The sequence below is a fragment of the Homo sapiens genome, chromosome 6, assembly GCF_000001405.40.
Source record: "Homo sapiens chromosome 6, GRCh38.p14 Primary Assembly".
NCBI lineage: Eukaryota > Metazoa > Chordata > Mammalia > Primates > Hominidae > Homo > Homo sapiens.
This window is the reverse complement of record NC_000006.12, coordinates 37,195,857-37,423,771: the sequence shown is the minus strand read 5'-3', so window position 1 is coordinate 37,423,771 and position 227,915 is coordinate 37,195,857. Positions and strand designations below refer to the sequence as shown.

General features: G+C 43.4%; 4 protein-coding genes, 1 long non-coding RNA gene, 1 other non-coding gene and 1 pseudogene across 26 annotated transcripts, besides 19 other annotated features; 4 read left to right on the top strand and 3 right to left on the bottom strand.

The window, feature by feature from the left end:
- Window positions 1–29,037: 29,037 nt before the first annotated feature.
- RNF8 (ring finger protein 8) lies at window positions 29,038–69,789 on the bottom strand. 3 transcript variants are annotated; one of them, NR_046399.2, is made up of 8 exons: window positions 69,497–69,789; window positions 63,198–63,326; window positions 54,554–55,394; window positions 52,198–52,260; window positions 49,063–49,152; window positions 46,739–46,846; window positions 42,418–42,622; window positions 29,038–33,030 (listed from the first exon to the last, which is right to left on the bottom strand). NR_046399.2 is itself a non-coding variant. In NM_003958.4 (8 exons), the coding sequence occupies exons 1-8, from the start codon at window positions 69,605–69,607 to the stop codon at window positions 33,014–33,016; spliced, it is 1,458 nt and encodes a 485-aa protein (NP_003949.1). In that variant the 5' UTR covers window positions 69,608–69,789; the 3' UTR covers window positions 29,038–33,013. The 3 variants fall into 3 exon arrangements, 2 of the variants coding, with proteins under 2 accessions (NP_003949.1, NP_898901.1); NM_003958.4 differs by having other exon boundaries at window positions 54,554–55,288; NM_183078.3 differs by lacking the exon at window positions 42,418–42,622 and having other exon boundaries at window positions 54,554–55,288.
- Window positions 53,565–53,859: a silencer, noted in NCBI's record as "tiled region #7630; HepG2 Repressive DNase unmatched - State 5:Enh". NCBI's record gives its function as "represses a minimal TATA promoter and a strong SV40 promoter by Sharpr-MPRA in HepG2 cells {active_cell/tissue: HepG2}" and the evidence as "EXISTENCE:reporter gene assay evidence [ECO:0000049][PMID:27701403]".
- Window positions 54,463–55,662: an enhancer, noted in NCBI's record as "CDK7 strongly-dependent group 2 enhancer chr6:37335886-37337085 (GRCh37/hg19 assembly coordinates)". NCBI's record gives its function as "activates an origin of replication core promoter dependent on BRD2, BRD4, P300/CBP, MED14 and CDK7 cofactors, with strong dependence on CDK7, by STARR-seq in HCT116 cells {active_cell/tissue: HCT116}" and the evidence as "EXISTENCE:reporter gene assay evidence [ECO:0000049][PMID:35650434]".
- On the bottom strand, window positions 62,289–62,587 carry RN7SL273P (RNA, 7SL, cytoplasmic 273, pseudogene; annotated as a pseudogene).
- Window positions 69,487–69,536: an enhancer, noted in NCBI's record as "active region_24457". NCBI's record gives its function as "activates an Ori minimal core promoter by ATAC-STARR-seq in GM12878 lymphoblastoid cells {active_cell/tissue: GM12878}" and the evidence as "EXISTENCE:reporter gene assay evidence [ECO:0000049][PMID:35858748]".
- Window positions 69,837–69,936: a silencer, noted in NCBI's record as "silent region_17139". NCBI's record gives its function as "represses an Ori minimal core promoter by ATAC-STARR-seq in GM12878 lymphoblastoid cells {active_cell/tissue: GM12878}" and the evidence as "EXISTENCE:reporter gene assay evidence [ECO:0000049][PMID:35858748]".
- Window positions 79,046–90,702, top strand: LOC105375040 (uncharacterized). 2 transcript variants are annotated; one of them, XR_007059566.1, is made up of 4 exons: window positions 79,046–79,159; window positions 83,777–83,957; window positions 89,367–89,484; window positions 90,624–90,702. It is a non-coding gene; the product is annotated as an uncharacterized LOC105375040 (long non-coding RNA). The 2 variants fall into 2 exon arrangements; XR_926762.3 differs by lacking the exon at window positions 90,624–90,702 and having other exon boundaries at window positions 89,367–89,568.
- Window positions 90,703–90,801: 99 nt separating this feature from the next.
- TBC1D22B (TBC1 domain family member 22B) lies at window positions 90,802–166,000 on the bottom strand. Of its 6 annotated transcripts, none has more exons than NR_130108.2 (13): window positions 165,799–166,000; window positions 154,122–154,178; window positions 144,161–144,468; window positions 141,408–141,587; window positions 140,759–140,890; window positions 139,308–139,436; window positions 136,700–136,765; window positions 132,415–132,529; window positions 110,748–110,854; window positions 109,881–109,956; window positions 106,942–107,069; window positions 106,566–106,661; window positions 90,802–92,728 (listed from the first exon to the last, which is right to left on the bottom strand). NR_130108.2 is itself a non-coding variant. In NM_017772.4 (13 exons), the coding sequence occupies exons 1-13, from the start codon at window positions 165,852–165,854 to the stop codon at window positions 92,600–92,602; spliced, it is 1,518 nt and encodes a 505-aa protein (NP_060242.2). In that variant the 5' UTR covers window positions 165,855–166,000; the 3' UTR covers window positions 90,802–92,599. The 6 variants fall into 6 exon arrangements, 5 of the variants coding, with proteins under 5 accessions (NP_060242.2, XP_011513040.1, XP_011513041.1 ...); NM_017772.4 differs by having other exon boundaries at window positions 140,820–140,890; XM_011514738.4 differs by lacking the exon at window positions 90,802–92,728 and adding an exon at window positions 98,763–99,510 and having other exon boundaries at window positions 140,820–140,890.
- Window positions 108,645–108,939: an enhancer, noted in NCBI's record as "tiled region #3623; K562 Activating DNase unmatched - State 5:Enh". NCBI's record gives its function as "activates a minimal TATA promoter and a strong SV40 promoter by Sharpr-MPRA in K562 cells {active_cell/tissue: K562}" and the evidence as "EXISTENCE:reporter gene assay evidence [ECO:0000049][PMID:27701403]".
- Window positions 119,542–119,591: a silencer, noted in NCBI's record as "silent region_17138". NCBI's record gives its function as "represses an Ori minimal core promoter by ATAC-STARR-seq in GM12878 lymphoblastoid cells {active_cell/tissue: GM12878}" and the evidence as "EXISTENCE:reporter gene assay evidence [ECO:0000049][PMID:35858748]".
- Window positions 135,793–135,852: a silencer, noted in NCBI's record as "silent region_17137". NCBI's record gives its function as "represses an Ori minimal core promoter by ATAC-STARR-seq in GM12878 lymphoblastoid cells {active_cell/tissue: GM12878}" and the evidence as "EXISTENCE:reporter gene assay evidence [ECO:0000049][PMID:35858748]".
- Window positions 135,893–135,982: a silencer, noted in NCBI's record as "silent region_17136". NCBI's record gives its function as "represses an Ori minimal core promoter by ATAC-STARR-seq in GM12878 lymphoblastoid cells {active_cell/tissue: GM12878}" and the evidence as "EXISTENCE:reporter gene assay evidence [ECO:0000049][PMID:35858748]".
- Window positions 137,644–137,693: an enhancer, noted in NCBI's record as "active region_24456". NCBI's record gives its function as "activates an Ori minimal core promoter by ATAC-STARR-seq in GM12878 lymphoblastoid cells {active_cell/tissue: GM12878}" and the evidence as "EXISTENCE:reporter gene assay evidence [ECO:0000049][PMID:35858748]".
- Window positions 158,891–159,391: an enhancer, noted in NCBI's record as "H3K4me1 hESC enhancer chr6:37232157-37232657 (GRCh37/hg19 assembly coordinates)". NCBI's record gives its function as "activates a minimal SCP1, AML or CMV promoter by ChIP-STARR-seq in primed H9 embryonic stem cells {active_cell/tissue: H9 hESC(primed)}" and the evidence as "EXISTENCE:reporter gene assay evidence [ECO:0000049][PMID:30033119]".
- Window positions 164,998–165,633: an enhancer, noted in NCBI's record as "H3K27ac hESC enhancer chr6:37225915-37226550 (GRCh37/hg19 assembly coordinates)". NCBI's record gives its function as "activates a minimal SCP1, AML or CMV promoter by ChIP-STARR-seq in naive H9 embryonic stem cells {active_cell/tissue: H9 hESC(naive)}" and the evidence as "EXISTENCE:reporter gene assay evidence [ECO:0000049][PMID:30033119]".
- On the top strand, window positions 165,628–211,591 carry TMEM217B (transmembrane protein 217B). Of its 3 annotated transcripts, NM_001395377.1 has the most exons (3): window positions 165,628–166,204; window positions 208,490–208,574; window positions 210,776–211,591. In NM_001395377.1, exon 3 carries the CDS (start codon window positions 210,803–210,805, stop codon window positions 211,313–211,315), a length of 513 nt encoding a protein of 170 aa, NP_001382306.1. In that variant the 5' UTR covers window positions 165,628–166,204; window positions 208,490–208,574; window positions 210,776–210,802; the 3' UTR covers window positions 211,316–211,591. The 3 variants fall into 3 exon arrangements, with proteins under 3 accessions (NP_001382306.1, NP_001382307.1, NP_001382867.1); NM_001395378.1 differs by lacking the exon at window positions 208,490–208,574; NM_001395938.1 differs by lacking the exon at window positions 208,490–208,574 and having other exon boundaries at window positions 165,628–166,209.
- On the top strand, window positions 165,628–211,591 carry TMEM217 (transmembrane protein 217). 11 transcript variants are annotated; one of them, NR_172517.1, is made up of 4 exons: window positions 165,628–166,204; window positions 204,731–205,346; window positions 210,453–210,561; window positions 210,776–211,591. NR_172517.1 is itself a non-coding variant. In NM_001395238.1 (4 exons), exons 2-4 carry the CDS (start codon window positions 204,742–204,744, stop codon window positions 210,799–210,801), a joined length of 657 nt encoding a protein of 218 aa, NP_001382167.1. In that variant the 5' UTR covers window positions 165,628–166,209; window positions 204,731–204,741; the 3' UTR covers window positions 210,802–211,591. The 11 variants fall into 11 exon arrangements, 10 of the variants coding, with proteins under 10 accessions (NP_001382167.1, NP_001382171.1, NP_001382172.1 ...); NM_001395238.1 differs by lacking the exon at window positions 210,453–210,561 and adding an exon at window positions 207,806–207,831 and having other exon boundaries at window positions 165,628–166,209; NM_145316.4 differs by lacking the exon at window positions 210,453–210,561 and adding an exon at window positions 208,490–208,574 and having other exon boundaries at window positions 166,173–166,204.
- Window positions 165,720–165,779: an enhancer, noted in NCBI's record as "active region_24455". NCBI's record gives its function as "activates an Ori minimal core promoter by ATAC-STARR-seq in GM12878 lymphoblastoid cells {active_cell/tissue: GM12878}" and the evidence as "EXISTENCE:reporter gene assay evidence [ECO:0000049][PMID:35858748]".
- Window positions 165,880–165,939: an enhancer, noted in NCBI's record as "active region_24454". NCBI's record gives its function as "activates an Ori minimal core promoter by ATAC-STARR-seq in GM12878 lymphoblastoid cells {active_cell/tissue: GM12878}" and the evidence as "EXISTENCE:reporter gene assay evidence [ECO:0000049][PMID:35858748]".
- Window positions 166,040–166,169: a silencer, noted in NCBI's record as "silent region_17135". NCBI's record gives its function as "represses an Ori minimal core promoter by ATAC-STARR-seq in GM12878 lymphoblastoid cells {active_cell/tissue: GM12878}" and the evidence as "EXISTENCE:reporter gene assay evidence [ECO:0000049][PMID:35858748]".
- On the top strand, window positions 172,466–172,568 carry LOC124901537 (small nucleolar RNA U13). Its single transcript, XR_007059968.1, has one exon. It is a non-coding gene; the product is annotated as a small nucleolar RNA U13 (small nucleolar RNA).
- Window positions 183,285–183,579: an enhancer, noted in NCBI's record as "tiled region #10381; K562 Activating DNase unmatched - State 5:Enh". NCBI's record gives its function as "activates a minimal TATA promoter and a strong SV40 promoter by Sharpr-MPRA in K562 cells {active_cell/tissue: K562}" and the evidence as "EXISTENCE:reporter gene assay evidence [ECO:0000049][PMID:27701403]".
- Window positions 200,857–200,906: a silencer, noted in NCBI's record as "silent region_17134". NCBI's record gives its function as "represses an Ori minimal core promoter by ATAC-STARR-seq in GM12878 lymphoblastoid cells {active_cell/tissue: GM12878}" and the evidence as "EXISTENCE:reporter gene assay evidence [ECO:0000049][PMID:35858748]".
- Window positions 201,277–201,536: a silencer, noted in NCBI's record as "silent region_17133". NCBI's record gives its function as "represses an Ori minimal core promoter by ATAC-STARR-seq in GM12878 lymphoblastoid cells {active_cell/tissue: GM12878}" and the evidence as "EXISTENCE:reporter gene assay evidence [ECO:0000049][PMID:35858748]".
- Window positions 201,737–201,876: an enhancer, noted in NCBI's record as "active region_24453". NCBI's record gives its function as "activates an Ori minimal core promoter by ATAC-STARR-seq in GM12878 lymphoblastoid cells {active_cell/tissue: GM12878}" and the evidence as "EXISTENCE:reporter gene assay evidence [ECO:0000049][PMID:35858748]".
- Window positions 213,005–213,299: a silencer, noted in NCBI's record as "tiled region #1580; K562 Repressive DNase unmatched - State 5:Enh". NCBI's record gives its function as "represses a minimal TATA promoter and a strong SV40 promoter by Sharpr-MPRA in K562 cells {active_cell/tissue: K562}" and the evidence as "EXISTENCE:reporter gene assay evidence [ECO:0000049][PMID:27701403]".

The window sequence follows — 227,915 nt, the reverse complement described above, 5'->3', positions numbered from 1 at the left end:
CTCTCTCACAAAAGACAGACCTGCTCTCCTCTCTCCTTTCTCCTGCCTATTAAACTTTCCACTCCTTAACCCACATCATGAGTGCGTGACAGTGTTGTTAATCTTCTCAGCGTGAGATGACGAACCCCACCCAGGTATTTACCCCAGACAAGGAGGCCACTTCATTAGTTTATGTTTAGGGGCACACAATGTATAAAGATATGTAATTTTGTGACATCTACAACGAAAAGAGGTGAACACAGTGTTGTATGTAATGAAGCAGAGTTTTTGTATGTTATTGAAGTTAAGCTGCTGTAAATTCAATCCTGTGTTAGAGTACTAACACAAGATTATCATGTTAAATGTAATCCTAATGGTAACCACGAAGAAAATAGCTAGAGAATATACACAGAAAGAAATGAGAAAGGAATTTAAACATTTTACTCCCCCAAAATACAAAAAGGACAGTAATGCAAGAAATGAGGGACAGAAAAGCTATAAGGCATACAAAAACATGTGACATAATGGGCTGGGCATGGTGGCTCACACCTGTAATCCCGACATTTTGGGAGGCTAAAGCGAGTGGATCACTTAAGATCAGAAGTTTGAGACCAGCTTGGCCAACATGGCGAAACTCTACTAAAAATACAAAAATTAGAAAAAAAAAAATACAAAAATTAGCCAGGCATGGTGTCACGTGCCTGTGGTCCCAGCTACTCAGGAGGCTGAGGTGGGAGGATTGCTTGAACCCAGGAGGTGGAAGTTGCAGTGAGCCCAGATCATGCCACTGCACTCCAGCCTGCATGACAGAGCAAGACTCTGTCTCAAAAAAAAAATTAATTAATTGAATTGAATAAAAAAGAAAACATATAACAAAATGAGAGAAGTAAGTCCCTCCTTATCAATAATTACTTTAAGTGTAAATAAATTAAATTTCCCAATCAAAAGACGAAGATTGGCAGAATGAAAAAAAAAATCCGCATGATCCTTTATATGCTGTCTACAAGCCACCCGTTTTAGATCCAAAAACACAAATAGATTGAAAGCGAAAAGATGGAAAAATATATTCCATGCAAATAGTAATCAAAAGAGAGTAGAGTGGCTAGACTAATATCAGACAAAATAGATTTTAAATCAAAAAGGGTTGTAAGAGACAAAGAATGATATTACATATTAAAGGTTCAATACAGCAAGAAGATATAACAATAACAAACATTTACACACCTAATGACAGGTCATCAAAATATACGATGCAGGCCAGGCGCGGTGGCTCACGCCTATAATCCCAGCACTTTGGGAGGCCGAGATGGGTGGATCACCTGAGGTCAGGAGTTCGACACCAGACTGGCCAACATGGTGAAACCCCATCTCTACTAAAAATACAATAGCTGGGTGTGGTGGCATGTGCCTGTAGTCCCAGTTACTCAGGAGGCTGAAGCAGGAGAATCACTTGAACCCATTGAACCCAGAAGGCAGAGGTTGCAATGAACCAAGATTGCACCACTGCACTCCAGCCTGGGAGACAGAGCAAGCCTCCAACTCAAAAAAATAAAAAATTAAAAAAAAAAATATATATATATACACACACATATATATATGTATATACATATATATATATATATAAAATGCAAAAACTGACAGAATTGAAGGGAGAAATAGGCAGTTCTACAACTATAGTTGGAGGTCTCAATACCCGCCCATGCAATGATGGATAGAACAACCAGATAAAAGGTAAGAAAATGCAGGAATTAAACAGTATAGTAAACCAATCAGGTCAAATAGACATGTACAGAACACTGTACTCAACAATGACATACTGCACATTTTTCTCAAATACACATGAAACATTCTCCAGGATAGACCATATGTTAGGCCACAAATTAAGTACCAATAGATTTTAAAAGATAGGGATCACACAAAGTATCTTCTCCAATCACAGTGGGATGGAGTCAGAAATCAATAACAGAAGTAAAACTGGAAATTTCACAAATTTGTGGATATTAAACAACATACTCTTAAACAACTAATACTTAGAAGTAAATGAAAATTAAAAACACAATACACCAAAACTTATGAGATGCAGCAAAAGCAGTGCTAAGGGAGAAATTTATAGCTACACATGCTTATATTAAAACAGTAAGAAAGATTTAAAATCAGCAACCTAACTTTACAGCTTAAGAACCTAGGGGCCGGCACCGTGGCTCACGCCTGTAATCCTAGCATTTTGGGAGGCCGAGGCAGGCCGACCACTTGAGGTCAGGAGTTTGAGACCAGGCTGGCCAACATGGTGAAACCCTGTCTCTACTAAAATACAAAAATCAGCTGGGTGTGGTGGCATGTGCCTGTAATTCCAGCTACTCAGGAGGCTGAGGCAGGAGAATTGCTTGAAACTGGGAGGCGGAGGTTGCAGTGAGCCGAGGTCCTGCCATTGCGCTCCAGCCTGGGGGACAAGAGTGAAATTCCGTCTCTTAAAAAAAAAAAAGAAAGAAAGAAAGAAAAAGAAAAAAAAGAGAGAAAGAAGCTAGGGGAAAAAGAACAAACTAAACCCAAAGCTGGTCTAAGGGAGAAAATAATAAGATTAGAGCAGAGATAAGGGAGATAAGGAAAATACAGACTAGAAAAACAATAGAGAAAATAGGCCGGTCATGTTGGTGCCCGCCTGTAATCCCAGCTACTTGGGAGGCTGAGGCAAGACCATCACTTGAACCCGGGAGGCAGAGGTTGCAGTGAGCCGGGATCGTGCCACTGCACTGTCACCTGGGCAACGGAGCAAGACTCTGTCTCAAAAAAAAAAAAAAGAAAGAAAGAAAGAAAGAAAAAAGAAAAAGAAAAACTATAGAGAAAATCAATGAAGTCAAAAGATATTTCTTTTAAAAAATTGACAAATCCCGGCCGGGCGCGGTGGCTCACGCCTGTAATCCCAGCACTTTGGGAGGCCGAGGCAGGCGGATCACGAGGTCAGGAGATCGAGACCATCCTGGCTAACACGGTGAAACCCCGTCTCTACTAAAAATACAAAACATTAGCCGGGCGTGGTGGCGGACGCCCGTAGTCCCAGCTGCTCGGGAGGCTGAGGCAGGACAATGGCGTAAACCCGGGAGGCGGAGCTTGCAGTGAGCCGAGATCGCGCCACTGCACTCCAGCCTGGGCGACAGAGCAAGACTCTGTCTCAAAAAAAAAAAAAAAAAAAAAGAAGAAGAAGAAGAAGAAAGAAAAGAGTTGTGGAGATGGATGGTGGTGATGTCTACCCAACATTATGAATATATTTCATAACATTGAACTGTACACTTAAAAATCGTTAAGAGGAAAGTTTCATGATGTGATTTTTGTTTTGCTTTGTTTATTTTGTTTTTTAAGAGACAGGATCTCACTCTGTTGCCCAGGCTGGAGTGCAGTGACACAATCATGGCTCACTGCAGCCTTAACTTGGTAGGTTCAAGAAATATTCCTGCCTTGGGGCCGGGCATGGTGGCTCACGCCTGTAATCCCAGCACTTTGGGAGGCCAAGGTGAGCGGATCACAAGGTCAGGAGTTTGAGACTAGCCTGGCCAACATAGTGAAACCCCGTCTCTACTAAAAATACAAAAATTAGCTGGGTGTGGTGGCAGGCGCCTGTAGCCCCAGCTACTCAGGAGGCTGAGGCGCGAGAATCGCTTGAACCTGAGAGGCAGAGGTTGCAGTGAGCTGAGACCATGCCATTGCACTCCAGCCTGGGTGACAGAGTGAGATTCCATCTCAAAAAAAAAAAAAGGAAATATTCCTGCCTTGGCCTCTCGAAGTGCTGAGATCACAGGCGTGAGCCACCATATCTGGCCCTGTTATGTGTATTTTACAGCAATAAAAAAATAGAAAAAAAAATCTAGCCTCAAGCAATAATATCTGTGAAAAAAAAAAACTGTCAAAATCAACTTTTTTTTTTTTTTTTTTTTGAGATGGAGTTTTGCTCTTGTTGCCCAGGCTAGAGTACAATGGCGCAATCGGCTCACTGCAAACTCCGCCTCCTGGGTTCAAGCGATTCTCCTGCCTCAGCCTCCCGAGTAGCTAGGATTACAGGCAAGTGCCACCACGCCCAGCTAATTTTGTATTTTTATTAGAGACGGGGTTTCTCCATGTTGGTCAAGCTGGTCTTGAACTCCCGACCTCAGGTGATCTGCCCACCTCGGCCTCCCAAAGTGCTGGGATTACAGGCGCGAGCCACTGCGCCCGGCCCAAAATCAACTTTTTCAGAACTCTGGAAAATATCAAAGACTTGCAAAATTTGAAGAGTGTTTATTCAACAATAATGGCTTAATCTCGGTAATACAGAGCTTTGTGATATTTCAACTTGTAGTTCCAATCCTTTTTGGCAGCTCCATGCTCACCTTGAAAAACAACAGCCTTGCAACTATGATAGCTGTGAAAACCAGCAATGTAGCCACCACTAGAGAGGACAAAAACGGGCTTTAACTTCCCAAAAGCCCCACCCCCAGAGAATTTGTCAGTATTCCACCTGTCTGGAAACTCTCTGAGAAGCTCTATTCTTAGAGCTTGTCTTATTTTACCTAACTCAGGGCTCACTCTGTGCAAACAGTCCTGTCTGCAGAGCATTGTCGAAAATAATTAGCAGCAATTGTTTCACAGTGCAGCTGCCTGAGGCAGTATTACAAATTGGTGCTAACAAAAATATTAAAAAGAAAAACCTGGGGAATGAGATGTCCATAGAAGGCTCAGAAAAGCCCTGAATATTCCACGAGAGCTAGAAGGCCACATGCATGTGCAGGGCTACACAAATGCCCGGGAGAGATCTGAGAAGGCCCTAATCTCTCACCTTTGACTTTGAGGCTCTATACAATAAAAGCATAAAGTGAAGGTTAAGACACGGTTGTATACTGCCTGCCAGAGCATTGAAGCCATACACCAACACACACTGAGAGACCTTCAAAAAGGCTGGGAGATTTATTGGTTCATGGAATTTATGGAAATCTGTCCAGTCGTTAGGCAACCACTAAGCTTACCAAGTAGAGATTCAGTAGACAAACATGAAAAAGTACACAGACTGCAGAATTAGTCCAGGAAAGTGACCGAAAAAAAAAAAAAAAAAAAAAACCAGCAACAAAACAAACCTGGGTGATCTGATTTCCACAGGTGCCATGTTATTTTAAATGTTTGGTTTTCAACAAAAAATTAAGAGACACACAAAGAAATGGTGAAGTATGGCCCACAGATGGGCGGAAAAGCAGTTAATAGAAAGTGTACCTGAAGAAGCACAAACACTGGACATATTAGACAAAGACTTTAAGTCAGCTATTATCATATGTTAAAAGAATTAAAGGAAACTATGTCTAAAGAATTAAAAAGAAAGGATGAGGACAATGTCCCACCAAATAGAGAAAATAAAGAGATAAAAATTACTTTTTAAAAAAGAACCAAATAAGACTTAATTGTCTTCTCCAAAAATTTATATGTCGAAGCCCTAACCTATATCATGACTGTATTTGGAGATGGGGTTTTAGGATGTATTTAAAGTTAAATGAGGTCCTAAGGATGGGCTCCTAATTTGATAGAATTGGTCATCTTATGAGAAGAGGAAGATCACTCACTATCTCCCTCTCCCCTTCCCATTCCTCCGTCCCCCTCTTCCTCCAGGTGCACACAATGAAGGAAGGCCATGGCCCACAGAGAGAAGATGGCCATCTGTAAGCCAGGAAGAAAACTCCCACCAGAACCTGACCATGCTGGCTGCAGAATTGTGAGAAAATACATTTCTTTTGTTTAAGCCACCCAGTCTATGGTATTTTGTTAGGACAGCCCTGGCTGACTAAGACAGCACTCAACAGCAGAGTTGAATTGTCAAAAGAAAGAATCATAAAACTTGAAGTCAAATGAGATTACCCAGACTAAGGCACAGAAAAAAACAATAGTGATGAATAAAAATGAACAAAGCCTCAGACACCTATGGGACACCAGCAAGTGTACCAACAAACACATAATGGGAGCCTCAGACATAGAGGATAGAGAGAGGAGCAGAAATAATATTTGAAGAAATAAGGGCCAAAAACTTCCCAAATTTACTGAGAAGCATTAATCTGCACAACCAAAAAGCTCAATAACCTCCAAGTAGGATAAACTCACAGATGCACACTATATATCATAGTCAAAGTGTCAAAAAAAACAATGAGAGAATCTTGAAAGCAGCAAAAGAAGCAACTCATCACATATAATGGATCCTCAATAAGATTAACAGCTGATTTCTCATTAGAAACCATGGAGGCCAGAAGGCATATTCAAAATGTTGAAAGAAAAAGACTCGCAACCAATAATTTTTTTTATCACTCTCACTAAATTTGTTTAGCTTATTAATACTTTCAAACAACTACCTTTTTTTTTTTGAGATGGAGTGTCGCTCTGTTGTCAGGCTGGAGTGCAGTGGCGCGATCTCGGCTTACTGCAACCTCCACCTCTCGGGTTCAAGTGATTCTCCTGCTGCAGCCTCCCATGTAGCTGGGATTACATGCACGTGCCACTACACCTGGCTAATTTTTGTATTTTTAGTAGAGACGGGGTTTCACCATGTTGGCAAGGATGGTCTCGATCTCTTGACCTCATGATCCTCCTGCCTCAGCCTCCCAAAGTGCTGGGATTACAGGTGTGAGCCACTGTGCCCAGTCACAACTACCTATTTTTAAAGAGATGGTGTCTCACTATGTTGCTCAGGCTGGCCTTCACCTCCTGGGTTCAAGTGATCCTCCCACCTGAGCCTCCCAAGTAGCTGGGATTACAGGCATACGCCACTATGCCCAGGTTCAGCCAAGAATTCCATACCCAGGAAAACTATCTTGCAAACATGAAATAGAGGCCGGGCGCTGTGGCTCATGCCTATAATCCCAGCACTTTGGGAGGCCAAGGGGGGCGGATCACAAGATCAGGAGTTCAAGACCAGCCTGGACAATATAGTGAAACTCCATCTCTACTAAAAATACAAAAATTAGCCAGGTGTGTTGGCTCATGCCTGTAGTCCCAGCTACTTAGGAGGTTAGGGCAGGAGAATCGCTTGAACCTTTGAGGCAGAGGTTGCAGTGAGCCAAGATCATGCCATTGCACTCCAGCCTGGGCAACAAGAGTGAAACTCCATCTCAAAAACAAAAACAAAAAACAAAAAAAAGTGAAAGAGAAATGAAGACATTTCCAGATAAACAAAAACAAAAAAGAGAATCTGCTGTTAGCAGACCTTCCTTACAAAAAATATGGAAAAGAGTCCTTCATGCTAAAATGAAAGAATACCAGACAGTAAATCAGTAAATTGAATACACACACACACACACACACACACACACACACACACACACACACAAAAGCAGATGTTCAACTCAATATGGGGTTAGACCCCAATAGACTCATCGTAAGTTTAAAATATCATAAGTCAAAAATGCATTTAATACCCCAATAAACCCACTGTAAAGTCAAAAAATTGTCCATTAAACCATCGTATGTTGTCAACTAGCAGCCTCAAATCTATTTTGGGAATAGGAACTGGAAAGAAATTATACTCAGAGTTCTCTGTTTCATATTCTCTTCCATTTTCATCCTTTCCTCCTGAGCAGAAAATCAAGTGAGAAGCAACTTGAGAAGATGGATTTTTTTCTTCTTTTAAAAATAAAAAAAAAACAAATACCAAAAATAGTCAAAATTCACTAAAACAATTAAAATTGAGTATTTAAAATTTTCAAATAATCCAAAAGAAGGCAAGAAAGGGAAAACAGAAGTACAAAAAACAAAAAAAAAACAGAAAACAAATAATAAAATCGTAGACCTAAGTCCAAACATATCAATAGTTGCATTAAATGTCAATAATCTAAAAAAAAAATTAAAAGACAGATATTATAGAAGAACTTTTTAAAAATCAAGAACCAATTACATGCTGTGTACAAGAAACTCACTTTAAATATAAGGGTATAAACTGGGTCTGGTGGCTCACTCCTGTAATCCTACCACTTTGGGAGGCCAAGGCAGGCAGATTGAGCTCAGGAGTTTGAGACCAGCCTGGGCAACGTGGCGAAAACCTGTCTCTACTAAAAATACAAAAAAATTAGCCAAGCATGGTGACACGTGCCTGTAGTCCCAGCTATCTGGGAGGCTGAGGCATGAGAATTACTTGAACCCTGAAGATAGAGATTGCAGTGAGCCAAGATCATGCCACTGCTCTCCAGCTTAGGAGACAGAAAGAAACTCTGTCTCAAAAAACAAACAGACTATATATATATATATATATATATATATATATATATATATATATACACACACACACACATATATACACATATGTACATATATACACACATATATACTATTTATTTATATTATATATTATATATATATGGGTATAGGTAGATAGAAGGATATTAAATGATACAACATGCAAACACTGATCAAAAGAAAACTAGGCTGGGCTCAGTGGCTCAAGCCTATAATCCCAGCACTTTGGGAGGCTGAGGCGGGCAGATCACCTAAGGTCAGGAGTTCAAGACCAGCCTGGCCAGCATGGTGAAACCCCATCTCTACTAAAAATACAAAACTTAGCCGGGCATGGTGGCATGCACCTGTAATCGCAGCTACTCAGGAGGCTGAGGCAGGAAAATCGCTTGAACCTGGGAGGCGGAGGTTGCAGTGAGCTGAGATCACACCACTACTCCAGCCTGGGCAACAGAGTGAGACTCCATCTTAAAAAAAGAAAAAAGAAAGAAAATGCTTTGAAGAAAATGAAAATAAAAATACAACATATCAACATTTGCAGGATGCAGCTAAATAATGCTTAGAGGGAAATTTTATAGTATTTAATTGTATTTAAGAAAAGAAGAGCCAGGCGTGGTGGCTCATGCCTGTAATCCCAGCACTTTGGGAGGCTGAGGCAGGCAGATCACCTGAGATCAGGAGTTTGAGACCAGCCTGGCCAGCATGGCGAAATCCCATCTCTACTAAAAATACAAAAATTAGCTGGGTGTGGTGGTGCATGCCAGCTACTGGGGAGGCTGAGGCAGGAGAACTGCTTGAATCTGGGAGGCAGAGGTTGCAGTGAGCCAAGATCATGCCACTGCACTCCAGCCTGGGTGACAGAGCAAGACTCCATCTCAAAAAAAAAACTTAAGAAAAGAAGAAAGGTCCCAATTCAACAATCAAAGTGTCTACCTCTAGAAATTAGAAAAACAAGAGCTAATAAACCCAAAGCAATGAGAGGAAGAAAATAATAAAAATATAAAGATAAATTAATAAAATTCAAAACAGTAAAATGAGGGAAAAATAAAGAAACCAAAAATCCGGTTATTTGAAAAGATTAATAAGATTAATAAACTTCTTGTCAGACTGACAGAGGAAAATAAAAGAGGATACATATTACCCATAGCAGGAATGAAAGAGGGGATATCTCTACAGACACTACAGTCATTAGAAAGTTTGGCCGGGCACGGTAACTCACACTTGTAATCCCAGCACTTTGGGAGGCTGAGGTGGGCAGATCACCTGAGGTTGGGAATTCAAGACCAGCCTGACCAATATGGAGAAACCCCATCTCTACTAAAAATACAAAATTAGCTGGGTGTGGTGGTGCATGCCAGTAATCCCAGCTACTCGGGAGGCTGAGGCAGGAGAATCGCTTGAACCCAGGAGGCAGAGGTTGCGGTGAGCCGAGACCACGCCATTGCACTCCAGCCTGGGCAACAAGAGTGAAACTCCATCTCAAAAAAAAGAAAAGAAAAGAAAAGAAAATTAATGAGAAATACTGTAAACGTCTTTACACACATAAGTGGACCCATTGATAAGGGCCAACTTCTTAAAAATTGCAAACTACTGAAACTCATCCAAGAAGAAATAGATTACCTGAACAATCCTATATCTATTAAAGAAATTGAATTCATTATTTTAAATACCATCTTCAAAAATTGAGGTCCAGATAGCTTTGCTGGTGGAGTCCACCAAACATATAAAGAAGAAATGATACCAAGTCTACAGAATCTCTTCTAGAAAATAGATTAAGAAGGAACAATTTGGCCAGGCACAGTGGCTCACGCCTGTAATCCCAGCACTTTGGGAGGCCGAGGCCAGTGGATCATGAGGTCAGGAGATCGAGACCATCTTGGCTAACCCGGTGAAACCCCGTTTCTACTAAAAATACAAAAAATTAGCCGGGCGTAGTGGCAGGTGCCTGTAGTCCCAGCTACTCGGGAGGCTGAGGCAGGAGAATGGCATGAACCCGGGAGGTGGAGCTTGCAGTGAGCCCAGATCGCGCCACTGCACTCCAGCCTGGGCGACAGAGCAAGACTCCGTCTCAAAAAAAAAAAAAAAAAAGAAGAGGAAAAATTTGGCCAGGCACAGTGGCTCACGCCTATAATTACAGCACTTTGGGAGGCCAAGGTGGGCAGATCATGAGGTCAAGAGTTCGAGGCCAGCCTGGCCAACATAGTGTAACCCCATCTCTGCTAAAAATACAAAAATTAGCCAGGCATGTTGGCGCGCGCCTGTAGTCCCAGCTATTTGGGAGGCTGAGGCAGGAGAATTGCTTGAACCTGGGAGGTGGAAGTTGCGGTGAGCCAAGATCGCGCCACTGCACTCCAGCCTGGGCAACAGAGTAAGACTTCACCTCAAACAAAACAAAACAAAACAAAACAAAACAAAAAGAAATATTTTCCACCATATCTTTTGAGGCTCAGCATCACCCTGATACAACAAGCAGATAAAGACAGTAGAGTGAAAGAAAATCACAGACCAATATCCTTCATGAATAAAAAAACAAATATCCTAAACAAAATACTAACAAATCAAATCCAGCAATATATAAAAAGAATTATACACCATGGCCCACTTGCAAGACTGTTTAAATATTCAAAGATCAACCAATATAATCTATCACATTAACATACTTAAGTATCAAAACTTCATATTAATTGCTGCTGAAAAAGCATTTAACAAAATTAAACAGCCACTAATTATTAAAAATTAGTAATAAAAGGGAACTGTTATAACCTGATAATGAAGGATATATGTGTATATTCATATTGGTGTGCATATATATATAGCTAACATCCTATTCAAATCCTAGTGGATGTCCTAGACAGTGAAATAAAGGCAGGGGAAAAGGGCATACAATTGGCAAGGAAAAAAGAAAAGTGTCCTTTTCAACACATTACATGATGAATTCACAGAAAAATCACAAAGAATCTACCAAAAAAGCTCCTAGAATTAATAAGTGAGTTTTCGAAGTTTGCAGAATCCAAAATCAATAGATAAAGATGAATATTTCTATATGCGGCCAGGCACAGTGGCTCATGCCTGTAATCCCAGCACTTTGGGAGGCTGAGGAAGGTGGCTCACCTGAGGTGAGGAGTTCGAGGCCAGCCTAGCCAACATGGTGAAACTCTGTCTCTACTAAAAATACAAAAATTTGCCGGGCATGGTGGTGTGCACCTGTAATCCCAGCTACTCAGAAAGGTGAGACAGGAGCATTGCTTGAACCCAGGAGTCAGAGATTACAGTGAGCCAAGATTGCCCCACTGTGCTCCAGCCTGGGTGACACAGCAAGACTACATCCCAAAAAAAAAAAAAAAGAATATATATATGTATATTATATGTTATATATATTATATATTTATATATTATATTTTAAATATACTTATATAATATAAAATACATATTTCTATATGCTTGCAATTAATTGGAAATTAAACAAAAATTTAAATTATTTACAATAGCTTAAAGAAAATGAAATATTCTAACAAAACTTGTGCAGGATATGTCTGCTAAACAATATAAAATGCCAATGAACCAAATCGAGATAGACCTATATAGAGAGATATAAAACATTCATGGATTAAAAAACTCAATATAGTTAAGATGTCAATTATCTCTAAATGATCTATTGATTTAATACAACTCCAGTAAAAATTCCAATAGGAATTTTTGTAGAAATAGATACATGGATTTTAAAATTTATGTGGAAAGGCAAAGGAACATGGATAGCCAGCAACAATTTTGAAAAAGAAGAATAAAGCTGGAGGATTCATACTACCCAATTTTAAGACTCACTATAAAGCTACAGTAATCAAGGCAGTGTGGTGCTATAAAGTAATAGAAACACAATCAGTAGGACAGAGAATAGAGTTCAGAAATTGGCCACAAAAACACTGCCAGTTGCTTTTCCCGCCTTGAGACACACAAAAATACAAACCAATTGCTTTTTAAAAACTTTTTACCAAAAACAGGTATATTTCTGATCAAACTAATTGCTTTTTGACGAAAGTGCAAAGGAGTAGGATATTATTCAGCCATAAAAAGAATGAAAGCCTCTCATTTGCAGTAACATGGATGAAACTGGAGGCTATTATGTTAAGTGAAATAAGCCAGGCACAGAAAGACAAATATGTTATCACCCATATGTGGGAGCTAAAGCGGTAGATCTCATGAAAATAGAGAGTAGACTGGTGGTTTCCAGAGGCCAAGAAGGGGAGGGAAAGGAGGGATGAAGAGAAAAAAAAGAATATAAATGTAATTATTACCACTGGACTGTACACTTGAAGTTGACAAAGATGGTAAATTTTACATGAATATTTTACCTCAACAAAAAAATAAAATTTTTTAAAATACAAAGACTTAGTTGTGGAGAAAGAGTTGCCTTTTAACAAATGGTGTTAGAACACCAGCTGAATATCCATATGCAAAAAAAAGCTCTATCCTTATAGAGTTTGAAACTCTGTACAAAAATTAAACCAAAATAGATCATAGATCTAAACAAAAATCGTAAAACTATAATGCTTTGAGGAGAAAACCTTAATGACCTTGGGTTAGGCAAAGACTACTTAAATATGACACAAAAATCATGATTCATAAAAAAATTGATAAATTTGGCTGCATCAAAATGGAAAACTATTGCTCTGAAAAAGATGCTGTTAAGAAAATGAAAAGAAGCTGCAGAGTGGGAGAAAATATCTGCAAATTGTTTATCCCACAATGAATTTGTATCCAGAATATACAAAGAACTCTCAATATTCAACCATAAGAAAACAATTCAATTTTTTAAATGGGTCAAAGATTTGAACAGATAGTTCACCAAGGAAAGTATGTGGATGACAAAGAAGTGCTTGAAATTAGCTATTATGGAAATGAAAGCTAAAACAATGGTTAGTTATACACTTATTAGAATGATTACAATTTTTTTAAAAAAACCTGACAATACTAAGTGCAGGAGAAGATGTAAAGCAACTGGAAGTGTTTATTTTATTTTATTTTATTTTATTTTATTTTTTTTTAGACGGAGTTTCGTTCTTGTTGCCCAGGCTGGAGTGCAATGGCGCGATCTCGTCTCACTGCAACATCCGCCTCCCGGGTTCAAGCGATTCTCCTGCCTCTGCCTCCCTAGTAGCTAGAATTACAGACATGTGCCACCATGCCCAGCTAATTTTGTATTTTTAGTAGAGACAGGGTTTCTCCATGTTGGTCAGGCTGGTCTGGAACTCCCGACCTCAGGTGATCCGCCCAAAGTACTGGGATTACGGGCATGAGCCATCGCGCCCGGTCGTTAATTTTTTTTGAGATGGAGTTTTACTCTGTTGCCCAGGCTGGAGTACAATGGCGTGATCTCGGCTCACTGCAACCTCTGCTTCCTGGGTTCTCCTGTCTCAGCCTTGCAAGTAGCTGAAATTACAGGCACCCGCCACCATGCCCAGCTAATTTTTGTACTTTAGTAGAGATGGGGTTTCACCATGTTGGTCAGGCTGGTCTTGAACTCCTGAACTCAGATGATCCACCCACCTCGGCCTCCCAAAGTGCTGGTATTACAGGTGTGAGCCACTGCTCCCAGTCACAACTGGAAGTCTTATACATTACGTGGGAATACAAAATCGTACTGGAAGTCTGGATAACAGTTTGGCAGTTTTTTGTAACAAAACTTAAACACATGCTTACTAAATGACCCAGCAGTTCCACTGAACTATTTAATAACTAGAATCTTATGCTCACAGATAAATGAATCTTATGCTCACAGAACAACCACAAACAAATGATTTTAGCGGCTCTTTTCATAATTGTCAAAATCTGGAAACCAAATGTTGTTCAACAGGAGAATAAATAAACTGTATATAGCTATACAATGGAATACTATGCAAGTAATAAAAATGAACAAACTGTTGACATAAGCAATGGCATGAAAAAAGTTTAAAATGCTAACTGGAAGAAGCCAGGCTCCAATTGTTACATACTGTATGATCCCATCTACATGACCTTCTGGAGAAGGCAAAACTACAGGACAAAGAATACATCAGTGGTTGCTAGGGGTTAGAGATGGGGAGGGGGGAGTTTGACCACAAAACAAAGGGGAATCTATGAGGGATTTTTTAGGGTGATGAAACTGTTTTACATCTTGATTGTGGTGGTGGTTACACAGCTCTACATGTGTATTAAAACTTATAGAACTGTATACCAAAAAGCCAATTTAATTGTATTCTATTATTTATCAAGAAAATGCAAATTAAAACCACCACAATGAAATACCACTTCCCACTCACTCGAATAGCTAAAATTAAACATACAGACAAAACCAAATGCTGACAGGGTATGGAGCAACCGTAACTCTCACACATTACTGTGGGAGTGTAAAATGGCACAACTATTTTGGAAATCAGTGTGGCAGTTTCTCATGAAGTTAAATATACACCTACTCTATGACCCAGCAATTTCACCTCCAGATATTTACAATAGAATGAAAACATATGCACACAAAAAGGCTTGCACATGAATGTTCACAGCAGTTTTATTCATAATCACTTCAAAAATAAAATGCTGTGAAAAAAAACCATGCACAGAAGAGTATACACGCTATGATTTTATTTATATGAAGTTCAAGAAGAGTCAGAACTAATCTATGGTGATACTTGAGGAGTAGTTGGCTCTGGGACCGAGGAATTACTGAAAAGAAGTATGAGGGAATTTGGTGGGATGCTGGAAATATTTTATACTTTGATTGATGTGGTGGTTACCCAGGTACATACATTGCCAACACTTACGGAACTGTTCACTTAAGATCTGTGAATTTGGCTGGGCGTGGTGGCTCACACCTGTAAACCCAGCACTTTGGGAGGCTGAGGCAGGTGAATCATGAAGTTAGAAGTTTGAGACCAGCCTGGTCAATATGGTGAAACCTCATCTCTACTAAAAATACAAAAATTAGACGAGTGTGGCAGTGTGTGCCTGTAGTCCCAGTTACTTGGGAGGCTGAGACAGAAGAATTGCTTGAACCTGGGAGGCAAAGGTTGCAGTGAGCCAAGATCGTGCCACTGTACTCCAGCCTGGGCGACAAAGTGAGATTCCATCTCAAAAAACAAAACAAAACAAAAAAGCTGTGACTTCACAGTATGTAAAATTTAACACAATAAAAACACTTAACATATATATGTGCATGTGTGTGTATGTATGTATGGTAAAATTTATAAAGGAAAGAGCTTTAATCAACTCAGTTCCACGTTGCTGTGGAGGCCTTAGGGAACTTACAATCATGGCAGAAGGCAAAGGAGAAGCAGATACCTTCTTCATGGGGCGGCAGAACAGAGTGAGTGCAAGCAGGGGAAACACCAGATGCTTATAAAACCATTAGATCTCATGAGACTCATTCATTTATCATGAGAACAGCACAGAGGAAACTGCTCCTATGACTCAATTACTTCTACCTGGTCTGGCCCTTGACACATAGGGATTATGGGGATCATTATACGATTCGAAGTGAGATTTGAGTACGGACACAGAGCCAAATCATATCAGTATATATGTGAAAAGGCTGTTACTTAGCTTAAATAAGAAAATTAAATTGTAAGATGATGTTTGACAATGAATGTTTTGTTACACATAAAATCAATCTTCAAATGTCGTAAGTGTTGAAAAATCCCCATTTGTGGATTCAAAAACTATTGTTGCAAACAGAATTAAAGTTTCTGGACCTTGTTAAAAATCAAGGCAAAGATGATCCTTTCTTAAGGAATTCAATAATTTTTCAAGGATTTTTGAGTTAAACTTCAACTGTATTTTTTATCCTAAGATCAATTAATTCATCTTCAGTTAGGTCAACATCTTAACATCTTTGATTCAGTTTGTGTAAGAAAGAAATAGATTGCAGGTCTCTGGGTCAACTTAGAAGCCATCAAGATAGACATAGCCTTTGGAAGACATCTGAAGTGTTCAAGAAATTTACAGATTTCTGTTTTCAAAGAAAACAACAGAGAATTGTGTATTACAACTCCATCTTAGAACAGCATATCCTCCAGCTTCTTTCTTATTGACCACTTAGCCAAGAATGTTTTTAATTTTTTCAGTAGCATCTATAGTGTTGATTTCATAACATTGAATTGAAGGTTCAACTCATTCATATGGTTTCAAGTATCTGCCAGGTAAGCCAACACATTGATAAAATTCCTTTTCTCATAATGTCCCAAGAGTGGGTTTTCTTTTCTTTTGCTCTTGTTTTATTTCAGTTAAAGTAAAACTTCAGTCCTTAGTTTGAAAAAGTGCTTCAAGGCATATTCTCATGAAGGTCAGTAAACCTCTGTGTGGAGAGAAGCAATTCATATTTTGCTCTCACATCTTAATGGAAAATTTTTAACATGTTTGACTCGGAGACCTACCTCTGATAAAGTTGATGACGTTTATGGCTGTTGACACACCTTATTTTTCAGGATTGTTGAAAGAATCTTTCTTGTCAGTACATGCCTCTGTAAAAAGAAAATAATAATGATGATGCCTATGTGAAGAGTTTGCTTTCTCATTAAAGTAGGAAAACTAGATGAAATATCAAGCATTGCAGGAGCTCCATCTGTGCAGAGTATGAAAGTTTTCGTTCCAAAGTTTTATTTGGCAAAAAATCCTTTCACCATTTCCAAAATGAACAGGTTTTGTAGTTTCCAAAAGGACTCACAAAATAAGAATTCTTATTTGATGGCATCAGCATGCATACAGAAACAAAAAGAGGGAGCTGGCTACATTGAGAGATGTCTGCCAGGAGACATGTCTTACTTAGATGCCCTTTCAAGCTGGGCAGATGTGATATACTCTTTCAATTTTTCTGATGTCATACTTTAATTCACATTAATTGTTATAGACACACACACCACTCTGCCTTTTGTGTCCCATAACGTTCAATAATGGAAGTTAAAAAATATAACATATGATCTTCATCATTTGTCATTTTCTGTGACATTTCATTTTAAATTGGGTTTGTAAAAAATATGCAAAGTAGGCCAGGCGTGCTGGCTCATGCCTGTAATCATAGCACTTTGGGAGGCCAAGGCGGGCGGATTGCTTGAACTCAGGAGTTTGAGACCAGCCTGGCCAACATGGTGAAGCCCCGTCTCTATCAAAAATTCAAAAAATTAGCCGGGGGCCAGGCGCAGTGGCTCAAGCCTGTAATCCTAGCACTTTGGGAGGCCAAGGCGGGTGGATCACCTGAGGTCAGGAGTTTGAGACCAGCCTGATCAACACAGTGAAACCCCATCTCTACTAAAAATGCAAAAATTAGCTGGGCATGGTGGCACACGTCTGTCATCTCAGCTACTTGGGAGGCTCAGGGAGGAGAATCACTTGAACCCGGGAGGTGGTGGTTGCAGTAAGCCGAGATTGTGCCACTGCACTCCAGCCTGGGCAACAGAGTAAGACGTCTCAAAAAAAAAAAAAAAAATTAGCCAGGCATGGTGGCGTGCGCCTGTGGTCCCAGGGAGGCTGAGGCCAGAGGATCATTTGAACCTAGGAGGCGGAGGTTGCAGTGAGCCAAGATAGCACCACTGCACTCCAGCCTGGGCAACAGAGTTAGATTCTGTGAAAGGAAGAAAGGAAGAAAAGAAAGAAAGAAAGAAGGAAAGAAAGAAAGAAAGAAAGAAAGAAAGAAAGAAAGAAAGAAAGAAAGAAAGAAAGAAAGAAAGAAAGAAGGAAAGCAAGCAAGCGAAAGCGTGCGAGCAAGCAGGCAGGCAAGCTAAAATAAAAACTTTGATCCAATTTACTTGGTTTAACTTTTTTATTTTGAAATAATTCCAGACTTACAGAAAATTTGCAAGAATAATACAAGGAATTTCCATATACCTTTGACTTGGATTCTCCAGTTGCTAACATTTTACCACATTTACTCTGTCATGTTCTCTCATATATGTCTCTTTATGTATACATAGTTTTCTGTATTATTATTTTATATACACACATACTTATCTCTTTATATAAGTAAATGTTGTTTTTATGAACCATTGAAAGTAAATTACAATGAGGCATAATGCCTCATTATCCCTAAATGCTTCAGTGTTCATGTCATAGAAACAAGGATAGTCTGTTACTTAACTACAGTATAATTATAAAAATCAGGAGGTTAACATTGATATGACACTTGAATCTATATTCATATTTCACCAGTTGTCCCATGGTGTCCTTTGTAGTAAACAAGAATTTTTTTTTTTTTTGAGACGGAGTTTCACTCTTGTTGCCCAGGCTGGAGTACAGTGGCATGGCTTGGCTCACTGCAACCTCTGCCTCCTGAGTTCAAATGATTCTCCTGCCTCAGCCTCCCGAGTAGCTGGGATTACAGGAGCCTGCCACCACGCCTGGCTAATTTTGTATTTTTAGTATAGACAGGGTTTCACCATGTTGGCCAGGCTGGTCTGGAACTCCTGACCTCAAGTGATCCGCCCGCCTCAGCCTCCCAAAGAGCTGGGATTACAGGTGTAAGCCACTGCACCCAGCCGTAAATAAGATTTTTTTTTCCCAAGGATCATTTCAGGATCATATATCAAATTATATGTAATGCCTCTTTAGTCCCCTTTAATCTGGAACAGTTCCTAAATTTATCTTCGTCTTTCATAATCTTGACATTTTAAAAAAGTTATCTAGTCGAAAGTCTCCACCAGGTGCATTGGTTCATGCCTGTAATCCCAACACTCTGGGAGGCTGAGGTGGGAAGATTGCTTGAGTTTGAGAACAGCCTAGGCAACATGGCGAGACTCCATCTCCACAAAAGAAAATAAAAAATTACCCAGGCATGGTGGCATGTGCCTGTAATCCCAGGCACTTGGGATGAGGCGGAAGGGTCGCTTGAGCCTGGGAGGCGGATGTTGCGGTGAACCTTGATTGCACCACTACACTCCATCCTGGGTGACAGAGCAAGACCCTGTAACAACAACAATAAAAGGAAAGTCTCTCAATTGTATTTGTCTAAGTTTCTTCATGATTAAGTTGGAGTCATGTACTTTTGGCAATAATACATTGAAATGATAGTGTCCCTTCTATCAGGAAGGACATGATGTCAGTTTGCACCATTACTAGTGAAGTTAACTTTGAACACCTTGGCCAGGCACAGTGGCTCATGCCTGTAATCCCAGCACTTTGGGAGGCCAAGGCGGGTGGATCATGAGGTCAGGAGATTGAGACCATCCTGGCAAACACAGTGAAACCCCTGTCTCTACTAAAAATACAAAAAATTAGCTGGGCATGGTGGCGGGCGCCTGTAGTCCCAGCTACTCGGGAGGCTGAGGCAGGAGAATGTAGTGAACCCGGGAGGCAGAGCTTGCAGTGAGCCGAAATCAAGCCACTACAGTCCAGCCTGGATGACAGAGCAAGACTCCATCTCAAAAAAAAAAAGAAATCCCCATCAAAATACCAAAGTGATTTTTCACAGAATTAGAAAAAACTATCCTAAAGTTCATATGGAACCAAAAAGAGCCTGAATCGTCAAAGAGTCCTAAGCAAAAAGAACAAAGTTGAAGGCATCACGGTATCTGACCTCAAATTATACTGCAAGACTATAGTAACCAAACCAGCTTAAAAACAGATATAAAAACAGTATAAAAATAGACACATAGATCGATGGAAGAAAATAGAAAACCCAGAAATAAAGCCACATATCTACAGCCAACTGACATTTGACAAAGTCAACAAAAACATACACTGGGAAAAGGACACACTTTTCAATAAATGGTGCTGGGAAAATTGGATAGCCATATACGGAAGAATGAAACTGGGTCCCATCTCTCACAGCATACAAAAATTAACTCAACATGGATTAAAGACTTAAGTTTAAAACCTGAAACTATAAAAATACTAGCAGAAAACCTAGGGAAAACTCTTCTGGACATTGGCAAAGAATTCATGACTAAGACCTCAAAAACACAAGCAACAAAAACAAAAATAGGTAAGTGAGGCTTAATTAAGCTAAAAAGAAATAATCACACAGCAAAAGAAATAATCAACAGAGTGAACAACTTGCAGAATGGGAGAAAATATTTCCAAATTATTCATGTGACAGGGGACTAATATCCAGAATTTACAATAAACTCAAACAACTCAACAACAAAAACATAAATAACCCCATTAAAAATTGGGCAAAGGACATAATAGACATTTTTCAAAAGAAGACAGAGAAATGGCCAACGTGCATATGGAAAAATGCTCAACATCACTAGTGACAGAGAAATGCAAATTAAAACCAAGAGATGTCATCTTACATCAGTCAGAATGGCCATTATTAAGAAGTTTTTAAATAACAGATATTGACAAGGATACAGAGAAAAGAGAACGCTTTTACACTGTTGGCGGGAATGTAAATCAGTAAAACCTCTAAGGAACACAGTATAGAGATTTCCCAAAGAACTAAAAATAGAACTACTATTCAATCCAGCAATCCCACTACTGGGTATCTACTCAAAGGAAAAGCAATCATTATATCAAGAAGATATGCCAGGCGCAGTGGCTCATGCCTGTAATCCCAGCACTTTGGGAGGCCTAGGTGGGCAGATCATCTGAGGTCAGGAGTTCCAGACCAGCCTGGCCAACACGGTGAAACCCCATCTCTACTGAAAATACAAAAAAATTAGCCAGGCATGGTGGTGGGCACCTGTAGTCTCAGCTACTTGGGAGGCTGACGCATGAGAATCACTTGAACTCAGGAGGCAGAGGTTGCAGTGAGCCACTGCACTCCAGCCTCAGTGACAGAACGAGACTCCGTCTCAAAAAAAACAAAAAAAAAAAAACAAAAAAAACCCTGCACTCATTGTTTATCACAGCACTATTTACAATAGCAAAGATATGGAATCAACCTAAGTGTCCAACAGTGGATGATTGGATCAGGAAAATGTGGTATATACACACAATGGAATACTACTTATTCATAAAAAAATAAAATCGTGTCTTTTATAGCAACATGGATGGAACTGGAGGCCCTTATCTTAAGTGAAACAACTCAGAAGCAGAAAGTCAAATATTGCATGTTCTCATTTATAAGTGGAAGCTAAATAGTATGTGCACATGGACATAGAGTGTGAAGGGACAGGCATTTAAGACTTGGAAGGGTAAGGAGCAGAAAGGGGAAGGTGATGATGAGAAATTACCTAATGAGTACAAGATACATTATTTGGGTGATGGATGCTAAAAGTCAAGACTTCACCACTAGGCAATGTATCCATGTAACAAAATTGCACTTGTGCCCCTTAAATTTATACAAGAGAATGTAGTTTAGGTGCTGTGCTAGGGGGCAAAAAGGACAAATATAGGTGAGATAGTTGCAGGAAAGGGGAAGATATCAAAGAAGATTTTTGCAACATTTCATGACAACGTGAGGTGGGAAATTAAAGAAAAAATTGAAAGAGAAATAAGCTTTTCTGTATTAGGCTGACTTGACCCAGAGGCGGCAACAAGCACAGGCCAGACCCAGGAAAAGTCTTAATAATATTATCTAACGTGCTCTGCAGACTCTCCCAGCACTCCCTCAACATAGGGAGAAGAAAAACAAATTTTCCTTTGTTTTATGGCATGAGTTTATAGATTCTTGTTCTCTGTAACTAGTAACTTCAAGTATTCTGTTTTATCTAATGAGTACAATGAAGGTCATGAGAAGCCTGAGCAGGCCTGAACTACAGCTGCCTGGGCACCATAGTGAAGGTTATGAGATAAGCCAGTGCAAGGCTCTTTAGAGCAAAACCTAGATAACAGACATCTGGGTTGCACAGCAATGGTCATGTGCAATCCTAAGTTATGAACCTGTTACAAGTTAATTAACTGTCTTTGTCCTGCCTCTGTATCCCTGCTTTCATGCCACTGTAAGCTTGCCCACTCCCTTTTGTGAAGTGTGTATAAAAGTCAAGTGCTGTCTTTGTTCTGTGCCCAGTCTTTGGACATTAAGTCTGCTGGGTCTGATTGCACTCAATAATAAAGACATCCTCCTGTATACACCCCAAGGTCTCTCTCTGGTCCTCCTAATTCCACAACAAATGCATAATTTGTTCCTGCTGTTGCAGCTGAAAATTAAAGAGAAAAGAGAGTGGGAGATTAAGAGGTATAAGAAGAACATATCATTGAAAATGAAGAGTTCCTATGGACATTTTGTTTAATATTTGTTCTTATTTTTAATATCCGTAAGACAAATATAGCCACAAGAGAAGTATATTCATGTATATACATATATATGTATGTGTACACACACACCACACACACACACACACACACAGTTGGTCCTCCATATCCATGGGTTCTGCATCCATAGATACAACTGAGTGAGGACCAAAAATATTCAGAAAAAAAATTCTACAAAGTTCCAAAAAGTAAAACTTGAATATGCCATGTGTCAAGTACTATGTTGAATCCACACAAATGAAGTGATGTGTAGGATTGTTTAGGTATTATAAGTACTCTAGAGATTATTTAAAGCATACAGAAGGATGTGCATAGGTCATATACAAATAGTACGTCATTTTATATCAGGGACTTGAGCATCTGTGGATTCTGGAACCCATGGGGCGTCCTGAAACCATCAATCCCCCACAGATACCAAAAGATGACTCTGTGTGTGTGTGTGTTTACACTGTTCTTTGACCCTGCAGGTAGCTTCCCCAGACCCTGGACCTCCCTACTTTCTACTTATCAACTCCCTCCTGTTTTCATTTTCCACCTTAACCAGCCCTGAATCCAAGTTCCATCACTTTAACCCCTATTCATCTCCATGGTACCTCATTAGCAAATCCCAACCCTGGGTCCATCCAGCTGCATTTTCTCCAGATGTAGGGTCTGCCAGGGAAAACCACACAAAAGTGCCTACTGGTGTCATAGACACCCATGGCCCCCTCATCACCATGCCCCCACACAGCCCAGCAATCCTGTTTCCCTAGTGAGCCCTCCCCTGTTCTCTGCAGTAGCTATTTTAGACCATCTCCTCCTTCTTCCAACCTTCCATCCAGACACCTCTCTCCCTTCACACTTGTCAGAAGATCCCTTTTCAACTTCGCAGCATAAATAGAAACCATCAGTAAGAAAATTCCTCAACTTCCCTCTTCCATATTTTCAGACTTGTCTTTCCATCTCTATTCTATTTTTTCTCTTCTCCTCCTGAAATATAATAAGTGCTTATTTTTCACTCACTCCCTAATGCAGGGCAAATGGTTGTTTTGCCTCTACTGTGCCACTAAAACTGCTCTTCCAACAGCCTCCTGGTTGCTAAACCTGTTGCTACTTTTTAAATATCTTATCTTACTTGACCAAACAGCAACCTTCGACCCAGTCGACAATTCTCTACTTCTTGAAGCACTGCTTTGGTATATTGGTCAGGGTTCTCCAGAAAAACAGAACCAACAGGAGAAGGAAGGAAAGAAGGAAGGAAGGAAGGAAGGAAGGAAGGAAGGAAGGGAGGGAGGGAGGGAGGGAGGGAGGGAGGGAGGGAGGGAGGGAAAGAGGGGGGGAGAGAGAGAGAGAGAGAAGGGAAGGAGGGAGGGAGGGAGGAATATCAGTTATATGGAATGAGCTCACACAGTTCTGGAGGTTGACAAATCTGAAGATCTTCAGTCAGCAAACTGGAGACCCAGGAGAGCTGACGGTGTATGTAGATCTAGTCCAAAGACCTGAGGCTTGAGACCCAGACAGAACTGATGTTTCAGTTCAAGTCAAAAGGCAGGAAGAAAACTGATGTCCCAGCTCAAGGCAGTCCGGCAGGAAGCAATTCTGTCTTACTTGCCAGAGAGTCAGCCATTTGATTCTGCTCAGGCCTTCAACTGATTGGATGGGGCCGACCCACATTAGGGAGGGCAATCTGCTTTATTTGGTATAGCTTCAAATGTTAGTCCTATCCAGAAATACCCTCATGTACCTAGAATGATGTTTGACCAAATGCCTGGACACCCCATGGCCCAATCACGTCTACACAGAAAGTTATTTATCACATTTGCCCTCTCAGCTACATCACCATTTCTATCTCCTACCTCTTGCCTCCTACCCTTTTTCAGTTTCTGCAAGCTGCTCCCTTGAATGTCTGTTATCCTCAATGTTCTGTCTTGGGTAATTTTTCCCTCACCCACTCTCCTTAGGAATTTCACCCTCTCTCAGGACCCCAGTGACCATCTATACATCCATGAGTCTCACATTTGTATCACCAAGCCAGCTCTCACCTCTGCACTCTCAACTCTGCTGAGAAGCCACAAAATCCTTATGATTGACACCTTCTCCTCCACCCAAGGGCAGCAGCTCCTTCATGTCCTCATATGGGCAGTGATTTCATAAATTCACTTATTGGGGCATTTCTTTCTGTCAGTGTCAACCACAAGGGTTACTTCAGTACATTTCACATGTGAATTTTCCTACAACTGTGAGAGGAAGGTCTTGAAGCAACAGCTCTCCTGCCCCAGCACTTATGCTCTCCCAGTTAGTGGATACTTATCTTGACAACCAATTCAGTGGATGCTGGAACGGGTGTGGGTGTAATAGCATATGGCACACTTAACAACATGTGACGATTTGCTTTCGGGCGTTGTGAAAGAGTAAATTCTCAAATCTACACAATCTAGGACAATTTTAATAATTTCCAGCCATGGCTATGAAAGTTGATGTCCAGAAGACTATGAGGAAAAATCTAAATTTGTGTGAATAGCAGAGGGGAGCATACAAGTCAGCATACATAGGGAGTCTGTAGACATTCCACGAAATTTTCTCTTTTTTTGAGATGGAGTCTCATTCTGTCACCCAGGCTGGAGTGCAGTAGCGCAACCTCGGCTCACTGCAACCTCCACCTCCCGGGTTCAATCGATTATCCTGCCTCAGCCTCCCTAGTAGCTGGCACTACAGGCATGTGCCACCACACCTGGCTAATTTTTGTACTTTTAGTACAGATGGGGCTTCATCATGTTGGCCAGGCTGGTCTCGAACTCCTGACTTTAAGTGATCTGCCCACCTCAGCCTCCCAAAGTGCTGGGATTACAGGCATGAGCCACCGCACTGGGCGAAATTTTCTTTTTGACATCCCAAAACAGAACTCATGCTTGCTCAACATCTCTAGTGTCTTCCCCAGACATGTTCCTCTCCCTGAGTTATTTCAGTGAACACTATCACTGAGATTGTTGTCCAAGGCAGAAACCCATGGTCATCTTTCCCTCCAGGCTCTCCCTCACCCCCACATTCAATCAATCATAAATCTTGATCTCTCATTGCCTTCATTTCTCATCTATAAAATGCGAGACCCTGTCTCTACTAAAAAAAAAAAAAAAAGAGTTCCTCATCTACAGTACTGGTAACTGCTCAACCAAAGTTATTGTGCTGCTGCTAGCTAACATGATTATTTATCTCCCCAAACTCTACAATCTAGTCACACAGAATGCCTTTCACTTCAAGAGGCCATGCTGTCTCTCACCTCCACACCCTCCCACTTCCTTGTCTGCTCCCCAGCCCTATCCTCTCCCCACTCTTACTCTGCTGACCCCTAGTCATCCTTCAAATCTTAGCTAAGATGCCACATGCTCCTGGAAGCCTTCCATGCTCCTCAGTCTGGGCTAGTTGTCCCCTCTCCGTGCTTTCTTGGCTCCCAGTACTATGCCTACAAACACTTGTTACTCTGTGAGTTCTCCACAGGACAAGCTCCAGAAGGTCACGTATTGTGCCTGTCTTCTTCAGGGTTGTAACCCTAGTAGCTAACACAGTGTCTGGCACGCTAGGTATTTGGTAACTATTTGTGCAACGAATGAATGTGAGCACTTCTTCCCCAGGGGTTCAGAAGCTAAGTTCCCCTTAGAAGGGATTGGGCAACTCCAGAAGAGCGGGGGAAAGTGAGTAGTCCAGCCGGGCGCGGTGGCTCACGCCTGTGATCCCAGCACTTTGGGAGGCCGAGGCGGGCAGATCACGAGGTCAGGAAATCGAGACCATCCTGGCTAACACCGTGAAACCCTGTCTCTACTAAAAATACAAAAAATTAGCTGGGTGTGGTGGCGGGTGCCTGTAGTCCCAGCTACTCGGGAGGCTGAGGCAGGAGAATGGCGTGAACCCAGGAGGCGGAGCTTGCAGTGAGCTGAGATCGTGCCACTGCACTCCAGCCTGGGCAACAGAGCAAGACTCCGTCTCAAAAAAAATAGAAAGAAAGAAAATGAGTAGTCCTACCCTTCACATTCAGGCATGGGAAGAGGAGGTAGGGGAGACTCTTTCTGTCCCTTGAATTTCAGGACCTGACCTGTGGCAGAAGGGTAAGGAGATTTTCCAAATGGGAAGAGGATAGCCACAGCTGCTTTGTGAGGACTGCACACTTAGAAACAAATTACATGACTAGAGCCATTCACTGGGAAACCGGCCTGCTCTCCAGGTTAACCCTCAAGCCACACGCTATGATCTTTGAGTCAAGGGCAGCTGCCAGCTTCCAGGTCATAGCATGCTTGGGAGGGATTTTCCCAAAAATCAGGAAAGACGCTACCCATGACAATCTGTGCCTTTGCTGGAAGAAGCCAGAGCTGCCTTGCATGGTGGGAACCTCCTGGGTAGAAACCATGTGTCCCAGGGGAGGAAGGGCTAATATCCAGACTCACATGGCTCAGGGTGAAATGTAGTTCACATCATTCAGCACTGTCTCCAGCCCTGGAGAAATGCCTGGTGCCCCAACCACAATGCCTTTTTTCTCTGTTAAAAGAATTTTTGTAGGAGGCTGGAGGTGGTGGTTCATGCCTTTAATCCCAGCACTATGGGAGGTCAAAGCGGGAGGACTGCTTAAGGTCAGGAGTTCAAGACCAGCCTGGGCAGCATAGCAAGATTCTGTCTCCACAAAAATATTTAAAAAATTAGCTGAATGTATTGGCATGTGCATGTAGTCCTAGCTACTTGGGACACTGAGGTGGGAGGATCACTTGAGGCCCGGAGTTCAAGACCAGCTTGGGCAACATAGTGAGATCTTGTCTCTACAAAAAATTTTAAAAATTAGCTGGGCGTGGTGGCACATGTCTTTAGTCCTAGCTGTTCAGGAAGCTGCGGCGGGAGGATTGCGTGAGCTCAGGAGTTCGAGGCTGCAGTGAGCTATGATGGTGCCACTATACTCCAGCCTGGGTGACAGAGTGAGACTCTGTCTCTTAAAGTAAAAAAGCTTGAGGCTGGGCACGGTGGCTCACGCCTGTAATCCCAGCACTTTGGGAGGCTGAGGCAGGCAGATCACGAGGTCAGGAGTTCAAGACCAGCCTGGCCAATATGGTGAAACCCCGTCTCTACTAAAAATATAAAAATTAGCCAGGTGTGGTGGCACGTGCCTGTAGTCCCAGCTACTCAGGAGGCTGAGGCAGAAGAATTGCTTGAACCCAGGAGGCGGAGGTTGCAGTGAGCCAAGATCGCGTCACTGCACTCCAGCCTGGGCGATAGAGCGAGACTCCGTCTCAAAAAAAGTAAAAAAAAAAAATTAAAAAAAAATTGAATTAAAAAGCTTGTAGAAGGCAGGCTTGAGGAAGTACAATGGAGCACACTGACTGACTGGCTGTGCTGAGGACTTTGGCTATGCTGGTTGCAATGACATCCCTTGCCTCCACCCCTTCCACCAAGTGTGTATCTTATCTACATTGACAGCTATGAGGAAGGAAATGGGGGCTATTTACAGGGGGCGCCATGACATCTACCTTCTCCCTGGCCTCTGGGATAAGTTCTGGGTTCCAGTGGTTATGGTACTGATGGTCAGCAGCAACTTGGTTGAGAAACTGAGAATTCTAAAGGTGTTGGTGATACCCAAGGTGCCAAAATGTGGCCTCAAGTTTTTGGAAGAGCCGTTCTCCTGCCTCTGTAGTGACGCTGCTACCATGCTGGGCAATTCCAGAGCACCAGGAAGGAGAAGCATTCTTAGACTGAATGGTGGCTTTCTCACAAGAACAGGGAAGACCTGGGGTGAGCAGGCTTCAGGAGTCAACCATGTGGGGAGATGCCAGTGATGCTCTGGTGAGTGTTTAACCGCCTATCCAGGGGTGGGGAAAGCTCCAACTTACAGCGTTTGCCAATTTCCATGGTGTGAATACTACCACCATGGCTGATTTCAAACTACCAACATGACCTCACTGAATGTAGAGTTGGGAAGAGACGCACACCATCAGCTGCAGAGCCAGGGCGGCACTGGGAGAGGCCCAGGGAAGACGGGCAGGAATTGAGATCAGGAGAGCACCCTCATAGCCAGGCTGAAACTCACAAAGGCTCATGGTCCTGAAAACTTGTCCAGCCCCATCCACCACTAGGTTAAGTTTGGTGCCAATATTTGCATCAGAAACATTCATCTGTGCTTACCTTGGCTGAAGTACCTGAGGCTTCCACAGAGGTCTCCTGGGTGCCTGCCTACACAGGACAGTGGTATGTGGTGCTTCAGGGCCTATTCTCCATGCTAAAAGGCCAAACTTGCCCTGAAACCTGCCACAGAGATGCCCTTGAAGGCCCCTGGGTAGAGCTGGGTAGAGGCCCAGGACAGCTTGATCTCTAAGGAACTGGTCCCTACATCCTGAGGGCCGGTGGGTGGTGGTAAAAGCAGCAGGCTGCAAAGGCTTGGGCTACCCAGGTCCTAGAGATGTGAAACGCCAGTTCTGGATCTTGGGATGGGCCAGCGTAGCCTGCTGGATCTCCTGCGTGGAGGTTGAGGAATGTGAGGAAACACCCAACATTGCTACCTCAGTAGGTAGCAGTGCGTAACCCCCTCCCACAGCATCTCATAAAACCTTTGAAACGCTTTTGACACCTTTCTAGAACATCAGCTCACAATGGTTGTGTTTTGCTCATTGCCATACCAAACACCTAGAGCAGTGCCTAGTAAGAAAATGGGCATTTGATAACTATTGCTGAATTGAATTTATTGAATACATGCAGAGTACAAACGGCCCCAAATCACAGCAGGTTGAAGTATTCACAGAGCCTGAAGGAAAGTGGACAGCAGAGATAGTGGCTCTGGAAATTGGATGAGGTGGGCATCTGGAATGTAGTAAAGCAGCAGCAAGCAGGAGATACTGCTTGGCGACTAGATGAGCTCAGGTAGCCCATCACTGGTACATTGTTTGGGGATGCTGTAGACAAAGGAATGACAGCATTGGAGTATTTATTGAATGCCTATCACAGGCTGAGCCCTTTCCTAGGATTCATATGCTTTTCTCAATGGAAGAATCAAGAAGATAGTTCATTATTTCTCCTTAATACAAGGCCCCATCGTCTTCCCAAGAACCCCACACTCCTACTGCCTCAACTCCCATTTGTTGGAGAAGCTGAAAAAGCTGACCAGGTAGGAAGTTTCTTTCTCTGAATGAAGCTAACTAGGGTTCAGAACAAGCCCTTGACCTATTGTGACCAATGGCAGATCCTGTTCCAATCAGGCCCCACACCTATGAACAAGTCTGTATCTCAGAGCAAGAGACAGATAACAATTCCAGGATTCTCCTGATCTTAGATTAGGACCACAATACAAAGTAGACATTCCTTCTTACTTTCTATGTCAAATTTAGCTAATCACTGGATTCATCAGAAGCCTAGGGGGTTCAGTGTCGAGATAAACATACCTAGGACACCCCATGTTTCTGGGTTATCCTTAGATACGATGAGGTGGAGAGATTCCAGTCACAGAGAGAGGCTGTAAAGAGCAAGCAGGCAGTTGGAGAGAGCTACCAATCCCAGACACTCCAGCAGTTATGGTGACTGCCTGGATGGTCACTCACAGAGGAGGAAAAAGTAGTGAGAGAACTGGAGACAAGGGGGAAATGCAGGTCTTTCTGTACAACAGCAGCTTCCAATCAGAGAAACAGATGATGGGTATCCAGCTATGCAATCCACAAAGGACAAAGTCCCCTGCTTTGGCACAGTCTGATTGTTGGGATGAAACATGCCTAGAGGTAGAGTGAGCCCTTTCTAGGTTAACATAACCAGATATGGGACACCTGCCATTCACTGCAAAGTGCTTCATATAGCTGGCTGCATTCATCTGCTTAATAAAACCAGATAATGAAACAAACCCCCTTTTCCAGTTCCCCAGAGCCCTGCTGTAAAGAAGGTGCCTTTAATTAGAGTCAGACTGCACAGCACTGGGGCTCAGCTGTACTATAGTTTGATGCTGCAAGGCAGAAAAGTTACCGTGTATTTTCTAGGCAAGTAAAATGCAGATGATGTTTAATATCAGATATCTCTCCAAGGAAAGAACATTCTGTAGCTCAGACAAATAATGCAAGTTTGGGTTAATTTTTGGTTTGTCTTTTAAACATAGTACATTCAGGCTTTTGTTTGTGATCAGGGCAATAATGACAGATATAATTACTTAGAGATGAAGAAACCAAAACCAAGACACAAGGAGGCTGAGTAACTTGCCCAAGGCTCACACAGTTACTAACAGCAGGGCCAAGATTCAAACTCCGCTAGTCTGGCTTTTAATGTTGTTGTATTGATTTATTACTCTTTTTAGTCTGTCTTTAAGAGCTCACTTTCCTAGATGTTGTGGAACACTTGAGAGGGATGTGGTACTCTGAAAGGAGGGGCTGCAAATCACTCTATGTCCAGCAGCTGTGGGATGGAATGGTCAGTCTGTGAGGTCAGTCTCTGTACATAGTCTTCAGGCTCAAGTCAAGATGTCTCTTCTTGGCCAGGTGCAATGGCTCATGCCTGTAATCTCAGCACTTTGGGAGGCCAAGGTGGTAGGATTGCTTTAGCCCAGAATTTCAAGACCAGCCTAGGCAACATAGTCTCTATTAAAAAATAATAAAATAATTTTTAAAAAGGTATTTCTTTTTAAAATATCTTCTCTCTAAAGATATATGTACAAGGGTGTTAACTGCAGCATTGTTTTAAGAGTAAAAAGGTTTGAACCAACCTAGATTTCTATCAAAAGTAAGCCAGAAAAGTAAATGATGGTGCAAATACACAATGAAAAAACAGGCAGCTGTAATAAAGAAAGGAAACTATGTACTGACATGGAACTGTTGCCAACATATATCTGAAAAAAGCAAGGTTCAGAATAGCGTACAGTTTACCATTTGTGCAAAGCAAGGAAAAAGACCACATGTGTTTTTGCTTGTATAGACAGAGATCTCTGGAAGAATATACAAGCAACTGTAATACTTGTTGCCTCTGAGTGGGAAGTAGTCGCTGTGGGGAAAGGGTGAGAGGCATTTCATTCTACGCCATTTTGTACCTTTAATTTCAAACTATGTGAACATATTGCCTACTCAAAAAGTGTATGTCTGTACTCTCTTAAAAATGAATTACAATATGTAAACTAAACACAGAACATATAAAAATTGACATATACCCATGCAATCTATAAACAAAACACATGTATGGGGAAACAAGAAGTTATTAAATCAAGGTGGTAACAATCTTTTCCTTTTGTTCTCTATTTTTCCAGAATTCTTATGATGTGGTTATAGTAAGTACTTTTAAAGCATTTTTTCCACATTTAACTTACTTCCTCCATGACTCTACCAGTATTTTGATCAGTAATCATGGGCAGAAGAATGGAAATGAAGACTAAGGACTCCAGAATCCCAAAATTCACAGTATATTCAACAAAGAAAAAATCCCTACCATCCTTAAAAAGTTGGCAATCAATAGTTTCCAACCCTTTATGAAAATACATGGGGTATAGGCTGGGCGTGGTGGCTCACGCCTGTAATCCCAGCATTTTAGAGGCCTAGGCAGGTGGATCACTTAAGGTCAGGAATTTGAGACCAGCCTGGCCAACATGGTGAAACCCTGTCTCTACAGAAAAACAAAAATTAGCTGGGTGTGATGGCATATGCCTGTAGTCCCAGCTACTTGGGAGGTTGAGGTGGGAGGATGGCTTGAGTCTGGGAGGTGGAGGTTGCAGTGAGCTGAGATTGCACTACTGTACTCCAGCTTGGGCAACAGAGTCAGATCTTGTTTCAAAAATTAAAATTAAAATTAAAAATAAAGGAGAGGTGGAGAAAAGAGAGAAAACTTCTAATGTAAAAGAAAAATAAAGAAAAAAGCACATCAAGTTGTCATAAAATCATTGCCTGTGTGTTCATGACGTCAGATAAAATAGATTTGGAAACATTCAAATGCCAGCTGAAGGAAAGGAGTTTCTCCCACCCCTGAAACAAGGTAAACAGTGACCCACCTCTGTAATAAAAAGGAAACACGACAGTCAGGAGGTTAACAGAGCTCATCTGTTGCCACGATCTGCAGCTTGGCCTCTTAGGCTGACATTCACTTGAAGTCTATCATCTGATACAGTCACTTTCTTGGTTGTAATCTATGAGCTGCTGGTGTTTACTTGTGAGACTGTCTGGGAGCAGGAAGGGAAGGAAGGTAAATACACCAAAGCCCAGCTGAGCAACTGACAGGTTTTACATTTTATTTCCAGGAAATGAGATAGTATTTTCACAAAGAAGAGGTAAGCCATCCTCTCAAAATAGACACTGCCTTCAGAGGCAGCCATGGGGTACACCCAACCTATCCAAAACAACTGTCAACGGAGGTGTTTCCGAGGTATCAAAACAGTAACAACAACAACAAATTAAAAAAAAACAGAAGAGAACTCAAATAACTCTTTCGACATGTAGTGAGGCAGAGTCTACGAAGTACCCTGAAGCAGTTGGGTGCCGTGAATCCTGGTGGTGCTTCAGCCAATGATGGCAGCAGGGCTGGCCACCGTGGAAGGCAAGTGACTGAGGGCTTCCTAACTCAAGTCTCTGTCCCACAAGACTTCTCAGTTGACCTTCAGAGCAGCGGAGTCACGGCTAGAGAGAATCCTCCAGACCATCTCAGGCTCGCACTACCTGGCAGTCTTTCAAATGCCCTTAGAGCACGGTCTTCAGAACAATCTCTTTGCTTTGGAGAAAAAGAAGAGAAATAAATAAATGAGGAGCCTGTATTTCCCTTCCGTGGACTCCCTGCTTCCAGCCTCGCCACCCTGTCTCTTCCTCACACAGCAGCCATAGCGAACTGAGAAAACAGAAGTCAGATCATGTCACTCTCTGCTCAAAGCCCACTCCTCATTCCTCTCACAGTGAGTTAAAGTCAAAGTCCTTTCAAAGGCCTACAAGGCCCTACAAAATCTGCGTCTTGCTCAAGCTTCCTCTCCTACCCACTCCCCAGCGCTCACTCCACTCCCCAGCACTAGCCTCCTTGCTGCCCCTCCCACATACCAGCATGCTCCCCCTTACCATTCCCTCTTTCCCTACATGGCAGCATGGCCACCTCCTTCAGAGCTTCCCTCAAATAGTTCCTGCTCAGAGGTGCCTTCCTTGATTACCCTATCAAGAATTGCCAAGGCTTTCACCATCACCCCTTCTCCCCTTCTTGCTTGATTTTTCTCCATAGCATTAATTACATCTAACTTAGATTTTCACTTTTTACATTCTCAGCATCTAGAACAGTGCCTAGCACAAATCTGGCCCTCAATATATCTGTTAAAGATGTTAAAGAAAGGAATGAATTATATACAGGAATAGGCAGGGAGAGGCGGGAATTCTTCCTGTGTTCAGAGAGGGAGGGGACAAGAAAGGCTGTTTACTTACTAGCCTCCAGGCTTTTCCAATAGTCCGCTTCCTTGTGGGAATCCTGGCCTATGCCAAAGGCACAATAAAGTCACCAACCAAATTGTCCCCTTTCTCTGAGACTGAATTCTGGAATGCTTTGTTAGGGGGATTGAAAGGACTACAGAAGTTATTCGTCTCCCACTTCTGGGTAGCCTTTGAGGTGGTGGGCCTTGGGGCTGGGCATGCCCTCAGCCTTGGAGAGAGAGAACCAAGTAGGGTTCCCTCCCTCTTAGCTAACAGCCTCAACTATTAGCTCACAGAAGAATACAGAAGCCACAAGAAAGAAATTCTCTGGACACCCCTCAAGCAAACTTCCTTGCCCCACCCCCCCACGATACTCTTCTTTCTATAAAACAAAGAATGCACACTTCTCCTCTTAAAGACTAATTGCTTTCTGAGCTCTGTACTCCCTGTCTTCCCCTGCTTTCCAACGAGTCATGCCCTACCTGCTATCTTGGCTTTCCAGCATGCCCTTCTGTACAGGCTCCTTTCAATCTGCAATGGAACATGCTCAAATCTCGTCTTTAAAAAACAACAAAAACCCCATTTCACCCTACTTCCTCCTCCAAATACAGCCTTCTTTTGGTGGTGGTCCTCCCCATCTTAGTCACAGCCAAATTTTGTGAAGAAGTTATCTATTCTTTCTGTACTTCCTCACCTCATACTCACTCCCCAATCACTGTAAACTGACTTCTGACTCCACCATCCCCCACAACTTATACTAGATAAAGTCACCGATATCCCACATGCCTGCATACTCAATGGGCAATTTTTCATCCTTATCTTGTTTAATGTCTCAGCAGCATTTCAAACGCTGACTTCTCACTTTATAACTCTTCATAAACACATATTTACTGAAGAGCTACCATGTGCCAAACACTCTTCAATGCCCTGAAAATACTACAAGGAGAAAGATAAAATTCCTGCCCTCAAGGAGTTCGGAAATCTAGAGGCAAGAGTACACTAACAAATATTATTTCAATCTGGTAAATGCTTTCAAAGAAATATAGGGCAATGTAATGAGGGGGATCTACCCTAGACAAGAGTGTGGCCAGGAAGGCTCAAAGGACACCATGTAATGTCTTTTTTTTTTTTTAAAGAGATAGGGTCTGGCTCTTTTGCCCAGGCTGGAGTACAGTGGCACAGTCACAGCTTACTGGAGACTTAAACTCCTGGGTTCAAGGGATGCTCCAGCCTCAGCCTCCTGAGTAGGTGGGATCACAGGCATATGCCATCATGCCTAATTTTTTTTTTTTTTGAGATGGGGGTCTCACTATGTTGCCCAGGCTGGTCTTGAACTCCTGGCTTCAAGTGATCCTCTCACCTCAGCCTCCTAAGTAGCTGTGAGGACAGGCATGTGCCAGCTCTGCCTGCCCCACATCCCTGCCCCACATCCCTCTTTTTCCATCTCTCTCTTTGGCCATTCATCAGTCTGCCCTGCAGGCCCCTCTTCTACTACTCATCCCCTAATGTTGGTGTTTCTCATGGCTAAGAACTTGCCCTTTGGCTCTTAATACCACAGAGACGGTAACAGTGGTTCATCCACTTCCATGGCTCATGATCCCCAAACCTAGAATCTCAACTTGGCCTGTCCTTCAGGCTCCAGATCCACACATTCAAATAACCACTGAACAGCTCCATTGATGTCCTCAGGTGCCTTAAACTTTCCAGTTGAAAACTAAATTTGTCTGCTCCAACTACTCCTATTTTAGTAAATGCATCATCATCAACTCAGGTGCCCCAATAGAAAGAAACCTAGACATGATCTGAGCTCCCTTGCAGTCCCCACAGCACATCAGTCCCACAGACCTGTGGATTCTACCTCCTTAACTACCTCTTGAATCTATCCACTCTGGCCATCCCTGCTGCTACTTCTCTAACCTAGCCACCATCATCACTGGCCATGATTACTGCCTTTATTCTTGTTCCCAGCACCATGTCGTCTCTTCACTACAGCCAGACTAACCTATCCAGAAAAACACAAACATCAACAGTCAGATCTCCACTTCATATCTTCTGTTTCCCCCTGCCCCTAGACTAACTCTGCAACATGTCTGTAACACCCTGCATGACCCAGTCCTGCCAACTTTTCCAGGCTGAATGCTCAATATTCTCTCTAGCACTCTGTACTTCTCTCAGCCCCTAAAAACCCCTTGCTTTTGCTTCTTGTCCTTTCACCTAAAATACACTCCATGTCCTTCACTGACTCAGGGAAGCCTTTCCTTGACTTAGCACCCTTTATTTCTCATATTGTAGGACTTTACTATAAGGAACCTAGGGCCTGCACTTAGAGCAAAAGTTCCATGAGGGGAGAGACTGCACATGCCCTCTTTGCTTTTATCCCCAAGCACTTAGCATTTAGTAGGTGCTAAGAAAAAGGAAAGACCCAGGACTGGGCGTGGTGGCGCATGCCTATAACCCCAGCGCTGTGGGAAGCTGAGGTGGGCTGATCCTATGAGCCCAGGAGTTCAAGACCAGCCCAGGCAACATAATGAAACCCCATCTCTACAGAAAATACAAAAAATTAGCCAGGCATGGTGGCGCACGCCTGTAGCCCCAGCTACTAGGGAGGCTGAGATGGGAGGATGCTTGAGCCCAGGAGGCGGAGGTTTGCAGTGAGCTGAGATCATGCCACTGCACTCAGCCTGGGTGACAGAAAAAAAGGAAAGACCCAGAAGAAAGGAAGCAAGTAAGAGATATTTCTTTGGGGTTGGTTCTGGCTCAAGTTTAATGAGACAAGTGTAAAAGCAGTCCAAACTCTCCAGGATACAGAAAGTAACTGAAGTAGAAGCCCTAGCCAGGAAAAGGAGCATGTCTAGTTATATCAGATTTCTTAAGAACCATAGCAGTAGGCAGTTGGACAGAATATATATCCAGCTGATAAGGTATAATCAGCCATTCTCTATGATTAGTTCATAGAATATCAACTTATTTGAGCTTGCTCTAAAAATACTCAGTGTTCATCTAGGGTTAACCAAGAAACTCAAAGAAAAGCTGCTTTGGTTAATGACGCTACTCTATATTTGCACAGGTAGTCTCCTACAATAGACATTCCTGGAAGTAGGTATGAAAAATGATAAAATTACACGTTAGGAGGGAAAGAGGATCCATTTTTTAGAGGGCCAAAATAACTGTGTTATCACTAAAAATCAAAAAAGGGCAGGAGAAAATTTTACTGTGGGAAATAGCAATGAACAATCTGAAGTGTCTCCTGCTAAACACCAGAGATGGCCAGAACTGCTCATGTTCCATCTCCAGGCCCTTTTCCCAGCCTGATGGACAAGCTAGGCTGGTGGGCTGATAGCTGGGCTGCAGCCTCCAGCAGCGATGGGATCCCACCATGGCCAGCAACCACTGATTTTCACTTTCAGTGCAACATGGTGCAGGGCTCATTGGAGTCACTGACTCTCCTGCATTGGACTCCTCAGGGTGTATTTAAAGCTATTGTAGCCCAGCAGTCAAAGTCAGCCCTGGATCTCTCAACTCTGGCATGCATGGTTCCCTCAAACTCAATCTTCCATACATTTAGGGTGTACTGAAAGATGATTAATAGCATCTAGGAAGGCCACTCTCCTAAGCTGTGAAAACTTTTCCGGGTGCCTGCAGGGCGGTAGTAGCTTTTGGTGAAAGGGAGAAGACACTCTACCACAGAGCACAAATGCACAGAACAGCCTTTTGACCTCCAGATGGAAGGACCATTCGGAAATCACAAGGATTACAGAGACAATAAAGAATTCAAGGTTCTAGGTCTTCCTGGGTTGCTACTCCATACAGTCCAATTAATCCCACAGCAGACTTTTACTAAGTTTCACTAGGTGAATAGTTCCTATGATGCCCTTGTCATTTCAAACTGTGTATTCTGAGGTGCCAATAAGAGTGATAGGGGAAAAAAATTAGCCCAGGTGCAGTGGCTCACACCTGTAATCCTGGCACTTTGGGAGGCTGAGGCGGGTGGATTGCTCGAGCTCAGGAGTTCAAGATCAGCCTGGGCAACATGGTGAAATCCCATCTCTACAAAAAATACAAAAAATTAGCTGGGTGTGGTGGCACATGCCTGTGGTCCCAGCTACTTGGGAGGCTGAGGTAAGAGGATTACCTGAGCCCAGAAGGCCAAGGCTACAGTGAGCCGTGATCATGCCACTGCACACCAGCCTTTTTCAAAAAAAAAAAAAAAAATGACAAAGGAAAGAAATTAAACAGAGGAAAAACTACATTTTGATGATAAGGAAGGATACTAGGACACAAAAGAAGAGAAGGAAAAAAGAAGGGAGATGAATAGGGAAGTGGTGATAGAGAAATTAAAAAGCTTCTAGTAACAATAATGTTACTATCCCACTACAATTTTGTTCTATCCCATTACAATTTTGCAAAGCATACTTTTTCTTTTCTTCTTCTTTTTCGTTTTTTTGAGACGAAGTCTCACTCTGCCCAGGCTGGAGTGCAGTGGCATGATCTCGGCTCACTGCAACCTCAGCCTCCCAGGTTCAAGCAATACTCCTGCCTCAGCCTCCTGAGTAGCTGGGATTACAGGTGTGCACCACCACGCCCGGCTAATTTTTGTATTTTTAGTAGAGATGGGGTTTCACCATGTTGGTCAGGCTGGTCTCAAACTCCTGACCTCATGATCCACGCCCCCTCAGCCTCCCAAAGTGCTGGGATTACAGCCGTGAGCCACAGCACCCGCCCTGCATACATTGTTTAAAGTAAAAAAATCTTAAGAGCCAGGCGCGGTGGCTCACGCCTGTAATCCCAGCACTTTGGGAGGCAGAGGTGGGCGGATCACCTGAGGTCGGGAGTTCAAGACCAGCCTGACCAACATGGAGAAACCCCATCTCTACTAAAAATACAAAATTAGCCGGGCATGATGGCACATGCTTGTAATCCCAGCTACTTGGGAGGGTGAGGCAGAAGAATTGCTTGAACCCGGGAGGCGGAGGTTGTGGTAAGCCGAGATCGCGCCATTGCACTCCAGCCTGGGCAACAAGAGCGAAACGCCATCTCAAAAAAAAAAAATCTTAAGAATACAGTGTTATATACTATCTGAGTACAAGCATGTGGACACTCCCGCCTCATCCTGACCTTGCCAAGATCCATTTTCCCTTAGACAAACACTGTCTTATACAAGGCAGGCAGAAATGCTAACTTCCTGCAAATGACCCTGATTCTCCAGGGACAGGACTGAGTAGGTTACAACTACCTGCTAATAAGTATTCTCTCTGGAAGAGAGAGGATTACTGCTGCCACTCCTTCAAACATCCCTTTAAAAGGCTGTCTTTCAGCAAAGGAGGATGGGCAATATCAGGGAAAGCCTTACAGGTGGGCTGATGGATACTCTTCAGAGCCTGGGCTTTGCCAGTTTCTCCTGCCCTGTGTTAGGTCCACCCTCTACTTAGCCTATAAGAAGCTGGCAAGAGATACAGGCCATGTGGTCTGACCTGGATCCATCTCCCCAGACACCCCCAACCTCTGGAGGGGTCTTTGTGTCACAGATTCACACAATAGTTCACAAATGCCTCTCCCCACCTCAGCACACGTGAAGGCCATGGCACACTCTCACTAGTAGCCACAATTCACTATTACAGCAGCAAGGGGCCAGGCGCAGTGGCTCATGCCTGTAATCCCAGCACTTTGGGGGGCGGAGCGGGGTACATCACCTGAGGTCAGGAGTTGGGAGACCAGCCTGGCCAACACAGTAAAACCCCGTCTCTACTAAAAATGCAAACATGAGCTGGGCGTGGTGGCATGCACCTGTAATCCTAGCTACCCAGGAGGCTGAGGGAGGAGAATCACTTAAACCCGGGAGGGGGAGGTTGCAGTGAGCCAAAATTGCGCCATTAAACTTCAGCCTTTCAGCCTGGGCAACAAAGCAAGACACCATCTCAAAAAAAAAAAAAAAAAAATAGTAGCAAGGGAGCTAAGGAATGTAGTTTGAAAAAGCCCCTTGGTTGAAAATCACTGTTCTAAAGGACCAAGGAGATTTTATTTCTACATTGCTTGTTTTTTTTCTGAGTACAACCCAAAGAAACCGCTAGGAAAAGCAAAACAGAAGAGTTTTAACACTCTTGTCAACCAACTAACATCGAATGAGAACAGAAGAAACGGGAGGGGAGGAGCTGACAGAAGACTGCTCTCTCACCTCACCAGCTCCAGAGGGAGATACTCTATAGGGGATTTCAAAAAAACTTTTCCATTCAGAAAAAATCTCATGTCAATATCCCAGAGAGCCACAGTGACTCATGATACAAGACTTACTGAATGTCTGTTATCTGTCCTAGCTCCAGAGCATCCATCTCCAACTCAGGACCCAGCATCCTAACACTCCCATCCTCTTCCTCTCCTCTGGTCTCACACAAGAGATCAATGGCTAATCAGTCATGAGACTCTACTCCTCCCACTAACATATGAAACTTCAATAACCAGCCCAGGAGGCCTAGAAGTGAGGCTGTTCTTGGTGAAATCAGAATACAGGCATGTCTGCATGGGCAACACCCTGTGGCCACAGGCAGGCAGGTCTCCTCTGAATTTATAAGAGCAATTCCTGCTCCAGGGCCTGCAGTGATGGGACTCTGACAATTACAGGCTTGCCAATCCTAGTTTCCAGATCCTAAATTTGGTCCTTTTTAAAAATTCCCATGCAACAGGGATTAAACCAGCTTTCAATTGGCCTTGGAATATGGAAGGAAGGTTGGTATTTAAACTGAGAATTTTCTCTAAACCCAGTGAAGCTGTTGATAGCTCTGGCATGTCTTTCCCTAAATCAGGTCTCAGAAAACCTGTCTGTCTCTAGAGAAAACTTCAAAGCTGCATTCAGTGTGATAACTACAGAAACCAAGATGGGTGCCAGAAGTGCTCCCAGCCAATGCATGTAACAGGGAAGCTAACTCATTTTACTGTGTAGCCCCCTAGTGTTACCAAAAAAGTGAGAGACACCCTCTTTAGCCTTTGGAGAGAAAAGGGGGATCTGTTATTACTCTGCAGAATTAACTCTGTGTAATAGGAGTCAGACGTAAACTTAGGACACAGGGCCCAGGGCCCTTCTTTCCTTTTTTTTTTTTTTTTGAGACAGAGTCCCGCTCTGTCATCCAGGCTGGAGTGCAGTGGTGCGATCTTGGCTCACTGCAACCTCTGCAGGTTCAAACGATTCTCTTGCCTCAGCCTCCTGAGTAGCTGCGACTACTGGTGTGCGCCACCACGCCCGGCTAATTTTTGTATTTTTAGTAGAGACGGGCTTTCACCATGTTGGCCAGGCTGGTCTCGAACTCCTGACTTCGTGATCTGCCCATCTTGGCCTCCCAAAGTGCTGGGATTACAGGCATGAGCCACCGTGCCCAGCCTTTTCTTTCCCTGATGTTTTGTGAAGCCATTTGCCATGCTTAGATTGCAGGGAAGGAACTTAGGTGGTAGACTGGGCGAAGAAAGCCCATGGGTGTCCCTAGGTCCACCCCCCAACCCCGTCCCCCGACTCAGCTGATCTTGGCCAAATCTGGATTCCCAGATCACTGCTCCTCTCAAAAAGGGAAAGAGGGAAGAAAAAAAAATTCACAAAGCCTCCGTAGATACTTTCTAAGCCTTGACATCATGTGAATATTATGTCTTGTGTGGGCCACACTGGGAACTGGGGCAGGACAGGTCACTGCTTCTCATGCCTCTGTGTTTTGCTTGTGCTACTGCCTCTCCTTAGAAAGCTAACCTCCTAGGGAACCTTTAAGGCTCATTCAAATGTCATTTCCTTGATGAAGCTTTTTCCCATACCTGCACCTCCCCAGGCCAAATCAGGTGTGTCCCTTCCTTTGAAGTTTCATAGCACCCTGATAAGGAACTCATCACACTATCTACTTGCCTTTCTATCTCCTCCGCCAGACTGTTTGTGCCGTAAGGGCTGAGATAATGTCTTATTTAACTTTTTCTCCTGATGCCTAGTGTAGTATTCCTGTAAATGCTTATGGAGTGATGGGAGGTGAAAAGGAAGAACAATGGGATTCTGTCAGATCAAGTAGCTCTTGGAAGTGAAAATCTGTGGGGGCTTAAATTTAGGCACAAAACCCAGTAGCATACAGCTGTTAGTAAAGTGGTAAAACTTCAGTTCCAAAGAACCAGCTTTCAAAGTCTACTCTGCCCTCCCACAGGTCAGAATGTCTTCCTTGGGCATAAGAGGCTCAGACACACGTCCTGCTCAGCCTCTGTGACAAGCCTGCTGCCTCCATTCTGGCTGACCAGCAGAGGGCCAGTTTCAAACCACAGGTGCTTGCAAGTCAGCATCAGATTCCTGGCCCTACTATCCTATTTATAACTCACTGTATACTTAACTCAAGGTTTTTTCAACACCTGGACAGCAACTGAAGTGTCTTGACAACAGCACCATCTAGTGACTGGTACAGCAAAACGTCTGACTGTGTGTATTTTTTTAAATCACATCTTCATTTTATCCCCCCACAACCAAGGCACACATACTTAGCCTCCCACTTCCCTGCTGCTCAAGTAACAGTTGCGGTTAATTCTATCTCAACTCTTCCTCTCCTGCATTATCTTTAACTCCCTTTACTCCTCCCCATTTATTCCATCTCTTCCCTAGTTCAAGAATTGTTTATCTGACTCTTTCTCTTTCCAAAAATATTTGTTGAAGTTTGGAAGTAAATAAGTCCTTTCTTGAGGGGTAGGAATTCTCACACCCACTCACCTTTTCGTTCCCTAATGAGAACAATTCGTCGTTCTTTCACTTCTGAGCTCAGATTATTTACCATCTTATTAATGCAATTGTCCAGAACCAAAGAGTACGTTTTGGACTTAATGTCCTTCCGACAAATGGGGCATTCTATCTTCCGCTTCATCCATTCATTGATACAGTAGGAGCAGAAACTGTGGGCACAGTTCAAGGTGACAGCCTACAGTAGGAATGTGGACACACATATCAGAACTTTCATGCTTACTTTCTCAGGATGCTTGTGATCTCAAAGTTAGGACAGGAGTGAATTTCAAAGGCCAAATGGAAAATTAACAACAATCCCATCTTAAGGGCTTATAAAGAGTATCAGAATCATTCTTGGGGTTGGGCCGGGCATGATGGCTCATGCCTGTAATCCTGGCACTTCGGAAGGCCAAGGTGGGTGGGTCACCTGAGGTCAGGAGTTTGAGACCAGCCTGGGCAACATGGTAAAACCTCGTCTCTACTAAAAATACGAATATTAGCCAGTCACAGTGGTGCACACCTGTAATCCCAGCTACTCGGGTGGCTGAGGCACGAGAATTGCTTGAACCCAGGAGATGGAGGTTGCAGTGAGACAAAATCACACCACTGCACTCCGGCCAGGGTGACAGAGGCAGAAATCGTTTTTAGGGTTGGGGAATTTTTTTTTTTTTTTTTGAGACGGAGTCTCACTCTGTCCCCCAGGCTGGAGTGCAGTGGCGCGATCTCGGCTCACTGCAGACTCCGCCTCCTGGGTTCACGCCATTCTCCTGCCTCAGCCTCCCGAGTAGCTGGGACTACAGGCGCCTGCCACTACACCCGGCTAATTTTTTTGTATTTTTAGTAGAGACGGGGTTTCACCGTGTTAGCCAGGATGGTCTCGATCTCCTGACCTCGTGATCTGCCCGCCTCGGCCTCCCAAAGTGCTGGGATTACAAGTGTGAGCCACCAAGCCCGGCCTGGGTTGGGAAATTTTAAGCTTTATGTTAGACAATTCTTTTCTTAAAGTTAAGGTCACAGACTCAGGTTCCAGGCAGGCTGATTTGTCTTTTTCAGTCCACCAACTTAGACCACACTCCCAATGTGGGCTGGCCACCTTGCAAACAAAATGTTATTGGATATGAGTAGGACTATTAAGTGCGTGAATGCTTACACCTGTAATCCCAGCACTTGGGGAGCTGAAGAAGGTGGACTGCTTGAGCCCAGGAATTTGAGACCAGTCTGAGAGACATGATGAAACCCTATCTCTACAAAAAAAGGAAAAAAAAAATAGCCAGGCATGGTGGCACAGTCTGTGGTCCCAGCTACTCAGGAGGCTGGGGTGGGAGGATCACTAGAGCCTGGGAGCTAGAGGCTGCAGTGAGCCATGATGGCGTTACTGCACTCCAGCCTGGGCGACAGAGTGAGACACTGTCTGGAAAAAACAAACAAACAAACAAAAACAAACAATAAAAAGTATTATTTTCCACCAATCTGATGCTTTTATAAAACAAATTTTTTAAAAAGAAAAACAAATTTATGTCTTGCTAATTGACATATGAAAGGGAACACATACTAAATATTAAGTATACAGAATTATATAAGACATCATCTCTAAAACTAAAAAAGTAAAATAATATAGAAGGCAACTAAAAATGCTGGGCAAAAAAAGAAACTAAAAAAGTAAAAATGTAGTGGGTTCGTTGACAACGCCTGAATATCTAAGTAATGTGCCAATGAAGAGAGAAAGCAAAAGGAAGCCTGTATTTGTGGGGCTCCTCTGAGTAATCCCTCTGGTCAATTTCTGCCTGAGCCCTTTTCACTCAGAAGAATACAAACCTTTTTCTTTGTTACTCTTGTTTATGTACATCTCCTAAGATACAACTTTTTCTGAGGCTCAAAAATGCTCATTCCTGCTCTTAGGATAACAGTGCAAAATAACACAGATATTACATATTTTTCAAATGCCAAGTTGAGCACAGAAGCTAGGAAACATTGTGTTTATTACATGAGACAAGCTCTCATAAACAGTACTGAAAACCTATCTGATAAAAATGAAGCATCTGGCCAGGCTCACTGTAATCCCAGCACTTTGGGAGGCCGAGGCAGGCAGATCACCTGAGGTCAGGAGTTCGAGACCAGCCTGGCCAACATGATGAAATCCCATCTCTACTAAAAATACAAAAAAATTAGCTGGGTGTGGTGGCGGGTGCCTGTAGTCCCAGCTACTCCGGAGGCTGAGGCAGGATCACATGAACCCAAGAGGAGGAGGCTGCAGTGAGCCGAGATTGCGCCACTGCACTCCAGCCTGGGTGACACAGTGAGACTCTGTCTCAAAAATAAACAAATAAATAAATAAATAAAATAAAACATATTTCTGAGACGAATTTTAAGAGGTGACCAGTAGAGTAGATAAGACAGTATTCTGTAAACAAAACACAGGGTCAAGTTGTTTATGTCTTATATGTCTCTGCAGATGCTCCAGGTTGGCTAACTCATCATTTATTTCAACCCCCGTTCCTTGTCTTCCTCTTATAGAGTCCATAAGCCCTGTCAAAACAACATAGAACTTCTCCAAAGTAGAGAATCAGATGACTAGAAATTATGGGAGAAGTTACGATCTGAAGTCCAAACGGACCCAGAGGAAAAGAAACAGTTCTGCCCAGGAGAGATTTTTCAAGAGGCTAACAGACCCAACTTCCCTAAAGATCACCTGAGAAAAGAAAGCTGTGTGTATATGTTTTTCTTTTTTTTTTTTTTTTTTTTTTTGAGACGGAGTCTCGCTCTGTCACCCATGCTGGAGTGCAGTGGTGCGATATCAGCTCACTGCAAGCTCTGCCTCCTGGGTTCAAGCAATTCTCCTGCCTCAGCCTCCCGAGTAGCTGGGATTACAGGTGCATGCCACCATGCTTGGCTAATTTTTGTATTTTTAGTAAAGATGGGGTTTTGCCACGTTGACCAGGCTGATCTTGAACTCTTGACCTCAGGTGATCCGCCCACCTTGGCCTCCCAAAGTGCTCGGATTATAGGCATGAGCCATTGCACCCGGCCTACATTTTTCTTTCTCTTTTTCTTTTTTTTCATGCCTTGCTCTGTCACCCAGGCTGAAGTGCAGTTGCGTGATCTCGACTCACTGTAGCCTCCGCCTCCCAAATTGAAGTGATTCTCCTGCCTCAGCCTTCCGACTAGCTGGGACTACATGCACACACCACCATGTCTGGCTAATTTTTGTAGTTTTAGTAGAGATGGTGTTTCACCATGTTGGCCAGTCTGGTCTCGAGCTCCTAACCTCAGGTGATCCTCTTGCCTTGGCCTTCCAAAGTGCTGGGATTACAGGTGTGAGCCACTGCACCTGGCCTTCTTTTTAAAGGAGTCTGAATAGCACTGTCATTTAGCAACTTGAATTTAACATCTGTGGTCTAAGGTGAACTGGTCACAAACAGCAGAATTTGTCAAATAAATAAATAAGCCAGTGCAAAAATATGATAGGCTAACAAATGGTAGAGGTTTCATTTCCATAAGGAGCCTCAGAGTCCCTGAAATATATTCAACTTGGGCCGTAAATTCCCAAAGTGACCACATTTTAATGACGTTTACCCCCTCGTTTAAAAGGTTGCACTATAAGCATATTCTCGGCATAGTGCCCATTCAGAGTAAAGAAAGAATAGCTTTTATTGAGCAGCTTTATTCTGATACTTCCAAAATCTAATTTGGCCCTGTTTTCTCCTCAACAACAAAGAGATAAAGGCTTCATTGCAGCTCAAAATGTTAATCATACCAAATAAACATTTAAGAACAGATGAAATGCCAAAAAAGGACAGTGAAGGGAAAGAAGATTATAAAAACAAATAAGAGGTGGTCATCTCTAGAGGTGACTTTGAAATCAAATAGTTATAAGTTCCTGGAAGAAAATCTCTTCAGAATGTTCCCCTATAGTAGAAGCAGCCTGTGTAGCCCAGGCTTCATTCAGGGTTGGGAGAATAAGAAGGGGTCGGCTGGGTGTGGTGACTCACACCTGTAATCCCAGCACTTTGGGAGGCTGAGGTGGGCAGATCACCTGAGGTCAGGAGTTCGAGACTAGCCTAGCCAACATGGCAAAACCCCATGTCTACTAAAAATACAAAAGCTTAGACAGGCATGGTGGCATGTGCCTGTAAGGGACCCAGCTACTTGGGAGGCTGAGGCACAAGAACTGCTTGAGCCCAGGAAGTGGAGGTTGCAGTGAGCCGAGATTGTGGCACTGCACTCTAGCCTGGGTTGACAGAGTGAGACTCTGTCTCAAAAAAAAAAAAAAAAAAAAAAAAAAAAGAAGGGGTGAGCAACTGTTCATAATTACCTCAATGAAGTATTCTGAACAAATAATACATTGGAGCTCATTCTCTAGCACATCATTCATGTGGCTAAGAACTTCTTCCTTCTGTGCTTGCATCTTCTCCTTCTCTTCCTGCAAGACACACAATCCTACCTGTCATTCAGAGAACCAACAAAAATGCAAAATGGGACAGGGAGCAGGGTCAATTATTTAGAAGAGGATTCAGTCTTAATGAGTGATTCATTCTGGTGCAGCAACATTAAGAATAGAACACTTTCCCTAAGGCTTATTGTTTTTCAATAATTGTTTTCTAATACAGAGCACTAACCTCCTTTCTTTCCTCTCCCTACTTGCTATGGTCTGAATGTTTGTGCTTCCTCCCAAATTCCCATGTTGAAACTTATTTTCAAACGTGATGGTATTAAGAGGTGGGGCCTTTGGGAGGTGACTAGGTCATGAGGGCTCCATGCTCATAAATGGGGTTAGTGGCCTTAAAGGGGCCCAAGGAGAGCTCATTTGCCCCTTCCGCCATATAGGGACAGACATGGCAAGACTCCATCTACGAATCAGAAGACAGCCCTCACCAGACACCAAACATGCCAGCATCTTGATCTTGGATTTCCCAACCTCCAGTACTGTGAGAAATAAATTTCTGTTGTTTTTAAGCTACGCAGTTTATGGGTCTTTTTTGTAGTAGCCTGAATGGACTAAAACACCACTTTTTCAGTATTTGCATTGCAAATTCTGTCTCCTTCCCCAAAATTAATCAAATGAGAAAAATGCAGGTGACATACTAACCACACCAACCACCCAAGACCAGATGGGACATTAAGTAGTTTATAGCAAGCTGTAGTTCAGACATTACATAAGATTATCCCAAACAATTAAAAACTCACTGGACAAGAAAAGAGGCATGAATAGTCCAGAGGCAGGAAACTTGAATTAGTTATAAAGTTGCTGTGTTCTTTGCAGCTGCCTTTTCTGTAAAGTAAGGTACACCTCTGGAGGCAGAAGGCTGGAGACAGGCCTCTTGAATTACCTTCAGGCTCCATGCTCTATGATACCTGCCACTTCCCACTCCTGCAGAGGCCTGCAGTACCATCTCCCCGGCTTTCCCCAAGAGGTCAGACTGCGTGTGGACACACTTTTTAAGGAGGCTCCTACGTATGCTCTCTTGAAGCAGACATTTATTTTAGCACTTCACCCCCAAAACAAAAAGCATTAAGAGCCCCTGAGGGGGAGAGGATAGGCCATTTGAGGTATATTTGAGTGGCTGGCTCATTTTTAATTGTTTTATTTTCTTTTCCACTCAAAGCAAAGACTGGCAGACTGCTTAGGGCAGTGAAGAAGGTCTGGACCCATTTCTAACCATAGTCAAATTCCCTGAGAACTTATGAATCACTGGGTTTAAAAAGATGTGGCAGTTTCTTGGAGGTTGGAGAGGAAGGTATTATGTGATTTAAACAGGAAATCAAACCAGCTAAAACAAGTCCCTCCTTCAGTTCTAGGTTGGTACATGGAGGGGGTGGGATGACAGATGCAGTCAGACTCAGGTATTAATTTCAAGTCAGAGGTTGCAAATTGGTGGCCTGTGGACTGGATCCACCCTGCAGACTTGTTTAGTTTGGCCTTCATATTAAAACACACACAAAAAGCTGAAGTTGTTGCCAATATTTAAAATTTGGGATATTTCACTTAAACATTTGGACTTTCATCTGCTGTGGAAAAATCAGAAGATCTGACAACACTGGGCCTGCACTTCTGGATGGCAACAATTGGCTGAGCAGAGAAGAGTTGCCTCCTGGGATGGGGGTGTGGGCAAGTACCCCATCCAATAAGCCATAGCCCGCACAGCTCCCTACTGTGTTCTTACATTCAGGCCACTTCACTCACTTTGATTACCAGTCTGGCCCTGGTGGGCATTTAAGTTTATAACCCCTAATTCAAGAGTTCTCCTGATTTGACATGGGAAGAAACTGCATTAAGTAATTCACTTTACTTTATGTAATTCAAATTACATAGTTCAGGAGGAACTATTTCTTGACTACAATATTCCTCAGTCTGTATCAGTGACACACTCTGAAGGAGTACCCACCATAGACAAAGGACTAGAATACAGGATGCAAGTGCCTTATTCCCAGCATTTTGCTTCTGAACAAGGGAAGGAAATAGATGTTGTCTGACAGGCAGAACCTGCTATAGGCCTCTATAATTTTATAGATTATCTCCCCAGAGGCAAGGAGCAGCCATAATTTCTCTCTTTATTTTCCCTAGCAACCCTTGCACTGTTGAAAATGCTGAGTTGCATGCACTAACCAAATTCTAAACTTCCATCTTCTTTCCAGTACCTTGGTCTGCTCTAATTCTTTGTTCTTGGCTTGAATGATTGCTTCAAAGTCCTTCTTGCTGCGATTTAGCTCTTCCATTAGAGCCCAATGCTGCAAAAACATAGCAGATACATACTCAGGATGAACTACAATGCATCCTTCCTTTTAGCCACAAACATGCCTGTTCTCTCCCTCTAGTTAGTGACTTTGTGGTTCAGGGATCGATAAATTGGCAATTTCAAAATAATACCTTTATTCCATTGGGCTATCTTACCTACCTGCTGCTTTTTTCAGGGGAGAGGGCAGTTAGGGAAGGCGGCCACCAAATGGACTAGGGCCTCTAAAACTAACCCAACATTGGTGGCCATCCAAGTCAACTGAAGAACTTTCACTGTGTCCCAGAGTCTGCTTCTATAGGTTTGGCTTGGAGCCCAGAAATGTGCTTTTCTTTTTTTCTTTTTTTTTAAAGCCACCCAAGTGATTCTGGGAACAGTATTTAAGAACTAGTAAGTAATTAAAAGCTATTCAGAACTGGAAGCAGCTTTTATGAAATAATCAGGAGGAAATGGGAATCAGCAGAATTAGATAGTCATTTTTATTGAAATAAAAAAGATTTTTAACCTATTTGTTCTACAAATCACATATTACATGCTCAGACAATGCTGCCTGAACCCTGCCAGTGTTTTCTGGAAGAAGGCACACCCAGGAGCTAACAGCTCATTCATTGTGACTAAATGCCTATGCTGAATGTCAAGAGGTTCCACATATATGAAACATAATTTATGAGTTCTCTCATGCTTAAGTATAGCTTATACTTTAGAATCTCACCTCAAATTCTTTTTAAAAGAAGGTGGAGTAAAGGTAAGTATTTTTGAAAAGATATTATTCAAGAACCAAATTTTAAAATGTGTGATCTCCTGACAAAAAAAAGCAGTTATGTCAAAAGGCCTGGGTCTTCAACTTGACACACTAATTAGATATGTGTATTTTAACTTTCTCATCTATAAAATGGGAAAATATGGCCGGGCGTGGTAGCTCATAATACCTGTAATCCCAGCACTTTGGGAGGCTGAGCCGGGTGGATGGCTTGAGCTCAGGAGTTTGAGACCAGCCTCGGCAACATGGTGAAACCTCATCTCTACCAAAAATACAAAAAAATTGTCGGGCATTGTGGCGCGCGCCTATGGTTCCAGCTACTCAGGAGGCTGAAGTGGGAGGATCACTTGAGCCCAGGAGGCGGAGGCTGCAGTGAGCTGAGATTGCACCACTGCACTCCAGCCTGGGTGACAGAACGAGACACTGTCTCAAAATAAAAATAAAAGGAAATGGGAAAATAGGTGCCCCCTCCTCCCTCAGTGTTCATAAGAAAATAACAGGTATGAAAAGCATTCAGAGAAGTTTTTTGAGCTGTATATAAACACATCTTTTTATTTTCTTTTCCACTCAAAGCAAAGACTGGCAGACTGCTTAGGGCAGTGAAGGTCTGGACCCATTTCTAACTATAGTCAAATTCCCTGAGAACTTATGAATCACTCGGTTTAAAAAGATGTGGTAGTTTCTTGGAGATTGGAGAGGAAGGTATTATGTGATTTAAACAGGAAATCAGTTATAAAAGACCATTATAAAAACAGTTTTTATAATGGTCTGGTAAAGAACAGCTTTCAAAAGTATCAGCATGGTGGAACAAAAAACCACCACTGCATGAGAGTGGCATGTCCCCCAGGCATGATGGTATAGAACCATGACCTAAAAGTATCACTTTTTTTTGAGACGGAGTCTTGTTGCCCAGGCTGGAGAGCAATGGCACGATCTCAGCTCACTACAACCTCCACATCCCGGGTTCAAGCGATTCTCCTGCCTCAGCCTCCTGAATAGCTGGGATTACAGGCATGCGCCACCACGCCCGGCTAATTTTGTATTTTTAGTAGAGACAGGGTTTCTCCATGTTGGTCAGGCTGGTCTTGAACTCCCTACCTCTGGTGATCCGCCTGCCTGGGCCTCCCAAAGTGCCGGGATTACAGGCGTGAGCCACCGTGCCCGGTCTAAAAGTATCACATTTTAAGCTAATAAATGCATGGCCAAGTATCCCATGCAAAATGATAGAGTGTTTTCCTGTCTCAGGAGAGGGTGCAGGGTACTCAGTGATCCCTCAGGGATTTCCAACTAGCAGAACCACATTCTTTTTCAATTTCAAAACAATGTCTGAATATTAACTTAATAATGTTCCAAATGGGAAACATGCCTACTCTCCCACCCTAGAAAATAAACAAGCTCAAAAAATAAAATTCTAAAAAGATTGAATTAATTTTCATCTAATTCTTTCCAAAGCTGTTTGTGCAACCCTCAAGGAGATCAAGGCAGGCACCCTGTCATGCTTACAATACTGTATGACTGTTAGCACTGTTAAGGTTGGGAAGTAGGTTTACGATAAAAGGATAAATTCCCCTGAACAAATTCCTATGTGATTTGCTCACTCTTTCCAATGAGATTTGAACCATCCTGACTAAATGGCACTAAACTACTAATCATAATACATAAAAGGTAGAAGACATAGTAGGTTTTAAAGATGCAAAAGAGCACACAAAAAAATAATCAAATGAGAGTAGTCAGGTTAAATTAAATAAATTACAGGCAATCTTTTAGGAGAATTTTAGTCCTGTTGAGCTTTACCTTTTCAATAAATTGATATGTGTTGTTGATTGTTAAACTGCACATTCTCAACCTGGCCTAAAATGCTTAACTGGAACATTCCCCAATTGTTTCTGGTTGGCTACAGCTCAGGAACATTGCGGTAACAGAGGCCTTCACGGGCCCTGGTGGCCAAGTCATACCTCACATTTTCCCTCTGCTGCCCTCACCTTTCTAGAAGTGGAGCCACTTCCCCAGAGAGCCTCTTAACTGCTAAAGCTCCATTCCATCTTCACCAGAGCAACTTCTGCTCAGACAAAGATGTAAGTTTTCATGCTGAGGTCTGGCATGTTTGTAAGGCTCCAAATCTCTGATCTGATGGTGTGAGCAGCTGCCACCTGCTCTGTTTACAGACTGGGGATGCCACAGAGGTATGGGCTAAGCAGCAGAGGCAGCCAGTGGTCATGTGATGCCTGTTTGCTCCCCACTCCACAGCCCACTATAATCTTAGTACTATGGCAAAGTTACCTCCTGCAGAGCCTGGGCCAGCTGTTGCTTCAGGTCCTTTTCTCCTTGGGCTATCTCCAAACCCTGCAAAGCCAAAACAAAATGGAAGGTTTCTCTGCAGGGAAAAGAAAAAAAGGAACACAATCCAGCAACAAGCAGAGCAGACCAGCTAGTATGAGCATCTGGAAACAACAGGGGTGAGGGAGCAGGTGGAAAATCTCCTGTTTTACTTCAAGCTGTTGGCAGTAAAGAATTTGAGCAGTTATCTGCTCAAATACTGCACACTTCAGGACTGTCGGCTTTAAGCCACCAATTGGGTTGTTCTGGAAATACTATGGCCTAACAGTCCAAGCCTCCTTCATGGACTAACGCCATGATTCCCAAAAGGATGTAAACTGAGAACTTCTGAGCCCCCAAATACCTAAACTCAGATGTAATTCCCAGTGCTGGCACTCACAACATCTAGCATGCTTCTTTTCCCTCTACTCTGGCCATCTTGTCTCTCATTCTGAGTCTTTACCACTTCAGTTTATACACTGCTCCTCTGCTCCTCCTCTCTCCTTGCCTGAGCTTATGCTGTATTTCCTCATCAGCCCCCTCCAATGTGGAAGCTTTCCAGGTGATCATTAACCTATATGTCCAGCACCTTCCAAAAGAACTTCTGGGCCCTTCTGTCCTTAAGAATTACCTACCCATTTAATATGCCAACTTGAAATTGTTCTCTAATTTACTATATTGACTGAAAACTATTCTCTGATTATATCGTGTGCAGGAAACATCTTGCCTCCTCAACAAGATAAATTCCTTAATGGCAAAAACCATTTGGTAAGCATCTTTATAACCACTAGAATTCCCTAGTACCAGGCAATTTGAGTACTTAAAAAAAAAAAAAAAGTGTGAAGGAGCAAGGGTTTAATGAGCTTCTAAACCAGCAGTAGGGGATAGGATAAATCCTCAGGGCTTGGTGGGCAGAGGGAGATGCAGCTGATAAACAAGGGACTAGATACACTTCACTATGAGCATCATATACACAACCAACTCATACCCAGAGAAATTCTCTAAACCAATCCTTTCGCCTTTAACATTTTGGTACAGAAAAAGATTTTGCAGCTATACCTTGAGGCATGTCCAGAGCAGCCACAAATATTAAGCAACAGTAACTTGTTCCTGAACATATTAGCCTTTACAGAGAGTTCTGTCCTGGTGAAGGTGTGATATACTAAACACGTAGACATAAACCACCCTCTATTAATTTCAAGAACTAGTCTAGGCTGGATAAGGGAAGCAAAAAGGTACACATAAGTAAGCAGTGTATACTCTCAAAAGACCTATTTAATCCATGGCCTTTGCTAATACTGTCAGTTCAAGGGGATGGCAGAGATCAGAATGAAATTTATAAATTGCTCAGAAATAAGCCAACACTACCCCTGGCTGTTCCTTACCCTGAGCAACCCAAACAAAAAGCTTATTCACTTTAGTTGTGACTGGTCCGTCTGAGTTCTAAGTCAACAATGGGGAATTCTTGACATTCAATATTATCTGAGCAACTGGGTGGGAGCAAAATATGTGGTTCCTGCCAGATAGGAAATGACATTTTGAGCAGGGACAGGATCTGCTCTAGCCTAAAGCTTTGTGCAAGAGCTTGTCATCTAAGCAAATGACTGAGGGATGGAAATACATTTGGTCTTACCTTTATACAGCTAAGACAGTCATTATTTTACCTTCCTACTATAGGCACTGTGGAAGGTGGTTTATCATTCAACCCAACAATGCAGTCATGGTGCATCTGTCCCATCACATGCTGGCTGCTCAAAATAGAAACAAAAACATTTTCTGCCTTTTTAGCCCCTCACCTCCTGGCTTAGCTACAGAGTTAACTAACCTTTATAGCTAACAAACTGTCAGGTACCAGGGCAGAGGAACCAGCTGACCTGTACCTGCCCTGAGACTAAGTGATTTGGCCTTGGCCACAGAGCAAAGATACACAAGTCTTGAAGACAACTATTGATTCAATTGGACTATACTGTGGTTTTGTGGCATGTTGACCTTCACCTAACTTCCCCCTGAATTCATGTTGGTTCTGAGTTGCCTCAGCTTTGCCTCCTGGGATGAGTTATGCCCTGGCTGGCTCTGCTGGTCACTTTACCCTATCTTGGCACTCTAACTCTGGCTCCTGATCTCATCAGCATGCTGAAGCCTTAACCCTCTACTCAATCCCCTTCCCTTATCTCAAAAGTTTACTGTTCCCATTCCATTTCCTGTCTTTGGTGCTCAGAATTTGGTACCTGGCCCAGAAACTGAGAACTCTGGCCAGAGACTCATGAAGTGCCTGCCCCACCCCTGAAGACCACTCTTGCCCTTCCCTTCTGTGTGGTACCTGAAGATGCTGTTCCTCTTCCTGGAAAGTCTTCTCTAGTTGCTCCACTCTTGCCTGCTGCTGAGCCTGCTCTGCACACAGCTGGGACTGTAAGTCCTGAAGTTCCTGCTCCATTTGCACAACTTTCTTTGAGTTCCCCTTTTGGGTCTGCTTTTTCACATTCATAACGGCTTCATGTTTTTCCTGCATCTGTATTTTGAGCCTCAGAATCCTGGACATGGTCACCTTAAACATCTGTAAGCTTCTCTGAGATGCTGAAGAGTTTGAGGCTTTCTGCTCATGATGAACCTCTGTGACTTTGGGGAAGCCAGGGTAAATGGGAGCCCCTGTGGTCTTACTTGGCTCAAGGGCAGTCAACTTAGGATCCAAATTGTCAGAGGGTGTACTGGCCACTTCACCTTTCCCCTGTGATTTCACTGGCTGACCAGATTCACAAGACACTTTATTTATTTTGGATTTCAAATTTGAGGGGCCTTCAGCTCCAGGACCTGCTAATTCATCCAAACTGAATTTCCTTTTAGTTCTCAATTCCTTATTTTTTTCTATCATTTGGTCATTCTTTGGGGAAAGACAAGGATATATTGTCTCCCAGTCTTCTTCAGTAACTTCATATTCATACTCCGCATTCTCCTTATTTTCCAGAGGCACTCCAAGTTGGATGTAGTCTCCCTGATGAATGGAATAGACCCTTAAAGGTTCCAGACGCGCTCTGTTCAGCCAAACACCATTTAGACTCTGGGGAAAGTGAAAGAAAGAAGAAATAAGCTTCATGATTTTCGTCTTCTTAAAGGAATCTCTCTCCTGCTGCTGTAAAATCTTCTGCCTTTTCAGAAGGAAAACTCTTGATAACAAATAGAAAAGAAAGATTCATAAACGACCATCCTTAGAAACAGCATTCGTCAAGCAGTGCTTTGGCTTTTTACCTATATTTCACATTCATGCCTCCACAGAGAACTGCCATATAACAGGCAGGAATCACCTTATTATTGGTGGATAATTTACTCAAACACATGGAATAGCATTAAAGGAAACTGAAATTGGATAGCTCCTATTAACCTAAACTGGAGCAATGTCCCAAAACTAGAAAAAATGCTATTAGTGAAGAAAGCAGTAGCTAAGGGTGAGGTCCATGAAGTAGTTTCAAATGCTATCTCTGGATGTGGTTCCTTAACGCACTGGTAAGCAAGCAAGCACACATAAACCAAAAAAAAGAGAGTACTATATCTGGTACTGGGGTCAAATGGCAGGTAGGATCTGACCCAATTAATATCAACAGGGGTATATGGGCAATACAGGATAGCGGTTAAGAGCTGGAGCTCTGGACTCAGATGTGGGTTCATAGTCTGCATAGCATTTGGCAATTTACTTAACCTCTCCATGCCTCAGTTTTGTCTGCAGAACAGGGATGGTACAGTACCTACCTCACACTGTTCCAGTGAGGAATGAATAAGATAATGCATGTAAATCACTTAGCACAATGACTCACATAGAATAAATGCTTAATAAATATTTACTGTCTGGGAGTGGCAGCTTACATCTGTAATCTCAGCACTTTGAGAGGCCGAGGTGTGCGGATCACTTGAGGCCAGGAGTTCAAGACCACCCTGGCCAACACAGTGAGACCACCTCTCTACTAAAAATACAAAAATTAGCCAGGTGTGGTGGTGGGTGCCTGTAATCCCAGCTACTTGGGAGGCCAAGGCATGAGAATTACTAGAACCCAGGCGGCAGAGGATGCCGTGAGCCAAGATTGCATCACTGCACTCCAGCCTGGGTGACAGAGCGAGACTCTGTCTCCAAAATAAATAAAATAAAATAAAAATTTACTTTTATGGTTTTAATGAAGTCATAGTATTGAGGTTAAGAGCACAGATCCTGGAGTCAGACTGCCTGGGTTTGTAATGTGGCTCTATCATTTAGCAGCTGGGTGATGTTGGCCAGGTTTCTTGACCTCTTTATGGCCCAGTTACTGCACTGATAAAATGGAGGAAAATAAGTCTCTCCCTCATGGTGTCTGTGTGGATTTAATGAGATAACATATGGCAAGTATTTAGACAGTGCCTGGGCATCGTATTACGTAAGTGTTCACTACTATTACTATGCCTTGGTTCAACTGATTCATCAACAATCATTTCAACTCTATGCTCAATGTCACGCAAGGTAAATATATTGAGTGAAAAGGACATGAAAGCTTTCAGCAGCTGATGGTGGAAAAGACAACACAAGGGCACAAATGAGCAAATGTGGGATTACATGGCATAGCCTGTAAATGCAAAGGAATATCATGTGCAGCTGGGATAGCTATGGGATGCTAAATGGAGATGATAGGTCCTAAAATAGACTTGAAACAAAGGCAAGATTCAGAGTTGAAATATACTGGTGAGCATTTTAACCCGTATCAAGGACTTAAGTTCAGGGGATAGGCCAGAGATGAAGCTCACTTCTGAATTGGGACCAAGATTTATGTTTACACTGGCAACTACAGCTACCTACTTTCAGCTAGAAAAAAATCTCCAGTCAACCCAAATATGAGGGACAGGGGGCTTGACCACAAGGCACAGAGGGTAAAGGGAAAGTAGAGATCAGATCTTAGCTCTGGTTTGGCATTAGGCCCTTGTTTCCAGTTTTATCTTCCATTACTTGGTTTACACGGAAAGAAAGACTGGCATAGATACATACAGAAATATTAGTCTTAACCCACTGTGCATTGGGCCTAACCTGGTTCATCTAGGAAACCTCCTCACACTCTTTCTATTCAGCCTGAGAAACTATGGGGAGTGATAAGGTTTGCTGAATTTTGAAACAACATATGAGAAATAACAACAGAGAGGGATGGAGCTAGAACAATCTATCTGAGAACAATTTTAGAGCAGGACAGTCGATTTTAGATTATACACAGGAAAAAGGTCTCAGAAAAAGTAGTAAGACACAGAAGGCCACCTAATGCCAAGGTACAGAAATTTAAAGGAAGTCTCCAAAGCTAAGATAAGGTAAAATAAATAAATAAGATTACAGAAACAGCCCACAGCTAAAGAGAGTAGGAAGTTTGCCCTCAGAACTTCTGAGTTCTGACAGTCCACAGCTAAAGAGAGTAAGTTTGCCCTCAGAAGCTGGGGCAAACTTTCACGATATGTTGCAGCCTTCCATTAGATCCTCTACATTAACCCATTGCCTTCAGAGCCCTTTTAGAAGCTGGAAGGTAAACTCAAAATTCTCCCATCACATTTTGTCCTTGGATCCTTGTACATTTACCCATTCATTACTTCTTGGTGACATCTAGTGGTATAATTTAAACCAAGCCCTGAGTCAGGTCTGTTCATATAAGGAGACTAGAAAAGGACAAAAATCCCATGGCGGTACAGAACAATCAAGTACTGCCAGATATGATCTCAAATACAATGGCTTAAATAATCATGCTCTGTTCAAGGCTTTCTTAATGTTGGTTTTCATAACTACCCATTTGAACAATGCTAGCAGCAGAAAATGATACCCAGAAAAGTCTGCCTGATGTGTCCTAGCCACCAATGGGAAAAAAGTGGGATAATTCACATCCACTTAGACAGGAATTACTTCACTAGATGCTCAATCTCTGTCCAGCTGCTTTTAAACAGTTATTGAGGAAAGTGGACACTCAAACCAAAAGACAATGTTTTCTTGGAGTGCTTTAGATAATTTACGTAGCTCAGTGGTTCTCAACCCTGGCTATACAGTAAAACTACCTGGGAAGGTTTAAAACAAAGAGCAGTGCCTAGGTTTCACCCTCGGAGTGAGTTAAGTGGTCTGAGATAGGAACTAAGTATCAGTATTTTAAAAGTTACATTTATCTATAAACACATATAGTTGTGTAACTATATCAAGAAACAGTGCCCCTTGGTAGTCAACCTTTCCCGCATTCCCAGGCAACTACTTATCTGTTCTCTTCTCTTTCCCAGAATGTAATACAAATGGAATCTTATTATCTACACTTTTGAGTCTTGCTTCTTTCACTTAGTGTAACGCCTCTGAGATTCGTCCACACTGTTGCATTATCGGCAGTTTGTTATATTTTATTGCTGAGTAATATTGAAGGTAGTAGGGGTGGAGCACAGTTTATCCATTCCCTAGTTGTTTTTTTTCCCAGTTTTTGGTGAATATTAATAAAGCCACTACAGGCCAGGTGTGGTGGCTCACGCCTGTAATCCTAACACTTTGGGAAGCCGAGGCAGGTGGATCAGCTGAGGTTAGGAGTTCAAGACCAGCCTGGCCAACATGGTGAAACCCACCTCTACTAAAAAGACAAAAATTAGCCAGGCGTGGTGCCGCATGCCTGTAATCCCAGCTACTCGGGAGGCTGAGGCAGGAAAATCACTTGAACCCGGGAGGCAGAGGTTTGGGGAGCCGGGTTCACGCCATTGCACTCCAGCCTGGGCAAAAAGAGCGAAACTCCATCTCAAAATATAAAAACAAAAAAAATAAAGCCACTAGAAACATTCACATACAAGTTTCTGCGAGAACATAAGCTTTCATTAATCTTGGGTAAATACCTAGAAATAGGATCACTGGACAAGTATATATTTGACTCTTAGAAACCACCAGTTTTTCAAAGTGGAGGTACCATTTTATATTCACACTTGAATGTTGAGGAGTTCCAGTTATTCTGCATGCTTGCCAGCACTTGGTATCATCAAGTCTTATTTCAGCAATTGTATTAAGTATGTATCCGTCAATATATTTTTTAAAGTCTTTACTAAAGCGGAACATGCAAACATAAACGTGCACAAATCATAAATGTACCAACTCGATGAACAGTCACAAAATGAACATCTTAGTGTAACTACCATAAGGTCAAAAACAAAACAAACCCCACATTATCAGCATCCCAGAAACCCCTGTGTGTCTCCTTCTAGTCAGTAGCCACCTTGGCAATAAAGTGACTACTATCCAGATTTAACAGCACATGTAAATTTTGCCTGGTTTTAAACATTGTATAAATGGCATCATATAATATGTATTCTTTTGTGTCTGTCTTCTTTCACTCAATTTTTTTTTTTTTTTTTTTTTGAGACAGAGTCTCGCTCTGTCCCCCAGGCTGGAGTGCAATGGCCTGATCTCGGCTCACTGCAAGCTCCGCCTCCCAGGTTCATGCCATTCTCCTGCCTCAGCTTCCAGAGCAGCTGGGACCACAGGCACCCGCCACCACGCCTGGCTAATTTTTTATATTTTTAGTAGAGACGGGGTTTCACCATGTTAGCCAGGATGGTCTCGATCTCCTGACCTCGTGATCCGCCCGCCTCGGCCTCCCAAAGTGCTGGGATTACAGGCGTGAGCCACAGCGCCCAGCCTTCTTTCACTCAATATTATGTGAGGTTTATCCATGTTATTAGATATAGTAGTTCATTCATATTCACTATAGTATAGTGTTTCAATATAAGATTATTCCACAATTTATCCATTCTACTGTTGATGGACATTTGGGCTGTTTCCCGGGGAGTGAAAATACTGTGTCAAGAGCTATATGTATGTTCAACTTTAATGAATAATGCCAAATAATTTCCCAAATTGTACCAATTTACACTCCCAACAGAAGGGTAAGAACATTCTATCACTCCATATCCTTACCAATACCTGGCATCACTAGTCTTCAATTTTAGCCACTCTGGTGAATGTGTAGAGGTATTCCATTATGGTTTTAATTTAAATTCCCCAGATTATTAATGAGGTTGAACAACTTTTCATTGGATAGAACCTTTTGTGAAGTGCTTGTCTCTTGCTCATTTTTAAATAGGGCATATCTGTCTTTTTCTTATTGGAGTTCTGCAGATACCTCAGTATAAACCCTTCATTGACTATAATGTGTAGCAAACATCTTCCTCTGAGTTTGCCTTTTACTCTCTTAATGGTGTTTTTTGACGAATGAACGCTTTTATTGTACTACCATCAGTATTTTTAAAAAGTGCCCCAGGTGAGAGTAAAAACTGGAAACAGGGTTGATAACCACTGCTCTAGTTGCTGGAGGACCAGAAGCTGAACTGTCCCAAACAGCAAACTTTGTTCACGTAAGAGTACACTCAACAGGGACTTCAAATGCCAGAGTCTGCAGAAGAACAAAGGTAGGAATCACCAGGCAGCAGGTGAAAAGCAACAGGAGAGGAGGGTAAGAATGGGAAAGGCTCAAGTAAGACGTGACTGAACCTCTAAGGCATTTCATACTGTGACTTTAAAACAACCAATTTTCTGAAAGAGCTGGATACCAATACAAAGGACGGGCCATCTGAAAAGCTTATGAATTGACCAAAACCTACACAACTAGAACCATCCTCATACTGTGTGCAGACTTAGCTGTCCTCCAAGGTTTTTTTCTATATTTTAAGCCAATTTTAAACCAAAATAACATTTCTTGCAATTTTTGTATCTATACTTAAGCTCTCACTTTCTGGCCATTCCAGCAGATAAGAGAATGCAGCTCTGAGTTTTTAACTTGTTAGAAACACCTATCTCTTGAAAAAGATTTGGCAAATGACTTCAAACACAACCACAGCAATAATACCCTACAGCTGAAATTCAGGTCTCTTATCAGCAGAAGAGGGCTGCCATGGCATCATGCCAGGAGGAAGCCAGAAAGGGGGCATCTGTAGTCAAAAGAAAAGTGCAGGGGGCAGGGGGGATTTACTTGTAAGAATTGTTCCATCAAAACACCCCAGTCCTAGCTTCTCTTAAAATTAAATCAGTTATCTCACAAACAATCACAGCTAAAAAGTTTAAACAGGTTGTTAAGAAACCTATCTTTCCTCTCTATTGCCTGACTGAGACCTGAGAAGAATCATATGATAACAGCAACCCTAGAAGGAAGGGTACAAAGCAAACACTGGAGAGTGAGCCCGGAGCACAGTCATGATCTGATCTTGCACAGGCTGCCTCTGTATCCCTGTGGTTGAAATTCAAATAACACTGAAGTTGATCAGCTGTTGGCTTCCCAACCTATGAAAATCTGCTAATCCCATAAGTGGATCACATCTACACTGCACATAATTAAGAAAAGCAGCAGCAGAGAACTCACCTCTATAATATTGTAATCCTAACTCTCATACAGCCTACTCTGATGAGGAAAACATCTTTTCCTAAGCTGTTTTGATATACGCTATTACAGAGGCTTTAAAACCTTGCAGCTATATTTTAAATATGCATAATTAATTGTTTGACGTCATAAAGCCAGTATAGCAAATTGCTTACATACTTTACTGATACTTGACACAGGGCATAGCAGAGAAACTTAAGTCCTGGCTCATTATAGAGAAGGCTTTGGGCAAGACAGTTTATCTCTCTGGGCCTCAGATTCATCTGTCTACATAAGGGGTTAAAGTAGATAATCTCAGTGCCAATTTTTATCCTGCTCATGGTGCCTTGCTAAAAGTGCTGAACTGATTTACTTAGCATTTATGTACTGTCTCCTTCAATACAGTGCCAACTCAACTTAATTCTAGAGCAGGAAGATACTTTCCAACAGCTTAAATCTAGCAGTTTTATGCACGCAATATGAGGATGGCAGGCAGACCTGTGGGATACCCTCCCTTCTAATGGTACCTTTAAAATCCTAACTGGGGCAGTGAAGCAATATGAAATGGCACTTAAAGACATGTTATACTTCCTAAACATTAACTGTTTATGTTAGAATTTCTCTCACCTCATAGTCTGTATTTTCATCACATTCCTCGGTGCTTGTATATCTGCACTTTAGGTATCTTCTTTTCTTTTTGATAGCGACAGGGCTTCACTATGTCAGCCACACTGGAGTGCAGTGGCTATTCACAGGTGCAATCCCTTTGTTGATGAGCACAGCAGTTTTGACCTGCCCTCCTTCCAACCTGGGTCAGTTCACCTCTCCTTAGACAAACTGGTGGTCCCCTGCTCCCAGGAGGACACCATATTGATGCCGAACTTAAGGCAGACACCAGAATGGCATAGCACACTATAACCCAGAATTCATGGGCTCAAACAATCCTCTGGCCTCAGCTTCTCCAGTAGTTGGGACTACAGGCATGTGCCACCACACCCAGCACATTAGGTACTTTCTAATTGCTGGGCTTCATATACTATTGCACCTCCCTCAATATATTTACCACTAAACTAGTGGTTTTCAAATTTGTTTAAAGGAGAAAAACCCATTATTCAAAGGAAATCTTCGGAACACCAATATTTAAAACATGTTTTAAAGGCCAGGGGAGGTTGCTCAGATTGAAAGGAGTGAGGAAGGAAAGGAGCTAAGCGCAATCAGATCAGTTTCTCCCTCCTCCCCTTGTCCACTGAGCCATAAGTGTACTCCAGAAGCGTCAGCAGATTCTGCAGATTCCCAGGGTCTCTGGGAGCTTCACCTCAAACAGGCTTATTTGCCCAGTAACTTAGTCTAGTTTCTGGAATAGGACCTACTACCCCAATTCAGGTATTCTCTTCAAGTTAACAAACTTTAACCCAAATCAAGAGAAATTATTTTAGCATAATCGAATCTCTGGCAGCATATGGAAGTGGCTGCCTCTGGAAAAGGGAACTGGATGGCTAGGAAAGAAGAAGTTATACTTTTGAATTTTATACCATGAATTACCTATGCAAAAAAAAAAAAAAGTAATTTAAAAACAAATAAAAGTCATTAGGCTTCTGTGAATTCCTGTACCTTGTTGTCCATAATTGTCCATTGGCCCTCAGGATTCTGCTTCAAAACACAGTGGTTTCGAGAAATCATCAGGGGGCAGATTTTTGATACCAGTTGGTATGTGACACCAAATCCTCGTCCTACAGTCACCTGGGAGACAACAACAATGCAAGAAATACCATCAGTCATTGTGCTGAAAAGGGAGGTCCTTTACAAATCTCATCAACCAGCAGCATATGCAGGTCCTGACTTAAGAAACCAGACACCTGTGGAACCAAAACAGTGCATCAGCTATCTCCTCTTCAGCTGTCTTGAGAACCACCAAGTAGAAAAAGGCAAACGGTTGTGACAACAAGAGAAAGCTGAAAAAGAGTTATCCATGTATCTCAGGGTTGCCAAGATCTTGAAAGGTCATCTGGTTCAATGACTATGAGATAGAGGAATTCTTTCTACACATCCCATCAACGCATAAATACTGTCAGTAACTTTACATAAGGCAGGCCCTCCAATTTTTAAAATGTCTCTGACTTGGCATTTTTCTCCTTGTAAATTCCATCCATTGGCCCTGGCTTTGCCCTGGGCACCATCGGGAAATCTCCAATCCCCTTTCAATGGCACAGATATAAAGTGAACACTGAGTTTTCTCTTTTCCTGGTTCTGTATTCCCAGTTACTTCAACTTAACTCCCAGGGGATGGGCTTGAGCCTTTGCCATTCTAATGAGTCTGTGAAGGGACTGCTGGTTTATCTTTATTCCTGGATGGCATATTAAGAAAAATAAACTTAATTTCTATTACACAGTCAAACGCAAGTGTTACTTTCCCAGTTCTAGATATTATCACTGGAGCATATAAATTGCATTAGCTTTCATAGCAGATCTAGTACACTGCCAGTGTATCCTCGAACTTAGGAATGATTAAATTTCTTGGTCTCCCCCTCCTCCAAGAAATGCTATCCTAAGTCCTGTCTCTTCTGCTCTATACTTGACTGGATGGAAAACCTTGGATTCAAGCGCAGGACCTTAGATTGATTCCTATTAAATTTCATCTTGCTAGTTCAGCCTATCAAACCAATTTGTCAAGACCTTTCTGAATTTTTAATCTGCCATCAGATCAGACATACTTAATATCTCTTCCACCAAATTTATGAGATGATGCCTTCTATACCTTCGTTCAAGACACAGAATGGGATGCAGCCAAAGGCAAAGTTTTCAGGAAAACCTAGTAAACATTAACCCACACCATCTGGATATACCTTCAGCCAGTTATAATTCAACCAAAAGTCTTTGCATTGGAGTACATATTCTCTGTCTTATCCACAAGAACAGCTTGAGAGCTTCCGGAAAAGGTTGAAAAGAAGCCCCAGTTCACATCTATCATACTTTCCTGTTGGACCAGTCTAGTTCATAACAACCCTGTGAAGGAAGGAAATGAAATTCTTCTGAGTTCCAGATCACAGAATTCCCTTATTCTTTTTTGTTTGTTAATTTTTTTTTGTTTTTTTGAGAGAGTCTTGCTTTATCACCCAGGCTGGAGTGCAGTGGCACGATCTTAGCTCACTGCAACCTCTGCCTCCCGGGTTCAAGCAATTCTCCTGCCTCAGCTTCCACGTAGCTGGGATTACAGGCACGCACCACCACACCCAACTAATTTTTGTATTTTTAGTAGAGACGGGGTTTCACCATGTTGGTCAGGCTGGTCTCGAACTCCTGATCTCAAGTGATCTGCCTGCCTCAGCCTCCCACAGTGCTGGGATTACAGGTGTGAGCCACCGCGCCCGGCTCCCTGCATATTCTTCTTAGTGCACAAACGACCTCTTTAATGTCCCATATCACAACCTTAACTGGGAACTTTAAACCAAAGTTAGCTAAAACTGCCCTCTTCTCTTCTCTTTAAAATCTTTCAGAATGCCTGTCCTCCTCAGTCCCTCAAAGACCACCACGACTCACTGACCTAATCTATTCCTCCCCACAAACTCTTATCTCAGTATTCACAATACTATCCAACCAACTACTCAACCCATAACCCAGAAGCCATCTTTGATTCATCTCTGTCCCTCATCCCCACATTGAAATCACTGGTAAATTATATGGGCTATAATTCAAATATGTCCTAAGTCTGTTCATTCCTATCTCTGCAGCCACAGCCTTAGTCCAAACCACCTGGCCTCCTACTGTTTCTGTTCTCACTCTAGCCCCCATAAGCTTTATAATAGTAACTGGAATAGAAATGTAAAAATTTTAAATCAGGTCATTTTCCTTCTTTCCTTAAAACTGTCCAATCATTCAAACTTCCTTCCATGGCCTATAAGACCCTGAATGTCCTGAGCCCTTCTACTCTTTAGTCTTAACTCATACCATAGTGCCAACACTAGCTGCTCCAGCCCCTCAAACTTTTTTGTTGTTGTTGTTCCTTAAGCCCATCTCCCCGAAGTGCCAGCCTACCTGAGGGTCTTTTCACTTAGCCCCTCTGCTAAGAACACTCTTCTCTCAGATCTTGCACAGGCTCCTTATCTTTCATGTTCCAGCTACTCATAAGCCTACTCTGATTACCTCTGTCTAAAGTTGGTTGTCTGCTTCCCATCATATTTCTTCAGTTATTAGGAAGTACTTATCACAGACCAAAATTATCTTGTTTATTTTACTTTTCCCCTCTGTCCCCGTAATAGAATATAAATTAGATAAGCAGGGACTTTATCTGTCTTGTTTACCACTGTGTTTCTATACCTGGCATAGTGTTCAGTTAAGTATTTGAGAATGAATGAAAGAATAAAGAGGTCTTGCATATGAGTCCTCAAGATTTTAGGGTGGGTGTTTTTAGGTCAGAAGTTAGAGACTGTATTACCATTGGAAAATATGGAGCAGCAGTTGGAACTCATACAGTCTCACTTGTTTCTCTTTAAAATGTTGTGGTGATCACTCCACCAACACTGAGCACAAAGTTTTTCAGTTCTTTCACACTCTGCCAGAATTATATTAATTATAGAAGTTCCTCTGAATACACATATCTGTTAAAAATGGAATGGCTAGGGATTTATCTGTCGTCCATATTCAGTAAAATTTCTATTTAGGTAGCTTTATCTCTAAGAGAGGAAGCATCTCATATTACATGCTAATACTTGAGGGGAGACAGCCAGACTGCCATTGTGAGTAGCCAGGGGAAAACAGTACCAAAACAGTAGAAGAGTGCCTTTTCCTGACATTGCCTCCAACAGACTCTGAACCCAGAAAAAGGAATCATTCTTTTACATCCTTCCCTGCACTGCCTGGTCTTAGAATTTACCTTGGTACTACTGATATTTCACCTATACTGTAGTTAAAGAGTGCAGTGAGGTTACCTGGAAATCTCAGGACCACTCAACATAACACTGAATTTCCCGTGGGAACTGACTGACGACCCATATGTGAGGGGTTGTTTTCATTTACAATAGTTTTGCAAGCCTTTGAGCTTACACACATTATTGATCTAAAAGATCATCCTGTCTTTGCCCACCTTCACTAAGACTATCTCTTTCCTCCTGGGCACAATTCCTACTGTTTCTCAAATAACAAGTAAATCTGGCCAGGTGTGGTGGCTCACACCTGTAATTCCAGCACTTTGGGAAGCCCAGGCGGGCGGATCACATGAGGCCAGGAGTTCGAGACCAGCCTGGCCAACATGGCGAAACCCCACCTCTATTGAAAACACAAAAAGTAACTGGGCATAGTGGTGCATATCTGTAATCCCAGCTACTTCGGAGGCTGAGACAGAAGAACCACTTGAACCAGGGAGGTGAAGGTGTGATCACACCACTGCACTCCAGCCTGGGTGACAGAAGGAGTACTCTGTCTCAAAACAAAACACCCCACAAAAAAGCCCCCAAACCAGTAAATATAACCATCCTTTCCCTTTTTTCCCTTGGGGCAGAAAACTTAATGAAAACTAAATACAAGAGAAGAAAAGGGGAGAGAAGGTTCTGTTGTTTTCCCCAAAGGCCTAGATACTTTATAGTACCTGAGAACTAGCTAATTTGCAATAAATCTCTACTTGTTTTTCCACCAAACTCTATGCATTGCTTTAACAAGCTTAAAGCCACTTAATTAGACAATTTACTACAGTGTTCCCATCAATGAAATGAAAGGAACCCTGTTTTATTATTTTATCCACAACATCTGAGACTAAGAACTGGAAAGGCAGGGAACTGACCTACCTTTGCTGTTATGTTATTAGCGTATCTTTTAAAATCTTGTGCAAAACAGCTTGTGCTATGATTTGGGGACCATAACAATAAGTACAACTTCTTCTCTTGCCTTTGATTCAGACTTCTTTTCAGGCTATGCTACGACCTGACCTTGCAGGCAGCCAAGCCTGGCAGGCTTCTCCTACACACAGGTCCCTGAAGCCAGCCACAGTCTTACCACTGAGTTTATATGGGTCCCTCCCCATGCAACTGGCCCCATAAAGAACTATCAAATGGTTTAGAATATGTCTAAGACTGCTTTATAGTCTTCTTGCCCTTTCTTCAGGTGCTTTAATTCGTCCTCCCCATCCCACCTGCCCAAGACTGCAGTACTGACAAGCTATTCAGAAGTCATAAATTAATCCACAACAATTGAATCTAAAGGAATAACACTTGCCCACTGAGTTATCTTATGAGGTTGTGTGTATGCAGGGATCAGATTAAGTAATGTATGTGAAATTAACTAATAGTTATGCACAAAAATAATTTATTTTTGTGTGTATTATTCAGGTTATTATTCAGGTGTTCGTGTTTTAATTTGTTAAACTTCCCACAAACATATGCTGTTGGAAAGGGCCAGGCAGGGAAAGATCAGTGCTCAAGCTAAAAGAATGAATGCTTAATGTGGACTTTTAGGCACTAATACCTGGATAGAAGAGGTATTTGGAGGCAGAGATGTTTTCTTGGTGTTCCTCAAACCACAGCATACAAGTAACCCTTTATAACACTCCCTAATCTAGCAATTAAATTTGTGCCTAGACATGAATTCCTCCTCTGACTTGAAGAACTACTGCTCTGGGAAGGAACTAAATAATCCAAATCTTAGCACTTGATCATACAGCCCATATGGATGTTCTTTATACGATGACTGCTTCATTGTATAAATCCTCTCTCCCCACTCAAGCCTTAAACTCTTCGAGCGCAGAAATTTTATTTGTCCTCATTGTACACCAAACAATGTTAAATACTCAGTAAATACCTGGCAGACTGAATTGAGGCAGTACGGCTTATAGGAAAAATCTACCTGAACACACATGAGACTCAAAATACTTCTTGAATTTACATCATGACCAACCATCCACTTTTACTGCAAAGAGAACTTTTCATACAGATTATTTCCAAAACCCAAATGGTTCCCAGTCATCACAAGCTTGTCCCTGACCCAGTTCTCCTTCTCAACCTGATTGCAATCTAACTCCCTCCTCCCTTCCCTCGTCTTTTCAAGATGCACCACGCTGGTGCATCTTGAACCGTGCCAGGAACGGTACCTCATCTTTCCCCTTAAAATATTTTTCATTTGCAACTGCATTAATAAAGACGACAGGCAGCCTCTGGAGAGAACTCTGAATACCTGCCCGACCCACCTCAGGGAGTGCCACTCGGCCGTACCGAGCCTCACAGGAGAAATGTGGCCCAGCCCAAGCCGCCCATGTTCCTCAGAGTTGGGAAGGAGGAAGACATTTCTACGTGAAAGTTTGATTGCTTTAAGGGACAAAACCCAAAATTTGCAATCGTTTTCAAAACAAACTCGAGAAAGTTCAGGCGCCGGGCCCTGCCTCGGCTTCCCGGCAGCTCGCGGCCCCCGCCACCGTTCCCCGACCTGGCACCGCGGGGCTCTGTGCGCCCTAAACGGGATCTGGCCAGCCCCCGCCCTCCCCTCCTCGACACCCCCGCATCTCCTCACGTTCCCTGCGCGTCCCTCTCCTCCCAGTCCCCGGCCCAGCTACCCGCTGACCCAGGCCTCTCTGGACGGGGCCCGCTTCTCGCCCCACAGGCCGCGGGTCAGGGCCTCCGTCCTCGCCCCAACCCTTGTGGCCCCCCCGGGCTCCCCAGAGCCGAACTCTCTTTTCTTCCTTTCTCCCACTCGGCCCCTATTTCTCCCCCAAACACCTCCCACCGCAGACCCTTCAGCCGCTCGCGCCAGAACCGCTTTCTCCCTTCTCTCCCCAGGAATCCACCCCCCCCACAGACACTTCGCTCCTCTTCCTGATGCCCGCCTCCTCTCTGCCATTCATTCAGCCCAGCAAGACACCTTCCTCCCTCCCCGGAGCCCCGCTCCCTCCAGCCCCTGCCCTCCGCTCCACAGGACCCCTTCCCCCGTACCTCGCACCCATCTTCCAGCAGCAGCCACCCGGCGCTCATCCCCACCCGCCGCAGGCACCAGCTCCGGCCACCGGCGCGGTCTCCTGTGACGAAGAAGCCGGGCTCCCCCATCGCCTACTCGACCCCGGGGGCGGTCAGCACCGAGCGAGACCCTGACCTAGGTTCTGGCTGCCTCTGTGCATCCCCTCAGCTTCCATATCTAAATAACAGACAGAAGCAATCGCCACACGCTCGCGATCGCTGCGAAAGCAGGCTCCGCTCGCCCGCCCTCGGCCAGGAAGCAGGAGCACTACGCCTGCGCAAGAGGACGGCGGCCGCCCTGGAGCAAAGAGGGTGGGTTGGGAGCCAATCCGGCCCTGGGCGGGGCGGGCGCGATTCGAGAGGTCTCCTCGCCTCACACCTTCCCTCGCCGCCTCCAGAACCATCACCCCAGTCCTAGCCGCCCCAGACTGGAACCTCTTCTCACCTTTCCTCTTTTTAAAAAAGTCATGTGAAACTATAGCCCACTTTTAAACAACTTTAAACTTTCCATCGGATTTAAGTCTGCCTAGTCTGTTGCTAAATAGTCTCTATTTTGCACGACCTACTTATATTACCGAAGTAAAAAATAAATTACACTAGGCAAATCTACAAAGACAAAGAGCACAGTTACCTGGGGCGAGGTGTGGGAGCGGGTATTGAATGCAGATGGGCTTGAAAAAATTGGAGGAAAGCGGTAATAGAAATGTTCTAAAAGTGGATTGTGGTGACAATTGTACAACTGTATAAGTTTATTAAAAAGTCATGGAAGTGTGGCCGGACGCAGTGGCTCACGCCTGTAATCCCAGCACTTTGGGAGGTCGAGACGCGCGGATCACTTGAGTTCAGGAGTTGTGACCAACCTGGCCACATGGGGAGACACCGTATCTACAAAAAAAAAAAAAAAAAAAGGAGGAAGGGAGGGAGAGAAAGGAAAAAAGAAAAAAAAGAAAAATTAGCTAGGTGTGGTGGTGCACACCTGTAGTCCGGCTACTTGGGAGGCTGAGGTGGGAGGATCACCTGACCCCGGGAGGCAGAGGTTGCAGTGAGCCGACATGGCGCCACTGCATCCCAGCCTGGGCGACAGAGTGAGACCCTGTAAAGTGAAGAAAGTGTAAACTTCCAGTGGGTGAATTTTATGGCATGTAAATTATACTCAATAAAGCTGTTAATTTTATTATTATTATTACTGATTACAGACAGGGTCTCGCCCTGTCACCCAGGCTGGAGTGCAGCCTGGAGTGGTGCGATCTCAGCTCACTGCAACCTCCGCCTCCCGGGTTCAAGAGATTCTCCTGCCTCAGCCTCCAGAGTAGCTGGGATTACAGGCACGCGCCACCACGCCCGGCTAATTTTTATATTTTTTGGTAGATACCGGGTTTCGCCGTGTCTCCTGGATTCAAGTGATCCAACCGCCTCAGCCTCCCAAAGTGCTGAGATTACAAGCATGAGCCCCCGAGCCCGGCCAATTAAAAAATTGTTTTTAAACTCAGCCTCTCCTTTGGATTTTCCATATAGTGTGATAGCTGCTGCCTGCAGTGAGTACATCCAATGGTTGAGCCCCTTTTGTCTTTTCAGTTTTCCAACACCCAGTTAACAATTTCTTTCTTCTTTCTTTCCTTCCTTCCTTCTCTTTCTTTCTTTTCTTTTTTCTTTCTCTTTTCTTCTTTCTCTCTCTTTCTTTCTCTCCTTCCTTCCTTCCTTCCTCCCTTCTTCCTCTCTTTTTTTTTTTTTTTTGCACAAGGGGAAAGAAGGAAAACAATTTTCCTAAATAAAATTCTGTCAAAAAACCAGCCGGGCTGGGCATGGTGGCTCATGCCTGTAATCTCAGCACTTTTGAGAGGCCGAGGCAGGCGGATCACCTAAGGTTGGGAGTTCAAGACCAGCCTGACCAACATGGAGAAACACCGTCTCTACTAAAAATACAAAGTTAGCCCAGCGTGGTGGCGTGTGCCTGTAATCCCAGCCACTCAGGAGGCTGAGCCAGGAGACTCGCTTGAACCCAGGAGGCAGAGGTGGCGGTGAGCCGAGATCTCGCCATTGCACTCCAGCCTGGACAACAAGAGTGAAACTCCATCAAAACAACAACAACAAAAAAAACAAAAACAAAAACAAAAAACACACACACAGCCAAGTGTGGCGGCTCACGCCTGTAATCCCAGCACTTTGGGAGGCCGAGGCAGGTGGATCACCTGAGGTCAGGGGTTCCAGACCAGCCTGGCCAACATGGTGAAACCCTGTCTCTAGTAAAAATACAAAAATGATCTGGGCATGGTGGTGAGCACCTGTAATCCCAGCTACCAGGGAGGCTGAGGTGGGAGGATCCCTTGAGCCTGGGAGGCAGAAGTTGCAGTGAGCTGAGATCACACCACTGTACTCTAGCCTGGGTGACTGAGCAACACTCTGTCTCAAAAACAAATACACAAACAAAACAACAAGAAAAGAAAATACATACACTAAATGAATTACACAGTGTACAATAGTAAATAGCTAACATTTACTGAGTGCTAAGTGCCAGGTACTAGGCGAAGCACCCTACATACTTTATTTGTCCTTTGCAAACAGAAAGAAAAAAGAAAAATTAGCCAGTTATTAGTGGTTACAATTATAATCCCTATGTTAGAGATGATGAGAAAAGAGGCACAGAGAGGTTTTGGTAATCTTCCCAAAGTAACAAATGAAATGGCAGAGTAGGATGTCAATTCAAGTCTGTTTCAAAAGCCTAGTTTCCTAACCATGGGTGCAATCCCAACCTGGAACATTTTATCTGTGTTGTGCAGTCAGATCAAGAAATGCAGGCCCTGACATCACAGAGGGCCAGGAACTTTGGTGAAAGTCATAGCTGCACTCATGGAGATGCTTCCCTAAGCTGTGCATAGGTATCTGTTGGTGCCCCCACCCCACCTTAGCATTCTACCCCAGGAACAGCAAGCACACCTAGAAGCCACCCTGACATTTAGTCTGTGTGTCTCCTTAGGCTCCTCTTGGCTGTGATAGATTCTCAGACTTTCCTTGTTTTTGATGACCTCGACAATTTGAGGAGTACCAGACAGATATTTTGTAGAATGTCCCTCAACTGGGATTTGTCTGATGTTTTTCTCATGATTAGACTGGGGTTATGGATTTGGGGATGGAAGACCACATAGGTAAAGTGTCATTCTCATGGCATCATATCCAGGGTACGTGTTATCAACATGAACTATCATTGTTGGTGTTCATCTCGATCACCTGGCATTTCTTATTTCTTGATATGACAGTACCACACAGATAAAACGTTCCAGGTTGGGATTGCAACCATGGTTAGGAAATTAGGCTTTGGAAATCTAGGTAGTGTTTGTCAGGTTTCTCCACTGTAAACTTACTTTTTTTTTTGAGACAGAGTTTCACTCTTGTTGCCCAGGCTGGAGTGCAATGGCTCAATCTCGACACACTGCAACCTCCGCCTCCTGGGTTCAAGCGATTCTCCTGCCTCAACCTCCCGAGTAGCTGGGATTACAGGCATGAGCCACCACGCCCGGCTTATTTTGTATTTTTAGTAGAGACGGGGTTTCACCATGTTGGCCAGGCTGGTCTTGAACTCCTGACCTCAGATGATCTGCCCACCTTGGCCTCCCAAAGTGCTGGGATTACAGGCGTGAACCACTGTGCCAGGCCTTTTTTTTTTTTTTTTTTTTTTTTGAGATGGAGTCTCACTCATTGGCCCAGGCTGGAGTGTAATGGTGTAATCTCAGCTCACTGCAACCTCCACCTCCCAGGTTCAAGCAATTCCCCTGCCTCAGCCTCCTGAGTAGCTGGGACTACAGCTGCATGCTATTATGCCTGGCTAATTTTTGTATTTTTAGTAGGGATAGGGTTTCACTATGTTGGCCAGGCTGGTCTCGAACTCCTGACCTCAGGTGATCTGCCCACCTTGGCCTCCCAAAGTGCTGGGATTACAGGCGTAAGCCACCACGCCCAGCCTAAACTTACTCGTTTTTTTTCTCGTTTTCCACACTGTACTCTTTGGAATGAAGTCACTATTCCTGGGCCAAATTTAAGGAGTGAGGAATTATGCTCCATTTCCTTAACTGCAGGTTCTCTACAGAAACTGTATGGAATTCTGCACAGGAGTTTGTCTCTCCTCCCCTGTTGATTTATCAACAGCACTTTGGGAGGCCAAGATGGATGGATCACTTGAGCCCAGGAGTTCAAGATGGGCCTGGGCAACATAGCAAGACCCCCCGCTCTACAAATAATAAATTAAAAATTTAGCTGTGTGTGGTGGCATGCACCTGTGGTCCCAGATACTTGGGAGGCTGAGGCAGGAGGATTGCTTGAGCCCAAGAGGCCAAGGCTGCAGTGAGCCACTGCACCCTAGCCTGGGTGACACAGTGAGACCTGTCTGAAAAATAAATAAGTAAAATGAAAAATATATCAGTGTGAACCCATGGATATTTATTTTATACTTTGGGTTATAATCTCATACTGCTTTATTTTGTTTCTCAGATTGTTCCTACTTTGGCCATTGAGAGCTCTTTCAGGTGGCTATGGTGTCCTTTTGACATACTCTCGTTGTGTTTTGCTAAGTACTTCCTTACTTTCTGGCACAAGATACCCTAGACCTAGAATTAGCTATTTCTCCAAGGATCTCTGGTTCCTTTATTGGAAAATGGTATTAGAAACCAAGAAACTCTGGGCACTAGGTGCAGTCATTGCTAGTGGGATGTCATTGTTTCTAGGCCTTCTCAGCTGACAGAGCAAATAAATATATGGGTGAATACTAACCCTTGATATACACATATTTATAAATATTTATGCATATATACACATTTGTGTTGTGTGTGTGTGTGTGTGTATCTGTAAGCTAGGCATGAGTTCATTCTGATGTCTTACCACTCTAATCCATTCCCACCTGAATCATTCTAGCTATCTCCCCTTGTTTATCTGTAAACTTCTACTTCAAAAGTGAGAACCCAGAATCCCACCATCTGCCATCCCTTGACTTAATCTTTCATTTCCAGTATACATGTATAGTGATTTCAGAATTGTTAAGCCATACACCTTATGGAGACAACTTTATCACTACAGTACAGTACTTGTATGCAGGTCTTTTGCCTTCAGTCTCACAGACTCCACTCATGTCCAAAGTGGCTGAGGTCAGCACCCATTTCCCTCAACCCCCTTCAGAGAGGTTGTTTCATACATTTGTAATACAGTTAGATTGTTTTGTCATAGTCTATTCTATGTGGAATCCTCTGACCTGCTAAATGATTGCTTAGAATTTGTATACATTTTACATTAACAATTGACTAATGTACACATTAAGGTTAATATATACATTAAGATTCACCCTTACTGCAAAGTTCTATGGGTTTTGATAGATGCATGGTGTCATGTATCCACCATTACAGCATCAGAGAAAATAATTTATCGCCTGAAAAAAAAAATCCTCCGGGCTTCACCTATTCAGTCCCACTCCCACCTACCGTACCTCACTTGTTTTATTTAACTAAGTATCCTGGAGATTACTCCATAACAGTATATATATACATATTTCTCCTTTCTTTCTCTCTCTCTCTTTTTTTTTTTTTTTTTTTTTTTGAGACGGAGTCTTACTCTGTCACCAGGCTGGAGTGCAATGGCATGATCTTGGCTCACTGCAACCTCTGCCTCCCAGGTTCAAGCGATTCTCCTGCCTCAGCCTCCTGAGTAGCTGGGATTACAGGCATGCGCCACCATGCCCAGCTAAGTTTTGTATTTTTAGTAGAGACGGGGTTTCACTATGTTGGCCAGGCTGGTCTCAAAACTCCTGACCTTGTGATCCGCCTGCCTTGGGCTCCCAAAGTGCTAGGATTACAAGCGTGAGCCACTACGCCCAGCCTCTCTTTTTAAAATTTAATAATAATAATAAAAAAATCCCTCAGGCTCCCAAAGTGTTGGTGTGAACCACCACGCCCGTCCCTCCTTCCTCTTGACAGCTGTATATTACTCTATTGTGTAGATGTTGATGGCTGTTGTGAGACCTCAGTTCTTGTCTTCTTAGTTTAAAAGAATTTAAACAAGAGACACACAGTAGGAGATGCAACATAGAGCAATTTATTGCAAAGGAAAAAGAATATTTTGAAAGTTAAATGCAGAAGAGACAGTCCACCCTGAGAAAGGATTCAAGGCGGGACAGCCAAGACTGGCACTAGGGAGACTCCCTTTACGGGAGACTTAACATGGATTATTCATAAAGGAGTGGGAAGAGGTGTTACTAGGAAGCATGCTCTGGGTGGTCCTCTGGGTGCACATGCGCAGTAGCTGTGCATGCCTATTCATTCCCCACGTCTCATTAGCACCTTAAATCTCTACCCAGGGGTGTGGTTTTTACTCTTATAATGAGCAAAGGGTCAGTCTGAGGACAGGTAAAATCAAAATATGCATGCTCTCTATGGGGGAAATTCTCTACTAGAGACAGCTTTGCTTGAATGAGCTTGACTACAATGTGAATGCTGGGGCTTATTGTGTTGACTGTACAGTCACCATGGTTGTTGCAACCTAAGGACATGATTACTTCCTTGAGTACCTATCCTGCTTCCTAGATATACCACTGTTTATTCAACCAGTCCCTTGTTGATATGCAGTAGGGCTCTTTCCAGTCTTTTGCTGTCACAAATAGCCCTGCCATGAATTCACAGGCACCACTTTTGAGTGCCTATTATATGCTTATCGTATATCGTCTTATTAATCCTCACTACCATCCTGCAAGTTATCATCATTTTGCCTGTGAGAAAACTAAGAGTTTCTTGAAGGTTATATTTGTTTTCCATTGCATTCCTGACATTTTATTGAATGAATAAATGTAACTCAACTAGTAAATGGCAGTGCAGGAAACTGAAGCCAGGGCTGTAAGCCTAGATCTGTCTAGCCCCAGAGGTTGCATTCATTATGGTCTAGCCCTAGAGATGGCCATCCACAGGGAGTGCACAAAATGATTCATTTGTTTGTGGATAGAATATAACAGGATATCTAATTAGGTTTTTTTTGTTCGCTTGTTTGTTTTTTTGAGACAGAGTCTCATTCTGTTGCCCAGGCCTGAGTGTAGTGGCACAATCTCAGCTCACTGCAACCTCCGCCTCCCAGGTTCAAGCAATTTCTGGCTAATTTTTGTATTTCTAGTAGAGATGGGGTTTCACCATGTTGGCCAGGCCGGTCTTGAACTCCTAACCTCAGGTGATCTGCCCGCCTTGGCCTCCCAAAGTGCTAGGATTACAGGCATGAGCCACCGTGCCTGGCGGGGGGGTTTTTTGTTTTGTTTTGTTTTCCTTCCTTCCTTCCTTCTCTCTCTCTTTCTCTCTCTCTCTCCCTCTTTCTTTCTTTCTTTCTCTCATCTTTTCTTTTCTTTCTTTTTTTTTTTTCATGATGGAGTCTCACTGTGTTGCCCAAGCTGGTACTGAACTCCTGGGTTAAAGTAATCCTCCTACCGCTACCAATGACTTTCTTCACAGAATTGGAAAAAACTACTTTAAAGTTCATATGGAACCAAAAAACAGCCCGCATTACCAAGACAATCCTAAGCCAAAAGAACAAAGCTGGAGGCATCACGTTACCTGACTTCAAACTATACTACAAGGCTACAGTAACCAAAACAGCATGGTACTGGTACCAAAACAGAGATATAGACTAATGGAACAATGGAACAGAACAGAGCCCTCAGAAATAATACCACACATCTGCAACCATCTGATCTTTGACAAACCTGACAAAAACAAGAGATAGGGAAAGGATTCCCTATTTAATAAATGGTCCTGGGAAAACTGGCTAGCCATATGTAGAAAGCTGAAACTGGATCCCTTCCTTACACCTTATACAAAAATTACCGCCTAAGACGGATTAAAGACTTAAATGTTAGACCTAAAACCATAAAAACCCCAGAAGAAAACCTAGGCAATACCATTCGGGACATAGGCATGGGCAAGGACTTCATGACTAAAACACCAAAAGCAATGGCAACAAAAGCCAAAATTGACAAATGGGATCTAATTAAACTAAAGAGCTTCTGCACAGCAAAAGAAACTACCATCAGAGTGAACAGGCAGCCTACAGAATGGGAGAAAATTTTTGCAATCTACTCATCTGACAAAGGGCTAATATCCAGAATCTACAAAGAACTCAAACAAATTTACAAGAAAAAAACAAACAATCCCATCAACAAGTGGGCAAAAGATATGAACAGACACTTCTCAAAAGAAGATATTTATGCAGCCAGCAGACACATGAAAAAATGCTCATCATCACTGGCCATCAGAGAAATGCAAATCAAAACCACAATGAGATACCATCTCACACGAGTTAGAATGGTGATCATTAAAAAGTCAGGAAACAACAGGTGCTGGAGAGGATGTGGAGAAATCGGAACACTTTTACACTGTTGGTGGGACTGTAAACTAGTTCAACCATTGTGGAAGACAGTGTGGCGATTCCTCAAGGATCTAGAACTAGAAATACCATTTGACCCAGCCATCCCATTACTGGGTACATACCCAGTGGATTATAAATCATGCTGCTATAAAGACACATGCACATGTATGTTTATTGCAGCACTATTCACAATAGCAAAGACTTGGAACCAACCCAAATGTCCACCAATGATAGACTGGATTAAGAAAATGTGGCACATACACACCATGGGATACTATGCAGCCATAAAAAAGGATGAGTTCATGTCTTTTGTAGGGACATGGATGAAGCTGGAAACCATCATTCTCAGCAAACTATCGCAAGGACAAAAAAGCAAACGCCGCATGTTCTCACTCATAGGTAGGAATTGAACAATGAGAACACTTGGACCCAGGAAGGGGAACATCACACACTGGCGCCTGCCGTGGGGTGGTGTGGGGGGAGGGATAGCATTAGGAGATATACCTAATGTAAATGACGAGTTAACGGTTGCAGCAAACCAACACGGCACATGTATATATATGTAACAAAATTGCACATTGTGCACATGTACCCTAGAACTTAAAGTGTAATAAAAAAATTAAATAAATAAAGTAATCCTCCTACCTTGGCCTCCCAAAGTGCTGGGATTACAGGGGTAAGTTACCACACCTGGCCTCTAATTAGGTTTTTATCTCATCCTTTTAAAAATGCCTACTTTGTGATTATTTTATAATTACAAAAAAGAACAACATAGAAGATATGTATGGACTTTACATGAATAAACAAACATTCACATATTAGGCTGTATTCTCAGACACTGTTTTGTTACTAAGGGTGCATGACCAAAACAGGTTGAAGACCACTGACTTCTGTCTATGGCCATACCACCCTGAACATGCCCGATCTCGTTGAGACCACTGACTTCTAAGATTTGGAGATTTTATCAACTCTACCTCCCCTATATATTCCCTTTTAACAGTGGCTCTTAACTGGGGGTGATTTTGCTCTTTCCAGGCAATGTCTGGGGACATTTTTGGTTGTCATGATATGGGGAGGGGTGCCACTGGCATCTAATGACTAGAGGCTGGGTATGCTACTGAACATCCCACAAATCACTAGATCGTCCCCACAACAAGAGCTATCCCATACAAAATGTCAACAATGCTGAGGCTGAGAAACCCTGTCTCATACCCATCTCAAGAGTGAAAACTGAAATGGGAAAAGACAGCAGGATGTGGAAAAGTAAGTAGGGGGTTATTTATGTGAAACTGACAACTGTCACATTATATATGCTCAGTTAATGTCAGTTAAACAGAACTGAGGAATGTTAGAGCTGACTGTGGAGAGGCTTGGGGAGTGGGGAAGGAACATGACAATAAGGGGAGAAAGCACAGGGCAAGAAGAAGAAAGGGAAAGGGACAAGAAAAGTATGGAAAAGCCGGGCACGGTGACTCACACCTACAATCCCAGCAATTTGGGAGGCCATGGTGAGAAGATCGCTTGAGCCCAGGAGTTCAAGACCAGCCTGGGCAACATAGGGAGATCTTATCTCTACAAAAAAAAGGTTTTAAATTAGTCAAGTATGCACCTCAAAAACAAAAAAAATAGTGTGCACCTGTGGTCTCAGCTACTTGGGAGACTGAGGTGAGAGGACCACCTGAGCCTGGAAGGTCAAGGCTGCAGTGAGCCATGATTCTGCCACTGCACTCCAGCCTTGGTAACACAGTGAAACCGTGAAACCCTATCTCAAAAAAAGAAAAAGAAAAGAAAAAAGAAAAGGAAGGAAGGGAAAAATAAAAGAATTATGAAAAGGAAGTGTGGCAGATCACTCTTTTAAAAGATGATTACAAGATCTCCCATCCTGCTTGCTCTTACCATGTGACACTGACATTCCTCACATTGCAAGGTGGAGTTTATATTTCCTTCCCTTGAATCTAGATGGGCATGGGACTCCAACAGAAATAATGCTATGTCATAAAAGGTGATACAGCTTCCACCTGGTCTTTTTGGGATGCTCACTGCTGGAACCTAGTCTACATAAGGAAGTGGAGAGATCACATGAAGAGGCCACATGTAGATGTCCTGCCTGACAACCCCAACTGAGGTCCCAACTGACATCCAGCATCAATGGCCAGTTGTGGGAATGAAGGTGCCCCTAGATGACATCAGCCCCGACCCTGAATCATCCCCAGTCCTCTGTGTCTTCCAGCTGAGGCTCCAGACATTGTGGAGGAGAGCCAAGCTCTCTCTGTTGTACCCCACCTGAATCCCTGACCCACAGAGTTGGTGAACGTAATGCGATGGTTGGGTTAAGACACTTAGTTTTGATGTGGTTTGTTATGCAGCAGTAAGGAACTAGAACAGAAAGGGTGCAGGGACATGCTGGGGGCTCTTGGACAGTCATTGGTTGTGTGCTTTATATGTTAGTTAGGTTAATGCTAGCTGCAGTAACATACAAACCCCAAGTTTCAATGGTTTAACACAACAGAAGGTTATTTCTTACTCACGTATTTGTTCAGTGTTCCTAGTGAGTGGACAGCCTACCATTAAGTCATTCAAGTACTCAGACTACTTTCTTTCTGTAGCTTCTCTGTTCCCTAGGGCTTGGAGTCCTCTGCATCGAGAAAGCAAAACAAGGGAAGAGAGAATGGGGAAGGTACACTTGCTTCTTCATTGTCTTGTCCCCAAAGTGACACACATTCCTTTGGCTCACATTTTACTGGAGAGAACTGGTCAAATGACCCCACCTAGATCTGAGGGAGGCTGGGAAATTCAGGCCCTGGTTGATTAGTCCTTACTAGAAACAATTCTAAATTGTGGGAAGAGGAGCATCAATTCTGCCAGACTTTAGAACTCAAGTTAACAAATTAAAATGATGATAATGACATTATCCCTCCCATTTCCTTTGCTTTTATCTCCCTGGAATAGAAGTAAAAGGATGGAATTTTTGCTCACTCCATGGCTTTTGTGTAAGACCAGCTTTTAATTCAGTGGTAAACTAGAGGCTACTGTAACATGGTAGTTAGGGACATCGACTCTGGAGCCCTGCTGTTCAATCCTAGCTCGGCTACTTGCTACATGAGACCTTGGGCAAGCTTCTTGACCACTCCAAGCCTCAGTTTCCCCATTTGTAAGATGAAGGTGATGCTAAGTATAGCACCTAACTTATAGGATTGTTTTATGGGTCAATTCTTGTAAGGTACAGAGTAAGTACCAATAATGGTCAGCTACTGTTGTGGAAGAAGGGAGCGTCGGCTTCTGCAGATACAAACACTATCTCCCCATGCCTTTTCTACACTCTTTCATCCAAGAGACTTAAAAATAAAAACTTCCTCCTCTTTTATTATAAAGCAGAAACCTCTTCAATCAATTTTATACTTTTTAAAAATAACCCACGTCCAAGCAAGATGGGTTTTTTAAATGTCTAAAAAAATAGTTCCCTCTGTAAGCAAGGGTTGATCCACTTTGGGGGCATGGCTCTGCCAACTGAAGTGTGGTTTCCCTGTGTGAGTTTCAATAAAGGTGAGATGGAATTTTTTCATTATGTTTTCAAAAGATTGAGCAGAGAAGAAAAGGGTCTTGATGTAGCATCTCAAGGAAAGTCCTGTGTTTCTCCGAGTACTATCTTGAGACCACAGGCCAACTTTTCAACAGATTGCTGCGTGTAGCCATCTTGGGGCTGGGTGGGCAGTGAGTGCTCAGATTGGTACCATAGACTGGGAGGAATTCAGGGTGACTGCGGGAGATGAAATCTCAGATGGGATGATGCAGCCTGAGTGTGTGGTGGGGAGAAGTAGGGAGGTGGGACTTAGGGCGCCACGTTCTCATTCATCCTACCTTTTCTCTTACTCCTTTATTCTACCACCTTCTCTTCTCCACCCATCCCCAAAATGTAAAGCTCCACGCTGAAGGAATCAGGAAGGGATGTCTTTCATCTTGGAAAAGGAAATGTTTTAGAAAACCAGAAGATGAGGAGAAGGGGAAAAGTAACCACTTGCTTTGGTCAGCTTGTGTGTTCAGTGATATTTTATGTAAACGTGGGGTTTCAAGTATAGAGTTGTAAGATATTTCTGATACCTTCAATCAAGTTTATTATATTTCAGAAGTACTTGTAATAGGTAATCAAATTTACAATATTCTGGAGGTGTCTTTTTTTTTTTTTTTTTGAGATGGAGTCTTGCTCTGTCGCCCAGGCTGGAGTGCAGTGGCGTGATTTTGGCTCACTGCAACTTCCACCTCCCAGGTTCAAGCAATTCTCCTGCGTCAGCCTCCCGAGTAGTTGGGATTACAGGAGCGTGCCACCACGCCAGGCTAATTTTTGTATTTTTAGTAGAGACGGTGTTTCACTGTGTTAGCCAGGATGGTCTCGATCTCCTGACCTCATGATCCACCCGCCTCGGCCTCCCAAAGTGCTGGGATTACAGGTGTGAGCCACCGCGCCCAGCCTGGAGGTGTCTTTAATCAGTAATTAAGGTGGATATTTTGGAGGTACTTAAAATTAGTAACCACCTTTTTGGTGGGGGCCCTGACTGTTTAAGCATCCACACCCTTTAACTTGCCAAGGATCAGTATCCAGATCAAATATGTATTGCCAGCCGGGCTGGTGGCTCACGCCTGTAATCCCAGCACTTTGGGAGGCCGAGGTGAGTGGATCACCTGAGGTCAGGAGTTCGAAACCAGCCTGGCCAACAGCAAAACCCCGTCTCTACTAAACAAAAAGTAGCCGGACACGGTGGTGGGTGCCTGTAATCCCAGCTACTCAGGAGGCTGAGGCAGGAGAATCGCTTGAACTCGGGAGGCAGAGGTTGCAGTGAGCCGAGATCGTGCCATTGCACTCCAGCCTGGGCGACAGACAGAGACTCCATCTCAAAAAAAAAAAAAATTTATTACCCAGATGATTTTATTCAGGAGGAAGAGGGGAGGAAGGAGAGAAGGGAGGGGAGCTAAGGTGGGGGTGGTGGGGGCAGCAGCAGCAGAAGGCAGTGGGAATCAGACATCAATAATGACCACCTTGTTTTCCTCTGAGTTGGCTTCAGCCTGTTTATTTTGCAAGTAACGTGTATCAGGCGCCTGATATAAAATTTAGATTTTGGATGACTTACAGTTGAGTCAACTTTGAGTTGGCTATTTTTGGACTACAAAAGATCACAAAGATCCCTAACTCCGTTCACCTTTGTCAAGGGTTGAAGAAGGGGAGCAGAGAGTCGGGTCACATGGAGAACCTGGAGTTCTACAATTCAAGGTTATAATGCAATTCTCATCACATTTTTTGACTCATAAGTTTATTGTACCATCAGTTGTGGTATATTATTCAGGACTTGTTTAAATGTGCTTATTTCAGCTAGTAGCAGCCTTGCCTCTCCTGTTTCAGTGACAGTGTTTAGAGCTGTGTTTTTCAAACTTAGGTTAACGCTGAGTAATGAGTCTTAGCACTATTTATTTATTTATTGACAAGGTCTCACTCTCTCACCCAAGCTGGAGTGCAATGGCATGATGATAGCTCACTGTAACCTCAAACCTCTGGGCTCAAGCAATGATCCTCTCGCCTCAGCATCCCAAGTAGCTAGGACTACAGATGCATGCCACCATGCTGGGCTAATTTAGGTTTTTGTATAGATGAGGTCTCACTATGTTGCCCAGGCTGGTCTCAAACTCCTGGCCTCAAGCAGTCCTCTCATATGAGCCATCACACTGGTCTCTTAGCACCATTAAAAAAACAAACAAAGAACAGAAAAGGAATACAATAGCGTAAGAGGCCATCACACACAGTAAGGGTAAGCATTGTTTGTGAAATATTGTGTGTGTGTGTGTGTGTGTGTGTGTGTACTGAGTCTCAATGTAAAATGTGTTTTTTCATAGGCCGTGGTCAGAAAGAAGTTGGGAGGCTTCCAGTACCAGACAAAATGGAGTAAGGCACTGCAGTCTCTGCCACTGATCACAACTAAAAATTCTGGACAAAATGTAACTAAGGACTCCGAAAAGTAAACAAGCAGCCAAATTATGGAAGGGAATCAAAGCTTGAAGAAACTATCTGTATGGGGTGAGTTTCCTCCAATTTTTCTTCTTTTCTATCACAGCTTTGAGCTGAGAATAGGTCCAGTTGGGGAGCTTCATGGTAGCAGAGACAGCAGAAACTCTGAGAGAAACACCATCTCTTTGACCAGAAGACTTAGGAAAAGGATCCCTGTGAGCCAAAGAGTGTAGAGTGAAATCCCCATTAAAACTATTTCATTTTCTCTCTCCTAGATCTGTCCCCAAGATGGAGAGACAGAATTTGCAGTTTGAACCTCATTAGATTGATTGCCTGCTAAAACAAACAAAACAAAAACAAAGTCAACACTTTCTGTTTTTTTTTTAGACGGAGTCTCGCTCTGTCGCCCAGGCTGGAGTGCAGTGGCACGATCTCAGCTCACTGCAAGCTCCACCTCCCAGGTTCACGCCATTCTCCTGCCTCAATCTCCAGAGTAGCTGGGACTACAGGCACCTGCCACCACGCCCGGCTAATTTTTTTTGTATTTTTAGTAGAGTCAGGGTTTCACTGTGTTAGCCAGGATGCTCTCAATCTCCTGACCTCGTGATATGCCCACCTCGGCCTCCCAAAATGCTGGGATTACGGGCATGAGCCACTGCGCCCGGCCCTATGCTTTCTAAAGCCAGGGTGAGCAAACTTTTTCCACAAAGGGCCAGATAATAAATATTTTAAACTTTGTGCCATACAGTCTTCTATCACAACTACTCAACCCTGCCATTGTAGTGCCAAAGCAACACAGTATGTAAATGAATCAGCCAGGCTGTGTTCCAGTAAAACTTTACCTATAAAAACAGGGGGAAGGCTGGATTTGGCCTGCAGTCATAGTTTGCTGATTCCTGCTGTAGAAGAATTTTAACAAGATTCAGAGTCTCACACCATATTAATACTATTCAAAATATCCAGGATGCAATCCAAAATTACTCCACAAAGCTCTAGAAAATGTTATCAATTTTTATGGGAAAAGATGATCAAAAGATGCCAGCACCAGAGAGGATGTAGAGAAATAGGAACACTTTTACACTGTTGGCGGGAATGTAAACTAGTTCAACCATTGTGGAAGACAGTGTGGCGATTCCTCAAGGATGTAGAACTGAAATACCATTTGACCCAGCGATCCCATTACTGGGTATATATCCAAAGGATTATACATCATGCTACTATAAAAACACATGCACACGTATGTTTATTGCGGCACTATTCACAATAGCAAAGACTTGGAACCAACCCAAATGTCCATCAATGATAGACTGGATTAAGAAAATGTGGCACATATAAACCATGGAATACTATGCAGCCATAAAAAAGAATGAATTCATGTCCTTTGCAGGGACATGGATGCAGCTAGAAACCATCATTCTGAGCAAACTATCACAAGGACAGAAAACCAAACACCACATGTTCTCACTCATAGGTGGGAATTGAATAATGAGAACACCTGGACACAGGGTGGAGAACATCACACCCTGGGGCCTGTTGTGGGGTGGGGAGTGGGAGAGGGATAGCATTAGGAGAAATACCTAATGTAAATGACGAGTTAATGGGTGCAGCAAACCAACATGGCACATGTATACCTATGTAACAAACCTGCACGTTGTGCACATGTACCCTAGAACTTAAAGTATAATAATAAAAAAAAGCAAAAATAAAAAAGATGCCAGCACCAATATGACCAAGAGGTTGGAATTATCAGATAAAGACTTAAAACATCTATTGTAAGTGTGCTGGATGAAATAATGGTAAACACACTTGTAATAAAGGGAAAGATAAAAGTTCTCAGCAGAAAAATAGAAACTATAAAAAGAACCAAATGGGAATTTTAGAACCAAAAAACACAGTATCTGAAATAAAAATTAACTGGATGGGCTTAACAGCAGAATGGAGACCACAGAAGAGGAAGTCAATGAACTTGAAGATAGATGAAGAGAAATGATCTATTCTGAAGAACAGAAAGAAAAAAAGATTGGAAAAATAATGAACAGTCTCAGGGTCTAATGTTCATATCACTGGAGTCCCAGGGGATGAATAACAGATTGGTGCAGAAAAGGAAATACTTGAAGAAATATGCTCTAATTTGATGAAAGATATAAAATTATAGATTCAAGAAAATTAGTGAACCCCAAACAGGATGAATGCAAAAAATGAACAAACTCCAGAAAACAAACACAAACAACTTACACTCAGACACATAATCAAACTCCAGAAACTTAAAAAAAAAAAAAAATCTCAAAAGCAATCTGAGAAACAATATAGAAGTTCCTGAGAAAATTAAAACATAGAATTATCAGCAATTCCACTTTTGAGTATATACTCAAATAATTGGAAGCTGGGTCTCGAAGAGATGTTTGCACACCCGTGTTCATAGCAGTATCATTCACAATAGTCAAAAGATGGAAGCAACACAAGTGCCCGTCAACAGATGAATGGATAAATAAAATGTGGTATATACACACAATCAAAATTTAACCTTAAAAAAGGAGGGAAATTCTGATCCATGCTAAAACGTGGATGAACCTTGAGGACATTATGCTTAGTGAAAGAAGCCGGTCACGAAAAGACAAATACTATATGCTTCCACTTCTGTGAGGTATCTAGAAAATTCAAATTCAAAAAGACAGAAAGTAGAATGGTGGTTGCCAGGGCCTGGGGGCAGAAGAGAATGGGAGCTGTTGTTTAAAGGGTATAGAGTGTCAGTTTTGCAGGGTGAAAGTTTTGGAGATCGCACGCAATGTGAATGTGCCTAACACTACTGTACACTTAAAAATGATTAAGATGGCAAGTTTTCTGATATGTACATTTTACCAGTTATTTGTTTTTAAAAAAAGCCTGAGAAAAATAATGAATTAAACACAGAAAATTATTCAATGACTGTAGATTTCTTGTTTTTTTTGAGACGGAGTCTCGCTCTGTCACCCAGGCTGGAGTACAGTGGTGCAATCTCAGCTGACTGCAACCTCCACTTCCCAGGTTCAGGTGATTCTCCTGCCTCAGCCTCCTGAGTAGCTGGGACTACAGGCATGGGCCACCATGCCCGGCTAATTTTTGTGTTTTTAATAGAGACGGGGTTTTTCACCACATTGGCCAGGCTGGTCTTGAACTCCTGACCTCGTGATCCCCCCGCCTCGGCCTCCCAAAGTGCTGCGATTACAGGCATGACTGTGGATTTCTTATCAGAAGCCATGGAAAAAAAGATGATGGAACAACATGGGTAAAGTGTCAGAAAGTAAAAAAAAAAATCTATATCACGAGAAAATAGATTCAGGAATGAAGGCAAAATAAAGGCATTCTCAGATGAAAGAAAACTAAGAGAACTGTTGGCAGATCTGTTCTAAGTGCTAAAGAAAGTTGTTTAGGCTGAAGGGAAACAACTATATCAGAAAGAAACCTGGAATTTAAGGACTGAAGGAAGAACATGACAGGTAAAATCTCCTCTTCAGTTCCTTCAAATATGTACGACTGTTGAGAACAAAATGATAATAATATCTGGTAAGGTTTTCAATGGATATAGATGTAATTCATGTAACGATTATAAAGGAAGGAGGGATTAAGGACCTAAATGGTTGTTAAGACTTCTGAATTTTAATTGAAGAGATAAGATATAAACTCTAAATAGACTGTGAACAACTTTAGGTATGTATATTGTAATCTTCGGAGCAATCTCTTAAAAAATTTATATAGCCAAAAGCCAATAAATATGTTATTCAAATAATTCAAAAGGTGACAGGAAAGGATGGGGGGAAGTAACAAACATAAAAGGGAACAAAAGAAAAAGATAAAATGGTAGACTAAATCCAACCATATTAATAATATTAATTGCAAATGGCTTGAATGTACCAATTAAAAACAAGAGATTGTCAGGTTGGATTGCAGAACAAGACCCAACTACATTGTCTTTAAGAAATCCATATTGAGGCTGGGCACCGTGGCTCGTACCTGTAATCCTAGCACTTTAAGAGGCCGAAGTGGGTGGATCACCTGAGGTCAGGAGTTGGAGACCAGCCTGGTTAACATGGCGAAACCCCATCTCTACTAAAAATACAAAAATTAGCACGGTGTGGTGGCGGGCACCTGTAATCCCAGCTACTCAGGAGGCTGAGGCAGGAGAATCGCTTGAACCCAGGGGGCAGAAGTTGCAGTGAGCCGAGATTGACCCACTGCACTCCAGCCTGGGTGACAAAGCAAGACTCCATCTCAAAAAAATAAAAAATAAAATAAGAAATCCACATTGAACATAAAGACATAGATAGGTTAAAAGTAAAGGAAGGAAAATAAGTTTGGAGACCAGTGGTTTGAAGAGGTTTGGGCTTTCCTTTCAGATAGCTGGGTTGGGTGGGGCAGGTTTAGTGGGGTCACTATTGAGACAAGCTTAGTATCCATACAAGCAAAAGTAGCCCAGGGTCTGGCTCCCAGATTCCCCACAATGGCTCTCACTTCAGGCAGGGACTGTCACACTCACCCTGCAGAAGCCACACCACCTGCCGAACCAAACTGAACAGGGATTCTCCTTGCTTCCAAGAATTCTAATTCAGCCTTTGCCAAAGCAAGGGGATGCCTTTCCTTGGGAGATGCCTTGGTTGGCCATGGTTGTGGGCCTGTGGCACCTATCCTGGCAAGCTGGCACAGGCTCAGAAGACCCTGGTCTTGTGGTACTGTACTTTAGGCTGATACTGTGGGAAGCTCATCTTTTTCATCATGAATCTAAAATCATCACCTTGGCATCTATGGCAGCTTCTAAAACTGTCTCCAACCAGGAAATTAGTGTTGGACATCCTGAGAGAGGTAGAGGTATGAAAGGCTCAGTTACTGGGGCTTAGTTTTCGCCTCCAATCCTCAAAGTTGTACATAACTGTTTTGAAATGCAAAGTCCAGTCCAAGGCAAGCCAAATGCTGTCAACAAGAGGCTCTTGCCTCTAGAAGCAAATAAGTCACTGAGGAATCTATGCCACTATCCCTTTGCAGATCAATACAAACAGAGGCAGGGCCTATTTTAAGTAGAACCTTGTAGAGATTTAAATTGTAGAAATATTGGATAAACCGTAGATTAGAGTATGCCAGGATTAGTTCGGAAGATTTCATCAATTTTCTAGTCATGATCTAACAAACCTGTCTCAGAAAATGCTTGACTTCCTGCATAAATGAAAAACAGAATGTTTGAATGAAGACTAGTTCAGGTTAGTTATTTTTAGTCTCAGGAACAATTAATGGCTTCAGTCCAAATAATATCAAGTAGAAAGTATTCGTGTTTTACGACAAAGGTTAAATTACAAAGTTAATTGTGAAGAGTGACTTAGATTTTGAACACGCATTCCCTTTCTGTATGCTTATGGGAAAGTCTGTCTCTATTGTAAACTTATTTTTATAAGTTCTTTTTGTAGAGACTGTTACCTGAATCCTAATGTCTGTGTTCCCCTTCCTCCATAGTACCAGAATCCTTTTAGCCAGGCATATGTCTGCCTGAAATGGACTCATCTTCCCAACCTCTCCTGCAACTAGGTGCAACCTACCATGGACTAAGTTCTGCTGTGAGTTGTAGGAGGAGGTACAATGGGGCACCTTCCTGGAACCTTCCTTACAACACTGTTGGCACATTTCCTTTTTCTTCTTTGTCACCTCTTTAATTCATCCTGTGGCTTGGAAAGTTGGTGTAAAAATAGCTGGAGTGCTGGCTACCATGCTGACCATGAAGACCTAGGGAGGGAGTCCAGGTACCTAAGCACTTTGTGAAACAGAGTCATCTTACTAGCCCTGGGTTGCCTACTTTTGGGCATTTATGTGAGGGAGAAGTAAATTCTCATCCTGTGTAAGTCACTGTTATTTATTTATTTGTTTATTTATTTAGAGACGGAGTCTCGCTCTTGTTGCCCAGGCTGGAGTGCAATAGTGTGAACTCGGCTCACTGCAACCTCCACCTTCCCGGGTTCAAGTGATTCTCCTGCCTCAGCCTTGTGAGTAGCTGGGATTACAGGTGCCCACCACCACGCCTGGCTAATTTTTTTGTATTTTTAGTAGAGACAGGATTTCACTATGTTGGCTCGGCTGGTCTCAAACTCCTGACCTTGTGATCCACCTGCCTCGGCCTCCCAAAGTTCTGGGATTACAGGCATGAGCCACTGCGTCCGCCCTATTTTTGGTTTTTATTACACATAGCTGAATTTAATTTTTATGTGGTTCCTAATGACTGAAACCAAGAAATACTCTCAAATAAATCCTAGGAAGGAATTCTGGGTGGAGAAACCATTCCAACCTGTCCTTTGTAGATGAAATGTAATCAGCTACCTTTCTTGAGATATTTCACAGTAAGGTTACCAAGAAAAAAAAAACAACAGCTGACAACCGAAAAAAGACTTAAAGACAATCCTACATGGCGGCCATCTTAGTTCTTTCTACTCTGGTGGAAACACACTGAACAGGCAAGCCAGGAGGACACCGGGTCTCTGGTTCTGACTCTGATGCTGTCTTCCTTGGCCTTGGCTTGGATTTTCCTCTGCGAATGAGGGGGTTAAACTAGATATCTCCAAGTTTTCATCCAGCACTGAAATTCTAGTCTGTTTTCTACCCTCTATCAGATAACATACTTCTTTTAGATGAATGAAATAATCCATGTAAAGTGCTTCTCAAAGTGGTTGGCAAGTTAACTCTTTTTAGTAGTTTCATTTACCAAGTTACTCATTTTTGTAGTTTCCACAGTACCTTTCATAGATGGATGTCGGGTAAGTGTTTGCTGGTTGATCCTCTGCTGATGCCCTGCTCACCTCACAGAAGGCCTGACCACACACCTACTAGTATCAGCAAGAAAAACTCAAAAAGAGGAGACTCTTTAGGTTCCATGGACACATACAGGAGAAAAACCAGCAGATGGAGGAGGAAATACACCATTTATTTACAATTCTTTTCACTTTATCCACAATTTCCCATACAAACATAAAAACTAAAAAAATAAAACCACCACTTGGGAACACAAGTGTCTTTCTTTAATTAGTCCGGTTGAGGGAGGGTCTCAAGCCCTCTCACTCTATGAAGGAGACCACTGAGGCACACCGAAGGGGAAAAGGAAGAGGGTTGGGAAGAATGCCTGAGAAACAGCTCCAGATGAGAAACCTAACTCACACCGATGTGGTGGGGCCTCACTGGCAAAGAGACTTGAGGGTGTTACCCACCAGGGACACTGCTCGGCTTCCCAGGAGGATGACAGCTGCTGGCCCCCATCCCCCCACCCTCCACTACCAAATACCAAAACTCAAACAGGGGTCACACATCTCATGAGCTGTGTGGGGAGTGAAGGTGACAGTAAGGGATATGGAGTGCTGCTCTCTGAGAAGAGCCCCAAACCCGAGGGACACACAAGAAGCCCCTTTCCTTGGCACTGAGTCTTCAGTCACAGCTTCTGTCCGAATACAATGCTGAACTTGAAAACGTAAAAACAAAAGCCCTCCCCAGATTCCGGGGAAGGTGGGGATAAAAACACATAGAGAGGGCTTGCCCGCCTCTGCAGTCCCTTCCTGGGGAGGCTGCTAGGAGCAAAGGGCAGATGCTCCAGGAAAGTCTGGGGGTTGGGGGGCGGGGTGAAGAAAGGGGCGAGGAGGACTCTGAGACACTGATGCTTGGGATGGCTCCAGCTGCTCAGCTACTCACTTCAGCAGCCTCCCGTTCTACCCCTCACAGCAGGACACCCAGAACCAACCTGGAGGTGCTGAAGCCACCTTCCTGGCAACTTCCTCTGTGCTAGTGACCTAGATTGCTTTCACATGTTGATGCACATTATAAATATAAAATCATATCTGCTACAAAGAGGACATATATTTGTACATCTTTACCCATATACATAATAACACAATTTACACATAATATCTTGGAGTGGGTCATCATGGAAAAGGGGTCTGGAGAGCCCCTTCTGCCTCCCCTGCCCCAATCCCTCTTCAAGGGATGCTTATACACTTGGTCACTGGGGCCCTTCCCAACTAGTTTGATGGGGCTCGTCTGGACACAGAAATTCAGACATGTGACTAAATGCTGATGGGCATGTATACACATTCACACCCACACACACATGCAGACACCTGGTGAGAAAAGGAAAAATAAAATTCCTAGCCCTTGGGTGTAGGCCTCTTTCCAGAGTTACAAGCATCAGTGCCTCCTCCATCTAGAATAATGGTTTTAAAAAGCTACCCCTCACTGGCTCAGACTGGGGCAGAAGGGGAACGGCTAGGAAACCAGGAAGAGGGAAGAGGGGCCAGGAGTCTTTCGAAAATATAAGGCGTTTTTGACCTGTGATCAAATCAAACTATGTTCACAAAAAAAAAAAAGCAACGGTTATCAGTTGGGGCCTGTCCTTGTAGGGACAATGTGAGGTGAGACCCTGAGCCTTCCCCTTCTTTGTCCAGTTTCTTTTAAAGGGGCAGACAACCCTGTACCACCTTTTCTGTCCTCTCCCAGAACTGGGCCCATCCACGCGGCATGGAATACTGACAGTGGTCCAAGTGACACATCCAGAGACATGGAGTGGTGGATGCCAGAAAGTTAAGACCTGGGCGGTGGGTGTGAGCTTTGTACAACAGGAGTGGTTCCTGGCCGGGGTCCACGGCTCGCACAGTGGCCACAGTGATCAGACTGCCATCAGAGATGAAGGCAGTCTGGGTCCCCGGAGGAGACAGCACCTATCGGCGGTAGTGATTTGGGGCATCGGCAAACATGTACTTGAGTCTGTATGCCTCGGCGAGAAGCAGCCCAATTTCTTCGTTGCCCCAGTGTATTGTAGGTAGGTTCTGTAGCAGCATGAGGAGACCCTGGAATGCAAGAAAGGACTTTTATATCATACCAGACCGTAGACCATCAGACAAGTGAACCCATTCTTAGAGACCAAGGCCTAGAATGGGGCCCCTTCCTCCTGGCTCACACATCTCAAAGAGTCCAGCCTCCTTCCTCCCAAACAGTACACAGCTTTCAGTCCTAGTTCACCTCAGGAGGTCTTGAAAGCCTCTGCTGATTCTCTAGTCCACTAACACCTGTCTCTTTAAAAACATAAAAAACATAAATAGGGAATGACAACAATAAAGATTTTTAAGAGAGAAAAATAATCACTTATCCAAATATACCTCTCTTAATCTTAAAGTATTCATTTTCAGTCTTTTCTTCACATGCATATTTCTTTAAATAGTTGTAACAATAATTATGACTTTTTTTTGAGACAGGATCTCGCTCTGTCACCCAAGCTGGAGTGCAGTGACGCAATCACAGCTTGCTGCAGCCTTGAACTCCTGGGCTCAAGTGATCCTTTGACAAAGTTAAAATATAGGCCAGGCGCGGTGGCTCACGCCTGTAATCCCACACTTTGGGAGGCTGAGGCGGATGGATCGCGAGGTCAGGAGATCGAAACCATCCTGGCTAACACAGTGAAACCTGTCTCTACTAAAAATACAAACAATTAGCCAGGCAAGGTAGCACACGCCTGTAGTCACAGCTACTTGGGAGGCTGAGGCAGGAAAATCATTTGAACCTGGGAGGCGGAGGTTGCAGGGAGCCCAGATCGCGCCACTGCACTCCAGCCTGGCGACTGAGTGAGACTCTGTCTCAAAAAAAAAAAAAAAAAAAAAAAAAAAAAAAAAAAGAAACGGACAAAATATTTATAACATCTATAGAAGATAAAAGGTTAATATATGTAATCCATAAGGACTGCCTACAAATCAGTAAGAAAGAAGGCAAACAGCCAAATGGGAAAACAGACTAGCAATGTGAATAGCTAACGCACTAATGCCAGTGGCCACTCACACTATGATGACTTACAAACCCTGCTCCTAGCTGATCCGAATACTCCAGCAGCATTCTGCAGTTCTCAGTGTAAAGGTCTTGTGCATCCTTTATGAGATTTCTTCCTTTAGTACTAGAAGTGTAGCTGGGCACAAAACTGCCCAATGCACATCACTGCTATGTGTGGCCAATACGATTAGGTTCTGGCCAATTCTGGATGTGAACAAAAATGATAGGTGTAACTTCTAGGTTTTGCTCTAAACTTCTCTCCCTCTTAGAAAATGGATATGAATGGAGGAGTAGAAGTGATCATCTTAGACCATAAAGTTAAAGCATGTGTTGAAGATGGCAGAGTAATAAGACAAATCAGAGTCCCTAACACTCCAAAACCATAATGTTAGCCCTGGACTGCTTACACTTAGACTGTTAGTTGAAGGGAAATAAACAACTCTCTTGTTTTAAGCCACTGTTATTTTGAGGTCTTGGTTACAGTAGACAAGTTTATATCATCTTAACAAATACATACCATATCTATCAAAATAAGAAATGCACATGGTCTTTCATCCAGCAACTCTGCTTCTAACTCTCTATCCTAGGGAAATAGTCACACTACTGTGTGTACAAAGGTATTCACTGCATCATTGCTTCAAATAGTGGAGAAAGGATACTAGAAAAGCGTCTGGCAATATGGGAATGGTGAGATAAACCATGGATTATCTGCATCATGAGATGCAAGGCAGCACTTGAAACAAGCGAAGCCGGTCTACATGTATCAGTATATGAAGATAAAGAAGACATTTTGGAAAGGATAAAAAAGGCAGTTGCAGAACAATATTTACAGTATGATCCCACTTAGGTAAAAGAAAAAACACAACAATATATTTGTATATGTACATGTACACATAAACATTTTAGAGAAGTGGGAAACTGTTCACAGTGGTTACCCTTTGGGAGGGAAGCCTTTCACTTTTCTCTCATTATATTTATGTATCTTATAAAATATTTGTGTATTATTGTGTTATGAAATAACTTTTTTTTTTAGTAATAACTACTCTGGGCTGGGCGCAGTGGCTCATGCCTGTAATCCCAGCACTTTGGGAGGCCGAAGTGGGCCAATCACTTGAGGTAAGGAGTTTGAGACCAGCCTGGCCAACATGGTGAAACCCCGTCTCTACTAAAAATACAAAAATTAGCCAGGCATTGTGGTGGCCGCCTGTAGTCCCAGCTACTTGGGAGGCTGAGGCAGGAGAACTGCTTCAATCTGGGAGGCGGAGGTTGCAGTGAGCCGAGATCACGCCATTACACTCCAGCCTGGGTGAAGCTACTCTGTGGAAATTTTGTTTACTAAAAAGTAAAAAAAAAACAGAAAATAAATTACCCATAACTTCACGATCAAGAGGAAGCCATTTTAAAACATTTTGGCATATTTCCTTCCAGTCCTTTTCCTACATATTTTACATACTTGAAATATTTTCTCTACATAATTTTGAATCTATGCAACATTTACCGTAAGCATTTCCTCTAATATTAAAAATTCCTTGTAGATATTTTCAATATCCAAAGAATTTTCCATGATGTAAGATGTACCAGAATTTACATCCTCCTGTTTTGAGCATTTAATTATTTCTGGTTTTTCACTATAAAAAATTATAATGAACATCTTTATGCACAAAGCCTTATCTTGGATTATTTCCCTAAGCCAAATTCCTAGAAATGAAATTACTATTTCAAAGGGCATAAACATTTTATTTTTATCTATCTATCTATTTATTTATTTAGAGACAGAGTCTTGCTCTATTGCCCAGGCTGGAACGCAGTGGCACAATCTCAGTTCACCGCAACCTCCGCCTCCCAGGTTCAAGCGATTCTCCTGCCTCAGCCTCCCGAGTAGCTGGGATTAGCCATCACACTTGGCTAATTTTTGTATTTTTAGTAGAGATGGGGTTTCACCATGTTGGCCAGGCTGGTCTCGAACTCCTGACCTCAGGTGATCCGCCCGCCTCAGCCTCCCAAAGTGCTGGGATTACAGGCATGAGCTACCGCGCCTGGCCCACCACAAACATTTTAAAGGTCTTTAACATTCAACCAGAAAATATATTCCAGAAAAATGCCCATTTCCCTAGATCTCTACCAGCACTAAATATTCTCATTTAAAAAAAAAACAAACTTTGCTAATGCAAAGTCTTCCCTTTGATCCCCAAGCCCAAGAACAGAACTCAAAGCCGTCATGATGGTGGTGAACCCCCGGAGGAGTGCACATCCCAAGGTCCCCACTCTCCCCTCCATGGTTGCTGGCATCTGCTCTCTCCAACCCTCCAGGCAAACCCCTCCAGTCACATGATTACGGAAATTCACTCAACCAGACCAGTTATTCAACCAGTTATTGATATTCACTCAAGCCAGCAGATGCTCTGCTTTTAAAAACTCTGCCTTTAGCTGATCGGAACATCTTTGGAATATTCCCCTCTCACAGGAGTAATTCCCTCTTGGTTCTATTCTGGCCTCAGTCCTGTCTGCCTCAAAGCTTTTTTTGTTTGTTTTGTTTGAAAGAGAACCATCATTTCTATCTCAACTTATTTTTTTTTTTTTTTTTTTTTTTTTTTTTGAGTCGGAGTCTGGCTCTGTCGCCCAGGCTGGAGTGCAGTGGCACGATCTCGGCTCACTGCAAGCTCCGCCTCCCGGGTTCACGCCATTCTCCTGCCTCAGCCTCCCGAGCAGCTGGGACTACAGGCGCCCACCACCACGCCCGGCTAATTTTTTGCATTTTTAGTAGAGACGGGGTTTCACCGTGTTAGCCAGGATGGTCTCGATCTCCTGACCTCGTGATCCGCCCGCCTCGGCCTCCCAAAGTGCTGGGATTACAGGCGCGAGCCACCGCGCCCGGCCCTATCTCAACTTATTTTTTAAAATGTTGACCTTGGACCATACTACATGCCCCCACCCCCATGCCACCATGTACTCCCTGGCCTCTGGCCCCTTTTACCCATCTCTGCTGCTTCCTACCTCCTTCCCGCACCATGTCCCTATCCCACAACAACTGGAAAAGGTGTTGCCTCTTTTTGCTAACATTCTCCTCAGGTAGACCACTTGTATCCTAAGTTAGGCAGGCTCTCTTTATAATGGTCTCAGTCTTTTCTGTACCTTAGACTCTTGGGCTGTCTGGTGAACCCCATCAATCTCCTCAGAATAATGGTTTTAAATATTAATACATAAAATAAAATGCATACTAATCAATTTTTTTAAAATTTGTGATATTCACCTCTGTGTGGTAAGATTTCTTTTTCTGTTTTTTTTTGAGACGTAGTCTCGCTCCGTCACCCAGGCTGGAGTGCAGTGGCATGATCTTGGCTCACCACCACCTCCACCTCCCAGGTTCAAGCAATTCTACTGCCTCAGCCTCCTGAGTAGCTGGGACTACAGGCATGAGCCACCATGCCTGGTTAATTGTTTTTTATTTTTAGTAGAGACGGGGTTTCACCGTTAAGCCAGGATGATCTCAATCTCCTGACCTCGGGATCTGCCCACCTCGGCCTCCCAAAGTGCTGGGATTACAGGCGTGAGCCACTGTGCCCAGCCTAAGATTTCTTACTGGAATTTTCTAAATTTTTCTATGATGGTTACATACACTTGCAAACTGATAACAAACAAGAACAGCCAACAAAGGACATAGCTCTCTAGAAGAGAATACTTTTTTTTTTTTTTTTTTGAGGCGCAGTCTCACTCTGTCACCAGGCTGGAGTGCAGCAGCAATCTTGGCTCACTGCAACCTCCAACTCCCAGGTTCAAGCGATTCTCCTGCCTCAGCCTCCTGAGTAGCTGAGATTACAGGTGCGCGCCACTGCACCCAGCTAATTTTTGCATTTTTAGTGGAGACTGGGTTTCACCATGTTGGCCAGGATGGTCTTGATCTCTTGACCTCGTAATCTGCCCGCCTCAGCCTCCCAAAGTGTTGGGATTACAGGCGTGAGCCACCGCGCCCAGCCGAGAATACTCTTTGTTGAGATGAGATCTACCTATAATTTCCAATTCTTCCAGTCTTAACAGAAACCTCTCAAAAGCTTCCAAATAATTCCACCCCTGCACAAGTGAATGTCCCCACTTCCCCCAAGGGAAGTGATGCTTAGCCGTAAGGAACCACTCTGCCACCTGGTGGCTATGCCTAAAACTGCAACATCCCCACCTCTAGCCCCGACCCTAGTCTACCACCTGCTGTCCTCATGCTGCAACAATGGGAAACCCTGCCCAGTGGATTAAAAAAGTAGAAACTCACTTTGGGAGGCAGAGTTGGGTGGATTGCCTGAGCTTAGGAGTTCGCGACCAGCCTGGCTAACATGGTGAAACCCCATCTCTACTAAAATACAAAAAATTAGCTGGGCGTCATGGCGTGCCCCTGTAGTCCCAGCTACATGGGAGGCTGAGGCAGAAGAATTGCTTGAACCCGGGAGGCAGAGGTGGCAGTGAGCCAAGATTGTGCCACTGCACTCCAGCCTGGGCGACACAGTGAGACTCCATCTCAAAAAAAAAAAAAAAAAAAAAAAAAAAGTAGAAACGATAATTATGGCTGGGGGATGAAGGTGCTAATCACAAATCAGGAGCTTTTATCTAGGGGCAGAGAAGAGACACTACCGGGGCAGGGAACAACTGAAGATTTGTTACAAAGCCAGTTCATGGGAGCACTTAAGTATCACATGCAGTCAGATGAGATACTATAGTCAGGAGGAGGAGAAAGCTTGTAGGGCAAGTATCAGAAAGAGATTCCCAATTAATAGAAAGGGAGCAAACACCCTTTGTAGAAAACAGTTGGAAATGGCTGAAATAGCAGAAAAGGGCCAGGCACAGGTACCTGCTGAAAATTCACACAGGAAAAGGCAATATGGCAGAGAAGGACTTTGAGCCACATGTGATGGGTGGAAAAAAAACAATTAGGTAAGAGGCCAAAGGTAAAGATAATGGGTAATAAGCAGAGACTTTGAAAAGGGAAAGGTATAGGAAAATTCCACTGCAGACTGTCCAATAAAGGTGGGAGAATAATTGAGGAGGAAGAGGAAGAACACCAAAGATAATCAGTATAACGGCATTTATTATTTATTGAGCACTTATTACATAACAGATGGGGCTCTAGATGTTTCACATGTACTTTGTACTAGTTTGTTTAATCCTACATCTACTCTATGAGATACATATTAACTTCCATTTTACAGATGAGGAAATTGAGGCACAGAGGTTAAGGAACTTGCCTAGGGTCACAGGGTAGTGCTAGCCAGGGATTTGAGCCCAATCTGGGCATGTGCTCATAATTACTAGACTATATACTGCCTGCCCTGGTGTGAGAAGAGAAGTAAGGCATAAAGTAGAAGGAACAAAAAGAAGAGAAGTCATAAAAGAGGCTGTTTGAAGGAAATCTAGAAGCATTCACTTTTTTTTTTTGTTCATTTTTACTTTTATTTAGTCATTAAGTCCTTGGACTCATAGTAAGGCTTGATGCCATATTGGTGTCACACTGCCAAGCGATCCAAAGCATATGTTAGCCTTCTATTTCAACTTCTTCGTTTACTAATGTATCACTGGACCCAGCAGGCAGCTCATCCAGACAATTTCAGTAAGGCATTTTGGTGCATAATAGGCCACAGTCCTTATAAAGTATCCAGTTTGTCTTACAGCTGAGAGATTTGAACCTGCTGTAGATGTGTCACAGCTAAATTCTTGAATGGATTTTTATCATCGGTGCCACCTCTTCCTCTGCCTCTTCTTGGTCTTTCCCAGCCACCAGTGTGACCCAGCTGGTGACTAAGAGTTGACTAATTTTACTCTGCAATAAGGGCTGGCACAACCAAACACAGGATGTATAATGATGAGCAACAAAAGAACATTAAATATGTGCTATTAAATAAGATACTGTATCTAGAATCACTTTGCAGTACTGGAACTTTCTTTGCAAATGTATAGTGTATTCAAGCATGTAAAAATGCCTTTCTAGTCAAATAAATACTTTAAAACAAACCTCTTCTATTCTGAGAATCAGTGAGGTAGTAAAACATTTCCTCTGGTCCCTATACAACTTTTCAAAAACATGTCCCTATGATATAAGCTTGTTGAGAGTCAAACTTTTATTCATTGGCTTTTCCTGAATCTAGGAATTTGGCAAAGTTTCCTCTCAAAGAAAGCTGTGCAGAGTTCCCCTCAGTGGCTTGTTTTTGTTCACATGTCTAGGAACCGTGCCCTTTCTCACACCAGCTTGTTTTGGGCAGAAAGATCTTCAGTTCCCAGGGTTCCCTCTGAACCCTTGTGTGAAGGATTCAAACTGGCAATTCACCAAATGTCTGTAAAGACAGGGCCTCCATTCGGCAATGTTCCACAATCGCACCCCTGTGTTCTTGCAGAAGTGGTGGGTGGATGCCATCTGGTTCAAGGGATTTATTTACATTTACTTTATTATTGAGGTCTGGAACATCCCATGGGCTTAGCACTATTTAATAACCCTGACCTGTCTCCTACAAAAGAAACCTTCAGAGTGGGAATCTCTCCAACATTTTCTTCCAGCTGACCCCCTTGTCATTTCACTCACTCACTCACTCATTTGAGACTCACTCTGTTGTCCACTGATGGCTCATTGCAGCCTCGCCCTCCCTGGCTCAGATGATCCTCCCACCCAACCTTCCTAAGTAGCTGGGACTACAGGTGTGTGCCACCATGCCTGGCTAATTTTTAAATATTTTTTTTAGAGACAGGGTCTCCCTATGTTGCCCAGGGTGCTCTCGAACTCCTGGGCTCAAGCGATCCTCCTGCCTCAGTCTCCCAAAGCGCTGGGATTACAGGCATGAGCCACTGCGACTGGCATCTTTTTATGCATTTGAAGAAACTTTGATTATTAGTCCTCAGAGTGCCCTGCATGGTGCTTCTCAAATTCCATCCTGAGCCCTCTGAGGCCTTGCTGGCGCCTGCTGACATCTTCCTGGGCTCCCATGTTCTGGGCTTCGCTGCTGCTGCTGCTGCTGCTGCTTTCCCGAGATGACTTTTTAGAATAGAGTGACCAGGTATTTGCTCAGGCGCCTGTCCCCTCTGACTCAGGCACACGCTCTTCATAGAAATATTATCCTAGAGTCAGTTTTCAGGCCTCCTATGGGTTGCTTTATTCTGTACAGAGTTTCTGCCTGCTGCTCATCTAAGTGCCCACAACTGGGCACAGCTCATGCTCGTCTACACGTGCAGTGAATTTTTGACTTCTGGAGGTGTTCCCCTGCTCCCCGTTGTAACCCCTTGGTTTTGGGTTGTAATTATGTGGTGCTGCACTGACCACAGGGGGCTTGTCACGCCTTTCCTCATCACAGAACTCACTCAACCAGTTCCTGTCCCGAGGTCTGACATTAATCTGCTTTGGGAAGTCTTCCCCAAGTCTGACAACTGCAACCTGCCTTGATGGCATATTCTGCCAATGGGTGTTGGGAATAAAAACATGTTTTTATTACAAACACCTATGGGGATAGCAGGTCTCTCAGCACTCACAGGCTCCAGCCTTGTTCCCTCAAAAGTTCCCTTTGCTTACTTCCTTTTTCTTTTTCTTTTTTTGAGACAGAGTCTCACTTTGCTGCCCTGGCTGGAGTGCACTGGCACGATCTCGGCTCACTGCAATCTCCGCCTCCCAGGTTCAAGCGATTCTCCTGCCTCAGCTTCCCGAGTAGCTGGGATTACAGGTGTGTGCCATCACACCTGGCTGACGGAGTTTCACCACGTTGGCCAGGCTGGTCTTGAACTCCTGACCTCAGGTGATCTGCCTGCCGTGGCCTCCCAAAGTGCTGGGATTACAGGCATAAGCCACCGTGCCTGGCCTCTTAATTCCTTTTTCTAGGACCAGAGTGGCAACAGGAGGCCCTGACAGGCCTCCTATTGCTAGCCCAGATGGCCCTGTCCTCTGGGCAGATACAGTCCTCTTCAGGCTCACTGCTGGGTAACAGAAGCTCCATTCACTTCCTTAGTAGTACACAACTGTACATGGTGGTAATGAATTGTGATTATGTAAAAATGACCCACATCAAAATGGGTAGAAAACATCTATTTGTCTATTTGGTAGGTAGGTTCGAGCGCTCTTACATTGTCTCCACCATTTACTTTCCTCCCAACCTTTTGAGGGTGGACTCATGACATAAATCTTAAGCATGCAGGTTGATGACTTTTTACATAAGTACACACCCAATTAACCACCACCCAGATGAAAACAGAGAACACTTCTTGTGTCTCAGAGACTCATGCTCCTCCCCAGTCAACACGGCCTCCCCAGCCACTGATCTAACAGAAGCCTGAGAGCTCCACAAGGGCCCAAGCAGGCTCTAGGACTCCACAGACAGGCCCAGAGCTGCTCTTCACCCATAACCTGCACCAGCCCTGGGGGCTCCCTGCTGCAGTCCACCCTGGAGCATTAGAGCCTCTGCTTTCCCCAGGGATGTGTGTTAGGTGATTTCAGGCCACTTGGAGGGAGAGCATGAAAGGGCAGCAGGAGATCACAGATCTTTCTGGCAGTGGAAGGAGAAAAACCCAGAAGCCAGAATAGGAGGAGGTCACAAGGAAGACCCTGGGAGGAATTCTTTTTCAGTTTTAAAACAACAAGTTTTTGTTGTTGTTGCTAAATGTTTCTTTGTGAGAAGAAAGCCTGCTAGCAACCTCCAATGTAGGGGGAGAGATGGGGAAGAAGAAATCTTGAGGGAGGTGGAAACCTAAGCAGATCCTTGCCTGGGAACAGCCACCATGTAAGTTTAGCTCAAGAGCTCCAGGAAGCATCTGGCAGGCCTGGGACTGACAGGCAGCAAAGCACAGTGGTTCAGAGAGTGGATTCCAGGCCTCTATCACTCACTCAGGTGACCTTGGCCTGGTTACTTAAAAAAAAAAAATCTTGCTATGACAGTTTCCCCATTTGTAAAATGGGGTATTATAGCCTACCTTGTAGGATTGTTGCAAGGATGAAATGAATTAACACAGGAAAACATTTAGAATAGTGCCTGTATATTCAAAGTGCTAAGAATTAGCTGCTATTAGATTGAGCCTCACGAAATTGCCAATATTCAACCATTTTAATCTACAAAAACAACTGCATATGATTCAACCTAACATATTATTATGATTCTATTACACTAGCCCAGGCTGAGGGCAGGAATTGTCAAGAGTCCCCACCTACCACAAAAGAGGCTTTGGCCCAGCTCTGCTGGCAGCTCGCATTTCAAGCTGCCACGGGCCCGGAGGATCCAGCCATTCTGCTCCCAGAGTACTATGTGCAAATGTGCCTCAGGCTCCTTTGCCCAGCGGTCTCAGGAAGGAAACCTCTCAGTGTGATCTCCTTTGTCAGTTTTTGGTCCTCTCTGCCAGGCAGCGGCCCTAGACAACTGCTTGGCCAGGGAGAAGCACGCACCCTTCCTGCTGGGGGCTTTTGTCGCAGCTGGGACCCAGCCCTTTGCCCCTGTGTACTCTGATGCCTCCTCTCCAAACCAGTTTCCCTCAGTATGAACCTTGTATGGTTTACTCATTATGTTAAAAACCACTTAATTAGAAAAGTGGGTTTTTAAAGCTCGCCTCATTGCTTCCAGGACTCGTGAATACACTAAAGGAAGTATTAATATTAATGATAATAAGCTCACTGTTTCGAGGTCTATATATCAAGTACACTATTCTAACTGTCTCACATGTATTTGTTTCTTTATTCTCATCATAGCCCAAGGAGGTAGGTACTATTGCCCCATTTATAGATAAGAAAACGGAGGCACAGAGAAACAAGTTACTTACTTACAGCTGCATGTTTAGGAAAGTGTGAGAGCTGGGATCCGACCCCAGGCAGTCTGGCTCCAAAGACCATGGTTTAACCACTGTACTACTCTGCACAGTCCCTAACCTTGACAGGAAGATATCTGCTTCCTCTCTGAACCCCTTACTGGCTCCCTTTATATCTGGCTCTTTTTCCCTGTTCTTCAAGTGTAACCAGTTTGCTGGTCTGCTAAAACTGCTGCAACTACCACTTTTATTTCTGTAACCACTTCAGCTGGTTTTTCTCTGAGTCACTTAACGTGGCTTTTAGCCCTAAAACTTCTCTCCTAGGCTGGACATGTTTGGTTTTTTACAATACCTGTATTCATCTACAGAGCTTCCTTCACAGTGATTTCACTACAAGCAGCCCTTCAGCAGTTAGGATACATGTGCCTACTTTCTCTGCAAAAGTCACACCCAACAGTTCACAACCTTACACAATGCTTTGTGCCCTTGTTCCTCACACCTCTGCCATGATTCTGTCTCCTAAAGGACACTGCCTGTCTAGCCTAACACCCAGGCACATTTTCTTCTTTTATCATTCATAGAATTTTAGAACTATGGAGGTGGGAGGAACTTTTCACCTTATCCAGTTTAATCGCCCATTCTATTTTGTCTAAAAGAAAGATGTGAGACTCTTCCACAAACAGGATTAATCGAGGTGTTAATACAGCAGCAGACAATAGCCTCCAATGCTGTTCTGTTGGGTATTGCCAAAAGGCCTCAGACCTACCAGATAATTGAAAATGCTACCCAGTAAAGAATATCTCTAGGATTAACATAGCTGTAAAGTCACAGAGTATTGTCCTCTGTTCTGCCGATATTGTGAACTGCTAAAAGCCATTCCAGGAATCATCTGCACCTCCCTGAGCTGATCTGGGAAGCACTTTTATCACATATGGCAAAGCTCTGAGCCTGGCTCATGATAACTAAATTAAACTTCATGCTCTTACTATCCGGCTCCACCTCAACCACATTATCCAAATGGATAGCTCATCCCAGCATACAGCCATTCCAGCCCCTTGTCCTCATTTATCCTGGAATGCCACACATGCTGCTCACTGGCAGAAGCCATGGTTCTTAATCAGTGGCCTGAAGCCTCGGCACCATGGCTAGCATCTACTCACAGAAGTCAATGCATCTGCTCTCCTTTTTCTTCCAAAGCCCTTACTTGGGCAAGCTGGGTCCTGTCTTTCCATCTATCTACTAAATAGTCTTCTGTTCTTTTGCCCCCTAACACCAATCACAGAGTGGTAATGCTCAGGGATCACATGGAGACGCTGCCACTCTTCAGAACATCTATGTTATTAGTTAGAACTTAGAAAAGCATTCAACTTTCTCTGGCTTTTCCCCCTGCTTTTAAAAGAGGTATATACCTATTAAAAACAAACAAACCAAAAAACCTCTCAGTTCAGAAACGTGCAAAGCATAAAAGCAATACACTCGCCACCCCCAACCCTAATGATTCTCTCTGGAGAGCCTGACAATCTCCTCAATCCTTATTTCCCTGACCCTGGAACAGCTCCTAGCCTACCCACCACCTAACATAGGCCCTTCTTGAGTTTTCTACATAGGGACTCTGAAGCACCCCCACCCAGGGGTTCCAGGAGGCTGTACTCTTGCTGGTCATCCCCTCTCAGCCACCTCTGCTCCCTGACCTCTTCATGTAGTCATATAAGAGTGTGTCAAGGCTGGGCCCTGGTCCCCTTCTCTGTCCATCCTTACTTCCTTAGGGATCTCATCCAGTGTGTCGGCTTTAAGCAGCATCTAGGCAAAGGCTCCTAAATTTATAGGTCCAGTCCAGATCTCTCTTTCAAACTCCAAACTCAAGATATATTTGCCTAGTCTGCATCTCTATTTAGACGTCTAATGGTACTTCAAATCCAATATGGCTGAAGCTGGACTCTTGCTGTCCCCACTGTAGCCTTCTCCATAAACCATAAAGCCATCCTGTAGCCTTCTCCATAAACTGTAAAGCCATCCAGACTCACCCCTTTCTGTTGTACTCTACACCCAATTCATCAGGAAATCTTGTTGGCTCTACTTACTAAACAGATCCAAAATCTGGCCACTTCTCACACCTCCACTGTCACTATCCAGGTCCTACCACCTTCATGTCTCATCTGGAGGATTACAGTAGCATCCTGGGTGGTCTCTGCTTCCACTCTTGCCCACACCTACAGTCTACATAGAAGCCAGGGTGGCCCTACTGAAACTAAGTCAGATTGTGCCACTCTCCTCTACTCATGGCTCTTAGAGTTCCTCTTCCACTCAGAGTAAAAGCCAAAGTTCTTACAGTGGCTACAAAGTCCTCTGTGATCTGGGTCCCTGTGACTCCTCTGACCTCACCTCTTCCTATTCTTCCCTTGGATCACTCTGCTCCAGGCCACACCAGTGACCGTCATGATTCCTTCCATAGCTCAGGCATGCTGCTGCCTGAGGCCCCTGCACTGGCTGTTTCCTCTGCCTAGACACTCTTCCTGCTGATGTCCACGTGGCTTGCTCCTTCACCTTCCCCAGGTCTTTGCTCAGATGTTACCTTCTCAGTGAACCTATCAAGACTACTTTATTCGAAATTGCAACCTGTCCCTTCTCTACCACCTAATAAAACCTTTACCCTGCTCTACTTTTTAAAAAAATATTATTTCTTAGCACCTTTACATTCTTTTCAATTTACTATTTACTATGATGTTATTTACTGTATGTCTCCCCACAACTATCAGAGTACGTAAGCTTTATGAGAACAGAGACCTCTCTGTTTCACTTCTTAATATAGCCTTTGTCTTTGACAGTGCTGGCATGTAGCAAGCATTCAATAAATGCTTGTCAGTGAATGACTGAAAGATCTCTTAGGCCTGCCCAGTCACTCTGCAGCCATTCTGGCACAAACACCCTTCTCACACTGAAGAACCCCTGGGCTCCAGTGACTTCCTGCCAACTAAGAGGGACGACCCCTTCAGAGCACCCCTTCTCCCTTCCTACTCCCAGCCAGGTACCTGCTATGGCACCTTCTGTCTGCACTGCCCACTGAGGGGCTAACTCCCATTCTAATGTTCATTCCCTGCCCACACTAAGCTCTTGGCCACTCACCTGAAAATCCTCCTCATCCAAGATCTCTTTCCTCCACTTGATCAAGAAGGCTGCACACACGTAGAGATGAAAGTGGGAGAACCCTTCTGGTTCAGACTGGGAAGCAGAAAAATAGAGTTAGGTCTCCCAGCCCTGACAAAGATTCAGCTCTGGTCCTCTCAGTTCCATTCCTTCTGGGAGGTGGGAAACTCTTTCACGGTTGGGGAGATGGAGTTCTGAAGAGACTTAGCAAAGGCCCTGCCCTGAGGCTAAAGCAGACATGGAAGTAGAAAAGAGGAGAAGGGGAAGCTTCTAAGCAGCTACATTCCACAACATGGCAGAGAGCTGGACACCTCAGAGACAGCCTGGCACAGAGAGGCCGGGGAATCCCTCCTACCTGATATGTGTCCCACAGGCGGATGGTGCAGCGAAGAGGAAGCTCCCGCATAAGCAGGTTGTTCATCCAGCGGAAGGCAAACTGCAGGTATTCTACCTCGTACCTCCTGAAGTGATTATGTACCTGCTCTGAAACAGGAAGCATCATTGGGGATCAACCTAGGGGACTGGACCCTGAAAGGGCCACAGGAGCCAAAATAGCAGCTCCCACTTCTTACTGCCCCCTCCCATGGGTAAGCAGACACAGAGGAGGCAGACAGCCATCTGACTGTCCTTTATGTTTGATTCCATCATCTCACAGCAACACTGCATGGTTAACTCAGCCCAGCAGACAGAACTATTTTAACATCCCCCAGTGATGTTCTAGGAGCCCCGCTTCCTTTGTGGGGCCGCTCTGGCCACAAAGCAGAGGATAATGAGGTTCACTTGGCTGCTCAACCTTAGTACTCATCAGAGAAGAAGCCAGAACTGAAAAGAACCATGGAGGTCACCTTGGCCACCCTCCTACTGGCGAGGAACTCCTCTTCAGCATCCCCGCCAGATGGCTAGCCAGCAGGGATGTGAACACTGCCAGCGAAAGGGGCTCACAAACTCCACTCAAGGGAAGCCTCTTCCACTGATGTATGAAGTGATTCACCAGAAAGCGCTTCACCATATTCAACAAAACCAGCTGCCTCCTCACTCCCACCCTTTGGTGTTCGTGTGATATTCTCAGGCAAGCCCAAACAAACCTGATTGCTGTTCCACAGGACAGCTCTCCAAATAATGCTTAGTGGGATTGTTTTCTAAATTACTGTCCTCAGTTTCCTACCCTATAAAATGGGAATAATCATTCACACCTCAGAGGGTTTCAGGGAAGATAAATGAGAACACACAAGTAAAGTGCTTACAATGGCACCTGGAATGTGGTAAATATTTCAAACAATTCTTGAAAGAAGAACTATTAACAATGGTTATGGCCAGGTGCTGTGGCTCACACCTGTAATCCCAGCACTTAGGGAGGCCGAGGTGGGCGGAGTGTTGAGCCCAGGAGCTCAAGACCAGGCTAGGCAACATGACAAAAGCCTGTCTTTACTGAAAATACAAAAATTGGCCAGGCGTCATGGTGCGCACCTATAATTCCAGCAACTCAGGAGGCTGAGGTGGGAAGATCCTTTGAGCCAGGAGGTCAAGGCTGTAGTGAGCCAAGATCGCACCAGTGCACTCTAGCCTGGGCGACAGAGCAAGACTCCATCTCAAAAAACAAGTTATTTCTGGGGAGAAGAATTTAAGGAGAGGAAGGATTCCTACCTTATCACCCTGGCTGGAATACAGTGGTGCGATCTTGGCTCACTGTAGCCTTGACCTCCTGGGCTCGAGTGATCCTTCCATCTCAACCTCCTGAGTAGCTGGGACTACAGTCGTGTGCCACCATGCCCAGCTACTTCTTAAATTTTTTGTAGAGATGGGGTCTCACCATGTTGCCCAGGCTGGTCTTGAACTCCTGGGCTCAAGTGATCCTCCTGCCTCGGCTGGGATTACAGGTGTGAGTCACCGTCCCCAGCCTGTTTAAATTTTTTTAATGAGGAAGTATTACTTCTACAATGCAAAGAAACATCCAAGATATATATACTTAAAAATCCACTATTCCAAAGTATTATGCCTTTATGTATCACGTATTTGTAAGGGCGGAAAAAATAAGGATAGGGCAGACAGTGGCAGAAACCACAGCATCTGCCTGTTGAAACTTGATTGATGACCAGCCTCTGGCAGCCAGCTTATCCCCCAGAAGAGGGCAGCATACACTCTGTGCTAGGCTCCGGTTGAGGGATGTCAAGAGACCTGCACAAGGGGCCCAAACGTGAGGGCTAACAGCTGGGCCAGGGTGATAAGACACAGCGGAAAAAAAATTCCACATGTGACATACGGGAAGTAACTGTGAATAAACAAATGGGTTCAGAAGATTGAAATGCTAAGTCATAAAATAGAGTGAGTGGAACAACTCAATGAAGGTTTTCATGAAAAGAGAACCTGGGAAAGAAGAGAGAAAGATATACAATGTTGGGGGTGGGGGTGGGCAGCAGGTAAGGGAGAAAGGCTTTGCTTGGGTGAAGCAGAAAATCCAATGAGTAGGAAAGCCTGGGAATAACATTTGTTAGCTGGTGTCAGGACAGGCAGAGTCCTATGGGAGCTACTACAACTTCACTAGTGTTAGAGATCCCACCGACTTCTCTCCCCATGCCTCACTTAAACATCAGTCAACAGCAGAGCTTCCTGAGTTGTCCTTTCGTTCTAACATTCTATGACTCTAGGCCAAAGCTGAGGAATTCCTGTAAGGCTGTTCCTCAAAGACATGTGCCTTAGGAAGAGCCACATCTCAATTTCCCCACCCCACACAAGTCCTGGGAAGCTGTATAAAGTCCTGCTGGGGTATCAGCCAGGCCTGAGGACCCCATATCAAGCCCAGGAGTTATGAGTTACATCATAACGTGAAGGACAAGGCCGGACGACAGGCTGGATGCTGAAGGCAATGGAGAGCTATGGGAGGCTTCAGAGCAGAAGAGGGACGTGGCCAGAACAGAGCTGCAGAAAGATGCAATTGCGTGACAGATAGTTTGGAAGAGAAGAGTATGGAGAAGGCAAGCCCTCTGAGGAGGAAGCTGGACCAGAGCTGTGGCTGGGGAAGTGGGGAACGGGCGTACTGAAGAGAGCTGCTGAAGGAGAACCGATAGAGCCTGGTGATAGGAAACCAAGGGGAAAGAAGAACTTGATATAACAGCACAGTTCTCACTTCACCTTCCTGCTGAGATGTGGAAGGATCCCGGTGCTGCCAGCAGCACTCAGTGCGCTGGAAAGGGTCATGGCTAGGAAGACAGCTGAGGAGAGGACCCACAAGCACAACCGCCTCATAACAGAATCAACTCTGCTATTGCTAGAGAACTCTTCTCCCTCTGAACCTACCATCAATCCGGCTGACAAGCTCTTCCAGTGCCTTCACCTTCTTCTGGATTCCTGGTTGTGCAAAGGTGTAGTTATCCTGCAAATGACACAGAGCCCAGGATGAACATGGACTCTAACTTGTGTTATCACCTGACATTCACTGAAACACGTTTAGAAGTTCAGGCCATTTTCCAAAGCTAGTACCAATGGCCAGTGACAGTGTTCTGGGAAACAAAGAAATCTACAGAACAACAGTGTTGGGGGAAAGCCCAATGGAGCCCTGCAGTGTGGAAGCAAACCCATGTGCTTGGGGTACAGAGCAGAAAGGAGCAGTCTACTCCAAAGACGAAGTCAAGGCAACATGGAGATTTCTGCAGACTCCAAGGGACACTACACCATCACTGTTTTGTTTTTTTTTTTTTTGAGATAGGGTCTCACTCTATCGCCCAGGCTGGAGTGCAGTGGTGTGATCATGGCTCACTACAGCTTTGACCTCCTAGGCTCAAGTGATCCTCCCACCTTAGCCCACTGAGGACCTGGTACTATAGGCACACGCCACCACGCCTGGCTAATTTTAAAATTTTTTGTAGAGAAGGGGTCTCTCTATGTTGCCTAGGCTGGTTTTGAACTCCTGAGCTCAAGCGATCCTCCAGTCTTGGCCTCCCAAAGTGTTGGGATTACAGGCGTGAGCCACCGTGCCCGACCCACCATTGCTGTTTGAAAGCTGTAAAGCCAATGAAGAAGGATAGAGATGGATGAAAAGGAGGAGGAGCCATAGTGGGTGGGTGGGTGGTCCTGCCTGATACAGAAGAGCAAGAAAGAAACCAAAGCCCTGCTGGGAGCCTCTGGACCTAGACGTTTGTTCCCACAAGGGCAGAAGCAGCTCACCTGGATTCCATCCAGCAGCTTGCTCATGCACCAAAAGCTGTCAGCCTCAATGCTTCGCAGCATGTCTTGAGACAAGTTGGTCACGTCAAAGTTCTCCACATCCTCTTCTGTAAAACAAAAGGTGAAGAAAGTCCAGAGGTCTTATCTAAAAATGGAGAGAGAAAGATAGATTCGAGTGTCTTCAATGGGGTCTTTAAGGCCAAGTGAGGACCAGGCTAACCTGATGTTAAGAAACAAGGGCCTGCCCCTCTACTGTCTGTGTCAGGTGGGCAAATATGTCCCTTCAAGAACATATTTGTTCTTGAAGATCTCACTACAACACTGGACAGGCCATTTCTCATGCTAGTCCCATCAGGTCCAACATATCTTTCTCTTCCTTGGCATTTGTTCGTTCAGTTTTAGAAAATGATACTTCAGGTCTCATGTTCAATGAATTATACTCAGATCCCTGAAGATGGCCTGGAAAATTTCTTTGATTTCAGCTCAGTGAGCTGTCTAGCACACTCACACTCATATATAGGGAGAACAGCTAGGATCAGAAAGCCCCCACAGTTTATTTTAAAGATGGAATTCCCAAGTTCTGATAAGGCAGACCCACAGTCTTGCCACTCAAAAGAGAAGGTATGCATGTAAAGGAAGATGAGTCAAGCCTGTGAGTGCTTCTAGGACTTAATTCCAACAAGATGGTATTTCTCAAGATGGGTTCTGCAAAACATCAATCCTACAGAACACTCAAAAAAAAGGGGGGGTTCCACAGACAAATATGGTTGAGAAATGTTGCATTAGATATCCCCATCTTGGAGATTAGCAAAGATCACAGCACACAAAAGGGTTTGAGAAGTTAACAGAAATTCTGCATTAAGTAAATCTGCTTAACTTTGTTTATCCAGCATTTCCCAAGTTTATCTAGCCACGAGACCTCTTTGGAAAGGACTATCTGTTAGCTTCTCATGGAAACCTCCCACTGAGTAACAGGAGTGAGAATCTGTCTCGTCTGAGATGCAAGTGAGGAAAACATAAGCAGCCTTCCAGAAACCTGAAGAAGGAAAAGGCTATGTGATGTGTCCTTCCTAGCCCATGTTTAACTCCCACTTCCTGTCACAGAGAGGTGAAGTAGTAAGAAGTGCTGTGTTTGCCCAACAAGAAAGGCCCCTGTGTATGCCTGTCAGAGGCCACACACAGAAACAATCAAGCCCTTGAGTTCTCTACCAGACAGCTTTTCTCCTCAGACCCACAACCCCTATTCTGGAAACAGATGTTCACTGCAATCCCTTGTGCTACAGAGACACAGGCATTAGACAAAATGTATTCAGAATCTAGCCTTTTTTTTTCTTTCTTCCTTTCTTTTTTTTGAGACAGGGTCTCACTCTGACGCCCAGGCTGGAGTGCAGTGGCACGATCTCGGCTCACTGCAGCCTTGACTTCCCAGGCTCAGATGATCCTCCCACCTCAGCCTCCCAAGTAGCTGGGACTACAGGTGCATACAACCACGCCCAGCTAATTTTTTGTCGTTTTTGTAGAGATGAGTTTTTACCATGTTTCCCAGGCTGGTCTCAAACTCCTGGACTCAAGTGATCCTCACACCTCAGCCTCACAAAGTGCTAGGATTACAGGTGTGAGCCACTGCACCTGACCCCAGCCTTTTCATTTCTAAGCATTGTTACTAAGACCTATATCTGAACCTCCTTGAGAAAACATGTAACAACTCTCGGATTCTCACCCGTTTAAAGAGACATTTTTAAATGAACATCAAGGCTGAAAAAAAAAAAACCCCTCTTGAGAAGGGTGGGGTGCTTTATCAGAAAAGCCATGACTCTAGGAATGACCTAAAAAAAAAAAAATCCAACTTGAAGGCCAGCTGCAGTTAATATATATAAAGTGCTAAATATAGTGCCTGGCACACAGTAGGCACAATATAGCTATCTTAGATGGAATTTATGAGGAACTTGTAACGACATAAAAAAGCATGCCACAATATTAAGGAGAAAAGAGGGGAAAAATTATTTATGGCATACTTTCTTACTGTGCATACAATATTTATGTGTTTATATAAGCACAGAGGAAAGACAAAACATCTCAAGGTTTACAGTATTTATTCCCCAGGTGGTACGAATGAAGGATTTTATTTTCTTAAAGCTTTATTGGACTTTTCAAAATTTCTATAATAAGCATAATTTTTATAGTCATTTTATATGCACAGTATTTTAGGAAAAAAGAGCCACAATTGACTACATCTGCCTTTTATCACCAAAAAAGAATAAAGAAGACTTTGTAAAACAACACTAAGCTTGCAGAAACTAAAAATCTAGATAGCATATAAAGATCAATTTGAGAAATCACATTTTATTTTTATTTTGAGACAGAGTTTTGCTCTTATCTCCCAGGCTGGAGTGCAATGGCACGATCTCAGCTCACTGCAGCCTCTACCTTCCAGGTTCAAGCAATTCTCCTGCCTCAGCCTCCCAAGAAGCTGGGATCACAGGCATGAGCCACTATGCCTGGCTAATTTTGTATTTTCAGTAGCGACGGGGTTTCACCATGTTGGCCAGGCTTGTCTCAAACTCCTGACCTCAGGTGATCTGCCTGCCTTGGCCTCTCAAAGTGGTAGGATTACAGGCGTGAGCTACCGTGCCCAGCCGAGAAATCATATTTAAAAATTCTTCCAAGAAATATCATTTTTCTTTTATTCCTATTATTCTTTTTATTATTTTTCTTTTATTCCTATTATTCCTTTTATTCTTTTATTGTATCCTAACTTAAACATTTACTATGTAGGTTTTTTTGTTTTTTTATATATGTAAGTATATATACATATTTGTTTTCTTATATATGGTAGTATACATACATATTTTAAAATATATGTAAGTATATCTATATAGATATACTTACATATATAAAGCTATATTAAAATATAATTATATATAAAATTATATTTCACATATATTTAAATATAATTATACATTATATAAAAATAAAATTATGTAAATATAATTTTATATTTTATAATATATATTTATATATTAACAGTTTAAATTATTTTACCTAATATTTTATATTATGTTTTATATTATATTTTAATATTATATAATTAATTAATTTAGTTAAATGATATTGGGCTGTAAAACCCGGCTTAGGATCTTCCTTTGACTTTTTGCTTCATGTTACATTTCTAAGGTCCGTGTTCCTGTACATACCTCTAGTTCATTGCTGCATGGTGCGCCTCCATCACACTTTATCCATTTCCTCAGGGATGGATATACCCAGGTTGCCTCCAACTCTCATGACCATAAACAATGCCCCAAGGAACTGTTTCCTTTGAGAACTGCTCTGGGTCACAGGCTCAGGCAGACTCTTCTCCAGGACTAGCCTCACAACGGTGCACAAGGGAGGAGAGCCCTTTCCCTATTCATGAGCATGACTTCTAATCCATCCTAGGCAGCAGCTCCCTCTTTATGAAAATAGGGTCGTTGGAAAAAAGTGAAACCCACAGGGAAGGATGGAGACTAAAACCACCCCAACTCCTCCTACACATTTCCTAAAGGAAGATCCAGAGCTCCATAATAAATTGAAAGGTCTTTTCCAACTTGGGCATTTTAGGATTCCAGAACATTGCAATGCAAATACAAGCATAATTGGAAACCACACATGGCAGGGTAAAAAGAGAGCAAGAGCCCCAGTTCCTGAGGGCAACAGGAGCATCGCTGTCACACCAGCCCTAGTGACCTGTGGCTTTTTTGTCAGACAGAATAGCAAGCACATGGCTAAGAGCAGACTCTGAAGCCAGGCTGCAGAGCTCAAGTCCTGGCTCTGTCATTCAGTAGCTATGTGACTTTGCACAAATGGCTTTACTTTCTGTGTCTCAATTCCTCATCTGTTAAAGTGGTAATATCAGTACTAGTGTCATAGGATATTTTATGGATTAAATAAGTTAGTTAATATATGAAAAGTGCTAACAACAGTGCCTGGCATAAAGTAAGCATTACATAAAAGTTAGCTGGCATAATTATTATTGTTACCAAAGGAATAAATACACTTCTACCTTATTTAAGCCACTGGCACTGTCTTTTTTTTTTTTTTTTTAAGAGACAGGATCTTACTATATTGCCTAGGCTGGTCTTGAACTCCTGGGCTTAAGTGAACTCCCACCTTGGCCTCCCAAAGTGCTGAGATTACAGGTGTGAGCCTCCATGCCCAGCCAGCACTGAAATTCTGGATCTCTATTATTCACAGCCAAACTTAATCCTAACTGATATACCTGCCATCCCAAAATATACCTTAAAAATAAGTCAATTTTAAAAGTTCTCTACTTCTGTCTTTCGTCTTAAGGAGGAAAACCTGACTAACAACATGAGGTCATAAGTTGGTAAGGTGCCATGCTCGGTAACTGTACCCACTCCAAACTGTTAGCCATCTAGGGAGCAAAGGGAACAACAGACAAGGTGCTGAACCCTATTTTGGGGCACTGAAATGGGGGCTGTTGTTTGCCCATTAGCCCTTTGTTTTCACAGCCAGTGAGATAGTTCCCCAGCACTTCAGAGAGTGGGAGGGAGGGTTTAGTTCTATTTTTCTGCCTGCTGGGTGGATAAAATTCAAACATTTAGTCAAAAACTGTGAGCTGAGTGCACCAGCAAAAAGCAGTGGAGAAAGGGAGGAGCAAATGCTCTCTGAAGGGCTTCATTCAGCATAAACAATCTGTTCAGAAGGATCATTAAGCGTCCACTTGAGGAAATTCAACACATAATTGAAGCTGAAATGGGAAACCATGCCAGCAGTGCAGTCTCGAGTGAGGGCAGCGTCTCTGGTTGTCATGACAAGAGCATACAGCAGCAGGACTCAGATGGGAGGAAACAAGATTTTAAGGGATATTTTATGGCTATTTTAAAAGGCAAGGCATCCACAAGGAGGAAGCTCAAAAGCTCTTTATAAAAATCAAATTGGCCACTCTGGGCCTTACAAAGAACATGCCCATTTATTAACTGATGAAATGTACTTGAGTGATGGCTCCAGTCAACTGTTTATTTTTCCAAGAACTCTGAGCCCCAGTCCTAAAAAATCAGCTTAATATATGCCTCAAAAATTCCCTGACAGTTTTAGGAAGAACTGGTTTTACCAACACCAACAAGAGTAACTTGTCTATTCACTGCTCTAGGCATTTCCCAGGAACCATCTGTGATCTCAGGACAATTTCTAGATGTGATCTGGTGGGCCAGCATGATTCAACCTGACCGGCCGGACCAAGAGGCTCCAACGCCTCAGCTGCAGATGGCCTTTCTATTTTCCAAAGCCTCTGGTTTACCTGATTCGGGTCCTTGTTGTTGTTGTTGTTGAACCGGACTCATAAGAATACCTTGCGTAATATTTTCTGATAACAGGCCAGGCGCTGTGGCTCACGCCTGTAATCCCAGCACTTTGGGAGCTCCAGGCAGGTGGATCACAAGGTCAGGAGTTTGAGACTAGCCTGGCCAATATGGTGAAACCCCGTCTCTACCAAAAATATAAAAATTAGCCGGGCATGGTGGCAGGTGCCTGTAGTCCCAGCTACTCAGGAGGCTGAGGCAGGAGAATTGCTTGAACCCGGGAGGCAGAAATTGCAGTGAGCCGAGATTATGCCACTGCACTCCAGCCTGGGCGACAGAGCGAGAAGACTCTGTCTCAAAAAAAAAAAAAGAAAAAAAAGAAAAAAAAATTTCTCATAACAAAAGTAAACTGACTGAGAAAAATAAAAAAATATTTTTGACCATATCTAAAGAACCTCTTAAAACAGCAACAAATATTTCATTCAGAAAAAAGCAGTTTTAAGAAAACTGTCAAGAATTCATCTTATCACTTCTATGTAATAATTTTGAACTGGTTCAAGCGCTATATATAAACGTATTGTTGGGTGTTATGCATCTGGCATTTTCAGGAAAGTACCTGATGGCAGCAGCTGAGACAATAATAGCACTGCAAACCTGTAAGTGTAGAGAGGGTGGAGAGGCCCCTCGCTAAACCTGGGAAAGCCAAACCACCTGACAAAGACAGGGGGAGCTGGTCTCTGAGAGAGATGGCCACTCCAATGAGATGGTTGGAGGAAAGACTTATTTCGAGATTCCCACAGAGAAGAGACCCACTGGGAGGTGGTTCTGTTTCACAAGGCCCATGTTTTTCTGACTGTCAGAGGAGATGTGCTATTTTGAAGATGCTGCTTAGCTGACCATACAGCATTCTGACACTGTGCCTGTCAATCAGGGTGGTGACTATTAACTCAGAATAATACATGAACTCTGGCTGCTCAGTATAGGATAGCATGGGTATACATGTATCATGATGCCCTGGTTAAAATTAATTTTAAAAACCAACATACCACCAAGTTTTCACTATTTTCCTTAGGTTGCTGTATTACTTTTACTTTTATTTAGCAAACATTAGTTGCTGCTGGTTAAGTCAGCCTCCTGACATTGGCTATAGGATCCCAGATTATATGAGCCCAAACTCTGAGTATTTGGGTTATGGAGTAAAGGAAGAGGAGGCAAAGGAAAGGCAAGGTCCAGCACATACTTAATCTTCTAGGACCTGCCCAAAGACCACTCACAGAGATGGGCAGCATGTTACTAAGACGCTGTGGATGTGAACAGGCTCTGGGAGGCTCAGGGTCCCCACTGCCAGTGTCAGCTGTTCACAGAGGCTACTCATGTAGGCTCAAATATCTTCAATATGTTGGCTACCTCAACATCTCCTCTGTTACGATTTCTCACTTATCCCTGGGGTCAGATGAGGGACAGAGAGCAAATGTGCACATCCTGCTCAGCTCACTGCCAGGGTAGAGGACTAGGCTAGGTCTTATAGTCTCAGAAATGACAAGCCACAACTTGCCCTTGGAGAGCTCACCTCCTGCAATGACAGGAAATCCAGCACTGGACGCACCACTGTCCCACCAAACGCACACACTGTCTTCAAGTGTCACTGAAAGCAGCTCAGCATCCTGACTGGGCTATCTCCACACACTGCTGGCAAGAGCCTCAATATTTCTCAGCTGCCTATCACATGGGAGGCTGCTTCATCTACGAAGATGGGGCCAGGAGGCAGCTTGAGTCCCAAATAGGGTGGCTGCTAAAAACTCAGCATCAAGCCCACTCCCCACCAATTCCCTCCAAACTAACAACATTAAAGTGGAAAATTCTTACTATATGATTCAAATTAGATAAAGCTTAGAAATAGGCAAAACTGACCGGGCGCGGTGGCTGACGCCTGTAATCCTAGCACTTTGGGAGGCCGAGACGGGTGGATCACGAGGTCAGGAGATCGAGACCATTCTGGCTAACACAGTGAAACCTTGTCTCTACTAAAAATACAAAAAAATAATAGCCAGGCGTGGTGGCGGGCGCCTGTAGTCCCAGCTACTCGGGAGGCTGAGGCAGGAGAATGGCGTGAACCCGGGAGGCAGAGCTTGCAGTGAGCCAAGATTGCGCCACTGCACTCCAGCCTGGGGGACAGAGCAACACTCCGTCTCAAAAAAAAAAAAGGAAATAGGCAAAACTAATCTAGGTGTTAGAAATCAGTAAAGTAGTTACCCTTGTAGGGGCAGGGGAGGAGAGGACGGGGTAGGGACTAGGAGGGAACACAAAGGGACTTCTGAAGTCCTAGAAACGTTCCACGTCTTGCTGTGAGTGCTGGTTATTTTGGGGAAATTCATCGAACTGTGCATGTATGACAGATGCACTTTTCTAAATGTATGATTTAATATGAAGTTCACATTTTAAAAAGCAGAAAAGGAATGGCCTCTTGAGACAATAATAAAGTTTGTCCAGTTTCATCTTTGGCCTAGCCAGACAGGGAGGAACAGACTGGGCAAAGCTGATGCAAAGAGTCAGATGTAAGATGGAGGATGCCGCCTCCCAGGACTGAGCGTGGGGGGCGAGCACAATCCACAACAGCCCAGGAGCAAGACAAGACAACAGGATCCACACTACCTTTTCTTTGAAAATGTGAGTGTTGACTATCAAAAATTAACTGCACAGCTCCCTCCCTTACCTCCTTCAGGGCTCTGCTCAAATGTCATCTCCTCAGTGTGAAGGCGGCTCACCACCCGGTTTAAAACCTGCCTCCTGCTCCCACACTTGCCAGCATGGCACATCCCTGTCCCTCTTTCTTGCTTTGTTTCTATCCATAGCACTTATCTCAATCCTACAAATATCTGTTTTTTCAGTTGATTGTCTGTTTCTGCCCACCAGAAATTAAACTAAGAAAGCGATTTTTTTAAAAAAGTAGAATTACGCATAGTAAACTGCACATATGTGCACAGTTCTATGAGTCTTGACACATGTTTATGTCTATGGTTTAAAAAAAAAATGCCCCCATCCAAATAGAGAATATTTCCATCACCCCGGAAATGTTTCCTTATGCTCATTCTCAGCCCACCTCCCACCATAGGTAAACTTTGCTCTCATTTCTATCGCCATAGATAAGCTTTACCTATTTTTAACTCCATATAATGTGAATCATACAATATATATATTTTTTGGTATCTGGCTTCTTTCATTCTGTTTCATGGTTTCTGAGACTCTTCCATGTTGCTGTACTACTAATAGTACGTTCTCATTTATTGCTGAGTACTGCTCTGTGGTATGGATATCTGTTCTCATATTAGCTGATATTAGGGTTGTTTCATTTTATGTCTGTATAAAGTTGCTGTGAATATGTTTGTGCATGTCTTTTGGGGCTATAAGCCTTCATTTTCCTTGAATAAATACCTAGAAGTAGAAGGCAGGGTTTTTGTCTACTTCGTTTATGGTCATAAACCCCAGTGCCTAGAGCAGTGCCCTGCACATGTGGGTGCTCATCAAAGACTTGTTGACTAAGTGGTGGTGCTCCACCTCCATCCCTTAGGGGAGAGAGAACTTTCGGCTAATTCAGCACAGTATCAGAAAAGTGTAACTCACTGCCCTCCAGTGGCCAAGCCTAGTGAAGCTGTACTAATTTCTGAGTATTCTGCAGTTATGGAATTTTCATTCTCTCATTCATCTGGACATGTGTGGAATGCCTATTTTGGACACCAAAATGAAGGTACTGGGGATATGAAGATGTTTAAAATACTCTTTGGCCTCAAAGAATCAGAAAGTCTGGTGGCAGAGAGTAGGAGGGAAACACAAACAACTAGCGAGGTAAAGTGCCACAGGAGAAATCTACAGAGTGACAGAAATAGCACTATTAGATGCCGGGGGTCAGGGGGACCCCAGGGAAGGCTTCTAGGAGGAAGGGGAGTCTTAAAGGGTGCACAAAGATTAGCTCAGGAGATAAAGAGGTGGTGCAGGACAAGGCTTTACATTTACAATGTCCATTTTGGATTGTTGAGTTTAAGGGGCGAAGCAGGGAGCAGGTCACAGGGCCTTTACATGCCAAGTTAGAAAACCTGGACATTTAACCTATAGGTGATGGAATGCTAAGGAAGGATTTTTGTCAGAGGAGTTCTGTGGGCGAGTCTCTGTTTGAATGGTGTGCAAGATGGGTTTGAAGGAGATAAAACCGGGGGTGAGAAAACATGCTTGGCTGGTTCAGCAATCCAGGCCTGACCTAGGGCGTGCATAGTGAGAATGAAGAAGAAGCAGATTAAGAAACATTTAGGACGTAAAATCACCAGAGCTTTGTAAATGATTGGATATGGAAGAGTAAGGAAACAGAATCATGAACAATTCTTAGCATTTCTGACTTAAGTGACAGGAAATACTGCCAACTAAGAGAAAAGGGTGCCTGGGTAAGGGAAGGAGAAGAGCCAAACACCGAGTCTGAGGAGCCTAAGAATAGCAAAGATTGCCTAAAAATAACTGTTCCCTTCTTCCTCCTTGGTGACAGGACCCCTAAGTGTATTGGCCACCTAAGACAGACTGTTTCTCAGCCTCACTTGCTGCTAGGTGTGCCCACGAGATTAAGTTCAAACAAAAGAGAATCAAGCCCCAGAGTCATGCACAGCTTTCAGAAATGTTCTTAAACAGAAGAAGTATGCCTTGCTTCCTTTCCTTCTCCATACTGGCTGGAATATTGATGTGATGGCTGGAGCACAAACAGCTCTTGGATCATGAGAAAGAAACCACATGCTGAAGACTGCAGAATGAGAGAGAGCAACCTGGATCTCTGATATTTTGGAGCAGCAGATAAGCCCCAGATCACTCACCTCTGGACTTTTAATGTGAGAGAAATAAGCTTTTCTATCTTACTTAAGGAACTGTTACTTGGGTTCCCTGTTATGTGCAGCCTAGCTAATCCTAAGTGATCATCTATGACATAATCAGGTGGAAATGCCATGTAGGGAACCGGACACAAGTCAGAGGTCTGCGGAGGACTTCCTTTCCGAGAGTTCCACTGCTGTCATGCTTCCAGGTAAAATCTACGGTGAAAATCCTACTGTGCTGTTTTATGCAAAGGAAAAGAGAAAAGGTTACTTGATAATTGGTGTTGCATTTTGTACCTAAAAATATCATCAGACACCACTCTTCTTTTGAAAATAGGAAACATCATAAGTCCTGCTCTTCTCCATGACTTCCTTATATGAATCACTTCTGTTGTTCCTGTTAAGCAGTTTATTTTGATGATGGCTGCATGGTCAATTATATTGGACCTCAGTAGTTCAGAGCTAGACTAATATTGCCTAAGCCTAAAAGCTCTTGGAGGAAAGAGTTTAGAATTATACCACAGTCTCAGAGATAAGATTCCAGAGACTTTATCTCCCCAGGGGTGACCTCCCCACCTGCAGCACTGTCACCACTAGACCCAGACACAGCTGGCTTATCTGCAGAGGACCCACTTTTACAGGAGCAGCTGGCTTCAGCAGATAAAGAAGCTGCTTGGGGGCAAGGCTAGAGCTATAGACAACTTCTCTATCAACTCACAGGGGAATCACTGGAACTCACTGTTTCCAACTACTTTACAACAAACATAACATAAAGCATGAAGCAGGCTCAGGTACTAATTTTTAAAAGTGATAGAGGTGGTAGAGAATAGGTAGGGGAAGAGATATGAGAGAAGCCAAATAATGTCCCAGTGGCATGTGGACCCCACGGCTCCACTAGGGCAGATCCCCTATGCTATGATTCAGTGAGATGGGGCAGTGGGGTAAGGATGCCTGGAGAGACCTACCCAGGATAATGAGGGCAACTGCTGGCCTGTTCCATGAGAAAGATACTTGAGGCTTCCTACAGTAGGGAGAGTCACACCAGGAGGGCCATAGCAAAAAACCTTTGACAGCAGCTGCCTCATCCAGATACGCCAACATGAGAGAAGTAGAGAAGAGAAGCATCATTGCCCAGACAAAAAAATGATGCTTGCTGGCCACAATGTTGTATCTATCTCTGTTCAAGAAAGGTGTGAGGGTGGGGAGAAGTCTGTATTTCTTTGGAATTTAATTTATATCCAGCAACTGACAGGTAAATAAGATGTAGTACATCCATATAATAGAATATTTGGCCATAGAAAAGAATGAAGTACTGACACGTGCTACAACATGAATGAATCTTGAAGACATTACGCTAAGTAAAAGAAGCCAGACACAAAAGACTCCATACTGTGTGGTTCCATTTATATAAAATGTCCAGGATAGGGAAATCCCTAGATACAGAAGATTAGTGGTTGCCCAGGGATACACGGGATGGGAGGCTTAGGGGTGATGGCTAAAGAGTACGAGTGTTCTTTCTGGGGTGATAAAATGTTTTAAAATTGATTGTGGTGACATACAACTCTGTAAATATACTAAAAATTATTCACTGTACCCTTTAAATGAGTAAATTGTCTGGCACACGAAGTACATCCCAATAAAGCTGTTACCAAAAAACCCACAAAAATTGTAATTTATAAATTTATTGCAACTCCAATAAAAATTGTATTAATAAAAGGTTCCCCACTCCTACATTTGACAAAAGTTGATTCTCAAGTTCAACCAGATGAACCTGGAAGACATTATGCAAAGTAAAAGTTGGTTTACAAAAGGACACATGCTATATGAATCCACTTACATGAGGTATCTAAAATAGTCACAAACATAGAAACAGACAGAGTAGTGGCTGCCAGGGGATAGGGGGAAGGGGAAACAGAGGGTTGACGTTCAGAGGGTACAAATTTGACAACTGTAGGCAAGATGAATATGTTCTAGAGATCTGCTGTACAACCATGTGCCCACAGCTTACGATACTGTATTGTGCACCTCAAAATTTGTTAAGAGGGTAGACCTCATGTTAAGTGCTCTTATCACTATGAGAAAAAGATAAAAAATAAACAAAATTGAAAAATAAGTTCATCTGGAAGAACAACCAAGACAGTATTTTTTTAAAGGATAATGAAAGAGACTGGCCCTGGGTGGGGGGAATTTTTTTTAAAAAGCCACTAATAAAAAATAATAGCCAGGCACGGTGGCTCATGCCTGTAATCCCGGTGTTTTGGGAGGCCAAGGTGGGTGGAGGACTTCAGGCCAGGAGTTCCAGACCAGCCTGGCCAGCGTGGTAAAACCCCGTCTCTACTCAAAAATACAAAAATTAGCCAGGCATAGTGGCGATGCCTGTAGTTCCAGCTACTAGGGAGGCTGAGGTGGGAGGATGGCTTGAACCTGGGAGATGAAAGTTGCAGTGAGCCAAGATTGTGCCATTGCACTCCAGCCTAGGCAACAGAGTGAGATTCCATCTCAAAATAAATAAATAAATAAAATATATAATAATAATAATTTAACAACTTTATAAACTCAAAAAATCTAAGCTGTGTGGTACTGGATAGAAATGGAGACAAATAAAATCAAACCAACAAAGCAGCAGAACCATGTAATTAAAATTACGTAATATTATGAAGAGAGATTTCACATCGGTGAAAAGATGGTGTATTATTTATAAATGGTGTCGAAATAATTAGCTATGCAACTGGAATAGTAACTATAAATCTCAGTTCTCATCATACAAGAAAATAAATTAGTAATGGAATTTAAAAAGTTAAATGTTAAAGCCACAAGAGTATTAGAAGAAAACACGGGAGAGTATTTTTGTAATCTTTTTTTTTTTTTTTTTTTGACAGAGTCTCACTCTGTCACCCAGGCTAGAGTGCAGTGGCGTGATCTCGGCTCACTGCAACCTCTGCCTCCCAGGTTCAAGCGATTCTCCTGCCTCAGCCTCCCGAGTAGCTGAGATAACAGGCAGCCGCCACCATGCCCGGCTAATTTGTGTATTTTTGGTAGAGACGGGTTTTGCCATGTTGACCAAATTGGTCTGGAACTCCTGATCTCATGTGATCCGCCTGTCTCAGCCTCCCAAAGTGCTGGGATTACAGATGTGAGCCACCATGCCCGGCCAGTATTTTTGTAATCTTGAGGTGGGGAAGGAAAGAGTTCCTAAGCAAGATACCAAATCCAAAAACCCTAAAGGAGAAGCTGCTTCCCTCAGAGGCTTCATCACAGTTTGCAATTATCTGGTGACTTGTTTGTGAGCCTCCCTACCAGACAGGAGTTGCCACAAGGGCAGGCCCATGTCTATCTCCTGGCACATAGTAACAGCTTAATAAATACTTGTTGAATGGACAGATCTGACTGTATAAAAATTACTAAGTTCTACATAAAGAGACACAAGTAGCAAAGTTAAGAGATAAATAATGGTCTGGGGAAAATATTAGGTTGGACTACATAAAATTCCCATGTTGGGCGGTAAAAAAAAGGTTGAGTATTAACAATTTATATGATTCAACCTAATATTTTTAACACATAGCAGATGAAGGATAAATTTATCTAATATACAAAAAGCTCTTACAAAACAAGACAGGTCAATAATCCATTAGAAAAAATAGGTAAATGATTAAACCAGCAGACCACAAAAGAAAATGATAATACAGATGAGAAAAGATACATAATATCACTGACCAGAAAGTGGAAACAAAAACTGAAACACAAACCATGGTTTATCTGCTAGACAGGTGAAATACACTAGACTTCATCCATACACAGGTTTTGCTAAGGAGGTGAGGAAAAGTGCATCCACACATTTCATGGCTGGAGTACAAACTGGTATAAACATTTTTGGATTATAATTCAGTAGTACCTATTTGGCATGCTTTCAGGATTAGTAATTTCACTTCTAGGACTCTTTCAGAGAAATACATATTTTAACAAGTGCACAAGAAAATATGTACAAGGATATTCACTGCAATGTTACTTATAACAGCTAAAAACTGTAGGCAACTTAGGCCAGGCGCGGTGGCTCACGCCTGTAATCCCAACACTCTGGGAGGCCGAGGTGGGCGGATCACGAGGTCAGGAGATCGAGACCATCCTGGCTAACATGGTGAAACCCCGTCTTTCCTAAAAATACAAAAAATTAGCTGTGCGTGGTGGCGGGCGCCTGTAGTCCCAGCTAATCGGGAGGCTGAGGCAAGAGAATGGCGTGAACCCGGGAGGCGGAGCTTGCAGTGAGCCGAGATCGCGCCACTGCACTCCGGCTTGGGCAACAGAGCAAGACTCCGTCTCAAAAAAAAAAAAAAAAAAAAAAAACTGTAGGCAACTTAAATGTTCTTCTAGAGAAGAAAAGTTAAACTATAGTTAAGTCTTGTTATAGAAATAATGGAATTGCTGAAAATAATGAAGTGGATCTATATGTTCAGGCTTTGAAAGCTTGCTATATGATATTTTTAAATGAACACAAGCAAAATACAGAAAAGTATGAATAGCTTGATTTCATTTTTCTGAACCCAGTAAAGAAAAACAATGTATGCAGCTCCATCCATACATAGGAAAAGGTCTGGAAGAACACACAACAAGAGGTTAACAACTGTAGTTATCTTGGAGGTGGGTGTGTGTTTGTTAACACTTCTATATTGTTTTGATTTTTTTTTTAAATTATACTTTAAGTTCTGGGATACATGTGTAGGACGCGCAGGTTTGTTACATAGGTATACACATGCCATGGTGGTTTGCTGCACCCATCAACCTGTCATTTACATTACGTATTTCTCCTAATGCTATCTCTCCCCTGGGCCCCCCAACCCCTAACAGGCCCTGGTGTGTGATGTTCCCCTCCCTGTGTCCATGTGTTCTCATTGTTCAACTCCCACTTATGAGTGAGAACATGTGATATTTGGTTTTCTGTTCCTGTGTTAGTTTGCTGAGAATGATGGTTTCCAGCTTCATCCATGTCCCTGCAAAGGACATGAACTCATTCTTTTTTATGGCTGCATAGTATTCCATGGTGTAAATGTGTCACATTTTCTTTATCCAGTCTATCATTGATGGGCATTTGGGTTGGTTCCAAGTCTTTACTATTGTGAACAGTGTTGCAATAAACATACATGTGCATATATCTTTACAGTAGAATGTTGTTTTGATTTTTTAATAAACATACTTCTACTACAATTTTTTTTAGAAAGATAAGCAATAAGAAAGGCACTGCCTGCTTTAGAGCATTAAATATAATAGGTGAAGCCATTAGAAGTCCAAGGACAAGGATTGAAGTTGAGACACCACCAAGTCATATAGAGAGCACAGGTATTAAAGCCAAGCACAGGTATTTGAGTTCAAGAAGCTCATTAGACCCCTGAATCTTGGATATTTCACCTTATAAAATGGCTTGATACATCTACCTTAAAGAGATATTGGGCCCTACTAAAGGAAATCAGTATGTCCAAGTTCTTTGCAAATAGTAAAGTACTTTAAAAACCAGTGTAATGTTACTGCTTGGCCAGAAAAACAAGGGCTACAGCTACAAACTCCTAAGGGAAAGAGAGATGGATGGGAGCTGGAGGATTAAGAAAGACAACCAACTATAATACGCAGCTCTGATTTGGACCCTGATTCAAACTGTTGAATAGATTTATGAATACGACTGTATATTAGATTACATAAAGGAGCTATTACTATTTTTTAGATGTGATAATTGCATTATGGCTGTGTGTTTTAAAAAATGTCTTTGGCCAGGTGCAGTGGCTCACGCCTGTAATCCCAGCACTTTAGGAGGCTGAAGCAGGTAAATGGCTTGAGTCCAGGAGTTCAGGACCAGCCTGGGCAACATGGCAAAACCCTGTCTCTACAAAAAATACAAAAATTAGCCAGGCATGGTGGTGCAAGGCTATAGTCCCAACTACTTGGGAGGCTGAAGTGGGAGGATTGCTTGAGCCCGGGAGATGGAGCTTGCAGTGAGCTGAGATCGTGCCACTGCACTCCAGTCTGGGCGACAGAGTGAGACTGTCTCAAAAAAAAAACCAAAAAATTATAATATATATATATGTGTGTGCACGTGTGTGTATGTGTGTGTGTATACATATATACTTTTCAGAGATACATATAAAAAATTTATGCATAAAATGATACGATGTTTGACATTGAGATTTGCTTCAAAATAATTCACAATGGTGAGGGAGTAGAGAATGGAGAGAGGTGGTAAGACTAGGATCAGGCATGGTGGCTCATGCCTGTAATCCCAACACTTTGGGAAGCTGAGGCAGGAGGATGCTTGAGCTCAGGGGTTCAAGACGAGCCTCGGCAATGTGGCAAAAATTTATCTCTAAAAAAAATACAAAAAATTAGCCAAATGTGATGGCACTCCCCTGTAGTCCCAACTATCCAGGACGCTGAGGTGAGAGGATCACTTGAGCCAGCAGATTGAGGCTACAATGAGCCATGATCATGCCACTGCACTCCAGCCTGGGTGACAGAGTGAGACCCTGTCTCGATCAATCAATCAATCCAGCCTGGGTGACAGAGTGAGATCCTGTCTCAATTAATCAATCAATCAACAAATAAATAATACTTTATTTTTTATTTATTATTATTTTTTGAGATGGAGTCTCCCTCTGTTGCCCAGGCAGGAGTACAGTGGTGCGATCTCAGCTCACTGCAACATCTGCCTCCTGGGTTCAAGCAGTTCTCCTGCTTCAGCCTCTCCAGTAGCTGGAATTACAGGTGCATGCCACCACACCCCACTAATTAGTAAATAATATTTTATTGTTAAAAAGTGCTAACAATCATCTGAGCCTTCAGCAAGTCATAATCTTTTTGCTAGTGGAGGATCTTGCCTCAATGTTGATGGCTGCTGACTGACCAGGGTGATGGTTGCTAAAGGCTGGGCTGGCTGTGACAATTTCTTAAACAAGACAGTAATGAAGTTGGCCACATTGATTGATTTTTCCTTTCACAAAAGATTTCTCTGTAGCATGTGACTCTGTTTGATAGCATTTTACCCACGGTAGAACTTCTTCCAAAATTGAAGTTAGTCTCTTGCCTGCCACCATGTAAGACATGACTCTGCTCCTCATTTGTCTTCTGCTATGATTGTGAGGCCTCCCCAGCCATGTGGAACTTTGGCTGGGGAAGAGACCAGGGAATCGATGGATTTGGAGAGGAGCCAGGAATTAAATCTCAGCTAATGAACCTTATTTGATCTGTAAGAACCTTGATGACAGTGCCATTGATAATAGTAAACTCAACTGCAATTGTGTTTCTCTTATTATTTGGATGAATATCAGTGGAGGAAACGGAGACTCAGAAGACATGCCAGCAGAAGTTATTACTTCAGTAATTATTGGAAATCTTAGCTGGCTGACCTTGCACTTGACAAAAATGTAAAGCTTAAAATAAAACCAGACTTTCTATTTATCTGAAAAAAATAAAAAATTAAAAAATGAAGTCAATCTGGCCAGGTGTGGTAGCTCACGCCTATACTCTCAGGACTTTGGGAGGCCAAGGCAAAAGGACTGCTTGAGGCCAGGAATTGAAGACCAGCCTGGGCAACACAATGAAAACCCCATCTCTATAAAAAATAAAAAAATTGGCTGGGTATGGTGGCGCACACCTGTAGTCCCACCTACTCAGAAGGCTGAGGCAGTAGGATCACTTGAGCCCAGGAGTTTGAGGTTACAGTTTGAGCTATGATTACACCACTGCACTCCAGCCTGGGCAACAGAGTGGGACCCTGTCTCCAAATAAATAAATAAATAAAATTTTTTTAAAAATTGGAGTCAACCTTCTCAAATCCTGCCACTGCTTTACTAATTGAGTTTATGTAATATTCTAAATCTTTTCCTGTCATTTCAAATGTTCACAGCATCTTCACCAGGAGTAGATTCCATCTCAAGAAAGTATGTCAGCTATAGCTTTACTAAATAACTAAATATATTTCTTAAATAATAAGACTCATAAGTTGAAATGACTTCTTGATCCACAGGCTGCAGAACAGACGCTGTGTTGGCAGGTATGAAAACATTAATCTCCTTGTACATTTCCATCAGAGCTCTCAGGTGTCTAGGTTCATTGTCAATGGACAGTGATATTTTAAAAGAAATCTTTTTTTGTGAGCAAGAGGTCTCAACAGTGGCCTCAAAATATTCAATAAATCATGCCATAAACAGATGTGCTGTCATCTAAGCTTTGTTGTTCCACTTATAAAGCACAGGCAAAGTATATTTTGCATAATTCTTAAGGTCCCTAGGGTTTTTGGAATGGTAAATGAGCACGGGCTTCAACTTAAAGTCACCAGCTGCCTTAGCCCCTAACAAGAGTGTCAGCCTGTCCTTTGAAGCCAGACATTGACTACTCCCCTCTAGCTATGAAAGTCCTAGATGGCAGGCTGGCCATAGTGGCTACTACGTACTTGTAATCCCAACTACTCAGGAGGCCAAGATGGGAGGACCACTTGAACCAGGAATTCAAGACCAGCCTGGGCAACATACCAAGACCCCCCTCTCTACAAAAATTGTTTTTATAAAGTTAGCCGGGTGTGGTGGGTGTGCATCTGCAGTTCTAGCTACTCGGAGGGGCAGGAGGATTGCTTTAGCCAGAGTATAAGGTTACACTGTGCTATGATCATGCCACTGTCTCTTAAAAAAATAATTAAATTTAAAAAAGAAAGTCCCAGATAGCATCTTTTTCCAATAGAAGACTGTTTTGTCTATATTGAAAATCTGCTGTTTAGTGTACCGCCTTCATCAATGATCTTAACTAGATCTTCCGGACAATTTGCTGCAGCTTCTACATCAGCACTTGTCGCTTCACCATGCACTTTCATGTTATGGAGATGGCTTCTTTCCCTAAACTTCATGAAAACCAACTTCTCCTAGCTTCAAACTTTTCTTCTGTAGCTTTCTCACCTCTCTTAGCCTTTATGAAAGTGAAGAGAATTAAGGCCTTGCTCTGGGTTAAGCTCTGGATTAAGGGAATGTTGTGGCTAGTTCATTCTTCTATCCATATCAGCAATAAGGCTATTTTGATCTCTTACTATTTGTGTGTTCACTGGAGTAGCACTTTTAATTTTACTTCAAGAACTTTTCCTTTGCTCACAATTAGGCATGCTGGCACAAGAGGCATAGCTTTCAGTCTGTCTCAGCTTTTGACCTACCTTCTTCACTAAGCTTAATCATTTATAGCTTTTGATTTAAAGTGAGAGACATGTAACTCTTCCTTTCCCTTGAACACTTACAAGCCTTTGCAGGGTTATTAATTGACCTAATTTGAATATTGTTGTGTCTCAGGGAATAGGGAGGCCCAAGGAGAGGGAGATGAGGAAGGACCAGCTGGTGGAGCAATCAGAACACACACAACACTTATAAATTAAGTTCACTGTCTTAGATGGAGGCAGTTCATGGCACCCTGAAATAATTACAATAGTAACATCAAAGTTTGCTGATCACAGATGACCATGACAGATATAATAATAATGTAAAGTTGGGCCAGGCACGGTGGCTGATGCCTGTAATCCCAGCACTTTGGGAGGCCGAGGTGGGCGGATCACGAGGTCAGGAGATCGAGACCATCCTGGCTAACATGGTGAAACCCCATCTCTACTAAAAACACAAAAAATTAGCCGGGCGTGGTGGCAGGCGCCTGTAGTCCCAGCTACTCGGGAGGCTGAGGCACAAGAATCGCTTGAACCCGGGCAGCGGAGGTTGCTGTGAGCCGAGATCACGCCACTGCACTCCAGCCTGGGCGACAGAGCGAGACTCTGTCTCAAAAAAAAAAATAATAATAATAATAATAATAATGAAAAGTTAAAAATACTGTGAGAATTATCAGAATGTGACACAGAGACACAAAGTGAACACACGCTTTTGAAAAATGGCACTGATAGACTTGCTCAACACAGGGTTGCCACAAATCTTCAATTTATAAAAATGCAGTAACTACAAAGCTCAATAAAACAAGATATGCCTGTACCAAGATCAGAAAGCAGTCATATCTATCCCAGGAAGGCACACTGCTTGATGGGGTTGAGGTAGTAATGGGATGGGCACTTGAAGAAAGTGAAGACATGCTTGGAACAAAATATAAATGGTAGCTAAGAAGATAATTAAATAACTAATCAGAACTACAGCTGCTGAGGATTATTTTTAACTGGCATAACACTGTTAGCAAGATTTCATGACAGCATTTAGACTTCAAATGTAGATTAATGAATGGATTAATACCATCCTAGGCTCATTCTTCAATACTATTTTAGAAAATTACTACTGCAAGAAGCAACTAAAAAATCACAACAGATCAGCTGAAATGCTCTCTTGATAAAATTATACAACACACAGCAGAATTACGCTGCTTCCAAAAGTTGATCTATTAAGGCGGGGGGGTGGGGAGGATATGTAAAAAGTCCTCTAGAAAAAGCTTTCTTAGTTGCCTTAATTCTTAATTTTCTGAGATCGCCTCATGAAAGACCTCATCATCCCTTTGAGCCCCATCGCAAAACCTGGATAGGATAGGCCAAGTGAGACATTTCTTATGCTCTCCTCTCCAAAGGGTTCCACTCTCACCCATTTCTCATTACCCAACCCTCTAACCCCTCCAAATGGCTTCCTCCAAAAACCACAATCATCCACTACCCTCAGAGTCTAAAGAAAATGGTTTTAGTTCTAGCTCTGCCTCTAATAAGGAGACAGAGAATCTCACAACTTCTCAGTGAAATGAGGGATTACATGAATGGCTTTCTAAGATCCTTTCGATGTTCTTATTCCTACATGAGGTTCTCCTTACCTAAGGAAACAAAGCATCAGGCCATGGCAGATGGGTTTTCCTGTGACTCTCTCAGCACAAGTGATTAAGGAAACCAAAACAGAGAAACACAGGATCCTCAACTCCTTTAAGACTCTGCTTAACTTAGGCTGGCTGGCAGAGGCTGGGACTACAAGAAAACCCACCTGCTGCCATGAAATCTAATCTCTCTCCAAAGTGACAAGAACCCAATGGGGTGAGAGGTGAAGAAGGAGTGGGGAGAAATCAAGGTCCTGGAGTCCTCCTTGGCCCATTCCATCACTTCCCGTATGTGCTGTGTTCTGGTGCCACAATCTTTTGTCCTCTGCACGTCCACATCCTGCTCCTAAGATACAGCAAGTGAACTGGAGTGTGCAGGCTTGATGTCCAATCTAAAATTCCAGTTTACATGGATGAGGGCCTATGTCGGAAACAAGTTCAAAATAATCCTAAAATAATCTCAAATAAACCATCAAACCACAAAACATATCAATGTGGTCATTCTTGTGACAAAGCAGGTCTTTTTAGGTGAGATCTGTGACCATCTTAAGAGATAAATTCCAGGCAGCAACCGCTGTTAAAAGTAGTTTTAGCTGTGTATGCCAAAGGCACTCTCTATTTTCTAGCAAGACATACCTACTGGCTGGACTCTTGGGAAAAACAAACAGACAGACGGCAGATAAGAAAGAGCAATAGCTTGTTCAGCTTGGTACTAATGCTTCTTACCCACATATTCTGAGAGGAAGACGACAAAGAATGGAGTGACCAGGTCATTAATTCCCTGGACATACCCACTGGCAGGGTGGCGGATGGCCCAAATAAATAGAATTCTTTCAAAGATCTAGGAAAATGAGAAAGAAAGACACGAGTGTTAAATCACGGGGACACACACTCCTTCCCTCCGTTTACCTACTTCACAATTTACCTCCAGGTTGGTGTAGAATTTTTAGGAAAATTTTAAGATACTGTGGGATAAAGAAGTATATAAATGCAAAAAGTTTCTAAATACACTAATTGTTTTCAAGTAGGGGTAGATACTTCTTGCCCTTTATTCATTTTTTCATTATCTGGTCACCACAATATAAAATTGGGAGAAGGAAAGAACAGCAAACCCAAATGCCTTAGAAAACATTTGGGATGAATGCTGTTAATTCAGGCCACCACATTCTCATCTGTAGATATGGTTTCCTATTTCCAAGAGCAAGATATCAGGACATCCCAGTTCTGATGCTTTTTTCTAAATTTTTTTTTTTTTGGTCATTATAGGATTTAGACAGGAAATACCTTTTCTACCACCCTCCCCTCTCCCTGCCTGAGAAGAAAGGTGGTCTTGATTTAATTCTAACCCAGCCTGACTAGGACCAAGTGACAGACTGCACATTGCAGGAAGTCAGTTCACATATCAGGATACAACTCAGATGTTTGCTAAGGATAGGAAGTCAAACAAAATCCTATGGACTCCTATAGCTGGGAATTTGAGAACAGAGAAACCAGCCAGGGCCCCATGGGAAAGGCCCTGGGGTTTAGCATATTAGCCATAAGAAGCCAGAGGCCTACACTGGGGACAAAGGAAAGATCTTTATGGTCCCTTTACATAATCATGCCCTGTCCCACTCAACTATACTCCCCTCGCTTTCATTAGGCCCTCTGAGCTTCTCCCCATCTTCTCTCAACCTGATAATACCCATTGCCTGGTTTCATCCTGGTGACCACAATTCCCAAGTCTGACACATTCTTGAGACTGGCTTTGACTGGGCTGCCTCATGCCTCTGAGAACCACACCAGAGAGATGGCAGAGGTGATGTGAGTACATGCAGATGATAGGGTAGGAGATTAGAAAGCATGTGGACTTGGGAGAATCTCAGCCAGTCACCACTGCATCAGATTGAAGAGGCCCTCTCAAGCAGGTGGAAGGCAGAAAAACCTCCCAGGGAGACCAACAAACAGGAAATGGTTATATGGTTTTTGGAGATGGTTATCTAGTGTAGGAGGGACACAGAGAATCTAGAGACATAAAGGATGCTTCCCAGCCTCTCTGTCATAGATCGTTGTGCCTACAGCGGGCAAACAGAGCTGAGAAACGGTTTCTTTCACTGTCAACACTGCTGCCTTCATAGGTAGTGAGAACAAAGCCTTTCCTGGAAGGGAGCTGGCCTCTCTGCCTTCACTAGACCTACCCATTTGCTTTGTGTAGTTGAGGAAAAGGCATAGCACCCTCATTTGCATTCGGCCCAACACTCTAATGGGAACGCTCTTACACTCTATTTCCTCTCTGTTGCTAAATGATCCCTCTATCTTGAAAATACAGCCAAAGCTAGAACCATCGTTTTCAGGAAAATCTCAATAATTCCCTGCCTCACTCTCTTTCTTTGCACTTCTTGTGACCTGGGTCTGTCTAGATGCCTCTATTAAAAAGCTCCTCCAGGTTGGTCTTTCCAAAGGACTTAGAAGGGCTTCTACTCTATAGGATCAGCCCCTTGTAAATACTCAAATCCTTGGCGCCTGGCTGTAACAATGGCCAAGTACATGGAAGCTAGCTGTTCAGAATCAGGAGACCTGTGATCATCCTCTCTAGTCAGGGTGGAACAACACAGACACACTCACATGGTACAAGTGAAGTGGTCAAAGAGATGGAAACTGAAGAGCACCAAGCCTGGTAATCAGGGGAGACCATGGGATGTTCGCTATAGAAAAAGTCTGGGATAATCCTGCCTTATAGAGAGGAGTGGATAGGAGAACCGCTGGAGGTCTTCCAATGTCTCTTCTACTAGTGTGGGTAATTCTTACATACTATAGGCAATTATCAAGTATCTTTCAGGTTTTCAAAGCAAGCCTTTCCGTATTCAGTGTTACTTAGTTCTTTGCTTCTTGGTTGGCATTTTTACCAGCCTGGATGGTGGCTCACGCCTTGTAATTCCAGCATTTTGAGAGGCAGAAGCAGAAAGAATTGCTTGAGGCCAGGGGTTCGAGACCAGTCCTGGGCAACAAAGCAAGACCCCATCTCTACAAAAAATTATGAGAAAAAAAATTAGCCAGGTGTGGTGGTGCATGATTGCAGCCCCAGCTACTTGGGAGGCTGAGGCAGGAGGACTGCTTGAGCCCGGGGAGTAGAGGTTGCAGTGAGCTATGATCATGCCACTGCACTCTAGCCTGGGTGACAGAGTGAGACCCTGTCTCTTAAAAAGTTAAAATAAAAAAAATTTAAAAGATGACTGTAGCCTGCTAGATGAAATGGTCATTCAGGAAAAATTGGGGAGAATAAAGTTTGAGTTCCCATATTGTATTCAGGATGCACTACTAAAAGAAGCCACCACCCCCCAACCTCTTTTTTTTTTTTTTTTTGAGACAGGATCTTGCTCTGTCACCCAGGCTGGAGTGCAGTAGCACGATCATGGCTCATTGCAGCTTTGACCACCTGGGCTCAAGAGATCCTCCCTCCTCAGCCTCCCAAGTAGCACAGGCACAGTAGCACAGGCACACACCACCATGCCTGGCTAATTCTGTAATTTTTTTGAGACAGGGTCTTGCTATGTTACCCAGACTGGTCTCAAACTCCTAGGCTCAGGCTGGTCTCAAACTCGTGGGCTCAAGCAATCCCTCTGGCCTTGGCCTCCCAAAGTGCTGGGATTATAGGAGTGAGTCATCACGCCTGGCTGAGAAGCCTTTTAAACTGACTACTTTCCTCATCTCCAAATTCAGAGTAAGCATGCACAGGTAAAAGAAAAGTCTCTGAACATCTCCAAGTTAAAATGAGGAATAAGCAGTGCTGAGCCATGGAAAACTGTATGGGAGGATAAAGGGATCATGAATGGGTTTTTAGCTTCCTGTGAGCTGAATCTTATAGTTAAAATAATGATGTTACCTTCAAAATCTTCTTTATGCTATGGGTAAGACATGAGGGACCCCACCAGTGGAGACATCTATATTTAAACAAAATTATAAATATAACCCAAAGTCAAATAGAAATTATTTTCAGCATTTTAACCACCATCCCTCTCTACTATGAGAACTGAAAGTTCCGTTAAAAGAGCACTAGTACTTAGTGTCCTGGCTACTGTAAAGTTGCAAAGGAAATCCCTAATCTTAAGAAGTTTACAGTTACTGCTTGAGTCAAAACATAATAGCCCCACTGACACCTTCCATGTACTTCATTAACTTGTTAGGTCTCAAAATATAACTACTACTCCCACTTCTAAATATATACCCAAAAGAATTTAAAACAGAGACTCAAACAGATATTCACATACCCATACTAGCAGCAGCATTACTCACAATAGCCAAAAGGTGAAAGCAACCCATGTGTCCACTGATAGATGAACAGCTCAACAATATGTGTTACATATGTACAACGGAATATTACTCAGCCTTAAAAAAGGAAATTCACACATGCAACAACAGGGATGAACCTTAAAGATATTATGCTAAGTGAAATAAGCCAGTCACAGAAGGACAAATATTGTATGATTCCACTTATTTGAGCTGCCTGGAGTAGTCAAATTCTTAGAGACAAATAGAATGGAGGCTGCAGAAGAGAGTTAATATTTAATGGATACAGAGTTCCAGTTTGGGAAGATGAAAAATGTTCTGGAAGTGGATGGTGATGATGGTCATACAATAACGTGACTGTACTTAATGCCACTGAACTGTACACTAAAAAATGGTTAACACAGTAAATTTTATATTATGTATATTTTACCACAATTTAAAAAATCACTACTTCCAGCTTGATAAAGTAGAGCAAATACAGGAATAGGAATTCTAAGATGTGGGTTCTTCATTCTGCCACCAGGTAGCCTCAAAATTCTGAGCAAGTTCCTTAGCCTTTCAAAGTGTTATTCCGCTCACAGATTTGTAACAAAGATCAAATGAAAATGTATGAAACCATGCTCTGAAGGAACCAAAGCTGCATATATGAACATAAGGTACTATTATGATTAGCCGCAAACCTGTAAACAGGTGCCACAGAACTATGCGGGGAGAAGCGCCAAAGAACATTAAGTAATTCCCTCACCTCCTGTACAAGTGGTTGCTGGAACAACGGAATGAGAGGATTCGTCCTTGGAATGTCAATGTGAATCTGAAAAAGAGAAGGCATGTCCAAAAACACAAATGCCAGTTTTTTTTTGTTTTTGTTTTTTTGAGATGAAGTCTCGCTCTTGTCCCCCAGGCTGGAGTGCAATGGCACTATCTCAGCTCACTGCAACCTCTGCCTCCAGGGTTCAAGCGATTCTCCTGCCTCAGCCTCCCAAGTAGCTGGGATTACAGGCACCTGCCACCAGGCCTGGCTAATTTTTGCATTTTTAGTAGAGACGGGGTTTCACCATGTTGACCAGGCTGATCTCGAACTCTTGACCTCAGGTGACCCACCCGCCTTGGCCTGCCAAAGTGCTGGGATTGCAGGTGTGAGCCACCGTGCCTGGCCCAGTTTGTTCTTTTGACAATTTTTTTTTAAAGAAATGGGAATCATCTGGCTGGGTGCGGTGGCTCACGCCTGTAATCCCAGCACTTTGGGAGGCCAAGCCGGGCGGATCATGAGGTCAGGAGATCGAGACCATCCTGGCTAACACGGTGAAACCCTGTCTCTACTAAAAATACAAAAAATTAGCCGGGCGTGGTGGCGGGTGCCTGTAGTCCCAGCTACTCGGGAGGCCGAGGCAGGAGAATGGTGTGAACCCGGGAGGTGGAGCTTGCAGTGAGCCGAGATCGGGCCACTGCACTCCAGCCTGGGCGACAGAGCAAGACTCTGTCTCAAAAAAAAAAAAGAAATGGAAATCAAAGTAGTAAGAAAACACAATTTATCTTCAGAAAGAAGTGACTGACACAGGAAAAAAATCTAGTTATACCTACCTGCCCATGTGGAACATGTTTCCATGACAACAATAGCTTATTAAACAGTGAGGAAACCTCCCAAAAGAAACCACTAAAGTCAAATGGCAATAGGCTTCACAGATTAAGGGTTTTTTCTTATTGCTCTGAAGTCTGTTTCACTCTGGGCTGGCATGTATGTAGCAGGTATGATCCAAGTAGGTACCCATCTTTCAGAATCTTACTCATCAACAGTTCCTAAGAACTAGAAGAGCTCAGAAAGCTGCAAAAATGTCCTAAAATAGGGAACCAGAGATGAACTTGCTTATGAAGTCATGATGTGTAAGAAGCGGGGAAGGGCCAGGGCGATGGCTCACGCCTGTGATCCCAGCACTTTGGGAGGCTGAGGCGGGTGGATCACTTGAGGTCAGGAGTTTGAGACCAGCCTGGCCAACATGGTGAAACCCCGTCTCCACTAAAATTACAAAAATTACATGGTGGCTCATACCTGTAATCCCAGCACTTTGGGAGGCCAAGGTGGGTGGATCACCTGAGGCCAGGAGTTCAAGACCAGCCTGGCCAACATGGCGAAACCCCATCTCTACTAAAATTACAAAAATTAGCTGGGTGTGGTGGTGTGCGCCTGTAATCCCAGCTATCCAGGAGGGTGAGGCAGGAGAATCGCTGGAACCCAGCGGACAAAGGCTGGAGCAAGCCGAGATTGCGCCACTGCACTCCAGCCTAAGTGACAGAAAAAGACTCGGTCTCAAAAAAGATAAAGAAAAAATTAGCCGGGCCTGGTGGCACATGCCTGTAATCCCAGCTACTCAGGAAGCCGAGGCAGGAGAATCACCTGAATCCAGGAGGTGGGGGCTGCAGTGAGCCAAGATCACGCCACTGCACTCCAGCCTGGACGACAGAGTGAGACTCCATCTCAAAAAAAAAAAAAAAAAAAAAAAAAAAGTGGGGAAGGACCAAAAGGAGTTGGCCTTCAGTAACTGAAGCTGAAAGTTCTTACTTCTGTTACCTAAGACATCACTATAGTCCATTTCAACTCAGGGATTTCCCAGTGCCCAGTCTAACTATGCAAAAGACTGTGTCAGCAGCAGCAGCAGCAGAGGCTACTTCAGTTCTTGAGGCTTGTTGTAAATAGCTGCCCACCTTCCACTTTCTGCAACCCCTGGCCTACTCTTCTCCTCCCTCCACATGTGATGTTGGGAGCAGACCTTTCCGCAGACCATGAGGACCATTATGGGCAATGACAGAAGACTCCCTGACAAGACTACTGAAAGCTACAGCTCCTACAGTCACAGATGCCAAAACAGCAGTGCAGCTGCCAGGAAGACATACTGATGTCATAGTCCAGAGGGACTGGACCACGGCTAGGTAAGCTTGTCTTTCCTCTCCATGCTCGATAACGCTTACTACTCACAGTGTGGTTGGTGGACCAGCAGCAGCAGCATTGCAAGGGAGCACATCAGAACTTCAGGCTTTACCTGAGACCTGCTAAATCAGAATCTGCATTTTCTCATAATCTCTAGGTGAGATCTTATCAAGATCCTAGGTGATTTGTATGTACATTAAAGTTTGAGAAGCAGTGCACTGACTAGTGCCAAAAAAGTCTGTCTATTTAAAATGGCTAAAATCAGAGTTGCTGAATGAAAAGAGGGGAAACAGTTTTGAGGATAAATTTAACTCCTAACCAATATACCACAGCCTGAAGACTTGGAAAGCCTGTACCCTGAGAGCACTACCATGAGACATACCTAAAGTATATGACTGGTAAGCAAAGAGGCAGCAGGTGGTGACTGTACCTGTCTGTAGGTATCCTGGTGATGTTCCTCGTTTCGAGAGTCATAATACTGTTCAATGAAGCCAAAATATTCCTCCCGCTTCCGCTGCAGGGTCAACTTCCTCCTCTCAGTGTTTGCTGGGAGATAGCCCTATAGACAAGACTGCTGGTCAGATGGGGAAAGACAATGGTTGGATAAATCCTTAATTTTTATTTTAATCTATGCAGTGGTTTGGAAACTACCAAGAAGGAAAACTGCCAAGGGTAAATCCCTTTTTGGTTCTGGCCACCCATTTTTTGCCCTCTCCTCATTCAATGAGATCCACATGTGAGCAGATGAAGCAAGGCCAGCTTTCCCAGGATTATTTACTCCCTTGGCCCTGCACTGTGCTGGAGCTTGTGCCACTGGTGAGCACTCCTCAGCTCCCAGAGCTGGCACAGTACAGCAGTGAATGTAGGTCAGTGGGAGGGAGCTGGACCCAAGTCATGGCCTCGGAGGGCTGTGTGTGTCCAGGGCCATACTTCTGAGAAATGCAGGGATATAGCAACCTCTACAGCACATCTCAGCAGTGTGCCAAGTAAGTTGGTGCCAGTTACATTCTTTTCCAGTGTAACTTTCAGAATTACCAGCTTAGGAAGCAGCTGAATGGAATCTGTGACATACAGCTACAACACTCAGACAGAACTTCTGGCAGCAGCCCCCGGCCTAGCCAAAGCTCCAGGCCAACTTTCATTCTTATCCCTGGTCTAGATCCCACTCTCATTCTTATATTTTCTGTTCCCCTTCCGTTCTCACCAAATCTACTCTGAATAGTATTCAAACTTATTAGAAGTGGCAGAGGCAATGATTGCATGGTTGCAAGAGTAGAGGTGGGGGCGAGCAGTCAGGAGACAGACCCTTCTTCTTGAAAACATTTATGTAATGCATTCTGCAGTGAGTGCCTGGAGAGTGGGGACTGTGGTTTATTCATTTTTGCATCTGCTCAAAGCATCTGGCACTATGCCTGGCAAACAGCAGGCTCTCAATAAATCCTCACTAGATGAATGAATGAATTTTACAGGCTCAGGAAACCCAAGTGTTTCTATCATAGCGGCTGGCACAGTGCTCTGTACTTGGTGAAAGCAGGACTAGTAAAGCTTCCAAGGGAGGCCAATTTATCAACTCTTCACAGATCAAAGTGGGTTTCAACTTTTGGTTATTCCGGCTGAAACAGGAGTGAAGCACAGGGAACGTTGGAGCTTACTCAAAGCAAGTGCTGGGATCACCCTATCTCACTCTATTCTTCTTCCTCGCTGTTAAGAACATGACACCATGACTATTGGTACAAGTCTGTGTACCACTACATGTGTGTGAATAAACTCTCAAGAATGTATTTCTTTATGCACAGAAATAGGACTATAGTCCCATAGTTCTGTCATATCCAGTAGGACTAGAGAAGTCTATGGAGTTAAGACCAATGTGTCCAGACTAACCTCATCAGGCAAGAAGGGCTGTGTGAGGCTCACATTTCTCTACACAGTGGGTAGAACTCACCGACAGGAGTCTCCAGGTTATAGGTCGAACCTCCCTGGGAACCCCTGGCCAGCTACACTTCCTCAGTTCATCTGTAAATAGAAAACAGCCTTGTTAGGTTAACTCTCCACAAATGCTCTAAAGCAAACCGCAACCAGCACTGCCTGATGTCTCCTTCCATCCATGTAAGACCACCACCACCACCTGCTACCCATAAGCACAGTGAAAAGCCCAAAACAGCCCCGAGCAGCTAAGTGCCAAGGACACGGCCTTGCAGTAGCAGTCCTGTCAGCTCAGAGATGAAAGTTAGAGGGGAAGGGAAAGACCAGTGGGTGTAGATTTCAGTAAGAGTCACCTTGAGATAAGGAAGACCAAAGTCAGAATAGTTGCACTAGGGTCTACAGGCCACAGAAACCAGTCCCACCTAATTTGGTCCATAATCTCTAGTAACATATGTCTGACTTAATACCTGCATGTCACTGCAATGGGCACCAGGTCAGGAGAAGCTAGAAAAGTAAAAGAAGGAAGAATAAAGAGCAGTAGCTTCCAGGTCTCTGAGAATTCCAGTCACCCAAAGCTCCTACCTTGCCTGGGCTCACAGGGACTCACCTAAGTCAGTGTTCTGGCTGGAGAGAAGTTGACGGAATTTTTCTAGGCGGGTTTTCTCCCGGACAGTCATTGGGGGGGCCCCAGAAGCGTTCTGATCCGAGATCCGGGCAACGAGGGGGATGATGGGCCGGAGAGGGAGTGATTGCTGTTTGTGGAGTGGGTTCCTCAGGCATGTATCACCTGAGATCATTTGAAAAAGAAAGAGAACGGGCTGTGTGAGGAGTATGGATTCTGAGAAGCCTTAAACCTAACCGTTCAGCATTGTGTTTCCTCCCCAAGGGTGTGGCTGCCTGTGTGCACTGTCTGAGGTGCCCAGCTGAAGGGCAGCGAGGGGCCAGAACCCAGCCACACCCCATTCACTGCCCAGAGAAAGGGCTGCATTTATATCAAACACACCAAGGCACCTTAGGTGGTAACAGAGACGCCAGATGCTGCAGCAACTTTTGAGAACTTTTTTGGTGACTCTAAAGGTGCTAACAGAGACTCCAGATGCTGCAGCAACTTTTGAGAACTTTTTTGGTGACTCTAAAGGAAAATCAAATGTTTTCTTTCTACCCTAACTTGGAACTTTTCTTGGTGCCAAATAGTGAGTTTAGTTTAGTCTAAGGCAGTGTTTTCCTTCCCATTCCACACCACAGAGCACATAAGGAATGATGACACTGCAGATGACACCACAAAGCACAAGGCTGCAATAAATGGAGGTGGTTGCTCTCCACAAGCCCCAGAACCCCCAGCTGCTCCAAGGACTAAAAGGATCAATATCCCCGCACATCCTGTACCCGGTTCTTGGCCCACCAGTGTGCCCTGCACAATGGTGAGAAGCTCTGGCCTAAGGCAATCCTGCCTTTGGTGGCTGCGGTTCCTTTGTGCTCCTACATTTCCCACCAAAATCAACCAGTTCTTAATTCTGCCAAGATATGACTGAAATAACAAACAAAGACTCAAACTGAACTCTGTCTTGTTCTTGACATTTCTACACTAGATAGTGGGTAGGGGGAATAAGCAGTAGAGGACTCACGTATATTGAGTGCTTCATATGTATAAGGCATATAGGTCACTTTTACATATGATCTCTCATTTGATCCTTAGAACATATGGTAGGAATGTATAACTATTTTACAGACAAGAAACTGCAGCTCAGGGAGGTTAAATAACTTGCAAGTGAGAAGTGAAAAACCACCTTAGGTAAGCCTGACTCTAAAACTCTTGTATTACCACAAGCAAAACTCAGTTTTTAATTCTAGCTGTGCTTACATGACTGTTTCATATTCTTTACACGGCTGGGCCTTAAAAAGTAGTAGTCACAACAAAAATTAAACAGTGACTATCAACCAACCAGCACTACTAGAAGGTTTACAAAAACAACTTCCACGAGGCAGTTGGCTGGGATGCCTAGTGTAACGAGGGGACTAGAAAATGCAGACACACACTGCAAAGCTGAGACAGAGGTAAATTTCATATTACCTATTTACAGACAGATGCAGTGACTATCAACCAACCAGCACTACTAGAAGGTTTACAAAAACAACTTCCATGAGGCAGTTGGCTGGGACGCCTAGTGTAACAAGGGGACTAGAAAATGCAGACACACACTGCAAAGCTGAGACAGAGGTAAATCTCATATTACCTATTTACAGACAGATGCCGGCAGGAGAAAACCTCCTCAGGGAGAATGCTCTGGGCTGGGCGGGGGAGGTCCTGGCTGCACAGGGCAGCTCATCATGGATCACGGTAGGGGCCTTCCTCACACTGGAAACCTCTGGAGACCCTCCATCACAGTGTGTAGACACCTTCCACGGCCTGCAGCTGTGGCCACCTGGTCCAGTAACACTGAATGCCTATCTGTGCATGGCACTGAAGGTTCATGCTAGAGCCCAAATCAGTGATGGAAAATAACTGTGCAATGATTGCAAAGACCTTACAGCCACGAAAAAGTTCCCTCAGAACATGAGCCAGGGTACACTCCAGGGCTCTGATGTTCTTCTACTTCCTTTTCATCCTGTACCAGCTCACTGCTTTAACTCTCACTGCGATGACAAAGCTTCCCTCTCCAGCTCCCAACATACTTTATAAAACCCATTAGGGCAACATTAAACATAACCATGAATATTTAAAGGAATACACTGAGAGTCCCCAAAAGCTAATAAAACCACCAACACATCAACCATTACTGTGGCCAGTTTCCCGAAAAGAAACAGAGAGGCCTCTACTTCTACCCCACCCAACCTGATGGGACCTGCCTGATGGTCAGGAAGCTGGGACCTGGGGCCTTTAGGCACATTTGCTCCCTCCCTCAGGAACAGGAAAAGACAACCTTATGCTAGTGGCTGTTCCCTAGGGCTGAGAAAGTCAAACCACAGTGCCAAACAATTGTGAAATTCAGCCACTAACAGCTTTAAATACATCAGTTACTATTTCTAAACCTGACCAGGCCTAAAGCAATGTGAAGCAATCAAACCAGAGAAGTTGTGGACTCCACCACAGGGAAAGGAAGAAGAGAAGAGGAGAATGGCAAACAACACCTGGGTGTCAGAGAGTGAAGGCCCAGGTCACCAGACTGGGCAGCCACCACTGTGGGAGGGGCAAGTATAGCTTGTGACCACTCAGGCTTAATGATGTCACATCTCAGGCTTGAGTTTATTTACCGCCCAGTTGAATATCTACCTGAGTGAGGCCCCAAAGAAAAATCGCTTTTATTTAAAATGCACGCTGCTGAGAAGGCTGAGGCTATGAAGGGAGCAGGAAGGACTTACTAGAGTTTCTGGACAGCTGGGCATCACTGCTGGACTTTATGACCTTGTAGTTGGCAGGGACGTCCGATGTCGTTGACTGGGACCGTTCTGGTTTTACTCTCAGCTTGCTGTGGTTTTCTAGAACTTGGGCTGCAGTTGCCAAAGCAACTTTTGAGTTCAGAGTTTGGAAAGAAGGTGAGGAAAAGTCCTCTTCCTCATCATCGCCAATGTCCCAAGCATCACTGGTATTCCGTGCAAACTCATGAAAACTGGAGGCCTTCTTATTCTTCAGAGGAACTGTGTTGACTTTTGATCGTTCTTTAATGAAACTTCAAGAAAGGAGACACGATTACCAAGGAATGGCCTGACACATCTGACCACCTACATTTGCTTATTATTGTAATATTAATAAATTACAAACTACCACATACATAATCATTAGCTTCTTCAAACAAAAATTGCCCACATCCATTCTTCATCTAGATACATCCAGACCAGCCTGAGATCGCAGAGACAGATGTAGCAGAGACAGCAATGGTCACCAAATATCCCATGTGCTCTTGTATACTTCCTGGCCCCCATACACTTAGGTGAGGCCATATGACCAATACCGGCCAATGGACTGAGGAGAAATGAGGCGATTACTTCCAGGCAAAGTAGAGAATAGGTGTCAGTTCTGTATAACCTCTCTCTTTTTTTTTTTTGAGACAGAGTTTCTGTCACCTAGGCTGGAGTGCAGTGGTATGATCATGGCTCTCTGCAGCCTTGACCTCCTGGGCTCAAGTGATCCTCCCACCACAGCCTCTTGAGTAGCTGGGACTACAGGTGTACACCACGATGCCTGGCTAATTTTATTATTATTTTTTGTAGACACAAGGTTTCACTATGTTGCCCAGGCTGGTCTTGAACTCCTGGGTTCAAGTGATCCTCCCACCTCGGCCTCCCAAATCGTTGGGGTTACAGGTGTGAGCCACCATGCCTGATCCATAGCTTTTCTTCTATCATGATGCACTGGCAAGATGGTAGAACCTCCTTCAGCCTAGGTAACTGAGTGGCTATGTGGAGCAGCAGTAACTATGTCGAGGAGCCTGCCCTCTGCCCTTACCCCACCCCCATTTTAGACATGTAGCATGAGCAGGAAATAAACCTTTACTATGTTAATCCACAGAGATTTGACAGTTGATCTGCTATCACTTAGAGCAGCACATAAACTACTGGCAGAAAACAAGATAATTTTAGGTAGTCCACATATGTAGCATTAAACATTAAGTCCCAAAATAAAAAAGTTGTTCCATTTTTTATTCTGTTAAAAGTTCTTCTGCTGGCCTTGAGAAGAAAGTTGAAGTTTGGTGCTACTCTGTCTTTAAGACCATTTTCTAACTAGGTGCCAAAGTGACGGCAGCCTCAGAATCAATATATTTGCTAGCAACAAGATCTGCCTCTGGATTTAATAAGATTGTTTGGTTTTTCACTGAGTATTTATATGGTTCTTTTCTTTTAAGAGTCAGGGCCTTGCTCTGTCACCCAGGGTGGAGTGATGGAGTGCAGTAGAGAAATCTTGGCTTACTGCAGTCTTGAACTCCTAGGCTCAAGCAATCCTTCCACCTCAGCTTCCTGAGTAGCTGGGACTATAGGCGCACACCACCATGTCTAGCTTTTTTTTTTTTGAGAGATAAGGGTCTCATTATGTTGCTCTCGCTAGTCTCAAACTCCTGGCCTCAAGTGATCCTCTCACCTGAGCCTCCCAAATTGCTGGGATTACAGGCATGAGCCACCACGCCCAGAAGTTCTTCTTATTTATAACAAATGTTGTTTTCTATTTATAGAAATGATAATATTTGTTCTTAAAACAAGACTATTTGAGTGGCCAGGCACAGTGGCTCACGCCCGTAATCCCAGCACTTTGGGAGGTGGAGGCAGATGGATCACTTGAGGTCAGGAGTTTGAGATCAGCCTGGCCAACATGGTGAAACCCCATCTCTACTAAAAAAATACAAAAATTAGCCAGGCATGGTGGCGCATGCCTATAATCCCAGCTACTCGGGAGGCTGAGGGAGGAGAATTGCTTAAACCTGGGAGGTGGAAGTTGCAGTGAGCCAAGATCACACCACTGACTCCAGCCTGGATGACAGTGTGAGTGACACTCCGTCTCAAAAAAAAAAAAAAAAAGAACTATAGGAGACAAGTACCCAAATCAAAGAAAATAAAACTGAGGCTGCACGTTCTGGACTCATCCACCATGGCTGCTTCTCCTTTGTAAAAGGGGACCTGATCTACCACCTGCAGTACCACCTCAGGGGATTCGCTGTCGAGAACAAACATGCAGCTGTGTAAGAAAGATCTGTCATCTAATATAACACCCAGGAGTATGTGGTTATTACTGTTTTTCCTCCTTAGAGGCCACGTGTACATTAAGATTGCATAAATACTGGATGTTCTGAGAATTCTTTAATCAATCATCAAATCAAGAAGTTGAATTTTAACTCAGGTCAAAGAGCTGACTTGAAGCTGGTGGCCTAACACAGGGTGACACACACGCACACCAGGACCGGATGAACACACTACAGGGAGAGACGGGCCAGGCTGCCTGTCAGGTTCTAACAGGTGCTGACTTCTGAGAAAAATGAAGGCCGTTAACCAGCTGAGGGGTGGGTACCAGGGTGTGTGTTGTATTTTTCTTCATACGCTTTTTATGCATTTGAAGGTTTTCGTTTTATATATATATATATTTTTGTTTGTTTTGAAAAGGAGCCTTGCTCTGTCACCCAGGCTGGAGTGCAGTGGTGCGATCTAGGCTCACTGCAACCTCCACCTCCTCGGTTCAGGCGATTCTCTTGCCTCAGCCTCCTGAGTAGCTGGGACTACAGGCACGCACCACCATGCCCAGCTAATCAGGCTGGTCTCAAATTCTTGACCTCAGGTGATCTGCCCTCCTCGGCCTCCCAAAGTGCTGGGATTACAAGTATGAGCCACCATGCCTGACCAGTTTTCATTATATTTTTGAAGCAGATAATGATTCAATATATATTTGAAGTAGATTAAGATTGGAATTTACTCAAATGAAGACTTGCCAATAGAAACTGGGAGGACACTTTCCAACACAATGAAGAAGAAAGAAGGGAGAAAAGGCTGTCATTCCCCATGACATAAAGACATGAGATTCAAGGCAGACCATTTTGAGGCTGCTAGAAATGATTTTAAGGATACCTAGCCCACAAAACCCCAAATTCAACCAACCAATTTAAAAGTCAGCTCTGTCCTGAGGAAAGAGGCTTTCGTGGAGGAAGGGGTTGGTTTCACCTAGAAAAGGGGAAGAGTCTGAGGACAAAACAAGGTTGGTGAGAACCACCCACAAGAATGAAAGAGAAGGCTGGGCATGGTAGCTCATGCCTGTAATCCCAGAACTTTGGGAGGCTGAGACAGGCAGATCACCTGAGGTCAGGAGTTCAAGACCAGCCTGACCAACATAGTGAAACCTCATCTCTACTAAAAATACAAAAATTAGCCAGGTGTGGTGGTGCACACCTGTAATCCCAGCTACTCAGGAGGCTGAGGCAGGAGAATCACTTGAACCCGGAAGGCAGAGGTTACAGTGAGCCATAATTGTGCCACTGCACTCCAGCCTGGGTGATAGAGCAAGACTCCATCTCCAAAAAAAAAAAAAAAGAAAAAAAGAAAAGAATGAAACAGCAAAGCAAGAAGTGAAAGGTACTTTGGGTTACCACTGAGAGAAGGCAGAGAATCCACAGACCAGGAGCAATAAACAATGATGGGTAAATTTAAGGCTTTGAAGCTTTTCCATGTTTACTAGTTATGCTCTCTCCAGAGGAGATACATAAATTCACAAATAAATACATATAAATATTGGCTACTCACTAGCCATATTCATACATATTCATAATATTCATAAATATTGAATACTCACCAGACCCTATGCTAAATTTTAATATATACCCATTTTCTTATCTAATGCCCATTAATAATCCTATGAGGTGGGTATTTTTGTTAGTCCCATTTACAGATGAGGGAACTGAAGCCTACTGAGATCATGAGCAGGCAGTGAGGTCTGGGCTCAAATCCAGGTCTACCTGACTCCTGGGCCAGCATGTGCTACTAACTACTTACTTTACCTTGAAAAAAGCAGCTAAAAAGAAGAAGGTCAGGGCCTAGAAGGATCTGCAGCCTAGGAAGAGAAGTCGCCAAGTAAACCAAGCCACATACCACCACAGCTATAATTCTCCCCAACTATACACAGCCAAAAGCCCAACTCTCACACCCTGTAGGAAAAAAAAAAATCTCAACTTGTAGGAAAAGACTTAGGTCTGACACACATAGCCTATTCTGAGTAGACAGGAAAGAAGCCACATCTAGGCATGGGCTCCTTGTAAGAGAAATGTCACCCCTTTCTGTTGACCCCAGTAGTTGCAGCAAAAAGTTAATCCAGGTAACTCCAGCTGGGGATGCCTTCGGTTTATATACTCCATTTAAACACAGTCCCAGGTAGTTTACACTTAACTCAATGTAAAAGAATGCCACAGTGTGGCTTGAAGTCTAACCAAGATTATTTATTATTATTATTATTAAGATGGATTCTCGCTCTGTCTTCCAGGCTGAAGTGCAGTGGTGCAATCTTGGCTCACTGCAATCTCCGCCTCCGGGTTCAAGCGATTCTCTTGCCTCAGCATCTTGAGTAGCTGGGATTACAGGCGCATGCCACTACGCCCAGCTAATTTTTGTATTTTTAGTAGAGACAGGGTTTCACCAATGTTGGCCAAGATGGTCTTGAACTCCTAACCTCAGGTGATCTGCCCACCTTGGCCTCTCAAAGCGTTGGGATTACAGGCGTGAGCCACCATGCCCCACCCTAACCAAGATTATTTAAACACAACTCTATCAAAGTCACAACCAAACTGGCCTCTGACGAACACCTTCACCATACCTCCTTACAACTGTACGATAAATTATAGTTTAGAAAGCACCTTTGCAGATACCTCATGCAATCCTCACAAATCTGTGAAATGAGTCTTACTATCTCTATTTTATGAATGAAGAAACTAAGGCTTGGAAAGTTTCAGTAATGTGCCCAAGGTCATGGAAATGGTAAGCGGCAAAGAAAAAGAGATTTAAGAAGTGCAGGGAATACTAAAAATTTCAAAAACCTAATAAATGGCACATTTGACTTGGTAAAGTGTTTGGTGATGAGTACCTTAGTAACACAAACACCTAAGGATATGTTGAAAAAGAGTGGCCACAGGTTACACTGGTTAGGAGTACAAAAGATCAAGCATTCTGTAATTTGATCATACTACACTGTCTTACTAATACGGATGTTCTACTTAACAGAATTTTCTAGAAAAATGTTTGACACTGACAAGTGATGTGAAGTGGAGAAATTTAGTAACAATCAAATAAATCCAGATATCTTAGTAACTAGTGTGGCTCCATGTGAACTAGTTTTATAACTTGGAATTAGGACCTAGCATACTTGAGCATCAATTCAAAAAACAATAAACTTAGAAGCTTGTCATACCATCAAGTGGCCAATGCAGCTGCTCAGCAATGAGACTAGCTTTATCTGAGCTATAAAAATTACTGCAGGCAATAGTATCACTAATAGTAATCATTTGGCAAATTAAAGTCAATACACATGGACAGGGAACGACTTACTGTGCTTGTGCAGTTTAGATGATTGAAGACCCAATGTAAAGGCTTCTGCTGCAATGTGTATTAACTACACAGTAATTAATGATGGGCTGAAGTGGAACTATAATCATGTAGCAGAGAAAGTCATAAAAATGTCCTAACAAAGGTACTAAAATAGAGGTGATAAATGTTTTATGGCAACAATCTGAAATTGTAAAATGGTCTGGTGCAGACATAGACGCGACCCCATGTTGTAAAATATCAACATCAAACCACCACATACATGAAAAAGGGAACCAATTAATCCAGTGACAACTAAACTCCTCCCAAACTGTAAAGCTAAGTAATTACTCCTATTGAAAGCATGACTGAAACTCTGCTGAAAGATCAGTGAAAATATTCATGATTTTATATCATCAACAGGTGAGAAAACAATAGTATATAAAGTTTGCCTTGGCAGTTTGGGATATGGAAATATTCCTGAAGATCTGTCCTAAATACAAAATTAGGAAAAGCTCAGTTGATGATAGGTGCAGACAAGGTATGGTGATCTTGATCAAAACATAAAATGGACACTACACTCAGTGCCTTATATGAGTGGATGAACAGCTTTATAGGTTAGCCACGTGTTTGTCAAAGGTTGTGCTAGAACAGATCTATTACCAGTCAATAACTCCTGGTTGTGACCAGAATGGTTGTGGTTACATGTAACATAATTCTCAACTATGATCCTTAAATCCCAAGACCACGATGTAGGTCTAGGCTGTTGTCTTTGCTATTCTCGTTTTTTTTTTTTTTTTTTTTTTGCCTCGGGGTTACGAGTCGGCTGCTATAGCTTTCAGAATCACACTCACACTACCACATTCAAACGCAGGAAATGTGAGTGGCAGCAAAAAGAGGCTTTCTTCACAGAACTGTCTCCCATTCTGATCAAAAAAGAAAATCTTTCCAAGAACCCTCCCCCAGGAGACTTTCTTTGATTGGCCAGAACCAATGAGATGAGACCAGTCTATGCCAGTCACTGGGATTACTAAAGAATTATCATGAAAGGTTTAAGCCAATGTTAATACCTCCCCTAAGTGCATTGTTGCTTACTCAATATCTGAACAAAATTACGGTTCTTGAGCATGAAAGAAGCAGGCACAGGGAAGACTATCAGTTAGGTAACCAGTAATGCCTGCCTCACTGGCCAACAGACCAGAAAGTCGATTCTTGATAAAACCAAAGAATAGTAGAATTCATTCTATTTAATGGGACGATCACACAGATATCACAGAAAACATGCTCCCCTTAAGAGCTAACAGCCAGGTGCGGTGGCTCACCTCTGTAATCCCAGCACGTTGGGAGGCCAAGGCAGGCTGATCACTTGAGTCCGGGAGTTTGAGACAAGCATGGGCAACATGGTGAAACCCCATCTACACTAAAAATACAAAAATTAGCCAGGCATGGTGGCCCATGCCTGTAGTCCCAGCCACTGTGGGGTGAAGTTGGGGGTGAGGCATGCGGGAGCTGAGGCAGGAGGACAGCTTCAGCCCAGGAGGTCAAGGCTGCAGTGAGCCCTGATCGTGCCAGTGCACTCTAGCCTGAGCAGCAGCGCAAGACTCTGTTTAAAAAAAAAAAAAAAAGGCTGGACATAGTGGCTCTTGCCTGCAATCCTAGCACTTTGGGAGGCCGAGGCAGGCAGATCACTTCAGCCAAGGGGTTCAAGACCAGCCTGGGCAACATGGCAAAACCGTGTCTCTACAAAAAGTACAAAAATTAGCCAGATGTGGTGGTGCACGCCTGTAGTCCCAGCTACTAAGGAGGCTGAGATGGGAGGCTTGCTTGAGCCCAGGAGGCGGAGGCTGCAGTGAGCCAAGATCACACCACTGCATGCCAGCCTCAATAGAGCGACCCTATCTCAAAAGAAAAAAAAGAAGACCTAACAAAAGGGGCAAACCAAGGAACATTAAAGAAAAGCCTGCTGTTTAAGTAAATGAGACAGTTTCATACCTTCATTCAATAAATATTTACTCACTGCCTACTACGTGCCACATGCTGTTCTAGAGGCTATGGGTACAGTAATGAACAAAACAAAGTCCCTGCTCTCAAGAAATCTATACAATAGTGGTTTCTGATTTAAAAAAAAAAAAAAAAAAAAGCATGCACCTTGCAGACAAGAACAGCAGTCATGCTTCCTCAGTAATTCAGAAGACTGTGCCTTATACACACACCAAATCGCAAAAAGAACAAGTTGGTAGAATTATAGAAAGTGCACTACATATTCAGCTAAGTTATTTTTTAAATGTTTAAATACTGATAATGCATATTTGATATAGCATTCTTCTAGGTATTCAAAATACTTTAACGTATATTATCCTTTTTTTCTTCTCTTTTTTAAAAAACCACTTTATTTATATATTTAGAATAGTTTTAGGTTCACAGCAAAATCCAGAGGAAGGTACAGAGATTTCCTATACACTCCCCTCTCCCACACAGGCACAGCCTCTCCATTATGAACATCCGCCACCACAGTGGTACATTTGTTACAAGTGATGAACCTACACTAATACATTATAATCACTCAAAGTCAGTAGTTTGAGTTAGGGTTCACTCTTGTACATTCTGTGGGTTTGAACAAATGCATAATGACACGTATCCACCGTTTTTTGTTTTGTTTTGTTTTGCTTTGTTTTTTGAGACAGAGTCTTGCTCTGTTGCCCAGGGTGGAGTGCAGTGGCTTGATTTCAGCCCACTGCAACCCCTGGCTCCCAGGGTCAAGCAATTCTCCTGCCTCAGCCTCCGGAGTAGCTGAAATTACAGGCGCCTGCCACCAGGCCCGGCTAATTTTTTTATTTTTAGTAGAGATGGGGTTTCACCATGTTGGCCAGGCTGGTCTCAAACTCCTGACCTCAAGTGATCCGCCCACCTCCGCCTCCCAAAGTGCTGGGATTACAGGCATGAGCCACTGCGCCTGGCAGTATCCACCATTTTTATAGTATCACACAGAGTAGCTGCACTGCCCTAAAAATCCTCAGTACTCTACCTATTCGTATCTCCCCTCAACCCCACCCCTTGGCAACTGATCTTCTCACTGTCTCCATGTTTTGCCTTTTCCAGAATGTCATGTAGTTGGAACCATAATTGTACATTATCTTTACTTCCCTATTGACTGTGAAGGAAGAAAGGGCAGCTACTAATACACAGGCCCCAGGAAGATGAGAACCTAGGTCTGCATCTCCCTAACCATTCAGCTTTCATTACAAACAACAACTTTGCCAGAAACTAGTCTCTAAAATTAAGCATGCCCCCAAATAGAGGCCAAAGTTCTTAGAAAATCTCTGAAGGTGACCTATCCCCTCATTTAAATTCACTGTGGCTCAGTGATGGTCCATGAGAGAAAGATGGGATAAAGGGATAATTGGGGGTATGGATACAGAGCCACACATCTTGGATTTAACTAGAGTCTCTGTTGTGCTTGAAAATAATTTATTAGAGTTCTACTAGAGAAATAGCCTCCTAAATAGCTTTTATTTATTTATTTTTATTTTTATTTTTTTGAGACGGCATCTCGCTTTGTTGCCCAGGCTGGAGTGCAATGGCATGATCTCGGCTCACTGCAACCTCTGCCTCCTGGGTTCAAGCGATTCTCATGCCTCAGCCTCCCAAGTAGCTGGGATTACAGCTGCCTGCCACCAACCCAGCCAATTTTTGTATTTTTAGCAGAGACAGGGTTTCACCATATTGGCCAGGCTGGTCTCGAACTCCTGACCTCAAGTAATCCACCTGCCTCAGCCTCCCAAAGTGCTGGGATTACAGGCGTGAGCCACCATGCCCAGCCCTAAATAGCTTTTAACTCTACTGTACATATGCCTGGGTCTCTTTGAGTGTGTCAAAGGGAAAGAGGAACTAAAGAATGCCAGCCTACAGTTATATTCTGTTGCCCTAGTTCTCATAGTAAAAGTGAGGAAAAGGTGGCAGACCTATCTATATTCAGAAGCAGTGAGCCTCAGAAACCAGATCTCCTGCTAAAAGATCTGGAGGTCATCAATGTTCTGGTTTCAGGGACAACATTTAATCAATAAAGACCTTTTGACTATTCTCTTTTGACCAAAGAATCCAATACCAAACCCTACATATACCAGTTCCCAATATAGGAAAACACAAAATCTCTAATGGGAGTTAATTTCCCATTTAGCAATGGACCATTTGGAAGTAAGAACATTGCTCATCTCCTGGTCCAAAATAGGGCAGAAGAGACGCTAAAAAATGTCAAGGTGGAAACTGTCATTTCAACAAAATAGGGGAGGGTATAGGGGTGACAGCAGTAGATAGATAAAACGAAAATGTCTTGACTTACTTTTTGGTGAGCCGTGGGTCAAGAGGAGGATGCTGTGCTCCATATACAGGCTGAATGCTAAAAGCAAAAACAAAAGGAAGAAATAGTTAGTTTAGTTAGGAAACTAAATATGTTGGCTAAGTGCCATCTGCATCACAAAATTGGATGAGACTTTGATAAATAGGTTATCTCTAATAACTGTACTCAAGCCATCCCCCAAAGAGAGCAATCTACCCGTTAAAAAAATATATTTGATAATGTTCATTTTCCCTGGTGAAGTTTCAGTGCCTTACACACCTGTCAGGATGTCCTATGTGTAAAGAAGGCAGGATGGAAAGGTAACGGGCTTTAGAGCTGGAGAGAGCAGAGTTCAAATGCCAGTTCTGGCACTCAGTACCACCATGAACTTCCAGCAAGCTTTTTGACTCCTTTGAACCTGTTTTCTCATCTAAAGTGGGAATATTGCCTAATTGAAAGGCTCACTGGGCTAAAAGACAGTGAAGGGTGACCTAAGGAACTCACACACTGCAGGAGGGGTATAAAGTAAAATAATTTAGCCATATCTAGGAAGAATGAAATATGCATACCCTAAGACCCAGTATTTTCACTCCCAAATATGCATATTAAGATAAATATATACATATATGTATTAGGAGATATATATAAGACTATTCAAAGCACCATGGCTCGTCTTAGCCCCAAACTAGAAATAACCCAAATGTCCATCAATAGTGACAAGAGAAATCAATTGCAATATGTTTATATAGCAGAACATTATACACCAATGACAATATATGTGAAGTAGGGCTTCAAGTAACAATGTGGATGGATCTTACAAATGTCATGTTGAACAAATAAGTAAAGCATAAGAATAAATACTGTTATGATTCGACTTATATAGACTTCAAAAACTGACAAAAGTAGTTTCTACTGTTTAGGAATGCATGCAGAGTAATATTATAAAGAAAGAAAGGAGTAAATGACATAAAAGGATATAGTTCTCTCTGGAGGAAAGAAAGGAGAAAACAGCAAATAGACACAGAAGTTTCTGGGGTGTTCACTTTGTGATTATTCATTAAGCCATCATACCACACATTTGTGCTTCATGTGCTTTTCGGTCATGTATCACAATTAAAAGAAAATGAGCTGATGGGATGGCTCACAACTGTAATCCTAGCACTTTGGGAGGCCACGGCAAAATGACTGCTTGAGCCTAGGAGTTCGAAACCAGCCTGGGCAACAAAGTGAGACTCTGTTTCTACAAGAAAATAAAAAATTAGTTGGGCATGGTGCTGCACGTCTGTAGCCTCAGCTACTTGGGAGGCTGAGACGGGGGGATCGCTTGACCCCAGGAGGGTCCAGGCTGCAGTGAGCACACCACTGCACTCCAGCCTGGACCCTGTTGGAAAGAAAAGGGAAAGAGAAGGGAGAGAAGAAAGAAAATGAGAATAAATGATTCAAGAATAAGTATATATCAAGCCAAACTATTGTTTAAGTATAAAAGTGAAAAAAAACTACTTTTCAACATGTAAGAACTCAGGGAAAATGTGTTCCTTAACACCTGTCTGAAGAAGCTGTGAGAGAACAAACTTCAACTAATCATGAGATGGAGAAACCATGGCAAAAGGATTGGTGGAGAGCCCTGAACAGATCCAACCTTATGACTAGGTCTTACATTTGAGGCAAAGAGAACATCAAAGTAATATAATTGGCAAATGTTAAAAGGAGGAAAAAATGGACAAATGAAGTGCATTGACTTCTTCATCTTTTACTGACAGGGCTCAGAAGATATTTAAAGCAGATAGCTCAATTTGCAAATCTATGTCACTACCTGTTTAACATTAAATCCTAATGTAGATTTGCAAATGTTAATAGACGAATATGGATGTTTTACGACAGAAAATAAAACCAAGAAAAATAATATAATCAACTAGAAGCAGGTGGGAAGAGAGGGGTGAGGAAATATACTTACTAATTTCATCATTACTCATGGTAGGGAGCCAACAGGTACTGTCTGAAGAAATATGGTATAAAGTTACACTTATAAACACAATCACTAAAATAAAAAGATAAATCTTCCAAATTATCAGAATATATATATGTGTGTGTGTATATATATATGTGTATATATATATTATATATATAGTGTATATATATATTATATATATAGTGTATATATATTATATATAGTGTATATATATTATATATATGTGTATATATATATTATATATGTGTGTATATATATTATATGTGTATATATATATTATATATGTGTGTATATATATATTATATATGTGTGTATATATATTATATATGTGTGTATATATATATTATATATGTGTGTGTGTATATATATATATATATGTATGTCCTCCCCTCAAAAGCAAGCACAGTCCACATAGTGAAAGACTTTTTTAAGAAGAAAATATTTTTAAAAGGGCAAGCATGGTAGCTCACATCTGTAATCCCAGGACTTTGGGATGCTGAGGTGTGAGAACTGCTTGAGGCTAGAAGTTTGACCAGCCTGAGCAACGTAGCAAGACCTTGTACCTACAAAAAATTTAAAAATTAGCCAACTGTGGTGGTGCATGCTTGTACTTCTAGCTACTTGGGAGGCTGAGGTGAGAGGATTACTTGAACCCAGGAGTTTGAGACTACAGTGACCTATCATCGTGTCACTGCACTATAGCCTGGGCAACAGAGTAAGTCCTTATCTCAAAAAAAAAAAAAAAAAAAAAAAAGACGAAGAAAATATTAAAAATTGAACTTAAACTAAATAACTAAATATATCAGTTATTCCAATAAATATAAAGGAGCTAACTTACCTATTAAAATAGAAAGGATAATTACCAACAGGAAAGTAGTTAAATAAATTACAGTATATCTTTTAAAAAGAATGAGGCAGTTCTGGCCAGGTGCGGTGGCTCACGCCTGTAATCCCAGCACTTGGGGAGGCCAAAGCAGGCAGATCACCTAAGCTCAGGAGTTCAAGACCAGCCTGGCCAACATGGTGAAACCCCATCTCTACTAAAAAATACAAAAATTAGCCGGGCATGGTGGCAGGCACCTGTAATCCCAACTACTCAGGAGGCTGAGGCGGGAGAATGGCTTGAGCTGGGGAGGCGGAGGTTGCAGTGGGCCGAGATTGTACCACTGCACTCCAGCTTGGGGGACAGAGCAAGACTCCGTCTCAAAAAAAAAAAAAGAATGAGGCAGTTCTATATTCACTGACATGAAATAAACTCAGACATTAATTGAAAAAAGATGCAGAACTACATGTATGACACCATTTTTATAAAAATCTTTAAAATAGATACATGCATTTTATGTATGATTAGGTCTATGTATCTGAAAGAATATCAGAGTATCTGAAAGAATACAAAAGACACTGGTAGCAGCAGTTTGGAATAGGAACCAGATGACTGGAAGATGATGGGACACCAAAGAGACTTAGTTTTCACTGCAAACCCTTTCTGATTTAGTATCATGTACAAGTATCACCTTTATAAGAAATAAGCGATCTTGAGAAGGTTAGAAGGTTTAAGTGGGACGATATGTTGAAAGCCCTTTAGCACAATTCCTGGTGGGTGGTAATGCTAATTTAATGTTAAGCAGGAAGTGACGTAGATTTGCAAATGTTAGAACACTACCCAGCAAACACTCAGTGCCCAAGAAATGTTGATTTTCTTCCTCCCTCCCATTTTTATAATTTAATCCATACTCAACATTTAGAAATTGAAACAAGCTTACCAAATACTTGTTTCACATAACAGAGGTGATCCTAAAGGATGCTCTTAAATAAAAATATAGCCAAATCAATCACTTTCACATTGATTCCTATTAAGATTTCAGAGGAAATCTTACATATAATCTTTAATTTATGAATACAGTCCCTACTTCTTTAGCTATAAGAATCTTTACTCCCTAAACCTCTCTGGAAGATTAATAAGTAATGTGTAAGCAAACTATTACATATATTACTACAGAAATACAAACTTTGAAAACAATACTAATTGATGTGTTTAAAGGGTTTCCTAGGCAGAGAGAAAAAAAGAGGAATCAAAGAGTAAAGGGAAAGTTCTGCTGAGAGAGGAAGGGGGTGTTAGACACCCCCACTGACCACGGGAAAAAAAAAAAAACCCAAAGGGCTACTGATATGCACATTAGCAGCTGCAAATAATCTAAGAGTACACCTGAATTCTTCAAGCCCACAAGCCCTCCTCACAATAAAATATAAAATCAGAGGATAAACTGCAGGAAGATCTCAACAGGCCGGTTAGGTAAGGTGACTGGGTAGAAAAATAAGAGAGTATTACCTTAAAGAAGTATTACCATCTGCCAGTAACCCATGCAGAAGAAAAGCAAACCTAATTTGTGCAGGCTGAAGGGCCAGAGGCCATCAATTACCATCTAGGAAAGGAATCTTAAAATCACAGTAGACTATTTTTTAAAGCTGTCAGCCCAAGGTGCTGGCATAGCCAGGAAGGCTAAGATAAATGATGGACTTCATCAGCAAAGGTATCAGGGCCCAAATTGAATTTGTTAACATATTCTTGAACTGAACCATGATGTATCTAAAACTGGAACACTTTGTATAATAAATCAGCTTATTGCAGCTTAAAAAAGACAGGCAAGAATTTAGAAAAGAGAAACCGAGATGATCACAGAGACTAAATGGAGATAGACCAGAAGAGCCCAATGATTAAGGTGCTCAATTTCCTGACATTTATAATTCACCTTTCACTGTCTGTACCATACCTACTCCTTCCAAACCCAAACTCAGCTCTAAGAAAGACTGATCTCCACTCCACCTTCCAAACTTATTAAACCCATTATTAAATAAGGCTCTTTTCCCTACTTGGAATGCTTTTCTATTTTCTACATCCCTTTTCAAAATTGTATCCATCCTGCAACATTCTCTTCAAATTCTACACCCCTCATGAAACTTTCCATACCCCTACCCCCAGCATCTACTAACTCATGTCTTCTCTAGTTCCCTAACATACATAAATTAGGGCTTATATTACTTTTTAAAAATAAACTAGATTTAGATCATAATATAAGACACAATCAGGGCTGGGCACTGTAATCCCTGCACTTTGAGAGGCCGAGGCAGGCAGATCACTTGAGTCCAGCAGTTCGAGACTGGCCTGGCCAACACAGCAAAACCCCATCTCTACTAAAAATAAAAATTAGCTGGGCTTGGTGGCACACATCTGTAATCCCAGCTACTCAGGACGCTGAGGCACAAGAATTGCTTGAGTCTGGGAGGCAGAGGTTGCGGTGAGCCGAGATCGTGCCATTGCACTCCAGCCAGGGCAACAAGAGTGAAACCCCGTGTCAAAAACAAAACAAAACCAAACAAAACAAAACACCCTGGCATACCCCTCCCTCCCTTCCTAGCAAGCCACTCTATTGGATCTGGCATTTTTCACACTCATTTTTATATTTTTATTTTCTATGTATGTATCCCTAAATAATGTATGATTTTGCATGTTTTTTAAACTTTATATAAATAACATCACACTGTAAATATGACTTATTTTGACTCTAAATCATGTTACTTTAAATTTTACTTAATTCCATGGCTAACTGGCTGATCTCTCCAACACAAGTTAAAAAAAAAAAATACAAAACATTTGCTCTAACACAAGTGAAAAAGCATTTAATTGACATTTTCAAACACAAAGAAAAGTACAGAAAATGATATAATAAACATCCACAAACCCATCACTCTGATTTACAAATGTTAACATTTGTCACATTTCATTTAAGAAAAAAAGTGTTAGGCCGGTCATAGTGGCTCACGCCTGTAATCCCAGCACTTTGGGAGGCCAAGGTGGGTGGGTCATGAGGTCAGGAGATCAAGACTATCCTGGCCAAAATGGTGAAACCCCATCTCTACTGAAAATACAAGAAAATTAGCTGGGTGTGGTGGCACGCATCTGTAGTCCCAGCTACTCGGGAGGCCAAGGCAGGAGAATCGCTTGAACCCGGGAGGCGGAAGTTGCAGTGAGCGGAGATCGGGCCACTGCACTCCAGCCTGGCAACAGAGTAAGACTCCATGTCAAAAAAACAAAACAAAACAAAACAAAAACAAAGTGTTAGACTACTGATGCCCTAATTGCAGTCCCTAGTCCTGTTTCTTCACTTCCCAAGAGATAACAATTATTCTGAAATTGGAGGGAACTCCTCCCATCTGTTTTTATTCCTCTACATATATTCACAGATCCATAAACAACACACAGTATTTTTTATGTTTTTAAACTTCACATAAAAGACTGCACATTGCACATATCTTTCTACATCTTGCTCTTTGCATTCAACAATGTGTTTTCACCCAATTCCACTTTTAAGTTTGTCTGATTACAAATATAACATATGTTTAGTGGAAAAACCAGAAAGTCAATCATACACAGCATCTTCTCCAGGGGAAGCCATGATGCCAAGCAGATTTTTTAGCTCCTAGAAAGCCATAGTGGTGCCATATCTTTTTCTGTAGCCCCCTTGCCACCTGGCAGAGCATGACACATACCAGCAGGCACTTAACAATATTTAGTAAGTGAAGATTAGATCTCTACAAAACCTAGGCCTCCACTTAAGCTAGACCTAAAAACCAGAGGTTAGTTAACACACTGCATCTCGAAGAAATCACACCACATATGCAGAGAAAAGAATGCCATGGAATATGCTGCCACGCAGACAAAATGGAACAAAAGTTCTGATTAATCTCCGTCACTCTCTTTAATAAAACCAACACCATAGAATGTATTGACATAGCTGTTTTGCCTAGTTGAAACAGTGCAAACATCTTGGTAGGAAAAATCAACAGGTGTTTGTTTAGCACTGATAAAAGAGCTAGTGCAAATATGGGAAAAAGACCCATCAAATTTAAATGCCAAACGTGTTGGCAACTGATGTAGGTTCACACACTCACTCCACATTAGTCTTCCAGAACAGGTGATCTATGCTGTTTCGATGATAATTTAGTATCTTCTAGTCACTCACTCTACCAGTAAAACATCTCCAAGCCAAGAACAAGTTGTAATGTACCTGCCCAGACAGGCTGTGACTTTTACACTAAGTCTCCTATCAGATTCATTATTATTTTAGGATCGGCTTCAAGTTCTTAACTTGGCCTCTCTTTCTAACAACGAAGGGCCTGGAAGACTCAGGTAATTTCGATTTTGGCCAGACGCAGAGGCTCATGCCTGTAATCCCAACACTTTTGGAGGATGAAGTGGGCAGACTGCTTGAGCCCAGGAGTTCATGACCAGCCTGGGCAACATGGCAAGACCTGTCTCTACAAAAAATACAAAAATTAGCCAGGGCTGGGCACGGTGGCTCACACCTATAATCTCAGAACTTTGGGAGGCTGAGGTGGGCTTGAGGTCAAGAGATCACTTGAGGTCAAGAGTTCAAGACCAGCCTGGCCAACATGGCGAAACCCCCTTCTCTACTAAAAATACAAAAATTAGCTGGGCATGGTGGCATGTGCCTGTAATCCCAGCTACTCAGGAGGCTGAGGCAGGAGACTCGTTTAATCCTGGGAGGTAGAGGCTGCAGTGAGCTGAGATCGTGCCACTGCACTCCAGCCTGGGCAACAGAGGGAGACCCCATCTCAAAAAAAAAAAAAAAAAGGTGATTTTTTTTTTCTCCTGTGCCCGAGCTCTAGACACACACACACACACACACACACACACACACACACACACACACACACACACTGACCAAAGCTTTTTTATTTTTCCCCCATAGGTTTGTGCCACCAAGCCCAGATAATTTTTTTGTGTGTTTTTAGTAGAGACGGAGATTCACCATGTTGGCCAGGCTGGTCTCGAACTCCTGACCTCAAATGATCCACCTGTCTCAGCCTCCCAAAGTGCTGGGATTACAGGTGTGAGCCACCACACCCAACCAGATCAAAGCTTTTCAATTTCAGTTTCAAAAACTGAAGCAAGGAGAGAAAACAAAAATGATAGCTACTATCATCGTAACTATCCTTCTTATAATAGCTAATATTATTGTGTACCTCCTAACCAATTATTATGTATTATCTCATTTAATCCTCATAACAGCCCCATGGAGCAGATACTCTGTCCCTATTTTAGAGATGGGGAGACTGATGCATTGAGAGGTTAATTAAATCCCATAAGATCACATAGCTAGAAAGCAGAGCTGGGATTTTAACCTAGGCAGTCAGATTTCAGAGCCTGCATTTTTTTTTTTTTTTTTTTTTGGAGACAATCTCTTGCTCTGTTGCCCAGGCTGGAGTGGAGTGACGCAATCTCAGTTCACTGCAACCTCCGTCTCCCAGGTTCAAGAGATTCTTGGGCATCAGCCTCCTGAGTAGCTGGGACTACAGGCACACACCACCAAGCCCAGCTAATTTGTATTTTTAGTAGAGATGGGGGGTTTCACCACGTTGGCCAGGCTGGTCTCGGACTCCTGGCCTCAAGCGATCCACCTGCCTCAGCCTTCCAAAATTCTGGGATTACAGGCCACCACACCTGCCAAAGCCTGCAATGGTAGAGATTGCCTCTTATCTTCTAGGCATTAATACAATGACCATTTGATGTGCTAAGTAAATGGGGCTCATGTGAATAACTGAGAGAACTTAAAAGATGCTTAGTTCCACCAAGTTACTACATGACCCAGCAATTCCACTCCTATTTATCAGCAGAAGAATAGAAAATATATATCCAAACAAAAACCTCTGCATAAATGTTCATAAAAGCATTACGTACAATAGCCCAAAAGTGAAAACAATTCAAATATCCATCAACTGATGAATGAACAAAATGTGGTGTATGTATACTATGGAATATTATTCAGCCATAAAATGGAATGAAGTACTGATACATACTACAGCGTGGACAAGCCTGAAATCACTGTGCTTAATAAAAGAAGCCACTCACAAAAGGCCTCAGATCATATTACTCCATATATATAAAATGTCCAAAAGTGGTAAATCCACAGAAACAGAAAGTAGGTTAGTAGTTACCAGGGTCTGGAGTGGGGTGGATGGGGAGTGACTGTAAACAGGTATGTAGTTTCTTTTCAGGATGATGAAAATGTTCTGAAATTAGTGGTGATGGTTGCACAAAACCATCTATACTATAAATGAATATACTAAATACCACTGAATTGTACACTTTAAAAGAGTGAATTTTATGGTATGTGAATTATATCTCAATAAAGCTGTTATTTTTAAAAAGAATGTTTCATTCATTTGCAACTTCTTTTATTTAATAAAATTTCTATTTGTTGTCACTAAGATTGTTGGATCATGATCAGACAAATGGAAAGAACCCTGTCATCGCTTTTATTTTTCACCTTTCAATTTGCAAAGAAGAGTAAACTAGTTTCATTTCCAAGTTTGCATGCATCCAGTAGAGTCATTTGTGTCATTTCCCCACCCAGGAGAAAGTTTTTCTTCTCTAAGACCGAAAGAGTACAGATGCAAAAGTTCTATTCTTGAGAAAATGCCCTAACATTTTCTTTAAACCAAAGTACCTTTCTATCTAAAAGAACCTTAGTTTTCTCCTATGACCAGAGGCTTGTGGGCTTCACTGCTAAAAGCACACAGCTGAACAGTATTTCTCTTTACCAAGTAAGGTACTAAAAACTATTATGAATTGTGACAATATTTGAATACCTTAAACAACGAAGACAATGAGCTGGGGTAAGGATCTGAGTAACATTATTTTAAATGTTTACTTGCTGTAATAATGACAGCAATGTTAATAACTACTGTTTTTTTGAGCAACTATAATGTGCTAAATAAACACTGTCCTAGGCTCTTTACAAATAGGGTATTTCACTTAGTCCCCACAGTAACTCTGAGGAAAGTATTTTTATTTCTCATTTCATAGGTAAGGAAATTGAGGCCTAGAAAGATTATTTGTCTTGGTCACACACACAACAGAGCCCAAATAGTAACCCAAGTCTTTCTGAACTCGAAAGTTCTCTATTTCTCTATATTCTTCAAAATGAAAAAGGAATCCAGAAACTTGAAGAAACTGAAAAGACTTCTCTTCCTATCTCAGAAAAGTAGTGCTTTAAAAAAGTTGACTGTTCTTATAGCCAAATACAGGAAATATAGGAAAAAAAGATTGTTAATAGCAACCAGCAGTCAGAAGGCACAGAAGCCCATGCCACGTCCCACATCTCTTACACTGCTTCCTGATACAACAGTCTTCCTATTGATTATGATTATAATCTTAGGATGTCAAAATTTAATGATCTCACTACGGAAAACCCCAGAGAATAGCAGTTAGCACAACTAGAGAGCTCACTAGACCAGGAAGGAAAAGGAATCAGTTGGCAGGAAGTGTGCTTACCTAAAAACACAGAACATCTTTAACAGTAATATTAACACTGTTGAGTCCACAGCACTTTAATCTGAAGTTATCTTTGCATTCCTTTCTATTACTTTAATAAGTATTACTAAAAGCTGATTTCCACCCTATTCTCCATATGTCTACTAGAATCCTTAATAAAATAAGACTCTTGGTGGGGCATGGTGGCTAACGCCTGTAATCCCAACACTTTGGGAGGCCAAGGCAAGAGGATCACTTGAGGCCAGGAGTCAGAGACCAGCCCTGGCAACACAGTCAGACCTTGTCTCTATTTCATTTAAAAAAAAAAAAAAAATTAAGGCTCTTACCTAGCCACTACTGACCCTCATCTCTCTCTCGCTTAAAAAAAAAAAGTCACGAGTTCAAAAGATTATCCCAGAAGGAAAAAACCTGAATCCATTAGAAAAGGTAGCACAGGGGACACAACCAAACATGAATTTCATCACCAAGTAGACTGTAGCTGGCAGAAATCTTAAATTTACGACTGAAATACACACTCTTCCTTATACTTCTCAGGACTTTGCCCAAAATAAACTGAAACAGTAAACCAACAGTAGATTGATGGATGGATAATTTGCCAAAAGTCTCAACATACACCGAAAAGAGGGTGGGGGTAGTCTTAGGGGGTCTGCTCTCCAGTTAAACAACTGAAGAATGAACGAATTTAGTGCATTTGCACAAGAAGTGCATTACAATGCAGGGGAGGAAGAAGTCACTTGGGGTTGGACAAATCCTTAGAAAATGCCAAAGGAATAACCCTGATTCTGTGGTCGTCTTGTAATAATTCCTAGTGGGAAAGGGCCAACTCAAGATAAAGTAAGGTCAGGGTTGAGAATCGTCCTCACTTTTCCTGCCTAACCCTCTCGGCAGGCGGCCCCAAACTCCCACCGGAATCCTTCGGGTAAGTGCCGACCTCAGGGATCAAGGGAAGGGGCCATCCTCGAGCGACCAACCACCTGTGCGTGGTGGAGACCCCTGAGAGGGAGTCCTAATTAGAGTGGGAAGCAGCTCTGGGGAGGAACTTCCGAGACCAGGGCCGACACTGACTATTCACCCAACTCCACTCCCCTTTACGCCCAATCTTCGGCCACCTTCCCGCTGAGGTCACCCCTCCTGAAACCTCCGCCCCCAGACCCCGGTCTACACCCACATCCAGCCGTCCCCAAAGCTCGCTGTTCGCTTCGCTGCCTGACAGCTGCCCTGCCGCCACCAGGCAGTCCCAGCTTCCCCAAACCAGTCTTCTGGCCTCTGTGGCGCCCCAGGCCCGCGGGATTCAGGGATTAGGATCTGGAAGGGTTTGGTCCAATCCCCTATCCCTCTCAGCGTCCTGGGCTCACCTCCCCGGCAGCTTAGCGCTCCTCTTCCAAAACTGCTTGCTGTTCTCAGCGGCCATTGCTCTGGCCGGGGGAAGTCCTTGTAGGCGGGCCAAGGGTTTGCCCGGCGAGATGCCCCCAGACCCCGCAATCTGAGGGCCAACCCAGGCCGCTTCCCCGCCGCCGGTCACCCGCTCCCAGCTCCTGGGGACGCCATCTTGGATGTGGGCACCCCTCCACCCAGCACCGCTGCCATTGGTGAGCTGCGCAAGCCGTGGACGGGCCGACCAATTGGGAGCCGGAATCCTGCAGGCCGCTGAAGCCGACCGGTAACGTCAGGGGCTGGGCACACAGGTGGACGGGGAAGGCGGAGCTTGGACGAGCCGAGAGGCGGGGCTCAAAGTTCCTACCCGCGAGAGGGAAGAAGCAGGTAAGGTAAGGGACCTATGGGAAGGAAGAGGGGATTATCTTCTTCGTGAGGAATGAAGTTCCTTAGTCTAATATTTCTTGGCAAGAGAGAACATACTATGTATTTATATATAGGAATCTTTCACCTAAAAGTAAGGGCCCATGTGTTGGTTGTGGCCCATTTTTAACATCTCTCAATTCAATGACACTCTGGTTATTACCCTCCTTTCCTCATTCCGTTTACATGTCCATTCGTTTTTCTGAAGGAAGGTCAGCAGGGACCCGATAGCCCGGGATTGCTAACTGTTCAACACGTGAGCAACGGTTCATCAGAGTCTCCCTCTCCCTCTGTTTATTGAAAACGATTGAAGGACTTGTGCTGTGGGTTAAAAATTCAAATGATCTAATCCCTATGTCAATCCATAACTCTCACTTTCTGACTATGCTAACAGTGTATATAGGAAATGGTTTATGATAGCTGTCCAACTCAGATTACCAAATACCATTTCTTTGAAGGACACAGTATTGCTCCATCGTGTGAATCACAAAGTTAAGGATGTATCTCCTCCCGGCCCCACCAACATCCTTAATTTCCCTTGTTAATCTATTATAAATCTTGCACCCTTGAATTTATTTTCAATCTAATTTTCCCAGACAATGAGATTTAGTATTAGCATTTTGAATCCTTTGAATGTCTTGTCAGCGTTTTTTGCTGGTTTTGAGTTTCTGTGGTTGTATTCCGTGGTGATTTGGGGAAAGAGGGAAGGCGGGCACCAGTCCAGAGTGGTTTTTGTCCCTTCGAAGGACTGTTGAGGTGGGCTGCGTGTCCCCCACCCCCACCCCCACCCTCCATTTACAGCTACCACATGTACTTCCACATATTGGAGAATACTTAAAGACCTGACCCCTGGCCCCAGCCAAAGAAGGACCTTCTTTTATATGTCCTCCAACGACGGTTTCTTCATTACTCCCATTTTCAAGCTTCTTTTGTCCCCTAATTTAAGAATTATAGGATTGGATGACAAGGGCTATTTTTACTTCCTCTGAGTCTTTCATGCTATAAAAGCATCTTATCTTCTTTATGGGCATTTAACCCAGAGAAAAAAAGCCCCTCTATTCTTTTAATTATTTTACTTGCCTTTCTCTGGCGCTTCTTTTTCTTAGGATGCAGTGACCAGCACTGCACACTAAGCCCAAAGAGGGATGTACTGAGGCTTTGTTAAGGCTGATGTTTTGTCTTTATTCTGGACAGCCAGACCTTTTGCTGGCTGTTTGGACTTTAGAAGAGTTGATGTCTTGAAAGAGTAATCTAAAACAACTTCTAGATTCCTTACCTTGGTGGCAACCAGCAGTTCAGAGTTCATTGTCTTAAAGGTATCCTCTGAATTGTCTTTCCCTATGTGAGCTGCCATACACTCATCCATGTGACAAGATACCTGCCACTTTCCAGCTTATGCACATGGCTTTAGAGATGTTCCAGAAGCTGCTCCCTATTGATTTGACATTTTACTATGTGGAAAGCAAAGTATGATTTGTGTATCTAGACATATCTCAAAATACTCCTTTTTCTTAATCTTCTATGAAATGTTAAATGACACTGATTCCCAGGGGGTGTAGTTAACAGTGCTCAACCCAGAAAAGCCCTGTTATTTCTACAGTTTGTTTTCTATATCAGTTTCCCCTCCAAGATTTTTTAAAAATTCACATCAGTTACCTTGTGATGACTTTTTAAATAGGGAAATTGAGATTGTTGGAACCTTTTTCACCACTACCACTTGGTCACCCTAATCTTCACCAACCACACACCTGCTTACAGCAGCCTGCTATTCGGCTCCCTGCTTCCACTCTTAGCCCCTTAGAGTCCATTCCCCATATACCAACCAGAGAGACCTTTTTTTTTTTTTTTGAGACCAGGTCTTGCCCTGTCACCCAAGCTGGAGTCCAGTGACATGATCTCAGCACACTACAACCTCCATCTCCTGGGCTCAAGCAATCCTCCCACATCAGCCTCCTGAGTAGCTGGGACTAACAGGCACATACCACCATGGCCAGCTAATTTTTTGTATTTTTGTAGAGATGAAGTTTCACCATGTTGCCCAGGCTGGTCCCATACTCCTGAAACTCAAGCAATCCACCACCTTTGGCCTCCCAGAGAGCTAGTATTACAGGTGGGAGCCATCGCACCCTGCCCAGAGACACCCTGTTAAAATGTAGACGATATCATGTCACTCCTCTGCTGAAAACTTTGCAATGGCCCCCATTGTACTTGGCATAAAATCCAAGCTCCTTAAAGACCCTACATGACTTGGCTCCACTCACCTCTCCAGTCTCATCTCATTATGCTTTCTTTCTTGCTTAATCTGCTGCAGCCATGCCCATTGGTCTTATTGCCTGGCTCTATTTTTCTTTAAAGCGCTATCACTACAGGCCATATTATGTACTTGTTTGTTGTCCATCTCCATCCCCTAGAGTAAAGGCCCCCTGTCTGTTGCCTGTTAGGAACCAGGCCGCACAGCAGGAGGTGAGTGGCGGGTGGGCATGCAATCATTACTGCCAGAGCTCCGCCTCCTGTCAGATCAGCAGCAGCAGCAGATTCTCACAGGAGTTTGAACCCTATTGTGAACTGCTCATACAAGGGATCTAGGTTGCATTGCGCACTCCTTATGAGAATCTAATGCCTTGTGATTTGAAGTGGAACTGTTTCATCCTTTAACCCCCCTCCCCCAAAATTTTCATGGAAAAGTTGTCTTCCCTGAAACTGGTCCCAGGTGCCAAAAAGGTTGGGGACTACTGCCCTAGAGATCGTGAACCCCACTAAGACTGGGACTTTGTTTTGTTCCCTGCTGTATCCCCAGCACCTAGAATAGTGTTTGGAACATAGTGAGTGCTTAGTAAATATTTACTGAGTGAAAGAAGGAAGAATATAAATATTTCTTGTCTTTCGATTCTATGTTGTTCACATATTTTTATGTTAGGAAAGATGATAGAAACAGTGTTTCCTAACCCCTAGTAGGATGTGTCCACTTTACCAATGACTCTACATCCTTGCCTACATCCTTGGTTGAAGAACAGTCTTCTCTGAGAAAGATTGTATTCTTCAAACTCTTTTGCAGCTTCAAAGGAATGTGCCTGTACCTGGAATGATGAGGGAGGGAGGCCACCCACCTAGTCAGGAGATCAGTTGGTAGCTGTCATCAAAGGGCTGATAGGTATGGCAGCCACCCTTGCCCAGCAAGAGGTGTAAATCATTGGTTTGAGGTTCCCAAGGGGTCCTTAGAGGCCTTCTGATGGAGGTCCTTCTTGGCAGACATTCACTGGTCCACTAGACCAGTGCTTCCTATACTATATTGCACATGTGAATCACTGAGGATTATATTAAAAACCTAGATTCTGATTCAGGAGGTCTGAGGTGGAGCCTACAACTCAGAATTTCTAACAAGCTCCCAGGTGACACTGATGCTGCTGATCCATGGACCTCACTTTATAGATCTTCTGTTACTAATACAGTATGGCCTGTGATTGTTTACTTTATCTCAAGAGTTTATTTTGAAACTGTAAGTAGAGGCTTCTGCAAGTTTTTACTTTCCCCCCCTCAACTTCATCTTCATTCAAAAGAGGGTTAAACAACTTAAAATGTGGCAAAGTATAGTTAAGGGATGAGATATGCCTGGGTTGACTGTGGACTCAAAAGAGGTAGGCATATCCCAACCCTTAGAGAAAGTTTTATGAAAGAGATAATCCTTGAGTAGGGAGAGAAAAGGAAAGAGAAAGGCCTGAAGAACTATAGGAGGAAAGTCACTTCAGGACAGGAGCTCCAATGGGAAGATAAAAATAGAGAAAAAAGCCTTTGGACTTACAGAGAGATCCCTGGCAGACTTTAACCTTAGTGAAGGAGTGGAGTGGAAGGAAGGAAGTAGACACTGTGATGAGGGGAAGGGTTAAGAAATGAGAGCAAGAAGCAGCCCTCACAATGCACTGTGCAATGTTGGGCCACCTAAGAGATAGTGAGGTCAAGCTGGGATTTAACAGCAAGAGAGCTTTATAGTATCTAAACAACCACTGTTAGAGCCAATGGCAGAGATCAGTTATATTAGAGAAGGCAAGGGGATAAGCAAAAAGACTGAAAAAGTAAGAGGTTATAGGAATAAAGAGAGGAAGAGAAAGTTTTTAGAATTTGGGGGGTGAAGGGAAAACTAGGTATTTCATTCCTAAGAATTTATTCTAAGAAAAGAAGTCACCATACCTGGCAAGAAGAAAGGGGGAAATCTCTGTGTACAAAGATATTCTTTGCCTTGCAACCAATAATAAACAGGGGAAAATGAAAAGAATATGAAGATTTAAACATGAGAAGAAGTTATGTAAATTATGGTGTGCAGTTTATAAACTTGAACCATGTTATACCATTAAAGAGGGCAAATTTGAATGCTACATAGCACATCAAAAAGGTGTATGAAATGTACAGCAGGGAAAAGGTAGAATATAAAATATCTTTGCATGATTTCAATAAGAATATATGGGTTTTGTCAAAGATTGGAAGAAAACGTGGAAAAATTAAGCAAATTTTGGTAGAGGGTAGAATTATATACATCTTGGTACTTCTGGAACTTTTCTTTAATGTTACCGTTTTTTAATATTATAAAATATACATCACCTGGGTAACAGTAGCTCACACCTGCAATCCCAGCACTTTGGGAGGCTGAGGCAGGTGGATCACTTGAGCTCAGGAGTTCGAGACCAGCCTGGGCAACATGACAAAACCCCATCTCTATCAAAAATACAAAAAATTAGTGGAGTGTGGTGGCACACACCTGTGGTCCCAGCTACTCAGAGGCTGAGGTGGGAGGATCACTTGAGCCCAGGAGGCGGGGGTTGCAGGGAGCCGAGATTGTGCCATTGCACTCCAGCCTGGGTGACAGAGTGAGACCCTGTCAAAAAAAAAAAAAAAAAAAAAATATATATATATATATATATACACACACATACACACACACACACACACATACACGTACACGTGCACACACACACCCCTCACACCCCTCACAACATATACATGTTGACATATATATGCATGTGTGTGTGCATATATATATGCATACATGTATATGTATGTTATGTATGTATACATGTATGTATGTATGTCAACCAGGGGTTGACAAACTTCTTGTATCAAAGGCAGGATTGTAGATATTTTTAGGCTTTGCCAGCCATATGGTCTCTCTTGCAGCTATTCATCTCTGCCATTGTAGTGTGAAAACAACCATAGACAATAAATAAGCTCTCGGGGCTGTGTAATAATAAAACTTATTTTATCCACATTGAAATTTGAACTTTATGTTACATGTCATGGAATATTATTCTTCTTTCAAGTTTTTCAACAATTAAAAAATGTAAAATCCAGGCCAGGCGCAGTGGCTCACGCCTGTAATCCCAGCACTTTGGGAGGCCGAGGCAGGCGGATCACCTGAGGTCAGGAGTTCGAGACCGGCCTGACCAACATGGAGAAACCCTGGCTCTATTAAAATTACAAAATTAGCTGGGCATGGTGGCGCATGCCTGTAATCCCAGCTACTCGGGAGGCTGAGGCAGAAGAATTGCTTGAACCTGGGAGGTGGAGGTTGCAGTGAGCCGAGATTGTGCCATTGCACTCCAGCCTGGGCAACAAGAGTGAAACTCCATCTCATAAAAAAAATTAAAAATGTAAAATCCATTTTTATCTCCTAGGTCATATAAAAATAGCATACCAGATTTGGCCCATCATTGGTAATTTGCCATCTCCTGCAATAAATAATAAAGAACAAATAAGAAAAAGATTAATAAACAAAAAATCTTAAAATATAATTAAAGTTCCATTTTGTTCCTCTCTGATCTCATTCCCCTCCGTCTCTCCAGTGGAAACCACGATCCTGAGTTACATGTTCAGCATTCCCATGCATGTTTTAGAGTTTTATTACATATGTGTGTATCCATAAACAACATGTTTTTCATGTTTTGAAACTTTATAAATAACATCATACTGTACATATGCTTCAGCAACTGGCTTTTTCACTCAACATTCTGTTAATACATTGAGCTCTAGTTTACTCATCTTAACTGCAATATATCGTTCCCTTATGTGAATATTCCTCAATTCTCATTTCCTGTTATTTTTATTTTGAGCATTGCTCATTCAACATTCTTTATACATTATCTCATGGAAATTTTTCTCTAGTGCAGTTTTTTTCAAATTATAGTTTCTCAACTGTCTTAGTCCATTCAGGCTGCTATAACAAAATATCATAGGTCAGTCCTTTTGCAGTTTGTAAGCAAGATGAGTGGGTGTTCATTCCCATATGTGAGATGTGCCTCCCTCAAACCTTGTTTCCTGTCGGCACATTACCTGTCTGACATGAAAAAATAAAAAACAAAATATCATAGATTGGGTAGCTTGTAAACAGCAGACATTTATTTCTCACAGTTCTGGAGGCTAGGAAGTACAAGATCAAGATGCCAGCAGATTTGGTCTCTGGTGAGGGCCCATTTCCTGGTTCATAGATAACACCTGCTGGCTGTGTCCCCACATGGTGGAAAGGGTCAGGCAGCTCTTTGGAGCCCCTCTTAAAAGGGCAGTAATCTACCTTCATCACCTCCCAAATACCTTACCGCGTAATACCATCATATTGGTGATTAATTTCAACATATGTGTCTAAATCCAATTTTGAGAGGACACAAACACTCCATAGCATCAACTACTAGTGAGTTAAAGTAAACTTAAAGGTTGGGACCTTTAATGAAATAGAATAGACAGAAATAGAAAAGATCAGAATGTGTTGCATGTAATATGGGCATTGTTTAGCAAAAATTTTTCCCAGCTTTTTTACACTTACACATACATACACGTGTGTGTGTGCGTGCACACGCACGCCTGAGAGAGATACTTGGTTGTGATGTAAAATGTACTTCTCAATAAGAGGTCGTGATCAGCATGTTTGAAAAGCACTGCTTTAAGGTACAGTACCTAGGAATATCTAGGAAAGGCGTTGCTAAATCACAGAACATGTACAACTTCCACTTTACTAAATGTTGCAAAATGTTCTCCAAAATGGCTTTTCCAACTTATCCTCACAGCAATGAGTGTGAGTTTACATTGCTCCACATCCTCACCTATAGTAGAATTTTTTCATGGGACGCTAAATATATCATACACACAAGAGAATGTATAAAACTAATATGCACAGTTTGATTAATAACATTTGCATTCGTGTACCCACTCCCCATGCTATAAAACAGGATATTACCAATACCTTAGAAGCCTCTTAGGGGTCCCTTCCTATGGGCATTCCCCTTTTCTCTCTCTTTCAGATGTAACCACTCTGCAGAATTTTGTATTAATAATTCCCTTGTTTTTATATTTTCTACCTATGTTTGTAACCTTAAGTAACATAATATTGTATACATCTATTCTTCTGTTGCCTGCTTCTTTTAGACAATAGTATGATTTTGATATTTACCTATGTTGATGAGTACAGCTACAGTTCACTAATTTTCACTGTTGTAATAGTCCATTTTATAATACCATATTTTATCTATGCTACTACTGATGGACATTTGGTTGTTTCACATTCTGTGCCACTATGAACTCTGCTGCTACAAACTTTCTTATGTGTGTCTTCTGCATAAGTGAACAACTAGAAAGATTTCTCTAGGTTGTTGACATGGAAGTGGAATTGGTGGTCTGGAGTGTATGCATAAGTTCAACTTTGCAAAATACTGCCCAACTGTTTTTCAAAGTGGTCATACTACTTTACACTTCCAACCACATGGGATGAGAGTTCCATTTTTGTTTCCTATAACATGGTTTCACCAGTAAATCAAAACTGGAGGGAAAAGGTGGTTCAAAGTCAGATCCTAAGGGAAGGACAAAATTTGGTTGAACAGGAAACAGAAAAGTAGAAATCTTAGTCTCTGTTCAGTCACATAGAAATCTTCCTTCCACTGGGTGCGGTGGCTTACACCTGTAATCCCAACACTTTGGGAGGCTGAGGTGGGTGGATCACTTGAGGTCAGGAGTTCGAAACCAGCTTGGCCAGCATGGTGAAACCCCGTCTCCACTAAAATACAAAAAAATTATCTGGGCATGGTGGCACGTGTCTATAGTCCCAGCTACTTGGGAGGCTGAGGCAGGAGAATTGCTTGAACCTGGAAAGTGGAGGTTGCAGTGAGCCAAGATTGCACCACTGCACTCCAACGTAGGCAACAGAGTGAGACTTTGTCTCCCCCCTCAAAAAAAGAAGAAGAAGAAGAAGAAGAATGAAAAGAAATATTCATTTCTTCCTTTCTATTGCCATAAATTTCTGCATGGCACAAATTCAAAATCTACAAATGGATATGCTTAATTGTGGCCCCCAAAAATATTTGTCTACATTAAAATCCCTGGAACCTGTGGATGTTATGTTATTCAGAAAAAGGATCTTTAACAGATATTAAGTTAAAGATTTTGAGATGAGATCATCTTGGACTGCTTGGCTGGGTCTCAAATCCAATGACAAGTGTTGTTTTATGAGAGAAGATACAGACAGAAGAGAAGGAGGCAGTGTGACCACAGAGGCAGATTGGAGTGATGCAGCCACAAGCCAAGGAATACCTGGAGCCACCAGAACCCAGAAGGGTCAGGAAAGGATTCTCTGCCAGAGACTTTGAAGCATGAGTTTACTTGATTTAGGACTTCTAGCCTCCAGAACCTTAAGAGAACAAATTTCTATTGTTTTATGCCACTATGTTTGTTGTTATTTGTTGCAGAGAAGTCCTAGGAAGCTCATGCAGGATATAAAGAAAAAGTTGATCTCCCTCACAACTTTTTGCCCATTGCCACCTATTTCTGCTCCCCAGAGGCAACCACTGTTGCCAGTTCCTTGTTCGCCATCCTTATAGAGATATTCTTAAAGAGACTCCTAGTAATTGGCAGGAACATTGAAAATCATTTTACAGATGAGAAGACTGAAGCTCAAAGAGAGGAAGAGGCTTGCCTGAGGACCCTCAAGCTAGATGAACAGCAACCCAGGTTTCCTATTTCTTGTGCTCCTTTAATGTAAGAGAAGTAACTAGAAGCAGATTTTGATATTAGGCTAAAGAGAAAGAAGAGCAAGGTATTGGGTGAGTGAAGGGAGGGGAATGCCATGAAGGTGAGAAAGGGGGTAAAAACATATGATTTTGCCTCAGGTTGACCTCAATTCAATGCAGCACTGCACCAGATCATTGCCACACACTGTAGATAGAAATTAATTCTTCTAACTAGCTTTTATTGAGCATCTACTGTATTCCTGGCACTAAACTATATTAAGCACTGTAAACATACAGCCCCTGTCCTCAACAAGTGTATAATCTAGTAGAGGAGTCTGGTTAGTAAGTAAAGCAGCATGACAAGTGATAAAAATGGAGGTGTATACTATAATATGTCCTAAGAAGACACAGAGTGGAGCATGATCCTCTCTGATTGGGAAGCTGAGGAAGGCCTTGAAAGATGAGTGTGATTTTACTAGGTAAAGAGGCAGGGAAAAGCATCCTAGGCAGAAGAATGAGACCTACATGGAACTATGGATGTCTACAAGGAGAAATTACATATGAGAAACTGTAGGAGATGCTGTCAGTACCTCACCCACATCCCTCATCCTCTTCATGTGCCTGAAGGCTCTTCCCCCATCTCCCGAGAACTATGGAAAACCATGCTGTTCACACTCATGGCATATTGGAAATGTCTAAGAGTTAACTCCTCCTGGGAGCAGCCCTCAACTAGTGACTGACTCTCAGGAGTTGGTAAACACCCAAGCTCCTTCAACACTTACAGGGGATAATTCTGAGGTGTGTGTTTCTCAGAGTTTTTTTCACAGGATTAAGCTCCTGTTGTCCATTGTGGTAGTTGGCTTAATAGTTTGCCCTTGCCGGGTTCATGCCTGTAATCCCAGCACTTTGGGAGGCCGAAGTGGGTGAATCACGAGGTCAGGAGATCGAGACCATCCTGGCCAACATGGTGAAACCCCATCTCTACCAAAAATACAAAAATTAGCTGGTTGTGGTGGCACGCACCTGTAGTCCCAGCTACTTGGGAGGCTGAGGCAGTAGAATTGCTTTAACCCGGGAGGCAGAGGTTGCAGTGAGCTGAGGTCGCGTCACCGCACTCCAGCCTGGCAACAGAGCGAGACTCCATCTCAAAAAAAAAAAAAAAAAGTAAAAAAGTTCGCCCTTTATTGACTGCCTTCCTTCCCCTATATCACTTCTACCTCTTTCCCCACTCGTGTTTCTGTCACCTCCAAATAAACTACTTGGACTCAAATCCTTGTCTCAGGGTCAGCTTCTTGGAGAATCCAAACTAAAATTAACCATAAGTAGCTCTACATGGTAAGACCAAAGAGTACAAGGAATGGTGTGCAGGGACAAAAGATACTGCAGCAGGGGTCTATCATAGTAGACTTCTAAGGCCATATAAGTCTTATGTTACCTTTTCCTCTAGGCAATGGGACATTCATTGCCAGTTTAAGCTGGGACATGACATGACCAGATCTGCATTGTAGAAGGACCACTCTAGTCACATATCTATTAAATGGCTTCTGCTACACTTAGAATGAAATCCAAACTCCTAACCATGCCTGATAGGTACTGCGGGACCCGGCACCTGGCTGTCTCCCCATCTTCTGAGAATTTTTTTTTTTTTTTTGAGACAGAGTCTTGCTCTGTTGCCCAGGCTAGAACGCAGTGGCACAATCATGGCTCACTGCGGCCTTGACCTCCCATGCTCAAGCAGTCCTTCCACCTGAACCTCCTGAATAGCTGGGATCATAGCATGTGCCACCACATCAGCTAATTTTTAAAATTATTTTGTAGAGATAGGGTCTCACTATGTTGCCCAGGCTAGTCTCAAACTCCTGAGCTCAAGTGATCCTCCCGCCTCAGCCTCCCAAAGTGCCGGGGTTACAGACGTGAACCACCATGCCCAGCCTGAGAAATGTCTATTTAATTTGGCAATTGTGAGTTGACCCTAATGGCACAGCAGGGTCAGAAGCCAGATGAAGAGTAGAAGTAGACCAGATTATTGTCAGTTTTTCACTCCCTCTTGCAGTGCATGAGAGTAGATGGAGTATATTTCCCTGCAAGACTTCTGGCCAGTGGAATGTGAGCAAAAGTAACAGTTTGCCTCAAGAAGTATCATATGTTTCCACTCCCATGCCTGCACTATGAGAAGAGCATGCCCTGGGGAGCTACTGGCCCAAGGAAGATAACAGACATGTGGGAGCAGACAAAAATCCAGACTGAAGCCTGGAACCCACTCCAGGCAACCTTCAGCCTGAAGCTTGAATAAGAAAAATAGATGCTTGTGGTTTTAAGCCACTGAATTTTGCATCATTGTTGTGGCAAAAGCTGATTACTGCAGGAGAGAATTAGAGGAGAAGTAGAAGAGAAAAGTGAGCCAAGAATACGCTTTCAAGAAACTTAGCTGTCAAGAAAATGAGAGCCTGTTGGCCGGGCGCAGTGGCTCACGCCTGTAATCCCAGCACTTTGGGAGGCCGAGGCAGGTGGATCACTTGAGGTCAAGAGTTCGAGACCAGCCTGACCAACATGGAGAAACCCCTTCTCTACTAAAAAAAATACAGAATTAGCCGGGCTTGGTGGTGCACGCCTGTGATTACAGCTACTCGGGAGGCTGAGGCAGGAGAATCGCTTGAACCCGGGAGGCAGAGGTTGCGGTGAGCCAAAATTGCGCCATTGCACTCCAGCCTGGGCAACAAGAGCAAAACTCCCTCTCAAAAAAAAAAAAGAAAGAAAGAAAGAAAGAAAAGAAAAGAAAATGAGAGGCTAGTAGATCTCCTCCTCCATCTCCTCCTCCTCCTCGTCCTCCTCCTGCTCTTCCTCCTCCTCCTCCTCCTGCTCCTCCTCTTCCTTATTGTCACTGTTGTTCTGTGTTGGTGTTTTTGCTGCCCATGATATAAATCCCTTTCCCACATACGGAGAATTTCCCACTCTATGAAACTCATTGGGAAGCAGAGCCCACCTCCTAGTATTATAGCTGAAAATGCCAGCTACTTATTTTCCCAACCTTCCTGTGAACTAAGTCATGGCACATGTTGTGGGCTCTGCTAATAAAATGCACCCACTCTAGACTTCGAATCGGGAGGAGTTTGTGATGCAAAGAAGCAGAAGCAGCACAGAATCCATTCCACTAATGGGCAATGCCAGCATGGCAGCAACCCCCAGTTTGGGAGAATAGCTGTGGCAACAGCAACATTCAGGATCTGGTGCTGAGCCTCTCAGTGTACCTATGGAGTCAAATGCTCATTAGCAGCAGTGGCAGTGTCTTCAGTGACCCAGCTCTGTGTTATGATGTTGGGGCTACCTACCGCCCTGTAAGGAAAAACCTCTGAACATAGTATGGTAGATTGGTTGCATTCACGATCTTAATTCTTCACTGGAGGATCTCATCTTGTTGGACTTCCTCATTCTGACTGGGCTCACCCTTTTGACTTACTTTGGTCAATGGGATGTTAGTAAACATTACCCAAGCCATGGCTTGCAAAGCACTTGTGTGATTGGCTTGCTGTCACTGTTGCTCTCTGCCATTGCCATGAGAACATGTCTAGGCTAGCCTGCTGGATGATGAAAAACATGTGGAACTAGGCCAAGTCTCCCTAAGTTATCCCAGCTGAGGCCATCCTAGTTCAGCCAACAGCCAGTTGAGCCTTTGACGTATGAATTAGCTGAGCCAAAATCAACAAAATTGCCTGGCCAACCAACAGTTGACCTCAGACACTTGAGCGAGTCCAGCTGAGATCAGCTCAGCTCAGCCCAGCCCAGCCCCAGATAAACTGAACCTCACAAACTTGTGTATTAAATACATGTCCATTGTTACATGCCATTGTGGTTTTATGGTTGTTTATGTGATGTTATTGTGACAATATACGGCCAACACACATATGATTCTCCAGATTTCTCCACAAGTCTATGAGCCATGGTTTTTCTGCTTAAATCAGCCAAGAGTTGGCACTTGTTGCTTGCTCTGACTTACACAGAGAAAGACTGAAAGTAAATTAGAGAGAAACATGGGGTCAAGGGAGAAGTTGAGGTAGACGAGACTTCAACATGTTTATAGGCCAAGGATTGGAGGCAGTTGTATTTGTTAGGCTATAAGTGTAGCTGGAAAATAATAGTGCTTTAGACACAATAGAAGTTTACGGTTTTTCTCCCTCATGTGAAAGAAGTTTACAGTTTTTCTCCCATAGGGGTTTCAGCCTCTGGTGAAACTGCCTTTGCAAAACTACGACAGTAAGAGAAATCTGACACAGTTGACTCCTTCTTGCTTCTAACCTCCAGATTCTCCTTGTTCATTCCTATGCATAAGCCAAACTTTGGAAAGAATTTAGTTTACATTTTAACCTTAAAGCAAAGATGACAATAGCCCTTCCCAAAACTAAACCACCTTTGTAAAACTAATAAAAGTCCACAAGGTTAGGATTATGAGAGGGGCCTGAGTTCTACTAAAATGTAGGTGGAGTTAAATGATAACCAGCCACTGTTCCAGAGGTCACAAAATTTGTAACTTCCCCAGTTCCCCTGTAGATAACATCACTACTGTAGAACCTAAGATTGGCCTTTTGAGACGTCTTTTCAGACTTGCATTTCTGAGGACTGGCTGACTCCATGTGGGCTCCTGGCTCCTGACTGAACCGGTCCTGTGCACCCCCCCATCCAGAGGCAGACTCAGCACACAAGGAGTTTTCCACATCCTTATGATGGCATTCCCCACCAGTCAGCACCACCCATTCCCTAGTCCTCTGCTCACCAAACTATCCTCGAAAAACCCTAGCCAGGTGTGGTGGTGCATGCCTGTAATCCCAGCTAGTTGGGATGCTGAGGCAGGAGAATCGCTTGAACCCAGGAGGCGGAGGTTGCAGTGAGCCGAGATCATGCCATTGCACTCCAGCCTGGGCAACAAGAGAGAAACTCTGTCTCAAAAAACAAAACAAAACAAAACCCTAACCTCTGAGCCTTTGGGGAGATTGATTTGAGTAATAACTCCATATCCCATATGATATGGCCAGCCTCATATCAATTAAACTCTTTCTTTACTGCAGTGTCATGGTCTCAGTGAATTGGTTTTGTCTGTGTAGCAGGCAGGAAGAACCCACTGGGCAATTACACTGGGAAGAAGGACAGGGAGAACATGACCTTTCTCTTCAATACCTGGTGGTTTCCTCCATTTTTTTCCCCCTTTCAATCCATTCTCAGGACTTGGTCACATGACCACACTCAGCTGCACAGAAAGCTGGAAAACGTAAACCTTATTCTGGCCAACCGAATTTATAACTAAACGCCCTGTTTCAGAGTGGAAGAAGGGGCAAACAGAGAGTAATAGCCCTTGCCAAATTAAAGAAGATGGAATAATTAATGGGACAACATCTCCGTGGTGGACTTTATTAGTTATTTCCTTCCATATTCTTTTTTAAGGGGGCTCTTTTTTTTGTAGGGGCAGGGCAACTGTGTTCACAGTGTGGGCATAAATCATAATTTACCTAAACAAGTTATGGCGATCCCATTCAACTTTGCCAGAAACTTGCTTTCCCAGCCTCTCCTGCAGCTACATGTGCCATGTGACCCAGTTCTGACCAATGAGCCATGAGAAGAAGACTGCTAGGGGTTTTCTGGGAAATGTTTTACTTCCTATGAAAGAGACAAACATGGAAGAGAGCTTACTGGCACACTCCTGCCTGGGATACTGGTGTGAGTCACTGGGGCAGTCAGCTTATGACCACAAAAGTAAGGCCAAAGGAATTACAGATGCCAACCTAGAGCCCTGACACCTTTTTAAGGATCTGAATACCTTGAGAGATGAGCAGGTGAAGAAGGGGAGAAAAAATATTTGAGGAAGTGGGAGTATTAGATACATGAGAAGGAATGCTTAGCAATACCCCTGGAAAGTTGGGTCCCAGTCAGATCATGAGGGCTTTGTATGAAGTAGTGTGATTTACTGTCAGAATTACCTCATTCCAAGCTGGGGCTGGTTTCCCTGTTTGTCAGCTGATTCACCACCAAAGCATGACAGGCTTTTCTCTTTGTAGGCTTAAGAAGACTGCCCATCTCTTCCCCACTCAGAGAGTTAAAGAACTTTTGTTTTGGAAAATCTAGGCTCTTAAAGGCAAAGAAAAGATCTAGATGATATGGATGAGTAGGGAGTGCTGATTTGAAAAGTTGAGGGTGAATAGAATGGTTCCCAGCTTTCTACAGCATGTGGAATTTCCTTCCCTTGGGGGGAATAGAGAGGTACAGGTTCTGCCCACCGTGGGGGCCTGTGTTTGACTCTCTCCCAGACCCCAGAGTGGCAGAATGTTTGATGGGTTAGCTGAGTGGACACTTGGCTGGGGACTGAGCTCTAAGCCATAGTCTCCAGGGCTATGAGCAGTGGGACCACTGAAGTCTGGACATCAAGCCCTTCACAGTGACCACACTGTCTTGAAGTCTAGAACTCTTCCCTCAGATTCCAAGATTGGGTGAACTCAGGGGGTTCTATGTGACTCCATCAAGGGGCAGGGAAAGAGCAGGCAAAAAAAAAAAAAAAAAAATTGAGATCGAATTTTTCCCTAACTCCCTGAGGAAGCAGGCCAAAACAGACTTCATATTACTTTTTGAAAATAAAGACAACGCGATAAAGCCATCTCTTGTGTTAGTGTTTAGTTACAGTGCAAATTTACACGGTTACATACAAAGCCAAGGAAAAGGAGTGAGAAGAGGTCATAAATTATCTCAATAACTTTTTTAAAAAGTTAATGGAGTTTTAAATAAGAAAATATAGAATGTATGTCTCTAAGAATTCAAGCTTATATATATACAAAATGTCCATTTGTATTTTAAAAATCTAATTAAATTGGCCTGGATATTGCCAGACTAGAAAAAAATTCAATCTCTCTTATCACTGGGGATCCCTCTGGCTCCCAGGGATGACCCAGAATCCAGATGTAGAACCTGGAACAGAAAACCTGTAGCATCACTGGGGGTGCTGACAGCTGCCTCATGCCAGCCCAAGAATGGGGACCTTGGATCCTGCCAGCACCTGCTTCTAGCCGCACATGAGTTGTAGGAATCCTTACTGAGGTTGGAGGAGGGAAGACAGAATCCCTAGTGCTCAGGGTCCAGTCCCCTCTCCAGGTACAATGCTGAGATGTCGCTTTTGAGGTCCTGCTTCCCTCCTTGGAGCTCTGCCGCTGAGGAGTGAAGGGTCTTCATATTCCCCACCACGTAGACAGCCACCTTTTTTTTCTTTGACAAAGAGTAACACCTTTAGCCTGGGCAACATAGTGAGACCCCGTTTCTAAAAAAAAAAAATTAACCAGGTATGGTGTCACGCAGCTGTAGTTCTAACTACTTGGGAGACTGGGGCCCAGGAGGTCAAAGGTGCAGTGAGCCAAGATTGTGCCACTACACTCCAGCCTGGGAGACAGAGCAAGACCCTGTCTCAAAAAAAAAAAAAAAAAGAGTAATACTTTTATTATATATAGAACTCATGCACATTGAAAAAATGCTAATATCCTGATACATTAATATATTAAGTAAAGACATAACTTGCAAAAAGGTCAGTAAAACTGGTTAACAAATACTTCATAAATGTTCAACCTTAGGAATAATCAATAAGATACAAAAATTAAAATATTTTCACCTACTACTAGGTTAAATGAAGAGAATAAATCAAAATAGAATCTTAAAATAGTAATACCAAATGATAGCAAATGTGTGCTAAAACAGATAGGTACATATATTTTTGATGGAAGAGTGAATTAGTAACAACCATTTGATGTTTTGTTTTTATGTCTTTTTTTAAATTTATTTTTCTGTTTTAAATTAATCATGTTTCTCAAATACACACACATACATGTATACATACATAGAGATGTGATAGCCGGCCTCAAGTTTGCCTCAATAATCCTGGCCTCCTGGTATTTACACCCTTATGTTGTCCTCTCCCCATAGTCCCCTGCAGGGTCAGTGAGTGTGACCAATTAAATAGCTGAAGTGATGGATATCACTTCTGAGATTACTAAGACAGTGCAGCTTCCATTTTGGTCTCTCTCTCTCTCTCTCTCATCACTTACTCTGGGGGAAGCCAGTGGCCATGTCATGAGGAAATTCAAGTGGACTATAGAAAGGCCCAGGAGGTGAGGAACTGAGTTCTCTGGCCAACAGCCAAGAAAGAACTGTGGCTTCCTGCCAACAGTCAGAGAGAGCGAGCTTGGATGAAACTTCCCTCCCACAAGTAGAGCCTTTAGATGGCCCCCAGCCCAGGCCAACAGCTTGACAGCAGCCCTGTGAGAAACCTTGAACCAGAACCACCCACCTACGCTACTCTTGGATTCCTGACTCATGGAAATTATGAGATAATAAATGTTTTATATCATAAGTGTCTAAGGTTTGAGGTAATTTGTTACAGAGCAATAGTGACTAATACAAGAGTTCAGAGGGCAAAACAGTCACACATACTTAAAGGCTTTAAAAAGTCCCAGCAGTTTTCTGTCTCGCCTCTTCTTAGCCACCCAGACACATTACCCAGAGGCTACTGACCAAGTGCTAGGCTGCCACTGCCAGATTTCCTGTTAGAAGAAGAAAATAAATTTCTAGTTGTTTAAACTACTATTGTTTGAGTCTCTGTTCCTTGCAGCCAAATGCATTCTTCTTTTTTTTTTTTTTTAATGAGCTGGGGTCTCACCATGTTGCCCAGGCTGGTCTGAAACCCCTGGGCTTAAGTGATCCTCCTATTTAAGGGGAGGATCTTAACCGATATAGATGAATTAGGCTCTAAAGCTTTATAATGTGTTCGTTGTCATTGTTATTTTCCTCCCTAACCCAGTGTTGCAAGAGATCCATCTGAAATGAGTTGGCAGCAACATATTCTACTGAGATCACAAGTCAACTTGATGAGAGCAATTGAAAATAAAAAGTTCTTACCATGATTGAGTAAATCTAAGGTGCCGTCAACTGCAAAATGCATCATTATCTTAGGTACCACTGAAATACAAATATCATTAATTACACTATGCTTCAATGCTTTCTCATATCTTAGAATTTTATTTACTTATTTATTTATTTATTTATTTATTTATTTTTTAAGACAGAGTCTTGCTCTGTCACCCAGACTGGAGTTCAGTGGCACGATCATGGTTCACTGCAGCCTCGGCCTCCTGGGCTCAAGCAGTCCTCCCAAGTAGCTGGGACTACAGGCGTGGCCACCAAGCCCAGCTAATTTTTGTATGTTTTGTAGAGATGGGTTTTTGCCATCTTGCCCAGGCTAGTCTCAAACTCCTGGGCTCAAGTGATATGCCCACCTTGGCCTCCCAAACTGCTGGAATTATAGGCATGAGCCACTGTGCCCAGCCCATGACTGAATTTTTATTGTATGCTTATCAAAATAATTTTTAATACTTATTTAGACATACGGCTTTTGTTTTTGTTTTGGAGACAGAGTCTGTGTCACCCAGGCTGGAGTGCAGTGGCATGATCTCGGCTCACTGCAACCTCTCCACCTCTTAGGTTCAAGTGATTCTCATGCCTCAGCCTCCCTAGTAGCTGGGATTACAGGCATGTGCCAACATGCCTGGCTAATTTTTGTATTTTTAGTAGAGACAGGGTTTCACCCTGTTGGCTGGCTGGTCTTGAACTCCTGACTTCAGGTGATCTGCCTGCCTTGGCCTCCTAAACTGCTGGGATTACAGGCGTGAGCCACCATGCCCAGCCTAGACATAGATTTTTTAAAATCATATATCAATACTTAGAAGAATACTCAACCTCAAGAGTAACCAATAAAATGTAAAAAGTAAGTCTCTCCCTTTCATGTTGGCATCCTTAGCCTACTTGTTTTTGTCTTCATGCTTGTTGCTTCAGTAACAAAATAGCTGCTGAGGCTGCAGGCATCACACCACATTCAAGGCAAGAAAAAGGAAGAAGTGAGAATGGTGCCAGCCACATCATCTTCTCTTACCAGGAAAGGCAAAAGTCTTCCTAGATCTTCCAGCAGGTTTCTGCTTATATGTCATTTGCTAGAACTGTGTGCCATGAACACCCTGGATACAAGCAAAAACCTGGAAAAGCACATATTTTGCCTGGGTCTGGGCTCATTGCCATCCTGAGAGAAAGCAGACTTCTGGTAGCAAAGAAGGTGGAAATAGGTATTGGGAAGGAAGCTAACGGTGTCTGCTACAACACAGCTTAATAAATAGTAGTTTTATATGCATAATAAATAGTAGCTACTCCTTGGCATAAAGTAAAAATAATGATAACAAAAATACTTACATAATTATATTGTGTAAGTGCTTACTATGTGCCAGGAACTGTTCTGAATGTTTTAAATATGTTAACTCATTTAATCTTCACAGCAATTTTGTGAGGTAAATGTTACTATCCTTGGTTTTTTTTTTTCAGTGTTTTTAATTCTACTTTATATACATACAATTAGATTGATCATAATCCCTGGTTCATGACATACCCTCATTGGTCCATGCATGGCTCTCTTTTGTTTACTTTTTAAATATTAGTTATTGTAAATAATATATAGACACCTTCAAATCCCCTGTCCAAAATAAAATTAGTGTCTGGTCAGCAATTTGCATCTGGCTGTATGGTACCCCCAACACATTTTACTTCCTCCCCTGGCCAAGGTGATCATCATCCAGAATTCTGAGCTCATTATCCTTCACTTTGCTTTTCATACAGTTTTAGAGTTTTCTTGCATCTATATAAAGTCCTAAAAATATGTGTGTGTAGTGTGTGTGTATATATATAGAGAAAGATGGTTGTTTTTAACTGTATGTCTTTAGTACTTTTTTCACTTGATATTACATTGTTAAGATTCTACCATATTGTTGTATGTTGCTACAGTTGTTCCTTTTGACTCCTGTTTAACACTCCCATTGTGCAAATATGTAGCAGTTTATTCATCCTGAAACCATTCTTTACTGAAGTGCCTATAACATTCTTATTGATTTTCTCTTTTCTGGTTATTAACTGGTCTAATTCTGTTACATTCAAGCTTTGCATATGATTCTAGCAGTTTTCCAATATCCTTTTTAATGTCTGCATGAAGTCCTGAATCTTCTGCAAGACTTGCAATAATTTCTTGCAAACGACTTGCCTTGTGTTGTGTGTTGTCAGATATTTACAGTGGGCTACCAGAGAGAGGCTGACCAATAAAGATTTTGACTTGATGGGGTCTTGGTGCACACAGAGAGCCCTTCATTTCAGCAAGGAGGAATGTTGCAGGACTGAGGGAGGCAGAGAATGTCAATTCACTTGTGAATATTTTCTTGTCATGATGACTTTTGTTTCCCTGGGCAACCTGGCAAATGCGGGAACTTTGATTGTGAACACTCAGATACTCAGAAGTCCCTACATCTTGGCAAATTCTTTAACACTTCTCCCACAAAAGGTAGAATCTAATTCCTCTCCCCTTGAATATGGCCTTGGTGACTCACTTCTAAAGAATAGTGTCCAGGAAACGTGTTGCTATGGGACTTCTGAGGCTAGAATAAGAAAAGGTGATACAGCTTCCATCTGGCTTGCTCTTTTTGGGACACTCATTCTGGAGAAGCCAGTCATCAGGCTGTGAAGGAGCCCAAAGGAGCCCACACAGAGAGACCATGGAGAAGCCCACATGGATGGGCACTGAGGCCTCCAACTGACAGCCAAGAGCAATCGCCAGGCATCTGAGTGAGTCTTCTAGGAGAGGCTACAAAGTTTGAGGAGAAGTAGCAAGTCATCCTGGACATGCCCTGTCTAAATTCCCCACAATGTACAAAATTAAGCTAACTGTGCTCTGTCTGAAGTCCTCACCCACAGAATCCATTCACATAATAAATGGTTATCTTATGCTACTAAGTTTTGGGGTAATTTGTTATAGAAATTAATAAAATTAGTAAAAAAAAAAATAGTACTGGCACATCCAATTTAAAGATGAGCAAACTGAGACTTGGAGAGAATAAATTCACAGTAAATGGTGAAGCCAAGATTGAAGCCTGGGCATTTGACTTGCAAATTTGCGGATCTCAACCTTGATACCCTCCCTATAATGGCCTATTATTCCCTTGCATTTTCAGGATATCCTTGGTTACTCAGAACACAACTAATTAGCTTACTCTCCCACCCCAGGATTGAACCTGGGAGGGCAATGCTACCACCAAAAAAATACACATGCTCATACTCTAAAAATAACCCACTCAGAAAGGGTTAAACTGAGCTGCAGATTGGCAAATGATAAATGCTTAGTTCAGGGCCTAAAAAACAAAGAGTATTTAAAAATAAATGGCCAGGCACAGTGGCTCATGCCTGTAATCCTAGCACTCGTGGGAGGCAGAGGTGGGAGAATCACTTGAGCCCAGGAGTTCAAGACCAGCCTGGGCAACATAGTGAGACCATGTCTCTGTTTTTTTAAATTGTTTTTAAATTAAAAATAAAATAAACACTACACACTTTTTTCAGTTCAAACACGATGATGTTAAAGTGGGATGAAAGGATAAAAATCAGCTTTATTTTACAATGTTTTGTTATGGTAATGATTTTTTATTTATCTAGCTTTATTTTTCTAGTATGAATATTTTAAACTCTACATAAAGATATTGCTGTGGTTTGAATGTGTTTGACCCCTCCAAAATTCATGTGTTGAAACTTAATCCCCATAGTGGTGGTATTAAGAGATAGGGACTTTGGGGAAGGGATTAAGTCATGAGGGTTCCTTCAAAATGGGTTAGTGCTTTATAAAAGGACTAGAGGGAACTAGTTTAGGTCCCCTTGCCCTTCTACTTTCCTCCCTGTGAGGACACAGCAACAAGGCGTCATCTTGGAAGCAGAGAGCAGTCCTCACCAGACACTAATGCCAGTGCCTTGATCTTGGACTTTCCAGCCTCCAGAACCATAAGAAATACATTAGGCCAGGCGTGGTGGCTCACGCCTGTAATCCCAGCACTTTGGGAGGCCAAGGTGGACGGATCACAAGGTCAGGAGATCGAGACCATCCTGGCTAACATGGTGAAACCCCATCTCTACTAAAAAATAGAAAAAATTAGCCAGGCGTGGTGGCGGGTGCCTGTAGTCCCAGCTACTCAGGAGGCTGAGGCAGGAGAATGGCGTGAACCTGGGAGGCGGAGCTTGCAGTGAGCCGAGATGGCACCACTGCACTCTAGCCTGGGCGACAGAGCAAGACTCTGTCTCAAAAAAAAATAATAATAAAAGAAATACATTTGTATTCTTTATATATTACCCAGTCTGTGGTGTTCTGTTATAGCAGCATAAATGGTCTAAGACAGATATCTTTAATTTAAAACAATTTAAAATGTTGCCAACATTCCAAGATGGAATTGGAATCACTTCCAATTGTGTAGTATTTGAAGTAATATATCATTTCCAGAAATTTTCACAAGTAAAAAAAGCTTTGTTCTATCCCCAGCTACTTCTCATGATAATGTTTTTAGCTCATGGTTTAGACTATGACAGAGTTATCCAGCTGTCCTTCCACATTGCCAGCTTTAACCATTTTGCAGTTAAGAAGATACTGTGTTTTTTAAAAAGCCACACCAGCATAAGGGTAGCCAGTGGGATTTATTTAATGATCTGGGTTTATTAGGAATTCATGAAATAATTATATTTTCATAAATTTATTTTTATTAAAATTGTGCATGGGTGTGTAATATTAATATGTAAACCTTATAATAAAACCAGCATTTCTCTTTTCTTCCTTCCCTATCCCTATTCATACTTTTCACAGGTAACCACTTTCAGTTCTTCTATTTCCCCTCCTATTTATCTCTTTATCTCAAAATTACATGTGTATACCGATATTTATTTTATTTTCTTTTTTTTGAGATGGAGTCTCACTCTGTCGCCTAGGCTGGAGTGCAGTGGCACCATCTCGGCTCAGTGCAACCTCTGCCTCCTAGGTTCAAGTAATTCTCTTGCCTCAGACTCCTGAGTAGCTGGGACTACAAACACAAGCCACCACATCTGGCCAGATGTGGACTTCTTATCCTCTACACACACACTCACTGCCATTCCTCCCAAACTCTTAACTGTATCATCACTAGTGGCTATATCAAGATTACAACTTCATAAGCACAGGTACTCCTCAACTTACGATGAGGTTATGTCCCAATAAACCCATAAGTTGAAAATATTGTTAAGTCAAAAATGCATCTAAGTGGCAAGGCGTGGTGGCTCACGCCTGTAGTTTCAGCACTTTGGGAGGCCAAGGCAGGAGGATCATCTGAGGTCAGGAGTTCGAGACCAGCCTGGCCAACATGGAGAAACCCCACCTCGACTAAAAATACAAAAGTTAGCTGGGTGTGGTGGCGCATGCCTGTAATCCCAGCTACTTGGGAGGCTGAGGCAGGAGAATCATTCAAATCTGGGAGACAGAGGTTGCAGTGAGCCAAGATCACACCACTGCACTCCATCCTGGGTGACAGAGCAAGACTATCTCAAAAAAAAAAAAAAAAAGGCATTTAATACACCTAACCTACCAAACATCATAACTTAGCCTAGCCTACCTTAAATGTGCTAAGAACACTTACATTAGCCTACTGTTGGGCAAAATCATCTAATAAAAAAATACAAAGACTATTTTATAATAAAGTGTTGAATATCTCATGTAATTTATTGCATTACTATACTGAAAGTGAAAATCAGAATGGCTGTATGGGTACTCCAAGTATTGTTTTTACTGAATGCATATCACTTTTGCACCATTGTAAAGTGGAAAAAATTTAAGTCGAACCATCGACTTAAGTTAGTTAGGGACTTAGTTAGTTAGTTAGTTAGTAACTTCGTTAGTTAGCGACTTAAGTAAGTTAGGGACCATCTGTATGGTTAATTGTCCAAAGGAGACGTGATGGTTTTTGGACTATGATGATAGCAGTGGAGATGGTACTACGGTTAGAATGTATATGTCCCTCCAAAATTCATATGTTGGAACTTAAACCCCAGTGTGATGGTAGTAAGAGGTGCAGCCTTTGGGAAAATGATTAAGTCATGAGGGCGCCAACTTTGTGAATGAGATTAATGCCCTCGTAAAAGAGGATTCAGAGAGCTGCCTCTTGCCCTTCCACCTTCTCCCATGTGAGCATGCAGTGGCAAGATGCCACCTGAAAGCAGGGAAAGCCAGCCCTGCTGGTGCCTTAATCTTGGACTTCTCAGCCTCCAAAACTGAGAAATAAATTTCTGTTGTTTATAAATTTCCCAGTCTGTGGTGTTGTGACATATTGCATGAATGGACTAAGATGGATCAGAAAAATAATGATTCAAGAGATTGGTGGGAAGGAGAGTTGATGGAACTTAGTGAGTTTTTTGGATGTTGAGGATGAGCAAGAGGAAGGTACATGGGGAAATGGGTAGAAGAGTGTTAATATCATTTACTTAAATAAGAAAGACCAGAGAAACAGTAGGTGGGGGTGGGAGTTTGGCACAAGCTAAGTTTGAGCAGCCCCAAAAGAGCTCCCAAATGGAGGCATTCTCGTTGAGTATGTCAACTAAAGCTCCAAACTGAAGACCAGATTGGATTGGGAGTCACCAGTGTAGTGGACATTGCATTTGTTCTCAGTGTAGATGGCAGCAGAACCACAGTGAGGTTACCAAAGAAGAGAGTATAAAGTGAGAACAGTCTTGGTTTGTGCACTGAGGGAGACTAGCCTTTAGGAATAAGCAGAAGGAAGCTAATAAAGGAGTCTGAGAAAGAGTTGCCAGACAGGTGAGAGAAAAACAAGGTGAGTTTGGTGTCAGAAGTCAAGAGAAGGTGTTTGAAGAGATAAGGAGTGGTCAACTGAAATGATAAATGGAAGATTCCGCGGAGGGCAGGAGCATGGGCTCTGGAACAGAGATAACAACAGGGTAGAGGAGGAAAGATACTTCCTCTTTGTAACAAAGGAAGGGAGTGTATATGTGGAAATGGGGTTTGTGGATCTGGGACCAAAGGCTTGGACTAGCTGTTGCAGAGAACGGGAGAGGAAGTTAACCAGAGAAGGGTAGTAGGATTTCCCAGCAGTGTTTAGGGCCAGTTAAACTGGTGACCATTAATAGGGTATAAAACTATTGTCAGGAGGCTGAGGCAGGAGAATGGCGTGAACCCCGGAGGCAGAGCTTTCAGTTAGCCAAGATTGTGCCACTGCACTCCAGCCTGGGCGACAGAGCGAGACTCCGTCTCAAAAAAAAGAAAACAAAACAAAACAAAACAGAAAAAACTATTGCATAGGGCCTTTAGTCTAGATTATCCTTGAAGGTTTGGAAAAAGTATATAGAAAATCCATTATGGGCAGGAGCCTTGTGATAGAAAGTTCTCCTGACTTTCGCTATTTCAGCATGTTATTCTGTTTGTGATCTCTAATTCTATTTGCATCAACTTGGGAAAATTCTATTTTTTGGAACGAAGCGTCCTTTTGTACCCATTAATCAAATCTATTAGCCCAGATTTAAGAATAAATTCCATTTCACCCCTCTCTCCCCCCCAACAAAAGACTTACACAAGCAAAAAAGAAAATACCTCATAAGGTGACTTATCCTTCAGCTGCCCAGTTTCAGGTAAGGAGAAAGCAGATAATTCGATTCATGCAAGCTTGAGATTTTTGCCTGGGTCCCACCTCCAGAGATTCTGATTTTAGTAAGTCTGGGCTAGGGACTGAGATTCTGTAATTTTTTTTTAGCCACACAGTCAGGAAGACCTAGGAAGCAGGGGTCTGAGGAAGAATAATGGTCTGAAAGTGGGAAGAAAATCCAAGAGCAGAGTAGCCCCATTTCCTGAAAAAAAAAAATTGTACATTTATCTCTACATTGAAAAAATATATATTATATATAATAACATAATATATATAATATATATATAAAAGATAAAACACCCAGGCAGCATGAGCTTTCTGTTGAATTTTTTTTTTTTTTTTTTGAGATGGAGTCTCACTCTATCGCCCAGGCTGGAGTGCAATGGTGCAATCTCGGCTCACCGCAACCCCACCTCCCGGGTTCACGCCATTCTCCTGCCTCAGCCTCCCGAATAGCTGGGACTACAGGTGCACGCCACCATGACTGGCTAATTTTTGTATTTTTAGTGAAGACGAGGTTTCACCATGTTGGCCAGGATGGTCTCCATCTCCTGACCTCATGATCCGCCTGCCTCGGCCTCCCAAAGTGCTGGGATTAGAGGTATGAGCCACCGCGCCCAGCCTGATTTCTTAAAAATTAAATGGAGGCCAGGTGTGATCACTCACGCCTGTAATCCCAGCACTTTGGGAGGCTGAGGCAGGTGGATCACTTGAGGTCAGGAGTTCAAGACCAGCCTGGCCAACGTGGTGAAAGCCCGTTTCTACAAAAAAAAAAAAAAAAAAAAAAAATTAGCCAGGCATGGTGGCTTGCACCTGTAATCCCAGCTACTTGCAAGGCTGAGGCAGGAGAATCGCTTGAACCCGGGAGGTGGAGGTTGCAGTGAGCAGAGATCATGCGCCTGCACTCCAGCCTGGGACAGAGTAAGACTCCATCTCAAAAAGAAAATAAATAAAAATTAAATTAAACTAAATTAAATGGAATTTAGTGACAGTGGTTTAACTAGGTTCTTGAATTGATTTGGTTTAATCCCATAGCCTAACTTAAACAACAACAACAACAAAAACAAACAATAACAAAAAACCTTTGTGTTGTTATTTAGTTTCACTGAAAAGAAAACTCATTGTTAAAACCCTTCTCAAAAAAATTAACTTAATTTTTATAAGACAACTGCCCAGTGGTAGAGAGGCAATTTACCCAGGTCCAAAGAAGAATTGAAAGGCTGTTCTGCTTAACTGTGTTAAGCAGAATTTTGGCCCCTTTATTGGTTTGCTAGGGCTTCTATAACTACATATCACAGAGTGGCTTAAACAACAGAAATTAATTTTCTCACAGTTCTTGAATTCTGAGATCAAGGTGTCAGTAGCGTTGGGGTTTTTTTGAGGCTTTTTTCCTTATTTTGTAGATGGCCACCCTCACCACCCCTGCGCCATGTTTTCACATGGTCATCCCTCTCTGTGTGTCTGTGTCCTAATCTTCTCTTCTTATAAGAAATGTCAGATTAGGTCTGACACTAATGACCTAATTTTAACTTAATTACCTCTTTAAAGACCCTCTCTCTAAATACAGTCACATTCTGCAGTGCTGCGGGTTAGGATTTCAACATAGAATTGAAATCCCTGGTGACGAGGGGCACAATTCAGCCCATAACAGCCCTTATGGCCTTTGCCCCCTCGTATCACACCTGTGAGTACGCAAAAGGGACTTTGCAGATGCAATTAAGGTTAAGGACCTGAAGGTAAAGAGATTATCTTGGATTAGACAAGTGGGTCCAGTCTTACCACACGAACCCATAAATGGAGAGAACTTTCTCCAGTTAGAGGCAGTGAATTGTGACAGAAGGAGAAGTCAGAGAAATTCCAAGCGTGAGAAGGACTTGATGTACCACTGCTGGCTCTGAGAGCTCAGGAGCAAGGCCTGGAAGGAGGCCTCTGGAAGCCAGGGGTGGCCCTCAGCTAACAGCCAGCAAGGAAGTAGGGATCTTTGTTCTACAAATGCAAGGAAACGAATTCAGCCAACAAACTGAAGGAGGCTAGAAGGGGATTCTTCCCTAGAATTTCCCAAGAAGGGTCCCGCTAGCCCAGGATACCTCCATTTCTACCTTGTGAAACCTGGAGCAGAGAAACCACCAGTTGAGTATTGAGGCAACTGGAACTGGTGACCTACAGAACTGAGATACTATTATAACTGTGTGTTGTAACCACTCAGTTTGTGGTAATTTGTTATGGCAGCAATAGAAAACAAATCAACCAACTGCAGAGTCAGCACATTAAGGAGAAGTACTAGAAATTAAATCTATAGATGGCTGTAACTTAGAATGAGCCAAATAATAAAATGAATCTAACGAAGTTACTAGTAAAACTGAAAGTTGCACATTGGCCGGCGCGGTGGCTCACGCCTGTAATCCCAGCACTTTGGGAGGCGGAGGCGGGTGGATCACGAGGTCAGGAGATCGAGACCATCCTGGCTAACACGGTGAAACCCCGTTTCTACTAAAAATACAAAAAATTAGCCGGGCGTGGTGGCGGGCGCCTGTAGTCCCAGCTACTCGGGAGGCTGAGGAAGGAGAATAGAGTGAACCCGGGAGGCGGAGCTTGCAGTGAGCCGAGATCGCGCCGCTGCACTCCAGCCTGGGCGACAGAGCGAGACACTGTCTCAAAAAAAAAAAAAAAAAAAAAAAAACTGAAAGTTGCTAGGGAGACGAGTCAGATTTTCCAAAGTCCTGTTGAAGAGCGACCTCCCACAGGACAAGGGCTTACTCTGTTCAGTTGAGTTGGCACTAAATGCTGAATAGTTGTTAGTAAATCTGACAGGTAAAAATCTTTATCTGGGTGCCTGAATGCATAAATAATACAAATACACCTCCCTCTTGAAACTATCAACGAGGAAATAAATACACACAATTACAGCTATCCTCAAGATTGTTATGAAACTCTAATACAGTGCCTGGCACAAAGTAAGCTTTTATTAAATGTTCGTTATTATTATTATTATTGTTATTTTGTTTTTTGTTTTTTTTTTGAGACGGAGTCTCTCTCTGTCACCCAGGCTGGAGTGCAGTGGCACAATCTCGGCTCACTGCAAGCTCCACCTCCCAGGTTCACGCCATTCTCCTGCCTCGGCCTCCTGAGTAGCTGGGACTACAGGCACCCGCCACCACGCCCAGCTAATTTTTTGTGTTTTTAGTAGAGACGGGGTTTCACCGTGTTAGTCAGGATGGTCTCGATCTCCTGACCTTGTGATCCGCCTGCCTCGGCCTCCCAAAGTGCTGGGATTATAGGCGTGAGCCACTGCGCCCAGCTATTATTATTATTGAAACGAAATCTTGCTCTGTCGCCCAAGCTGGAGTGCAGTGGCGCGATCTCGGCTCACTGCAACCTCCGCCTCCCAGGTTAAAGCAATTCTCCTCTCTCAGCCTCCCGAGTATCTGGGACTACAGGCACATGCCACCACGTCTGGCTAATTTTTGTATTTTTAGTAGAAACAGGGTTTCACCATATTGGTCAGGCTGGTCTCAAACTCCTGACTTCAGGTGATCCACCCACCTTGGTCTCTCAAAGTGCTGAGATTACAAGCGTGAGCCATCACGCCTGGCCTTATTATTATTTTTTGAGATGGAGTTTCACTCTTGTGAAAATTGCAACATGGCCCTCAAATATGTTTTGTTTGAACAGCACAACCTATTAAGGAAATTTGAATTCAAATACTTTCAGGCAGGTGGACACTGTCCTAATTGCTACAATCTCTACTACTCCCTAGTAACTTTTTCTTTCTTTTTTTTCTTTTTTGAAATGGAGTCTTGCTATGTTGCCCAGGCTGGCCTCAAATTCCTGGGCTCAAGTGATGCTCCTGCCTTAGCCTCTCAAGTAGTTGGGACTATAGGTGCAAGCCACCACACTCAGCCCTAGTATCTTCATACCCCTCAACCTCACCCATTTATTTGACTTGCCTAGCTCTGGAAGTCCTTAGAGTTTGAGACTCTTGCTTTAGAAGTCTCTTTATCTCACTTGATAGAGCAAATGTGAAACTTTCCGTAACATGGAAACATTAACTTTTTTTTCTGTGTTCCTATTTGTGACTTTTTAAATCTCAGTATTGGATCATTTTTTTCCTAAAAACTTTTTCCTATATATATATCTCAAGATATATACAAAGTAAATATTAAATTATGCTTTAATTTTGCAAATTAAAATATTTACTTCACGTAAGCATGTAAGTCAGATGAGATGATGTAATAATGATAAAGATAATGATAATAATAAACATTTAGGCTGAGCGCAATGGCTCATACCTGTAATCCCAGCACAGCACTTTGGGAGGCTGAGGCGGGTGGATCACGAGGTCAGGAGTTTGAGACCAGCCTGGACAGCATGATGAAACCCCACCTCTACTAAAAATACAAAATTAGATGGGCATGGTGGTGTGCGCCTGTAGTCCCAGCTACTTGGGAGGCTGAGGCAGGAGAATTGCTTGAATCTGGGAGATGGAGGTTGCAGTGAGCCAAGATCGCGCCACTACACTCCAGCCTGGGTGACAGAGCGAGACTCCGTCTCAAACAAAAACAAAAAACAAAAAAAACCTTCGCTTAGAGCAATCAAGAGTACACACTTGGAAGTTTTGCCGCATAGATGGGAAAAAGAATGGGAAGGAAGGAGAAGAACTAGGAAAGAGAGAGAAAGAAGAAAGGAGAAAGGAACATAATGGCCCTGAGAGTTAGTGAGGAAGATGACTCAGATGAGAGATAATGGAGGAAGAATTGCCAACACTGACCAAAGGCCTACTCTAATCAAGGCCTTACTCTAGTCGAGGCCTTCCTTAGAAACTAGGGGATGGATGGAGTCTCTGGGCTCAGTGGATTCAAAAATCCCTGAAACCCACAAGACACAAGTAGGTTGAGTATGAAGACAAGTGAGTCAGTTTTGGAGGCAGAAAGTTGTGAGTTCAAATCCTAATTTTGCTGCTGTGCAGATATACAGGCCTGGGCAAAATTAATTAGCTTCTCTAACACTCAATAACCTTATTGGTAGCTATGAAAATGATTGTTATAAGTATAAAATATTTAAATAACAATTTAAGACAATATATAATAAAATATGTCATAAGACAATACATGAGTTGTTACCAAGTTAATTGTAAGAGAATGGTGATCTTGGGCTGGGTGCCGTGGCTCACACCTGTAATCCCAGCACTTTGGGAGGCCAAGGCAGATGGATCATGAGGCATGAGGTCAGAAGTTCGAGCAGCCTGACCAACATGGTGAAACCCCTCTCTACTAAAAATACAAAAAAATTAGCTGGGTGTGGTTGCACGCGCCTGTAATCCCAGCTACTCAGGAGGCTGAGGCAGGAGAATCGCTTTAACCTGGGAGGCGAGATCGTGCCACTGCACTCCAGCCTGGGCAACAGAGCAAGACTCTGTCTCGGCCGGGCGCAGTGGCTCACGCCTGTAATCCCAGCACTTTGGGTGGCCGAGGCGGGCGGATCACGAGGTCAGGAGATCGAGACCATCCTGGCTAACACGGTGAAACCCCGTCTCTACTCAAAATACAAAAAAAAAAATTAGCTGGGCGCCGTGGCAGGCGCCTATAGTCCCAGCTACTTGGGAGGCTGAGGCAGGAGAATGGCGTGAACCCGGGAGGCGGAGCTTGCAGTGAGCCAAGATAGCGCCACTGCACTCCAGCCTGGGCGAAAGAGCGAGACTCTGTCTCAAAAAAAAAAAAAAAAAAAAAAAAAAAAAGACTGTCTCAAAAAAACAAAATAAAACAAAACAAAACAAAAAAAGAGAATGGTGATCTTGAGATAAAGGGGAGATATCTCTTTATGAGGAGATGGTAAATAAGCATAGACTCAGTGAAATAAGCATGTAGACAGGAAGAATCTGCTGGATTCTTCAAAAGAGCAAAGTCAAAGGAGGTGCTAGATCCCAGTAGATCACTAGTTCTCATTACACTTCGTCAATAAAGAAGTTTAGGTAGTATAATGTGGTACAAGCTAAGCCACTGTAACAAAGAAACCCCAAAAGACAATGGCTGATTTATGATAGGAGTTTATTTCTCTCTCAAGTAGCAATGACCCACGGCTGATAGGGTAGGTCATAGATCAGTTCCAATCATGGCTAAAAAACAGGAAGGGGGAAAGGGAGAAGGTGAGAGCACCCCTAATTCTTTTATGAGCAAGACTGTAAAGTGGCACCCATCACTTGCATTTGCATCCCGTTGGTCATGGGGCCACACAAATCAGCAAGGGAAGCTGGGAAATGCAGTCATTAGCTGGGTGGCCATGTGTCTAGCTAAAGGTAAAAGTGAAAAGGGAGAAATGAATGTTGGGAGACAATTATCAGTCTTTGCTAGGGATAGACCAATGGGAACCCAAAATTTTAATGAGATTTTTAAGAAGTACAAAGAGGACGTTTGCTATCTGTTTTAGTTGGATGGGAGGCAATGAACACAGCAAGGCCAATTACGCCACAGTATGCCACAGGTGTGAGATTAGATTACATGTCTTTTTCCACTCTTTTTATTTTTTTCCTTAGGGAACTCAGGTATACAGAATTGGATTATTCATAATCCTAGGTCATAGAAAACAGTCATCATTAATACATGCATGGCCCACTTTTGTTCTTTTATTTACTAGCTTGTTTTTTTTAAACTATGATGAACACTTGTGAATCTCTCATTCAACCCAAGAAACAGAATAATGCCTCATAATTATCTATGTGCCCCTGCCCCTATCCCTGCCCCTTGCACTTCAGAAGTAACCACAATCCCAAATATTGTATCTATTATCCTCTTACTTTTGGTAATTTTTTTTTCTTTTTTTTAGTCAGAGTCTCGCTCTGTCACCGAGGCTGGAGTGCAGTGTCACAATCTTGGCTCACTGCAACCTCTGCCTCCCAGGCTCAAGTGATTCTCATACCTCAGCCTCCGGAGTAGCTGAGATTACAGGGATGTGCCACCACCACACCTAGGTAATTTTTGGTTTTGGTGGTGGTGTTTTTTTTTTTTTTTTTATAGAGATGGGCCATGTTGGGCAGGTTGGTTTCGAACTCCTGTACTCAAGCAATTCACCTGCCTCAGCTTCCCAAAGTGCTGGGATTACAGGCATGAGCCACCATGACTGGTCTTCCCTTACTTTTATAATAAAGTTTTATTCACATATATATGTATGGCCAAAAAATATATTCTTAAATTTTGCTTGGTTTTGATTTTTATGAAAAGGTTATCATCATACTGTGTGCTCTCAATCTTGAAAAATATTTTAGAAAAATATTTACAGTGGCTCACTCCTGTAATCCCAGCTGCTCAGAAGGCTGAGGTGGGAGGGTCACTTGAGGCCAGGAGTTTGAGACCAGCCTGGGTAACATGGCGAGATGCTGTCTCTCCAAAAATAAAAGGTTTTTTTTTCGTTTGTTTGTTTGTTTTTGAGAGGAGTCTCGCTCTGTCACCCAGCCTGGAGTGCAGTGGTGTGATCTTGGCTCACTGCAAGCTCTGCCTCCTGGGTTCACGCCATTCTCCTGACTCAGCCTCCCGAGTAGCTGGGACCACAGGTGCCCGCCACCACGCCCGGCTAATTTTTTGTATTTTTAGTAGAGACAGGGTTTCATCATGTTAGCCAGGATGGTCTCGATCTCCTGACCTCATGATCCGCCCACCTCAGCCTCCCAAAGTGCTGGGATTACAGGCATGAGCCACTGCACCCAGCTAAAAAAAATTTCTTTTTTAATGAGCTGCATGTGGTAGTATGCACCTGTGGTCCCAGCTAGTTAAAAGGCTGAGGCAGAGGCCGGGCGCGGTGGCTCACGCCTGTAATCCCAGCACTTTGGGAGGCCGAGGCAGGCGGATCATTTGAGGTCAGGAGTTCAAGACCAGCCTGGCCAACATGGTAAAACTCTGTCTCTACTAAAAATACAAAAAAATGAGCCAGGCATGGTGGTGGGCGCCTGTAGTCCCAGCTACTCGGGAGGCTGAGGCAGGAGAATCGCTTGAACCCAGGAGGCGGAGGTTGCAGTGAGCTGAGATCGTGCCACTGCATTCCAGCCTGGTGACAGAGTGAGATCCTGTCTCCAGAAAAAAAAAAAAAGGCTGAGGCAGGAGGCTCTGTTGAGCTCAGGAGTTTGAGGCTGCAGTGAGCTATGATTGCATTACTCCATTCTGGCCTGGGCAACACAGCAAGACTCCATCTCTATAAATAAATATATAAATAAGAAAAATGGGCTAGGTGCAGTGGCTCACGCCTGTAATCCCAGCACTTTGGGAGGCCAAGGTGGCAGATCACCTGAGGTCAGGAGTTTGAGAGCAGCCTGACCAACATGGTGAAACCCCGTCTCTACTAAAAATGCAAAAATTAGCTGGGCATGGTGGCACACGCTTGTAATCCCAGCTACCTGAGAGGCTGAGGCAGGATAATTGCTTGAACCCGGGAGGCAGAGGTTGTGGTGAACTGAGATCACGCCACTGTACTCCAGCCTGGGCGACAGAGCAAGATACTGTCTCAAAAAAAGAAAAATATTTGAGTTGAGTATAGAATCCTAGGTTGGCAGGGGTTTCTATTTGTTTGTTTTGCTTTGTGTAGCACAATTAAAATATTATTCCATGGGATTTTTGTTTCCTATAGAAGTCTATAACTGTTGGTCTTTTAAATAAAAAGCCCATTGGCTGCTTTTGAGATTTTCTTTTTGTGTGTGGTGTTCCATAGTTTGAGTACCATATGTTTTGTGTAGATTTTCTTTCATTTATCCTTCTAGCAATCAGTTAGGTTTCTTGAATCTGTGCATTGGTGTTTTTTTTTCAGTTGTGCAAATCCTCAGCTATTTTCTCTGTAAATATGCTACCCCCATTTTGTCTCATCTCTCTTTCTCTATCAGAACATCTTATTATGTCTTTCATGTCTCTTAACTTCTCCTTCATATTTTCCATCTTTTTGTCTCCCTGTGCTACATTCTGGATAATTTCTGCTGATTTATCTTGTTTCCTGGTTAACTAATTATTCCTTAATCTGTGTCCAACCTGCTACCATTTATGTCCACTGAATTTTTAATTTCAGATACTGAGTTTTTCATCTCTAGAAATTCTATTTGGGTTCTTTTTCAAATCAGCTAGTAATGGCAGTGGCTGCTACCATCACTCCGGCTGTCACTCCAGCTGCAGCAGGGAGGCGCGGCTAGGGTTACACACTCCATGGAGCCGGTGGAAGCCCGGCCCCTTCTGAGTTAAGTCGGGAACTCACCGGGTGCTACTGCAGCCGCCCAAACCAAAGCCGTAGACCCCACCTCCGGCTCTACGGAGCAGGCAGAAGTCCCGCCCTCTTGGGCGGGCTGCAGCTGCCCAAACTGTGGCTGTGCATCGAAGCCTCCCTGTGCTCTTGGAGGAGGGCCGGGAATAGGCAGGATCTGCCCTCCCAGGTGCAGCTGCAGCTGCCAGGACCCACGGCTGCAGACCTGGGCCTCCCACTTCACTGAGCAGGCAGGAGCCAGGGACAAGTAGGAGACCCGCCCCTTTCGAGTTAGCGGGGCGGGACCTCCTAGGTGCAGGACCCGGGCGTCTCTGCAGCCTGCACCCTCGGGGACCCCAGGAGGCCCCCTTCCCCGGCTTCCTGCCGTCCCTGCAGGCTCCCGGATGTCTGCTCCCGCTGCCTGGCCTCTCTCCAATCCCGGCACCAGTTCAAATCTCGGAGCCGGGTTGGGGTCGAGCCCTGGGGGGGCCATGGATGGCAGCGGGAGGCGTATCGATTCCCGGGTGGAAGGGGGCGGGTCCTCAGTAAGGCCCCACCCTCAGGCCAGGGAGAGCCTGAAGGCTGGGGCCAGGCCGCCAGTCCTGCAGACCTAAGTGGTGCCTCTTCCAGCCTGCCCATGGCCCCCGATGTACCAATCTGCGTGCACTTCCTCCCTTCTGAGGTCCATAAAAGACCTGGGCTTAGCCAGAGCAGGGCAGAGGATGGCTAGAGGACGAAGAGAGCAGAGAGATGATAGGACGACCAGCTGCAGAGAGGAGCTATCCTCTCTGCTGATAGCAGGAGACAATGGGAGGACCAGCTACAGAGAGGAACTACCCTCTCTTCTGAGAGCCTCAGAGACCTGCAGAGACGTCAGGACTATCAGCTGCATAGAGGAGCAACCCTCTCCAGGGCCTTCTCCCTGCTGAGAACAGCAGATATTAGCATGACTTGCCTACAGAGCGGAGCTACCCACTGCGAGTCTCCTTTTAGCTGATCTAACACTTAAAGCTCATCTTCATCTTGTTTACCCTTCACTTGTCTGTGTACCTCATTCATCTTGGACACAGAACAAGAACTCAGGCAAAGGTGCCGCTGGCCACAGAGGTTTCTGGCCAGAAAATTGACACCCCAGAGATCCTGTAACACTAGGTCATTTTCTATGGTTTCCTGTTTCTTCATATATTTTCAGTTTATCTTTTATTTATTTTAATGCAGTAATCAAAGAAAATTCTGACACATTCTATAACATAGATGAACCTTGAGGACATTATGTTAACAGAAATAAGCCAGTCACAAATGCTATAAGATTCTACTTACATGGCCAGGTGGGGTGGCTCACCCCTGTAATCCCAGCACTTTGGGAGGCCGAGGTGGGAGGATCACCTGAGGTCAGGAGTTTGAGACCAGCCTGACCAACATGGCGAAACCCCGTCTCTACTAAAAATACAAAAATTAGCCAGGTGTGGTGGTGCACTCCTGTAGTCCCAGCTACTTGGGAGGCTGAGGCACGAGAATCGCTTGAACCCAGGAGATGGAGGTTACAGTGAGCTGAGATTGCACCACTGCATTCCAGCCTGGGCGACAGAGCGAGACTCCGTCTCAAAAAAAAAAAAAAGACTCCACTTACATGACATGTCCAGAGTAGTCAAATTAATAGAAACAGAAAGTAGAATGATAGTTTCCAGGAGCTGGGGCAGGGGGAAATGGGAATTCGTTGCTTAATGGGTGTACAGTTTCAGTTTTGCAAGATGAAAAAGTTCTAGAGATTGTTTGTACAACAAAATGAATATACTTAACACTACTAAACTGTCTACTTAAAAATGGTTAAGATGTAAAATTTTATCTTGTATATATATTATATATATCTGTGTATTATATATGCATGAATTATACTATAATAAAAGTAAAACAAAAATTTTAAATAATGCAAAAATATAGTAATCATAGTTGTTTGATGATCAGATATTACTGCAGTTCCATTGCTATCTGTTGTTTCAGCTTGTTCTCACAGTGCCTTGTTCCTTATGTGCTTGGTTATTTTTCACTATGTACTTGTCATTGTCCCTGAAAAATTACTGATGAAGATTCTTAGAGGATGAAGACCAGCATAAAAGTACAATCCTCCAGAGAGGATTTGAATTTGCTTCTGCCAGACACTTAGACACACTTTCAGTTTAGGACGACTTTAAACAAGATTTATAACTTAAAGTTAAAAAAAATACTTCATGTAATATGGGCTATAAATCTACAAAAAAAAAAAGGCCAGCTATGATTACAATGTCTCAAGGAGAGTTTTCTCCCCACCTGCTCAGTGTAGTTAACAAGCCAACTTTTCTTGGAGTTTCCTGGCAGAAAGATGTAGGGGAGGTTTACTTCTGATTCACCTTTCCCCTAATCGTAGGCCTTTGGGGATGCTCACAACTAATATAGGAAAGACTCCTCACCTTGGTGGACCCAGAGCTTTGATTTTGTTCTTTACCCTGCATTGCTGTCATAATGAAATCAAGTGTGCCTAGATTGGCAAATAACTTCAGAGCAAAATTTACTTCCTTCCACTTGGGGAGCACTTCTATACTTTATATTTTTAAACTATTTTATCCAGCATTTTAAGTTGCTTTTTGGCAACATGTCAGCCCAAATAACCTAACCAGTCAGAAATCCCTCTACTTTATTTCCTGTTTCATTGACTTACGCGCTTCTATTTATTTTCTTCCTCCTACTTTTGTATAGTTCTTATTTTCCCTCTAACTTCTTGAGTTGAATACTTAGCTCATTGTTACATTTTCTTTTCTATTATAAGGCTAGTCTATCCTAGGGCTCTAAATTTCCTTTAAAGTATGCATCTTTCACTGTAATCCATATTTTGATATGTAGTAGAGAAGCGATTGCCCAAAGCCAGTTGGTGTCCACCTGTTTTTATCATCTCCACCCAACAGGGTTCTTGTGCTGCCCTGGTTATATCCTGAAACATCTGTACTCAGGTCTGAACAAGTACAGGCAATTTTCACCATCTGGGCAGCAATGGAAGCCCAAGGCAATGCTGGGAGAGTTAACAGCATAATTTTTTTTTTTTGGATATAGGGTCTTGCTCTGTCACCCAGGATGGAGTGCAGTGGCATGATCTCAGCTCACTGCAGCCTTGACTTCCTGGGCTCAAGTGATCCTCCTACTTCAGCCTCCTAAGTAGCTAAAACTACAGGCATGCACCACCACACCTGACTAATTTTTGTAGAGATGGGGTTTCACCATGTTGTCCAGGCTGGTCTTGAACTGCTGGACTCAAGCAATCCTCACACCTCAGCCTCCCAAAGTACTGGGATTACAGGCATGAGCCACTGTGCCCAGCTAAGAGCATAATTTAAGCCATCTTTTTCTAACTCAGCTTTTTCCAACACTGGCTACATACGAAAATTACTAGGAAGTTTTGAAAATTACTGGTGCCTGGATCCCAACCAGAGAATGTTGTGATTGGTCTGTGGTGGGGCCTGGACTTGGGTACTTTTGGTGATTCTAAGGTGGATCCAGGGTTGAGAACCACTACTGTAATTTTATCTGGTCATTGCCACCAACTTGACTGAATCCTCTCTCTTCCCCACCCCCAATCTATTTTAAACAGCCTGTGTCTTCCCAAGGCTATAGTTTCCCAGTTTTCGTATTTCTGTCTATATTTCTCCAAAGTAGATTTGGGGAAGGAGGCAGAAACCCTGGTAATTTACCATGTTGGCAGGAACTAGAATTCTCCCTCATGTTGTTTGTCTTCACAGGAGGTCTCAGCATGAAACAGCAGCAGTGGTGTGGGATGACTGCCAAAATGGGCACCGTGTTGTCAGGGGTCTTCACCATCATGGCCGTAGACATGTATCTCATCTTTGAACAGAAGCACCTAGGGAATGGCAGTTGCACTGAGATCACACCAAAGTACAGGGGTGCAAGTAACATCATAAATAACTTCATCATCTGCTGGAGTTTTAAAATCGTCCTCTTCCTGTCTTTCATCACCATCCTCATCAGCTGCTTCCTCCTGTACTCAGTGTATGCCCAGATCTTCAGGGGCCTGGTCATCTACATTGTCTGGATTTTTTTCTATGAAACTGCAAACGTCGTAATACAAATCCTCACCAACAATGACTTTGACATTAAAGAGGTCAGAATCATGCGCTGGTTTGGCTTGGTGTCTCGTACAGTCATGCACTGTTTCTGGATGTTCTTTGTCATCAACTATGCCCACATAACCTACAAAAACCGGAGCCAGGGCAATATAATTTCCTACAAGAGACGAATTTCTACAGCGGAGATTCTCCACAGCAGAAATAAAAGATTATCAATTTCGAGTGGGTTCAGTGGCTCACACCTGGAATCCCAGTACTTTGAGAGGCAGAGGTAGGTGGATCGCCTGAGGTCAGGAGTTCAAGACCAGCCTGGCCTTGGCAGCCATGGCAAAACCCCGTCTCTACTAAAAAAAATAGAAAATTAGCCAGGCGTGGCGGCACACACCTGTAATCCCAGCCACTTGAGAGGCTGAGACTGGAGAATCACTTGACCTGGGAGGTGGAGGTTGCAGTGAGCCGAGATTGCGCCAGTGCACTTCAGCCTGAGTGACAGAGTAAGACTCTGTCCCCCAAAAAAAAAAAAAAAAGTTAGCAGCTTTATCCACCACTATAAGCAATCATGTTGGCCCTTTTCTTTCCCATAAGAGGTAGGTCTCTCAGATTCCCAGGGTAGTTCTATTTCCTTTTTTCCCCCCACTTTTGCTTAGCAGTTCTGCAAGTAGAGACCCTACTGCCACTCTTTCAGGAGAACATGAAGAGAAAATGTGATTATAATCACAACCGGAACATCCTGCTCATTGAGGGTATTTAGTTAAAGGATATTGTGATTTATCAAAACTTCTGTGAACTCACCTTTCTACCACCTGATTGGTCAAAATGAATGGAATAAGATGAAGCTGAATTGCAGTAGGGCAATCCTTTTTTCTTGGCATCTTCATTAGCCTTCAACCCACAACTCTTTAATTTAACCCTGGGATAAGCAAATCTGTATTTATACCAGATTTTTGCAGCACAAAGGATACTGTTGGCCCTGGGGTGGGTTTGTGCTATGATTTCCCCACTGTGTCTTCTGTTTTATTCCAGATAAGAAAAAGAATAAAAATAGAGAAAATTCATCCTTCAATTTATGTCTCGAATTTCCCCACCCTTTCCAAATTTGTCAAGGAGTGTGAAAGGCACTTCCTTAATCAAAGATATATGTTAAACATACTTCTGTATCTGTTGCTGTGCTGTACTCTGTAGTGTGAACACTGTACTGAACATTGTGTATATACTGTATACAAAAATGTGTAAGATATGAATGACTATGAGAATTTTGTAGTTTAGTGGAAGAAAGTAAATTATTGTTTATGAATCAATTAGCCAATCATATAAGACAGTATATGATTACATACTATCACAAATAAACAGACATCACTTTGCATTCAGGTCCAGAGACTGTATGAAGCACATTTTTTATTTTTGAGACCGAGTCTGGCTCTGTCGCCCAGGCCAGAGTGCAATGGTGCGACCTCGGCTCACTGCAACCCCCGCCTCCCGGGTTTAAGCGATTCTCCAGCTTCAGCCTCCTGAATAGCTGGGATTACAGGCACAGGCCACCATGCCTGGCTAATTTTTGTATTTTTAGTAGAGACGGGGTTTCCCCATGTTGGTCAGGCTGGTATTGAATTCCTGACCTTAGGTGATCCACTTGCCTCAGCCTCCCAAAGTGCTGGGAGTACAGGTGTGAGTCACCCACTGCTGCTATAATAACTGAGTAATTTATAAAGAGCTGAGATTTATTTTCTCACACTTTTGGAGGCTAGAAGTTCAATATCAAGGTGCCAGTAGGTTTGGTGTCTGGTAAGGGCCTGCTCTCTTTGCTTCTAAGATGGTGCAAACACTGTCCTTACATGGCAGAAGGGATGGAGAGGCAAAAGAAACTAGCTAGTTCCCTCCTGTCCCTTTATAAGGTCACTTATTCCATTCATGAGGGCTCTGCCCCTATGATTCAATCACCTCCTAAAGGCCCCATCTTTTAATGCTGTTGCATTAGGGATTAAGTTTCAACATGAATTTTGAAGGGGACAGTCAAACCACAGCACTCACCATTTGGCAAGCTGTCCTTGTCATTGTCTTCCCCGCTCCCATCCTCAGGGCTCTCCTGCCTCTGTGCTCCTCGCCTCAGAGGATGGGCTGTCCTCCATCCAGGTGCTCATCCCAGACTCCTTCTTCCACAGCCCCAGGCCCCAAATCTGTCCCCCAACATCCCTCTGCTGCCTTACTTCACCTTATTTCCTTCCATAGCCTCTCAACTGCTCTGCCTACCTCCACCTTTGCTCCCTTTCTGACCCATGGCCCTCACAGCAGCAAGAAAGATTTTTCTAAAATGCAAATCGGGCCAGGCGCAGGGGCTCACGTCTGTAATCCCAATACTTTTGGAGGCCAAAGCGGGCGGATCACTTGAGGTCAGGAGTTCAAGACCAGCCTGGCCAACATGGTGAGACCCCTTCTCTACTAAAACTACCAAAATTAGGCGGGTATAGTGGCAGGCACCTGTAATCCCAGCTACTCGGGAGGCTGAGGCAGGAGAATTGCTTGAACTTGGGAGATGGAGGTTGCAGTGAGCCATAATTGCACCACTGCACTGCAGCCTGGGCAACAGAGTGAGACTTTGTCTCAAAAATAAATAAATAAATAAATAAAATTCAAATCTGATTATGTCTGTCTGTCTATCTGTTTCTCACACACACACACACACACACACACACACACACACACACCCTGAAGAACCTCTCCTTTGCCTTTCAGAGAAACATCCACATGGCTGGTAGCAGGTAAGGATCCTTCCTGATCTGGCCCCTGCCAACATATACAGCCTTCCCCTCTGCTCAAGCCAAGGCAAACTTGCTGTTTCCAAAATGGCTTTTGCCTATCCCTGTGCCTACCCCTTTGTGTTGTCTCCTTTGCTGGGGGTGAAGTCCCTCCTTTTTCTGCCTAGTTAATGCCCATGTCTCTGAAGACCCAAGCTCAGCTATTGCCTACTCCAGAAAGCCTCCCCTGATTCTCATCCAATGATTTTTCATCTCTCTCACTGTTACATCTTGACAACACTGAGCCATCTCTTCCTCTATCACATTTATCACGTTGCATTGTAAGTTTTCTTTTTTCTTTTCTTTTTTTTTTTTTTTTTTTTTTTTTTTTTTTGAGACAGAGTCTCGCTCTGCAGCCCAGGCTGGAGTACAGTGGTGTGATATCAGCTCACTGCAACCTCTACCTCCCGGGTCCTGATTAAGCAATTCTGCTGCCTCAGCCTCCCAGGTAGTTGGCGCGTGCCACCATGCCCAGCTAATTTTTGTATCTTTAGTAGAGATGGGGTTTCACCATGTTGGCTAGACTGGTCTTGAACTCCTGACCTCGTGATCCGCCTGCCTCAAGTTTTCTTTTCTCTTAATTAAAAACAATTTTTATTCATTTGTTTTTTTATTTGTCTAGCTTCCACACTAGCATATTTACCTGTCTGTCTCCAGTGCCAAGCTCAGCCCCCAGCACCTGTAGATACACAATAGATGTCTGCTGAGTGAGTATTGAATGAATAGAATGTACCAGAGGACCTTGGCTAGCGGCAGAAAGGGAAGTTAGGCCATTATTATAGTGACCCAAGAGAGAGGTGCCGAGGGTGGAGACCAAGGCTGGGGCAGCAGAGCTGTGGAACCAGTGGGCTTTATACAGACATTTCCTTGAAACTCACAACATAGATATAAAGCAAAGGAAGAAAACTGTGTGGTTCAGGGCCTTATTTTTAGACAATTCAGGTGAGTACCCCATGGGTAGTGGCTGCTCTGGAAGCTGCGCTGTGAACCGAGCAGAGGTGAGGTTTCGTTGGTGCAGACGGGGAAGCATCAGTGCAGCTACCCACTAGACAACACACTGCCTCCCTCCTGGGCCCTCCAGGTTCTAGGGTGCACTGAGAGTTTTGTGTATCTGGAGTCACACAGGGTTGGGAGGATGGTGGAGAATAAAGTATAAGAATATTTGGGATGAATCTGGAAAACATTATGCTAAGTGAAGTAAGCCAGATACCGAAGGACAAATGTATGATTCCACTTATGTGAGACACCTAGAGCAGGCAAATTCATAGAGACAGCAAGAAAAATGGTTAGTAGGGAGCGGGGGAAGAGGAGAATGGGGAGTTGATGTTTATAATGGGTACAGAGATTTTGGTGGGGATGATGAAAAAGTTCTGAAGATGGCCAGGCATGGTGGCTCATGCCTGTAATCCCAGCACTTTGGGAGGCCGAGGCGGGCAGATCACTTGTGGTCAGGGGTTCAAGACCAGCCTGGCCAACATGGTGAAACCTGTCTCTACTAAAAATACAAAAATTAGCTGGGCATGCTGGCGCACGCTTGTAATCCCAGCTACTTGGGAGGCTGAGGCATGAGAATCGCTTCATCCTGGGAGGCAGAGATTGCAGTGATCCAAGATCGTACCACTGCACTCCAGCCTGGGTGACAGAGCAAGACTCTGTCGAAAGAGAGAGAGAGAGAGAGAAAGGAAGTTCTGGAGATGGATAGCGATATGCTTGCACGACAACGTGAATGTACTTAATGTCACTGAATTGCACATTCAAAAAGGGCTAAAGTGGTGAATTTTACATTCTGTATATTTTACTGTATTTGGAGTTGATCCAGTGAGTGAAGAGGAGAGGGCTGGAGGGAGGCTAGTGGCAGCCTGTCTGTGCTCTGCCTGGCTGGACAGGACCCATTCTGGTCATCTCAGAGAGAGGCCAGGTCAGGCTTCCAACAAGTTGTCCCCCATTGGACATTCGTCAGCCTGAGGACAGCCCTGTGTTCTCCTAATGTGTGACTGTGCCCCTTCCTTTGCCCCACAACAGAGGTAGCTCGCCAGTGTAGTGAATGATGAGGAGAGAGGTTTGCTCAGGAGTCCTCTGAATTGGGAGCCAGTAAGAAGAAGATTCAGGTTGTGGAGGAACGTTTGCGCTGTAGGCCCAGCCTACTCCAGCCTTAGGTCCCCCATTATCAACATGCCCTCAGCAGGGTCGGCTCGGGCACCAGGTTCCTGCTCCCTGCCATGAGTTGACCTCTAGAGCTCAGGTGTAACCTAGGTTGCAGCTGGAGGTCTGCCTGCTGGGCCTTCACCTGCACAATGGTGGCTTATTGTTAAGGCATCTTGGCCCTGGGCAGAGTCTTGCCTGGATCCATAAACCTTTACCCATTCCATTCCTGCTGGCCAAACCCTGTGACTTGGGACAAGGCTGGGCCATGCCCAGGGAGCAAATCAGGGAAATTTCTAAGGACTTGGAAGGAAAGAGTAGTGGGGGCAGAGGATGTCAGGGATGATTCCAAGCCCTTGAGGAGCCATGAGAGTTTTCTGACTTCAGAGAAGCAAACTCCCCAGATGGGAGCTTCGTTCATACCATCGTTATCCTCAATACAGGAACCTCTGAATTCCCACAAACCTACATCAACAGGAGCACTCTTTTTGCCACTTTAAAGCAAAGCTGAAGCTGGAACAGCAGAATTGGAAGCTACTTAGGAAGTCCCAGGCCAGTGATACATTCATTTCTCAATGATGTGGTCACATCTAGCAAGTTAGGCCAGAGCACGGGCCAGACCCCATGTCCCTTAACTTCCAGCCTATTGCCTGTCCACACACCATCATTGCTCTTAGCTCTCTGATTTATATCTAGTGACTTGGGGGATTTGTCTAAGGCTACCTCTGCCATCTTGTCACGTGTCTGTATGATTTTCTTCCTGCAGGAGGTGCTCTGGTAAAACAAGTATAAAATGAATGTCAGGATGTTCTCCCTCATGGTGGGCATCTTCTCTGTCCTTAATACCACCCAGTTCTTCATCTTTGACCTGAACCAGAAGACACACATTTGCTATGAGGCCAAGTTCAGCATCTACGTGGACTCAAAGTCGGAGCTAGTCACTTGGACCCTGTTCCACAGGGCTAATATCAGCACTGGCCTCTCCCTCACCACCATCATCATCGGCTGCTTCCTCTTTTATTGTATCCACAAGAATATCTACATGGGGCTGCTGATCTATGCCATGTGGATCATCACTTACGAGCTCATCAACTTCTCCATAGTCCTGCTCCTCAACGGGATCATCAAAGATCACTTCAAGACGCTGAGTTATTTGCACTGGATCTTCCAAATCTCACACATGCTCCTGCACTTTTTCTGTCTGCCCTTCATCGTCAAGCATGCATACAACCTTTACAAGGAATCCCAGACTGTGGGCAGGAAACGCCGCCACAGGCTCTGCTCCACCATTGCAGTGAACTCATGACTACCTGTCCGTCTGGGAATGTTGTACCGGAAGTTAAACTGAACCATGCCAGATGCCAGGAAAGGTGGGAGGGAATGGTGTTCCTCAACAATGGAACCCTCCCTACCCTGCCTGTCTTCTGTTGATGCTGCTTGGTTTGTCAGGGCTTTTGAGTTTTACGCACTGAGGAATGATTCTCGGGAGAGGGCAGGTTGTGCGGATCAATTATTTTACAGATGTGTTGTGTGACTTGTTTTAGCAGTTAATGATATGTGGCCTTGTGCTTACTTAACCATCTCACTGGTGTCTGTTTTTGCCTCTCACTGTCCCCTCTCCTCTGCACTTCCTTAGTTTCTAGTTCTTCCTTTATGGGTTGGCCCACAGATGCCGGTTCTGCTGAGTCCTTTGGAGGAGTGTTGTCCAGTAGAACTTCCTGTGCTGATGGAAATGTCCTCTATCTGTGCTGGCTACTAGCCATGTGTGGCGACTGAGCACTTGGAAATGTGGCTATTACAACCCAGTAATCAAATTTTAAATTTTATTCTTTTTTAGCTAATTTCCATTTCAATAACTATGTATGGCTGGCTCAAGACTAGCCTATCGGCCCAGCATGGTGGCTTACGCCTGTAATCCCAGCACTTTGGGAGGCCAAGGCAGGTGGATCACTTGAGGTCAGGAGTTCAAGACAAGACTGGCCAGCATGGTGAAACCCGCTCTCTACTAAAAATACAAAAATTAGCCGGGCGTGGTGGTGGGTGCCTGTAATCCCAGCTACTCGGGAGGCTGAGGCAGGAGAATCACTTGAACCCAGGAGGCGGAGGTGGCAGTGAGCTGAGATGGTGCCACTGCACTCCAGCCTGGGGGACAGAGTGAGACTCCATCTCAAAAACACAAACACACACACACACACACACACACACACACACACACAAACAGGGCCGGGTTCGGTGGCTCACGGCTGTAATCCCAGCACTTTGGGAGGCCGAGGCAGGCAGATCAAGAGGTCAGGAGATCGAGACCATCCTGGCTAACACAGTGAAACCCCGTCTCTACTAAAAATACAAAAAAATTGCCAGGCATGGTAGCGGGTGCCTGTGGTCCCAGATACTCAGGAGGCTGAGGCAGGAGAATGGCCTGAACCTGGGAGGTGGAGCTTGCAGTGAGCCGAGATCGCGCCACTGCACTGCAGCCTGGGTGACAGAGCGAGACTCTGTCTCAAACAAACAGACAAAACAAAAACAAGGACCAACCCTTTGAAAAACAAAAAGAACCCCCCAAAATATCTCCAGGCATTGTCAAACATCCCATGGGGTGGGGGTGGTGGGGGGGCAAAGTTGCCCCTAGTTGAGAGACACTATTGTAAAGCAACAAGCTCTGTGTTGAGAGCCAGCAGGCCCCTGCCTTGAACTAGGAGTGCCGCTTTTCCTGAGAACTCTTCACATTCACCAGTTGTGCAGTCTTCATCCTAATGCTCCTGTTTTATGGTTTGACGAAACTGAGACTCACTGGGCTTCAGTGATGAGATCAAGGTCACATGGTAGCAAAAGCAGGACTTGCATCTCATCATCTGACTTCATACACGAAAGTCGGCTCCCTGATTCATTCTTACTTTTACCAAGACAAAAAGGAACACCTCCTTTTAGGGTAGTTCCTTTTCCCTTGAAAAATGTTGGGAGTGAAGTCAAGAGACATGTTTGTTTGTTTGTTTTGGCCATACTCTTCCAAACCATGAGCATAGTAATGACAGTCGCTGGCTTTTACTGAACACTCAGTGCCAGGTACTATCCTACAATTCACTCAACTCTTTCCACCACGGATTTAAACCTAGGCCAGTTCCCCAAATGACCACAAGATGGCAGTCAGTAATAAGCTTTTGCTTAGAGCTGTTGGCCCCTAAACCAGATCCTCCAAGGGTGGCTGTTCAGGATTTATGGAGCTTCCAGCTGATGACTGGGAGCTAATGTGTGTGTCTCTGCCCCAGTCTCACAAGGCATGCCTTGTCTGATTGTGACTTGCTAGTACCAAAACACAAAATATAAAACATGGGCCAACTTCTGGGTTCTGATTCCCCATCCCGGTTGAGGTCGCTACGGTGGGAGGTAGACCTGGGCAACATTGGGGAACTGGAGACCTGTGTGTTGAAGAAGTGTAGGCAGAAGCAGAGTTCCAGGAATCACCTCAGCTGAGAGTTACTTTAGTTGAGAAAGTTTAAGACACTCAAACGCAAGGTTGTGCTATCCTCTATACAAGACTCCTCAAAAGCATGGTTGCTTCTGCCTTTACTTCCTGGTCTCCTGTTCTTTCTAGAACCCATCCAGTTAGGTTTCACCCCCACCGCCCCACTGGGACTGCTCTTGTCAAGGTGATCTCCACACTGCTCAAGCCGGTGGTCAGTTCTCCACCTTTGCTGACCTGTCCTGCAGTGGCTTTTGACTGCTGATCCCTCTCTCCTGCCAACAGGTTTCTCTGGTAGCCCCTCTGCCTCCGTCTCCATCCCTCCCCTGCCGCACTGGCCCCTTCTCCTCAGTCTCCTTTGCTGGCCTCTCCTCATCTTCCTGACCTCCAAACACCGGAGTGCCCTTGGCACAGTCCTTGGTCTTGTTCTCTGTCTCACTCACTCCCAGCTCACCTGGTCCAGACCCATCACTAATAAGCCCCATATACATCTTCAGCCTGGACTTCTCCCCTAAACCCTGGCTTTGTTTATGCAGTTGCTTCCTTGATGTGGTAGCCAGCTCTAACATGGTTCCCAGAGATCTCTGCGAACTGATATTCACATTCATCACCTCTTCTTAGATGTGGGCAGGACCCAGTGATCCTCTTCTAGCAAAGAGAACATAGCAAAAGCGATGGGTTGTCCTTTCTAAGGTTAGGTTACAGAAGACGATGACGTCAGTGCTGCCCGCTCTCTGAGGGAAGCTGGCTATCATGTTGAAAGTATCTTTATGGAAAGGCTCACACTGCCAGGAGCAGAGGTCACTAACCAAGAGCCCGTGAGGAACGGAATCCTACCAACAGCCCCATGAGGGAGCTTGGAAGCAGATCCTCCCCTACACAACTCTTTTTTTTTTTTTTAAATACAATATGGGGTCTCCCTATGTTGCCCAGGCTGGTCTTGAACTCCTGGCCTCAGGCTATCCTCCCACCTTGGCTTCCCAGAGTGCTGAGATTATAGGCATGAGCCACCATACCCAGTCAGGATATGTTTTGGGGTGGTTACTGTTGTAGAGACATTTTTGTAGAGATGTGACATGTACTAGTTATCTATTACTGCATAACAAATTACCCCAAAATTAGCAGCTTAAGACAGTACATTTATTCTGTCTTAGTTTCTGCGGTCAGGAGTCCAGACACAGCTCACCTGGTTCTCTGACTCAGATTCTCTCAGGGTCTCACTCAGGATGTCTCTACTTTTATTTGATTTTTAGAGACAGGGTTGCACTCTGTCACCCAGGCTGGAATGCAGTCGTGCAATCATAGCTCACTGGAGCCTTGAACTTCCAGGCTCAAGCGATCCTCCCACCTCAGCCTCCTGAGTAGCTGGGAATACAGGTGTGCCACCGCATCCAACTGATGTAAAAAAATTTTTTTTTTTAATTTTCTTAAAATGTGGGAATGTAGCCGGGCATGGTAGCTCACGCCTGTAATGACAGCACTTTGGGAGGCTGAGGCGGGTGGATCACCTGAGGTCAGGAGTTCAAGACCAGTCTGGCCAACATGGTGAAACCTCCTCTCTACTAAAAATACAAAAATTAACCGGGCATGGTAGCAGGTGCCTGTAATCCCAGTTACTCAGGAGGCTGAGGCAGGAGAATTGCTTGAACCTGGGAGGTGGAGGTTGCAGTGAGCTGAGATCGCGCCACTATACTGCAGCCTGGGCAACAAGAGCAAAACTCCATCTCAAATAAATAAATAAATAAATAAATAAATAAATAAAAATTGGGGAGTGTATCCCAATCCACACTCCTGATTTTCTCCCGTATACCTTGCCCTAACCCCCAGTCTTTGCCACCTCTACCCTTCCATTGCTCAAGTTAAAGACCCAGCAGGCATCCTTAGGTCCTCTCTTTCTCTCAGCCTGAATCTAACTCCTCACCACTCCCCATCAGCCCACCCTTCAATATAGATCCATATCCAACCACTTCATATAACCTCCCCTGCCACCTCCCTGGCCCAGGCCATCACCATCTCTTGCCCAGGCTATTGCAGTAGCAGTTCCTGACTGGCCTCCCCATGCCACTGTGTTCCCTTTACAGTCAGTTCTCCGCCCAGCCACCAGAGGGCTCCTGTTGAAACCTGAGTCAGATCAAGTCCCTCCTCTACTCCGGTCCTCACCTGCCAGGGCTCCCCACCACACTCAGGGTAGAAATCCCAAGTCTTTACCACGGCATGCCAGCTGCTAAATAACCCAGTCCCTTGTCACCCTCTGATCTGCTTTCTAACCATTTTGTTCTCTCCGCCTCCCTCTGCTGCAGCCATGCTGTCTTCCTTTCGTTCACCCTAACACAGACAGCACACTCCAGCCTCGGGGCCTTTGCACTCACTGTGCCTTCCGCCTAGAATATTCTTACTCCAGCTATTCACCAGCTTCCTTTCTTGCTCAGAAGGCATCAGAGAGGCCTTCCCTACCAATGGGTGTGAAACAGCCCCTCCCTACCATCCCATGTGTCTCTTTCCCACTTACTGTGCTACATTTCTTCATAACATGTACTATCACCTGACTTACTCTATACAGTTGCCTCTCCCACCACCCTCCAAAAATGTGGGCACCATATTTACTTCACTGATGTTTTCCCAGCACCTAGTTCAATGCCCAGCATGTAGCAGGTGCTTGATAAAGATTTGTGGAATGAATGGACATAGACTCTCAGTTTTGTTTTTGTTTTGGAGACAGAGTCTCTGTCGCCCAGGCTGAAGTGCAGTGGCACCATTGTGGCTTAGTGCAACCTCCGCCTCCTGAGTTCAAGCGATTCTCCTACCTCATCCACCTGAGTAGCTGGGACTACAGGTGCCCACCACCACTCTGGGCTAATTTTTGTATTTTTAGTAGAGATGGGGTTTCACCAAGTTGGCCAGGCTGGTCTTGAACTCCTGACCTCAGGTGATCTGCCCAAAGTGTTGAGATTACAGGCATGAGTCGCCACGCCCGGCCTATGAGAGGCAAATTATTACTGTTCTTTCAGCCTCCTGTTCCTACTCCTTTCTTCTCTCATTCAATTCTGCAGTCTCTGGTGAAGAATCTAGACACAGGTAGGAAAATACCGACAAAGGATACGATTTCAGCCCCTTATTCCTTTCCTCCTTTCCCAGTCCTGTTCCCTTACACCAACTGCTGCCACTAGAATCACCACCTCATCTCCCAGCTCCATCTCACCAAGTGGAAAACAAGTCTTTCTAACAGTGCAGGTGTCCCCGGGAAGAGCAACACTCTTAAGGGCTGTCACCCACCCCTGACACTTTCAGTCCGTGAAGATCCCCCAGCCTTCCGTCCTACTTTTCTTCATACAGTTTATTACTGTGTTGCAGACCGTGAATTAGGAATTGAGGAATACCTGGGGAAGCAAGACACAGCCCACATTCCAAGGGGCTCCCAGCCTAGCGAGGGGCCAAGCCACTTAGGCTATCTGGACCCAGGACGATAGGTGCTAGAGGAAGCACTGGGGGCCGCAGGAGGGGGCCTTGGAGGTGGAGAGTCAGGGAAGTCTTCCTGGAGGAGAAAACCTTTAAGCCGAGTCCTGGAAGATAGCATGATTTAGCCCTTAGAAAGGAGGGGAAGAAGGCTGGGTGCAGTGGCTCACGCCTGTAATCCTAGCACTTTGGGAAGCTGAGGCGGGAGGATGGCTTGAGCCCAGGTGTTCAAGACCAGCCTGGGCAATACAGTAAGACTTCATCTCTACAAAAAATTTAAAAATTAGGCCGGGCGCGGTGGCTCATGCCAAGCCTGTAATCCCAGCACTTTGAGTTCGGGCAGATCATTTGAGTTCAGGAGTTCGAGACCAACATGGCCAACATGGCAAAACCCCGTCTCTACCAAAAAATACAAAAATTAGCTGGGCGTGGTGCTGGGCGCCTGTAGCCCAGCTACTCGGGAGCCTGAGGCAGGAAAATCGTTGGAACCCGGGAGGGTGCAGTGAGCTGAGATCACTCCACTGCACTCCAGTGTGGGTGACAGGGCAAGACTTTGTCTCAAAAAAATAAAAATAAAAATTAAAATTAGCCAAACATAGTTTGGCTGGTGGTGCGCACCTGTATCCCCACTACTTGGAAGTCTGAAGTGGGCGGATCACTTGAGCCTAGGAGGCAGAGGTTGCATTGAGCCAAGATTGCGCCACTGCACTCCGCCTGGGTGACAGTGAGACCCTGTGTCAAAAAAAAAAAAGAAAAGAAAGAAAAGAAAAAGAAAAAAGAAAGGAGGGAGGAAAAGGAAAGTTGGGAGCCTGAGAAGGTGCAGGTACCCCTGGGATAGCAGATCTGTAAGCTTTTTTCAGTCATTTCCACCTAGGGTGACAGGAGGGGCTGTGTGCAGGGGACGATAGTGTCAAGAGGAAGCAAGCAGGCATGGAACTTCCCCAGATCGAAGAGGGTCTCCGCTTTCCCACGGCCTCGGCTCTTAGGTGTCTAACCACCAAATATTTCTTCAGCAACTTTCCCACCTGGCTGTGGCTGCCTTTAACTCCAAGTCATTTCTAGCAATAGTGTCCCATGGAGAATAAACTTCATTCTCTGTCAGTTTCCCCCCATTGGTTCAGGATGTATCAATGTTTCCATGAGGTTTACTTCTTTTCACCTCACAGCTTTCACTCTCCATTTCCCTGGCCTCCTTTCCCCTAGTCCTCCCCACATGGATTGCTACCTTTCTTCAGTCTTTTTTTTTTTTTTAATTTTTAAAATGTTTTTGCTGTGTCACCCAGGCTGGAGTGCAGTGGCACCAGACTCAAGTGATCCCGCTTCAGCCACCTGATTAGCTGGGACTACAGGCGCATGCCACCACGCCTGGCTAATTTTTGTATTTTTTTGTAGAGACGGGGTTTCGCTATGTTGCCTGGGCTTGTCTTGAACTTCTGGGCTCATGTGATCCTCCGGGCTCTGCCTTCCAAAGTGTTGGGATTACAGGCGTGAACCACTGTGCCTGGCCTCCTCAGTGTCTTCTGACTGTTGGTCTGTACACGTGGACTAAAGCTTTGCTTCCCCCCAGCCCCCACTGCATCCCTCTCTCCACCCACCAAGTGTTTTATGAAGGGCCCTGGGAGCCAGCCCTGGAGGAGGCTGCCTGGAGACAAGGACTGAGCCCCTGACTCCCAGACACACAGGGAAGATGCACAGGGAAGCGCTCCCAGCCTCCCTCCCATGTTGTCCTCTCACCAGCTATTAGTAAAAGAGGGACTCATTTAAATGCTTACTTTTTTCCCCTGAATAAATGATGATTTTATTCCCTAGGAAATAGTTTTTACAAATGCCTCTGATCATATTTTGCTTCATTAACAAGGGATTTTTTGTTTTGTTTTACACCTCTTTTATTATTATTTTTTTAAATTTTATTTTAGGTTCAAGGGCACGTGTGCAGATTTCTTTTCTTTTTCTTTCCATTTTTTTTGAGATGGAGTCTCACTCTGTAGCCCAGGCTGGAGTCCAGGGGTGCGATCTCAGCTCACTGCAACCTCCACCTCCCGGGTTCAAGCGATTCTCCTGCCTCAGCCTCCTGAGTAGCTGGGATTACAGGCACTCACCACCATGCCCGGCTAATTTTTTTATTTTTAGTAGAGAAAGGGTTTCACCATGTTGGCTAGGATGGTCTTGGACTCCTGACCTCAAGTGATCTGCTGGCCTCGGCCTCTCAAAGTGCTGGGATTACAGGTATGAGTCACTGCACCTGGCTGGATTCCACAGTTTTGTGAGCCTCACACTTCTCCAACCTTCCACCCTCTAGTAGGCCCCAATGTCTGCTGTTTCCTTCTTCGTGTCCATATGTACTCAGTGTTCAGCTCCCACTCATAAGGGAGAACATGCAGTATTTCTTTTTTCTGTTCCTGTGTTAGTTCGCTTAGGAAACAAGGGTTTTATGCATGTGTGTTTGGTGTATGATTGTGTGTGTCTGTGCATCTGTGTTGTGCGTGTGAATGTATGCATTTGGGTCTGTGTGTATGTTTGTAATCTGGGTTTGTGCATGTGCGTGTTTGTATTTGTGTCTGTTGTGTCTATGTGTGTATGTTTGGGTATCTGTGTTTGTGTATGTGTATGTGAATATGTGTGTGTATTTGTGTATGTTTGTATGTCTGTGTTTGTGTATGTGAGTATGTGCGTGTATTTGTATATGTTGTGTCTGTGTGTATGTTTGGGTATCTGTGTTTGTGTATGTGAATATGAGTGTGTATTTGTGTATGTTGTGTCTGTGTGTATGTTTGTATGTGTGTGCTTGTGTATGTGTGTATGTGTGTGCTTGTGTATATGTAAAAGACTGAGTTAAATAATTACTAGGTAGCTTCTGTACTGGAAGGGCTTAAAAAGAAATAATTACTTGGTGATTATCAGAAATAACTTTCATATTAAAGATACACAAAACTCAAAATTTTTTTCAGACTTTACATGTTTTTAAAATCTCCTTCTGCCTCTTACCAAGGATACAGAAATGTATCCCGTGAGGGGCATCTTATTTAAAGTGTATGTTTGGTTTCTCCTCCTGACAGCGTGGCACTGACAAGATGTCTTTTATGAATGATGTGATGGAGAATGGATTTGAAGTCAGCCTGCTTCTCAAACAGAGTTTTGGGGGAAATAAAGGATTCTTTTCAGAGGCTTTGGGAGAAAGTACTTGTAAAAGTGTCCCAGTGGCTGGGCACAGTGGCTCATGCCTGTAATTCCAACATTTTGGGGGGCCGAGGCAGGAGGATCACTTGAGCCCAGGAGCTCAAGACCAGCCTGAGCTGGTCACTACAGGGCAACGTGGTGAGACCCTGTCTCTAAAAAAAAAAAAAAGAAACAAGAAAAGAAAAATAAAATTTGCCCAAGCAATTAAGAGTCCTGTTAATTCAGCAAATAAACATTTTACAGCTCCTTTTCAAGGATTTCCCAGCTCCCGGCATCTTCCTCTCCAGCCTCCTCCCTGCTACCCGGACCTCAGCCTGGCCCCACCTGCCCCACCCTTTGATCTGAGGAGCTCTTGCATTTTTTGGCCTGATTGGGATTATTTTATTAAGCATTTGATCACCTGTGTACAATAACCATCCACCTTCTCCAACTTCTGATATCCTGGAGCACACCTATGTTTCCCAAACATATGCGTTCACACCTTCTTTCATTCATCAAAATTTATTCATTCATCAAAACATATGGCTTGTCAAATATATGCCAGGCATTGTGCTAAGTGAGGCAAAAATAAAAAGCAAAATGCAGTCTTGGCCCTGAATCAAGAAGGGAGCGTGTCAGGAAGTCATTACAGTACTATGTGATAAATCAGGTAAGAGAGGAAGTCCAAAGTGCTATGTTATCTCTATTTGTCAGTGATTCATTCAACGAATCTTTATTGAGTTTATACTAAATATATCAGACCCTGTTCTAGATATTGGAGTGACAAAGGTGAAAAAAACAGATAAATTCCTGCTCTCACGAAACTTACATTCTGAGGAGGGAAGACAGATGATAAGCAACGAAACTTGCACATCTGTATAATCATTTCAGCTATGATAGGTGCTGGGAAGAGAATAAGACAAGGTAGTATAATAGAGAGTTTGGTCCCAAATAACAAGACTTTGCCAGTCCTAGTAATTCTGTCCTCTCGTGATTAACTGGCTCAGGAATAGGCTCATGACTCAATGGAGATGGGCAGCCAGGAGGCCTTTGGACAAAGGATGTCTCTCTGGGGAGGTGATGCTTAACATGACTGAGAAGATCTGTGGGACATTTGAAACGAAGAGCAAGTGCAAAGTTCCAAGCAGGGGGAGCAAGTCTGGGGTGTTCAAAGAACAGTCAGGAAGCCAGTGACTGGGCTGGGGTGCGGTGGTTCACACCTCTAATCCCAGCCCTCTGGGAGGCCGAGGCGGGCAGATCATCTGAGGTCAGGAGTTCAAAACCAGCCTTGGCCAACGCGGTGAAACCCCATCTCTACTAAAAATACAAAAATTAGCCAGGCATGGTGGCAGGTGCCTGTAATCCCAGCTACTCAGGAGGCTGAGGCAGGAGAGTCTCTTGAATCTGGGACGCGGAAGTTGCAGGCAGCCAAGATAGCACCATTGCACTCCAGCCTGGGTGACAAGAGTGAAACTCCGTCTCAAAAAAAAAAAAAGAAAGCCAGTGACTGGAGCATGGTGAGGAGGGTATGGAAGACAAGGTGGACCAGTATGCCTTTCAGTCCCTCTAATGTACCTTCCTGGGCATCAGAGCAGAAAGCTAAAACCAACATTCCGGATGCCTTGGCAGATACAGTCTTGGAGGCTGCATGTGGAGAGTGAACTTGGGAAGGTGGAAGTGAGGCAGAGCCCATCTTCCTGCTGCCTTTGACTTTGCTGCTGGCAAGTAAGGTCATGGAGACTCCCTGGATCTCTGCAGCAACATTCCAGTGTTTGATCACTAGCTTAGTGAGCAGCTGTAGCTTCCTGATCACTGTCTTCCTGTCAGGAGCAGTGGCAGCAGCTCTCCTGGGGGACCAGTTCAGTGGTGTTCTTTCAGGAGTTACTCCCAAAGGCCAAGCATGAAGCCTCCTATACCCCTCCTTCCAAGGATGTTGAAGGAAGCAAGTCCCTGTATTAAATCCCTTTCTGCTGCAAATACCTGGAGTAGTCTCTGGTTCTCTGCAACTGGTCCTGGGTGATGCAGAGGTTTGGGGGACCCAGCTCTCATCCTCCGGGAGACCCCACCATTAAGCAGAGAAGAACCCACTAACCCTACTCTCTGTTTCCCACGACAGAGCCAAGTCCTTATTCATAATGAAACATTTCTCCTAACTTCAGGGTAGTTCAAACTTGGTCAAAGAATTGTGGGCAGTCTTAATAAACATAAATCCACAAGTTTCTCTTTGCCATATTTGTTGAATTGCTCAAATAATTTTTATTTTTTATTTTTTTTTAGAGACAAGGTATCTCTCTGTGATCCAGGCTGGAGTGCAGTGGTGTGGTCACAGCTCACTGCAGCCTCACACTCCTGGGCTCAAGCAATCCTCCTGCCTCAGCCTCCAAAGTTGCCGGAACTACAGGCACACACCACCATGCCTGGCTAATTCTTATTTTTTGTAGAGATGAGGTCTCGCTTTGTTGCCCAGGCTGCCCTTGAACTTCTGGCCTTAAGTGATCCTCCCCACTCAGCCTCCCAAAATGCTGGGATCACAGGCGTGAGCTACTGTGCCTGACCTTAAATAGTTTAAGCAGATGTGGCAGGCTTGATTTCCTTGGGCCATCTATTTCTGAGTAGGTTACACTTGGCTAGATGTTCAATGACCTGCTCATTATTACGATTTTATAGACTAGCCAGGTACGGAGGTGATACTGGTCTGCATTTCCAGGTGACTTGCCAATGAAAATCAACACTTATGGAGAGCTACTGTGAGCAAGACCTGGACAAAAAGCACTGGGGAAGATTTTCCCTCCAGGTGCTTACTGTTTAGTGGAGAGAAATACGTAGATAAGCCATCAGAGCTAACACTGATTGAGTGTTTACCAGGTACTGCTCCAAATGCTTTACATGAATGAACCAATTTATTTTTCAAGGCAGTGAAATAAATCATATTGTTTTTCCTGTTTTACATATAAGGAAACTGAGGCCCTGTGTTCCTGCCCTTGAGGTGCTCACAAGGTAGGAGGGGAAGCTGACGGCTAAGTACATTAATTGTGATACGGAATAATAAGGGGTTTGGGGGTACCAAGGGGTAGGTTAACTCTTTGTAGGTGACTTACTGGTCAGAAAGCCTTCTTTGGAGAGGTGACACACAAGCTGGGTTTTGAAAAATGTAAATGAAGATGGTCTGCAAGTCCAATTGTTGTGGGGTGGAGGGTGGGTCAAGGGTCAGGGTTAGGGCAGAAGGCATTCCAGATGAAGGGCACGGCAAGTGCAAAGACAAGGTGGTGTGGAACAGGATGATGTGTTGCAGAAAGCGGGAGCTCAGTTGGGTTGCAGCAGTGCTAGTGGGTAGCAGCTGGAGGGGAGGCTGGAGAGTGAGCAGCTGCCATTTCTTGAAGGGGACTCCCCTCCGCCACCCGCCCCTCTCATCACCCCCAGCCCCCACTGCTGTGCTGAGTTTGCACTTTTCTCTGGGGCAGTGGTAAGGGTTGTAATTCATCCATTAGAGTATTGTGAAATCAGTTAAGCAGGTCAAAAAGGAATAGAATGGAACAGACTAGACTGGAATACAAGAAAGATGCAATATTCTCGTATTAAGAGTAAATGCTATTCTGTAAAAATGCTTCCATTTTATATATTGCGATAGAGGCTGCAAGTTTTCCATCAATCCATTCTCCTCTTCTGATCTTAATAATCAAATCCCTGGCCGGACGTGGTGGCTCACACCTGTAATCCCAGCACTTTGAGAGGCCCAGGTGGGCAGATCACGGGGTCAGGAGTTCGAGAACAGCCTGACCAACATGATGAAACCCCGTCTCTACTAAAAATACAAAGTTTAGCCCGGCATGGTGGTGGACAACTGTAATTCCAGCTACTCGGGAGGCTGAAGCAGGAGAATTGCTTGAACCCGGGTGTCAGAGGTTGCAGTGAGCCAAGATCCTGCCATTGCACTCCAGCCTGGGTGTCACAGCGAGACTCCGTCTAAAAAAAAAAAGAAAATGCTTTAAGCAAGTGAACAATGTAATCAGATTCATGCTCCCAAGCTGAAAGGAATCTTAAGGATCACTTAGCCCAGTTATTCCTTCTTATAGATGGGAAACTTAAGCCCACTGAGGTTAAGCAACTTATTCAAGGTCCTGAGGCTCAGTGGCAAGAGCCAGTTTTCGAACCCTGATTTCTGAATCCAAGACCAGACCTCTTCAGTGTCACTAGCTGACAGAGATTCATTTATCTTGCTCTCTCTTTCAATCCTCAAATACATTTCAACATCACTTTATTCCTCTAATTTTCTAATTAATTTAATTCAATTCAACAAATATTTATGTATAACCCTATTATATACTAGGTTATAAAGACAGAGGAACAACCTTCATAAAATTCTCCTTAGCTAGTATCATAAATAGATACAGAAGTAAATATTTCTAGGTTTATGCATGGATTCATACATATACATATCTTTCCTAGCTCTGACCACTGAGAGGGCATAGAAGCAATGATATCCTTGTAGCAATTGAGCACATCTAGAGTTCAGATTTTTTTTTTTTGTTTTTGAGACGGAGTCTTGCTCTGTCACCCAGGCTGGAGTGCAGTGGCACGATTTCAGCTCACTGCAAGCTCCGCCTCCGGGGTTCACGCCATTCTCCTGCCTCAGCCTCCCAAGTAGCTGGGACCACAGGCACCCGCCACCACGCCCGGCTAATTTTTTGTATTTTTAGTAGAGACGGGGTTTCACCATGTTAGCCAGGATGGTCTCGATCTCCTGACCTCGTGATCTGCCTACCCTGGCCTCCCAAAGGGCTGGGATTACAGGCGTGAGCCATCGCGCCCAGGCGATCTCAGATTTTTTAAAAAATGGATTTAGGGGGCACAAGCTCATATTTGTTGCAGGGATATATTGAACAGCTGGGCTTTAAGCCTGACCATTGCCCAAATAGTGTGCATTATAACCCTTAGGTAATTTCTCATCCTTCACCCTCCTCCCATCCTCCTACCTTTCCAAGTCTCCAGCGTCTGTTATTCCACTCTCTGTGTCCACGTGTACAGATTATTTAGATCCCACTTATAAATGAGAACATGTGGTATTTGACTTTTTGCTCATTTTTTTTTTTTTTTCTGAGACGGAGTCTGACTCTGTTGCCCGGGCTGGAGTGCGATGGCGCAATCTTGGTTCACTGCAGCCTCCACCTCCTGGGTTCAAGTCATTCTCCTGCCTCAGCCTCCCAAGTAGCATGTCACCACACCCCGCTAATTTTGTATTTTTAGTAGAGATGGGGTTTCGCCATGTTGGCCAGGCTGGTCTCGAACTCCTGACCTCAAGTGATCCGCCTGCCTTGGCCTCCCAAAGTGCTGGGATTACAGGAGTGAAGCACCATGCCCAGCAGGACTTTTTGTTTCTGAGTACTCCATTTCAGATAATGGCCTCCAGTTCCATCCATGTTGCTGCAAAAGACATAATTTCTTTTTTTTATAGCTGAGTAGTATTCCATAGTATGTACATTTTATTTATATATATTATAAATATAATATGTATAATAGTCATTTTGACTGGTATAAGGTGATACCTCATTATGGTTTTAATTTGCATCTCTCTGATGATTAGTGATGCTGAGCATTTTTTCATAAGCTTGTTGGCCATTTGTATGTCTTCTTTGAAAAGTGTGTGTTCATGTCTTTTGCCCACATTTAAATGGGGTTATTTTTTTTTTATTGTTGTATTGTTGGAGTTCCTTGTAGATTCTGGATATTAGTCCTTTGTTGGTGCATACTTTGCGAACATTTCCTTCTTTCCTTCCTTTTTTTTTTTTTTTTTTTCAGGATCTCACTCTGTCACCCGGGCTGGAATGCATGGAGTGTAGTGGCATGATCATAGCTCACTGTAGCCTCAAACTTCAAGACTCAAATTATCCTCCCGCCTCAGCCTCCAGGGTAGCTGGGACCACCAGTGCATGCTAGCATACCTGGCTAATTTTTTTATTTTACTATTTTGTAGAAATGGGGTCTTACCATGTTGGCCAGGCTAGTCTTGAACTCCTGGGCTCAAGCAATCATCCCACCTCAGCCTCCCAAAGTTCTGGGATTATAGGCATAAGCCACTACGCTCGGCCTGCAAATATTTTCTCCCATTCTGTAGGTTGTATGTTCACTCTGTTGATTATATCTTTTGCTGTGCAGAAGCTTTTTCATTTAATAAAGTCTCATTTGTCTATTTTTGCATTTTATTTTGAGTTCTTACTCATGAATTATTTGCTTAGGCCAATGTCGAGAATTTTCCTAGATTTTCTTCTAGAGATTTTGCAGTTTCAGGTCTTACATTTAAGTTTTTAATCCATCTTGAGTTAATTTTGTATATGGTAAGAGGTATGGGTCCAGTTTCATTCTTCAGCATATGGCTATCCCATTTCCCAGCACCATGTATTGAGTAGGGTGTCCTTTCCCTAGTGTAAATTTTTGTCAGCTTTGCAAAGATCAGTTCACTGTAGGTATTTGGCTTTTTTTCTGGGTTCTTTTTTCTGTTCCATTGATCTATGTGCCTATTATTATACCAGCACCATGCTGTTTTGGTTACCATAGCCTGGTAGTATAATTTGAAGTCAAATAATATGATACTTCCAGCTTTGTTCTTTTTGCTTAGGATTACTTTGGCTATTTGGGCTTAAGCCCAGGAGGTCGAGGCTGCAGTGAACCAAGAATGTGCCACTGCACTCCAGCCTGGACAACAAGCAAGACCCTATCTCTTAAAAAAAAAAAATAGTCTGGACGCAGTGGCTCACACCTGTATTCCCAGCACTTTAGGAAGCCGAGGTGGGTGGATCTCGAGGTCAGGAGTTCAAGACCAGACTAGCCAAGATGGTGAAACCCCATCTCTACTAAAAATAAAAAAAATTAGCCAGGCGTGATGGCGGGCACCTGTAATCCCAGCTACTCGGAAAGCTGAGATAGGAGAATTGTTTGAACCTGGGAGGCAGAGGTTGCAGTGAGCCAAGATCACACCACTGCACTCCAGCCTGGGTGACAGAGCGAGATTCCATCTCAAAAATAAATAAATAAATAAATAAATAAATAAATAAATAAATTAATTAAAAAATAAAAATAAATTTATTGAGACCTGTTTTGTGGCCCAACATAAGGTCTATCCTGGAGAATGTTCTGTGTGCTGATGAGAAGAATGTATATTCTATTGTTGTTGGGTAGAATGTTCTGTAAATGTCTCTTAGGTCCATTTGGTCTAAAGTCCAATTTAAATCCAGTGCTTCTTTGTAGATTTTCTTTCTCGATGATCTGCCTAGTGTGTCAGTGGGGGTGCTGAAGTCCCCCACTATTATTGTATTCCTGTATATCTCTTTTCTTAGGTCAAGTAGTACTTGTTCGATGAATCTTGGTGCTCCAATGTTGGGTGCATATATATTTAGGATTGTTGTATCGTCTTGTTGAATTGATCCGTTTATCATTATATAATGACCTTTTTTTTAAGTGTAAATACATACTAACTTTATTTATTTATTTATTTAATTTATTTATTTTTTGAGATGGAGTCTTGCTCTTTTGCCCAGGCCGGAGTGCAGTGGCACAATCTTGGCTCACTGCAAGCTCCGCCTCCTGGGTTCTCGCCATTCTCTTGTCTCAGCCACCAAGTAGCTGGGATACAGGCGCCTGCCACCGCACCCAGCTAATTTTTTGTATTTTTAGTAGAGACAGGGTTTCACCGTGTTAGCCAGGATGGTCTCGATCTCCTGACCTCGTGATCCACCCACCTCGGCCTCCCAAAGTGCTGGGATTACAGGCGTGAGCCACCATGCCCGGCCTATTTATTTATTTTTATTTATTTATTTATTTTTATTATACTTTAAGTTCGAGG

Bases quoted from the DNA above. Each gene is read 5' to 3' on its own strand.
- TMEM217B (NM_001395378.1), top strand. From the start codon at position 210,803: ATGAATGTCAGGATGTTCTCCCTCATGGTGGGCATCTTCTCTGTCCTT.
- TMEM217 (NM_145316.4), top strand. From the start codon at position 204,742: ATGAAACAGCAGCAGTGGTGTGGGATGACTGCCAAAATGGGCACCGTG. The intron at 205,347-208,489 runs GTAGGTGGATCG...TTATTTGTCTAG, and splicing joins CAGTACTTTGAGAGGCAGAG to CTTCCACACTAGCATATTTA.
- TBC1D22B (NM_017772.4), bottom strand. From the start codon at position 165,854: ATGGCCGCTGAGAACAGCAAGCAGTTTTGGAAGAGGAGCGCTAAGCTG. The intron at 141,588-144,160 runs GTAAGTCCTTCC...AAATGATCTCAG, and splicing joins CCAGCTGTCCAGAAACTCTA to GTGATACATGCCTGAGGAAC. The intron at 107,070-109,880 runs GTAGGTTCAGAG...TTCCTGTTTCAG, and splicing joins GCTTGTCAGCCGGATTGATG to AGCAGGTACATAATCACTTC.
- RNF8 (NM_003958.4), bottom strand. From the start codon at position 69,607: ATGGGGGAGCCCGGCTTCTTCGTCACAGGAGACCGCGCCGGTGGCCGG. The intron at 63,327-69,496 runs GTACGGGGGAAG...GTTGTCTCCCAG, and splicing joins TGCTGGAAGATGGGTGCGAG to GTGACTGTAGGACGAGGATT. The intron at 49,153-52,197 runs GTAACTTTGCCA...ATGTTTTTGCAG, and splicing joins TGGCCCAGGCTCTGCAGGAG to CATTGGGCTCTAATGGAAGA.